Below are 264,367 nucleotides of genomic sequence, written 5' to 3'. Positions count from 1 at the left end.
TATTTTTAGGGTCAACCCAAAAATGCATTTTTAATGGGGGGCAGAATACTTTGGAGGGGTGGCAAATGATAACAATAGAGTGTTAGGTCATTACAAATGAAAGGAACAAAAATATATATTCCACTCAGTTTTATTGTTGTTACTGGTATTATTATTAAGACAGCAAGTCTTTTAACTTAAGTGTTATTAATTACTTATCCTTACAGAAGCTTGTATTGATGATTTCCTAGTCTTTGTCAATTTTGATACTAATATTAACTCAAATGTCTAATAGTGCTGTATGCGATGGAGATGTCAATTTCCATGCGGGAACCTCCCAAAGGGATAAATAAAGTTGTTTATCCTATCCTATCCTAACATTTAGGGGGGATAGCTGGGGGGTGCCCCCCTCCCTGTATAACTGCGTCCTGCTAAACCAAATCAGATCAATACAGCATCACAATGTTTTAACTGCTCGAATTGCCTGAAGTACACATTTATCAAAACGTTGGTCCTTATAGAGTTTAATGGACAGAAACTCACTGCACATGAATTGTGGGAAAGCTGTTTATCTATGGGATTATCTAGGATGCTCAGGGGTGAGAAGGTCAGAGGGCATTCATTGCTAATCATCTGCTCATGCTCCCCATCTCTGACTGGCTCAGTGGGTAAAGATGATCCTCACCAAATGCACACATCATCAGGGCACAACAAAGCGCACAGATATGGCGGATACATCTGCCCTCTGAACTCACTGACAGATTACTTAAAGACTGTATGCTGTGAACTTTGACTACAGGGTGGCTGGAACAACAGAGTCCATATGTGTTTTAGTATATCTTTGAACAACATTCCAGAAAATAACAAAGATGGATTTGCTAGTGTTAACAAAATATGCGGGACACATTGTCTGGCATTAAGATCTTACATTTTTCAGTGCAGAACAATGGAGCGTTTATTGCAAACAGTAATGTTCTCAGAGGGGTGCAATACAAATGGAGTTTTCCGTGAAAACGTGTCTCTAAAATACTTCCAACATTCCAGTTTACATGACATATTAACCTGATGTTTGTCTGTCAACAGGTGTTGAATCTCTTTCTGGCGCTGCTGCTCAGCTCCTTCAGCTCCGACAACCTCTCTGCTCCAGACGAGGATGGGGATTTGAACAACATTCAGATTGCCATCGCCCGCATCAATTCTGGCATCTCTTGGCTCTTCAGGAACATCATTGGTTTCTTTAACCGCAGCCTCAGGGGTGAAAAAAATAAGACCAAAGAAGCCAATGAGAGCATCAAGGTGGCGGTAAATCATACGGAAAGCAATGGAGGAATTTACGGAGAGAAGTACATCACTCCAGACGAAGACAGTTACATTACCAACCCAAACCTGACGGTCATGGTTCCCATCGCACCTGGGGAGTCAGATGTGGAGTTTCTTGAAGAGGAGGAGAACTCCGAGTCATCAGACGATGAAGAGAAGGCAGTAAGTCTGACTTATTAGTTTAATTTGATTATAAATTAACAACTTTAAGGATTATTCATGACAAATAACATCTTCATCGCGTGTACAGTTTTTTTTCAGGGTCATTTTAAAATTAACTTGCTAATGAAAAACATTTGATGATAGATAAAGAAGAAAACCATCATGCGTATGTCTATAAATTAACCACAGATTATTAGTGACCGTGGAGTGTCTGAATAAAATATTTATGAATTTGCAAAAATATTTAGGATCAGTGAGTTAATCTTTAATTAAATTTTGGAAAGTCATATTGGAATTAATAAGTCAAACATTCCAATTCAGGTCAAATCTATTTTGGAATTAAATATTGTTTCAAATGCACTAGATGTTTTGGTAAAAGATAATTTAAAAGAAAAAGTAGGCTTTACTATGTGTTTTAAAAGGTATTTTAAAATGACAAAATAAGTCCTGTTGATTCAGATGTACATATGTTTGAGTCAGGATCCGCTACATTTTTAAATGTTGCTGGTTCTCTGATTGTTGATGTCACAACAGATCTACTTCTAGAGTGTTTGACTGAGAAACATCATCTGGAGGTCAGAAAGATGCTTCCAAATTTCTATTTATACTAATCCCAGTAAAAAAATCCATCGATTCACTGTGACTTTTAATGCTTTGAAACCCAAAAATGAGCACCAAATTAGGTTGATCCCATTTGTTTTTATTGTTTGAAATGCTTTTGGGGACCTGGTTGCTAAAGTAAATTAACTAGTAACCTCTTGACTACCAGAGATTTTTTTCTTTTTTAAAATAAATCAAAAGATGATCTTAGTGGGACTTTAAACATTAATTGTGTTAAAAACCCTTCAGTTCCTGTAGGGAGGATTTGGATTCATTTTTTCTTAGTCCACCAAAACTATATTTCCCAGAGCCCCACCTCTTCACATTTGGTATCATGAAAAAGTCCCAAATGTTCTCTGTAGAAATAAAGGAGTTATTTCAGTAGTATGCAGTGCTTTTCAAACGGTGAAATGTCTTATACAGAGGACAGATTTGCATTGTTAAAAGTCAGGAGGTTTAGGGGTTTAATACAATAAACCTACACCCCCCGCCTCTAAATGTTAATTTTTTTGCCAAAAACAAAAACTAAAAGAAAAGTTAAGTGTCACCCTATAAACAAATTAGTTAAAATATAATTTAAAATGTTTAAAATGTATAAATGAATAAAACTTACCCTTTACACAACAATTTTTCTTTTTTTTTGCCTAAACCTGATAAAAAAGTATTTTTCTTATTATTTTATGTTAAAATAAACTTCAAGTAAACTTAATTTCACATTATTTTTATTTTTCTACAAAATCTTTAAATATATTGAATGGAATAATTCTGACCAATCAGACATGTTGAATATTCGATTCAATTCAATTTTTTTATAAAGCCCAATTTTAACAGCAATAGTCATCTCAATGGGCTTCATAGCGGTAATTGTGTAATTAACATGAATAATAAAGAACATAAAGTCATAGATTTCAATAGCTGATTGCTATTGAATACTTGGGGATATGTGATTCTATCCTCTATAACTTATTTTTTATTCCTTTAACAACTATGGAAAAATGGCTCTATTTCTTTTTAGAGACAAGTCTGTTGTCGTAAATAAATTAGCTAAAGAAAGTAGATGAAAAGCTTGAATAAATAATGCTAACTCCTGTAATGGATAAACTAAGACTGGGAAAATTTTATAGCTGAACAAAGTAGTATAACTGAACTTGACCGACCTATTTTTATAGAAGACCTTTCAGCTCTTCTCCAAGAGAAGAACTGAAAAATACTTTTATGCTGAATAAATGATTATTGGTAAGTTATATGTTGGACGTAAAACACTTTTAAGGTAGTTTTTGTTTCACAAGATCAGTGGCCTTATGGTAGAGTGTTCTTTGATTAAATTGCCATTGAAAGATGAATGACAGTTACTCCTCTCTTCTTGTATCACCATTTCTTGAGATAAGCAGATACATGAATATTAAATTCAACAAAAAAACTGCAGGATGGAAATCTGGTACAGATTTTGAAATTTACTGTGCCTATTAGAAAGATTTAGAGGCGATGTGAACAGAACACCCAGTGAGTCAGGCGTTTGCTGGAGGTTGAGTCGCTTTGTCCTGTCTGTCTGGCAGACAGACAGCAGCAGGCCAGATGTGGAGCCACGCCATGCAGAGCAGATTAAAGTGGCACAGCTGAGCAGCCTGCTGGCGGTGGCGTTCTCTTCTTCTCTCTCCATCCTGCGTTCCTCAGCACATCCCCATCCATCAACCTTCTGTCAACTTATCAGGACTTTAGCAGCTGCTTATTTTTATGCTCAGATCTTCAAACAGGCAAACATTTTGTGAAACGTTTAATTACTCGATTATCATTTTATTCTAGGGGTGTGATGATTCATACGATTTGATCCGATTCACTGACCTAAAATTAATCCAGTGTGGATCCAACCAGTGTGACTCAGAGAGAAATACCAGGATACTGAAAAGTGCAGATGACGTTTTCCAAATTCCTAGTGTTTCTTGCAAGATACTCAAGTGTAAATTAAATGTGTCCACACAAACAAACAAGTTAGCAAGAGTTAACGGCCAATCCATTCATATTTTAGTTTCATAAAGTTCAGCCCACTGTTGTTTTTCCACATCAGAATAATACAAATTAAACATTATAAGAACATTATGGTATGGTAACATGTCACAAGTGTTTCCACACGTTGGACTGTAATGATAAACTGATTATTTTTTGCTGACATCACGTGTGTGCTGTCCGCTGTGAGGCACCCTACTGTACATTAAAATGGTATTTTCCAACATCAATATACTTGATTAAGTATTTTATTCATTTTACATTGTGCATTTGATTTGCATTTTGTTCACTTTATAGCTGGTGAAGCTGGTGACACCTCTGAGCCTTGGGTTTACCCCGGAATACAATTTATATCGGTTATAAAGGTTTAAGTCTGCACCTCTGTCACTCAAATCATGTGAAATATGTTGCCTTTGTAAAGCACATAAATCTCATCAAAACTGTATTCAAGCACAGATGAGATTATAAAGCAATAAAGATGAGCATAGGTAAGCCCACCTCGCCAGAATAAACCTTTCTCGGCTCACTCAGGGAGGAAACCTTTTATCTGCTCTGCCTATGCTCATGGTGACAAGCATGTCGAGCATTTAGTGTCTGCGATTTATCTTCTAAAATCCCTAAAACGGATTGTTTGCATGCACAGGACATTGGTTATGTTAGGAATGCCATCTGTTTATTGACAGCGAGATTTCACCTCCTAGGAGAAGATTAGCTTGTCAGAGGGCAGTACGGTGGATTTAAGGAAACCTGGAGAGGAGGCAGATGACCTGTCGGAACTGTCTGAGGACAGCATGGAGCCGGAGGATTGCTTCCCTCAGTGTGAGCATAATGTCATCATACTAAGCACCTATTCTGATGAAATAAGTGTTTTTGGTGTTTTTAACATGTTTTTGTGGCATTTTTCTCATGTTGGAGGACCTATATAAAGAAATTTGAGATTAAAATAGGATTTCTGAGTATTTCTTTATTGAAATCATCGTGAATCAGGAGCAGACAAAAAAATGCAATTGGAAAAACAGCGTATTTGTGATGTAGAAGATACGCTGGGCAGTCACAAGCTCCCTGCTCTGAGCTCTGAGCAAAGGGGAAGGAAAGATGGGGCGGGGTTGCTCTGCACCAACGACCCCACCCACAACCAAGAGACTAATTTCTAATGAACTACTGCCGCTCTGCAGTAACTATGTCCTAGAAAACGACAAAGGTTTTTTGATTTTAGCTAACAACAACATATTCATAATGAAATGAATTTTAAAATCACTGGGAATAATTTTAAAATAGATCAAAAGATGATTGGAGTGGGTCTTAAAAGTGATCATATAATGTACATCGGGGAAAATTACCCACAGGCTTTGACAGACTTTGAAAAATCTGAAGAAGAACGCCAAAAACAAGAGCTTTACCTCAGATTATAAAGGCCCAGTCAAAAAATATTGTTAAGACTGTTCAAGTTTAGCTTATTTGGAATCTGTGAATAATTCCGTACTCACTTTAAAGAACATGGCAGCAGTTTTTAGGTTCATCAGTTGCAAATAAACAAATCAACTATGGATCTACCAAAGCATTGACTATACAAGAACTGGACCAAGTGAGTGTGATGTCACCTATTGGACATTCAGATGCCGCCATGTATTAGCAAGCAGAGTCAACATTTCTCTCATCAATCAAGAGTTAGCTCGTTCGAAGTCCACATCCCGTCCACTTGAAAGCGGGCTCCGGAGAATGTGTCATTAAAACATTTTAAACGTTCAATTTGGGACTGGAGGGCTCCACATACTTAATAGAAGCATCTGATTGGTCAGTTTATAACTTGAATAACTTGCACTAAAGAAAAAATATCATGAAAACAATTAGGTCTATCAAGAACAAGTTAAAAGGTAGCAGAGCAAGAAAGAATTATTTTGACCAATAGAATGACTAAATAATATCTGTTTATTTCTCAGTAGAAGTCTGTGGGATTTTGGCTTCTTGGAGCCAGTGGGTACTTCCTGTTTGGAACGCCAGGGGGAGAAGTCACTCAGTCCAATAGCAACCACAACTAGAAACTTTATTAACATTCTGCAGAACAATTAACTTAAAACACCATCAAAACGAAGGGAGAAAGAAAAAGTATTAACCTGTTGTGGTGCCACAACAGAAATCAGACCTTAACTATGTACAAATGTTGTTAAACATTGAAAATTGAACCCGCAAATGAATTCAGACAAAATGTAAATAACTTGCAACCAAATTCTAAAAGGCGGATCTAAATTTCTTCTCAATTATACATGGGGTTTAATTAACCTCTTAAGAATTATACAGAATTGTTTTTATGTGTTATATCAGCTTCTCCATTTTCATCCCCTTTTGGCAAATTTTATTTTGGAACAATGTCATCTTGTCCTTAACCTAAAGTTACACGTCCTTTATAACAGCACTGGACTATTCATTTAAATCAATAAAATAATAAATCACATACTGAGTGCACATGTGACTTTTTGTATGAGTAGAAATTGTAAGCAACAACTACATTAAAAGTCCTTTTTATATATGTTAATACCTGATTAATGCTATGTTGTGGTTTGTTGTCCTTTTTTGTCAGTCTGTCTGAGGCACTGTCAGTGCTGCAACATTGACATCAGCACCGGTCTGGGCCTGGCTTGGTGGAGGCTGAGGAAGACCTGCTACCAGATTGTGGAACACAGCTGGTTTGAGACGTTTATCATCTTCATGATTCTTCTCAGCAGTGGTGCTTTGGTAAGACGGCTAAACATGTTACCAAAACTTAATACCATTTTAAGGTTAAACTTGTTTGGCTTATTTTTTTTTACTACTGAAACGCAAAAATAAGAAAGTATAATAATCCCTTACTCCTGAATTTTTTTCCAGTTACAATAAAAAATATATTCTTCAGTTGTTTTTCGATTGCGTTTAATGGACACTCTGGATGGAACAGGACCATTGCAGCAAAGTGAATTATAGCTATGATACAATAAAAAATTACAAACAGTTCAGGATGTTATTTTAAGTTTAGTCCAATTCAATCTACATTTTTATTTATTTTTTATTCTGTGATGTCAAAGGAAGCCTGGACTTGATAAGCAATAAATTGTGAAGTTTCAGCTAGCTTAAAAATTGTTTCTTAAACCCAACAAAACCAGAGAAAAAAACATAGCTAAAGAGATGTAAATCAAGTTAACAATTGCAAGAACAGTCTAACAAAACACAGGTAGAATGAATCTATAATAATGAAAGAAGCTTGGTACATCATGGACGTGTCGGCATAAAGAAATGCCTCTAGGCCAACTTCACAAAAAAACTGTTTTGTACAGACCTGGGGCAGCTGGGGGTTATTTGTAGAAATGAAATTGAAGGAAATATGCAAAGCAGATGTAACTTTTAGTTGGTTTCTTATGTAATTAGTATTATATGATTATCTTTGAGACTCTACCTGAGGTTTGCAAGAGGACCTGGCTGCAGACATCAACATCCTAAACCGGAGGTCCTCAACTGCGACTAGAAGTACCCCCCATATCACCCGAAATTTTTATTTTATTTTAACTGGTGACCCAAACAGTTATGGTTTTTCCTGTTTTAAGCTTTCATACATTTTTTTTTTTTACAATTATGAACACTTTTGGAATAGGGTTATGGTGAGGCTAATGGTTTGGGTAAATTGTACAATTAATAAATAATTTCAGTGTCATTTTGTCTGCAGCCAGGTCCCTCTCAAAGTTTGGGCTTTCACTTTTTCTCTTGGGGCCCACATACACCTCATGTAAAAAAATCATTTTTCCTCTTTTGTTGTCTAATTTAGCATGTTATCCCCAATCAGATATATGTTTGTATCACAGTTTCTCCTGCAAAGCTTTTTACTTTTTTAGAACTATCAAACTTAAAGAGAACCGACACAGGCTTGATATACCTGAGAGGAAGAACTTTGAAGGAAGGAAGAAACAAACTAAACTTTTTGGAAATTTCCCAACAAATGCAGTTTTCAATTGGTTGCAAACTGTCACAATGAGGAGCTTTATTTTAAGTGAATGCTTTAAGGAATTAGTTTTGATTAAAAAGATTAGAAGTATAAATATTGTATATAAGTTTCTAGTTTAAAGTTCTTTTTTTAAAATTAATCAAAATATTAAATCTGACGACTGATGGTGACTTGGTGTTCTTCTGCAGGCATTTGAAGATATCTACATCGAGAGGAGGAAAGTTATAAAAGTGATCCTGGAATATGCTGACAAAGTCTTCTCTTACATATTTGTGCTGGAAATGTTCCTCAAGTGGATTGCTTACGGTTTCAAGAAATATTTTACCAACTATTGGTGCTGGCTCGACTTTCTGATCGTGGACGTGAGTTAACATTTTACTGCCTTTGTGACTTTATACCAAGCTGGTGAGAGCAGCATATGAATCAAAAATAGCATGCTGAGATTTCAGGTGAAAATTTGAAGTTGGCCTCGTTGCAATAGTGTTGCTCGTATTTGTGTAATTTAAAATGTATTTACTTTTTAAGGAAACCTGACACTTTATGCATTTAAATACACATTTCCAGCCTTTGTCAACCCAGATTTAACTAAAAAATGAACACATTATAAGCATCTTAATAAAGCTTAAAATATTATGAGGTTATGAATCATGCTTTAAAACATTTGCTGTGTCATAAGGGTGGATTCATATCAAAGCTGATTGGCACAATGGGGGCAAACCTTTGACTTCCAGACTGAAGTACATTAAAAAAAGTAAACTGCCGTTAAGTCTGGACAGCCTTCTTTTAAGTGCTGTCTGATCATTTCGACAATTGATCTTTCTTGGTCAATTTAAAATGACCCCTCTTCTTTGGAAAAGTGTAAAACTCCTGTCCTTGTGTCCTTATGTCCTTCAAAGTGCACGACGTTTTAGTTACCCAAGAGACCTCCTGAACAAAACATGCAATTTGAAGAAAAATACAGGAGCCTTGTAACTAATCAGTGCACCTGCTTTTATTTAAAGTACATTTCTGCCTAATTCTACAGACAGTTGTTGTGTGTCATCTGCTCCAAAATTATGTTGATTCCCATATTTAGATAAAAATTGTGCTTTTAACATGTGGCATTTTTCTTTCAATGCGGGACATTTATGAAGAAAATTAAGCTTAAAATTACATTTTTCGTTCCCCCCCCCCAAATTATTATGAATTAGGAGCAAACGAAAAAAAAGTTGTTTGAAAAAGAGCTTACTTGTGATATACACTAGTAGTTCTAGCGTGACATACAGGCCAAAGTCTCCCTGCTCTGGTCTATTCTGATCCATCAACTTGCAAAAAATAGATGTACGTCTTCATTTTCCTTGTCGGAGCAAGCATCTGGCACAAAACTGTACGGCTGGAAAGCTCCAATATTGATTAGGTTTGGGGTCTAAGGGACTGTAAGCTAGCGAGAGAGCATGTAAAAAGAGAGCTCAGTTATGGGTGACGGGAAGTGGGGAGGAGGGGGGGAGGAGGGGTTGCTCCATGCCAACAGTCCCACCCAACTCAGAGACAAATTTTTACTGCTACTCAAAAAACGGTTTCCTAGAAAATGACACACAGTAAAAAAAAAAAAAAAACTGGCAAATTGGTGTAACTATGATTAAGGAAACACTGGAAATGCTTTAGAAATCGATCTAAAGATGATTGGTTTGGGACTTTAAGAAGCGAGTCTGGATCAGTGCCTCATCTATCCACGTAGAGTCAAGCAGATATTTCGTCGTTCTGACCTTTCGTGCTGCACCTCCAATTCATCTCTGAGACAACTTCTGGAGGAACATCAGAAAAATATAATGAAATATTATTCCTTTACATAAAACACAAAGGGCAGGAAAATGACGCCTTAGAACCAAACAGCACTGTTAAAGGGACTTGGGCACGGATGTACACATTTTTGTGTGTATAAAAAAGAAAGTGAATATGCAATATGGTAGGACTGAATTGTGTTATTATTTGTTTTTAAGCTTCAAATTTTGAACAAACCCTTAATTTTACAGTAACATTACTAGACAGATTTTTTTTAACCATTAGATGGACTTTCTTGTTCTGACTTCTGGCCACTTTTGCAGAGGCTTGGGCTCCGTCAAGTGGAGAAAAGCCAGTTCTAAAGTTTATTTTATCAGATAATCTACTTTGTTATGACATCTACGCCAAGCAAAGGAAACTTTAGAAACACAAGAGTGAAAGCCCAATACTTTTTTTCATATTCTTGTCAAAAAACTGTGCAGATTTTTGCCGTCTTGTGAGCATCACACTAGTTTTAGAGCAAAAGGGGGTGTGGCTCTATAGCTTGCAGACACCCAAAGTGGCCTGGGTGTGCGGCCCATGGTCTGACTTGACCTCTGGTTTCACCTGCTGTTACACAGATTTCTACAGATCGAGCTATTGTTAGGGTAAGTTGTAGTTAGAGGGCCCCAGGTGAGTATTTTTTAGGATCTGCATCACAACAGTTTCTGTGTTTCTTCACTTGTAAGTCTGTCCTTCGATATGAAAAGCCACCGTTTTGTGATACACAACCACATTCAGCATGAAATAAATGAAAACAAAGGACTGAGTTCCTATTTTTGTTTTGTTAGTCTGCAGCTTTCCTTTGAATCCACAAGACCTTGGCTTTTATATCCGAAACAAATACTGAACCATACGCTTTAAAAACTATCTAGAGAAGATCCAATGTAAAGTAGACTCAATTGACGAGAAGTACTGCTGAGTGGGTATTTTAACTCTTGTTTCACTTTGCAAATGTATTGTTATCATGCATGTCTGTTTTGTTTTCTGTTATTTTTTACTGCAATGTTATACATGTTTATTGTACTTACAATCATAGCAATTACAAGTCTCTCTTCTCTGTCTACATTCTGTTTGTATAATATATATGTCTGTCTGTAACCTTGTGGAGCCAATGATAACTATAATCTAAAAATAATATAATGTTGAGAATTTCTGAGTATCTTCTTTAGATATATTGGACACATAGTTAAATAGACTTTTATAAAGAAATGGAGGACACTGGGCCTGGATGCCTTAAATCAACTAAGACATTGCATCCATTGGTTTTGAATTGGCAAATAAATTTGGCAAAGATTGTTCTTTATAAAACTCACTCTATTTGATATATATGCATATTTATATGCATATATAGCTGAAAATGCATGAATACGATTTGTCTATGTGTGCATACATGTCAGTGTTTTGCCATAAATCACAGCATGATCTTTCCTCTGTTTATCATTTAAGCCACGCCCCATTCATTCATAGTCTTCATTCAAGGGTCATTCAACAGCGGAATACCATTTCGCTTTGTCTGTTTTGGATCAAAAATAGAGTGGAAGTCTAAATTTGCTAAAAAGATGACACAAAAAATCCAAATGCAAACAAATCTTGAAATTTAGCTGAAGTGTTCCAAACTGTGGAATGTCCCAAAGTGCAAAATTTATCTAAACATGGCTCTTTAAATGTATTTACTCTTTAAATTACTTTTCTTTCAAAATGTTCTTTGGTATATTTTCACAATAACTGTGAAATCACTGAGGCTATGTGTTGTCAAGTGACTTCTCTGATTGTTTTATTTGTCTTTTTCCTTCAAGGTGTCCTTGATAAGCCTGGTGGCAAACTCTCTGGGGTATTCTGACTTTGCTGCCATCAAATCCTTGAGGACCCTCAGGGCTTTAAGACCTCTCAGAGCTCTGTCAAGATTTGAGGGCATGAGGGTAAGAAGTTAAACTGCTCTGATATCACTCCATCCATGCCAACCCTCACATCAAAGTTCACAGATCAACTGCCTTTCAATTCACTACAGATATTCCCCTAAGATAAATTAAAAACATGTCTTTAAAATATGTTTGTTCTTTTTTTACTGGAGAAGCCTCCATGTTCGAGAGCTAAGAAGCTTTCTAAAACTAGTGCTCTGGATTTCAAGTGAGATTTTCGAGAACGCTGCAGAAGGTCAAGTTCCAAGTTCCGTGATTGGAGAAAGGTAGTTTGTCCTTTCTGGATGGGTGGAGTACTCTTGCCCCAGGTGGAGGAATTTAAGTAGAGTATCTTGGGGTCTTGTTCACAAGTGACGGATGATCAGAACATCCGCTGTTATGCGATTGCTGTGCCGGTCTAGAATGCAAAGTTCTCAATTTGCTGGTTGATCTTCATTCCAAAACTCACTTATGGTCATGGCCCTCCGAATTATGACCAAAAAAACATGGTCCTGAATACAAGCGTCTAAAAGCAGGGAAAGGAGAATGTGGAGGAAGACCACCACAGTTTTGAAATAACTTTCAAACATCTAAGATTTACAGCTGTCAATGTAGTCATTGTTTAATAAGTCTTTTATGGCTTGTTTCCTTTTTTGTTTTCTCGTTAGGTGGTTGTCAATGCTCTAATAGGAGCCATACCTTCCATCATGAATGTGCTGCTCGTCTGTCTGATCTTCTGGCTTATCTTCAGCATCATGGGGGTTAACCTGTTTGCTGGCAAGTTTGGAAAGTGCGTGAACCGAACGGGCTTCATCCACAGCATCACCATAGTGAACAACAAGTCTGACTGTCTAGCCATGAATGACACTCAGTTCTACTGGACCACAGTTAAGGTTAACTTTGACAATGTGGGACTTGGATATCTTTCCCTTTTGCAAGTGGTGAGTTTACCTTACACGTCCATGGATCATTCTGAGAAAGGAATGAAGATGTCAGCAGAGACTAAAGCTGTTTCTTTCATGCTAAAGGCGACATTTAAAGGCTGGATGGAAATCATGAATGCAGCTGTTGATTCAAGAGGGGTTTGTACATCCATCAATCACCATAGTTTACTTTATAAATCTACCCTACTAAAAAAGATGACTTATATTGTTTGTGTTTAGGTTGAGGAGCAGCCCAGCAGAGAAATCAACCTCTACATGTACATCTACTTTGTAGTTTTCATCATATTTGGATCATTCTTTACCCTCAACCTCTTCATTGGTGTTATCATTGACAACTTTAATCAGCAGAAAAGAAAGATAAGTATTAAAATCCCTGGTCTCATTTATGGATCCATTTAAATGTGTAATTCTGTAAGAAATGTGCAACAATTTAAAAAAATGCATCTGTATTTTTCATTTTTTATTTTCATTTCATTTTCAAAAATTAATGACATAACACATTACGGGAAGGTAGTTCTGTCAAATGTTTCACAAAAAACATAAAAAAGTAATGGAGGCTTTGTCCTATTTAATACTTAGGTGGACATGATCTCTTTATGACGGAAGAACAGAAGAAATACTACAACGCTATGAAGAAGTTAGGCTCTAAAAAACCTCAAAAGCCAATACCAAGGCCTGCGGTAAGTCAAACCAGCAAATAAAACACATTTAAACAATAAAAGATCTTAAATAATAAGACATAATCGTACCTATGTTATTGAAAGAGATGAACTGGGATAGAAACAAGCTTTCATGCAGGTATAAACCTACTAAATTACTGTTAATATTTTGGTAATTTCAGAACATTCTTCAAGCCTTCTTCTTTGATCTGGTGTCCAAGCAAGCCTTCGACATTATGATCATGATGCTCATCATCGTGAACATGGTGACCATGATGGTGGAAACGGATGAGCAGTCAGAACAAATGGAGTCCATTCTTAATACCATCAACCTCGTCTTCATCGTAATCTTCACCACCGAGTGTCTGATTAAGATTTTTGCCCTTCGTTGTTATTTCTTCACAGTTGCATGGAACATTTTTGACTTTGTGGTGATAATTCTTTCTATTGTGGGTAAGAATGGAAACTTTTCACCTAATTTGGCAAAATGGCAGAGACTTGCTAATGAAATACAAATTCTTGGTCACCAAATAGTTAAGACTTGTGAATGAATTATTAATTAGTGGCCATTAAAAGTTAAAACGTGTTAACAAAATACTAATTCATGGCCATACAATGGTTAAAACATGCAAACAAAATAAACTAGTAATCAATCGTATATTTTGTGTTATGATCTCTACAAGCAAACAAATTTGTCAACAAAAATGGAAAGTTCTGTTTTTTCTCAGGATTTGTGGTCTGAACTATTTTCTTGTCTTTCTCATTTCAGGGATTGTCCTTGCTGACATTATTGAGAAGTACTTTGTATCTCCGACTCTGTTTCGAGTCATCAGACTGGCAAGGATAGGACGTGTACTTCGACTTATTCGTGCAGCCAAAGGAATAAGGACTTTACTGTTTGCCTTAATGATGTCCATGCCAGCACTGTTCAACATTGGCCTCCTGCTATTTCTTGTAATGTTCATCTATGCAATATTTGGGATGGCAAACTTTGCCTATGTCAAAAAACAAGACGGGATTGATGACATGTTTAACTTTGAGACCTTTGGAAACAGCATAATCTGCCTTTTTCAGATCAGCACCTCGGCAGGCTGGGATAACCTCCTTAGTCCCATAATGTCCAATTCTCCAGAGGAGTGTGACATTCACTTTATCAACACTGGTACAAACACCAGAGGGAATTGTGGAAACCCCTCCATGGGCATAGCTTTCTTTGTCAGCTACATTATCATTTCTTTCCTCATTGTGGTAAATATGTATATAGCCATCATTTTGGAGAACTTTAGCGTTGCCACGGAAGAGAGCACAGAGCCACTGAGCGAGGACGACTTTGAAATGTTTTATGAGGTTTGGGAGAAGTTTGATTCCGAGGCCACACAATTTATTGAGTTTTCAATGCTATCAAGTTTTGCTGATGCTCTGTCAGAGCCGCTGCGTATTGCAAAACCCAACAAGATCCACCTGATTTCTATGGACCTTCCCATGGTCAGTGGAGACAGGATCCACTGTCTGGACATCTTGTTTGCCTTTACTAAGCGTGTCCTTGGGGAGTCAGGAGAAATGGACACCCTCAAACAGCAAATGGAGGAAAAGTTCATGATGACCAACCCTTCCAAAATTTCCCATGAGCCCATAACCTCCACCCTTCGCCGTAAATTGGAGGAGGTGTCTGCAATCATCATCCAGAGGGGTTACAGGAGACATCTTGTGAGGAGGCAACTGAAGCAAGCTTCTTACCTCTACAGACAAATAAACTACGAAACCACAGTGAATGTGGAAAATGCTCCAGAGAGAGAGGGGCTGCTAGCAACCATGATACAACATTATGGGATTCTGGGGGTACAGACATCAGAGAACATTCTAATCTCTTCACCTCCATCGTATGATAGCGTGACACAGGCAACTCTCCAAAGCCCCAGTGAGGTAGTCAGACCAACATCTAGAGGTTATGAACACCTGGATTCCGTTGAAAACTACGAGGAGACTTTTCTTTGACAGTCAGTTGTGCCAGTGAGATTGAACTGTCCTTGTTTTGTTTACAACTGAGAATTTTGAAGAAAGGAACTGAAAAGCAGATTTATTTTTTATATCCTAGGAGACATTGAAAACATGTACGCAACATTTAACTGACTAACATCTCCATTTCCAGCCACGCAGGGTTGCCCAACCCTCAGTTATCTCCATTCTACCTACTGCTGACCACCTCCACCAAGTGTGTTACATCCAATAGAACCTGAAATCACATGAACCCACTAAGTTTCAGCAAATAAGCAAGGGGTTTCTTTGAAATCCCACTACAATCATCTTTTGATCCATTGTAAAAGCGTAGCGACATAGTTTCTGCAGAACGGCTGACTTTATTAGAAGTTCACCTCTTAGTTGTGGGCGTGACTGTTTTCACGGAATAAGCCCACACTCATTTCCCATCGTCCCGTTGTTTACACTCTATCTCATTAGCTTACAGAACCTCACAAACCCAAGCAAACATTAGCAGTGCAATAAAAATGTAAACCAATATCGGAGCTATCCAGATGTACAGTTTTGGGCCAGATACCAGCTGGTACGAGGAAAACAAAGATGTACATGGATTTATTTATCTGCAAGTGGATGCATCAGAATGGAGCGGAGCAGGGAGCTTGTGGCCCTCCAATTGTTGTTTGTACATCACAACTGCAAGCTTTTTCAAACAGCATTTATTCGTCTTCTCCTGATTCAAAACAATTTGGATAAAGAACTACTCAGAAACACAGTGTTAATCTGTATTTTCTTTATATATGTCCTCCATCATGAAAAAATGCCACAAGACCCCATAAAAAACACTCTCTCAGTGGAGTGGGTCTTTACAATAAGCGGAGGGAGATGTGGAGCAGGGTTGGGCAGCTCTGCTGTTGAGAAATGTAAGAAATTTAATGTCACATTATCATAATCTTTAGAAAAACAGGTCAGGGTGTGGGACAAATTTAAGTTAAGACACTTGTTCATCTTATAGTAATACTAAGTTTAGCAATTGTTTAAAATTGTCTATGTTTTTAGATGAAAAACATCCCATTTTGTACACTTTTTTTTAATCTTCCTAGTTTCTAAAATTAACTAAAGAAAACTTTGAACATTGCAATGAAACCATCAAATTAGCAGGGGTTATTGTAAACATGGACTGACTAATAAAAAAAATTTTCCACTAACTAAAGTATATGAGAGGTAGCGCTCACTTTGTGGTGTTACAAAAAATGCTGTTCATTTTATAAATGAAGTACCAAAATGTATCTTTCTGCACGTTTCTGAACAAAGAGGATGACTAAAGGGCTAAAGTTAAAGTCCCATTAACTGTCACAAACTTAGTTGTGTGAGATTTGTTCTTGGCATTTGACTCATTCCCTGGGGGAGCGGTGAGCTGCAGACACAGCTGCACTTGGGAAGTATTTGGTGGTTTACCCCCCCAAATCCAACCCCTTAATACTGAATGTCAAGCAAGGAGGCACTAGGTCCCATTTTTTGGAGCCTTTTGTATGACTCATCCTGGATTTGAACTCACTACTTTCCAGTCTTAGTTAATTAACATACTAAACAACAAAAGGACCAACAAACCAAATAGGTAATACCAACTACAGAATGGCTGCATTGATGGAGACAAAGAGATTCTGGTGACAGATCAATTCATATTTTAATAGATTTCTGAATATTTTTAAATGCTATCTGTCTCCCTGCATTTCTGTGCACAGATGAGATGGAGAAAACCGTCTCTAAACAGGAAGCTAATTAAACCTACCATGTAAAAGCAGCCAATCAGAAGGCCTCCCCCCATCGAAGGGGCGGGACCTGAAATTGCTTTAAAAAGTACCGGTAAGGTAGATTCCAGAGGATCAAAGAGGATCAGTTTATGTTAAACATGACTTTTGACCAAATGCAAAATGAAAAAAGACTAGATAGCCTTAATACATCTGGATACATATGGATTGTTTTTTTAGGTGATTTTTATAGTAAATTCATTAACATCTTTATTTATGTCTAAATTGCTTTCCTTTTACTATCTTAAGACCTATTAGAAAATCTGCTCTATTTTAATTTATACACAACCATTAAAAAACTACTGTAGCCTATCTATTGAAAGTCACAATTTTGGTAGAATTTTGTGTGAGTTTCGAGTCTTATTCATAATTTACCGATATATTTTATCGCACATTTCCTATATTTTTATAGACTTGTACGATGTAGCTGTCCTTTTACTTTTTTTTAACATTTTCTCCTAGAAAAGCTTTTCTAGCTTGTTAGCTAGCTTATCAATGTGCAAAATAGCTCCATCCATGACATTGGAGTTACTCTACAGAAGGGGTCAACAGAATTTGAGATACAAACAATGTATTTAAAGCTGGACTGCAGTGATTGGTCATGAATTACATTGCATTTATGAGGAAGTTTACTAAATATCCTTAAGAAATGTCTTAATTTCCTTATGTGAAATTGGCTTTACTCTCGTCTCATTGGATTTGTGAACACGAAAAAAAATCATTTCGATCAAAGAAAAACATTTTTAACCTCGATATTAACACAGAACAAAATTAATTTGCGATAATGTTTCTCTGAAACTACATTTAATTTAGTTCAAAGGAAAATCTTTTTTTGTGAATTTCTTAAAAATGGTATGTCTACAAAACAATTGCAAGCTGGTACAGTCATTGACATTTATATACACTGTAGTAAACTAACAGTCTCTGAGGTCAAAGCAGCACAAAAATGAAGCGCCACTAATTTTTACAACAACCAAAAACAGTGCTTGGGTGAGATGAAGGAATTTGAGAAAATTGTTTGAGTTCACTCATGGCTTCACCCACCTTGAGCGCTAGCAAAGTATAAATACAAATAAATCCTTCTCACAATCGCAGTGTATTGATAACAAAGCAATAAATATGCCAAATGTTTTTGAAACCAGAATGTACATTCATTTATTTCTTATTTGTAAAATTTGACTTTTATAAAATGGTAGTCAGTGGTAATTGATCCCTGCTGACATCAACCTCCAGTGGTCATTTAAGGAATTGCAAGACGTGATACATCCAGGTTCAAATTTAAAAACTGAACATGTGGGGTTTCGTTTTTGTGTTGGAGACACGTTGTAGTAGTTTGAGAAAAACACTACAAGTCAAAGGTTTATGCACATTGTACAAGGTTTTAACAGGTACTTCCCACTTTTGATTTCTGTGATTGAGAAACCAATCCATCCATGTTTTTTTGTTTGTTTTGTTTTTCATTTCTTTTGCATGTTTAAAATTCCAGCATCACACAAATGAGAGCCCGCAATTTATGACAACTAATTACTAATCCTTTGAACCATTTCATAAACTTACAATTTGCCCGCAACAGTTGCAACTTGCTGAGATGCAACTCAAACCCACAAAAGAGGCCTTTGACACATTTTTTTTTGTCTCCCTAAAGTTTCCAGACAAACTGGTTTGGTCCAAACCAGCAAACTTTTTGGGGGAAAAAAGCACAAAAAACTTTATTTTACAAAAATGGTGTGCATGCACTCAAACCTACATCCTCTTATTTTCACTTTAAAGGGGTAAATATTAAAGGAAATAGACATTAGACAATATTTAAGTTAGTAACATGCAATTTATTAAAAGAAGTTCCATCATTGTTTTTTGTTGTACGGCTAAAACGTCCTTTTTTTTTGTCAAACTGTTTTATCTACATTGCACAGTTGACACATCAGTCTGAATGAAGGGCTGTGTGTATTTAATACCTGATTTATGTGCCTGATTTTGATTGTCGTGCACTACCTTTTCTGAATTGGATCTGATGTATTTGAGGGTAATTAATTCACTGAAATCTCAATATTTTAAAAAAATTGAGTGTGTAAAGAGCTTTGTTAATTTCATATATGTATTGCTAGTTTTTATCTATTTTTTTGTAATGGGTTCATATGAGAAGCTTATTTCAAACACTTGCACAATGGCCATGTAAATCAGTTTAACTAAAGAAAATAATTCTCTGTTTTGAATTTAGATAAAACAGTTCAAGGACTGTTTTGTTTAAAGGCAATAAAAACTTTTTCTACATTTGTGGGTTTCTTAACTTTCAGTAAAGCAGCCTCATAAATCACGTTTTAGGTTGTTGAAACAAACAGCTGTTATAAGTGCATGGAAATTTCATACCAGACCTCATTTGACCTGCCTATTTTATGCGAATGTTTACGTCCAGAGAAGCCAGTTTGTGTTCTACCTCATTTCACGTTGTAGCTCTATTAAATCTCTGTCTCTCTCTCGTATTCTCTGTTGCTCTACGTATAAAAAAACCCAAGCAAAAAAGAAAAAAACACAACAGATGTCCACAGAATACAGCATCTCCAGGGCTCTGTCCTTGTGAGTGTGTTGCCTTTTAAAGCTTAAGTTTGTTTCTAATGCCTCTACAAAGGCAGCACAATCACACAAAGCCTCTTTAAAAATGTGGCTGATCTGTTAGTTTAGAGAAATGGAGGCTCGCCTCATGTAAAAAAAAAACACAAAAGATGCTTCTATGAGATTAACCACCGATCATAAAAACAAATCCAGTGAAAAAAGCTTAGTGCCTGGTAAAAATCATGAAAAACTAAAAATTTGACATTTTTCCCACTCACAGATCATTTGAATCTACAGATGTTGCTATGACAGATAGATGAGGGGGCAAGGCAGGTATGGATGAGGGTTCCTATTTATTCTGTTGGATTAATAATATAAAAAAAATGTAGTCAAGGATGCCAATTTGGATTGAGTCCCAAAGAGATTTCCTCCCTCTGGTTGTTGGGGTGGTCAAATCCAACTCTGACCAGCTGGGAGAAACGGATAATCTGTATGTTTAAAAAAAAAAAATCACTTTTTTTAATTACACACACATTAAGTCTTTTTTTTCATGCGAACACACATGCAAAGAGAACACATAAACATGCATCAACATTGCATGTACACTCATTTTTGCCATCCATCAATCCTCATAATTACATTGAATTTAATTTAGCTTTTTGCATAAAGTGGCCACAAAATGTGACTTGACTGAAAGTGACTTAGTAATTGATCGCATTTTTAAGCATTTGCACATGTGGTGGAGATTACAGCTTCATCGCAGGGAGATTTTTTTCTTTTTTTTTAAAGATTAAAACAGCACTATGTCTAATTACAAAAATGCACCAGCAGTAAAACAGCAATGGCAGTGTACTGCAATCTGATTCAGCTGCAGGAAGACTACTAAAGATTTGATGGACTGAAAAGAGCAGATGACTCTACATCATTTAAATAAATGCCATGAGTCATGGAGGACAGACCCCTGTGATCCTGACTAAGAAAATTGGAGAATTTAAATATTAGTGTTTGTTCATAAATATTTTCTCTTAATTTTTGAAAGTAAATGAAAGAAACGTGTTTTTTTTGTCTGTATTGCAAACAAATTATTTTATTTATTTTTATTTTTTGGAACTTTTAGGGTTACATAAAATTCTCCTCACAAATATTTTTGAGGTCTGCCTCATCTGTTCGAGGAAGATAAAATAAATGTTGTTGTGCCTCAACGACTAAACTCACAACATGATATAGGGTTGCAAGTTAAATTGTTAGTAAATTCAATTAATTGTAATGAAGAGCGTGCACTGTTGACCTTGCAAAACAGCTGTGAATTTGAGTTGAAAAGGGGAGAAAACAGCCTTTTAGGTACAAGAGCTCTTCTGTCAGTCAGCATGAACTACACGGATTTACTTAGTCATGATGGCTAACACTGTCCAGATGGCGTGATGAAGCAAGCACTATCTAATTACTTCTCTTGTGAATCCCCTTTTACTGTCATGTAGTTGCCAAGTGGCTGCGGTTTCATATCCTTCACTGCCACCACTCGGAGATTTGTGCATCTTCAGGTCATTGATGCATGTGATTTAACACCAAGGTCATATGTTTTTACAAAAATATAAGAAAAGAATGACACAACATAATTTATCTATCTCTTGATTCAACAGAAAGCAACAACAAAAATAAATCTGGAATTGTGCAAAAAAGAAATCAACACACAAAAATACTGAAATAGAATTTAGAGAAATGTTATTGATCATTTTACCTGACAGATAAAAAACACTCAAACACATGCTAACGTCTGAAATGTTAGGAAATTTTAACACATTTTAAGAAACATTGTGTAAAAAGAAAACTCAATCTCATCATGTAATCTTAACTTTAGTGACTAATTCTGGGGGGGAAATCTGGCTGGACAAAATCATTTATATGTTGTTTACATTGCTGTTATGCTGGACAGCACAATAATCATCAGTTTATGTTTACAATAATTTCAAAATCTATATTCTAGATTATGCACAGAGCATCATTTCTACATCTAAATGATTCTATTATTTATTTACGTTAACTTGAGTTGTTTTATTGTTTCAGATTTTTTTCCTAGTTTTAGAGAAATAATAGATATTTCAAAGGTAAATTTTAATTAATTAATTTATTTGTTTTACAATTTAAATAAAGGAAACTGAATATGTCTGTTTTAAATGGGTTTTGGGCTCCATGTCAACATAAATGATCATTAAGTCCTTCTAAATAATTTGTTTGTGTTTAGAAACAAGGTCATGAAAACGTTTATGTCCTTATATTATAGTAAAATTAGTAAAAAGTATTTAACATTAAAATAAACCTAACAAATTCCGTTGATAAAATATACAGATTTAACTCAATTTGTGTGTGACCTAATTACATATAAAAGATTCAGGCCAGTGTTCTATCCAATTTACTTACTTTTGACTCGTCAGCGGGGCGGTGCTTGTTAGATTCCCTTGAGATTAAACGCAAAGGGGTTCTCTCCGGAATGTGTCGTACAATAAAACGAGTCTCTACTTGTGGACCGAACAGGCACTGGCTGGGTGAGCGACGCGTTTCAGGAAGTAGTTGGCGCCTGAAGCTTCGTTTTCGGATAGCTAGCACGCTAACCGTAACCATGAACGACATACTCGTATTTTGAAGTTTCGCCTCAGCGTTATATGAGAATTTCGAAATGAACGAGATGGGTATGTAACATTTTGCGAAACACAACAACAATGTATGATATTGCTTCTAATCAACCTAAATAAATTACCAAAGCTAAGGATTGGCCGAGGCTTTGGCCTCGACTAATCCCTGGAACAAGAATTGTTTTGCTCACTAACATGCCGGTTTTTACACCAAGACTTGCGGCCTCAAGGCTAGCCTACTTGTTAGCCTATGCTAACGTTCTACACCGTGTTTAAGATTTAAAAAAATAATTCTTTTTGTTGAGATATGTTTCTACTGTGTATGTATTTTAAAACGCAGTTCATACTTTTCTCTTTTGACCGCTATTATTAGTTTTAAAGTTTTAACGGTGTACAAGCAGGTCAGGTAAACACAACGTCTTGCTATGTTGACAGTTAGCAACGCTGCATTATAATTGTGGAAATCTTTCGTTGTAAACCAAAGAATGCGCTCTATTACTGAAATTAGGTCCACAGCCTGAAGAAAGTATCCGGAATGAACTATATTTTCATAAATAACTTCTTTCTTTTTTTTTTAAATTGCGGGTCAGAAAACTCTAACTTTAGTGGCACAGTTAGCAAAGAGGCTTTCAGCCTTGCATTATTTACAGGTGACTTCTTTTTAGTTTTTATGTTTGCTGATTTTTTTTTAAACATTATTTAGAATGTCTCTAACAAAACTGGATAGTTTTTATTCACCGAAAAAAAAAAAAAGATAGCTTTAATCGATCGCTTTAAGTTTATTTAGAATGGATTTGTCATGCATTTATTTCCGATACACTTATATTTTCTTTTAAGAATTCAGCGTTCCCCTGTCTTCTTTGGCACTTCTGGTCCCACCTCTCCGGTTGATGTCAGCTGTGATGTGGGAGGTGGTGAGACAGAGGAACATCAAGCACTATGGTAAACTGGAGGAGTTTGTGTCCATGGTAACGGATGCAGTCCCTGAACTGATGAGCAAAAGAGAAGGAAGACTGCTCTCACTGGGCCTGAGGGCTCGGGTAAGTGTATAAAACCAGGGGCCAAGTATGAAAGCAGGTTTTAAAATAACACCTACCCCACCTTTAAAAAAAAAAAAAAAAAATCACGTCTCTTTCAGACAACTCTTGAACTTTTGCGCTCAGAACATCCTGAAGATCTCAAAGCAGTTGAGACTCATCTGAACAGAATCAGAACTTCTTGCATTGAGGAGGTGAGAGATGTTTTTAACTTCCTGTTTATGACTACTTTTTTTGGTTTTTCTTACAAAATATGCAAATATCTTTTTATTTTGAGCACTTCAAAAAAAAATATAGAAATTTGTCATAGTTGTCGGATATTAATATTGTCATGGATCATTAATGGTTACGCTCATGTTGCAACCCAGACAAACAGCCCTGTGATCGAAGCCCCAGAAGCGAATTTTATGAAGCTGGTGCAGGGCCTCATTGAAGACACGGATGGCAGGGAACATTTCCTTAAGGTAAAAATACCGTTTAGGTTCGTTTGTTTCCTTCTTTACAGCTGTATTTTTTTTCTTCAATCTAGGATCATTGACAAATTTCTTGACTGAAGTTATAATAACCTAAAAGTTTTCTAAAAATAAACGATTAAAAATAAGCCACCTTCCTGACAGTACACACAAAAACTGAGTTTCATCTGATGCTACCCTCAATGCATTTTAAATATGCCATGTGATCTTTTTTGTCAGAATAATAAAAAAAAGAAGAAAAACTGGGTTGAGCAGATGTAAATTCATCCATTTAGGACCCCTATATTTAGGACATCTGAAAGGGGCATCAGTGGTTTGGTTTTTCATGCAGGGTGTCTCCATTATGTGCAGTGTACAATATAATCTCATGGCTGTAAAGATATTCTTTAGCAAAATGTGTATATCTATAACGCGATTACACATTTTTTGTAGGTTGTGGGTCTTCCAACAGGATAATCCTTGAAAAACACAACAAATTACACAAATTACACATTAAAAGCAGTGGCTGATTTTCAGTTAATTTTTTTTTGTCCTTTAAAGTGGTTGTTTTGGGTTTTTCTTTACATAACAGAGGGATACCAACAATTCTGTCCACGCTTTTGTGTTTACCACAGCTTCTTAATGTGAAATATCTTTTCTTTTGTCCAACAGAACGTGTTTCCGGTGGAATACGGCCCCGACTTTGACACAGCATTAGAAACTCTAGTTTGTGAATTCTTCTCCAGGCTAGAAGAGCTCCTTCCAATCCCAGATTTCAAACAGGCAAGAAATTTATCAATTATTATGTATGGAGTGCGTGGCAATGTGTTCGACTTTCATTCGAACGCTTCTCTTCTTGCGTTCCCAGACTGCATCCTGGATCAGTGCTGCCCCCGCTGTCCTGGAGGAGTACATGCAGTGTGTCTCAAATGGAGATGACCTCAAGTTTCTTCTTCAGAGCAAACAGTGCCATGGGAAGCTGGCAAAGAGTTCTGTTGGTATGTTTGCTCACATGCAGCAGATGCAACAATTTCTTTTTACTGAAGGTTGTATTCCAAGCTATTTTTCCTTAAACTTCTTTTTACTTTACTAAAATGAAATCCAATTGGCTATGATTGCACATTTTCTTTTTCTTGATAATATTTTCCTTTCACTCTTCCTTGAGTTCTTTGAAGTTTGCTTTCACTCAATTGAAGTTATTTTGATTTAAAAAAAATGTATTCCGTTTTCAACTCCTGAGCTGTGGATCGGTAGCAGTCCTTAGGACAGTTCTTACCAGGCTGCAGAAAGAAGAAAAAAAGACCCACGTTTTTTGTTTTTTTTTTGGATACATTTACAATCTTATTCTAAAAGAGGTTTTATTTGGGAAATCTACTAGATTCTCTCTGCATTTCTGACTTTTCTTTAGCATTCTTCCTTTGTTTGCATGTTCAATTCTTTTTTTCCCTTCATCATTGCGAATTATGATATTTATTAGAAGATTTTTATGTATTATAATATCAATACCACCTTTAGAAATAGTTACTGACAAAAAAAAGTGTTCCCTCGTTTATTGCTTGAGTAATATTCAACTTTATTTCTTTTACATTTGCACATTTCCACTAAAGAATTCCCACCAGTGTGTTTTAACGTGGGACCCCTGCATATTTATTGCCCCCTAAATACTAGGAATGGAGTTCTGCTCCTAAATTAAGATGAATTTTCGCTGTTTTTACTTGCAGCCCCGTTCCAATCCGATGATCTCCTTATTCCATCTCTATCGCTCCCTCCGTCCCTGGAAGTGGCCATCTCTTCTCACCCGAGTGCGTGTGACGACGACGTCCACAACGACGACGGCGTTCCTCAGATCGTCATGTTTGACGAAGAGCTTTCCACAAACCCTTCCACGTCGACCGACTTCCCCGAGTTACCAAAACCGGCCGACATCTCCTCATCTGCCTGCAGCAAATCGCAGCCAGAGGTCCATAAATGCTCAGAGTGCGGCAAATGCTTCAAGCATCACTCTGTCCTGATGGAGCATCAGCGAGTCCACAGCGGCCTCCACCCCTACAACTGCTCCGTGTGCGGCCGAGCGTTCAGAACAGCCACGCTGCTCGCCGGACACCGACTCCGGAAATGTAAGAACGCCGCGTACCTCTGCATCAAATGCGGGAACAACTTTCCCACGTCGCTTGACAAATTCCGACACCACTGTCCGAAGCGGGGGCGAAGCTATGACTGCCAACAGTGTGGGAAGAGTTTTCCGAAGTCCAGCGGCCTGAAGGAGCACCTGCTGACTCATGCTCAAAGCCGCCTTTTCAAGTGCAGCCACTGCGGCCTGGGTTTTTCCGGAATCGGGGACCTTAAATACCACCAGCAGGTGGATCACGAAAAGCCTTACAAGTGCAGTCGATGCGGGAAGAGTTTTATTTCTCCAAAGAGCTTAGCTAAACACCAACAACGGCACGAAGGGCACGGCGAAATCGGGATGGGAAAGCTGATGGGCGGCGGTAAACATCAGAAAAGTGGCTTAGGTCACCGGACTTCTTCGTTGCTGTCCTTGAGGAAGACTTCTTTCAAAGCGGGCTACCCCCGAGGAAGGCTGACTCACAACTGCCCACTGTGTGGTCGCAGCTTCAAGTACCGCTTTGAGTTTCTGGAGCACCAGAGGTTCCACACGGCCGTGAAGCCGTACAAATGCTCCCAGTGCGGCAAAGCCTTCCGCACCGAGGCGCACCTCTCAGGCCACCGGAAGCGGAAGTGCAAGAACGCCGCGCACATTTGCACCAAGTGTGGCTGTCAGTTCAGGTCCTTGCACGAGCGCATGCGCCACACATGCGTGCAGCTGCTAACTAAATATGAGTGCTCCCACTGTGGCAAGACCTTCAAGATGGCCCACATGCTCAGGAACCATCAAATGAGCGAGCACCAGCTCCCCTACAGCCCCAACCACCGCTTCAGATGCAGGTACTGCGACGAGACCTTCCCCGGCATCAGCGAGCTGAAGTACCACCAGAGGGTCGACCACGAGAAGCCTTACCAGTGTCAGGAGTGCGGGAAGTGCTTCCTGTCGGAGAAATGCCTGTCCAACCACGAGCTGCGCCACAACGACGAGCGGCCTGAAAGCTGCCTGGTGTGCGGTCGCGGCTTTAGGAACCGCTACGATTTAAAGCAGCACATGCGCACCCACACCGGGGAGCGGCCTTACCAGTGCACGCACTGCTCGCAGTGCTTCTCCACCGCCGGAGGACTGAGGAGTCACACCAGGGTCCACACAGGCGAGAAGCCGCACGTTTGCCCCGACTGCGGCAAAGCCTTCTCCCAGATGGGCGCCATGCGCACCCACCGGCTGACCCACACCGGAGAGAGACCCTTCAAGTGCACGGTGTGTGGCAAGGGCTTCACAATGGCACACAAAGTGACGGTGCACATGCGCGTGCACACCGGCGAGCGGCCCTACGTGTGCTCGCAGTGCGGGAAGGCCTTCTCGGACGGAAGCGTGCTGAAGCAGCACATGCTGAACCACTCGGGGGTGAGACCGTACCACTGCCAGATCTGTCCCAAGACCTACACCTGCCTGAACCACCTGAGGAGACACCTGAAGAGCCACTCTAACATGAACTAGCCCCGCCCACATAGTCGCACACTATAACACCAGGGCAGTAGCTAATAACGGATTGAATCCACTGAAAAATTGCACTTGTTTGTACTTGAGGACTGAAACGTTAGAGGACCAACAAATCCAGATTCAGACCCGATGAGCCTAAAAATGAACTGAACGGATTCTTTTGATCTTATTTGCAAAGGTGATCTGAGTGCAGCACAAGCCAATCTCTGCTGTTATGAAGATCTTTGTTTGTTTCAAATGTATGACTAGTTTGCAGTAAACATCTTTCTCCACAACGTCCTGCAACTCACAGAGGAGAAAACACAGATTTTAATAATTAAACCCAGCTTGTTATCATTTAAAAAAAAGTGAAGAAAAAGAGCTTCATCCTCAAAATGAAGGTCTGCTGTTCTCCTCTGTGACCTCTAGGGGGTGCTGCGTACCAGAATTGAGGTGCTGGAATTATGAAAGTTGCAGTGGTTACTTTTTTTTTTTTTTAAGTCTTTAAAAGACTTTTGTAAATATGCTGAATAATAAGTGCAAAGCAATGCTGATGGGCTTAATTTTAAAACCAATGTTACATAACTGGCTCACTGTAGACTTTAATTTTTTTGTTTTTTTTAGTACTTTCAAGTTAAAACAACCTTTTTTCTTAGTTTGAATAAATTTTACCAGGGAAGAAAAGCTTTACAGTAATTTTTTGGACGTCGCTTCCTTAAACCTTAACAAGAAAATCCATATTGGACGTGTTCGGTTACCCTTCAGCAAAAAAAAAAAAAAGGCTGCTAATTAGAGTAATTTAAACATGTCGGAGAGACTTGATTGATGTTAATGACGGCGGAAGAGCGTCCCTTTCCTGTTGTTAACGTTTTCTCCCTCTTGATTAACAGTTTCCGCCTGTTTTGATGGCCAGACAGAATCTGAAGTGTTCAAAGCGCTGATCAAAAGAGAGATGATCCCCTGAAATGAGTCTTTGGCAGCGCCGGCAAACCACTTTAGTCAACAGAGAAATCCCATTTTCATCAGCTCTGTCTTAAAACATGCAGATTTGATTCTGAGGGGAAAGGAAATTCAGATTCTTATGAACGCTGATGGCTTCCATGTGTGTCAGAATGCCGCTGGAAAAACAAATGTTTCTGCTACTATACTCAGGTTTTTCACCTAAAAACCAGGGATGAATGTTTTTGCTTTATGGCCAAACCTTTTGTTTTACACCTTTCTGTTGGTACTATCAGTTGCATTCATTGCATCCATCTCCTTGCATGTTTTTCCCATTTGCTTTCAATTCCAAATGGAAAATGTTGTATTTTTAAAGAAATTCTGCAAGTTTTTTTCCTTTTTTTTTCTCCTTAAATCCCAGCAGGGTGCCAAAGATTTCCTCCAGATTTTCTTGGAGTAATTGTTTCCTGATTTTAGGCTGGTATTAAGACATCCTAAGATGCATGCATCTCAACTTCTCCAGAGCCACACAGCTGCAAAACAAAAAAAAACCCTGCAAATTTACTGTGGGAGCTTGCTAATAAACACAGATCTTTACCAGATGTTCCCCTTTTCTCTCATTGCCTCTTCTCCCCTCCTCCTTCCTCTGCTTTCCCCCCGACTACAGTGATCTCAGTGGAAAAGCTGAGTCGAAGCCAGAACCTCACATACACACACCTCTGCCTGGATCCACTAACACTTTCCACAGTGACATCCAAGATCAGCACACAGGAAAGCACTAGATGGCGCTGCGTCTCTTCCTGCTCCACTGGTGGAAAGTTTGAAGAACATCTCCACCCTGCCTGATATGCTTTTATGTTCAGGTCAGATCTAAAACACCAAAGTCAACCAGATGTGTGGGCTCCACCCACAAATTTTTTGTTTTCTCCATTTGAGGACAAAATGCTTTCAAGCCCCTCATCTGCTTCTCATCTGCTTTGACCAAATGCCTGCAACTGTGCAATAGGTGGATTATCTGCAGGACAAACCTGAGGTTCATCTTTCAATTTTTCTTTTGTTTCTGCTGAAACATTCCAACAACAAAAAAAAAGTTTTACTTGAGATTCTTCTTCAATCCAGACTAAAATCTACACATTTCTTCTACCTGAAGCTTCCATCTCTGTAATGCTACTTATTTTCATATATACATTATTTTCATGCAACCTGCTGCATCAGAGATCCACCCCTTTTATTATTATTATTTATTTATTTTTGAGGGAGGGAGCTCTTTGCAGAGTTGGGGCTGCTCTGCGTTTTGCCCACCCCCACCCCGCTGTCTCACCCCTCTCTGGCTGCGCGCTCCCATCCTCCTGCGCGCTCTCGGAAGAATTTGGGCGCAGCGCTGCGTCCAAAAGGAACCAGCCGAACCCTAGTTGAGGCGTCGCTCTAGAGGGGGACCCCGGCTACTAGTTTCTTCTGGAGGATTTGAGGGGTGTCGTATGATTTGGTTTTAGGGTAGTTTTATTTTTTATATTGTATTTATTTTTTCCTGTCATGGAGACTCTCAGGGGGCTCCTCGCGCTGATGTGCGCTGTTGTGGCTGGAGCGCAGCTGCAGAGTCAAGTGACAACGTTTGCAGGTAAGTTTTGCAGGAAGCATGAAAAAGAACGACTGTGATTTTAGGGATGCATGGGAAGTAAGAGCTGCCACTGATGTCACGGGTGCTGCAAAATTACGATTTTCCTTAGTTGTGCATGCTCTCCAAAACCTGTACGATCCTGCAACGAACAGCAGAATAAACATGCAACTATAGTGAGAAGGACGACAGCTTCAGCAGAGCTGAGGCAGGCCTTACCTGTCCCTCTGATTGGGCCTGTGGACTTTAGGCATAAAGCTGCCATAAACTCAACATTAGAAGGTTGTCCTTCCACTATTGTGGGGACACCTACGGCTTTTAGACTGAAGGATTTCTTTTTAGGTAAAGAAGAAAAATCTGTTGCATGACAGTTCCTCAGAGGCCTGTGGATCTCCTCTGCTGCACTTAAACTCCCACTCCAATCATCTCTTAATTATGATTATGCCATTTTTAGCCCCCAAAAAACGGTATTGTTTACTATGATATCGTTTCTACAGAGCGGCAGGAGTTTGTTAGAAATTTACCTCTAAATTGTGGGCAGGACTGTTGGTGGAGTAAGCCTGCCTCATTTCCCATCATCATTTTTTTTTACACTCTCCCGCTAGCTAACAGCCACTCACACCCCCAACCAAACAATACCGGTGCATCAAAAATGGCAAGAATCAATGGAGCCATCCAGCCATACAGTCTGGATCTGTGGATTCATCAGAATGGAGCAGAGCAGAGAGCTTGTGTCTCGCCGACTACAGCGCCTACGTCACTGCGACAGTCTTTTTCAAACAGCATTTTTTTCATCATCTCCAACGATTTGAATAAAGACATAGTCAGAAATGCAATTTTGATCTTTATTATCTTTACACATGTCCTCAGTCATGAGAAACATGCCACATGTTAAAAACACTCAAAACATGATTGTCATCGGAGTGAGTCTTTAATCCTTGCAATGCACCGCCTTTGTGGCGTGTATGGATGACTGATATTCCGCTTCCTGTGCCGATGCAGACAGGTTTTGACCTATTTCTTTCTTTCTTTCTGCGAGCAGATTGCCCCGTTGACCTTTTCTTCGTGCTGGACACATCTGAGAGTGTTGCTCTAAGGCAGAAACCTCCCAACTTCTACATCAACCAGATTAAAGAGTTCACCAAACGCTTCATAGATGAACTCCAAGACATGTAAGTAACACAGTTCTGTTTGGCACTGTCCTATCCTTCTCATCCTCAACATCCTCATCCTCAGTCTAGAATGAGACTGCAGATGCAATCATTGCTGTATATGAGAACTGGACTGGGTGACCTTCTCCCTTAGTGTTTCAAACCAAGAAGTACCCACTGGCTCCAAAAAACTGAAAGCCTATAGATTATTATTGAGAAATAAACAGATATTACTCAGTCGTTTTATTTTTCAGAGTAACTGTTCCTTCTCTGCTACCTTCTTTTAAACATGTTCTTGCAAATCCTAATTTTGTTAGATAATGTCTTGATGGTGTAAATTATTCAAGCTGTAAACTGACCAATCAGATGCTTTGATAAAAAGAGATGGTCTTACGTCAAACATTCAAAATGTTTGATTGTTAGATTCTTCCTGAGCCGGCTTTGAAGTGGTCGGAGAGCGGTTGCCATAGAAATATTGTCTCAGACCGACTCAGACCAAAGACTGCGGACTGACGACTTCTGGTTTTAACTTGTTGGGATCCGTAATGCAAAAGAAAATGACGACTGAATTGGCTTCATTTTGTTGAAACCTGGAAGTAAGCTGTAACAATCATTTCTCATATACAGTCTAGGGGTTCAACATATTTGGCCATGACTGACAATAACCTTTCCCTGTACATTGTTCTAGCAACCCTAGTGCCTGGAATGTTTAAAAGCAGTTTGTGTGACATTTTCTTAATCCAGGCGTCACCGATGTGACCGCGTCGTGACGTGGAACTCAGGAGCTCTTCACTACAGCGATGACATCATCCTGGTGAGGGAGCTGAGTGACATGCGCACCCAACGCCAGGCCCTGAAAAAGGACATAGATGGCATCACGTACATCGGCAAGGGCACGCACACCGACTGTGCCATCAAAAGGGGCCTGGCTGAGCTGCTCGTTGGGTAACAACACAAACATGGAGATTTTGAACGCTGAAAGGGACTTTGTGTCATAAATGTGTCGGTCTGAACACAGGGGGTCCTACTATGAGCAGAACAAGTACATAGTGGTCATCACTGATGGTCACCCAATCACCGGGTACAAGGAACCATGTGGAGGAGTGCAGGAGGCTGCAAATGAAGCCAAGCAGCACGGAGTCAAAGTCTTTGCTGTTGCAATTTCACCTGATCAGGAGGTACAAAAAAAAACACACACAAAAATGTTTAGCTGTGTGCTGACATGCACCCACACTTCCAAAATCCAATTGTAAAGTTAGACTGAACCAACATGGAACAAATGGTGCTCAGAAAATCAGTCATTTACAAAAGATTTCTAGTTAGCAGACAAATACACCCATGTACGTCTTTCTTTTTCCTCATGTGAGCTGGTAACTGCCTCAAAACTGTACAGCTGGATAACTCCAATATTGCTCGCCCTTTTTGTTGCACTGGTAATGTTAGATTGTTGCACTGGTAATGTTAGATTGGAGCATGTAAACAGATGGACAATAATTGGGGGTGGGCTTACTCCACACCAACAGTCCTGCCCACAACTCAGAAGCAAATTTCTAACTATTGCCGCTCTGCAGAAACTATGTCCTAGAAAACGACACAGATTTGTCATTTTAGCTCAAAACGACACATTCATATTTAAAAGACCATTGGGAACGTTTTTACAAATCGATCAAAAATTGATCAGAATGGAACTCTAAAGCAGTTTAGCTGTAATGCAAGGTTTAAGAAACGCATGTAGAAATGTAGCCAGTTAAGCATAAATGTCTGTACAACGCTCAATTATTTTCCATTTAGTCTTCTTCCACTTTCGGCTTCTCCCATCAGGGGTCGCCACAGCGAACAAGTCGCATGGTAAATTTGGCAATGTTTTACGCCGGATGCCCTTCCTGACGCAACCTTCTCAAACCGGGCTTGGAACCGGCAGAGGTAGAGAAGGGAACAGGGAGCAGCCCGGAGTCGAACCCTGGTTTCACGGATGAAAGGCGCCGCAAACCAGCACGAGCTAAACTGGCTCCCAATTATTTTCCATTTAGTATTCATTAGAAATGTATTTGAAAATAACTTAAACATACAGTACATTGTATGACTTTGAAAGGTTAAAATGGCAAATTTAAAAAATAAAAATTCAAAGTCTAAATAAAATCTTTGATGTTATGGTGAAAGGCTGAGCTAAAAAACCAATACAGGTTTTTTTTTTGTTTTCTGAAACACTTAAGGATAAAAAATAAAACTGATCACAGATAATAGTATCTTAAAGACTTAATTTACAATCATAGTTTAAAAAAATAATCCTTAACAGGAAGTCAACATTTGAATGAGTTTATAAGCGTATGGAGGATAATTCCACTGCTTTTCTTCTGTGTTTTTATTTTGCTTTCATCAGGACACCCGGCTCTCACTCATTGCCACAAACCAGAACTACCGACAGAACTTCACTGCTGCAGACAATGATTACAGAACCACCAAGATTCAAACTATTCGGTCCATTATTGACATTATTGTACGTATCCACTTTTTGTTGTGTTTTACGTACGATAAGACATAAAAGAATAGACATTTCGAGCTAATCCATTTCTCTATTTCTTTTTCCAGACCAACGAAACAAAGGATGTGGTATGTTCCTTTTCAAATAGAAGACTAGAGATATTACATTTTATCAAGTGAAGATTCCTGTCGTTTATAGGGAAGAGCTTTTATCTGAAGCTTTTTTGTGCTTCTCTTTGTTACAAAATGTTATGAAGTTAAGCATCTTATATATGAAAAGTAGAGGGTTCCTTTCAGGATGCATGAAGACAGGAAGTGACAAAATCTCTGCCCCTCCATCATTATAAATTAGCTTTTTCCTACAAAACGGATGTTTAGTAGGAGGTTTTTTGTTTATGTTTAGATCAGGCTCGGTTACTTTTCAACTCCTCTTGTGTCTAAATCTTAACTTTCAGACTAAGGATGGAAGGAATGCTTGCTAAAGAGAAACAACAAGCTTAAAACCAAACCAAAAAACAAAGATGGCAGAGATAATCCATGCTTACTCTCCAATTTCCTTTAAAGTTTTCTTATCTGTAATACACAGCTTGTTAATTCTTGTTTTTTTTATGGTTATTCACACTTTTAAAACCAAACTCTGCTCTTTCAGTGCTGCTCCTTTGACTGCAGTGTAAGTACTCTCTTCTTTTTTGTGTCATTTGATTTTTGATGGTTTGGTTATGCAGATGATGATGATTGACGTCATTGTTCTTGTGTGCTCCTTAGCCTTCCGGAGGCGCTAAAGGACCACCTGGAGAGGCTGGTGGCATGGTACGACTTCTGTCTAGAAAACAAAAACTGAGTTTCTTCCTTCAGAAACTCTCTGAACTCCATCAATCCACCACATTTTTTATTCGTGCTTTGTCCTCATCCGAGTCACCCGAGGTGTTTTTTTTTCAATCTTTCTGTAGGGGGAGATGGGTCGACCTGGAATGCCAGGAGAGAAAGGAGACATGGGTAATATGGTAAGTTCTTTTTCAGCTGCTAGCTTGTTTTAAACATCATCCAGCGTCTTCTTCAAGCTTGTTAACTGACTGCAGTGATCTAACAAATCTGTCTGTTTATTTCAGGGCAGCGTTGGAGATCCTGGACCTGTTGGCTACAGCGGGATGAAGGTAGAGTGTTTTAATCTGCGTGTGAAGATGTCCCAAGTGGGGCAAGTAGAATCTATATATCAAATCATTCATAACAATTTAATCAAATTTTTTTTTGGCTGCTGTTAATTGCTGCTACCCAAAATAAACAAACAAAAATGCCAAATTAACTTTAAATCCCAGAAGAAAATTGGGTTGGGTTCTTGTTCTTGGGTTCTTTAGACAAAAGAATATTGAATTTTGAACTTTGAATTTTATCAAATCATCAAAAAAATGATGGTTTTTGAATTGAAATTTGAAAGATTCATCACTTTTGAATTGATGTGATTCTTAAAGTGAATAAAATTGTAAATGTATGATCATAATTTAATGGATTCAGAAAGCTGAAACTAGATTTACAATGGACTCCTTGATGTTAGAGGTGTTGTTGCTCATCATTCTGCATGACACAAAGTTGAAATTTTCCTGGAACTTTTTATTCATTAGAATTCTTTAATGCAATGATGTCTGACAACAACATTGATATGTGGATTTTTGTTTCCAGGGAGATCGAGGTCCAAGAGGAGGAAAGGTACAATGAGACAAAGAATCTCATAGCTTTTTCATGAATACAAAACAGTTGTGTGCTTTTTCATGGTTCTGTTGTTGTTGTTGTACAGGGCGAAAGAGGAGCCAAAGGCTTTAAGGTAAACTGTTTTTTTATTTTATCACATTCATTTTGAAGCTTTCCCCACTTTGTGTACAATAAGATCTCCAATCTACTGCTTATTTCTTCTGATTTCTGTCCATTTCTGCTTTTCAGGGCGACAAAGGTCAGAGTGGGTTGGATGGGACTGATGGACGGAAGGTGAGCCTAGCACAATCAGTGCAAGCGTTCTATTGGTTCCCTTGATAAAAAGCAGGTTTCAGCATGGTCCTCTGGGGTTTTTCTCATTAGGGCGAGGCTGGTTTCCCTGGACTTCCCGGATGTAAAGGTTCTCCAGGAGCAGATGTGAGTAATGGATTTCAGGAAAAACGGGCAGTTTTGACTGGAGCCACACAGAGAGGTCAAAGGTCAGGCACATGGAAACTATGAGGAACAGTTGATTGGATGTGATGGTCTTTGTGACGGTTTTAGTCCATGTCTGCCTCAAGACTCTTAACAGATTATCCATGAATTAGAGTTTGATGAGTGGGAATGTTCTCCATTTGGAGAGCCAGAAATAAAAGCAAAGAGGCCCTCTGGTTTCTACAGCTTTGTTTACAATACGTTCTCTAAAGGCTTGAAATGAAGCCTTATAGTCACGTTATAAACAAATCTGGTCAACATGCATTGAAACAGCCTGTGTGTTTTGCATCTGCAGGGCAAGCAAGGGGAGCCTGGACCAAAAGGAGATCCTGGTCCTTATGGGAGGAAAGGAGAAAAAGTGAGCCTTGGGGACTTATCTGCCTGGAGGTTTCTCCGTTCTGTTTTGTTCTATGATTTCTTGTGTGCTTTTATCAGGGAAATTCTGGAAGGCCCGGTGAACCGGGAAGGCCTGGAAACTATGGACCCCTTGGTGATCCGGTGGGTAAATACAAGAGTGTGCAGGTAGGTGCAGGACCAGTGGTGTATTTTTAACCATCTGTGCTGTGACAGGGAGATCCGGGCCCCAACGGCGCCGACGGGGACAAAGGAGAGCGCGGCGATGATGTATGTGATCAACCCTGGAGCAGAATGTTTTAAAATCCAAACACACCTTTTCATCTTCTTGTGTAATGACTGATTTTCTGAGCATCTTGTGTGTTTCAGGGACTTCCCGGACCTGATGGAGAGCGTGGCCTACAAGTTATTACAATCTAATCTAATATGGAAGTTTGTACACAGGAGCCAAACCAGGCTAACAGTTTTGAAAAAAACCTGTTGCAGGGAGCTGTTGGAGAGAAAGGGGAGGACGGCGCCCGTGGAGACAGAGGTACTCGAGGAGCGGCGGTAGGTGAAAGAGGGCATCATCACAGAATTTCATAGCAAACGCCGTTTTGATCACATCCAAACCAAGGTTTTCTGTGGATCCTTTTTTACAGGGAATCAAGGAGCATATGGGGTCATATTGCTTTAATATTTGGAATTTGTACCCTGTACCCCAGTATGTCAAAAAATTGACAGAAATTTCATTTTTATTTGGACATTGAGATGTGTTTTAAACCTTTTAATGAAATCCACTAATAAATTAGCGATATTATTTTTATGAGACATGGTATCAAATGAGTGATTTGTCAAGCTTTTGCTCACAACTATAATAGTTTAAGATGCAAAAATATTGACATGAGTGTTCAGGACAAAAGCAGCTCGTTTACCCATCGTCTTGAATTTTATCCACATATTTTTAACATTGTGTAACTGTATTCAAAAAATAAATATCAACAAATTTTGCATTCATCAAGTAGTAATAAAAAACGACAATAGGTACACTATTTTATATATAGTTAGTTTTATATAGTTATTACAGTTAGTTTAATATAGTTTTGAAGATTGACTAAATGTTTTCCTGCCAAAAGTGTCACGGAAGCAGCCATTTTCAAATTAACAGAAAAAAGTCATTCTACTGCCCCTTGTGGACTGATGATGAATTACAGGGCCGAAAACATGGATCAAGTTGCAGTATTTACAATAGGTTTCAAAGGAAAGTTTTGCTTGTTTTTTGTTTGTTTACTTTACATTCTTTTATTTTTTTAAGGAGCAGGCTTTAATAAGCTAAGCTTCTGCCTGCTCCCTTTCAAACAAGTGTCTGTATTATTTTTGCTGTTGTTATTATTGTTATTAATATTAACATCTGCCAAATGTGCCATATTCAATACTGAAAACATATTGAAACAAATGTCATAAAAGAAAAGAAAATAGATAACGTTTGGATCAAGCTAATGAGATTGGGGTTTTAGAAATGTCTGTAATATATATGATAAAAATTGTTATATTAGGTTAATAAAAATTCTTCCTTAACAAATTTATTTCACCATTTTTGGAAACTTGAAGTTACTTAATTTCCTGTAAAGCTACCAAGAATTCTGAAAAAAGAAGCAGGGTGTGAAACCCACATCATGACGCCAAATCACAAACCTGTCAAACAATTTGACATTTTAGGATTTTGTATGTAATTCATCTTCTATTTACAGTTTCACTGCAACTAATTTACCCAACAGCTAATACTTGTGCTAAACCTCTGCACATGTAGTCACAGGGCCCCAGTTAAACAGGATTACCCACTGTGGTAATATAATCCAAGATGTGATGTCCACAAATGTGGATCCCAGATGTTTAGAGGTTAAAGAGCTTTAAAGAGTTTTACTTAACTTCAATTTTAAAAACTTGATATTCATTTGACTTTTACATCCCCCTTTGCCTTCAAGACCACACATTCTCTAACACAATACCCCCTTGTGTCATGTTCTGGTTTTTATGAAGATTTAAAGGATTATCAGGAGTACCAGCTACAGACTTTGTACTAAATTTGAGGCAAATAAATCCAAAGGTGAACAAAGTCCTCTAAGTTTTTGGGGGCATCTCAGCCTCATAAAAGAGTAAAACGGAGTCGTCATGAACTATTGTTGACATATTAAAACCCAATTTTAGAGTGCTCTGTTTTAAATTCATGGTTTGGCTTCATAAATGTGTTCTTTTTCGTTTCTTAGGGGGATCCAGGACCAATGGGAGACCAAGGGAGGGAGGGGTCGGCGGGAGAAAACGGCGTACCTGTAAGACCAACAAACAAAAACTAAAGCTTACTTGCTTCTGTTGATGTACTTTTCGTCATACAGTACATGTGCACTTTTGACCACATCCATATTTCATGCCTAAGGGGAGTATGAACTTAAATAAAGGGGAAGCTGAGTGTTGCTGGGAAGTGCTGCCCCCCACCCCCTCTCTCCAAGCTCCATCTCGTTTTCAGCCATCCTGGGTTCCACTCACTCTTTCCCCTCTGACTCAGTTCTTCTCTCCATCTGCTGAAGCCAAAGCCTCAATAGTTTTTTTTTGAAGAAGTCACAGTGCAGTAAAATGATGTCAGGGCTGGATGTTAACCACTGTAGCCTCCGTGACGTCAGGACTCTGAATGACTCTTTTGTGCTTTCCACTGTGGCTCCTTTTCTTGTCGGCGCTCGGTAAATTCCGGAACCGAGGGATACTGAAAACATGCAATAACCCACAGACCATGCCAAGCCACTCTCTGAAGAGAGAAAGATTTTTTTTGACATGAAAAGTGTTCTTTTCTCATTTAAAAAAAAAATCATACTATTTGTTGCTGTCTTATTTAATAATATTAAAAAATTAGACCACGCAGCAAACTTGCATTATTTATCTGCTGCAGTGTTTTTGTCTTTTACTTAGATCTTAGTGGAGGTGCTGCATCATACAGTTTTTAACCAAGAAACTACTGATATTTGAGAAGTCTTGATTTTAGATTAAGATAGTTTATAACCCCATTGATACAAATTTGCCTTTCCCACTTTTCCAATTCTAGCATTTAAATTGCTTGATTTAGTCCCTCACTAAGTCACTGACTCAATCATTAACTCCCACACTCACTCACTCATGTAGTCCCTCACTAAGTCACTGACTCAGTCACTCACCCACTGACCCTCTCCCTCAACCACCCACCCACCCGCCCGCTCGCTCGCTCGCTCGCTCGCTCGCTCGCTCACTCACTCACTCACTCACTCACTCACTCACTCACTCACTCACTCACTCACTCACTCACTCACTCACTCACTCACTCATTTACTCACTCACTCACTCACTCACTCACTCACTCACTCACTCACTCACTCACTCACTCATTTACTCACTCACTCACTCACTCACTCACTCACTCACTCACTCACTCACTCATTCCCTCACTCACTCACTCACTCATTTACTCACTCACTCACTCACTCACTCACTCACATACTCACTCACTCACTCACTCACTCACATACTCACTCACTCACTCACTCACTCACTCACATACTCACTCACTCACTCACATACTCACTCACTCACTCACTCACTCACTCACTCACTCACTCACTCACTCACTCACTCACTCACCCACTCAAGTTATGTTTGTTATGTTCTGTTCATATCAATGCAAAAAAAGTAACTTTTTTTGAACAGATGCAACTATTTTGAAGATTTTTTTAAAGAGAAAAAATAACTGTTGTGGACATGCTGCTAGTTGTAACTATATGTTCATCACAAAACACAGCTTGAACTTGCTAACCTTTATAACATGTTTTTTAACTTAAATATTTAATCGATCTGTTTCATTATTATCTGTATTAACTCATCTGTGTTTTTTTAGGGTGATCCTGGCAAGGCTGGCCCACCTGGCTACAGAGGAGATGAAGGCCCACCAGGACTAGAGGTGAGTCCAGAAGGTTATAGCACATGTTCACGCATACATTCTAAATCAAATATGACTGATATTATAACTAACAAGATTAGCTTCCTATTTAGAAAAGTGAAGGATTTTTTTTAAATCAATACTTCGTGTAATTTCGTGTAAACAAAAGAGTTTTGTTAGTAACATTAGAATAATAAACCAGCAGTAGTGTTTCTTTTAAATTTTTAATTAGCCTTTGCGAGTTTTTATTGGCAGAACACACCTGATCCAGGTAATCGGTGCAAAAACTTGCAGTCTTGCAAGAAAAATCATCTTATTAAAGTTTTTAATACAAAATAAACTTAGTTTTAGAAAATATGTGACCAGAATTTCTTCCATCCATCCATTTTCATAACCTGCTATGTCACGAGGATGCTGGAGCCTGTCCTGGCTACTGTTGGGTGAAGGTAGGGTACATCCTGGACAGGTCCCAGTTTGTTGCAGGGCAGAGACTTTTTTTAAAAATATAATAATTCTTTGTAAGGCCATTTTTCTTACCCAAGTGGCCTTTTTTTCCTATTTAAAGAAAATGTTTCAAATTTTAGGATTTTTTTTTGGTAGTTGTTGGTTGGTAGAACAGCGCCCCATGAGGTCTGGAGATGGACACCCTGGTTTAAAATAATCAAAATCTCTGCTGTAAAGTTCTTGAAGTTTATTCCTTTTCTGCTTGTGACGGCTGAAGGAGATGCAGTTTTAGGTCACACTTTCACCCTTTCCTGAATGATTGTTGGCCAGATTGTGAATCACTAAAAACCTCTTTTGGTTTGAAGCATTCACTAATCCTAGCAGACTGAAACAGACTCCTGTGGACACTTTATTTGGATTTTAAACTTGGCTGTGGCCAAGTGGGGATGTCTTTGCATGAGCACATGTCAAAAGATAATCCAGGGTTTACGGTAAAAAAAAAAATCTCCACTTTGAGTTCTCCAACACTCACAAATGTTTTCGACAAAAGCTGCTTTCATGTGTTTTTAATCTAATCTCTCTCTCTTTCTGTGTCCCAGGGACCCAAAGGGCCGCAAGGAATCAAAGGAGCTCCAGGAGACAGAGGCCCTATTGGGGAGAGGGTGAGGGAGGGAGACAAGGATGTGGGGGGCCAACACATGTGTGCCATCCTTCATGAAAAAAAAACGAGCACATTTGATGTGAGTGCACACAGATGGAGGCTGTCTGCTGTCTTTTCAGGGAGCGGATGGGATCCCCGGAAATGGAACAGTCGGCTGCAACGGCTTCCAGGTACAGGTTTTAGCATTTAAGTAGGTCTTGTTCCAAATCTTTACCATAACAGGATATAACTCAAGTATTTCCTGTTTCTTAGGGTTATCCTGGACAGCGTGGAGACCCCGGACAGTCGGTAAGTCATTTTTGCTTTTTTATTTAACTTTTCAAATCCTCCGATGTTTTAAAGCGTTTTTGATGTAATAATTTGGATAATTACACAGTGAGTTAAACAACATAGTGTTTAGGGCTATTCAGCAACAATAGGTAGAATTTACAAGGCTGAATATGTGGTTGGGACTTCACATATCCGCACCATGAGTCATCGTGCTTCACCTCGTTTGAAGTCTTGCCCGTGTAAAACAGATCTTCATGCTGCTGTTACACTGCCATCTGAACATGTGCTGCATGACCTTTAGGGTAGCAGTGGAACTCCCGGACCAAAAGGAGACGATGGAGAGCCAGGAGACCCGGGCCCTGATGTGAGTCTGCTTCTAGAATTTCTTTTCCCTTTTTTATTTTCTTTGATTCAGTGCCTTTTTGGCAGCTCTTGCAGATAAGATGTGAGTCATATGTCTTATATTAAGGGCACAGACACATCTTTCTTTTTCTTTTTGTGAGTTTTACAGAAAAAAATACGTTTTGTGTTTGGGACTTAAAAATGGTTACTGATCTTTCTGAACAGATTTAGCTGACTTTTTTGCACATGTCCATCTGCTCTGCAGCTGGACAGACATTTTAAAGTATTTTTGAACAAATACGTGAATGATTTTGTGTGTGGGCCATCAGGGAAGAAGGTTTGAGCTGATGCAGCTGTGTGTATGCTGTTGCTAAGGATACCAGGAAATGAGCAGAGCCTATGAAGGGACTGCATTGCTCTTGGATGAGGCATACAAATGTGTGGCTAACTCAGTTCAACTTGGCCGTGTTGATGTTAAAATGGCATTTCTGAAGTCCCTCGTGACATAAACAGTTCCCCACGTTTGAATCTGTCTTTAGCCTGCACATCAACGTATCTCGAATCTGCTTCCATCACAGCAGCTACATTGCCTAACGTTTGGATTTACAGCTTCAGATCAGGTTACATCTTATCTGGACTTTGTAGAACTGCAGTTCTGGTCTGTGTTAGCAGCTGTGTGATTCAACATGTCCTCTTGTTTACATTTTTCATTTCTTCTTGGCTCTTAAGGCGTAAATGCAGCCTGCAAAGGTCAGAGAATAATAACTCCTTCAAGAAAGGGCTTTTTCAAAGTTACCACGTTGTCTTAATTTATGTTTTCTCCCCAAAGCTTTCAATTTGAAATTTCAAACTAATTTTTTAAGTTTACGTTCTAAATCAAATCATTGCAGATCCAGTTTGTAAGTCTTTTAAAAGTTTGAAAAAAGACGTCTGACCAAAGTATTGGAATGCACTATTTATTACGCTAACAGGAGAAATTAATCATTAAAATTATGATAAATGATTTTAAACTAATAAAATTAGCTAAAAGTGAAGGTTGATTTTTAAAAACGTTGGTTTGGTGAGGGACTTCTAACTGTAAGGGTGATTTGACAAAAGTCCCAAACTTACCAGTTAGTGCTGTCATTGCCTCAATCAACTCCCCAGTTGTCATTTGATCATTTTAACAGAGGTATAGAAAATTAAAATAACAAAAACGTAAACAGAATAGAGTTAATGTATGCCAATCGAAACTACCACAGATAAAACCATGCTTACTTCTAACAGTATACCTAAATTAATTAAAGTTTTAAACTTTTTTTATATGCCACACGTATTTCTCCCATTCATTTTTAATTTTATTGGGCTAATCAACATTACCTTTTCTTAAAATACATTTTTCACCATAAATCCTGCCCAGTTTTTCATCTTCTACACGTTATGATAAAAGTAAACAAAAGCCATTTACTTTTGTGTGCAAATGTTTTATTTGGCCAGTTAAGCCAAAACACAAGCACATTTTTGTTTCTTTTCAACGCAGAGTCAAAGTTTCAATATTTTAAAATTACAGAAAGAAAAAGCCTATTTTCATTTAAATTAACCTGTTTGTCACCATTGTGGATATGCTTCAGAAACTGACATGATTCTAAAAAGTTATCAAGAGAGATCCTCCACAAAAAATTACTTTAAAAAAAAAGAAACAAAATTGCTACAAATTCTTTAAAACATCTTGGGCTACGTTCACACTGCAGGCTGAAACAACCCAATTCCGATTTTTTTGCCCCTATGCGACCCAATTCTGATCTTTTCATGACAGTCTGAATGACACAGATCCGATCTTTTCAAATGCGACCCAGGCCACTTGGGTTTGCCGTCCTGAATCCGAAACGTATCCGATCTTTTCAATTGCGACCGCCGTCTGACCAGCCAGGCCACCTAAATCCGAATCGTACGTCATTGATACACAACAAACGTCATCATTCTGCGTTGAAATAGGCGGGAACGAGAACGTAAACAGCAACCACGGCGGACGATGCTGCAGAGACCCGTCAGTGGAAGGGAAGCGATGTCCCCGATTGTATTAATATTTGGGGTGACAGCACTACTCAGGCCAAACTCCAGGGCTCTTATCGCAACCGGGCGGTTTTTGAAAAAAATTAACAGCTAAATGGCCGAGCGTGGTGTTGAACATTTTCTCGCGAGTACTTTTTTTTTCTTTCTCCCCTTCCCGACCGTGGTCAGAAGCGCGGGGGACCCAAGGCGGATCCTCCTCCTCCTCCCTGTTCTGACCCTTAGATTCTCCAGGATTCTCCGGAATGGGTTAATAAAGAGTCCATAGCATTTATTCTGGGGGAAACCTTCTTTTATTACCGTTGTCCTTCCTCCGTAACACACAACATGAATGCGCGCCCACACTGCCGCCCCTCCCATTCTCTCCCGCTGCACGCGCTCTTCTCCTGTCCCTTACACAAACGCGCGCGTGGGCCCAAGACATACACATTCCCATTCCACAACAGTGGTTACAGACGATCCAGGCTCCAATGCCTTCTTAAAAATGGGAAGATTGTTATTGTGCTGGCTCCTTTGTGAAAATAAATTTATTAATGAAAAAAGAGCTCCGCTGTTGACAACACTGTTGTTGACATCCATGTTAACGTAAGCTACTTCCGCAAACAACGAGTGACGTCATTCGATGTTGAGTACTCTTCTGCGCATGCGGGTCAACTCTGGGTTGTTTCACGGTCACACTGTAGATCACAAAAGTTCGGATTTACTTGGAAATGTGAACGGTCTAGCAAATAATTCGGATTTTTTCAAAAAATCGGAATTGAGCATTAAGCCCTGCAGTGTGAACGTAGCCTTGGTGTCAGAAGTGAGTGAGTGTCAGAAGTGAGCTCTGTCTCCTCCTCTGGTCACCGGCGGGAACCGTCTCCAGAGTCCTGAATGTACTTCATCTCCCAGCAACCCCAGCGCACAGTTTCTGGATGTCACACACCCGACTTTCTTTTGAACAGTTCACTTAAGCACTGCACTGAGCCTCACTCATTCAAAGTATTGTTTGTGCCACTCTGCCTGTAATATCGAGTGTTGCATCCTGACTTGATCCTCTGATTTCCTGACCCTGTTTTGTCTTTGACTCAGTTTGCCTTTCCTGAATCTTGCCTAGATCCTGACTACTCTTGTTTCCTCTCTGATGCTCCCAAGCTCGTTATTGACCCCTGCCTGCCTGACCCTGATTTAGCTCTGTGGACTTTCAGCTGAGCCAATAAACCTGCTGCATTTGGAACCAACCGTCTGCCTGTTTTGTGACACTTTGTGTAAAGTGACACACCCAATCATAGGAAGAACCATGAGGACGTCTTTATCATCAGTTCAGTCTCCACGAAGTCTCTGAGGAAAATATTGGATTAATTTTATACCAGACAAATATTTCCTGAACACTCAGAGACTGTTTTGGACCATCAGGTCTGGAGAAAATTAACTTAGTATCTTAGGCTTGTCTCTGTCTTTGCAGCACATGCTCTCACGAGACACAGCAATAACTGTCAACATTCAAATAGTAAACGGGACACATTTGGATTTTGAAATGTTTCCTCAGCCCCCCTTGTGATAAAATGTACTTTTAACTATTAACATGCTTTTGACAAAACTCTTTAAGGAGCTGTAATTCGCTCCTATTTTGTGCCATTTTCCTAAATGTAGTTAGTGAGGAATATGTTTGGGATCTCTCCACATGGTTATAAAGTTAATTGCTTTGTAAAATGTTGCAACAACAACTATTGCACACATAACTTCGCAGGGAAATGGAAGAAATCTCTGCCATGTGGCAAGACTTAGCCTAGCCGCAGATTAACTAACTCTGAAAGGGAAATGGTTTCCCACCAGAACAATCTGAAAAGTACTTTGAAAGTTCACAAAAACGTGTGTTTTAATTCAAACTAATCCCATTTGCAGCTGTAACTTTGGTTTCTTCGCATCATGAAACTCGTAAGATAGGCTATATTTGGCTATTGCCTCCATGTGTGCACAATTATAGGGCAAGTGATATCATAATTTTATTCATAATTGCCAAACACCAAGCTATGTAAACTTGAATGTATATTGGATTTAATGTATATCAGGTTGTGGGAGTTTGTTTAACAAGGGAGGGTGTGGTCTTGGGAGGTCAACATTCTACATCAAAGTGTGCATACTTATTAAATAGATATCTCTCAGATAAAATGGGTAAAAAAAAAGATTTAACTTATTCTGGAGAAAATCTTTCAGGGGGACCATGCACTCTTGAAAAGTCTAATGCCTTAGTCACAACTACCCTTAAGGTTGTATACGAGCTGTCTGCAGGTGAAAAATTGGCAAACCTGTACAGGGCACGCAGGTGACCATCACAAAATTTCAGGATCGCAGACAACCCGGTGAGCCCGTAAGTGACAATGTTCATTCACGTTTTTTCTACGGGCCTTCCGCTGCCAACAGGTTGCAGTGAACTTTTAAGCAACACATACGGTTAAGTGAGGGCAAGTAGGCGAGAAAAATAGTCTTTTTTTTTTCTTTCTTTTTTTCAAGCCCCCTCCGCACTACGCAAGGTATCACATGCACACCTTGTGGGTGTAGCAACATGGTCAGTAAGGAGCCAGTGTGCACACCTCACTAATGACTAAAGTTCTGCGTAAAGGGCACTGTACGACAGCATCACCCGTATGTCATAAACACAGGTATATTTTATCCTTACGAATAATTGACAATATACTTAACACGCATGACAATCGTATGTTTTATTTTTATGACGTCCCTTAAAGTGACCGCATGGGCCTAGAGAGAACTTCAAGACACATCTGCATTCCTCTTAAGATGCAGCCCATCCTGTCTATGACTCTTTACGGGATGGACAACCCAAAAACTAGCCAGTCAACCACTGTACAGCCGTACATGTGACTATGGTATAAGATATTGGGGTGTGATCACTGAACCATCAAACATTTTGTTGCAAACTGTCAACAAGGTGGCAAGAGATGAAAAGAGTCAAATTAACTGCCAAAGATTTGAAGAGAATCAAATGTGAAGCTAACAGGAACCCATTATCCTCCAGTGCTACTATATTTCACAACAGCAACCTACGTATCTGGAGTGTTGAAAAGTAAAAAGTATTCAGTTCTCAGAGACATGGACAAAGTAGGAAAGGCTAAACCTTAACAAGACAAAAGTTAAAGCATTAAGAATGGGCCAGGAAATATATGAATACAGACTTTTTAAAGGGTTTGTGGACTGATGAGATGAGGAACTCCTGATGGACCAGATGAATGGTCCCATGGTTCGACTAGCAATGGAGTTTCACTTTGTCATAGACAGCAGTAAGGTGGAGGTGAGTTTCTGGTATGGGCAGGTTGTTGTCCACCTTTATGTTTAGGGGTGTGGGACATAACATAAACAAGAAAGAAATTAACCCCTAAGACCTGGTGGTCGACCAGAGGACTCCCTGCTCCGCTAGATGTCTTCTCAACATTAACTTTTAAATCAGGCTTGCAAGTCGCAACCGGAATAGAAACATCATGAAACTTGGCAATGATTAATAGATCCGCTTTAGTGCAGTCATCCACTTTATGCAAAAAACAAAATCATCCAAGTTAACAGCAAAATCTACCAACAAACAGAGATGGACACCATAAACCAAACAACTGGTTATCAAAAACACCGATTTACATAAACAGATTGATTAATGATCCCAGACGAGCTCCCAAATATTTTATGCACCTTATGTCTAAGGGTGCAATTAATAAAGAAATGAACCCTAATGCCAATAAGTAACCCCTCAAACCACCAAAATATTTAATAAAGCTGCCAAAACAAATTACTGTACAAATAACAAAAGGGGTTATTGTCCCAAATGTAAAAATAACAAAAGAAAAATGAAGAATCTAACTTCAGGGTGAACCAAGGCCAAAATAATAAACAAAAAAGAACTAACTCAAGTGTCAAATTATGTATCTGACCTCCAATCAAACAAAAGAAAAATGGATGCCTGAGTCTGACCTCTGTCTCCCCAAACTTAACCTAAACAGGAGAAAACAGTCACAAACAAAATGGCAGTTCCCCCCTACTACTTCACAACTAAAGTTTTCACAATGAAAGTTAAACAATGTTTCAAAGTTGTACACAAAAGCTCACCAAAAAGTTTAAACACAGAGCTGAGCAACAGAACTAAAGCCAAAAACTCCCCCCGTGGGGCAGTAGGATTGCCAGGTATTTAAAGTCCCATCCTCCAACCACAGGCAGCCACCAATCCCAAGCCGGCACCAGTCTTTCATCCTCCAATCCAGTGCAGCCACAAGTTCATAGTGCAGCAAACCAGATCACCTTAAACAATTGGAAGAACTTACAGACATACAAAAAGAACTTTTACCCTATACACAATCACTCAATATACAAGAATAAAAAATAAAGAAAACATACACAAATATGACAAGGGTTGTAACACCCTCCCCCTTAAAAACAAAACCCTCTCCAAAAGAACCATTCCTAAAGGTAAGAAGTGCGATAGAAAGAGCGTCAGCCTCAAGATTTTCAAAACTTTTTTTGAGCTAGTTGGACCTTTTTCCAGTTAAAAAAGGACTAAAAATCAACTCACGGACCTTATGTAAATTTCTAGAAGACACTTTCTTCAAGCTATGGTAAAATAAAAAGTCTGCGCAAGACAGCACTCCATGGCTTGCGTCAAAGTACTTCGCTGGCCAGCAAAGGCCTTAAAGATGAAAAACTTCTACTGCCTCCTTCTTCACCTGACCTAACCCCTATTGTAAACTTTTGGGCCTTCAGTAAGCAGGAAATTAACAGTGAAAGTAAAGAGTACACCTCTCTGAACGTCTAGGAGGTTGGTGTTGCAGCTGTACAAAAAGCTGATTACGACTAGATCAAGAAACCGACTTTGACACCAGTAAGGTGGAGGTGTGGTGCTGGTATGGACAGGTATAATTAAAGATAAGCTAGTCAGACTTGCTTAATAACTATGCACACAGTGTAAAACACCAAGGAGTCATGCAGCTCCATTTAGTTGACCTAATCTGCTATCAAGGGTTTCACACATTGACTGTAAAAGAGAACTGGACCAAGCGAGTGTGAATTCACCCACAGAAAATGACTTGCTTCTGGTTCCAATGAAAGAAGTCAATTCAGTCTCCATTTTTTTGTGATACAGACGTCGCCATGTATGAACTAGAAATCGTCAATGTGCAGTGATTGGTTAGAGTCGGCAGAGTCAACATTTCTATGGCAACCGTTCTTGGCAATCAGGAGTCGGCTTGTTGGAAGGCCACGCCCCTACCACTTGAAAGCAAACGCTTCAAACATTCAGCATGAAACCACATCAATTTAAGGCATCTTATTACAGTACTACAAAAAAAATGTGGAAAAAAATATTAGCAAGAACACGTTATTTTAAAAATGGTAGTTGATCAAAAATGGTTATTCAGACAGATAGAATGACTGAGTATTTATTTCTCAATAGAGCTTTATGGGATTTTGGCTTCTTGGGACCAGCAGGTATTTGAAATGGTAGGGGGGAGGGGTCATTCAGTCCAGTTTTCATATACAGTCAATATGTCAGGAATTGGTGGTATAGAACCCAAAATGCAGGAGGCCTAACATGATGGCATAAACTCAAACATTTATTACATAAACTGAAACATTTATTACATAAACTGATGCCAAAACCCAGAGAGAAACAAAAAAGGTGGGAAGGCAGAGCAGATGACCTGAAAACCAGACACTGGCTGAGGGCAATTAACTAAAATAAAGAGCTGTAAATTATAATGAACCTGGAATTGGTGTGACTGAAATGGCAACTCAAAACATAACCAAAACAACATGAAAACCAAATAAAACAACAAAACCTTTACACAATGGCTTCACAAAACTAGGATAGATAATAACATAGCCTTAATAATATAGCCTATCAATATAGTAAAGTGAATACAATTTCACCTAACAAAAACAACTAATTATTATCAATTCATCGATCTGAACTTTTAGTGCTGAAAAAATTGTTTGTTGGGAATTGTCATTCTTGAAAATAGTTGGCCTACATTTCCTTTCTTTTTTTTAATCTCCATCATGCCATGTTGCTTCTTTTTCTGCTGTTGATGTAACAAAATGTGCTGATGTTCTGCATTCATTTTCAAGTAGATACAAAATGCTTCCCTGTTCAATCAGCCATACTTTTCTATTTCTAAAGAAGTGAAATCAATTAAAACCTCTTCCAATGGTTTTGTCTTGTAAGAAGTTGAATTACCTGTTCAAAAAGTGCAACACTTTCTGTCATTTTGCCTGAACTGTCTCTGGCAAAAGGGGATTATTTGTTTTTAGCTCAAGACGTGTCAAGAAGGACCTAGTTGAAGACAAATTCTTCCACTCGTCTGCCTGTTCCATTTAGCTAACTCACTTAGGAAAGAAGACATTTTACATGAAAATAGTAAACATCTGGCTATGAGTCATTAAATGTGACACTAAAAAGCCAAGGTTGGGATGTGTGTTTCTTGGCCAAAGGATGGATGATATCATGTTGTCTTGATTCTTTAAATTTTTTTAGGTGTTTGAAGTCGACATGGGCAGTGAGTTGAACCACATGTATTAGATCTTTATGAAGTTTGCCCGCTCTTCTTGAAGACTGACATGACGTTTTGTTTGTATGCCGTAACGCCCAGGTGCTCGACATTACCTGCTTCCTTCTGTCACCAGTATTCGCTTGAGCTGCAGAAATGCACATCTGCTGGTCTGCCTGGTTTTTGGTTCAAATCAGAGAGCAAGAATAATTTATGACCCCCATAAGGAGGAGTTTCCTGTTTTCACTTTAAAGATTTCTCGCATTCCTGTTTCATACTGCACACATAGCAACTACCTTTCAACATGGTAAAGAATTAGTTTGTTCAAGTACTTTTTGAACTATGTTTTCCATGAAAATGATTACTTAGTCTAGTCTTCTCACACGTTTCGGCTATGTAATTTTACCCGGCACCCTGCTTTCTTTCTCAGACCAGATTTCTTTAAAGTCAAAAATGAATTTCATGGGAACCTACAAATTTAAAATGGTGCATTATTTTCCCAAATTGATTTATGGTGTTAAGATTTGCTGTCTCAGACACGGATCAAAGAGCAGCTGCTGCTGTTTCTGCTGCAATTCTGCTCCCCTACAGCTGTCTGCTTCTATTTCAAATCCCTTTAGGAGAAGCCGGAGTGACTGAAAATGGTATAAAAATGATAACAAGCTGAAGCCATGAGGAACAGCAAACTGACAAATAATTTAACTTTAACAACCTGTGTGCTGATTAACTCATTTATTCTCTCTGTATGCCAAATCGAATAATTTGGTTTTAATTATTAAATTTCCTTGGTGCATCATCTTTCATAGTGTATTCCCTATATCTTTGGAAATTTTAATGCGATTTTTTGTTATGTTTTACAAATGAAATACTGTTTTCTTCATGAGTCCTTTTTGTCTTGTTTAAAGATCTCTGACATCACTAAATAATTTATGTTTGCTGATAAATAAGCAAGGATGGTCCTACCGTCCTTCATTTTAATAAAAAAAAACACAAGTTCTTAGCTAATATTTGTTTTACAGCTATGTTCATTATTTTAGTTCTTCTCATTTCTTTTTTTAAATTTTATTTTAATTTCACCATTAATAGCTGTTGCCTCAAGCTGATTTTTTAGTAGTGTTTTGGTCAAGATTTCTGTGTATTGTAAGAAAACTCAAACTAATTTAGGATACAAAACAAAAAACAACTAGTCCTACTAGTTATCTGAATGATGTTTTTTGTATGCACCTTTATCTAAACCACACTTGTTAAAAGCAAATTTTCCATTTTGTTTAATAATTTGTGCTTTGTCAGATTTTGGGAGATTCAAAATTGCTTGCATCACTTGATGTCTATGGTTTACTTTTGCTTCTTGGTCTTCTAGATCAGGGGCCACCAACCCGGTTCCTCGTGGGCTACCATCCTGCTCATTTTGCTGCAAACCTTGCTTCAGTAATTGCTGTTCCCCTGGATCGGGTGTGTTCAGTCAATCAGAAACTGGGCTTATTTTATCCAGCTAATCAGCATCTACTGAAACAGGGTTAGCTGCAAAACGAGCAGGACGGTAGCCCACAAGGAACTGGGTAGGTGACCCCTGCTTTAGATGGCCTAACTGCATTCACACTGAAATGAACAACATCAAGGTTCACTTACAAGACCATTCATTTCAGCCATATTTATTGGTTCCGTTTAACGATTTATTGAATCGTTTAGTTCAAATGGGACCCAAGTCCACAATTTTTCAAAATAGAGATATTATGTGTTCTATGGTCTTCAAGGGAAAAGCTATCTGATTATGTGCAAAAAAGTCCCAAGTCCGTTGTAATGTATCGACTATGCTTGACATTTAAAATGCATTAAGTGCAAAATTCCTGGACTTGGGCCTCTCTTGCACGGGTTTTGCTTTATCCTATAGATGGCAGCACTAGTTATCCAATATGGCAGCGCCCCTGTTTAATTCAAGAAGGGCCCAAGTCCAGAGAATTTAGTTTGCTAGTCCTCTGAAATTATAAAAGTGAGGTGCTTCATATTATAGCGTTTGTAAGCTATGAACTGGTGCTAAATCTGGGTAAAGTGTTAATCATTTGGTGTAGCCTCCCTTTAAGCTATGCAATTAAAATCATTTCCTGGAAAAACAAACCTCTTGGACTTGGGCCCCTTTTGAACTAACCAATTCAATTCTCAAACAAAGCATGGTATCTGAAGAAATTATCTCTGTTGTGGACCAAACAGTCCAGTGGGAAACATCACTAAGAGGCAGGTGGACAGGGCACAGGTGTTGAGTTGTTTGATGTTGCTTAATGTTGTTTCTGCTTTGTGGCAAAAATGAGAACCACACAAAGCAGGGTCACCCATAATTCCTCATTTGACTGTTGATGTTTTCATAAGATAACAAGAACAGCAAAGCATTTTTTCACTTAAGTATTTTGTTCTCCTTCTTGCAGAACATCGAAGGGGGACCTCCTGGAATCAAAGGGGCCAAAGGTCACCGAGGCCCAGAGGGAAGACCGGTAAGAATGGATTTTGGGGTTTGTGTATGTTTGTGATGTAAAGTTGCATGTAAGCTAATATGTCAAACAGATTGCTGCTGAAAGATGTTCAAGTGATAAGTGCTCCTTGCTTGCAGCATTCGCATTAAGGACAATGGACAGAGTGTAGTTTGTTTAGACATCCTACAGGCATCCTACTGGCACTTACAAATGTCAGTAAGGACCCAGTTCTTGTACTCTACTAATGTCTAGAGCAGGGGTGCCCAAATCCAGGCCTCAAGGCCCGGTCACCTGCTGGTTTTCCAGAAATACTGCCTTATCTGCAGCTGATTACCTGGATCAGGTGTGTTTAGCCAATAAAAAGCTTGAAAAGCAGGTTGGTTGGCAAACATGTAGGACACCGGCCCTCTAAGCCTGGATTGGGACACCCCTGCGGGGGTATTCCAAAAAGCAGGTTATGCTAGTTACCACGGTAAGTTTGAGGCTAAGTAAGCGGATAACCTCAGCTTTCGGTTCCAAAAAAGCAGGTATGTTTCAGGGTATGCCAAGTTGCCATAGCAACTCATGCACTGAGCGTGACCTGGTCTGGAACAGGTTTAGTTGGTTTCAGAAAGGTGATGTAGCATGGCGTGTCCATTTGAAGATGATTTACTGGATGAAGATGCTCAGATAATACTTTTTCCGTCATAAGACCACGTATGGATGTTGGAAAGATAAACTTTTCTACATTGATCTACCTTAATTATTTGCTACAACGGAGTTTTAGGGCCACCAAAAAAAAAAAGTAAAATTACGACACTTTATCTCGTAAATTTATGAGTTTTTTTCTCGTAAATTTACGAGAAAAAAGTCATAGATTAACAAGGAGAAAACACCAAAGTTGTCCGTTTGTCAGAGCATTGCTTGAAGATGAAAGATGTGGAGCCTTTTGTGAAGCTTTAGTTTCGGATTATTATAGGTTTAAAACAAAGAGATTCTGAACCTTTGGCAATCTCAAAATCAAATTATTGTCAGTAGGGGCGGGTTTCCGAGGTTCAGTGTCAGTAAAGCGGAGTTTCATAAGTAAAATAAGGAGCTCAGAGACATGTTTTGGTGCAGAGGATCGCTGCAGCTTTTATTCTCCTTTTCATTCACAAACCCTGAAGTTCATCTGTCACCTTACGTCATGAACCTGTCATCAGATCCGAACACCAATGCGGAAGTAAACGTCCCGTTATATCATTAAGCAACAAAGATGAATGAAAATAGTCTAGTCTAGTTGAAAATGGCAAAAAAAGTGATCCTCCTCCTCAGACCGAAGCGTCACACAAACGTAGAGATCTTGTTTTTGGTGGAGGAAGAAAGGATTGAAGTGGAAAGCTGCAGGGACTACGATGGCTTCATCGGACTGCAGGGATCCTGCAAACCAACCATCAATAAATAAAACTGATAAATTGTAAATCAAACAAATGAGCTTCCAGATATTTGGAACGTTCAAGCTCATTCAGATCACCTGTTCTACTGAGTTTAGTCGGTCTGCTCTGTTGCTGCGCGGCGTTCACCTGCTGCTCTGCATGCTCACTTCAACTTAATATCGTAAATTTACGAGTTTTTTCTCCTAAATTTACGAGATAAAAACTCGTAATTTTACTTTTTTGTTTTTGGTGGCCCTGATACTCCATCGTACGATGGAGTATTCAGGTCTGATAGATATATATATATATATATATATATATATATATATATATATATATATATATATATATATATATATATATATATATATATATATATATATATATATATATTATATATATATTATATATATATATATATATATATATATATATATATATATATATTATATATATATATATTACATATATTACAAATTACATTACAATATATATATATTACATATATTACAAATTACATTATGATATATATATATATATATCATAATGTAATTGGAAATAAGATCAGAAACTGTTGCGTTTACTTTGTCCTTTCTTTCTCCCCAAGCAGAAACTCTTTCTTTTGCTGATGATGCAGCTGTATTACTTTTTTGATGGGCGTACAACCTACATACGCCGTCATTAAAATCGCAGACTCACTGAAGTATAGCGCTCTCTTTTTTTTCCACGCATTTCCATGGTGACTCCGGAGTTTGGCGATCCATTAATGCACACGCATTAAACCAGGGTTACCAAGTCGAGTGTAATTAAGCTAACTCATGTCCGGTCTTTTAGAACCGACATACCCAGAGTAAGTTCAGGCGGATTTCAGCCAGAGTTCAGGGTTAAAGTCAGGGTAGTTTAAACGTGCCTTCTGGAATACCCCCCTGGTCTAGAGTGCAGCAAAAGGGCACCATATGACAGTATCACCCATACATCATAAGTGCGTTTACATTATCCTTACAAATACTTTACTATACACTTACCACACACACTACAATTGCACGTTCCATTTTCATGACGTCCATTAAGGTGGTCATATCTCTCAAGGGAACGGCAACACACACCGGCAATCCCCGTCATAGGCTTTTGCTCCTCTCTGTGAGCCTCAATCCAAAAGCCCACAGCACCCATATGGGTCAACCACAGAATGGGGGCATGTGACTAAGGCCTGAATTCCAATTGTTTTAGTTCCATACAGATTCTGTTTCTAGAAACTGAGGTAACAATAAGAGTTACCTCTAAACACAAACACTATGAATATGTGTTGTGGTAGAACAATGTTTTCCACATTTAAAAAATGTGTAAAAATCGTATTCCTGCTCTTCCTTGATGCTTTTCTTGCCTCCTTTTGTTGCATCTCCTTTGGCCTGGGTTTGTGCTTCATACTTTTGTGTAACCAGTTTGTGTCATGTGTTCTTGGGGTGGCTTCTTTCCTCTGCAATTAGCGGCAGAATCTTCCTTTTTTTCTGACAACTCTGTGAATTTGTTTGCTTGTACGCTCTAAGCACAAGAAAAGAATGTGCCTAACCTGAGTTTTAGTGTGCATTAAAAAGAAACAGATGCCTCTTCTACAGCTGAGCGACAAAACAAAAAACCCTGCATCAGATTCAAATTGTGTTGCAGAAAGTGCACACACAGAATTGTGTGGGTGTGGATGTGGGTTCTGTTAGTGTGGGAATCTGGTTTTCTGTTGCAGTAGTTTTTTTTTTTTTTCTTTTAAGAAACCCCCACTACTTATTTCCAGTTCAAACAGAATGACTCCTCCACTGTTGGCCTAATCTTTTTGAAGTCAAACCAGACATACTTTTTCTGTCAAAGAAGCAAACATGAACATCTATCAAGAGAGATGAGTCACTGTCTTCTATTCTTGCTCTCTTCTTCTCCTCAGGGTCTTCCTGGGCCGCCTGGACCATCAGGAACAGATGTGAGTGTTAAAGAATCAACCCATTTAAAACTGAACTCTTGACATTATTTTAGGCACCGGGTCAGACAGGGAAGCTCAGCACACCTAATCCCTCCTTCAGGCTGCGCTTTTGACTCTGATACTGTATGTTCAGTCCAGAAGCTCACATCTAATTTCCTCAACACTAAGCCCCATGACTGCTCGAGGACTTCTCAGGAAAGAAATCTCAGTTGTCCAGTCTTTTTCTCTCCTCCTGGAGCAGTTAAAAGCTGTGACTTGTGTTTGAATGTGACGTGACGCCACTTCACTCTACCGTAATCTGTAATCCACTTTTCTCAACAGGAATGTGAAATTCTGGATATCATCATGAAGCTCTGCTGTAAGTTAAATGCTCAGTTTTTATAACCAACTCAACCTCCAATGGACCGAGCTTCACCAAAAACTCTGTGAACTTTTCAACTCTCACCCAAATGTACAATTAAAATCAAAAAAGGTCACTGAGGTGAACTTGTGTCTTTCACAGCGTGCCCAAAGATAATAACTAACTTGTATTTTCCTTTTTTATTACCCCTCACATTTCTTAGCATGTTGTGGTAAGTTTGAAGCAGCAATCATTTTTTTCTCTGTGAGGATCTTTGAGGATGACGCTCACCTGTTTTATATGTTTGACTTTTAGAGTGCAAGTGCGCTCCGGTGGACTTGGCTTTCATTGTGGACAGCTCAGAGAGTATTGGCGCCACGAATTTTGCCACCGCCAAAGACTTCATTATCACCGTTATTGACAGGCTGATTAAAGACCACCAAGTCAAGGTGACCACCTTCTTAAACCTTCGATCTGTGCTGATGTTAGTAGAACATCATCAGCTGTTTAGACTTTCTTTGTTTACACATTGAAAATGAACAGATTTCGGGAGTCAGATTTGTGGAATAATCATTTAAGCACGACGTTAAATCCTTTAGTGAATGTAATGCCCAAAGCCGCCTGTATGTGTGAGTGTGTGTGGGTGGGTTAGTTGATGAACAATCTAAAGGTTTCCTGTCTGTCCACCTGCTCAAAATAATAACATTTAAAACATAAGGAGTAATCAAAAATCAATAGGAGGCTTATCATCCATACATTTTTATTCAAAGAAAATAAGTTTATCACTCTACTTATCTATGAAAACTCTCATTTATCCAGGTTGATTCCATCATAGTAATAGGTTTAGGGGCTGTCATCTGGACTAGTTTTTAAAAGTTAAAATACGTTTCACCTCTTGTCCAAGAGGCTTTGTCAATTCTGAATTAGCTGATAAAAGAGCTGGTTTATATGCGCTCATGGAGGAGGAGTCAGACCTGAACCTGGATGGTTTTGTCAACTTGGCCTACATGGTTTCGGGTCATAAAGAGTCCTTTGTCCTCAGCTGGGGTTGGGGAGCCAGTGAATCCCTCCCCAAACTGGTCTACTCTTTCAGCTGTTAATGACCCAAGTGGAACTGGTTCGGTTTGTTTGGGTTTCAGAACACTGCCGTAGATGGATGGAAGAATAAACCTGAGACCACCATTCTTATTAGGAGAAGGTTTATCCTTCTTGACAAAGATGGCTTCTTTCACTCCTCGCTCAAACCACCCTTTGTCTCTGGCTAGAATTCGGACTTCACTGTCCTCGAACGAGTGGTTTGTGGCCTTCAGGTGGAGGTGCACTTCAGACTCAGGTCCACTTGGGTTGGCTCTGCGATGTTGGTAAAGCAACTTGTGTAGAAGTTGTTTGGTTTTTCCTATTTACTGTTCATTACAATTCTCTTTGGAGTGGATATTACCCTGTTTGTAGCTAGGAATTTTGTCCTTTGGATGAACCACTTTTTGTCTGAGAGTATTAACTGGTTTGAGATGAACTGGGATGTTATGTTGTCTGAAAATCCTTTTTAGTTTTTCAGACAGGCCTGAGATATAAGGAATTGAAATACTGTTACCTTTCGGCTCTTGTTCCTTCTTGCCTTGTTTTCTTGTATGTTGGGATCTGGTGAATGCCCAGTTGGGATATCCACAGGTTTGGAGGGCTTGACGGATGTGTTGCTCTTCTTTCTTCTTTCCGTCGGAGCTTGTGGGCACCTCCTGGGCTCAGTGTTGTAATGTCCTGATAACGCCTAGTTTGTGCTGTAAAGGGTGGTTATAAGAGGTGAAACGTCTTCTAACTTTTAAAAACTAGTCCAGATGACAGCCCCTAAACCTATTACTATGATCACTCTACTTATCATTTAAATGCCTTAGTGGATGTCATTCTCTAATATTTTTTACTTAATTTTAACTCGAGCACTGGAGCAAATTATTGGGGCACTTTTCTACTTTCTTTACAGACAGGGTCTTTGACATACACACTCATACACTAACAGTTAGTGATCACCCAAAAACAATCCCATACATTTTAAGGTTAAATATATATGGAGCCCATGTCCTGACATGGATAAAATAAAAAATATCTCATTCCCACAAATTAATATCTTGTTCCCACAAATTAATATCTTGTTCCCACAAAATAATATTCCGTTCCCTCGAAATAATTAATTTCTGCAAACTAAATAATTATTCACGTGATTAGTCATTCATAAACACGGATGTTAGCAATACTTGGATTTTTTAGTTTATAGATTTTATAATAATGAGCTTGAAGACTTGAACCCACATTGAGAAACTGCTTACCGAAGTTATGAGCAAACACCTCTGTCTGTTCGATGATTGAACTCTCTTTTATTTTGTTAATATTACCCACCTTTTCCCCCTCCAATCAGTGTCTCTGGTATTCCCACTAAGCAAACATTTGTTAACCATAGTTGGATCAGAGTATAGCTTCCTGTTTTTGTGTTTTACCAAGGGAACTCAAAAATGTTTGCATCTTTCCCTCTTTTGTTGTGTCAAAACTTTTACAATCAACTTTTTTTAGTATTTCAAGAAACTTCCTCCTTTCCTTTCCTTTAGCTGCATATTTATGTTCAACATGTTTTGGTTTGTGCCATTTCATTTTTCCACTCTGATGCCTCAGAATAAAGAACAGTTGTCTTATTACCAGACCAGTAAAGTGAATTTCCCATTGGCAACCTTATGGCGCAACATGCAAAAAATGCACAGAACATGATGTTGAATTTGACCAACACCATGCAGCACACATAAGATGGGAGTTATTTATCTAGAAGGAATGAAAATTGTGTTGCATCAGGCCATCAGACAGCTCTTTGACCTTTGCGGACTGAGATGTTTATCAGAAATTCCACAGGAGCTGGGGTTTTTTTCGGAGGCGTTACAAAATGAGAAGCAGCATTCTTAAAAATAGAAAGTGTGAATGAGAGAAATTATCTTGTGTTTTGGACTTGGCTTTTTATGTCTCTCCGGTGACTCTGCTCTTCCACAGCACGGGTGCAATTAGTCAGTTTGGGTGGGGTGCAGAAATGTTGACATAGAAAAAGGAAAAAACACATGGCCTGTAGATGTAATACACAAAGTAAAAAAAAAAAAAAAAAAAGCCCGCTCACAATAAAGAGTTTTTTCTTTGCAGTTTTCAGTGGACCAGTCCACAGTCAGCGTGGTCCAGTACAGTGGATCTAAAGCCCAAGAAATTGTCAAATTAACCAGCAACCTCACCGATTTCAAGCAGTGAGTTTCCACTCATGCACCCCACAGTTTAACTACTGTAAGATACCATTCATGGTAGTTTACACATATACTCACACAATTATCTTTATGCTACATAGCAACAAAACAGTAATAACAACAACACAATGTACTCCAATCATTCCAGAAGTAATAGCTTCTTAGTAAGGCAGTGACAAACACAAAATGTCTTAGGTTTAAAATGAATATTATATTTTCTGCACTGTGGGTCGCACTGAATTATAAGCCAATGAATGTTCTGTTTTCGCATTTTTATCACATATGTGAATCAAAATAAAAGATGCATTAAACATGACAAAAGAGTCGAAAATAAGTCAGTCAGACTTTAACTGCATTCACAATAAACTCTAGAACTTGTTTGTAACACACTACATGTTAGCCATATTAGAGTATTCACAATACCTCTTATTTCTAACCTTTTAGTAACATGGAAAAAAATGAATAAATCAGAGAACAACGCTGCTTCACATGAACCGCTTTAGCAAATTCACAATACCTCTAACTCCCAAACGTGAGAAGAAAAACACACAATCTGATACGCTACATGTTACCTGCATCACCATATTCACAATAGCATGTTACAATAACAGCCAAACTCGTAAAAATAAAAAAAATGACAATTTCTAGAGCACAGTCTAGCTCTCAAAATCGCTTCAAAATCAATAAGCACAGCCAGATTTATTCCCACATATAAACCGCTCTAAATAAAGCGCACTGTTGTTTTTTGAAAAAAAATTAAGGCACCTTATACTGAAATAAAATGTTGTAAATATTTTGTTTACACAACCATTATTTTCCTTCATTAACTTGAGTTTAAAAGAAGCATCCAGTGTTTGGCTTTGCTATCAACTACAGATACATAGTTATATTGCCAGATGTTAAAGAAAACTAAAAAAGCATCATCAAGTTCATAATAATTTTAAAAGCAAATTTGTCTAACTTGTCAATGACAAACAGATGAGGAATTCTGAAAATATTGAGAGGATGTTCTAATGGTTTATGTAGTTTATGTAAGCAGAAATGTCAGTAAATATTAATGTATCTACAACAGAGGAAATATTCCAGTTAGCAGATTCAAAAGTTGACGATAATAATAAAGTCAGAGAGACAAATTTAACCTTAACTAAACATGTTCTCCCAAGTCATTCTCTTTAAGAAAAAATGGAAAAAGTAGAATTAAAATTAAAAAATAAGTATTGTAATGCTCTCTGGATATACAATTATATTTTTCTGCACAGTAGCAATATTATTTTAGAAAATTACGGGGGAGAAAAAATCTGTAATGTAATATGTTTACATTTATTTTTAAAAAACAGTTAGTTTATAAATAGATAAAAATAGAACTAGTGATGCAAAACATAGTAAGGAAGGCTAAAAAACTTCACAAAATAATAAAAAGATCTCAATGAAAATGTATCATTCTGTTTGCAGGGCAATACGAGACATGAACTGGCTGGCTGAGGCCACATACACCGGCGAGGCTCTAAGCTTTGCCCTGAACAACACAATCAGCCTCATGAGGAAAGACAACAAAGTGGTTCTGGTCCTCACAGATGGACGCGCTGACATCAAGAGGGATACATTTCCACTCACCACCCTTTGTGGGAAAGGTGTCCAGGTTAGTGCAGTGTGCCTCGTGAATGGATGTCTGACAGCCTTATTATAGCTTACCTTAACTATTCCCTTCATGTTCTTAGGTTGGTGGTTTGGGAGTGAAAGACTACTCAGGTCGCCAACCCAACAGTGAGCAGCTTGACTCCCTGGTGTGCAAGGACGACCCCAAACCAGGCTTTTCCTTTGTGTTGAAGGACTTTACTGAGCTGTTAGACGACAATTTCCTACAGAATCTCACAGCCAAGATCTGCCAAGGTACTGTAGTGCTTCACAATACACACAGTCACTGTTTTTGTCTGACTTTTTCAAAGTTTTTATGGAGTTTAATTAACACCATTTGTCTCTCGTTTTTGTCTTTTACAGAAAGGAACTGCCCAGACTACAAATGTCCAAGTATGTGTCTTGTTTTTTTTTTTGTTTGTTTTTTATGTTTATTTTGCTGAAATTACTCCTTTGTTGCCCCACAATGGACTGGCGACCTATTCAGGTTGTACCCCACCTTCATCCAACAGTAGCTCTGTTGGCTCCAGCAACCCCTGGACCCTGAAAGGGATCTGAAAATAAATGGGTGGATACACATTTGTGTTAGGTTATAGGTTATGTTAGGACATCTGCTCACAATCTCAATATGAGGAATTTGATATTCAGTTTGTTGAATATCACATCAATAATCAATAATATGATTGGATTCAAATATCAAAGGCCTGGATTTCTGATTACTACCCAGGAGGTAAAGCAGCCCCTACCCCATTATTTTGATTTATCAATGTGGTTGACATTAGCTCCAAGAGAAAGAAACCTGTTTTTTATTCTTTGTCATATTTGCTCACAGTACTATTTAATGGAGCGGTAAAACAAACCAAACAATGGACAAATCTGTCTAAAGGCACACATTCTTACAACTGTTGAGCAAAGGGAATGCACCATGTTTGTAGAAATGTTACTTTGATGTGTTGCAACAGCATCTGAAGTTTTGACCGTTTGTCTTTCAGTTTCTTTCTCTGATCCAACTGATATTTTGGTCATGATGGACAGCTCAGCCAGTGTGGGCCAGAAGAACTTTGAGATAAGCAAGACCTTCATCCACCGCTTGGTAGAACGTTTCTTGAATGCAGAGAGGAAGCGAAATGTCAAAGTACAAGTGGCCCTTGGCCAGTACAGCCGCACTGCACGTCTGGAGCAAGAGCTAATGGAGGATATGCCCCAGCTTTCTGTTCGCATTGAGAAAGCAGTGTTCGAAAATGATGGTACCAACATTCTCGAGGCCATGGACCTAGCAGTCAGGACTTTACGAAGGAGTGCAGCGGGAATAAAGAAGAAGCTGGTGCTGTTTTCTGATGGCAGGTCTCAGGGTGTCACTGTGCCCGTCTTAGAGAAGCGTGTTCGAGATTTGGCAGATGCCGGCATTGAGCTCTTTGTCATTGCAGCCGGTAGCCATGTCAATGAAGGCAACCTTCGCTTGCTGGTGAGCAGGGGGCGGCAGGACGATGTCTCCTATGCCCAACGGCACCTGTTCCGTGTTCCAGACTACCCCTCTCTTGTCCGGGGGGTCTTCTACCAAACGGTGACCCGCAGAGTCTCCTTGTCCTCCATGTAATGTCAGAAAACAAAACCAGTGCCTTACCTTTATAGCCCCACAAACAAATATTCCATCTCACCCTTTTAACGTACATTTACATTTCAAAAGCATCACAAAACAACAAAAGACTATTTGGCAGACAAATGTAAATATCTTTACAGACTTGCTGCAACATCGCTCTTATAGTCTATATCTAGCTTTCCTTCGGGCTGATTTTGACTCAGGTGTTCTGCTTCCTTTAATCCCTCTCTACTTGCTTTTTTTAACCCCGTCGGGTACAACAATGCTCATAACATGGACCTTTTTTGTTTGTTTTAAATGTTGTTTGCAAGAAACAACAGCTAGTGTGAAACCAAACCTACTAATTTTAGCTGTATGATTTTTAAACCGTAAGACTCCTTTCTGAATGTTGTCTCTTTTTTGTTTTTTGTTTTGTTTTAAACATTGTTAGATCGCACAGCACTGAAGTCAGGATGTGACATCAGGCAGACATTAAAAGACAAACTCATCAGTACATTAGATCAGTGTTTTTCAACCTTTTTTGAGCCACGGCACACTTTAACCTTGACAAAAATCCCGCGGCACACCAGCATCCCAAAAAATAGATAAATAAAAAAAAAGAAAAAGCTCAGTCTGTATTGATCTACAGCCGCTCTGCAATCTCACATGCATTTTTGTGATAATTGTTGCAGAAAACGCTGGAAGCTGCAGCTGTTTTTTCTAAAAGATGTATTAAAAATTCAGTCAAAAGATTCAAAAACTGTTTGATGTGTGTTCGTTGTTTTAAGACGTTAAGAGGAGAGACTTATTGTGCGCTAAGACAGTCACTTTACTGCATCATGGGAGATGTAGTGCCCGTAATCCGCCGACCGCAGAAAGACCAGCGTCTTTGAGCTTCACGGTTTTGTTCACTTGTTCCAGTCTGATACCAGATTCTGTGGAAAGCTACACCACTAAAGACGAGCTTCAGCTGGTATTTTTGTTAGAACAGAGAGACTTTTTTTGCGCTAAATCGAAACAAGGAAGTGAATACTTTAACCACTTCTGATTGGTCAGACTGATGACATGTGATTAAGCCTTCAAGAATGATTGGTGGAGACAGTTAAAGGGGCGGGACTTTCCTTACACAGTTATAGCTGCAGCTAAATCGCGGTATCCCCTTATTCTTATCAAAATGTCTTTAATAGAATCAAATAAACACAAAGAAAAAATAATTTTATTATATTTCATATTCTTAACTTCTCAGTGTTTTATCAGGGCCTGTTTGGATGAACAAAGAGCTGATTTCCTGGAGATGGTAATTGCTTTTAGATCAGTTAATGAGGGCAATTTCTCCAAGGCACACTTGACCATCTCCCACGGCACACTAGTGTGCCGCGGCACACTGGTTGAAAAACACTGCATTAGATGGTATCAATAAAGACGCCGGGCCCCAAATTGTTTGTGTCTGTGTCCATGTACGTCCCAGATGTGTACATCTGTGTGTGCGTGTGTGTGTGTGAATACTTGCTAGGTTGTTCCATAAACACTTGTTCAGGGTTCAGAATGACAGAAACCTGCTTTTTGTCAGTGGTGCTGCATAGAGGCTTCACTCAAAACACAAGGACATGCATGCTTATACAGACGCACAAGTCTGTCTCTGGTTGTGAGGGTTGCAGTTGATGCAGTGCAGTTCCTAGCCGTTTACCCCAACCTACTCCAAAACAACTGTCTGCTTAACACAGACTCTAACTCTGCTCTACCTCTATTAACCAAGCCATAACTCTCAAAAATATTTGGAAAAACAGGGCAAAATGTTCCCTCAATCTCAAGTGTTCCTCACACTCATTTAGGGTTTCCAGAGGTTTGTCCCCACAACCATACACAAACGAGTATGTAGACACACATTTGTTCTTCATTTATGATGTAGGAAAACATCTGTCAAGGCTTAAACTTGGGGAAAAAAATGTAAAGTGGCTTATGACCCCGTCATACACACACAATCCTAGGCACCATTCCTTATTTGGACATTTAGGTCCAAGCGGTTTTGCATAGCCATATTCAAGACTTGGTCAATGCCATTTTAAGACTTACGTCAATCATAGCCTAGCTTCATGTCCAAACAATATTTTTTCACATGATGTTGCATGATTTTTTTCAAATTTGTCATCAGTGGTTTAGACAGAAACTAAATTGTCCTGTCACCTGTGGTGCTATACATCCTTGAACCAGCCTCTTCCAATGTTTGGAGCTGGGGATGCACAAATCCAAAAAGAGTTGTAAGAGCTCCTTCAATAAAGGTTGCCACACTAATATGTCTGCCTGGTATTTTGTTCACACATACTGACACTTGGAAGCTGTAGGTCTATAAAGAAAAAGGTATTTACACACAGAGTGTGTTAAACCCACAAGGAAAATGCCAATCGTCTCCAGAATTAAACCATTTTCAAATGGTGTGGGGATTACATTTTGGCTTAAACCAAGCAGTTCTCAAACTGGGGAGGCTTTTTTTTCCTAAAAACAGTCTAATTTTACAATAAAATTAAATAAAGTTGCAGTCTAATTTGAAAAATAAAGTTTTTCATATTTTTGCTCACAATGCTTTACATCTTGTTCTTAGAAAATATAAATATTTTATTGCAGCACTCCCTCGCCATAATGAGGTTCATCATATGCAGTTTTGCAGAATTTATATTCTTTTATTTTTTACAGTGAATTGTGTCTCTGCATCTTGATTAGCTTTTGACCATTGTCAATCAATTTCCTTCATGCTGTTGTATGGAAGCATTTGTGTAGCATAATTATGAATAAATGTCAATACCAGAAATGCTTTTTCATTTTCAAAATGAAGCTTGATTTGTTGACTCAAAATTAAAATGAAAAAGCGATCCTTCAAAATGCTTTGTGAATCCTTGTGAAAATGGTATTGACTTTAACTTTTAATTATGCTACAGAAATGCTTCCATAGAAGGACGCTCATAAATAATTAAACAAATACCGCAAATACTGACAGCATTTTGAATCGATACAAGTATCACCCAATGAACTGTCGCGATATATTACAGAATCAATTTTTTTCTAATACCCCTATAACTCTTGGCATGGAGTAAGCCCATTCCCATTTCCCATCATCCATCTGTTTACACACTCTCCCGCCAGCTTACAGCCCCTTACTATCCAAATATAACTTTACCAGTGCAAGAAAAACTATCTAGCAGTACAGTTTTGAGCCAGATGCCAGCTCAGACGACAAAAACAAAGACTTACATGGATCTATTTGTGTAAAAGTGCAGGCATCAAAATGGAGAGGAGCAGGAAGATGGTGGTTTGCTATAGTAACTTGTGCATCACAATTTTTCCAATGGAGTTTTTGAGTCACACTTTTTCCAATGGTGTTGTTGCGCCTGCCCCAAGATTCACAATTATTTGAATAAAGCAATACTAAACAATGCAATTTCAAGCTTGAATTTCTTTATATGTGTCCATGAGAACATGTTTTAAACACTAAAAACACAGTTTTCACTGGAGTGGGGCTTTAATATCTAGCGGTGAACGCTGAAACCTGGTTCCCTCAGAGGAAAAAACAGAATACTTCTGTTGTTTTTGCTCAGATATTTAGGGAGATCTAAAAAGAACAGCTTCTGTACGTTAGTACAGTACAGTTCTGGGGTGTCTGTATGTAGAAGAACCTCATCATCTCTGTTGGAGCTGCAAAAACTGACAAAACTAGGAAGAAAAAAACCAAGCATTTCATAAACTCTGTGTCTGTAGATGAACTCAGTTTTGGCGAATTACATTACCATAATTATGTTTTCGAGGTCAGATGAAAAATTTGACACACGGATAAAATTAGTAGAATGTCTTTTTTCTGCAGTTACATGATGTTTCTTTGACTTCATGCCTATCTGAAGCTTTTTAGTCCAGACTGTGAAAGTACTGTTCAGCAAGTACCTACCTTTTGAAGTGCCCTTGAGCAACGCACTGGACTTGTCATGCTGCAGCTGAGCTGACCTGTAACCTTTAAGTGGAATGCATTTTTTTTTAGCAGAAATGAGCTTGAAATCATTGTAAACAACCTTTTTTTATTGTTTACTATATAAATGATGGATTTTTCAGCAGCACAAGCCGTCCAGTTATTTTCTTCTCTCTTGCTCAATAGGTCACATGTTTTGCATTAAATATTGCTTTCTTTTTCTGTGATTTTTGGCTCACTGAGTTGAGTTTGACTGTGTGTCTCTTGTGTGCGTACTGACGCATCACTTCCTGTGGCTGAACCTCTTATAGGTTCAAAGCCAAAGCTGCACTTATCAGGGCATTTTCCTCCGATTGTTTGTTTGCATACTGTACATTAGCATGGGTGTATCTTCCTGATTTTTGGTGTATTTCCATGTAATCAATGTATATTTCAGTGAAGGAAACCTTTTTTGTTGTATTTTTCTTTTGGCTTTTTTTTTGCGTTTTTTTTTTCTTGCAATTTCCTTTTTCCTGTGGTTTGATAAAGCTGGAGCTTTTGGATGTGAGCAACATTTTACTTTTAGATTTGAAAGTCCCTGTTTTGAGTTGAACTCGCTGGATGTTACATGAATTGAAGGCACAGACTTGACTATAAAAAGGGTTGATAGAACAGTCTTGTCTGTGAATGTGTGTGCATGTGTGCGTGTGATGCACCAAGATAACAAATCCCAGCTGTTCTGTCTGAAATGAAGTACATCTGGAGAAAAATTGAAGCATAAAAAGGGGATGGGTTTAAAATTATCTAATGTTTATTGTAATTTCTTGGTATTTCCTTCTTAGATTCTTCTTCTTGAATTGCAAAGCTGGGCTGGGAAGGATCTCTTTCAGTGTCCCTTTCACAGAGCAGCACGGGGTCTAGTGTTTACATTACATCTTTCTTTAGGATAAATAGATTTGTGCTATAATTTCTTTCAAGTTCTGCCCGGTATGTTTAGCTGAGTTTCTTTTGTTTAGGTTTGCACAAAATGAGCTTTTCTCTGCATTTATGAACCACAGCTGGATTTGCAGAGTGGAGCTGTTTAAAATTCTGGATCCAATTATGCAGGAATCAGACTAAAATGCTTCTTTTGCTCTTTGTAGGAGACTGAAATAAAAATGAAAGAAAGATGTGTGAGGAAGCGAGAGGGTGGCAATGTAAAGAGGCAAAGTCGGGTTCTGTTCTTTTTTTTATTTGGAGGACGGTCATTCCTATTCTATGACTCACAGTTTTAAGGGAGACCAGAACACAGAACAACCCCCTACTCTCGGCTCACTCCTCCTCTTCATCCGTTCATCACAAAGAAACATATTTCTGCAGTCAACCGTCTCTCTCTCTCTTTTTAAGGAAAAACCCTTCCCAGCCGAGAACGCAGAGAATCACATCACAAGATCAAGTCTGGTCAGCAGCTGGTCTCCTTCTCATCATCATCTTTGAGGTCTCAGGACTTCTTTTCATGATGACATGTGATGCTCACTGTTTTAACTCAGACCACACCTCAACTTAAACCCACATCACCTTCAGATAAAGAGAAAAAAGTTACTATTTCACAATTAACACCATTTTCTACTGCCTTCTACAAGCGCCTCCTTTTTAGGAGATGGAAATGAAAAAGATTCATTTTTAAGGTTCGTGCTTAAAAAAATACTGTTTCCTTCAAAATGAAACCCTGTTTCACCACCATGATGAGTTCAAAACAACCTGTGTGCCACAGAAAATCCAACATGAAACCAACAGCCAGAAATTGGCAGGAACTTTTTACTCTTGTGGGCCCAAAAGGGAGAGAAGGGCCACTCTGTGTTGAAATCTTGCTGTAAATAAGAATAAGAGTAGAAATTCCTAACTTTTCATCTTTGAACTGACAGTTTATTCATTTCAGTTTGTTATCTTTGATTGGCACCTTAAACGGAGCTCTTTATGAAAATGGGGTCAGTCAGGAAGTGCAGCAGCCCACATCTGCTGTCCAAGTCCATATTTTGGTGGAAAACACAGCAGTAGACCTTATGGGAGAAACATGGTTTGTCACTTTTGGAGCTCGTTTCCTCAGATCAGCCACTTTGTTTAAAAATATGAAACACTTAACCTGCACATACAAACTACTAACAAAAAAATAGTTGAGCCTTTGTTTGCCTAAAAATTAAGTACCAATTCTGTTGGAAATGGACACTGGTGCAGTTCACCTCAGTGTGAATTGAAACAGACCTTGCATCAAACCAAGAAGCATAAGTGAATTAGTGTGATGTAGTCGTTTCCTTAGGGCACATTTCTGTTTTAGGTAATACCGCGTTCAAATGAGCATCCATCATGACAGGTTATGTTTCTCGCTCAGTTTGGTACACTCCTCAGACTTTCATCAGTGAAAGTGGGCCAAACCAGATAAAGGTGTGAAGTGTTTATGCAAAAGCAGCCAGTTACTGACCTATCTATCATTGACCTTTTGACCTCTACATGACACATCATTACTGTATACTCACCAGACTTAAATGGATCTATTTAAAAAGATAAAAAAAAAATTGATGCTTTCCATCTCTTGTAACACATTCAAATAGGCAAACTGATAAGTGGAACACCTACAAAGGTATAAACACACTGGTGAACAGGCTGTGAGTGTTTACATTGACTATAAACTTCTCTGGGTCAGATTTCTAATCACAAACAGACCTCCAGATGCTCTTCTACAAGTCCATGTGTTTTTGAGAGTTTGCTGGAGGTTTCTTTACACAGTTCTATTTCATTCTGCTCCTCCACATGTCTGAGGTGAGCTAAAGTGAATGTTAAATGTTTGGTTTTGGCACGCGCACGCTCCCGCGCGCCCCCGGCGAGGCCGCATCCACGGTGCGGTCACTTTAGCGGACATTAAGCTGCGGAGTTCAATTCCTCACTGACAGAATCCAGCTGTGCTTTTGGCATCTACCCTCCTGACGGATGGCCCCAGCAGCAGCACTGTTGCACGTGCGCGCGCACACGCAAGCTCCAGCGGAGGCAGGGCGCCCCCAAGCGGAGAGCGGCGCGCACGGACGAGGAGGAGGGGGAGGGATCAGGACTCGTCGCTGGGTCTGGACCGGGACAAGGGCGCGATCGGACGGCTCAAGTTAAGGCGCATCCAGGGCTTCCTTTCTTTCGTCTGCCGCCTCATCCCCCTTTTTTTAATTCATGTCCCCTCTTGAGATGAAAAGATAATCACCTGTGGAGCAGCTGCTGACAACGGTTTGAAATTGCAAAGAGGTTTGGTAAGGTGCGCTTTTACACACAAGTTTTTGCACGTTTGTCTGTTTCACTCCTGTCTTCCTTGCAGCTCTTCTTCTATTATTTATTTTTCTAAATCCATCATGTGTTCTTACGGAAACCTAAACTTCCACGGGATCCGTTTTTGACTGAACAGCTCTAATGAAATTCCACAAACTCCCTTTTTTGTTCATTCTGGCTTCTTCCATCTGTCATTTTAGAGGTTGTTGCATTAAATATGAATCATTTAAGCAACAACATCTCCCCTGTTCAATACTACTGTTCTGTCTGCTGTGGAACTCAGAGGGAATTTCTGCAGGAGCGCAAAATCTGGAGTTTGCAGCCTGTCCGCTAGAGGGCAGCAAACTGTGGTGCCTTACTTATGAAAGAGTACGGAGTCAAAAACTCTTGACATTTTATATTCCATTATGCATAAGTATATATTTTTTATTGTGAGTCCAATACAAAGGTCAGACTGTGAAGTTTTACAGCAAAACCTTTTCAATTTCACCTTCAGAAAAGTCAACATTTGATTGTCTTGGAGGATTCTGCTGTCGTTTTTTTGTGTTAATTGCTTAGCTGGATGCAGAGGGCATATACAGTCAGGTTATGCTCTGTGGTTGATGTTGATACTGATTTTCTTGGATTTGATTAGAGCTCCCAATCCAAAGGGATTCTGGATCATTTTAGCAGAGAAAAACCCTACAAACATAAAATTAACTCCACCTACCTCATCATAGCATCAGTAAGTGGGATGTCCTCTCCCCAGTGACACACATTTTTTGGCACTTGATGCCAGTTTGTCTCAGATGTAAGGTAAAGTCATTTCAAATATGATGTGATGTCATGAAAATGACTGGAATTCTGGGGAAAAGATCGGACCCACACTGTCACAAACTTTCTAAGAAAAAGTCTTGTCCTTTACAAAGATGTAAACAGACGCCTCGTCAGATTTTCTTTAATGTCATTAAGGTCCTTTTAAACCAAATAACATTCTTTCTGTTTCTACAAACAGTCTGTTCAGCTTCATGACATTTTCCCAGTGATCTCAGTGATCTGTTAGAAAGAGTTTTACATTTTGGTTGAGTTTTTAAGGAAACTGTATGGAAACTGGGAGCAGTCTGAAACAAATGTTCACAGAAAGCTTTTTTTTGTGTTTAACACCAAAGAAAACGAAAGAAAGACGTTTGTTCCTCAAAATACCTGCCGAGCTTTAGCAAAGATATTTAGACAAAAGTAGACGATCTCATGTATTTTAATTTAGTTTTACCAAAGTTAGTTCAACTCAATTTAAAAGAGACAAAAACTGAAAAATATGAAACCTGTCACAGTAAACATTAATTTTATAATCCAACAAGTAAACCTCCGGGTTCTGGCAGTGGAGTGTCTTCCCGATCAAGTCATGAATTTTGGATCCCTATTAATGAACACCTATGTCAACATTTCGCTCATTTTTCTTCCATGAAATTTTGGTCTTTTGTGAAAAATGAGTGATATACATAAATCACAAGTGTTTCTTGCGTTCGTCGTTAATCGATGTGCGCAGATAACCATCAACAGGAAATTCGGTTTTGAACTGTTCAAAATTTTGGGTTGTTAAGAATTTTGCAGTTTATGCAAATTTTACATAGTTTATGTACAACTATTCTGTAAATTTTGCCTGATTGTGCGTGATTTTTGCAAGATACATTCACAAATTGGTGGCTTTCCACTACCGTTCCACGTTTGTCCACATAAATCTAACAAAATTTTCATGCATGTACCTGTCACTGTCGTAAACACTCCTAGAAAATATTCCATAAAATCCATCCATTTTCCAAACCCATTCAATCCCTTTCAGGGTCACAGGGTTGTTGGAGCCTGTCCCAGCCACAGTCGGCATAGAGTGGGGTGCACCATGGATGGTTCTTCTTCAGAAAGGTGCTGAATAAAAAGAATGAAAGTTCTTTCTGTAAAAAAAAATTGGGGAAAAAACAAACTTGAACAAAAAAGTATACTCTGTATATTAATTTAAGATTTTGTAAACAGTTTGGGTTTAAGAAGGAGCTTTCTCACAGTCTGAGGGGGAGGAAGGGGAAGTCAGGAACTCGTCTTCCACAACATTATTCTAAGATTGAGATCTAAGATCTCTGATTCTAAGACAAGCTGCTTAATTCCAAGATTTAAGGCAGATTTAATGAATAACAATAAAAAGCAATCAGTAGATGTCCTCTCACTGCCCTACCTGCCAATTTTAACTGCGCCCTTTATTACACACATCTTTTGTGCCACAAATATATACTCCAACACCCACCCACACACATACATTACACAAGGAAGGTGGGACCTCTGATCTGAGCCTGGGGGTGTCCCTGTCGCTGTGGTGCGGGTTGTGGTCCTTGCACTTGAGCGCTGGACCTCTCCAAAATTCCTACAGTGGGTGAGCCTGGTTGGCCCATGTGGGACCCCACTTCTCTTGGGCGTTCTCCTCTTGGATGGGGGGTGGGACGCCCCTGCGTTGCTCTCTCCCGGACCTCCTGCTTGATTGGCAGATGGTTGCCTGGAGCGTGGGGTGGGTCTCCCTTGGGGGGTTCTGGTTTTTGCCTGGGGTTGGGGGATGCTTAGATCTCGCGGGTGGTGGTGGGCTGCTTGTCTGGGGCTGGGAAGGGGCTCTCTGGGGGCGACGCCCTGTGTTGGGCCCCCTGACATGGTGGGAGGGTCATTCTTCTGGCCAGGCTGAACTTGCACTGTGCGTGTGTCTGTGCCCCCCCTGCTCCTTGGCGTTGGGTGTGGATGACCGAGCACTCTCCCTCCCTTTACATTCCATCGTCCACCACAGTGGAACATAAACACTCACCTGTACACAGGTGTCAGCTCACCTTTACACAAATCAAGTGTATGACAGAATGAAATGCTTTATATAAATTGGTTTGTATGCATACTTGTGCGTGTGAACTGTAGTCGTATTGGTATGGGTAGTCGACCCATCCCCTGGGGGAGCAGTGAGCTGCAGACAAGCCACGCTAGGGAGAATATAAATAAAGCTTAGCCTCAAATACAAAAGGGCTTTATTCAAATGTGTGTCCAAAGATTCATAACCCCATAATGTAACAGGAAAATGTGTCCAAGAGACCTTCAGCTCATTCCTGTTTGCTCACCTGTTGAACAGGACAAGTTAAATTAAAAAAAAGAAGTCAGGAACTCGTCTTCCTGTTGTGGACGGGTGGCAGACACAACATCACTTATTCCAAAAAAGCAGCTCAATTCCAAGATTTAAGGTCGATTTAATGAATAACAAAACAAAACAAAAAAGCTGCTCTGTGGGTTTCAGTACACGGACACCAGTAAATGAACAGTGCTCTAATTTGTGAAACTCACGCGAATTATTCCGATTTTCTATGAGATGGTCATTTTTAAATCAATTTTAATTCATCTTGTTGGGTTTGGGGTGTTTTGGGGCTAAATTATCATGTGTTTTAACAATGTTTTTTTATTTACTGAGTGTAATTCCTGTGTGATGAGTAAAGTGATCAATAAAGTTTCTATCTATCTATCTATCTATCTATCTATCTATCTATCTATCTATCTATCTATCTATCTATCTATCTATCTATCTATCTATCTATCTATCTATCTATCTATCTATCTATCTATCTATCTATCTATCTATCCATCCATCCATCCATCCATCCATCCATCCATCCATCCATCCATCCATCCATCCATCCATCCATCCATCCATCCATCCATCCATCCATCCATCCATCCATCCATCCATCCATCCATCCATCCATCCATAATGCAGTTTTGCCAGTTTTTATTTGATATATGTCAGCAGTTTTAATCTGCTTCATGTAAGATGTGTGATGGAGAAAATGTAGATGTAAACAATGTAGCATTCAATAACATTAGTTGTGCTCAAAACATTTTCTTATTCTCATTTATCATGATTTTCATCTTGCTAAGGTTTCATGATAATTTTCTTCAAATCAAAGTACAAATTTTTTAAATTACATTTGTATTTATATCTCCAAACATTCCATGAAATATGAAATATGACACTGTTCCATGTAAACCCTTTCAGATTACACCTCTATTTTCATACTTTCATACAGAAAGCATCTTTACCTTTTCTTTTGTTTTTAAGCAGACAGGAGAGAAGAAGGATGCCTGGTTTGGAGGCCTTCATTCTCTGTCTTTTTTTTGGAGCCCTGACTCGCGCTCAGAAAGCAGAATGCAGCCGTGAGTGCAGCCGACGTGAACCGCTCTCCTAACGGAAAACGCACCAGCATTTTTTATTCATCCACAGAGTTGCTGATTTGTTTGCTTTCTTGTTCTGTCTAGGGAAGAATGAATGTCCCATAGACGTTTACTTCACCATAGACACATCTGAGACCATCGCCCTGCAGGAGTCCCCCCCAGGAGCGCTGGTGGAGAGCATTAAGGTTCCACACCCTTCATACTTTTACTCTTTTTTTTATCATAGAATGTTTTTTTATACCTGTTCCAGAAATGTTTGAGGTGCTAAGTTTTTTCCCCCCTGGTGATACAAATAGATCCACAACGTAGAGATAAAAGCAATGAAGAAAATCACAAAAACAATAAAAACTGCTGTGAATTTAGGAGAACAACTGAAATACATTAAATCTTAAAGGTATTCTGGGATAATAGAACAATGAACAGAATTCAAACCATGCCGGTCTAACCGAAACAAAATGTTAGCCACTTTAGAACTGCCTAAACTGATGATTTTCAAATTAAAATCTCTTGTAAAAAAACGAGCAACAATTCAGTCCCACAATTCTTAGTAAGTGCAGCACAGCAGTTTTTACAATGCGCATGTTTACATGTTGCTTTATGTAATGAAAACACGAGGACAGAAATGTTAGAAAAAAAGATTTAAGAGATTCAAAATCTATTCATTCCCAAATATGCAATATATTACATTTATGTGTTATGTTACATCACAAATAAGCAGACCCTGGTGCAAGCATGCAGAAAAATACATGTAAAATAATTATTAAAAAAAGTAAATAAATATAAAAAGACAGAATCACAAAAGGTATTTTGTTAGATGCAAAGAGATTGTCACAGCTTTTTACTTTTAGTGTTTAATTGTGTTTTCATTGAACATCGTAAGTCATTATATTCATAAAAACAAGTTATAAATCCTCTAATTTCATTAAAACCCTTTTCGAAGAGTTCCAAATGTGCTTTTTGAAGAATAACTTTACTGCAATTTGACTTTGAGCTTTAAATATGAAAAGTAACTCACTAATTTTTTTTGGTCAAGCAAAATCTGATAAATTTAGGATTTTTGGTCCCACTATTTGCAGAGTTTTTTAACATTCGTACAATTTCTATTCCCATTTTTCGATCAGGGTTTTGAGATGACCCCTTCCTCTAACACTTTAAACTGAGTATTTTTTTTGTTCAATTTGTTGTGAATCGGGAGCAGATGACAAAATACCAATCATATTTGTGGCATCAAAAATATGCAGGGTGGGCCACAAGCTCCCTGCTCTAAGCTTTCAGCAACAGGGAGGGGAACGGGGGCGGGCTTGCTCCGTGCCAACAGTCCCGTCCACAACTCAGAGGCAAATTTCTAATGAACTGTTGCCACTTTGCAGAAACTGTGTGGACACAACTTTTTTTTTTTTTTTTTGAAAATAGCAAATTCTTAATTAGAAGACCACTACATATTTGCAATAGATCAAAGAATGATTAGAGTGGGACTTTAAAGAAATAGGAAAAGACCATAACCTTCAGATTTTGTGTGCTGATCAATAATTGTAAATGAAATGTCATTATTTATATTAACATGCAACAACTGCATGTTGTTACGTCTGCATCAACAATGTTTTCAATTTATTTACATAATGCTATAGTTCAGTCTGGTTCCAGCGTCTGAGGACCATCCTTCCTCGGCTATTTAGGTTTTTAACTTCAACCAAAATAAAACTCTCATCTTTGCATCTAATCCATGGTGTGTTTTTGTCTTCTTGTTGCAGAGCTTCACTGCAGAGCTGGTGAAACGCATGCAAGATGAAGAACTCAGAGGCGTTGTACGAGTCAAGTGGAACACCGGAGGACTTCACTTTTCCCAGACACAAAGAATTATCAGCCGCATAGGAAATAATACTGATTTCCTTAATGTGAGCATCCATTTTCTGAACCCGCTTTCTCCATCGGGGTCACGGGTTTAGCCGAGCCTGCAGCTAAAAAGATCAAGGATATGGAGTTGAGTCAAACCTAAAGGCTGCTGTTTTATACATTAGTTCCTCTCGTAGCAAAAAATTGAAAACTCTGTCATTATTTTGCAACATACCATATATTCAAGGACTCCACTTAATTTAGCATCATCTTAAACAGAAAAAAACACTGTAGAAAATGTGTTTTTACAATAGGAAATACATTTAGGCTTGAAGGGTTTCAGGTTGCATAAAGTTTGCACGGTCAATTTATCCCAGTGTTCACACAAATGTCTAAATAAATCCCAGGAGCTTTGTTCATTTGTCACAAGCTGCTCCATCTCTGTGAGAGCCATAGGTTAGACATTTCTAAAGCTTTGACAAGTATCTAATTTTTCACTTTTTCCAGAGACTCAAACCGATCCAATATTTAGGCAAGGGCACTTACATCGACTGTGCCCTGAAAAAGATGTCTGAGGAGATGGATCAGTTTCCCTCCAGCCCCTCAGCTCTTCGTTTTGCTGTAGTCATCACCGATGGCCACGTGACTGGAAACCCTTGTCGAGGCATCAAAGTGGCTGCGGAGGAGGCCCGTGATAAGGGCATCCGGATATTCGCAGTTGCGTCATCTACGAACATCGATGAGACCGGTTTGAGGGAGATTGCCTCCTCGCCAGCCTCTGTCTACAGGGATGAGTTCATGGCTGTGGATTTGAGCTCTGGAGCCAGAATTCACGTCCAGACCATCGAGCGCATCATCAAGACAATGGTAAAACACGGACTTAAAGCAAACAAAACAAAACAGAGTTGTTGAGCTGTCCACTTACACTTTGCTCCTCTCCTTTGTCTTCACAGAAACAAGTGGCATATACAGAGGTGAGACCCAAAAAAAGCAATTTAGGTCTTTTCCATCTTGTAGATGGAATAGGAATGGGGAACTCCACTTATTCCTCCTCACCTTTTTTACCCGTGGTGTTCCTCAGGGATCTGTTCATGGAGCAAAGAATCTTTAGTCAGGGACTGTTTTTCTTTTTAACTTGACAGGCAGTTAGTGGTATCGTAAAATCAAATATTTCACATTTTTCAGCTTGGAACTAAAATCAAACCATTTTCACATTTTAAAGTTATGAAAAAGTAGCACTCCATGGCATTTCATAACTTCTACAACTACTATGATGCCTTTTAGTATCAAATTGTCAAGTTGCCTTTAATTCCAGAAAGTCTAAAAACATTGCTGCTTGTAAATGATAACTGATATTCTGATTGTTTTAATTAGAATCCATTTTAGTGCTTTTTAAAGTATCAAAGAGTCCCAACTACTTTTTCTTTGGGACTTAGTGGATTTTTTTTTTTAATCGAATTTATTTATTTTTTTGATATAATTTGGTTGTGTTAGTAACAATGTTTTAGTATCATAATTGATTGTTTTTGTGTGTGTGTGTCCTCCATACTCCAGTGTTACAAAGTATCCTGTCTGGAGACAGACGGTCCTCCTGGTCCAAAAGGCCACAGAGGACAGAAAGTGAGTTTTACACCTTCGTCCGAACACATCACTCACCTCGGCTCCGACTGATGTTAACTCCTTATTGACTGCAGGGAGCAAAAGGAGACATTGGTCAGCCAGGACAAAAAGGAGAAAGGGGTCGTCCAGGAGACCCTGGTATTGAAGGTCCTATTGGTCAACCCGGTATCAAAGTAAGACACCAAACACCAGCATCAGCTTTGATTTGGACTTTTTATCCATTTTATTTTTGATGTTTTCTGTATGTCTTTTTTTTATGCTGTTGACATTTGGACCTAGAACCTTTAATAATTGATTACATTCTTTTCATAAATATTTTCTCTTTTTCTCACTGTAGGGAGAACCAGGTCAAATGGGAGACAAGGTAAGACTTCGAGCTAGAAGTGACTTTAAACCTTTATCCATAAATGCAGATTTTAGCATGAAGGGTTTTTTTAACAACAAAGACTTAACAGTCATAAAAAATGAACATAATCCTAATTCAGGAGCATTTGTGTCTGTCTGACCACAGGGCGAGATGGGCAGTCAAGGAAAAAAGGTACAGTTTTTTCTTTCTATAAATTTGGTTTTAATGTCATTTGACGCTGTGCTGATCTTTCATTAATTTTCCCCTTTCCTTGATTTTTAGGGTGTTGCTGGTATTGCGGGGCGCAACGGTACAGACGGACAAAAGGTTCTTGTTTTGTTTTTGCATTATTCTGCTAAATTAAAATGCTATTAGGTCTTATTTACACATAATTAAACTTGAATGTCTTGGTTTTAGGGTAAAATCGGACGGATTGGAGCTCCAGGGTGCAAAGGAGACTCGGGAGACAGAGTATGATGTTAAATTTAACCTAAACTATTGGGATTTTTCTTATACATTGTGGTTATTTAAAGATGTGGTCATGGGGTAATTAATTGGTTGGTAGGGTCCTGATGGTCACCCTGGAGATGTTGGCGAGCGCGGCCCACTAGGAACTGATGGAGACAAGGTACAGGAGTCTGTTACAACACAATTCCTCATCTGTGCTGGTTATGGGCTATAAATGTGCTATAATCTGCAGGGGGATTCTGGACGCCCCGGAAGATCTGGTCCGCCTGGAGAATCTGGAGCTCCTGGACCAAAGGTAAACCAGGAAAACTTGTTCGCTAATTGAGTATTAAACAAAAATCTTCCAAAACGTCAGATCTTCAAACAGTAGTTTGCAACTCTGGTTCTCACCTACAGGGGGAGAGAGGAAGTCCTGGATCACCTGGTTTACCTGGGCAAAAAGGGAGGCGGGTAAGATGTGTACACCTGACAAATTGATTGACATACTGTATATTTTCATTCACCTGCAGCTAATGGCTCATTTCTATGTTTTTTTTAGGGGGAAAGAGGGCGTACTGGAGTCAGAGGCGAGCCTGTAAGAACTTCTGATTTATCTATCATATCCAAATAGTGTGCCATCGTCTTTTTGTTCCAGTTTCTATTATTTTCATTAGTTAATGTAAAACATGATGTATCGTTTTCTAACCATTGTTGTATGACGGTCCTGCCTATAGTACAGAGAAAACAAAAATCATAATAACATAAACTCAGGACTTCCCTTTAATGCCACGTTCAAGGCCGTGACACACAGCCACTACGTACATTTTGCGTATATTGCATGGATGAAAATTGGTCACAAGTGAAAATATGTGGAAAAAGTGAAAAAGGTCGTGGTCTTAATGTGAAATTTTCACTGATGAATCCCAAATGAACCATGTGAAAACCACGGAAGAAGTATGAATAAACCACGTAAAGAACACGTAAATCTACGTAGAACACGAACTGTGTGGGATTACTGCACTTTTATATCCAATTTATTCGTGATTCGTGTATCAAGTACGTAATTTTAAAGTGATATGTGATATAAAATGATACATTAGTGTTACATGTGTGAAATGTCCGTTAGACATACGTGGAAATATGTGGAACGGTCGTGGAAAGCCACAAACTGGCGTTTGCATTTTGCAAAAATACATAATAACTGCATATAAACTACATAAAGTGAGCGTAAACTGCGTCATTTTCAACCGACCAAAAATGTTTACCGGCTCAAAATTATCGGCCAAAACCCTCGATGGACATCTGCGCACATCTACGAATGACGAACGCAAGAAACACTTACGCATGAATAACGTATTTCACGCATGTATCACAAAAGAATAAAAATGTCATAAGTGTGCATAGTGTCTTTGTGTTGTGGCCTGTGCGCTGGGTATGGGAAGCATGTCAGTAACTCAGACAAAGAGATTTAAAAATAGATTCCTGCTGCAGAGCAACCTATTAGCAAAAGGTTACGGTGTGGTCAAGCTCTTTATTAACCCTTCCCACAAGGTCAAATTTGACTGGTCCTTCGATTTATTTATTTTTTGTTTAAATTTTTTTTTTATTATATATTTTTTGGCAACTAAAAATTTTTGCTTCCCAAAATGAAAAAAAAAAAGTCAAATCAATTTTAAAAGCCTAGAAGAAACATTTTTGGGGGTTCTCTATATCAGGTGGACACAATGGTGGAGTCAGGGAGTGGCAGAATCAGAGTCTTTAATATAAGTTCAGGAGGCCATCCAAAAGAGGAATGAATCAGGAACAAATTACGCTATGAACTCTGGAGAGATTAAGGCTGGATTGCTCACAGGGAAAGAAAGACAATCTGGCACTGGCTTGAGAAAAGAGCACTGCTTATATAGGGAAGACAATGAGGCACAGGTGGAGCACATTAAAGAGGAAGCAGATCACACAGCAGGAACTGGAAATGAAGACAGAAAAGACAGGCCTTCAAAATAAAACAGGAAGTGACGGCCATAGGGCTAACTAACACTCTAGGGTTAAATAATCCTGAGATTGGAGAACTTTGTAGAAAATAATGAAATCCCTGTGGGATGTAATGCATCTCATGTTCCAACAGGAGGTCATCAAAGAGCAATTTAAGGTTGAAATAAATGATCAGTCCTGCAATTTTTTATGAGAATTCTGGCTTCATGTATTTTGGATTAGTTAGACTTTTTAGGAACCTTTGAAGAAACCTGATTAAACTTAGGGAATTACTCCAATCTTGAAGTGAAAAATCAATTGACTCATATTCCTGCATCACTAAAACATTGTTATGACTTGCCTCCAAAGAACGCCATACCTACTGCAAAGCATGGGGGTGGAAACATCCTGCTTTGGGGCTATTTTTCAGCAAAGGGACTAGAACGACTGATCCATTTAAAAGAAAGAATGAATGGGGCCATGTGTCGTCAGATTTTGAATGAAAACCTCCTTCCATCAGCAAGGGCATTGTAGACGAAACGTGGCTGGGTCTTTCAGCATGACAATGATCCCAAACAAACTGCCTGGGCAAAGAGTTGAAGTTTTGTTATTGACCAAATAATTATTTTACACCATAACTTACAAATAAATTCTTTGAAAATCCGACAATGTAATGTTCTGGATTTTTTTTCTCATTTTGTTTGTCATAGTTGAGGTTTAACTTTGATGAAAATTACAGGCCTCTCTCATCTTATGAGTGGAAGAAATTCCAAAGTTGGTGGGTGACTAAATACTTTTTTGCCCCACTGTTTTTGATAAAAGAGTGCAGTTCCAGAAACTGGAAGTTTAATTGCATGAAAACCATGATCTTCTGGTCTCAATGATTAATATTTTCTAGGGAAGGAGAGGAGACTATGGGAAGAAAGGGGCTCGTGGGCCACCAGGTCCCACGGGAGAAAAGGTATTCACTTCTATTTACAATCTCAATACTTTTTGCAAAGACACCAAGAACTTTACTGATTGAATTTTACTGTGTTATAGGGTGAAATGGGGCCTGAGGGCTTGAGAGGACTTCCAGGTGAAGCAGGAATCCAAGGGTCAAAGGTTGAAGGAATTATTTCATTTCATTTTTATTTTAACATGTGTCTCTGAGAACTTTACCCACTCATCTGCTGTTGTTTTCACCATTTATATACTAAAAGGGAGACAATGGCCTGCCAGGTCCCAGGGGAGCAGCAGGGAAACCAGGAGGTCCTGGGAAGAATGTAAGTAAAGGCTATTGTGGGTTTAACTTTAAGAGTTTTCTTTGACAGACCTAATTCAGATTTCTCAAAAACCTTGACTAAACCATAGGGGACGAGAGGAGATCCTGGTGATGCAGGACCAAGAGGCGAACCTGGACCACCTGGACCAAAAGTGAGAACCTATCGCGTCAGATTCAGTTCTACAGCCCACAACGTCTTCATCTAAACATTTTTACCTCCACAGGGGGACGTTGGAAGACCTGGCTTTGGCTATCCAGGACCAAGAGGACCTCCGGTATAAAAACTTAACCCATCTGATGTTTCAAAGCTGGGTAGTAGAACATTTATTTACTTCAAAACTTTCTTGCTTATCTCCAGGGTGAAAAGGGAGAGAAAGGCAATCCTGGACCTCGTGGCAGCCGAGGAGAGTGTGGTCAAAAAGGTGGACCTGGAGATAAAGGACGTCCAGGAGAACCAGTAGGAGGCTTTTGAAAAAAATTAACTTGTCATCAGTCTCTTGTTTAAGTTCAAAAGTTGCTAATATCTCTGTTTTAATCAGGGGGAGCCTGGATCTATGGGGGAGCCAGGACCCAGAGGACAGAGAGGAGAAGCTGGGCGAGACGTAAATACATAAAAATTTCACAAAATCTTTGTTTTTTGAGCTATGGGCATTTGAAGCGGGATCATGCAATAAATGCCCTGACTTTTACATGTTCACACTGGACCAATGCTAATGCATGTGCCTGCAGTTGGAAGAGATGTGGTGGGAAATGTCAAAGTGGTGCAAATGTCACTAATCTTGCCCCAGGATTTTTTTGTCACAGTTCTGTTACGACACATGAAAAACTTGTTGTAATTGCAGTGGGTTTTTTCTATGTTGGTATGACATGGTCTGCCAACAAATTACAAAATGAACAGTAAAAGTGTAAATGTGAATCTTGTCCAGTCTCTTCCAATCAAACAAAAAAGGTGTAACTTACATTTTACAATAATTGTCATCAAAACTTTAGCCATAGTTTACATCAGAACCTCCCTCTAAAGTACACAGTTATATTGACAACATGACTAAGTAATTTGACTGTATTGTTCGTAGACAATGACACAAGGACTTGACATTCTGATGGCACTGACATGTTCAATGACATAAAGACTTAGTTTTGAACGATGAACTAAAGATTTTGAACAAGTTACAGGCTTTTGCAAGAAATCCATAGTGTTTTGCTGTTTGTACAAATTGTTTGGAGAAATGCACACACGTATTTGCAAACTTCAATTCTGATCTGAGAATTGTACTAAAGCGACTGAGAAAAACTGTAACAGACCATGTCATACCAACATAGAAAAAACCGACTGCAAACAGTAACACAAAGGGAAAAAAAGGATAGGACAATATTCTGTACAACAGTACAGGCAGTGCAGTAGGAATTGGTGTGGTCTTCCTACACCTCATGTCGTTCCTTGTTTGTTAGGCCACACATTCTCATCCACATCACAGCGAATATCCTCTCTTGCAATGCAGCGAAAAATGTTGGTCACATTGTGACAACTTGGTCAACCATTTTGCAGTTGATGACTTATACGATGAACTAATGACTAGGTGTTTTGAGGAGTAAGACTATTGCACAGTGAACTATATAATACATTTCGATCAACATGACATAAACAGTTGATAATGTAGCAAAGAGCAGAGAATTGTACATAATCATTTGCATGGATGTACCAAAGCAATTGCAACTTGTTCAAAGAAGTGAGAAACTGCTTATATGATGTGCACAAGTGACATCATGATGTGAAGATTGAACAAATAGTTTTGGGAATTTCATTCTGATCTGAGAATTGTACTAAAGCAACTGAGAAAAACTGTAAAAGGGGACGGCATCTCTTGTGTCACTACCAAATCTGAGTCCCTGATTGGCCAAAGTTCAACTGGTTTGACTTCACGCGTTCAATTGCCATCAGGTTTTGTATGTAGAGCCCAAAAATGGTCGTAGAAACTAGGGTACCTACACATGAATGCGGGAGTTCTGAATGCGGAAACCCGAAAACATGCATTTACACACGTGTAAATACCGAGTCATACCAAAGACTTTAAAAATGGGACCCAACGCCTCCCTGCTTGACACTCAGCATTAAGGGGTTGGATTGGGGGTTAAATCCACCAAATGGTTCCTGAGCGCGGCGGTGTCTGCAGCTCACCGCTCCCCCAGGGGATGGGTCAAATGCAGAGAACAAATTTCACACACCTAGGTGTGTGACAGATAGTGTGATTTAATTTTAATTTAATTTTTAATTAATTTTCATTGAAAGTGGTCGCGCATTGCCAAGGCAAGCAGCAAACATCTGACTTAGCATGTTTTGTTTTCTACAGGGAGATCCTGGGCCAGAGGGAGATCCAGGCCTCACTGTGAGTAAATCTTATTTACCAATAAAGACATTTTTCTGTCTAAAGAGAAATAATAATTCAATTGTGTTTTTGTTTTTTTCCCCCCTGCAGGAATGTGATGTTATGACCTACATTAGAGAGACCTGCGGCTGCTGTGGTAAGTGTCCTTGCCATCATGCATCAAATTATTAGGGGTGTGTATCGGCAAGATACATATCCTGATACGCGTGCCAAAATACGATACATATTGCGATATTGTATCGGAACACATTTTCTTTTTTTTAAGAGTATGTCTTTGAAAAAACTCTACCTAAATATCAACACGCCTTTCACTGTAATAATATCTCATATTGCTTTTACAAAAGCAAACTCATAGTGCTTTCATTAAAATAATAATATTTATAATAATATTTAGAACAGTCAACATTGTCTGATTTCCAAAACAAAATATTTTTCAGTATTAAAATAAATATATAATGAATGTGCCTTAACCAATAACGTTCTAAAAGTATGATTGAGGAAATAAAGTGCTGTTTATTTTTAACATTGTGGCTAAGACGCTTTATTTACATGACCGTCTGCACTGCAGTGCTTCACACGTGGAAGTAAACACGGATTTCACCGCTCATCACCGCGACGTTGGCCTTTTTTCAGACCGTTGTACACAACACTCTGATTCATCAGGTCGCTAAACTAGAATCTATTGCTGTGAGGTTTTGGCTGGTGCTCCATGCATGAGCCGCTGCGCAGGTGCACTGCTTCACCGCTTCACTTGTTCTTTTTTGAGCCCACTACAAAGCACCACAATCCGTGTTTTTTTAGCGGTGGGGGGTTTAAGTGGAAAACAAGAGTCAGGCACTGAAGGACGCCCATAAATAATTAAATGAATATCGTCTTAACAGCATTTCAAATCGATATAAATATTGTCAAATGAATTTTGCGATGTATCGCCGAATAGATTTTTCCCTACAACCCTGCAAATTATTGATTGAAAAATAAACAGATTGTTTGTTTGTTTTTTGCTGCATATGTCTTTTCCAGATTGTGAGAAACGTTGTGGACCTCTGGACATTGTCTTCGTAATTGACAGCTCAGAATCTGTGGGTCTTACCAACTTCACCCTGGAGAAAAACTTTGTCATCAACACAATCAGCAGATTGGGATCTTTTGCCAAATCCCCAGACTCAGAGACAGGTAGAAATGTCTGTTAAAGTTTCCCAAATCCTTTCCAGTGGGCTAAATTTACAGCAATTTTAAACCTTTAATATAACTGCTCATTGTCCCAGGCACGAGGGTTGGAGTTGTTCAGTACAGCCACAGTGGAACCTTCCAGGCAATCAGCCTTAATGACTCCAAGATCGACTCCCTGGCTGCATTCAAGGTCTCACTGAGAAATTCTTTTAAAATAAATTTTATACCAAATTTTTTATTGTTGTTTGTTTGTGTGCAGCAATATCAGATTTTAATTCCATCTTCAAACTTTAATCAATGCAAAACTGACAGATGCTGTTCAGTTTGCACATTTTTCAAGAAGAAAAGCCGTTGTTGGTTGCATTCTAAAATTTAAATCAGACGCCAAAAGGTTTTAGTTTTTAGAAATAAACTTTTAGTTAAAAAAATGGTTGACTTCAAAAATATGCAATAAGCTAAGAGTAGAATTTCATGTAATCTTTTCTGAGAATGGTGGACATAGTGTAAATCCTGTGTCTTTTCAGAAGAGCCTAACTCAAGTACAACTTGCAGCACAGCATTTTAGCAGGATAATGATGAACACTACATAAAATGAACATCTTTTGAGTTTGTTTCAAAGTTTTTTTATGTTTAATTTTTATTCCTTTAAACACTGTCAAACTAGTAGTGTTTTGTTATCTAGTCCTCCAATTACAGTTTCAGAAAAAAAATCTAGAGCAGTTTAAGGTATTTGTGCTATGAATGCATTGTTTTGTGTTAATTTAATGCTTAGAAGTTGGTTCATGAGGTCGATAAAAAGAACATTTTAAAAAGCTGGGTCATTGCATTATAAGTGATGAGTGTTAGTTTGATAGATTTTATTAATGGTGTTAACTTTGATGTTCCTAAAAGCAATTTGTCTTTTTATGTGGTTTCAAGTCAATGGAAATTCTTTTGAAATTCAGTTTTGCAGAAGATTTAATTTTCTTAGCATTGTTAGCACTTCAGCTTCATGTTTTTTTCCACTCAAGCATAAGTAGCGTTTAAGTATTGAAAGCTACTTGTGCTAAAATACAGTTTTGTTTGACATTTTTGATCATTTTCAGAGATAAACAGGGTTCTTTTATATATCTATTTAGTGCTTAATTGAATGGCTCCCATTTAGGTCCTCAAGTAAAATGAATGAAAAGCAGAGGGCTTTTTCGCCAGTTATGACACATTGTGTGTCTTTGCTAATGATGTGTTATCTCTGCTGTCCAGGAGGAAGTGAAACGTTTAGAGTGGATTGCAGGAGGAACATGGACTCCATCTGCTCTGAAATATGCCTACGACAACCTGATCAGGGACAGTCGGAGGGCTAAGGCCAAGGTCACCGTGGTGGTCATCACTGATGGACGCTTTGACCCAAGAGATAATGACACATTGCTCACTTACCTGTGCAGGTAAGCTTATACTTTGAGACTGAACTTGTGCCAGAGGAGGAATTTATTTTTTTTGTCTCTGTCTGTGTTTCTATGTTCTGCTGCATGTGAACAGAGATCCCAGTGTTGATGTGAGTGCCATCGGTATTGGAGACATGTTTGATCAGATTGGGGAGAATGAGAATCTGAACAGCATCGCCTGCCAGAGGGAAGGCAGGGTGACGGGAATGAGGCGCTTTGCCGACCTCGTTGCAGAGGAGTTCATCGATAAGATTGAGACTGTGCTCTGCCCAGGTAGATTCACACCATGGACAGGCTTGGTGTGCAACATGTTTGTTGAATGGACTATGAAATATCATCTATGGTCATGTTTCATTGATGTTTTTTCTAATTTCGCCAGATCCTGTCATCGTATGTCCCGATCTTCCATGCAAATCCGGTAAGATTTCTTCATTTGGTTTGTTACCTTCTACGTGAATATGTTTCCTTCTTGCTGCACCAGATTTTTTTGGTTTAATTCCATTTAAATTAATCTGTCTGCAAGCTGACTGCAACATTGTCTTTTTCTATGTCTACGTCTGTGTTTTGAACCATGTAAAGGAGTTTGGTGCACTGTGGTTTTATCCACCCTCCATATTTTTTAAGTATTAATATCAGTTTTACTTATGCGATCAAGAGGATGTGAGGGATCATTTTAAAACAAACTGCTGTGGCTCCAGCATGGCTTTGAAAAAAGCGTCTGTGGGACCCTGCCCACAATGTTATTCCACCCGCTTGTTGCAGGTGGGGGCATCAAAATGGGGCTAGCCCCATCCCCCTGGACGGCTCTGGCAGAAGAAGGCAGCCCCTCGTTGGTCCCCACCTCTTTGGAGGGTGTGACCAGTATGCTGAACGGCCTGAGCGAGCAGCAGTATGGGGTTGGCATAGCAACCATGGTGTACACAGCCCAGAGAGCCAAACTCAGCCAGGGAACGGACAGACAGCAGTGGACCCAGCTGTTCGTCGACTCCTTCAAATATGTCTATGGAGACATAATGGGAGACCCAGAGAAAGCGCTGATGCTCTGCTAGTGCTAATATGCTAACCACGCTACCTCGCCCTTACAGATGCAGCAGAATTATTTTTTTTCATCAACATATCGGGCATTTCATTTTCCTGTGCAGGTGCAATACACCATGTGGGATCATGCAAAGGAACTGCATGATGGGATGTGCGGTTCTAGCATTGACTGTATATGAAAACTGGACCAAGCAACTGTGACGTCACCCACAGAAAATGGTTTTCTTCCGGTTCCAACGAAATGTAGTCAATTCAGTTGCCATGTTTTTGCAATACGGACATGGCCATGCTAGAGCCAGACAAATTCAGTGAGGTAGTAAGGTCCGAGTCGCTCTGAGTCAATATTTCTATGGCAACAGATATCACCAATCAGGAGTGAGCTTGTTGGAGGGTCACACCCCTACCACTAGAAACCAGGCTCAGGAGAATGAAATGTTTCGAACATTCGACGTGAGACAACAATCTTTGAGACATCTGATTGACCAGCTTATAACTTAAATAACTTGCACTAAAGAAGACATTTAATAGAAAATGTGGATTATTAAGAACATTTAAAAAAAAAGGTAGCAGAGTGAGAATGGTTATTCTGACAAATAGAATATCTGAGTAACAGCTGTGTTTATTTCTCAATAGAAGTCTTTGGGACTTTGGCTTCTTGAGGAGTCCCTCTGTCCAATTCTCATATACAGTCAAGGGGTTGTAGACTAAAACAGCCTTTTTAATAAAAGGTGTATGATGGGAAAATGTGTCATTTCTGAATGAACTTTTAGTGTGATCTGAAAGAGAATGTGTTTTACCAGCATATCCATATCGTTTTTTCCACCATAGTGGAATACCATAAAAATAGAAAAGTGAGCAACCCGCCTTCATTTGAGGCGACTGTGGAGCCATTCATGCAACTTTTTGCACAGTGTTTGTATTATGAAGAACCGTTTCCACTATGAATCACAAGCTTAGTGAATCACTCATTTCTTTGCCTGTTTTGCACATATCCATGGTTACAACCCTTATGTTTTTCAACTCTGTGTGTAACAAGCCATTCCATGTGGAAAATGACTGGTTTTAGACGTGCATATCACAGTGTCTCAGTCAGAAGTTGGTGCTTGTGTGTTTTTTACTGATTAAATAGACTGTTTTGTCTTCTGGTGCATGCTTTTTTGCATGTGGCTTGGCCTGACAAGTTAAAGTAACCAAACATTATCAGATCTGTGACTGCAACAAGTTCATGTAAACAAACTGTTTTGTGTAAAATACTAGTTTTTAATACAGAAAATAAATATGATGTAGAAAACTCAAACTGTTTTGTCTTGATAAAAAATGATGACTTTAAATTAATGAGAAATCAAAAAGTTACAGTATTGTTTTTGTTTGTTTTTTTCAGTTTAAACTTTTGACAATCAGTTTTTCAGATTTAGTTCATTAATCCCATCCTATCCATTTGTGTATCTGTTCCAGAGCCTGCAGTAGCTAGTTGTGTCCAGCGGCCAGTGGACATCGTTTTCCTGCTGGATGGTTCTGAGAGGATGGGCTTGGAGAACCACCGCAGGGCCAAAGAGTTCATCGAGAACGTGGCACGCCGTCTTACCTTGGCCAACACCGCCACAGACGACAGGAGAGCCCGTTTGGCTTTGCTGCAGTACGGCAGCCCTGTAGAACAGAAGGTGGAGTTTCCGCTCACTCACGAGCTTGGCGTCATCTCAGATTCACTGGCCAATGTGAACTACATGGATTCCTCTTCGGCTCTGGGCAGTGCTATCATCTATGCTGTCAACAACCTGGTGATCAAACAGGTATGACATAGTTCTGTGACTAAATAATCACCAAACAGTTATTATTCATGTCTTTACTAAACCAAGATACATATAAAAAGAGAAAACTAGGACCCTCGGTACTCTTTTTATAGCAGGCATATCTAAAGTTAAGCCAATAGGCCATTTGCGACCCACAGGCCCCTGGTTCCTGTCATAGAATCGATAATATGCAGCGCCAGCACTTTCTAAAAACTGTGTGTATGATTTCTTGATTGTGGTTGGCTAAATTATGCAAAAGGCCAACAACACTAGATAACCCTTTCTAGTTCATTTTTAACAATTTGACTGCAGATTTAAAAAATCATAGTGGACAGCAACACGTGGAAATTGGGGGATATTTTCAGTGGAATACAAAACATCGGTTTCTGTCTAATAAGTCAAGAGATTGTGGCTGTTTTCAAGGAGTTCCACATCAAGAGGCACTACGACACAAGACATGCTAACTGGGAAAGAATGATGCATTGTCTTTAAACAGGAAGTTCACAGTAATATTCACCTAATCACCAAATCTGGGCCTCTTTGCAAATGGTTTGGACACCCAGAAGTCATAGCCATGAGTTAATTGCATTTTCAAAATTGTACCTTAAATTCAATATTGATCTTGTAAAGATAATACAATAGAGTCTTAATAATCTTAAAGTATCAAAACTAGCCATAGTCAGAACATTTTTGTTTTTACTTTTACTGTGTAAATTGACATTTGCTTTACTTACTGACAAAAAAGAAACAATTATATTTTCAAGATAAAAAGCAGTCACTTGAAAGTCCTGCTCAGTTTGTGGCAGAAGAAGAGCAAACACTTGATTCAGGATTCAGAGTCAGATCAAAGGATGAAGGCAGACACTGTGTCTCCTCTCCACCACTAGTTCTGATATATAAAATTATGTGAAATAATTTCTTCTCTTTTTGCTTTTTTCACTTTAAAAATCCAACTATCATTTAAAAAGAGAATACAAGCTAATATCTAAAAAAAAAAAAGTTGAATATTTTGAAAAGTGTGACTTTCTGAGCCACACAATCTTTTCCCACGCCTTGATTTCCCTAAGTGTTAAACTGATCACCCATCGCTGTGTTTGAAGGATGGCCGGCGGTTGTCACGCCGCAACGCGGAGGTGGCGTTTGTTTTCATCACTGACGGCATCACAGCCACAGAGCAGCTGGAGGAGGGCGTGAGTGCCATGAAGAGAGCAGAGGGCATTCCTACGGTGATCGCCATGGGGAGTGACACCGATGAGGAGGTGCTACACAAGGTGTCACTAGGCGACACGTCAGCCATCTTCAGGGGGGATGACTACAGCATGCTGAACAAACCTGCTTTCTTTGAGCGCTTCGTCCGCTGGATATGCTAGTGAGGAACTGCAGAGCTGTGGAGGTCATGAGATGGCGTCGGACCAGCTCCTTCAGAGAAAACACACACAGAGACGAAACTCTGTGGTCATTATCACTCCTGGATGTAAGGCACTGAGACGGTTGCATATTCTGTTGTTGTGGAGAAAGGAAAATTCAGCAAAGAAAATAACAAAGGCAGGACCAGTACTCAATCACAAACACACGAAATACTTCAGAAATCATTTCCTTCAACAAAGAAAAGGTGCAAGAGTATAACAGATTTTCTGTTGTTGTTTTTGTAAAATAAACTTGTTGCAGTAAGTCTCAGACACACAATCTCTCTTTTTTAAAGTTACTATTTACTTTAAAGGTGCTAGGGGTTTAAAAAAGCCATATGAGGGTTTCAATTTTTTTTTTATTTCTTTATATGCTGTAATTATTATAGTTTTTCAGGGTGTATGGTGATTTACACCTGTCTTCAGGAACACAATAGACACAAATAACCCCTTTTCAGGTACATCAGTTCCACCCATGTGAACACAAACATGAAAGAAAGAAATTTGTACACAGACTGTCAAAATAAAGTCTAACATTGTGACACCCCTAAGACTCTGTGATTTATGTGGAGCCGCACATTTTTAGAATTCCATGCATTATTCATGTCTGACTTGTAAAGTCAAATGTTTTTTTATATTAACATCTGGAAATAGTTTGACAGCAGACTCTAATTTAGAAAAATGTCACAAGTTTGGTTAGTTTGGTAAATTTTGGTTTTAGTTTGATCTCTATGTTGGTATGAAAAAATGATTAGTATAGGTGAAGGCTTGTTTCCTGTGACACTGTCATTTTTGTTCTGTTTCACATTATTAAGTTGAGTGAAATGAATTATTGTTGAAAAATATGATTGTATTATAACTCCTAATTGCAGCACATTTAGCAAAAAATGCCTTTTTTTAATCCAAATTATTTAAATACAATCTAGAAAACTTTGGTTTTAAAAACAGAAGTTCCCTCATGCTAGATTACCAACTGGGTATATTGTTCTGTTTTTAAAGCAAAGAAGACCTAATGAAAGCACTAATGAGTTCTGACATCTTACCAAAAAGAAATCCAAATACTCTTGAAAGATACCTTTTGTTTGTGGAAGACTTGGCTCTTCTGATCCTCTTTAAAGTCAAAATACTTGGGTTAAACATGCCTCAAATTTAAGAATTTAGTATTTACATCGTTAAAGCGATGATTTCAAGACATTATTAACATAATAATTCATGAATCAGAACCCACATCAAAGTTATTTGGGAAAGAAAGGTAACAGGTTGACAGAGCAATCAAAATCTGCCAGTAGAAAATATAATGTAAGCATGTGTCCGCTAGGGGGCAGCAGAGTTCTTAGTATGAGAGGCAAGAAGAATTAGCAAAGAGAAAAAACGAATAATTCAGCCCAAAAAGGTGTAGAAACTTTCAAAACTACTTTTTCTATTTTCATTTTTTTAATGGACGTGTAACGATTCTTACTCCCGAAAAAAGTACAACTTGAGCAGTAGGACACTGACTTTTTTGTTGTCTTATTTTTGGCTTCCTGCGGACGCCGTAGTTTGAGTCGCGTTGACAACTTTCTAGCGTTTCGTTGTCTGCGGGTAAAAAGGTAAATATACAATTATTTCTGCTTAAATTTTACAAATCCATCCCTTATTCTTTTGTATTCATGCGCTGGAAATATAGTTTCTTATTTTAAAAAATAGATTTGTTACCTTGCGAAGTTAAAAGGTTGCAGGGTGCAAAGTCTGGTTGTTCTGCTCATTGGCACAGACATAGTTCTGCACAACAACACAATTAAAAACAGATTTGTTAAAAACATCCACGTTGTGACGTCTGCACAATTTAGTGTGTGAGCCCTGCAGAGTCCTGCAGAAGCATCTTACCACTTGTGTCATGTCGTGTGTGGTGTCAGGATGGAGGGCCTCTCAGCTTTGTGTACCCCAGCCCTGGTTGTGGATTTGGACAAAGTGAAGAGAAACGCTCAGAGAATGATCGAACGCTGCCAGAAAATGGGGGTCCAGCTTCGCCCACACATGAAGACTCACAAAACCCTGTATGGTTCAGCGACTTCTATGCACAAACACCCTCCATGCATGTCTGAAGCTGCACAATCTAATGCTTGTGTGTGTGTGTGTGTGTGCGCGTGCGTGCAGTGAGTGTGCAGACATAATGACTGCCGGATCCAGGAGGTGTATAGTTGTTTCCACCCTGGCGGAGGCCTTTTTCTATGCTGAACATGGATTTGATGACATCCTCTATGCCTACTGTCTCCCATTTGATAAGGTTTTCCCGCCTTTTCCTCTACTGTAGTTCATAACTCAAAAGCTTCTTCAACCTCCACTGGAGAGAATTCTGTTTTGTTAATGCAACCTTAGATGGAGCGCTGTGCCGCACTGTCAGAGAAACTGGATCTTTTCCAAGTTCTACTGGACCATCCTGATGCCCTTGACCAGCTCAAAAAGAGGCCACTGAAAAACGGCCGCCTGTGGCATGTCTGGCTCAAGCTGGACTGTGGCAATGGGAGGGGTAAATACGCAGAAAACCTGCAAATCACATGATTTCAGGGCCTCTGAGCGCTAATGATGGTATATCTCTCTTCAGCCGGTGTGCTTCACTCAGAGCCAGGGGCGCTCCAGCTGGCCCAAGCTATTGCTGGGACAGAGGGTGTGGAGCTGACAGGAGTGTACGCTCACTGTGGGAACACCTACACCTGCAAAGGGTTGGAGCAAATACAGGCGGTCGCGCAGGAAACTACCAGCTTTGTTCTGGATTTCATGGAAAAGTGAGATCAATTTGACAAAAATGCTGTTCTTTGCTATAATACAAGGAGGAAATATTACACCCAGAAATGACAAAAAATATCCACCTGATATGTGTTTATTTAATTTATATCCTTACAGGTTGAGAGCTGCTGGCATCACATGTAAGTCCAGCATCGGGTCGACTCCTTCTTGTAGTCACCCAGTCAAAGACATGGCAAAGCTGGATGAGGTGCATCCTGGAAACTATGTCTTTTATGGTGAGTTTATGTTTCTGTAGATATTTTACCATTGAAATAACAGTAACAGCAATGATCTGAACTTGACTTTTGGTGGGTCGTAGATGTGCAGCAGTCTATTATTGGCTCATGCTGTCTGGACGATGTGGCCGTGAGGGTTTTATCAGGAGTCATCGGACACTGTCCTCACAGGAACCAGCTCCTGATTGACTGCGGATGGAGTGGAATCAGGTAGCTTCGTCTGTGTTTTCATCCATCTGGAGCACAGTGGAGAAGAAAAGGATTCTCCTCTGGACTGAACTAAACTAATGTGATGCTGATCCCTCAGTTTGGATGGAGCAGGAAAACTTTCCACAGGATACGCTGTAATAGAAGGACATCCAAATCTCAAGTAAAGCAACTTTATTGCTTCAAAAATGTATTTTAATCAAAGTTCAAAGTTAATTTAAGATTTTTCCCCAATAGGTTGTTGTCTATGACTCAAGAGCATGGAAGAGTGGAGCCGATCTCAGGTTTACTGGATTACAGCAAATACCCTCTTGGCTCTTTGCTAACATTGATCCCCTATCATGTAAGCACTGCTTAAATAGCTAAAGGATAATTATGTTCACTCCTATGAAAATTGTGTTTTGGGTGTTTTTAACATGTTCTTGTGGCATTTTCTCATGATGGAGGACATATATTAAGAAATGTAAGCTTAAACTTGCTTTTTTGAGCCTTTTTCTCAAATCATTGTGAATCAGGCGCAGACGAAAAAATCCAGCTGGAAATAGATCGTATTTGTGATGTAGAAAATACAGTGGGCGGTCCACAAGCTCCCTGCTACGCTCCATTCTGATGCATCCACTTGTAGACGACTAGATCTTGTTTTTGTCATCTGAGCCGGCACCTGGCTCAAAACTGTACGGCCAGATAGCCCCAGTATTGCTCGCCATTTTTGTTGCACCTGTAATGGTAGTTCGAGGGTCTGTAAGCTAGCGGGAGAGAGTGTAAACAGATAGTTCTCAGTTGTGGGTGACCGGAAATGGGAGTGGGGTTGCTACAACTCGGAGGCAAATTTCTAATGAATTTCTGCTCTGCAGAGACCAGAGAATGTTACAGCTTTTTTAATTACAAATTAAAGACCACTGGGAACGATTTTAAAATGGATCATGATATAACCGGAGTGGTCTAGGGTTCTGTTAGCAGAAACGGCCTTTGACAGCTAAACTTGAATATGTTATTTTAAGTGATGCTATCATAGTCTGTACACATTACTTTAGATGTTCTTCAATCTGAGTTTTGCTATGTAACTTTCTTTTTTGCAGTCGTGTGCAACAGCCATGATGCATCCTGTCTATCATATTCATAGTGACGGACATCTGCTGGGGAAGTGGACCCCCACTCGTGGGTGGTGAAGCCTATCCAGCTGTCATACAATAACTTCTCCGTGGGATAAGTGTGTTGAAACTTTTAGGAAAAAAAACTCAACCTGTGTAGTTGAGTTCCAAATAATGGAAGATCAAATTAAATAAATAAAGTTTATCATTCCAAGATCTGTAGATATATTTTGATCAAATAAAAGCAAATAAAAGTTTGAATGCACTGTCATGTAACAAAAGTCATAACAATGCTGTTTCTCTGAATTTTATAGAATTTCATGGTGTAAAATTAAATTAGACTGCACGCGCTTTAGTAATGGAATCAGCAACTAATCCTCAGCGTATAAGAGAATTTTATCTGCAGGTTCATCAACTTTAGCAGTTTGATTCTGTGGTTGAAATTATTTCATAAATGTTTTATGGTGAGATTTTTGAGCTCATGTCTGCATGTTTATGTTATGTTATAGTCATGCATGTTACTTTTGAGTTGCTTGTAAAACATTTACATGTGTTGAGTGAAATTCCAGCTTAAGCAGAGCATCTTTTCATGATGAATATATGAAAAATAATGTAAACTATGCAATGATAATTTTACATTTTCATAGTTAAGAATGTGTGTAGTTGTGGAACTTAATAAAATCACTTCCAGGAATGTCTTAAAATTATTGTAATAAAATTTAGCTCCAGATTATTTTTGCTTTCCTCTTGGCTCTTGCCAATCCATATTTTTCTGAAAAAATAGGACCTAGAGATACATTCATTAAATTATAAGTCAATCGGCATTTTCTTTTTGTTTTGAGGATAATAAATATTGGTTGGAGTAAACACTAAACATCTTTATAAAGCAAATTGCATTGTTTGTCAAAGGTGCTTTAAACCCACCACTTATTCGATTAAAAAAAAATAATCACAAGCAATAAAAAAACATAGAAAATTGGTAGTGATTTAAATTTTGCCAATTTGTTTGTACTTAAGTGTATTTATGGGGGTATGATGTGTATTTCTTTTCTTTAATCAAATTTAAAGTGAGATTTATAAGGATTTTAACTTGTCTGGTCAGCATCTTGCTAATGCAACTTAATTTTCAAACAAATGACATTTGTATTAAATCAAATTCTTTCCAAGATTTTAGACGTGTGTTTTAAAATAGTTTTATAATAATTACAATGTAACCAGAGTGGTTGATTTAAAAAAAAAAACGACGCATATAATTGTCAATGGTTTGGTATGTCAACAAGTTAGACTTCAAATAATTAATTTGTCGTTTGATGTTGGAAATAAAATTCAGTCATATAAAACTGGAAAAACATTAAAACTTTCAGAAAAGGACATCATTATGGGTTGTTATGATCAACGTTGACTGGAACATTGTTTTTTTATAAAACAATTGATTTGGTTTTTGGAGAATTTTCATATTCAAAAAAGGTCATAGTCAAATTAAAAATTTATTTAAAACACTTTTTGGTAAAATCCTCAAACAAATTAAAACAAAAAAGGCAATTTCGACTAAAGTAATTTCTGAATCTGTGCAAAACTGGGTGTGTTGTTGGATGTCAGACCTTTAATCATCTTATGTATGCTGATGACCTTGTCATTTTTAGCCCCTACAGTGCTGGGTTACAAACACTTTTAAAAGTTTGTTCTGACTATGGCAGAGATTTTGATATAAACTACAATCCCTCTAAAAGCAAAGTAATGATTGTAAGGACCAAAGACGACAGAAATGTAAACTTTCCTGTTTTTAAGCTTTGTGGAACGCCTCTGGAACAAACCTCATCTATCAAATACCTTGGACATTTCATTACTGATGATTGGAGGGATGATAGAGACATTCAGAGACAGTACTGTAAACTCTATGCTCAGGCAAACATGCTGATGAGAAAATTCAGTACGTGTTCTCTTCAAGTGAAATGTTCGCTGTTCAGAGCTTACTGCACTCCTCTGTATACGGCCCCTCTTTGGTGGAACTATGGACGTGGGACATACCGCAAATTCTTAGTGGCCTATAATGATGCTTTTAGGCTTCTGCTACAGGTGCCAAGGTGGTACAGAGCCAGTCAGCTATTTGTGGATGCTCACATCCCCACCAGTGAAGCACTACTGCGTAAGCTTACATACGGCCTTATGGAACGCCTAGACAAATCTAAGAACTCAATTATCATGTCTCTGACTGATCCCAAAAGAAGCTCATGCAGCTACACTTCTGCCCTGAGGAAACACTGGATACAGCGATTATACTCTTTTTAATTTATATATTTTTACTTTTTATTATGTATACTGTATTTGTATCTTTTTCTATGGACCACATCTGAGTCTGAAATAAACGTGTGTTTAAAAAGGCACATTTTCTTATAAACTTTAGTTCCTTCTTTTTGCTTTATTTCTATCTTTACAACGGCCACTCACACATTTCTTTTGTATGTTGTTAAAAAAAAAATAAGTGAAAAAAATTATATCGGAAACCTTTACAAAAGTTAGACTTTGAAGTGCATTCTGGGTAATGATTTTTTAAGTGTGTGGGCTGTGATTGGTCAGTACACGACCTTTCGCCTGTCACGTGGTTTAAACCTTCAGAAGGATGGCGCGGGAAGTTGTCAGCTCACCGTGGTATTTAGTTCAGTTTGCTAACGTTTCTCTGCAAGGTGCTTAGTTTTTACGAGCTTTTCCCACGCTGTCAGTGTGTTTTTTCATAAAGTTTTATATTTTTGGTCAACCTGTATGTATCGGTCTTCTCGGCGTCCAACCACGCAGTGTGTTGTGTTTGCCATTAGAGGACCGAGCGCGATGGAGGTGAAGTTTGTCGGGGATGAGGATGTTCTGGAGCACATCGTGGAGAAACATGACGGTAAAAGCTTTTAAGTCTTTCAACAAATCTGCGCAGACGCGGTGATCTTAAACTCCCTGTGTTTGGTCTGCGCAGGCGTGCTGGGCGGCGGAAAGTCTGTGCAGAGGATGGTGACGTTTAAGAGCCCCGCTGGACGTCGGGGGTGCCTGGAGGAGGAAGAACAGGAGGAAGATGAGGTCTTTGACGAGCAGAATTATATCCAGGCTTTGGGAGCAGATAATGCAACAGGTGAGGCGACAACAACTCTGTCATTTAGTCATTTTTTGCTTATTTACAACTTCAATAAACAAGTTAACCCTACTCCTGCCATGAAGAACTAAAGGTACATCACAGCTCTTTACATGCAGATGTTGACATACACAGGAATGGATACAGACTCTCGCTCTCTATTTTTTCCAATAAACTTTATTGTACATTTTTTTTTCAATTTACAGAAATTCACACAATTTGCACAATAAAGCAACAATTGTTAATATCAAACACACACATAAGACCAAAAAATAAACAATAATACTAATATTATTAATAACGTGTGCCTCTTTTTTCTTTTTTATAAATGCTCATATACAAACCAAGTTAGGGTGAACAATCGTTATAAATGTGCATATAGAAAAAACAAAACAAAATTTAAAAAAAGGCAATAATAATGGATTGGATTTATCTGCGCTTTTCAAGACACCCAAGGGCGCTTACATTATGTCCATTATTCATTCACTCCTCATTCATACTTGATGATGGTAAGCTACAGTTGCAGCCACAGCTGCCCTGGGGCAGACTGACAGAGGCGTGGCTGCCATTTCGCACCCCTCTGACCATCACCAGGATCATTCATGTGCATTCACACACCAGTGGAGCCACACTGGAGGCAAGGAGGGTGAAGTGTCTTGCCCAAGGACACAACAACATTTTTGGCTGGTGGGAGCGGGGATCGAACCGCCAACCCTTTGATCATTGGACGACCCGCCCAACCACCTGAGCCACTGTCGCCCCAAAATAACAATACTTTTGATATATTTTGAGAAATTACTGAAGTTTTCTTGTTTTTGTTTTGGAATGCATTTAAGACACTCATAATAATCAGAACAATAATTCAAAAAATACTAAACAAAGGGCATGTATTTTTCCATTTACATAAATGAATGAAATGTTTGCATAAAATAATAACAACATTAATGACATCAGAAATTCCCGGGTCCAGATTTTCCATATAGAAAAAACCATCAGATAAAGAAAAAAAGGGAATATTTAAAACTTTAAGTGACAACAAATTGTGAATATCAGTCCAAAATATTTGTATCTGGTTGAAACTGTAAAAGAGATGTTCCAACGTTTCAGTTTCAGATGAACAGAATAGCCATGGTTCCCATTGAAATTTGAATCTTTTATGTTAAAAATTTCCAACAGGGTAAATTTTTCAATATTATTTTTAAATGTGTTTCTTTCATTTTAGGTGGAAGTGGGAACTTTTTGTATTAAGAAAAAGATTTGTCCATTAGGGTGGTTTCTAAGTCGCATCTATTTTTTTTTACTAAAGTTGCAGAAAATGATTTGTTTAAAGGTTAGAGTTACTAATTTATTGTTGCATTTTTTATCTTTTATGGGAATATCATTAATTTTCAGCTGTGAAAATTGTGGTTGGATTGCATTGTATTGTAGTATGTTATGAATAAGATTAAGTAAAGGTATTGGAATTTCTTTACAGACTTTGTTATAACAGTTACTAGAATCCTTAATTTTGTATTTAGTTACAAACTCATTGTATGATAACAACATTCCATCAGTATGCATCAAGTCATGAACAAAACACACACCATAATCATACCATTCAGACATAAACAAGGATTTCTTGTTTACAGCTATAAATCTGTTGTTCCATAAAACAGTGTTGTGAGGGGAGAAGTTATGGGTGAAAAGCGTCTTCCCAAATTCTAAGTAAAAGTAAAAGTTTGATAGTTTCATTGGTATTTTTGATAGATTATAATCACATTTCATTGTATTAAATAAAGTGTATTAAAATGTATAAAGTGTATTAACATATTAATTACTGTTTTCTTCTTGTACAAGGTGTAATGTTTGTATATTATTAATAATGTTATTGTAGTTGTTGGGTTGAATTGTGCATAGCAAAAAATAATCTAGCAGGTTTAACTTATTGAAACAGTCAATTAGAGCAGTCTGAGAATCTTTAAAGTCCCTCTCTGGTCATCTTTTCAGCTATTTTCAAAACATCTTCTGATTATGACTATACCTTTTTAGCCTAAATAAAATAAAGGCTGTGTTGTTTTCTAGGACATAATTTCTGCTGAGCTGCAGTGGTTCATTAGAAATTCGCCTTTGAGTTGTGGGCGGGACCAATGGCCGTGGAATAAGCCCTACCCCACTTCCCATCATCCACCTGTTTACACGTTCGCTTGCTAGCTTACAGCCCTTCAAACCTCCTACCTAACAATACAGGTGCAACAAAAATGGAGAGTTATATCTGAGCTATCCAGCTGTAAAGTTTTAAGGTAGATGCCAGGTCGGATAAGGAAAATAAAGAATATAGTCGTCCACAGATGGATGCATTCGAATGGAGCAGAGCAGGGAGCTTGTGGCTCTACATCACAAATATTCTGTTTTTCCAACTGGATTTTTTTGTCTGTCCTCGATTAAAAACAATGTGAGCAGAGAAATACTCAGAATGCAATTTTGGGATCCATTTTCTTAATATATGTCCTCCAGCATAAAAAAATGTCACGAGAATATGTTAAAACCTCCAGAAAGGCTTTTTACATTGGACCAGCTGGTCTTTAAGATTTAAGTGTTTTGATATTCGTAAAACTTTTGACAGCATTCTGTTACATTTCTGTTTTCTTTTGGATTTCTTATACCAGTGTTTGAAGGATTTTCCTTCGTCATTGTTTACATTTTTCTGCCTTCCCTCACCTCCGTCGGGGTTTTCAGCATTATTTCAGCCACTTCAGCTGCATTTTCACCTGCAGTCATGCTGGAGGAAGAGTTTCTTCATCAGTGACCAAAAATAAACACGATTGAAACTTTGTAAACTAGCACCAAATGTTATTCATTTATGTAGTTGAGTAACAGAAGGTTGGAAAAGAGAAACTTCTCTGAGTTGTCTCAATAATTCACATGAATCTTTTGATCCTTTTCTTTTACAGCAGATGAAGACGGTCTCTCAGGAGTGGCTGGATCCTCTATTTTTACTTTCCAAAAAATCAAGCGTAGCCACCGCATGGCCCAAACTGGTGAGGTTCTCCAGCCTCTTCTCACATGTTTGCCCAAACTGTCTTGCAAGCTGCAGAAGTTGTTTTCCCAGCATCCTTTGCCTCTTGTTTTTGCACGCAGCGAATGAACTGGCGCGAACGCCGGGCAAAAGCGCAAACGTCAGCACGACCTCAAGCACTGAACCACAAACCCCCACTCGAACAGGTCGCGGTGAGTTCCCCAGACCCTCTGCTCCTCTGTTCAAGCACTTTTAGCTGATTCCTGTTCTCCTCTGCTTAAGATCACAGAGCAGGAAACCGGACCCCACATAGGGTGAGACCACTAAAAATTAAAGACATTCTTATTTTTTAAAGAGGTTAAAGTCACGGTCATGCAATTTTTGGTCACCATTCCTGCTTTCCTCCAAAAACAGAGCAAAAAAGTCCAGTTTGTCTCCACAACCCCACATAGACTCAGGAAGAGACTGACAGGTGAGTCCAAAACAATGCAAAAAAAATAATGAATCCAATCAAATCTGGTCTTTACCAACTAAAACTGCCAGACTTCGAGCGCCAGCTAACCTGAGGGAAACTTCGGAAGGAACCAGCTACTAGATGGTTCGATTAGTCTTTCGCCCCTATACCCAGGTCGGACGACCGATTTGCTCGTCGTGACCGCTGCGGGCCTCCACCAGAGTTTTCTCTGGCTTTGCCCTGCCCAGGCATAGTTCCCCTAATTTCGGGTCCTATCGCCCAACGGGGTGGGCGAGACGGGCCGGTGGTGAGATCATAGGTTAATTGGTTACTCTAAATTATCCATAGATGTGAGTGTGCATGGGTGTGTGATTTGTGGCCCCTGCCCACAAGTGGCCGGGATTGGCTCCGGCAGCCCCATGACCCAGAAAGGGACAAAACGGGTTTAGAAGATGAATGAAGGAAAAATCTAATCTGGCTCCATGATTTCAGCCCCCGGACTCCGCTCAGACAGCGACAGCGAACTCTCACCTTCTGACTCGTCGGAGGAGGAGGAGGATGAAGAGGGCCCAAATGGGTTTAAAGAAGAACAGAAAGAAAACACAAAGACACAGAGAACTCCCAATAAAGGCTCGTCGTCAGCGCTCTCCAAGACTCCTGCCAAAAAAAGCAAGAACTCAGCAGAAGCGTTCGGCAAACCCACCATGACTGAGGAGTATTTTGAGGCTCATGGCAGCTCCAAAGTCTTGACGTCAGACCGCACGCTTGAGCGTTTGCAAACCCCTAAACTGGACAGGGTCAGTCGAGGTTTCCATTTATTAAACGGGAAATGATTTGATGTCTTTCATAGCTAAGCGTGAAAATGGGCATCTGCTTTTCCTTTTATGTAGGAGACTTTAGTTCATCTTTTAGAAGGAAAACCCTCCTGTTACTCCAAAGAAATTCAGCAGCTGCACAACAAAAACAAGAAGCACTTTCACAAGTGGATGTTACAGCTGCAGTAAGTGTGGAAAAACAAGAATTTTTAGATTGTTGGAGAACCCGGAAGCATCTGTGTGTGTTGGTGTGCAGGTTGGGCTTCAGCGTGCTGGTGTACGGTTTGGGCAGCAAAAAGGCTCTGCTGGAAGACTTCCGAACGTCTCATTTGGCTCATGAGATCCATTTGGTGGTAAACGGCTTTTTCCCCTCCATCACTCTCAAGACGGTCGGTGTTCAGTCCCAAAAATCTGATCAATGGTGAACAACGCTCGACCTGCTCTGTGAACCACATTATGCTGTCGTTACAGATATTAAATGCTATAACGTCTGAGGTTCTGGAAGATCAAGGGAGTTTCCGGACCCCCTCAGACCAGATCCAGTTCATCAGTCAGACCCTCAAAGAGCGTAAGTCTGAGGGGAATCATCTCGATCTGGTGCCTAAAGAAACCCCCACTCCGATGTTTTTAACATGTTCTTGTGGCATTTTTCTCATGATGGAGGACATATATAAAGAAAATTAGGCTTAAAATTGCATTGTATTTTTTTCATTTAAATTGTTGTGAATCAGAAGAAAAGCTTATTTGTGGCATGAAAAATACGCTGGGCGGGCCACAAGCCCCTGTTCTCTGAGCTCTCAGCATAATGGGTAGGTGAAGGGGGGCGGGGTTGGTATGCCAACAGTCTCACCCACAACTCAGAGGTGAAATTCTAAAGAACTTCTTCCGCTCTTCAGAAACTATGTTCTAGTAAACAACACAGGTTTTGGATTTTAGCTAAAAACCCATAATCAAAATTTAAATTCTTTGGGGGGGGGGGGGAACTACTGGGAACACTGAAAATAGCTCAAAAGATGATCGGAGTGGGTCTTTAACTCTTTTTTTCAAAAAATTTTTTAACTACACTGATGTGTATTCACAGGTCCAGATCTTCACTTGTATTTGCTAATTCACAACATCGATGGACCAATGTTACGAGGAGAAAAGACCCAGAGTGCACTGGGGCAGCTGGCGTCCCTGTCCAACTTGCACCTGGTGGCTTCTTTAGACCACATCAATGCTCCTTTAGGTGGGTGCTTGTAAGGACTCATGCTGTTGGAGTAACCCCGCACAATAAAAAGTCATGGTAGCTCAACGTTTTCTGTCTTCTAGTGTGGGACCAGTTTAAGGTGAGCCAGTTTAACTGGCTGTGGTGGGAGTGTGTGACGTTCCAGCCCTACGCAGAGGAGACGTCGTACGAAAACTCTCTTCTGGTGCAGCAGACCGGCGCTCTGGCTCTGTCTTCCCTCACACATGTGCTGCGCAGCCTGACGCCCAACGCACGGTACTGCCCACAACAATATACGGTCACCCTTTTTTCCTGATATGGGCACCACCATATTGAAGCCAGATGACATCAGTAAGCAGCGATTGGAATCCAAGTTTCTATGGCAACCACTCTCACCATATAGGAGTGAGCTTGTTGGAAGGCCACGCCCCTACCACTCGAAAGTTGGTTTGGGTGAATCTGTCAATATAGGATTTTGAACATTTGACGTTGAGACCACATACCTTTAATGAGGCATCTGATTGGCCAGTTTATTAACTGAATAACATGAACTACATAAAAAAAAGTACCAGATCAATAATGTTAATTCTAACAAATAGAATGACTGATTAATAGCTGTTTATTTCTCTATACAATGTTCACACCTCAAACCAGTTTGGGGGCTTCTTTTGGCTTTGTGTCTTCATGTCCCTTCTCTTTACAGAGGAATCTTCAGACTGCTCGTAAAGTTTCAACTGGAAAACAAAGACAACCCTTTGTATACAGGTGTTTAAAAAAAGAGTATATTAAAAACTGTTTTCTTCCTAAATTGCATTTGAAATACATTTTTTGTGGTGTGTGCAGGATTTTCCTTCCAAGATTTCTACCAGCGTTGTCGAGAGGCGTTCCTGGTGAACTCTGATCTGACTTTGAGGACTCAGCTGACCGAGTTCAGGGACCATAAACTGATCAGGACACGCAAGGTGAACTCCTTTTCATAGGTCTTCTGAACTCTCATAGTACATCGCTTTTCTGACCTCGGTGACATCATCCTCCAGGGCGCAGATGGAGTAGAGTACCTGACTGTCGCTGTGGATGCCAGCACTTTGATGGACTTCCTGGAGAACGAGGAGGGGGACTGAGGATCTGATCTGTGGACAGAAGCTTAAGTCCATCGGAACAAGCTTAAATGATGTCAAGGATTTAGTACCACCACTTTTCACTTTGTAAACTAATTAATTCAGATAAATAAAAGCTCAATTTATAGGTAATTTTATTGCTGTTATTTTTCCTCTTTAATTACAGAAATAAATGTATACATTTTGAAAAAAACATGCATAATTTTTTCCCATAAGGCTAGGTACACATGCAGAAATAAAAGTTAAAATTCTATTATAGAAAAGCTGAGGAATGTCATCCTGTGCACATTTTCTGTTTCAAAGTCCTGAGTTTTACATTCCAATGCGTTTTGGAGCTGAATGCATGCCGTTATCGTGAGTTCTAGTGCGTTTCTGTGTGGGCTGTGAGTGGCTGAGCCTCTCCTGAGCCCAGTGTGTAGGTCTGCAGCCTGTTCAGCGTGGCTGTGTGAACGATCCGAAGCTCCTCTTCATCCAGATCCCTCAGCAGGAGCAGAATCGCATCCACTGTGTGAGTCTGAAAATGCAAAGATGGCGCTAGTTAGAATAAAACTTCATGTAACATCAGCACGATGAGTTTTACTGCAGCGATGCTAATAGCAGCTACCCTTCTCATTGTTGGTTTTTCTCTGGTTGACGGAGAACAAGGAGAGGAAAACTTGTCCCTGGAGAGAGGCTTCATTCCCAACCCCTGTCTGATTTTGCTAAAAGAGAAACCATTTGTCTAAATTTCTTCGACAAATTATTTCATTTTTTTGTGCCTTTCTGTTAGTTCTGCTTTAGTCCACAAAACATACTTGGTCTCCTCCATGTTGTAGTTTAGTGGGTCATTCTCTGTCTCTGCATCCTGATGACCGTTGTTGGAAAGCTGGATAGGTAGGCTGCCTGGAGGGGTTCTGACTTCTTCACCATTCAGGAGAGCAAGAGCGACCTCATCCTCGGTCACCACTGGACACCAAACAGAAACAAAAACAGAGGGATCGTGAAGTTGAAGTTCCTCGACAGCTTTAGGTAACGGCTGCATTTCCATTAACACCCACCCTGATTATCGAGCTTTTGGAGACGAGGCAAACAGCGCAGAACAGTGAGGCGATAGCGGCTGGAATCTGTTCCACAGCAGGGGTTCTCGGCCAACCAGAGCACCCTAAGGCGAGGCAGCGGACGCAGATGGGACAGCTCGGACAGGGAGGGAATTTGGTTCCTCCTCAGATAAAGCTCGGTCAGAGATAAACAGCCAGCCAGAGGTGAAAGCGTGGAGATGCCATTGACGCTGTGAATGGACAAAGGTAGTGTTCCAGTCAGGAATTCAGATTTCATTATAGATGTCAAAGAGTTCAATGCACCAACCTCAGAGCGAGCACCTCAATATTGGGCATCTGTGTAAAGATGGAAATCTGCAAAAACACATAAATTCAGGCACAGAAGTTAGAATAAGATCAAGATGGAAGCAATTATCTGAATACTCACATCAGTCAGGTTGCATCCCCTACAAGACGATAGAAAAATCAATTGAAAAAGTAATTAGTATCAGATAGCAATAAAAAGCAGCATTATAACTATTAAAAAGCATGTGGTAAAGATATAAATGACAGACATGAATGAATATAACTAGACCCCCATAAAACTTGAGAGTTGGTGCTGTACACATACCAGCAGTTTAATTTTTTTACGCTTTCTAAGTCCGAGGCCTTCGCCTTAGCAAGTACCAGTTTCCGTGTCAACTTCATGGCATTATTCCTGGTATCTTCAAAAAGGAAAGATGCTTTCAATTACATAAAACCTCAAAAACAAGGTATGGTCCATCATAACAGCCACAACATTTCAATCGTGCAGCTAGAGGGATGTCGTTGTTCACGTCGAAAATACGCATGCGCACACCAAGTAACGCGTTCTTAGTTACGGCGTACGTGAGTTTTTTTAACTTTAATTTTTTGCATTTTGTGTCTGTCAAAAGCATACAATTAAACGCTTATTCAAAATAAAAAGTGCCGAAAAGCGTAATTCTTGAGTTATGGCGTTCATGTAAAAAATCAATTTCCCACAATGCAAAGTGGGCGACGAAGTAAATCGCGCCTGCGCGTTACGCAATCCCTCTTTGGACCTACGTCTCCACTGAAACGATGGTGAGCCAAGGGTTTCCCGTTGACAATCCATGTCAATCTAACCATTCCTGTGGCTAAAGTCATAAAATAACCATTTGTATTACATTGTAATGGTATTCTTGTTTCATATGAAACAGTATCATGCATTTACTGGATGAATATCCCATCTAAATGAATGATGTTTTCATGTTTGGAACAGAAATGGCCGCCACCATATCATAGAGCCCAAGTGCCGGGCGAGCTAGTCTTTTTGATATCACTTTGGAACCTTATTTTTTTCAGACTGCGTCTTCTTTTTGTCCTTCGGCTTTACGTAGGCGAAGAACCAAAAATTCAGCAAAATGTGTGAACATGCTCGAGAGCTTGGAGTTTTTTTAACGTTAGCTTGTTGAAGCTAGCGTTCACTCCATTGTAGCTAAGCGGCTCCGAGAGGTTGTGAACCCTTTTAAAAAAAAAAAAAAAAACAGTTACACAATCCCAACATTTTAGCTAAGTCATTTTCCGTTTTCATGCATTGACATACTTTCCAGTGATGTTTAGCGTCATTAATCGTTATGGTTATTATCCTTCCATAGGCCAAGCGCACCAAGAAGGTGGGGATCGTCGGTAAATATGGGACACGTTACGGCGCGTCGCTGAGGAAGATGGTCAAGAAAATTGAAATTTCCCAGCATGCGAAGTACACCTGCTCCTTCTGTGGCAAGGTAAGAGCTACTGTAAACATTCTACCTGTAAGGTGTCCCTGCGGTCCTTGCGCCCTCACTTGTTAATCCTTCTACAATTTCAATAAATAGGAATCGTGAAATTTGAAATGATGTGCTTGAAAATTTCTGGTTTTGAAACCTGATTGTTTTTTTTTTTTGTGCAGACTAAGATGAAGAGAAGGGCCGTTGGTATCTGGCACTGTGGGTCCTGCAAGAAGACGGTGGCTGGGGGTGCCTGGACATACAAGTAAGAGATCGTGTTTGTCTGTGTTGATCTTGATCATTTGTTGTAAAGGTAATTTATTTCCAACTGTTAAAACATCTCTTAGTGTTTTGTTTTTCTTCATCACCCCCTGATTGAATCTGTCATTGCATGCATGCATATTTAAGATCATCTTCTGCTGGTGGTTTTGGCTGGATAAATCCACCCAGAGCCACATTACTCAATATCAAGCACTAGCAGAATGTGTTCATAACTGAGGCCAGTTGCAGACTCAAAAGTGATGCAAATATTCAACTTGACTAATTAAAAAACTAAAGTCAGATATGTTTGTGTGAACAAGCACAAAAACTGATTAAAATAATCAAAATGCACATTGCATTGTTGCACAATGTTTAGAGTATGTGCAGTGTAACCTAAAACCTGTGATTCTCAAAACTTAGTTTGGCTATCTCCAAGTGTTTTAAAACGGATTTTTAGTTAGAAATTAACGATGAAGATAAAATAGTAGATTTATATGATTTCTGTCAGAACTGATGATTACATTTGAGTTATTTTGAGGGGCTGCAGTAAGGATGTGATAAAGATAAAAGTTTAAGATGGAAGAACTCTTTAGATTTTTACTTTGTCAACAAACTCCTATTTTCAAGCAATCATTTTGAGAGTTCTTTGAGCTTCTTTTAAAGCATTCCCAGTGTTTTTTTTTTTTAATTCTGTCATTTTTAGCCAAAATCTCAAAATTTGTTCCGTTTTATAGGAAAAAGTTTGCAGAGCAGCACCAGTTCATTAGAAATTCACCCCTAAGTTTTGAGCAGGATCGTTGGCGTGGATCACGCTCACCTCCCATAACGAACTGGGAAGCTTGCACAATTTTTATTTTTATGGGTGACATTACTAATACGCTTTTCCAAATGGATTTTTCTTTTGCTCCTAAATAACCATTTGGTCCCCCATCGTCAGAAAAAGGCCACAGGAGCATTTTAAAAACCCCATTTTCATTGGAGTGGGTCTTCACGTAAATATAAAACATCTTCAGTTTAAACTATTTCTTTGGGAACAAGTATTTAGTTGGTTTGGTGCCAAAGTGGCTGTTGATAAATGTAGCTTGACTGGTGTCATGTGACATTTGTTTCCCACATGCAAGAAATCAGTCTTAAATTAGTTAGTTGTTGTTTTTGTTTGTCCATTTGAGAGGACACTACCACCACCCCCTGTGGTTTACTTGTGACTCTCAAACATCTGGATGGAGAAAGATGCAACTTATTAGAGGGGTTTGAGTCATCTGTAAGATGTTTCAGGTGACTGTTTTTCATTAAGATTTTTTTTCCCTGTAAAAACAGAATAAATAAATAAGCATCATTAAAATTTTAGATTTCTGCCTAAATGTAAGCGCCCATTTATTCTTTAATATTAGATTGTATGGGTTGGTTTTGGAAGTGTTTCTATATTTTACGTAAAATCATCATTGTATTATCTATGCAAGTGGTGGAACTTATAAGTTGCTTGTTACTTTATAATTATTGGGAAGAGCTTCATGTTTTATTTAACTAATTCACTGGATGCTAAGGCATTCATGCAGTTCCCCTTTTTTCTGACCGATTCTGCTTTGTCTTGCAGCACCACGTCTGCTGTCACAGTCAAGTCTGCAATCAGGAGGCTGAAGGAGTTGAAGGACCAGTAAACCCATGCATCACTAAGGGATTTGGGACTTTTTCTATAATTTAATCCATCTGGACATGACCTCAACATCTGAAATAAAGTAGTCTGGAGTGGAGCGTCTTGTGTCTTGGTATACATTTTTCACAACATGTTACTAAAATGCCCACAAAGCCTTGTGCAGGTCTGGTTCTGATGTGTTCAATTATGCTGTTTCACATGATCCTTCTGTAGCTTTTATGCATTAAGGATTTAACCTGTGGAATCAAACTTTTAAGACTTTATCAAACCTGCCTAGACCTGGTTCACAAGATCTACCATGCTGCGAGGTTTTGACTTTTTTTTTTTTGCTCTACTTTCTTCTGATAATCAAGATATCAAGACTGGGGAATCTCAAAAAAGAATTACTTTATCTAGCTAATGAGAAATTGGTTGGCATAGCAGGAAAAACGAGTAAGGATAGTAGTTTTGATGGGAGTTGGGTAGCTCTGCTCCATGCAGATTGATCTCACAGAATAAGCCCATGAACTGTTCCATTTTTGTTTTTCTAAATCTTTTACTGTGGCGTGAACGTTTATAGCACTTTTGTACCTTCCTCGAAGGCCCAGTGCGCTCAACAGTCAGACCCATTTACACACCACTACCGAACACTGACGCCAACCTTCCACCAGAGGCGAGGTGCGGTTCAGTGTCTTGCCCAAAGACATTTTGAGGGGCGGGCAAGCTGGGAATCCAACCTGCAAACTGTTGCTGCACCATGGCTGCCCCACGATCTTGTTTCCTCAGTTTCAGTTGAAGGTCGGTCTTCAGTTTTAATGTGATCTTTTGTTGTGCAACATTCACAAGGTCTGTCAAAAATGGCTTTATCATAAGCTTTACCTTTTAATGTCATTCTCTGCAGCGCATGTTCAGTGTAACGTTCACCAGGACGACACAGCGGTTTGCAAGCTATTGAAAAAAAATATCAATTTAAAACTAATTTTAATAGAAAACATCCTAAAATAGATATAAACTTTATTGATCTCCCAAAGGAGAAATTCAAGTGTCCGGTAGCAAAACGCACAACCACACACAGTAAAAAGGCAGTTCACAAAATAATATCAGTTCATATCAGGCAGGTTCATTAAACAGCCTGATAGCTGCAGGGACAAATGAGTTCTTAAAGCGCTCTGTCCTGCAGCGCAGTAAAAGGAGCCTATTACTCCGTGAGCTCCTCTGACCAGACATCGTGTTGTGCAAGGGATGTCTGGGATTGTCCAGGATGCTCTGAGTCAAGGCCCTCATCCTCTTCTGCAGCACAGATCCCAGAGAGTCCACCCTCCTCCCGATCACAGATGCACACCTCTTTATCAGTTTGTCCAATCGAGTGCAATCCCTTGTGGTCATACTGCCACCCCAGCATACAACCCCATAGAAGACAGCACTCGCCACAACCGACTGATAAAAGAGGAGCAACATGTCTGCACATACATCAAAGGACTTCAGCTTTCTCAGGAAGAACAGTCTACTCTGCCCTTTCTTATACAGAGCATGAGCCTGCTCCGACCAGTCCAGTTTGTGGTCAAGGTGCACACCCAAGTACTTGTAGGAGTCAATCACCTCGATTCCCCCACCATCGATGATCACTGGCTGGTGGGAGGACTTCCTACTAAAGTCAATGATCATCTCCTTGGTCTTTGATGTGTTCAGCACAAGACCATTGTCCCTGCCCCAGGAGGTGAATCTGGTGATGAGCTCCCTGTACTCACTCTCATCCCCTCCCTTTATACACGCCACAATAGCAGTGTCGTCCGAATACTTCTGGACATGACAAGCTGCAGATGCATAATTAAGGTCAGCAGTTTAATGTGTCAGAGTGTGAATAGAAAAGTCGATAGAACAGTTCCCTGTGGTGCTCGTCAATGTCCCAGATACACAGTCTCCTAGTCGGACAAACTGTGACCTAAGAGTCAGATAGTTGTGGATCCATCGAACAAAAACTGGATCAACTGCCATCCTCTCGAGCTTCCCCTTCAGCAGCTGAGGCTGGACTGTAACAAAGGCACTTGTGAAGTTGAAAAACATCACCCTCACATATCTGCCAGTCCCTTCCAGAAAGGAGAGCACCCTATGGACCATGTACAGGACTGCATCCTCCACTCCCATACTGTCCTGATAGGCAAACTGAAGGGGGTCCAGCGCCCTCTCCACCTGGGGTTTGAGCCTCCGGAGTAGTAGCCTCTCAAAAGTCTTCATTATGACAGATGTCAGGGCAACTGGTCTATAGTCCTTCATCCCTGCAGGCCTTGTCACCTTGGGCACTGGGACAAGGCATGAGGTCTTCCACAAGCCAGGGACACATCCTGTCTGAATACTCTTGTTAAAGATGGTTCAAACAGTCACCGCCAGCTCTGACGCACAGTCCTTTAGCAACCTTGGTGATATTCCGTCAGGACCAGCAGATTTCCAACCATTGAACCTCCTGAGCTGAGCTGAGCAGCAGAAGTCAAGGATCTGCCACTGGGTGGAGGTGGAGTAGTCACTGATGGTTGGGTATGGGTGAGCGTGTACTGAGTCAAACCTATTATAGAAATGGTTGAACTAATCCGCCTTGGCCACATCACCAGGCACAGTCCATCCCCTCTCCTCAAAGCCAGTAATGGCTCTCATGCCGCTCCATACCTCCCTATGGTTCCTATTCTGCAGCTTCATCTCAGACCCAGATTTGTAATCCCTCCTGGCGCGCCTTATGGCTCTTCTCAGATCATGTAGAACCACCCTCGCTTTGTGCCGATCACCAGTCAAATAAATAAGATCCTTAAAAATCATTAAAGATTTTTGTTTTGTTTTAATCCACTTGTTTTTGCAAAACATTTCTGATTAAGTTTCTAGTGATTGTGTTAGGTTTTGGACAACATCAGAATGAAAGTCATATAATTCCCTCGTGAATTTATTAGTGATTAGAGTCACTGCTGGGGATCCGAGCTGAATATCTGTTGAATGTCCAACCTAAAACTAACTTCACTGCAGTTAGGACTACTCATCAACCCTTTGATACATTTTAAAAGACTTTATTGCCAATGTAAACTCTGTGATTTAACACAGAATAGGAACCGAGGGGCAGATTTTTTTCCAAGCACTGAGCCGCTGTCACCGCCGCCCCCACGTTAAATTTGCGCACCAGACAATTGCCCGTATTATTGCCTGTGCCTAAAACGGCCACTACCGTGCGCCCCCCCTGGCATCGCGCCCCACTATTTGAGAAGCACTGCCTTAGGCCTTTGTAGTTCCCTCTGAGCTGTAGTGTCATGTGCTAATCTTATTGGAAAATTTTGATCAAGCTCAGTTCCATTATTTCATCTTCATCTTTCCTTTGGCCTGAATTAAGTTTTGTCAGTGACCATTTGGACTTTCAAATGTTTCCTAAATTTGTAAATAAAACCTAAATATATGAGAGAAGTCCATGTCACTTTTGTAAAGTGAAGTTCCAACACTCGTTTAAATAAAGTTTGTTCAAAACGATGCGCGCGACCCGTTGCTAAGATACCGTCGCCTCAACTAGCCAAACCACACTTCTGTGCTGCTTTCACATGACTGGGTCGTACGGGTTTGATAAATTAGTAGTTTGTCGGTTTTATTTATTCTTTCATTTATTCTTTTGTTTGCTTATTGAAAAGCAGTGAGCACCATTGCTAGCATGGAAATCGTCAATGTTTTGATGAAGCGCCGCAGTGAGTTTAACCGGCTCCGTGGGTTCGTGGATTCCGATTTTAAAAAGCTCGTGGACATGTCGCCAGACCAAAGCACGAGCGAGCAACCCATCCACAAAGATCAGAGCGTCCAGGCCGGCCAAGAAATGTCCGAGCACGAGGCAAGACAAGTCACAGTTAAACTGAACAGAACTGGGTTTGATGCATCATTATGACTCAGTCAGTCAGCATATCCCAGGAAAAGCTGTCAGAACTCGGGGTTTCAAAAGCCTTTTATCGGATTGCTTTATTCTTTAGTCCCCGAAAAAGATATCTTAAAAAGACAATTTCCCAATAAACGACCTGACTTTGATTCCTATTATTTTAAAACAATTTTCTCTTAAAACAAACATTGTGACATCAAGCCTCTATAAACTGTTGCATCTCTGGAAGTTGAGAATCTCGGACTGTTGCGATCATCTGAAGCGTCAATCAGAGCTGGTTTGACTGGCTTATTCCTCAATCCATTTTACTTGGATACACAATTTAATTAAAATTCAACATTTTGCCCTAAGCCTTTAATGAATGAAAAACGCACTTCTTATAAGAAATTTTCACTGAAATCTAAAAATAAAGGATGGGAACTTAACAAAATACAGTAAATGCCTTAAAAATAAATAAATTGCTTTAACAGAAATTTAACCATTCATTACATATTTGATGAATAGCTCAAATGAAACCTCTTGCTTAACTCAGGTCCACAAACATGTGTTTTTTATATAATGAAAACTTTAATTTATTATTTTCAGGCAAAAGTAATAAAAAGAATTGCCTAGGAAGTGAAATCCCCCTTTTGTCTGAATAAATTTAAACTTCACATTTGAAGTTCTCTAGTGTTGCACGCCTGCAAAACTCCATTTGGAAATATCATATGAATAATATTTAGTTTGTGATTCAAACACAGACTTCTCTCAGATCTTTTTTTAACCAAAAAATCAGAGTTGAACAGAAATGGGGCTGCTTGGTTTTTAAGGGGAAACTGTTGTCAGGAGTATTTTTTTTGGCTACTATTTTTACGGCTACTATCCGTCTCAAAGCATGAATGTCAAATGATTTAACAACCTTTCTTTTGTTTATCGATGCTCAACTATTAAAATCAAGTAATTGAATGTTTTGAACATGTTTTGATGTTTGCAGACAAACACGGTGGGCTTGGAGTTCATCAGCCATGGCATGAACCATGTTGAGGGGGGTTGGCCTAAAGACATTGACCATGAAAATATGGAGCAAACCATTCGTTTTAGGAAGAAGGCAGGAAAAAATGAAGCCTACATAAGCAGCATCTTACAGCTGGGAAGTGTAAGCTTTCTGTTGATCCCAAACATTTTTCTTCTTCTTTAGATTTTCTTTAGATTTGTTTCCATATTTTGTTATTCCTCATGTTTTTTGTAAATCCCCATTTCAGCCCACAAAAGATTTGCCACGCGTATTTTAAATTTTTTTTCCTAGGCCAACTAATCAATAATCTATCATGTGGTTCAGGTCATGGAGCTCTGCATTCGCCAGAACAACGCCATTGACAAGTATGAGCAGTACTTTGAAGATGAGGAAGAGGAGGAGGAAAATCACAATGCGCCTTATGCCAAAACCATGAACGTCTTAAGGTACAGCTGACAGCCGGCTCTCACGCAGACTGATTATTTACTTTGACCAACCAGGAGCTTCTGCGGTTGATCCTGCAGAGATCCTCACCAGGTGAAACGAACCGTAACCAGTCTATCTTGGAGTCCTGATAGAGGCAGGAAACTGGCTGCTGCCTATTCATCTGTTGTGTTCCAGCAAACTTCTCAGCTGAGCACGGACTCCTATATCTGGGATGTTGGTGGGTCAGACTGAAGGCTTCATTTGAGCCAGCCCACATTTCTGTCTGTTCACAAGGGTTGCTGTATTTTTCAGAAAAGCCCAGCATTCCGGAGATGGTGCTGAAGCCACCATCCCCCCTCGTCTGCCTGGAGTACAACCCAAGGGTCTCCTACACTCTTATGGGAGGCTGCTACAATGGACAAGTTGGTGGGTTTATGTTTGGGCAAAGCAGTGAAGGTCTGTGTGTGCGATAAGATGATTCAGATCCAGATGTTTGCTTCAGCTTACTGGGACACCCGAAGAGGCTGTCAAACTGTGGCGTATTCCTCTGTGGAGCACAGTCACAAAGATCCCGTCTACAAGGTCATATGGCTTCAGTCCAAGACTGGAACCGATGCCTTCTCTGCCTCCACTGATGGACAGGTAAACTCATCAGGAAAGATTCACCCGACTTCAGACAGATGCACAGAGAGAGAAATCTGTAACCAAAAAAAGAAAAACTCTGTGATGAGACTTTTTTTTCTGCCTCGATCAGGTTTTGTGGTGGGATGTACGGAAGCTGAGTGAGCCAACCGAGCGGTTGATTCTGGATCTGAGCAAAGAGGGGAACCTGGGCCGGGCTTTAGGAGGAATCTCTCTAGAGTTTGAGATCACCATGGTGAGAGAATGCCTGTTTATCCTTTCCAGCTGATTTACAGGGGTGTTGTTGTTGTTCCCATTTAGGCATATCCTTTCAGGGGTCGCCACAGCAATTCAGCTTTCACTGATTCACACAGGTGGTTTGGCAGAGTGTTTTTATGGCGGATGCTCTTCCTGACACAACCCTGTATTTTATCCGGGCCGGGGACCGGCACAGGGATAACCCGACTCGGGCCCCCCTTGCGGCTACATAGTTATGTTGTAGCGTGAAGGATCTTGCCCAAGGACCCTCACTGGATGAAGATCATCACACCCCTGGGGATCGAACCCTGGATTCCGATGTGCCAGTCCTGCGCTTAACCAACTTGGAGCCCCTTAATAATTTTTGGTCTGCACTTACAATCCATCTGAGGCAACTATTTTAGTCTGATGATCCAGGTCAACAGGAGAAACTGGGAATTGAATCACCAAGTCTGTAGCTGTCTGGTCCTCATCCATAGTCACTCAGAGACTAGTCAAGTGTAGTATTCACTCCAGGGATGGATAGTTCCAGGTCTGAGGACCTACTGTCTGAACTCTTTTCAAGCACTCCTGCCCTTTCAGCTTCTAATAAGCCAGTTACCCCAATTTTGAAATCTCTGCACTGGCTCCCATTCAGCTTTAGGAATCAATTTTAGGTTATTTTATTAGTCTTTAAAAGATGGAATTCATATTGCAGAATTACTTGTGGTCCATGACCCTCCCAGAGCCCTCAAGTCATCAGGTTCAAGTTAGTCAATGGTCCCAAAGGTCAGAACTAAAACAAGGCAACATTTCAGCACTGTGGACCTCACCTGTTCTAACAGCCTGCCTAAGGATAAACCCACGTATGCACAGGGAGAACATGCAAACTCCCCACAGAGAGGTCCCCCATTGCTGTTCTGTTACACGTCCCCCAGCCGGGACTTAAACCAGGGCCTTCTTGCTGTGAGGCAAGAGCGCTAACCACTGCGCCACAGAAAAAAATTAAACTTCATGTAGTTTTAACATTTTCTCATGTTTTAATGTGATGTTATGGACTGTTTGTTTTTTTGGGATGTCTGTTGTTTTTTGTATTATGATTGATATTTTTACTACTATTTATTTATGCAAAGCCCTTTGAGGTGTTCTGTACCAGAAAAAGTGCCATATAAATAAGGTTGAATTTGAATTCAATTCGCTAAACACATCTAGTTAATCAACATAAGATAAGAATATCTCAAAAACAAGTCAGACCGACCCTCTAGGCCTAAAGGGGTCCCTCGTTGGTCTCAAGACTTGTATTTGATTGAGATCACAAAGTACATGGCATTAGTTTAGTTTTATATCTGAGGTATTGCTAATACCAACCCTGACCCAAAATCTGATTTGTCAGGGTTCCAGCACTGATGATACTCTTGGGTCATCTCCAGCTTATGCGTGTGTGTTTTTTTTGTCGTTTTTTTGTTTTGTGACCCTCTAGCCGACAAAGTTCATGGTGGGGACGGAGGAGGGTTTGATCATCTCCTGCAACAGGAAGGCAAAGACTCCAGCAGAGAAGATTGTCTGCACATATGATGGCCACCGTGGATCTGTCTATGCTGTGCAGAGGAACCCCTTCCTCCCCAAAAACTTCCTTACTGTGGGAGACTGGTGCGCCCGCATCTGGTCTGAGGACATCAAAGAGTCATCGATCATTAACACCAAGTAGGATTCAAACCCACAACGTTTTGGTAAAGGATATACAGAATAGTCAAGGGTTAAGCTTCTTGCAGAATTTAGACATCGGTTTTTGTAAAACTGACACAAAAAAAGCCTTTGCAATAATCCAAGTGTCTGCCTAGTTGCTATTATCTAGGCTACCAAAAGTAGAGCCTGATAGAAACTGCCAGGGGGGGGTCTTTGGCAAAATAATCTGACAAAGAGTCACAAATACTCCCCTACTTAACTGGTTTTAACTGTAAAGCTACAATTCATCACCCTTAGCAACACACATTCAAGCAACTACTTCCAATGCAAAGTCTATATAAATGCACTTAAATGGGTGTTTCAAGCTTCCATGTTCAAAACTCTTCTGTTCATGCATAGCTACACAAGTTCCTATGACTGTTTTCAGGCAAAACGCACCTCCATAGAACACCCACTGGAAGTTAAGCAGGTCGACTTTGACCAATGAGGGACTTGGATTTATTTAATATGTGACACCAAATCTTTTGTGTATTGGAGTAGAGCTGTGAAAGAAAAAGCCTTGAGTAAGATTCGCGAGATTTGCATTGCTTCAACATTTCGCACCCCACCTCTTCCAACTGTAGGTGACGGATGTGTGCTAGTAAACAGCAGAAAGATTAAAAAAAAGAAGAATCCCCTCCCTGCTTGTCCAGTGTGAACACCATGGGCTAAATGTGCTTTCAAGAACCAGCATTTAGTGTGCTCTTGATCTCACATATTGTATGCTTTAAACGGCTGTTGCATGCCCGGTGTGTCTGTAGCTCAAGAATGTTAATATTTATTTCAGGACTCGTTTTGTTTCCGTAGAAAACCGTCTCTGGTATATTACTTTTGCACTGTTCATTTCTCTTTTCTGCTCTGATCATCTTCCTTTCATCTGGTATTTTACATTTAGATAAATCTTCATTTCATTGACATTGACAGGCCTGCAATGGATCAATGTGCCAGTCAGGGAGGAAGAGAAGGAGAGATCCCGGATAGATTTTGGTGCTCTAGAAGTCTAGAAGCAATTATGCTACTATGCATTCAGCATGCAGTCCACTTTCTCTCCAAACTGTGACAGCCGTCATCAGACCTGTCACCAGAGGGAAGTCTGTTCCCGTCATACGGTGAGAAAGAAGTGGCCTAGGCACTGCAGGCAAGTGTGTTTATAGACATGATGAGATAAGATTAATGGACTAGGACTTTGTCTTTAAAAGATTCCTGAATGAAACAAACAAATCTTAGAATAAGAGGGTTCATGATGTGAGGTTAAAATGAATAAAAGATGACACAAGAAGACTTATGAGCACCTAACAGGCTGACGGTAATGAAACAATAGATTCAGCTGATAACAATAAAAGATTAATCTTCAGGAACTTCATGAATCTTGAGGAACTATTTGTGGCAGAAAACCGCCATTTACATTTTGTTTGAGTGAGTTTAGGATTAAGAAATGACTTGGATCTGCAAAAAATAACTTTGGAGCATCTCTTTTCATCCTTCTTTTAAATGTTGGTATTTTAATGAACCATAAGAAATATCCAGAGAATGCAGTAAAATGATAGTTTTCTTAAAATACTTTATTCAAGCAGCAAACATCGTAATACGTTGCTGAACAGGCAGCCGGAAAATACCATGACAGCAGAATGTGTTAGTGTAGCTTTTTAGGGAATTTTAAAATAAAGGGAAGAAGAAATTGGAAGTAAGAAGATGTTTTAACAACAGCGACAAACAAAAAAGGTGTATAAAAAATGAATATAATTACTGTTATAATTTTTAACATCAAGACTTTATGAAAACAGCTGCACATGTGATGATAACTGTTGTTTTTTATTGCTTATTATAGTCCAAGAAAATTTTAAATTTTAAATATTTATAAAAGTTGAAGTGATCACTTTGCTTTCAGTCGGTCACATTACAGAATGTTTTGTTTATTTTCTGTGATTTTTTTCCCCCACTAATTGACAAAAAATATCTGAATTTCTTCTTCTGAAATGCAACAAAGCACTGAATCTTTTTCTTAGGATGGACCAGTTAGGATAAAGTTTTAGCAAGATGCAGGTATGAATAGATACATTTGTATTAAAGGTGTGTTTTTAATCAATTTAGGCTTAAAACCAATGAGATAGTTGTTTCAAATACAATTGAATGGATTGGTCAATGATAAAATTCAACTTTAAAAGTCTCTACTGTTAATTTTTCACTTTATCTTTTCTTTTTTGTGTTGTTTTGGAATGCCGTTTCCTCTCCTGAATCTTTTCTCCGTGCTCTAATCCACTTTGTCTTGCATGTCGTCACAGTTCTCAAACTTTCTGGTCTTCCCTGTGTCAACCCTGCATTCAGGTTTCTCCCTATGTTGTGTTGCCTTCCAGGAATGGGGTGTCAGAGTTGATGGACGCTTGCTGGAGCCCAGTCAGACCTTCTGTTTTCTTCACTGTAAAAATGAACGGTGTGCTGGACATCTGGGACATCCTGTTCAATCAGAGCGACCCCACTTTGAGCGTCAAGGTTCTGATCTCACCTGTGAAGATGAGTTTAAGTCATCCTGTTGGTCCACTGAGTCAGGTGTGTGTTGTCATCTTCAGGTGTGTGACGGTGGACTGTACAGCATCCGTGTTGAGGAGAATGGACGCCTGGTGGCATGCGGATCTGAGAAGGGAGAGGCAACGCTGCTGGAGATTAGTTCTGGATTGTCGGTCCCGCAAAAAAATGAAAAAAGTCTGGTTGCTGCTGTAAGAAACCTGTCAGACAGATTTTTTAATGTCTACCTCTGGAGGAGTAATTTTTTTAAAAAGTGTTTTTTAAGTATCTCTAAATTCATATTTGAATGTATTATGTTGATATATTAGTCCAGGACAAATATGGTTCCTCAAAATAGAAAAACAGGCTTTCCATGTGCTCACATGTATACTGTTGCCGCCTGCAGATGTTTGAACGTGAGACGAAGCGAGAGAAAATCCTGATGGGCCGACAGAGAGAGATCCGTTTGAAGGAGAGGTGTCGGTCGGAGCAGAGCAGAGAAGAAGAGGTTGTGCGGGAGGATGGAGAGGAGAGCCCTCAAGAGCTCCTCGCTCGTGCTGAGAAAGATTTCTACAGCATGGTGGAGGTCGAGCTTAAAAGGAGGAGGAAAGGCAAAGATTTGATACAGGTGTGAAAAGGAAGGATATGTGGTCACAACACTCTGGTCACTAAATGATGTGGTTTTTTGATCCTGTGCTTTTTTTCTCTTCAGGAACAAGTTGTCTGTGAGGACAAACAAACATGATTACAAAGAAACTGCCGACGTTTCAAATAAACTTTAAAGCTGAATAAACTGACTTTTGTTTAGTTTAGGACACCCTTTTTTGAGTTAAAATTTGTTTAGAATTTCAGTACTGTGTTGTCTGATTGGTTGGCATCTATAAGGATTTTAAATATTTAAATTCTTTATTGTCTTAGAAAGTACGAAAGAGGATAGTTAAAAGAAAAAAGGGAGCAATGGGAAATTCTGACTTTAATCTAAGTCAGAATTCTGAGGTTCTGACTTTTATGGTTTTTACATTGATATTTTTTCTCTCATTTATATTTACAATATTGTGTAATAATGGTAAAAACAGCTAAAGAGAAAAAACTATTCCGTTTATGTGAAGGATATGATTAGTTTGAGATACTGTATCGCTAACACTCATGAGATTTTATTGTGTAAATTTTGCCATTTTCCTAAAAACACAAGATTTTCATTTTTTCGTACCAAAAATACTTTTAATATCAAACACATTAGTTAATTTGGGACAAGTCCTGTTTAATGTAAAAACCCTTTTTTTTTTCAAGCAAAAAAGTAATAGTTCGCTGTTAAGCAAGGTTTTATTTTTAACAACAAATCACAGCAAACCATAAAAAAGAAAGAAGAAATACAATGACTTTTTTTAAAATCATAAACATAAATGCAAAATTGTAAATTGAATTAATAAATAAATCCAACTTATAGGCCTATTTATTACTGTTGTGTTCTTCTCTGTTCACCTGTCTCTTGATTATTTTATTTTCTGCTTACCTACCCCCTGTTCCGGTCTTTATTTATTTGTTTTTATAAAACACTCAAATACAAAAAATTAATAGATCTCAAACAACAAAAACAGCACAACTCAAAAATAAGTTGAAATTTCGAATCCTCGAAAGTTACGCGCCTTGCGTGATGACGTCACACTCACGTCGACATAGCAAGGTTCATAAACAAACATGGCGGCGGTGAGCGTTTTCAAACCGGGTTTGTTCAACCAAAAAGTCGCCGTGGTGACAGGTGGAGGGACCGGCATCGGCAAAGCCATCTCTACGGAGCTGCTGGAGCTCGGTAAGCTTCGCTGGGCTCTAAATGCTCACGGGGTTTCTCCCCCTGCACGCGGACCGAAGCCCTGAACTTTGACACACACTGGTGAACAGCAAGGTGTTTTTATGTGGGCGGTGCTAACTTTGCCCACACTAGCTTAAATCCAGTGGTTTGTCATTAAAATTAGCGTCTGTCCTTTAACTCTCTGTGGGATTCTTGCCAACTAAACAGCAGGTGCCACCAATACAAAAGTAGGAGCATTACAGTTTGGAGAATATTATCCAATCACACATGAGGTTTTAAAAAAAAGAAAGTTGAAGTTCATTGATGCTGAAGTGCTGCTGACTTCAGGCTGCAGTGTGGTGATCTCTAGCAGAAATGCAGAGAGGCTGCAGAAAGTAGCCAAAGAGATGAGACAGAAGATCCCAGCCTCCAGTCCTGCCAGTGTGACTCCTGTGCCTTGTAACATCCGCAATGAGGAGGAGGCAAGTCCCCGTTCATTCTCTGGATCTGCTGTTTCAGAACAATTTATTTTTTCTCCTTGTTTATTGTTTGCATTGTTTTGTGCGTGTGGCAGGTGAATAATCTCGTCTCATCGGTGCTAAGACAGTATGGTCGTATTGACTACTTGGTGAACAATGGCGGGGGTCAGTTCAGCAGCCCAGTAGAGAACATGACCTCCAAAGGCTGGAAGGCTGTGATCGACACAAACCTGACAGGAACTTTCCACTGCTGCAAGGAAGGTAAGCTCTGCACACACAAGTCCGACAGTGTGTTTACAGCTCTCTGTAATCTATATTCTCCTATGACCAGTCTACACAGCATATATGAAGAAGCATGGGGGCGTCATAGTGAATATCATTGCCGACATGTGGAAGGGCTTCCCTGGCATGGCGTAAGAACCACTGGGAACACACGTTTTGTACACAATGCCCCTTTGAGCTGCGTCATGGTGTTCCCTCCTGCTGACAGACACACAGGCGCAGCAAGGGCGGCAGTGGACAACCTAACCAAAAGCCTGGCCATCGAGTGGGCATCTTCAGGAGTCCGAGTTAATGCTGTAGCACCTGTATGTACACGTCAGACAGATTCCTTTTCAGAGTTTTTGACCTGTATGATTTGATTTATTTAATTTATTTTTATTTTTATAGGGTACAATCTTTTCCAAAACTGCGATGGAGAACTACAAGGAACTCGGACCGCATCTTTTTAAGACGTCTGTGCCATTCTCCCCTGCAAAGAGACTGGGAGTGCCTGAGGAGGTGTGGGGCAAATCCATTACACCCTCCATTATTTTAAAAAAAAAATGTTTCCTGCACAATTTTGTTAACTTTGAATTTAAAACAAGATTACATAGAATATGTATTTTACATTAGATTGGAAAATATTTGATATTTTCAAAAAAGAAAAAACAGAAATAAAAGAAAAGGGTAAAAGAGAATTCCATTAGGAACAGACAGGAAGAAGATGACTGCTTTTTGTTGGCTCCTTCACTTCACAATAATCTAAATACAAAATAGTTAACTATAGCAGTCATATTTTTCTTTTACAGATTAATTAACATAGTTCTTCATCTTAAGAACACAGAGACGCCATCCAGGTTGTATCGTCGACCGTTGCTGACAATGGACTCAAAAACTGCGCCAAAGAATTGCCTCACCACTAAATAAGGCTCTCCCTTTGAATCTAGATGTGATCCTATAGATGAGGCTGAACCCTTTCGTAAGTTTCTGCCAATTAGTGTGACTCTGTTAGTGTGTTACCATAGCAACAGAAGTAATTAAAAGACTAAAAGTGTTCCTAATTGGCCTTCGCCGCATTCATTTGACTTCACAGTAAATAAAGGGAAGGGAAGCAACTCAACTTGCTTCAATAACTTTAACTTCTCTTTTTAAATCTTTTTTAGAGGCTGTTCCCCTGTGAGTAAAAAAAATATGCTGCGCATGCTTTGTGAATTTTAAGCCTGAAGAACACTCGTACAATTTTCTTTAAAATTTGACTTTGATTTTGTTTTTTGGTAATTTTGGCCAACTGGAATTGACAGCGGCCAAAAAAATTAACAATAAAAGAAATGAAAACAAATATTTTAAAAGTAGAGAAAAATTGACTCAGTTGTTTCTTCTGGGTTAAAATTGGTCAATCTCTTCAATATGTGTAGTCTTTAAATCACTAATAAGAAAATGCATTACTCCAACTATTTACTGCTAGTTTTGACTGAACACTTTTTTTTCTTCTTCAAACTAAGCTTAGCTGCAGTTTTTTTTAAAAATCATCCTGGTTGTCTCAACGCTCCTCTTGAGCAAAGCCCAGGTGATGCTTTTCCTTTTGCCTAAATTGTGTTTACCTGGATTAAAGGAAATGGAAACATTCACAACAATCATGATAAACCTCGCTATCTTTGTTTTTGTTGTCTTTTTGTTTCAGATCTCCTCAGTTGTGTGCTTTCTGCTCTCCCCTGCTGCCTCCTTCATCTCTGGAGCCACATTAAAGGTTGATGCAGGACAAAGTCTGTACCGAACCATGTGGGAGATACCTGGTATGTAAGACATCTATTTTCATTTAGCCATGGTTGTCACACATTGGTGTTAACTTTTTTTGTGTGTTTAGATCACCAGGCATGGCCTGAAGCTCCAGAGGGTGAAAACTTGGTTGCTTTAAAGGAGCTGCTGGAGCCGCAAAGCAAACTTTAATCGTCTTGTTTGACAAGTGGACTCCACAAAAGTCTCCACGGTTAACAACACAGATTCTGCTTTTAAAGTCCACAGTATAAAGTATAATCCTGGCTGTAATATAAAAAATGTAAATAATCCTAGTCAAATAAATCTTTTTTGAAAAACAATATATTTTGCTTTACCAGATAGGTTGTTTGGATTGATATAAGAGAAATGTTAATATTACACAAATAGAAAAAAATGACCTTTGGTAATACACCAGTGTTGTCTTTTTTCATCATAAGCACTTTGTGTTGAAGCTCATTAGAATAATGTTAAAAATACAGCATTGTTGCGCTTTGTTAGACACAATGCCTTTTTGTTTTTTTAATTTGATATTTTTTAATCACCTAAAAATGTACTAATTATGAACTATAGCACTTTGCTGAAATTGTAACATGTAAAATAGCTGTTTAATTGTAATAGAGGTGAGTACTGTTGATGTGATGATGTTACAGATCCAGTGAGTAAAAATATAATTATAGCCTTACTCAAGAATGTTGGATGGATGGATGCATGGATGGACGTAAAAACCTCAATGTCTTCATCAGATAGAAAACCCTTTAATAATAGGCTTTGCAGCAGCCCAAATTATGTAAATATTAAACTCCAGGGGGCGCGCAGAAAATTGAGCGTCTCCTTTTACAAGGATCTGACCCTAACACGACACCGTACTTTTGCTGCAAATCAGCTGGAATTGTCGCAGTGATACAGAGGTCACAACAAACCTCTCGGGTACGTGTTTGTTCATTAATGCCTAAATTCTACTCATTTGTGTACCGCTTTTATAACAGGTAACGATAAATAAGCTAAAATGAGATTATGAAAGAAGAAAAAACAAGTCATGGTTTGTATTTACGATTAGCTTGTTGAAAAACGATTAGCTAGTAAGTAACCTAACCTCCCAATGACTTCTTTCAATCACTTGACAAACATTGAGGTAAAAAGAACGAGTTTCATTACATGAAGCTTATATGTAACTTAATTAAACTTTATTGACGTATCTTACACCATACGCGCGCCTTTGATGACTAAACTGATAATCATATGAATAATAGTTTCGGGCTAATAACACTCGGCGGAAATCCGTAAGTAATTGTATTTACATTTTACAGCTTCTGTTAGCGTAGAAAGTAAATAAACATGTTACAGTGTTTATTTTCATTTTTAAATATCGCTAACAAACGTTAGAATTTAGCCTTTTTGTCTTTCACGCTGACTAAACAGCTTCAAAATGTATATAAAATATATAAAATTTCCAGCATAAATTAAATTTCCTGCCATTTAACAACCTGGATCGTAGATTAGTCATTAGTAGAAGTGTCAAAAGGATTTGAGTTTTGGATACATTTTAATGAGTATAAATACCGTCTGACTTCATTTTTAAAGCACAGAAAATTCGGCCGATCTCTTTTCCATTTTCTTTCTGAATATATTTTGCCAAAATCAGTTTCTTTTTCTTTTTCTTTCTGTGGAGAGCTGTGCCTTGTGTCAGAGTAGTGAGTAGTTGTTTCTGTGAGATTTTGTAATTATTATATTTCAATTAAATAAAAAAACAACTTTAAAATGGGTTAAATTTTTCAATGAAACTGTGTGCCAGTTGGCTAGTCGGCTTTTAAAAGTGGATGCAGTATTTGTTGGTTTCGAAATGTTTTGTTTCTTTAATAAACTCAGACGACATTGATTTAAGTAAAGACATTGAAAGTAAAATGTTTTTATTATTGATCAACAACGGCAAATGTGTTAAAAAGTTGACTGTAAAATGACTAATAATGTTTAGGTGTCCAATATGGGAGGAGACCACGGCCACAGCAAGCTGTCCATGCCAGACTGGAGACAGTGGGAAACAAAAGGAACACCGCTGGAGTTCACCCAACAGAGGCTGGCTGCTAGAGGCCTGAAGGACCCATGGGCACGGTCAGCATTTATAAAGTTATGTGTTTTTATTCAATTCCAGATGTCATATGAAACATTGTTTTATCTTTGTCTCTGCAGCAACGAGGCGTGGAGATACTCGGGCGGTTTTGCTAGGGCTGTGACCTTTTCTGATGTTCTGCTGAGAGGGTTCAAATGGGGCTTTGCTGCTTTTACTGTCGCTCTGGCAATAGAGTACGCTGTTTTTCCTCCTAAGAAAGGAGGCCACTGATTCTCCTCATTGTCTCCACACAGTCTAAAAATCTTCTGTATTTTCTGCCAATAAACATGATTTGATTCTCACGTAGATTTACTTCATTTCCTTTAGTGTTTTTATTGTACACATTTCCACAATCAACCTTTGCTCACAAGAATCAGTTTAAAAATATTCCTCAAGAGACATAAAAAGTGCTAGTCCTGTTTTTTCTTCTTACCCAGCTTCTGTAAGCACAGCTTCATACATTTGACTGTCAGGATTACAAAAAGCAGCACAATGGCAGCTAGTAGTGCTGCCACATCCAGGCAGTAGTACTGGATCCAGTTGAGGTCGTGCACAGCAGCTTTGAGGTGCTTTGCTCCTTTGTGTCTCATAACAAACTCAGTCCAGAAAACTGAAAGTTCAAGTGGGTCAACTGGACGATCTTTATGAAGAGCCGACAGCCTCTGGATGTTCTCCTTGTACCTGGTTCCAGACAGTTGACACTTTACTTAAAACCTGAATTAGAATTGGAGAACCAAAACACTGTTTTGATTTCTCACCTGGTATTGTTGATGAGCTCGTTCAGCCCCTGAAGGAGGCCTTCAGTGGTCACAGTGCTGATGTCCAGCATAATTCCTGCTCCTTTTTTGGCCATCCTTACTGCGTTTTCAGTCTGGTCGCCCAGAATTGGAAACATCAACATGGGGACAGCGTGACACAAACCCTCAAAGGTACCATGAGAGCCAGTGTGAGTGATGAAAGCTCGAACTCCAGAATGTGCTGTTGAAGACCAAAGGCAGAAATACCTGCAGGTTATGTACAGGTGTTTCCTAAAACATTACAGATCATTACAATGATTATAAGTTACAGCTACTGATATTTCCTAAAAAAGACTATTTTACTCACTGGTCCAGACCAGAAAACGTTTGTAGGGGCTTCAAGTTATGTCTAACAAGGCTTTTTTAAAATAGTCCATTACTAACAGAAATTTTATTAGCCATAACTAATGATAACTCAAAATAAATGAAAACTGTGAATTATATCAGTTTCTCAGTAATAGATCATTTTTGAAGAATGTATTATTATTGTTTTTTTTACTACACTAAGCTAAATTTTTGATAATGTGCAGCACTACACTGACTCACCAAGCAGGTCATTCTGAGGAACCCATTTCATCATCTTCACATTGTTTGGAAGGTTGTCAGGAACCTTCCCAGTGTATCTCCATATAACCTGAGTAAAACTAAATGTTTACTTTATGAAATTTTTTAAATTAATTGGTGTTCAGCCGTGCAGTTGTACCGTCTGTGGGATCTGTCTGAAAGCCTCCACAAAGACTGACGTAATCTCTTCTGGCGTCTCTGAAAACACGGAGCCCAGAGTGAAGACAATAAAGCCGTGCTCTCCAGACACCCACTGCTCCAGATCCTGCAAGAATGCCACTTAATTAAACTTTTGCATTTGTTCATTTTTATCTCAGCCTAACTGGATGAAGGTCAAAACAATATGTGTTGGATGGGTCTTACTTGTGGGAGGGGTTTTCTCAGATAACAGTTGATTCCACCAACCAGTATCATGTTAGGCATGAGAGGCCGAGGGAACTCCAGGGTAAAATCTATCCTGTTCAGAAGAAAAAAAAAAGAACCTCAGGGTTTCTTTTTTTTAGGAAAATCTCAATACATTTCAAATGAATAAATCTTACCTGAGGAGCCAGATGTCTGATTCTGACAGAATTTCTGCCACGCTCACCTCTTCATTCAAGAACTTATGAGCTATGTTGTTGAAGCGCCAGAACAGCAGTCGACAGAACAGAGGTTCTAATAAAGCCACCTGAATGTCAACAGAATTGATAAATGTGCTTGAATAAGAGACTAAACATCTTCAGCCTAAAAAATCCTCCATCCAGATGAGTTTTTAAACATGTTTTCTGCCATGGAACTCACCAGAGTGTTGATAAGTCTCTCCTTGAAGTTCATTCTGTCTGAGAGGCCGGTAAAAGGCCGAGGTACGAACGATGGAGGAGAAGGGCAGCCTGCAGCTTTCATGTCTAAGGCGCAAGGGATCCCTCTCAGCAGATTAATGGTGGGGAGACCTGATAGAGATTTAGGTTAGATCTCTGACAAAAGCATTCAGCAGCATGAAACTCTTTGCAATTTGAGGACCTAATTTCCGAGCTAATATTGAGCCTGTCGGGAGCATGGGATCTGTCAGAACAGCATCAAAGTCCTGCATGAAAGGTTTGAAACAGGGAACACATCACTTTTCAGATGATATATCCTGAACATTGCGACTCAGGCTCTTAAATTCAAATTAGATTATTCATAAAAACCTAATTCCCATCCAAGTTTGTTTTAAATGGACTTTAAAATGCAAGAAAAACATCCAAATAAAGCAAAGAAATTAATTATTTAGCACATACTGTCCAAATAATTCCAAACATGTTTTATCAATGAGAGTTTCAACAGTTTTTAAAAAGGTTAAAATGATTTAAGTCCCCAGGCTTTCACTCACCTGCTTAGCCAGATAAGAGATGAGGGTGTCGTTGAACAGGAGGCTCTCTGCAGTGACATGAATGAAATTTACCATTCTAACGAAGTTGTGATATTTGGTCTCTATTCTCTCCATGAAAGGCTGAGCAGTTTCTAGAAAGTCCTTTTGCGTGGACAAAATGGCGTCAACTTCAGACTGGCCGTAGGGAACCGGATGAGTCAGAGTGTCGTAGTGTTTCCCCGGGCCCATACGCATGCTGACCTCTGGGATCACCACGGTAACTCTGTGTCCTCTACGACCCAGTTCCTGTGCCATGGCTTTGATGCCCACCCAGTGGCTCCCATCCATGGGCACCACCAGCAGTTTACCGGAAAAAGCTGCAGACGCCTCTGCAGAAACTTTGGTCTTTTCTGTTTTCTTTGGTCTTGGTTCATCTGCCACAGATGCAACACCTCTCACCCCCACAGACATGCTTAGAAGCAGGAGCACAAACAACAACCTCATTCTTCTTTTTAAGTAGATCCACTATTTGCACTGATTCCAACATACGGAAAGTACCTCCTGATGTTTTGCGCCCCACCCAAATAAAATTCCCTCCCCCTCCGTCTTTCTAGGTTTAGGTTCAAATTCCTGTGTGTTTGTGCAGTTGTGTTTGTCTGCTCAAAGATCAGAGGCGTAATCACTCCCATACAGATGCAGAGGACGGGCTAATCTGACGTTTGTTACTAAGTAATTGACTTGACTGCAGCATTTGCCATCAACATATAAAATGTTTTACAAAAAAACAATTTACTATGTAACCTTTGGTCGCATTACATGCTCAATAGCCTGTCTGAGGAATGTTTCCAGTACCTTTTTGAATCTGTGCCACCGAGGATTTAGGCGGTTTTAGAGGCAAAAGGGGGTCCAACCAGTGAGGTGTACCTATTAAAGTGGCCGGTGAGTGTAGCTTTTATGTAAAGAGGAAGTAGGTGGGAGAAAGATTTTTAATAGTTAAGCAGGCAAAGGTGTTTGTAACACGTTATCCTACAAAAATGTAGTTTCTCTGGATTTCTTTCTGAATTTTGAAGTATGAGGAAAATCTCAGTACTGAAAGAACTGACTTGTAGCTTTTCATTCTTAAAAAGTTCTCACAATATAAATAGTTTGTAATGTATAATACCCGAAAATAACACTCCAACAAGCACACAAATAAACAACATATACTTTAGACAAGGAAGGTGGGGCCTCTGATCATCTGTCCCCTACCCCATCCCTGGCAGGGGGGAAACAGGCCTTTGGCAATGGGGGTTAAGTCACGAATCGGACTTGCCATGACAAAGTAACTAATGAAAAACATTTGACTTTATTTAGCTTATTGTTATTTATATCATGGTCAAGATGAATACTCAATTCTGATTGTCTGCTGGGAGTGGATTAAAAAGTGATTGTCCACAGTGAAATGAACACCTAAAAAAGAAGTTCCGGTCACATAGCCCAAAGGTTCGATATCACTGCGCTGGCTTCTTTGAAACAAACTTTTGCTTCTGGACTAAAACAAGCGGTAAGAGGTGAACTTTCTCTCTGACCTGCTGCTTTATTATTACTTATCGTGACGATCAACATACAGTATATATATTGCTTTCCTTTGCCGCTGTAGTCGAGATCAGCTCAGCTGTTTCCATGACAAAGCCCCAAACCACGTCTCAAATAGTCTGCTTTTTGTGAAAAAGTGATTTAATTGGGAAAACATGACATGAATAAAGTACAAAACACTGACTGAATATTTATTTCTTTTGGAAGAGAGTATGGTAGAAGCGGGATAATGGCCTTCGTACTGTGCATTATCAGAAATTAACGCACTTCCCGGAGTGTCGAATGGTTTAGGGTTCCACGGCGTGCATTAATTTCTAATAATGAGCGATCTGTCAGGCATTATCCCTTATGTATTCTATGCTACTTTGATAATTATCTCAGTCATTAACTTCCCAAAAACTCAATGCTAGTCCTGTTTTTTCTTCTTACCCAGCTTCTGTAAGCACAGCTTCATGCATTTGACTGTCAGGATTACAAAAAGCAGCACAATGGCAGCTAGTAGTGCTGCCACATCCAGGCAGTAGTACTGGATCCAGTTGAGGTCGTGCACAGCAGCTTTGAGGTGCTTTGTTCCTTTGTGTCTCATAACAAACTCAGTCCAGAAAGATGAAAGCCCAAGTGGGTCAACTGGACGATCTTTATGAAGAGCCGACAGCCTCTGGATGTTCTCCTTGTACCTGGTTCCAGACAGTTGACACTTCACTTAAAAGTTGACTGAAGATTGGAAAAGCAAAAAAAATTTTTTATTTTTCACCTGGTATTATTGATGAGCTCGTTCAGCCCCTGAAGGAGGCCTTCAGTGGTCACAGTGCTGATGTCCAGCACAACTCCTACTCCTCTGTTGGCCATCTTTGCTGCATTATCAGGCTGGTCGCCCGCGATTGGAAACATCAACATGGGGACAGCGTGACACAAACCCTCAAAGGTACCATGAGAACCAGCGTGAGTGATGAAAGCTCGAGCTCCAGGATGTGCTGTTGAAGACCAAAAGCAGAAATACCTGCAGGTTATATACAGGTGTTTCCTAAAATATTACAAGATCATCAAAAAGGTTTTGCTTTGTAATTGAAATGTGAATCTCGTGTTTTGATAAAATCACACAGATTGTTTTCAAGTTTTGGCATATTTAATGTTTGGGACTTTAAATCACAGCCACTGGAATTTCAGCTCAAGATATTCCTTAAGTGTAACTGAAAGACGATTTTTTTTTTCATTGATCCAGACTGACAGACCATTTAACCCTTGTGCTATCTTAGATGACCCCACCCTTACATTGACGTGTTCTCCCTACCATGACAAAGGTGGATAAAGGTGGAAAGATTTCATGTAATCCATGGACACCAGTGAAGATCACAAATCATTGAAGAAAAAAGGTTCAGAGCACTGTCTAGTGGGTCTAGATGACCCCACTCCCAACGTTAAAGTGGCTAGGATAGCACAAGGGTTAAAAACAAAAACTGAATTTGCAAGAAAACAGCCCCTAAAACTGAACCCTCTTGATTTGAGACAAAAGAAGTATGTCTTCCAACAGTTTGGCTTCTAGAACAGAAGTGTTTGGAGCTATGAGGAGGAAATTTCTTTCATCATCTGCATTAGAATTTCCCAATTCTGGGAATGTGGGACACACCTTGATGAGAGACTGACAGATTGCATTCTTAGTTTGAGGCAGAAAAAGCTTGTAAAGGAAAGTTGTAATTTGCTTGGGCATTGTTTTGCAATTTTCTTTAAAATTGAGTCCAAAAAAGCTATGATAAATAAAAATGCAACAAAATTGATGTTGCTTTTAAACAAAGTTGAAACAGCCAAAGTATTGAGATAATAAATTTTTTGTATAAAATTGTAATTTGCAAAATGCATTTTTAAAATGTATTACCAAATTGTATTTTAAATTGACTGGAGTATTTTTAATTACTGTACCAAACAAACCACAACAATTTGAAGCACAATTTATCATGCTTTTATTTAGAATTTTAATTTTTATAGAATGTAAGAAAAAGTTGGATTTTTACATATGGAATTCTAAACTGCAAAGTTTCATTTTGAAATTTCAAGCCCTGAACTGCATGTTGAATTATCAAATGTAAAATGCATTTTTAAAATGCATGAACACAAAACTAAATTGTCAATTCAAAAATTAATAACAGCTTACATTATGGGTGAAAAATAACTTTCCTTAAGTTTTTTGGTACATTTGAGTAATGTTTTTGACTCACCAAGCAGGTCATTCTGAGGAACCCATTTCATCAACTTCACATTTTTGGGAATGTTGTCAGGAACCTTCCCAGCGTACCTCCATATAACCTGAGTAAAACTGAAGGTTTACTCTTTGAAATTCCTAAAAAATGCTGTGTTCAGTTGTACCGTCTGTGGGATCTGTCTGAAGGCCTCTATAAAGACTGAGGTAATCTCTTCTGGCATATCTGGTATCATGGAGCCCAGAGTGAAGACAATAAACCCGTGGCGTCCTGACACCCACTGCTCCAGATCCTGCAAGAATGCAACTAAATCAAACATTTGCATTGATTGCTTTTTATCTCACCTTAAGCTGATTCACTATAGCCCTAACAGCCAGATGTGGGTTCTCTGCAGATGAAAAATCTTTTTTCAATTGGGATGTTGTGAGCGACATGTCATAGCAAACACGTATGCAGCACATGAGGGTAATGCTTTAGTCACGTGCACCCATACAAGAGTTAACCCGTATGGATTCTGCAGGGTTTTAGGTTGTTGTAGAGGGGTGTGGACGCATCTTAAAGGGAGCGCATGTGTGTTTTGCAGTTCCCACGAGGGACATCATGGTAATGGAACGTACGGTTGTCGTGCCGTAAGTGTATGTTGTGAAGTGTTTGTCAGGATAATGACTTAAAGGTGATGCTGTCATCCGGTGCCCAAACACCACTCTCTAACCATGAGTGAGGTGTGTGCAAATGGCTCCTTACTGACTGCTTGCAAACACTGCATGCACGGGGTGTGCAGCTGACACTTTAGTATGATGCCCAGAAAAACTAAGCTCTGATTGTCTAATTTCTTCACTTCCAACAATCTGTACGCACAGAGTGCGCAATAAGTACACCCTTAACAGCAACAACGAGCCCCTTGGGCAGGCTATGAGTGTGTTGAAAAAAGGAAAAATCTGCACGAAACGCCTGCGTCTCACCTACTTCACCTTTATTTATCCTTACAAACTGTTAAAGAGTTTTTCGCTGCAGCGTGCCTGTAGCAAAAATGTGCATTAAGACCTCCCCTGTACAGGCTCATCGAGTGGTCCACTATCTTAAAATTTCCTGCGGGCCACACGCGTGCCCTGTACAGGATTGCCCATTTTTTCACCTGCAGAAAGCCCATATCCACACAGTTGTGACTACTGCTCTATTAACAATTGGAAGTGTGCTGTGAGGTCCCATACAGCAGCGCCATCCACATGTCAAAAGTGCATGCAATGGACATTAGCCTTACAAATACTTCACAACACACCCACCACACGAATGACAATGGTGCATTCCATTTTCAACGAGCAACTATGGAACTGCCACATACGCCTTTGCCACCCTTTACAATGTGTTTGCTTTATGACCCTCAAGGACACAGACAACCCAAAAACCTGCAGCGTGCATATGGTACAAACCGAGTGCATGTGACTGTGCTTTTCAACTGGATGAAGGTCAAAACAATATGTGGTGGATGGGCCTTACTTGTGGAAGGGGTTTTCTCAGATCACAGTTGATTCCACCAACCAATATCATATTCGGCATGAGAGGCCGAGGGAACTCCAGGGTAAAATCTATCCTGTTCAGAAAAAATAAAAAAACTTCAAGAATTTGTTTAGGAAAATCTCAATACATTGTAAATGAACCAATCTTACCTGAGGAGCCAGATGTCGGATTCTGACAGAACTTCTGCCACGCTCACCTCTTCTTTCAAGAACTTATGAGCTATGTTGTTGAAGCGCCAGAACAGCAGTCGACAGAACAGAGGTTCTAATAAAGCCACCTGAATGTCAACAGAATTGATAAATGTGCTTGAATAAGAGACTAAACATCTTCAGCCTGAAAAAAACTCTATCCAGATGAGTTTTTAAACATGTTTTCTGCCATGGAACTCACCAGAGTGTTGATAAGTCTCTCCTTGAAGTTCATTCTGTCTGAGAGGCCCGTAAAAAAACGAGGTACAAATGATGGAGGAGAAGGGCAGCCTGCAGCTTTCATGTCTAAGGAGCAAGGGATCCCTCTCAGCAGATTAATGGTGGGGAGACCTGATAGAGATTTAGGTTAGATCTCTGACAAAGGCATTCAGCAGCATGAAACTCTTTGCAATTTGAGGACAACTTACCTAATTTCCGTGCTATTAGTGAGCCTGACGGTATAACTGGGTCCGTCAGAACAGCATCAAATTCCTGTAAGAAAGATTTAACAAAGGAAATGTATTTTGTTGAATATAAATTCAGCAGCATCCCCCGAAAAAACATTCTGGACATGCAATTTTATTTCATTTCTTTTTTGCCCATTGAAACTTAAGTAATAAATTTGTTAGGTATTTTGTTAGTTGCAATTTTTTAAATACACAAACGTTTTTTTTGTTACCATAAGGTAATAAATAACAAAGGACTCCTTCATATTTGTTCTGATAATGCAGTGGTTGATTTGAGTGACCATATTTTAAAAGGAAAAGCAGTTTATTTTCATAACAATGTTTAAAAGTTAACATTTTTCATAAAAATGTTGTAAATTGTGATATTTTTGAACCAAAAACAAGTTTCTTTTCATGTATTTCTCATTATTATAACGTTATTTTTTATACATCTCATTAGAAAAATAGTATTTTCTCTGACTATATCCTATCAAGATAGTTTAAGTCAGGTCATCAAAAAGCTTCACTAAAATGTTTTTCTCGATGATAAGCGCTCTGAGAGATTTTACAATTTGAATTGTTTGTTTAAAAAATCCATTCCTGTTTCTATTGAAGACTCACTTGTTGTTCCAGATAAGAGATGAAGCTGTCATTGAAGAGGAGGCTCTCTGCTGTGACATGAATGAAATCTATAACTCTCTTGATATGGTGGAATTTAGTCTTCATCCTCTCCATGAAAGGTCCATCAGATCTGACCATGCTCCCATGCATGGACACCATAACATCAATGTCAGCCTGTCCATAGGGAACCGGATGAGTCAGAGTGTCGTAGTGTTTCCCTGGGCCCATACGCATGCTGACCTCTGGGATCACCACGGTAACTCTGTGTCCTCTACGACCCAGTTCCTGTGCAATGGCTTTGATGCCCACCCAGTGGCTCCCATCCATGGGCACCACCAGCAGTTTACCGGAAAAAGCTGCAGACGAGCCGGGCTCTGCAGAAACTTTGGTCTTTTCTGTTTTCTCTGGTCTTGGATCATCTGCCACAGATGCAGCACCTCTCACCCCCACAGACATGCTTAGAAGCAGGAGCACAAACAACAACTTCATTCTTCTTTTTAACTAGATCCCCTATTTGCACTGATTCCAAAATACGGAAAACCCCCTTCTGATGTTTGGCGCTCCACCCCAAAAAAGTCCCTCCCCCTCCGTCTTTTAACTGGGGTTGAAATTCCTGTTAAGAAGCAGAGTTGTGTGTGTTTGCTCAAAGACCTCAGTAGATATTTTTTCAGTTAGGGTTCAAGTTAGATGCAGAGGTTGTCAGTCCACTCTATAGTTACTGAGTAATAGACTTTACTGTTGTATTTACACATGAACAATATCAGAGAGACGATTTTATGTAGGGAAGAGTTCAGTGGGAATAATTCTGCAGACGCAGAGCACGAACTCTACCAAAGGTGTTTTTGCAGCACAAGAGCCCACGTTGAACTTTCTGTGGCTCAACTCCAGAATTTTAGGTATGCACAAAGGCTCCTGGCTCAAAGGCCAGCTGACTGTTATGGGGAGAGTTTTTCTCGCCTTGTTGGATTCATGGTTCATTAAATTCCCAAGGGTCATTCATAACCTTGGGGAGTACTTTTGTAAACTAAAATATCTTAAGAAATTGTTTTACTTTAGAAAATTTTGCTTAGATCTAAGAAAAAGGGCAGAGTTTTGGAGAAATGGGTAAGCCACATGTTTACATCTCTTCTGTAACTCACATTTTGTAAAGATTATTTTTCCAGGTTTTTGCATAGTGGAGATGATCTGAGCTATCACAAAAACAACAAAGAGGTTAATTTAACTGAAAATGAATGCCCAGCTCTGTTCTTTTCTCAGGACAGAACCTGTTCCTTTAAAGAGAATGTTTGACAGAGGACATATGCTTTTAGATCCCAAAAAATTCTGAATTTCCCACATAGCTTTAAAAAAAAACTAAAATGAGGTTTATTTGTAGCTATTGTGGATTGGTCTGAACAGAACAAAAGAACACATGGCATTAATAAAGTTATTTCCCATATTTTTTGTTGTATCATGTGGCCTTTAGCCACAAACCTACAACGTGATTTTATCTGGGTTTATATGCACCCCTAGTCACAATCCCATGATGCCGCTTTAAAAGCATCCAGTTCCAGGAAATGCACTCAAAACTTAATTACACCTTGGTTTACTGTGGATCTACTGAATGTATTAAAGAAAAAGACAAATTATATTGAAATTATGTAGAATATATATCTCAAATTCTTCCCTTCTCGCCCATAGCATCTATAAATCAATGAGAAACAAATATACGTGTTCAGTTAAATTAGCAAACATAGTTTGCTAATTTTAGTAAAGAATTTAACAGGTGATAAGAGATGTCAGAATATAAAGTTATTTATCTTTTGTTGCACAGAGAGATTAGTCAATCAGAATTAACTTCATTTTTTTCAGGTGGACAAAATTTCCTTCGCAATCCCACTGAAATAGCTAAAAAATGTAATTATTCGTCCTGAATGAATAAATTGTTATGAATGAGCAAATAAATCCCTCTTTAAAGTCAAGTCAAAGACACAGCTAACTTCTCCATTTTCCTCAATATGCCAACTTGGGGGTTAAAGTATTAATTAACAAAAAGATTAAAACAATCGAAAAGAGAAGCAACACCGGAACAATGTGTTCAATGTCCTTTAAGTGAAGAATCAATAGCTAGTGAACATTACCTGTAAATCAGTTAGTCAATGATTTCCACTTTATTTCAAGTAATGCTTGACTGATGTAAGATTTAGTGGGTGAAACAGTACTATATTTTTATAAGTTATTTTTATGAATACCATATTAATTTCTATAAATATATAAATTGTATTTAAATAGTCTAATTGGTAATGTTTGTTTTGCCTTAAACTGTATTTTGTGTTCCTTTTTTATCCTGTTTTAATTATATCAACGATGACGACAACGACTACAAGAACAACAACAATAATAATAATAACAATCATAATAATAATTAAAGCTACAAGTAGCATTTAGCGGGCCCGAGCACGTGCGACCGCCTGGCACGTGCGACCGCCCCGTGAGCAACGCCCTGCTCGAGCATTCTCGTCGTTCTTTCTTGTCCATTCTGGAGCTCCAAGCTAATGTTAATATGAAAGCAGCCTGTGTGTGTGTGTGTGTGGGGGGGGGGGGGGGGGGACTGTAATCTGTTGCCTTAAGGGACAAAGACTTTTGCATATAGCATGAACGAGTGAGTGAATGAGCAACGCCCTGCTCGAGCCGTTTTGTGTCGTTCTTCCTTCTGCATTCTGGAGCTGCAAGCCACATTTAACATGACAGCAGCATGTCGGCGGGGGGTGGGGTGGGGGGGGGGGCTGTTATCTGTTTCCTTTAAGGACTGATATTTTTGCATATATTGTGAAAAAAAAATTCAAACGAAGCCTTGATTAGACCTGCTCATTTTCTCATCCAGAAGAAAAACAAAAAACAAACAAACACACAGCTGCGCTGCACTGCTGCTGTCCAGAGAATCTTCACACTGGATGCAAAACCACATGCGCTTTGCAAGATCCCGGTCCACCTGATCGGCCAAGTTATCAAACATAGCTGACACTTGTCTAGACATTGTAGTGGAAATTAAATCACTTCTATTTTTCACATCTTTAGGTACAGTGTTATTGATTATCATCATTGCTTGATTGACAACTTTTTAACGTCATCAAGAGATCAACATCAAGAGAAGAACTATTGACAGAACTGCACTTCATTTCATATATATATATATATATTTTTTTTCATTTTGGTGCTGATAACCTAAACAGAAGTTATGATAAAAATATTTGTTTGAGTCAAAATGTCCAAAAAGTTGCTTTCAGCACAATAGGGTGATTAAGGTGGTTAAATGTTTCTCGTACGTATAGTGCTGCTTTTCAAACGTGGAGCTTTGTAGGACGCATCTAATTCTGAAATCTCAGCTTCCTGAGACAAACGGCTGATTTCCTATGAAGCTTGATTATATGACTGAAATGGAATCGACCACTTCCTGTTTGGAAGTGCCTTAGGCAGGCACCGTCAGATGTACAGCCATGAAACTTTAGATGATGAGAGAAAACCCTTCTGAGTATCTCCAGTTTTAATTTCATGCACATCGGACAAAGCACATAGAAAATACAGGGCAGAATGTGCCCCATGCAATAACTAGGTGGCGCTATAGAGCTTGTCCAAAGTTGTCATATCCATGGGTTCAGAATGGAAACTTCATCATATCCATCGGATTTCAATGAGATTGGACAAGGAATGGGCATGTGAGAGCAACATTTGTGTGCATGGCGAGACGCCCAACTTCGCCGCTCTGTCACGACCACACCACCACGTTGAAAATATGTTATCTATCAGAGTAAACTTCAATGGTTTTTCAACAGGTGGACGTCATTTTGAGGTGTTTCGGCTCATCCTACTTGGAGCAGTGATGCTCCAAGTCAAACATGTCATTTCCTATTGCCAACAGGTGGCGCTACACCTGTTCCAGATTCCTTCACTGCAGATGTGTTCAAAGTCAGACTACAATCCTGCACATCAACTTTGGATCAGATTAGATTATGCATGGCTGAGTAATGGCCATTTTTCTTTTTATGGCGTGTTTTCGAAACGACCTCCAATTTTGACATGCCGCCACGGTCACAAACATCCATAAAAACTTAAAAGCTTCGCAATTTAACATCGGACGTGTGTGTAGTTTACAAAACCAAAGTTTGGAGTCATTATTCACAAATCTCTAGGAGGAGTTCGTTCTAGAACGTGGCCTGCAAATGTCCAAAATACAGCAAAAATGACAAATTGACATCAATATAGCAGACTTCCTGTGCAACTCACAGCTTGGTACCAAGAGACTTTTTTGTAGGTTTCCATCTGATGAACATGCCCTGTTAAAATCAAGCTTGTATGTTAAAGAACATGGCGGGGCTCGCAAAAACAAACATTGTAGGTGGCGCTATTGAGCCGTTTTTGTGCACCCATGCAAGTGCTGTATATCTAAGTTGGAGATATGTAAGAGGCATCTTATTCTGAAATCTCAGCCTCGTGATACAAACGGCTGATTTTTTATGAATTTTTAATTATCTGACTGCAACGCAATCAACCACTTCCTGTTTGGCGGTGGCTTGCGCAGGCACCGTCAGGTGTACACCCATGAAACTTTAAACGATGAGAGAAGACCCTTGTGAGTATCTCCTGTTGTAATTTTATGAACGTCGGACAAAGCACAGAGAAAAGATAGGTCAGAATGTGACAAAAAATGTATTTGTCAATATCTAGGTGGCGCTCTGGAGCTCGTCCAAGATTCTCATATCCATGGGTTCAGATTGGAAGCCTCTTCACCTCCATCGAATTTCAGTGAGATCGGACAAGGAATGTGAACGTGAGAGCAACTTTTGTGTGCACGGCGAGACGCCCAACTTCGCCGCTCTGTCACGACCACACCCCCGCATTGAAAGTTATGTTTTTTTGTCAGAGTAAACATCAATGGCTTTTTAACAGGTGGACATCATTGTCAGGTGTGTCGGCTCATAAAACATGTCATTTCCTCTTGCCAGCAGGTGGCGCTACACCTGTTCCGGATTCTTTCACTGCAGATGTGTTCAGAGTCAGATTACAATCATGCACATCAATTTTGGATCAAATTGGATTATGCATGGCTGAGTAATGGCCATTTTTCTTTTCATGGCGTGTTTTCGAAATGACCTCCATTTTTGACGCGCCGCCACGGTCACAAACATCCGTAAAAACTTAAAAGCTTCACAAGTTAACATCGGACATGGGTGTAGTTTACAAAACCAAAGTTTGGAGTCATTACTCCAAATCTCTAGGAGTTCGTTCTAGAGCGAGGCCTGCAAATGAACAAAATACAGCAAAAATGACATATTGTCATCAATATATCAGACTTCCTGTGCGACTGACAGCTTGGTCCCAAGAGACTTTTTTGTAGGTTTCTATCCGATGAACATGCCCTGTTAAAATCAAGCTTGTACTATAAAGCATATGGAGGTGCTCGCGAAAACAAATTTTGCAGGTGGCGCTATCGAGCCATTTTTGTTTACCTATGCCGTTCTCCTATAAAATATGAAATTTTTCGCGACTCCTGATGTGTATACAAAATTTGGTGAGTTTTGGGGTATGTTAAAGGCCTCAAAAAGGCGACGGAAAAGTCGGAATAATAATAATAATAATAAACCTAACAGATACAATAGGGTCCTTGCACTCCGTGCTCGGGCAATAATGAGCTATGAATTTTGATACTTAAATCAAGTAAAATGAAGTTTCTTTTTGTCTTTTTTGTCACAGGAGTGAGATATTCGTCCAGGCGGGGGCGCTATGGCATCAAAAACAGGAAGAGAGAAGACTAAACAAATCGAGTGTCGAGTGCTCGATGACATAACTCGATAATCGTTGCTGCCTGTGTTCGTCTTGCGCGAGATTCGAACTTTTTGTCGACGTCAACAAGTAAGCTCCAGCCCTTTCCCATATTTTTCCCCCACTAAAACAAAGTAGCAATTGCGCACTAAAACAATGCAGTGAGGAAAAAGCTAAAGCTAAGCCGAATCTTTTCTATTAACTAATTTTTTTCCCGGCGTTGTCGTTTGTTTTTAGCATTTAGCAATGCTAATGCTAAAATAAGTATAGCCATACTATCTATTTAGCTATATAGCTAAAACAGGTTTTGTTGCGTTAGTAACATTTAAAAATCTGCATAACGTTACCTAACTACTTGAAAAGGAAGTGTTTTCAAATTGTAAATTAAATATTTTCAAAAAATTGTTAAAGTTGGTCATTTCAAAATTCTCAGTATTTTGCTAATAATTTCTATGTGCATTACAGACAGAAAACACAGCAGCTAGGTTTTAACACAAGGCTCTAGACAGCGTTCTGTTCTGTTATGTTGGCTGTAATAAATAGAACTAAATTATAATCTCACAGGCAAGAGTACAGTAACACTCCTGATTGTGTTTTAGCAAGTTATGAGACAAACAGCTTATATTTGGGTTTATGCATATATTTGTAAGCGGTGAACAGTGCAATAATAAAGTTTTTAAAAAAAGAGAACGCCTCTGCTCCCTCTTCACAGCTCTGTTTTAGGGTGATGAGATCAGTACCTCCCAAAAACTCCTCTAAATTGTTGGAGGGCCTCAGTGAGCATATTCAGAAAAGCTCCAGGCCCAAGAACAAAGTTACAAATTACCAGCTGAGAAGTCAGGGATGGAGGTCGTCGTTAAAGAAAACCCAGGTTGATGGCTGTGAGGCTGGCTCCGATCAAGACAGCAAATCCGACATGATTAGTATTTCTGACGAAGAGGGTGTTGAGAGGAGCAGAAGCCCTGTGGAACCGGCTGATACTGAAGAGGATGGGTCCAATGAGGCCTGCTGGTCGGAGTGCAGCAGCGTCGCTTCTGGACCTTCCTCCCGACACGATGCGGCTTTGAAGGAACCGGCATCTTCACAAGCTGTGTGCTCCATCTGTCACAAGCTCTACCAAAAGGCGAGGAGAATGAGGGCTCCAATTAAAGATAAACTTTTAGACAAAGGTGAGGGCTCTAGTCCTTTGAAACATTAATATGAAACCAAAAATCTGCTTCATAAGTGTTATTCAATTCTCCTTTATCTGGATTTCTTTTCAGATCCCAATTCGTTGTCATGTGACCAGTGGATTCTGCTTAAAAAGATAAAGCCCAAAAAGCTGACTGCTACCAAAACGTAAGAGCATCTAAGTGTGTGTGTATTGTTGCAGGCTTTAGGAGGAATTGTTGTCATTTATGTTTGTTAGGATAAGTTTGACTTGCTTCTGATTTCTGCTCGTCAGAACATCTGGATTTTAAATTCACACTCAGATCTTCTATTGATCTTTTATAAAAGCGATCCTAGTGGTCTTTTGATTCTGATTGTACCGTTTTCAGCCAAAACAGAAAAACCTTTGTTGTTTCCTTGGAGATGGTTTCTGCTGAGTGACAGTACATTAGAAATGCGTCTCGGAGTTGTGGGCGGGACTGTTGGCGTACCCACATCACATCATCCATCTGTTTAAATGGATAGCTTACTAGCTTACAGCCTCTCACAACCCCAAGCTAACATTACCGCTGCAGCAAAAATGGCGAGCAATAATAGGGCTATGCAGCCGTACAGTTTTGACAGATACCAACTCAGACGAGGAAAACAAAGACGTACATGGATCTAGTCATTTACAAGTGGATACATATGAATGGAGCAGATCGGGGAGCTTATGGCCCGCCCTGCTTCTGATTCACAGCAATTGAATAAAATAATACTCAAAAAAGCGTAGTTGTCTATATATATATGTGTGTGTGGGTGTGTGTGTGTGTGTGTGTGTGTGGGGGTGTGTGTGTGTGTGTGTGTCTTCCATACTGAGAAAAATGCCATGAGAACATGTTAAAAACACGAAAAAAAAAAACAGATTTTCATCAAAGTGTGTCTTTAAAGTCCAGAAATCTTCTGAAAACTTGATGATTGGGAATCTTTACAGAATTGAAAGCCTCAGACTGGAACAGAGAGAACGTGGAGAGAGACAGAGAGAGTCTTCAACGTGCTCAAGGCCTCACATTTTCCTTCAGAGGTACTTCATCCTATCATCGATCAGTACTTGTTTTTTTTTTCTTTTATTTTTAATATTCATTTTTATGGTATTTTTGTCAGAAATCTTCAACGGTGCATCAAAAATCCCTCAAGAAAAATGGAAAGGAAGAGGAAAAAGAGGAAAAGGAGGGGATACAATACCCAGTATTCTTCTGTTGCTAAGAAACAGCATTTCCAAATTCCCGACCAGATCATCGGCGGTTACGACAACTGCGCAGACGGCTCTTTTTGTAGCGGCTTTGGTTTGGCCGACTGCAGCGGTCTAAGTGTGGACCACGAAGCTGCTTTGGATCTGACTGAGGAGATGCTTTTGCCTGCGAGCCCAAAAACCAGCGGGATCATGGGAAAACGGGGCACAGAGAAGAAAGAAGCAAAAACTAAGACTTGCTTTAGAGATCTGCTGACTCAGTGTCTGTGCAACAGCAGCGTAATTGTCCGAGAACGACGTTAGCGGGGGAACCTTTTACAACAACAAAAAAGTTATTTTTTTAAAACCGATTCAGTAAATTAGATTTCTGAATGTTTTTGCCTTCACTCCTTTTATTGGTCTTTTTTTCTGACCTGTTCTTTTTGGCTCCTTGTTTTCATCTTTCCTTTAATTTTAATTTTTACACTTGCTATACATGCTTTACTGTTCTCAGCTGAGTGTTTTTGCTCTGTCTGCTGGATTTCCTCTATCTCAGTCCAGAATGGTGCATTTCAGGTTACCTGCTTCTCTTGATGACTTTTTCAGTGACCTTTTTAAGAATATATGAAGCAAGAAGGCTGAGCTTATTTTAGAAAATTGTCAATCAACTTGAAATGTTTTCTGCACAAATACTAATAAAATATGTAAGTTCAGGATTAAAGAGCCACTCCAATGAAACATTTGTTTTTGTTCTTTTGGCTACTGTTGTCAATCAATCTCTATGCTGCTTCTCCTGTACAGATACATGCAGTTGTTACTTACCTTTTTTGGAGCTTAGACAGGTTAAACAAGAGGTAAAAGTGTGAAAAATGTCTAAAGTGTATCAAATGGGTATTGAGGGGTTTTTACTGACTTCAAACATCTGTAATCCTGCTTTGCTGTTATTTTTAGACCTCACAATAAACAAGGGACTACTACTTGGTGTTTAATTGAATCCCAGATCATAACCCTTACACCACCATGCTCATTAAGGATTGTTAGGAGCTTAAACGGAAAAAAAAATGTTGAGAACAAAACGTTCCCCTGGTTCCCCTTTCTCTTTTTAATTGGTGTCTCTAAATTGTCCCTAGGTGTTTCTCATGAGTGTGTGGCCCTGCAAACAGACATGGCGATCTGTTCATTGTGCACTCTGTGTTCTTGGTTCCAGCAACTCTGTGACCCTAAAAGGGATTCAGCAATTTCTGGAGACGGATGGAGAACCTTCACCTTTTGTGGGGGGTTTTTTGGTCAGACCTCCAAAGATGCACATTTCCTCAGTCTTCTTTCAATTGAGCCATGACACTTCTGCAGTCTGTCTGAGAGCACAACTTCTTAGGGTCTCTACTTTTGGGAGGATCGCACTTGTAAATTACGTTCACTTTTGGCGCCATAGCGAATCAGCTGTCCCTCATTCGTACAGGTGGTTTGGCAGAGATCTTCACACCGGATGGCCTTCCTGGCACAACCCTGTACTTTATCCGGGCTGGGCAACCGGCCCAGGGGGGCCCAGACTTGGTTAGGCAGTAGCAGGTAAGGTCTTGCCAAAGGACCCACACAGCGTGAAGCTCATAGTGCCCCATGGGGCAGTCCAACACCCAACCAACTGAGCAATCCAGCCACTTGAAGCTCGCTCTTGTAAATAACATTATTTTTTCCTCATTTATAACCTCCAAGTTCTAAATAGTTTTACTAGAATTTTACAAGTTGACATAGAGCAAAAGTTTCATAACTTGACCCTTTACTGATGTTTTGAGCCTTTTAAAAAACAAGCAAAGAAACAGATTTTCTACACCTCTGGTGATGCTCAGCTACCTGTTGTTAGTTCTGTTAAACAAACTTACTGTCGCGTAGCAGCTTAATTTTTGGAGAGTATGCATTTTATCTGCGCAAATCAGTGACAACTGTTTCAATGTGACCCCTGAAAAAATATGCCAGAAAGTGAACAAAAAAAGAAAGAAACAAAGACAAAAACATAGTAATGCAGAAGTCCTGGCATTTTTTTCACATTAATGAGATGCACAATGATGCCTCTTTGCAGCTTCCAATTAACATTTGAAGTGAAATGTCTAAAAGGCACAAAACTGATAATGTTCTCTAAATTTCACAAACCAGGACTTTTTTTTTTCATCCACCCAAATGTTTTCCCAAAAACTGAGGAGCTCCACACGACAATGTGATGTTTTGAGATTTCTGGGCTGATAGTGGTGAATGCTGAGGAAGGGTGGGGAAAGTGAGAAGTAGATAAGAAGCTGGGGGGTTCAGTCTTGAGGCCTGCAACAATTTTTGAAAGTTTATTTTGGAGTAGTTTTACTGTTTACTTGTGGGATTTGTGAAGTGGGAGAGGATGGGGATTCGAGTCCAGGAAATGTGTCTGCTGAGACACTTTGGGTCGGACTCCCGTCCAGATAGAGGCGCGCAGTATTCCATTGATAAAAGCATTTATTTAAAGACCGTTTACAATAAGCAGATCAGATAAAACGTTTGTTTTTAATCATGCAAAGTAGTTTTGCTTGTTTTTGACTCACTTTTATTGAAGATAATTTTAAAAATGATTGATTTTCTAAACTTAAGATAGTTTTCAAAGTTATGAAATCAGATTCTTTTGGTAAAAAAGACCACTGGCTCTTTTTGCTCCTCTGTGGTAAAATGATCTTTTGTGTTGCTCTGATATTAAAAACACTTGAGGCTGAAGTGGCAAAGATCAAAGAGGAAAATCACAGCCTGGTTATCAGAAATGAGTAGAGGAAGTTTCCACAATCTCCCCATTTAAAAGATATCACATTTTCTTTGTATCTTTGTGTGCAGATCTGAGCAGAAATGGGAAAACTCCCGGAATTCTAGACCATAGCTCCAAAAGTGTCTCCCTGTTCTTGTGAGAACTGGTATTCCTTGTTCTTGTCCTGATCTAACCCAGAACTGTGTTTGGATAGATGCAAACAACAACAGACAGGTTTCCTATTGCTCGTACAGATATGAACCAGAGGTCTCAGGGCTAAAACAATCCAAACACGGCGCAGCATCCTGTGACAGATCCACTATCAGCACCTGACACCTCGAAAACAGGAAGTGTGTTTTAGTGGGTGTGCAGATGTGTTTGTGGGAGGAGCATCAACACAGATTAAAAACCCCTCAGACTGAAGCTTTGGAATCACTCTGCTGAAGAAGGAAGGGGACGGGTCCATCATGTCCTACTACGAGGTGAGGCTGCAATTCTGAAGCATTTTTGGCCATCGTAGATTCAACTTTTACAACTTTATTGACTCTCTTCTCTCTCTTCTGCAGCATATTGTTCTGGACTATGACTTAAATGATACGGGCTCTGGTTCTGGTTTGGGTTCTGGGGAAGTGGGTGTGGATCTGGAGGAGCCCTGTGGAATGGAGCACCTGATGACAGCTGAGCTTCAGCAGGTCTTCCTGCCGGTGGTCTACTCCCTCATCTTCATCCTGGGCATCACAGGGAACGGCCTGGTGGTGATGGTGTTGGGCTGTCAGCGCAGGTAGGTGGATGGAGGAAGAAGGTTCTGACACAACGGTGGACGGGTGAACCATGACAGTGAATGGATCTTGTTTTCCCCTTAGGTCAAAGTGCAGCCTGACAGACCGCTACCGCCTCCATCTGTCTGCTGCTGATCTGCTCTTCGTTCTGGCGCTGCCCTTCTGGGCCGTGGATGCCGCTCTGGCTGACTGGCGGTTTGGAGCAGTCACCTGCGTTGGCGTGCATGTGATCTACACAGTCAACCTGTATGGCAGCGTTCTTATCCTGGCATTCATCAGCCTGGATCGGTATCTGGCAGTGGTCCGAGCTACAGACACGAACAGTGGTGGTCTGAGGCAGCTGCTGGCACACAGACTGGTGTATGTGGGTGAGTGGCAAAAGACAAGTGTTTTGTATTTCTTTTTTCTTCAGCTCTGCAGTTCTTCATTGTTTTACTTCTTTATCTGTGCAGGAGCATGGATGCCTGCAGGTTTGCTGGCAGTCCCAGATCTGATATTTGCCCGAACTCAGGAAGGAGGAGAAGGTTCCACTTTGTGCCAGAGATTCTACCCAGACGACAACGCTCCTCTCTGGGTGGCAGTCTTCCACCTCCAGCTGGTGCTGGTGGGTCTAGTGATCCCTGGCCTGGTGCTCTCGGTGTGCTACTGCGTCATAGTCACCAGGCTGACCCGAGGCCCCCTCGGTGGCCAGAGGCAGAAGCGACGAGCTGTCAGGACCACCATCGCTCTGGTGCTCTGCTTCTTCATCTGCTGGCTGCCTTATGGAGCGGGCATCTCTGTGGACGCTCTGCTCCGCTTGGAGGTCCTGCCACGGAGCTGCAGACTGGAGGCTGCTTTAGGGGTGTGGCTTTCAGTTGCTGAGCCCATGGCCTTTGCACACTGCTGCCTGAACCCGCTGCTCTACGCCTTCCTCGGTGCCGGGTTCAAGAGCTCGGCGCGGAGAGCCCTTACCCTGAGCCGGGCTTCCAGTTTAAAGGTTTTACCCCGAAGACGCCCTGGAGCCTCCACGACGACAGAGTCCGAGTCCTCCAGTTTACATTCCAGCTAGTCCTTTCTTCATGCGCTGTATGGAAACTGTAAAATACAAGTAAAGAAATGACACAAGATAAGGAGCAGTCTGCTGGTTCCGGACTCCTCTAAACTAATGTAAATAGTGTAAATATGCAGCTGTGTTCATATCCATGTTTGTAATGAATAAAAAAGGAAATTGAATTATCTAAAACTGGCTTTTCTGGGTTTTTTCTACCATTTCCCAACTGAAACTGGGTGAATAAGTCGACCATCTTCATAAAAGTTGGTAAATATAACAATCTGCTGCACTACAAAGAGTTTGAACACAAAAATAGCACTGATATATTGCCAAACAGGTGGAATGTGAAAGATAATATCTTTTGCAAGTAAGGCGTTGCAACTATTTCTGTCATTTTGAGGGAGATTACATCTCAGAAGTCTTCTTGCTTGTGATTGGTCAGCTGCATCTCTGGATCCAGTGATGCAGAGCAAAACAGTCGAGTTTCTACGAAAAATGAAACTTTGATGTGTGAAAACCAGGTGTGTTGTGGTTAGTGAGATAAAGTGTGTGTTTTTGGTGGATTTGTGTTGATGGTTTAAACAGTTTGCCTCTCCAACGTGAGAGAGAAGGAAGCAGAACGGGGTCAAAAGGTTCCCTCTTCAATACTCACACATACGCACAAGTGCTTCCCACATACCTGCTTCCACTTGGAAGTGGGAGAAACAGAAGCTGGAAGTTTATTGTGTCCTGTTTCCTCACGGAAGAATGAGAAGAGGAGGAAAGGATGAAGAGGATTGTTGTGTGAGAAGGAGAAAGGAGGGAGAAAAAAAACATGTATGGGAAAAGTCATATTGAACACAATTTACTGCAAATTTGACGCAAATGGCAAAAGTTGCGTGTTGAGAAGAATCAGGTGGAAAATCCACTTACCTGGTTACCCCCCCACCCCTCCGTGCGCTGCCCCGCCCCTCTTTGACACATTCACAGATACAGACGCAAGAAAAGCTCAAAACACACAATTCATTTCTATTCATAGCGTTTTCAAAACAGGAAAGACTTCCTGCAGCTCATTTTAGGAAAAACAAGCAGCTAAAACAATTAAACACTCCAGCAGTTCTCCGCTTACCCACACAAACAGCTGTTAGGCTGCTGAACAGTCCAAAAAACACACAACCTTACTAAAAAATTTGAGACAAATGTGAGATTTCATAGACTTTTTGGGAAAGAAATTTACTGCAACTGCCTAAGGTTTTAATAGTTACACCTGTTATTTTTTAGGTAAGGATTTATTTATTTATTTATTTTGCTGATAGGAAACAAACTTTAGAAGAAAATTTTACACCATTGTTCATCCTTGTGTACTTGCTGCTTCCTCCCCCCATTTCAATTGTGTCTTTTTTAACCCGTAAATCCTAAAATGATGAGAAACTTTTCAAATAAATAAAACGTTTGAGAGCTGGAAGTGTGTCTCCAGCTCGCTGCAAAAAAACCAGCAAGGATACATATCAAGGATTATTGGAGAAAAAAAACCTAACCTAACACAAATAGCACTTAAATTTCCTTTGCAAAACATGATGTTATTTTCCTATAATCACCCATAAAGCAGGAATTAATCATGGTTTTATTGAATGCAAAAAAAAAACATTCTTTTAAAGAAAAAACAATAGAAAACAAGTATTTAAATGGCATATTTTACATATTTGTACAGACAGCCAAAATCAATTGACTCTAATATGGTTGCAATTCTACATAACTTTCCTGAAACATAAAATTTAAATGAAACTTGACTTAAGAACTAAAATCCATCCAACAAAACCGAAGAAGCAACAATGTTGAGTTGCACGAACATCCTTTGTATGCAGGCCTGCAAAGGAACAGGAGGCTGAGGCGATGCGATCCAGAAATATAAGAGAAATGCCATAAGAGATTTCTGTGCTTAAACTATAGATGTTTGATTTGATGAGGATTTTGTTCAGCGCCAAGCTTGTAATTTACTTGCATTGTTTTGCTTTCAGTTTAACTTTAGTGCCAGCAATATTACTGCATGTTAGAGTCAAGAATATTTTCACTCTGCTCAGACTTTTAAACCACTGGGAGGGCTAGAGGGGGCAGAAGGTAAATGAGAACAGCAAAGTGGACGGCAATTACAAAAGAGAGGATTTAAAAAGAAGCTTTTCAAACATTTCTGTTTATTTATTTAGTACTTCTTCATTCCTAAAGAAGCTGGTATTGAGGATTTCTTAATCTTTGATAATAATGACACTCAAAAATTGGTAGGAGGGCTTTTTGCTGTGGAGGCAGCTGCCCCCCTTTGTTCCCCCCTGTAGTTCCACCCCTGTTTTAAAGCCTCAAACTGGGTTGCTTTGGGTTCATGTTTGGTAAATGGGACAAGTTCATGAACAGAATAAGCAAATAAACCAGCAAAAATCTTACTTGAAACGTTTTTGGTACCTCCTTTTCTCACTGTTTTTGTTTGCGTTACTGTGTCTCAAATCTGACACCATCCTGTTTTCACTTTAATGTTATTTTTTTGACTGGAATGTGCTTAAGTTTGACCAAAGTTAATGAAAACTGTCTGACATGTCGCTTCCTGTTCTTGCTGTGAACAGTTTTCAAACCCAGTCAAGAAACTAAAAGATGTGTTGTTCATTCAAGTGACTAATCTAATGGATGAGTTTTTTCCCCCTACATTTTCTCTGTCTGTTTGCCTACAGATGGTGGAGTTCTTTCATATTCATAAAGGCTGAGTTTCCTGCTGCTGAACAATTGTGGGAAAATCAGAGGTCAAGACAAAAGGAGAATAAAGCGGCAGAGACTGGGTTACATCCAAATGGCCTGCAATAACTTCCTGCCGTGTTCCTGGTGGGTTCATACAATGAGACAGGTGAAACCAATAAGGCTGCCAGTGGTTTTTGAATGGACCCCAGCAGGTGGAGGCGTGAGAATGATGGGAGCTCAAGATTGGAAACTAGCAGTGCTGCAGAGCAGAAATGAAGGGCTACTGGTGCAGGTCCAGTATTCAAACATGTATTACAAACTTGTCTTATGCTAGTTATCAGAAACTGAATCATGATTGTGCAATGATTTTGTTGTTTGCCTCTAACGGGGTTATTTTACATTGTTGCATGGCAATGGTTTAGAATGGTTTAGAATTGACTCTCTGTGAAAAAAACACATGGATGAGGTATGTTTGCAAATATATATACTCACTGTCCACTTTATTTAGTACACCTTGCTAGTACCAGGTTGGACCCATTTAAACCTTCAGAACTGCCTTAACTGCCCACCACATCCCAAAGGTGTTCCATTGGGTTGAGATCTGGGGACTGTGGAGGCCATTTGAGTCCAATGAACTCATTGTCATGTTCAAGAAACCAATCTGAGATAATTCCAGCTTTATGACATGGAGCCTTATCCTGCTGAAAGTAGCCATCAGAAGATGTGTCTCTGTGGTCATAAAGGGATGGACATGGTCAACAAGAATACCCAGGTAGTCTGTGGTGTATAAACCATGCACAACTAATACTAAGGGGCCCAAAGTGTGTCAAGAAAATGTCCCCCACAGCATTACACCACCACCACCAGCCTGAACTGTTGACACAAGGCAGGATGGATCTGAGTGTTGTTGACAAATTCTGACCCTACCATCTGAATGTTGCAGCAGAAATGGAGACTCATCAAACCTGGCAATGTTTTTCCAATCTGTGTGAATTGTAGCCTCAGTTTCCTGTTCTTAGCTGACAGGGGTGGTCGGTGTGATCTTCTGCTGCTGTAGCCCATCTGCCTCATGGTTGGATGAGTTGTGCGTTGAGAGATGCTTTTTTCAGCTGGAACCTCCTGGAACCAGTGTCTGGTCATTCTCCTTTGACTTCTGGAATCAACATTTCTGCCCACAGAACTGCCGTTCAATGGATATGTTCTCTTTTTTGGACCATTCTGTGTAAACCTTAGAGATGGTTGTGGGTAAAAATCCCAGCAGATCAGCAGTTTCTGAAATATTTAGACCAGACCATCCGGCACCAACAACCACTTTTACATTCTGATGCTCAGTTTAAACTTCAGCAGATCGTTTTGACCATGTCTACATGCCTCAATGCATTGAGTTGCTGCCAGGTGATTGGCTAATCAGAAAGTTGGATAGGTGTGGCTAGTCAAGTGTCCAGTGAGTGTAGATTTTTAAGGGGTTGACCCCCAACGGATCAAGACAGATGTTTGACTTTCCTCAGTTTAGCTCTGCTGGAGGTTTCTTTCATTCAATTGGTTTTCTCTCCACATACCATGAGAGATTAGACCAATAATGATTTAATTTTAAGTAAAACAATGTCCAAACATAAAGACGTTTAAGAACAAACATTGGAATATGATTATTGATAGATATGTTCATATATAAAGCATAAATAAACTGTAATGTATGAATATGAATACAAATTTGAATTACATTTGATGTACCTGCGACTAAGATTGAAATGGAACCAAATGAGTGTTTATACATGACAAATGAGTGTCGGATTTTTCCATGTGTGCATGTTACTATTTATAATTAAATACGTGTGTGTATATGGGTATCTGAGCCTGCATGTGTACTTATTAGAGAGTGAACAGGACTATAAAGATAGTGGGGGCCATTGGATGTGGTAAGAAATTTGTTCTGGGTCATAGGGGTGAGAATTCATATTACTTTTACTTCTTTTCATTCCTTTCCGGATTATAGTATATTTTTTGTCCCATCTTTCTTTTTAAGGTATATATCCAAAATGATAATATACTTATAATGATCACCATCAAAGAACCTAAGAGTCACTTATATAGGAAATGATTAAATTAAAAGGTTTGTAGTTTGGGTTTAATGGAATATTCTAGACTGGACTGGCTTGTAACAAGTTACATTTTAATTTTTTGTTTGTTTGTTTTGTTGTTTTCTTATCTTACAGTGTTTACAGGTAGTAAACAGGTTAGTCTGTGTTGTGATGCATCTTTTCATTTTTGTGAAAATCGATTGATCTTGAGAATTTTTCATACAAAATTTTCATCTGAAACTGTCCTAATACAGATAATGTCTCATGCATTCCACAGGGGTTTCACCATGGTTAATGGTGTATACTTATACAGCGCCTTTCTTCCTACAAGGACAAAGCGCTTAACAGTCACAGACCCATTCACAAACACATTCACACACTGGTGGCAGCTCCGCTGCCAAACACATACCACCAGAGGCAAGGTAGGGTTCAGTGTCTTGTCCAAGGACACTTCGACTCATGGGCGTGCAAGGCGGGAATCGAACCTACAATCTTACTATCATGGGTCGACCGCCCTACCGCTGCACCACGGCCACCCGTGGTGCCATGGTGACCATGACATGCTGTTTGACCGTACCGTAGTTAGGAAAATGTAAATAATTATATTAGTAATATTATAACAACATTGTAGTTGTATTTGTTATTTGTTACAATGTCCATTTGAAAAGCATTTTCCGTTTTCCATGTAGACAGTGTGTTCTCATCTGATACAAATATCTTTAATAGAGAAGCTATGGAACTATAAAAAAATAAACAATAGTTTTCAACGGCATGAATGTTTTTAAAATTACAATTATTTATTTATTTATGGTTACAAAGTTACAGATACCAGGATTTGCCATGAATTTCCACATTGATTAATTTTTATCAGAACCACCAGTAAAATGTGTGTCACTGTAGTAGATATGAACTGAACAGCGTTTACTTTACATGCCTGGTGTGGCTCTTATAATTAAAAGAGAATCATGTGAGGTTTTAACCAGATGGAAATTCATCTCTTTCTTGAAGCAGAGATTGTGAAGGATTTGCTGACATCCAGTGGTGGTAACTGGTACTGCATCTGTGGCGTTAGATACAAAAAATACAGGAACCCCCGTCAAAACTTATCACACATATTTATGGCTGCAATGTGTAACCTAGCTGTTTTTTGTCCTAAATAAAATGGCCTCTTTTGGCCCTTTTATTTTAATAGTCCTTTCATAACTGCAGATGTCTCTGGACCGTTTTCATAGCACACAAATACTGAACACAAAGCTGAAATTAGATTACCATGCTGCACTTTCTTACTCTTTTTTTTAACTCAACTTTATTGCACATCATGCCATTTTACAAGGATGTACTTTTTGGTATGTAATAAAAAACACAACTGCAAATATCAAATACACATCTGTAACAAACAGAAGAACACAAATGGAGATAGAAATAAGCCAGGGGGTTAAACTCTCAGAAAAAATACTGAATCTATCACATACAGACAATGTTCTGATTGCCTTTTGCTTCTCTGAATTTCGAATACTGTTGAAATATTGATTTAATTCAGAAAGGAATACAGTGAAACAGGGTTTTCTACCAGAAAATCTACATTTATGAACATGGAATTTGGCCAAAATTAGTAAAAGATTTAAAAGTAAACCAGAGTCTTTTTGCATATTTTTTTTTATATTAGACCCAACAAGACATCTTTCCAGAATAAGACAAAACAGGAATCCATTTTATCATTAATAAAATCACACATCTTCTGCCAAAACACCTTAACTTTGTGACAATACCAGAATAGATGGATAACTGTTTCAGGGGAATTACAACCAAAACTACAGAGTGTGTCAATGTTTAAATCTGTTTTGAATAAACATTTGAGCTGGATAAATTCTATGGATAATCTTAAAAGAAACTTCTTTAACCTTATTAGTGATTAAAAATGTATTGGGTGTTTGCCAAACCTCCTTCCATGCAATATCTACAACAAACATGTTCCAATAAGACATGCTACGAGGTAGTGAAACAATGTTCGTTTGAAATAATGTTCTTATGGCTTTATTGTTTTCCCTGGGATAACCGGTCAGACATATTTTCCCCACAGGAGTATTTATGGGAGAGAGTAGAAAAGGCTCCTCAATGTGAACTCTGTGTTGGAACTTTAACAGCATGCAGAGACCAGAAGGAATAGCTCCAAACACTCTAGCATATTCTAAAGGTGGAACAGGGAAGTTAAATTTGGATAGAAATTCCTCATAAATTAAAAGTAAGCCCTGGTTGTTAAATAATTGATACACAAAAATAATCTTATTTCGAAACCAATGTTCTATGAAGAGTGATTTGCGTTTATATAAAATGTCCCTGTTATTCCAGATAGAATATTTGTGAGGTGAAAAGTTGTGTTTGTATACAAGGGACCATGAAAGGAGAGCTTGGCGATAAAATGCAGATAACTTAAGTGGGATTTTACATAAATCATAATTACACATGAGAAAGAAATCAGCGGCACCAATTTTAGATAAAATATGAAGAGGTATAGTGTTCCAAATGGAGCTGGGATTTCTAAAAAGTTGTTTTAGCCAATAAATTTAAATGTGTTATTCAAGGTATAAAAATCGAGAAAATTGAGGCCACCTTTGTCAAAGGAGTTCATGAGAACATTTTTTTAAGTAATGGGTTCTGTTTTTCCAGATGAAATTAAAAAGCATTTTGCCAATTTCTTTGATAATTTTATCATCAACGTGTAAAGCCAAAGCTGCATATGTTAAGCGGGAAATACCTTCTGCTTTGCTGAGTAAAATCCTACCTCCCAAAGATAGATCTCTAGAGAGCCACTTTCTTACTAAAACGATTCATTTGGGGGAATTACACATGTCGGTATAGCCTTCTCTTTCATGAATGACTTATTCATCTTTGTAGAAAATGATCTACTTTATCTATTCAATAAACAGTCTTAACTTTATCTGTTTTGACAAGTCAATTAATAATTTAAAGTAATATGGTCAAATTTCAATTTACTTCTTACATTAAATGCATTGATACGTTGACTTTTGGCTTCTCCCATCAGGGGTCATCACAGCACAACAACCCTCCTTCGAAGATGAGTCCCATGGTTAATTTGGCAATGATTTTACGCCGGATGCCCTTCCTGACACAACCCTCTCAATCCAACCGGGCTTGGGACCGGCACAGCAGCAGAGAAGGGAACAGGGAGCAGCCCGGATTTGAACCCTGGTTTCACGGACGGAAGGCGCTGCAAACCAGCACGAGCTAAACCGGCCCCAATACAATATTTTAAAATGTTATTTTCGCCAAAAGTAAATATTATAGATTTATTGTATACAAAATTATTGTATTTATTTATGTATTTATTAATTTTGTTTTTGTATTATTTTCTCGTTTTAAATAAAGTTCTCTGGGAAGAAAAAAAATCCCGCAGGGACAGTCAAAGAAACGCCCCTATTTCTACGTCACTTCAATGTTTCGCTTTTAATTGGCTGATATTGCGAGTGACTCCGCACCGTGGCGCCGATAGGACGAAAAAACCGCGCCAAACGTCACGTGGCCTCACTTTTCGCGCGAAACCGCCTTCTGTTGTTGGGACTGAAGATCTGTGCTCGCCACCGTGTCCTCCTTCCTTCCACACGCGGAGTGTTCCTTTGAATCTCTGAGGCAGTTTTGCTACAGCGCAGGATGGACGTTGCTACAGCGACCGCGGAGCATGCCGGGACGACGGTGAAGGACGAGCTGGCGGAGAAATGTCAGAAGTTATTCCAGGCTTTCTTAGAGGAGTGAGTATCAGAGTATCCATCCAGCAGGAAGAGTCTTTGTTGTCGGCCTTGACAAGTCAATCACGAGTTGATCGCCTGCTTAAACACCTCTTTTTATTTAGATTTTCTTGGTTATAAAGTGAGTCTAAGGTTAGTTTTGCTTCTGTGCAGATTCCAGACCGCCGATGGGGAGGTGAAGTATCTCCGGGAGGGGGAAGAGCTGATCAGGCCTGAGAGGAACACTCTGGTGGTGAGCTTCACAGACCTGGAGGGCTTCAACCAAGAGCTGGCCACCACCATCCAGGAGGAGTACTACAGGCGAGTATGGAGAGCAAATACACCCACTGGAGTTGTGTGTGTGTGTGTGTATGTGCTGTGTGTGTAATTCTTGATTTGAAGGTCATTTTGTGTATTCACATGCACAAATGTAAAGAATTTAAAAACGCACAAATACAATTTACGCACAACTTGTAATGACAGCTGACAATGTCAAGTATTTACTAGATATTATTCACAAAGTAAGTTTAAAACTCTGATGACCCAGCATTCTAGCAGCATTTAAATGCATCATCTACCCACTGATCTGAAGACGTGACGTCTCACAACCCCTGGTGCAAAGCATAGTTCGTTTTTAGCTGCTGTCATTTCAAGTTGTGCGTAAATTGTATTTTGTATTTGCACATTATTGATCTGTTACTTCATGAAGGAACAGAACAGCTTTTGGTTGGAAGGGGGCCGCTTGTGTTAAAGTCGGACTTCTGCATTTTCAGGGTGTATCCGTACCTGTGCAGAGCAGTGCGCAACTTTGCTCGAGATCACGGGAACGTGCCGCTCACCAAAGAGTTTTACGTAGCCATCGAGGATCTGCCTACAAGACACAAGTAAGAGCGATGCAGGAACTATCACTGTTCATAAATGTCAATCAAGACGGTCAAATCGACGGTCTTTTCTGTGTCCTTTACAGGATCCGTGAGCTGTCCTCCATGCGGATCGGTACCCTGGTGAAGATCAGCTGTCAGGTGGTGAGGACCCACCCAGTCCACCCTGAGCTGGTAAGATTCCCCCTAAACGACCACATTTCATCACAGAAATGTGGACTTGTCGATGATGGATGCCTTGCGGCTGCAGGTGAGCGGCACCTTCGTGTGCATGGACTGCCAGATGGTGATCAAAGACGTCCCGCAGCAGTTCAAGTACTCGCCCCCCACCATCTGCAGAAACCCCGTCTGCAGCAATCGCTCCCGCTTCCACCTCGACACGCACAAGTCCAAGTTCATTGATTTTCAGAAGGTAGTGTGTGATGGAGCGGTCGTGCAGCTGGTCGCTGTTCTGTGTCTGATTTAGGGTGATACTTGTGTGCTCAGGTGCGTATCCAGGAGACGCAAGCAGAGCTGCCCCGGGGTTCAATCCCGCGGTCGCTGGAGGTCGTCCTGAGGGCAGAGGCTGTGGAGACGGCCCAGGCCGGAGATCGCTGCGACTTCACCGGGACACTCATCGTCGTGCCGGACGTCTCTCAGCTCAGCACTCCTGGTAAGACTTCACTGTGGGTGAACTGTACCTTTTTACTTTTGCATTTTGAACTTTGACCCTTCACGGTTGGGTGTTTTGAATGTCTTGTTGTCAGGTTTGCGAGCTGAAACCAGTTCCCGTGTGGGCGGGGGGCGCCAGGGCTACGAGGCGGAGGGTTTGAGGGGACTGAAAGCTCTGGGAGTCAGGGAGTTGTCGTACCGACTGGCTTTTCTAGCCTGCAACGTCGCACCGACCAACCCAAGAGTAAGAACTCCGCCCCAAACACACACACACACACACACATTTCAGGCTCCAACAGTCGTATAACTGTGAATAATTGTGTGTAGTTCGGTGGGAAGGAGCTTCGTGATGAAGAACAGACAGCTGAGAGCATCAAGAGTCAGATGACAGAAAAAGAATGGGAGAAAGTGTTTGAAATGAGTCAGGACAAGAATCTGTACCACAACCTGTGCACCAGCCTCTTCCCCACCATCCATGGTTGGTTCTACCTCCTCTGTTCTACCGCTTCTCCTTTGTTTTTAAAAAACAAAAGTCACATCTGCTGCCTGATCTTGTAGGAAATGACGAGGTGAAGCGCGGTATCCTGCTGATGCTGTTCGGTGGCGTTCCCAAGACGACGATGGAGGGGACCTCTCTGAGAGGAGACGTCAACGTCTGCATCGTCGGAGACCCGAGTACCGCAAAAAGCCAGTTCCTGAAGTGCGTGACGCGCCCGGCAGGAACACGCCGCTGAACCGCTTAAAGGTGAACTACTTCAGGAAGTAACGGGGTCGTTTGTGTTCAGGCACGTGGAGGAGTTCTCTCCCAGAGCGGTGTACACCAGCGGGAAAGCCAGCACCGCCGCAGGTCTGACGGCGGCTGTCGTCCGGGACGAAGAGTCGCACGAGTTCGTCATTGAGGCGGGAGCTCTGATGCTCGCGGATAACGTAAGGCATCCGGGTTAAAGACACACTCTGATGTACTTTGTGTTTGTATTTTTCTGATGATGGAAAGAAAATTAAGCCTAGAATTGCATTTCTGAGTATTTTTTTAAATAAAATTGTTTTGAGCAGACGAAATAAATGCAGTTTGGAAAAGATTGCGTTGATGATAGGTTTCCTCCATTCTGATGCATCTACTTGCATGGATCCATGTTACGTTTTTGCTTTCCTCGTCTAAGTTGGAATCTGTATTAAAAGACCACTGGGAAGGCTTATTTAAAAAAAAACGTCCATATGTCTGCTTTTAGGGGGTGTGCTGCATCGACGAGTTTGATAAGATGGACATCAAAGACCAGGTGGCCATCCACGAGGCCATGGAGCAGCAGACCATCAGCATCACCAAAGCCGGAGTGAAGGTAATGCTGCAAAGCCTTGAGATAAAAAGGGGAGAGCGAGGCTGGTGAGGGGAGTAAATAGGTGGATTTTGCGGTTTCAGGCGACCCTGAACGCCCGCACGTCCATCCTAGCTGCAGCCAACCCCGTCGGCGGCCGCTACGACCGCAGCAAGAGCCTGAAGCAGAACGTTAACCTGACCGCCCCCATCATGAGCCGCTTTGACCTCTTCTTCATCCTGGTGGACGACTGCAATGAGGTGTGATTTTGTGTGAAAGGGTTTTGTCGTGTCTTTTTCCCCCCTCCCATAACCTCTGTCCTCGCCGATGTCAGGTCACAGATTACGCAATCGCAAGACGAATCGTGGACCTTCACTCGCGCGTGGAGGAGTCCGTGGACAGGCTTTATTCTCTGGATGAGATTCGAAGATACCTGCTTTTTGCCAGACAGTTTAAACCAAAGGTGTGTGCTTTTTTTCAATTTAATTTTTCATGGTATTAAACCCTAAAATGTGACTCCTTAATTTTTGGAGTGTGTCCCCTCCTTTTCCAGATCTCCAAAGAGTCTGAGGAGTTCATTGTGGAGCAGTACAAGCGCCTCCGCCAGCGAGACAGCACTGGAAGCGTCTCCAAGTCTGCCTGGAGGATAACCGTTCGGCAGCTGGAGAGCATGATTCGCCTTTCTGAAGCCATGGCGCGCATGCACTGCTGCGATGAGGTACGGCCTTCACTCAAACGAAACACCTGGAACGTTTCCTGCGTCGCCCTTCTGTCTGACATTTTTTTCTCTGCAACTTCAGGTGCAGCCCAAACATGTGAAGGAAGCTTTCCGCCTTCTCAACAAGTCTATCATCCGAGTGGAGACTCCTGATATCAACCTGGAGCAGGAGGACGAAGTGGAGGAGGAGGAGCAACAGGAGGAAGGTGATGACACGCTCCCCATCAATACGGGGGGGGGGGGGGGGGGTGGCAGCACTACCTTGTATTTCATGAGCGCTCCTGTTTCTAGGCAACAATGTTCCAAATGGAGTCAATGGTCACGTCAATGGCCACATGGAGGATGTGAACGGCCACTCGGAGCACAGCGCTCAGTCCAAGCCGTCCCTCCGCCTGTCGTTCTCCGAGTACAAGCGCATCTCCAACCTGCTGGTGCTTCACCTGCGCAGAGTGGAGGAGGGTACGGCTTCTGGATTTTCACGGTCCCCCCCATTGCATTTGCCTTTTTTGTTTGTTTGTTTGTTTTAACGTTGTCATCTGTGCTGCAGCTGAGGAAGAGGAGGAGCTGAAGAAAAACGCTGTGGTGAACTGGTATCTGAAGGAGATTGAGTCAGAGATCGACTCAGAGGAGGAGCTCATCAATAAGAAGGGCCTGATAGAGAAGGTGATCCACAGGCTGGTGCATTATGTGAGTAACCCTCCTGGTGTTTTAGATAATTAAACGTTATAGAACAAACCGGTCAATTTATTTCAAATTTCTGTTTTTTTTAGGACCATATCCTAATCGAGCTGTCCCAGGCAGGACTGAAGGGCTCAGAGTCTGGGAGCACAGAGGAGGAGGAAGTTGTTCTAGTTGTCAACCCCAACTACACCCTGGAGGACTAAACTGTCTGCATCATCCTCCATCATTGATGCTTCAATGGATTTCTTACATTGCAGCCTCTAAAATGCTGTTGGACTTATTTTTCGAGTTGACCTCAGCTATTTAAAAAGAAAAAAAACAAGGGAAAAACAAAAAAAAGCAACGTTTAGGGATTTTCAAGATGAATAAACTGTAAATAGGTTTCCGCTGCTTTTTCTAACTCACTGACTTTTGTGTAACCTAAATTGAAAGCTTTCCACAGTATATATATTCAATTCAAATGTCACATTTGAAAGACTGGGTTTCAAGTTATGTTTTGTGTGTTATGATGGAAATTAAATGGTAGTTTAAATAATAAAAATATTTGTAAGCAAATATTCTGAACTTTTTTGTTGTCTTGGGTTCTTTGTGTATGGTGTAATTTTTGTTTTGAACGGTAGGTGGCAGTGCCTTGAAATTGATACGTAACTGCGCATGTGCGACATTTCATAACAAACATGGCGTACCACCTGATTCGAGACGCTATTGCAGGTAAAGTGATATTTACCATCCTAAGTTTACTATGTGGGATGTTTTTTGGTTGTTATGTGTGTTTGTTCATCAAGACTTTACGACTAATAGCCTTTGAGCAAAGTTGTGCATCAAAATATGAAAAAAAAACGAGTTTGTCTTTCAGGGCTGTACCGTGTCCCCGGGAGGATACTAATGCAACATAGCAGGGGAGCCATAAACTGTTCCCCCGCTGCCTGGATGTGCAGCTCAACGACGCAACCGAAGGGTTCAGCGAAAGAACACGCATCTGGCGGGAGAACCGAGGAGGAAACTACGGAGAGACCTGAATACATCCCCAGCAGAAAGGCGAAGAACCCCATGATGAGTATAGGCTACGCTTGGTACGTTCCAATCCTTCCTTTTACTATCAACAGCAAGAAATAAGTAAATGAAATTGTTGTTAACCTGGATATTCTTACTGCTTGCGTTACAAAATTTTTAATAATTATTTAATTGTACCTAATAAAAACAGAACACATGACGTCACTTTGCTAAGTCATTGATTGCATGTGGCGTTTCATTAAGAATCGCGTCGCATCCTGGATAATTTTACATTTGATTTTTGATTTTAGAGTATGGTTACTGTATTTGTTTACATTATTTTAAGATGTTAAGATCTTTTTCAATGTGCAACTTATTAATATTTGAGAGCTGCCACTTTTAGGGGGTGCCACAGCAAATCCTGTGCCTCCATCTAAACCCGTCCTTAGCATTTTCCTAGTTCCCATTGAGCGCATCCAAGTCCACTTCATCTTTAGCCTTCCTGTAGGCCTCCTTTCCTTGTAGCTCTCATCACATCATGTGTTCACTGTTCCTCCTCTGAACCATCTCAACCTGCTTTCCTGCATTTATCTCCAAAACATCTAACATGAGGTGTTCCTCTGGATTCATTCCTGTGTGTGGTAAGTTAATGTGTTGTGACCCTTCTGGGCCACCATATTTCCATCCTCATCACTGCCAAAAAGAAACCTCAGGATCTTCATCTCTGCCTCCTAACCAACATTGCTGCTTTTCACCAGTCTTCCACACTGTTCCTTTCATTTGCGCTGACTGTCTTTGTCACGGATCACACCTGAAACCTTCCTCTATCCATTCCAACCTGCTTACACACGCCTTTTCACCTCTTTCCCACAATGTGTTGCTCTGTTGTTACTTGAAGTTGTCCTCCTTCTCCGTCTCTGCTCCCTGGACCATACCATCCCCCTTTAGTGTCTCTCATTTACACAAAGCTCTTTAGAAGTTCCTCCACCCGCTCTCACTAGTCATCTGCTAACATCATGGTCCACAGAGGTTCCTGTCTAACTTCATCTGTCAAACAAGCAAACAGGAAGAGGCTCAAAGCTAATCCGTGGTGAACTACCTCCACCTTGAACCCCTTTGTCACTATTTCAGGATATCCCACCACTATTTTCTAGCTATCATACATCTCCAGACTGTGCTGTCATATGTTTTCTCTACAAAGACACATTACAGCTCTTCTGAACTTCTCTGTTCTCCTGTAAACATATAAACCTCTTAAGACCTGGCGTCCACATGTGTGGAACATCACATCTCAGGTTTTATTACCACAGTAGTTCATTCTGCTCAACTGGGGCCCTATTACTCCATGTAGAGGGTTAGCTCAAATTTGAGCTCATGTCTGAAGAGCTAATATCCTTTTCCTTTACAAAGTTTCCATAACGTTTTTCTTCCTCGTAAAAACTGACCCCAATTCCTCTCACTCCTAAAACTTGTTAGAGGGCTCAACCAGAAACTCTTCCCTCCTTAAAACATCCTTTTTAAATCATTTGATTTCTTTTCTTTTTTTTATAAATCAGATGAGTGGATTAGGGGTGTTTTTATTTCATTTTTGTTTAACTGAAAGGTGGGTGACGTTTTCATTTTCAGCATGTTTTTATGTTGGGTGGAAGAAACACCTGTCAGTGTGGCTGACCTACAATCCTATGGGTGATGTCAGAGATCATGTGCAGTTTATCCCTTGTACTATCTTAGATGACCCCACCCTTACATTGACGTGTTCTCCCTACCATGACAAAGGTGGATAAAGGTGGAAAGATTTCATGTAATCCATGGACACCAGTGAGGATCACAAACCATTGAAGAAAAAAGGTTGAAAGGGCGTAGGATAGCACAAGGGTTACATTGTTTCCACCACTGTGAGCATCAATTTGTCTTAACAGACCAGCAAACCAAATGAGTTCTGTACCAGGATGTTCTTTCTGCAGATTTTTGTTCATTTGAAAAAGAAAAAAAAAAAAAAAAAAACATTTTGAAGCCATGTGCATTGCAAGACTTGTGATTTACATCTGTGCGTGTGCTGACCGAATTGTTTGTCTGTGCAGGATTATAGGTCTACCCAGCGGCATCATCGCCTTTGTTCTTGCCAAGAGACAAGTGGACAAAAACAGACTAAAGCAGCTCAAAGTCCGTCAGAGGATGAAACTGTCGAATGAAGGAGACTATGAAGGGAGCCGCTACCGCCACCAAACCAAAGAGGTCAAACTGGACCAGTGACGTGATGCAGATGGGATTCAAAAGATTAAAACTAAGTTTTAAAGAGTATATTTAAAGATCATTTAAATCATTTATTTTTTTTGATACGAACAAGCAGTGGCGTGTCTTTATTGATAACTTGGATTTTCAGCAGCTCAGCCTCCGACTGTGTCTGAGGTCCACAACTGGACTTGGTTTTGATTGTGTTTTCCTGAGTAGAGAACCCCCCTCCTGCTGCTGCTCATTTTGACCATTTATGAGAATAAATGCAAAAACAAAAATATGACTCAAAATAACTTTGTTCTTCATAGTACAGTCTATTTGGAACCATGAGAACAGCCTAAAACACCATAAATGTAGTATACCGTCTGTAAACAGTCAAAAAAAAAGCATTTAAGTGAACATAACTCCAAACAACTGTTCCAACACATTCAATAGATTATCTACATACTTAATTTCCTTCAGATAGTTAAACCGTCATCTCTAACAATATACAAGAAGCATTACTACCAAGTAAACGGTTGTATTCTAGCTTTATACTGAAATATATACACATCTGTAAATGCCTAAATTATCAATAAAAAATTAGTATGAAAGTTTCATTTACATTGGTAAATATTTAGCCCTTAGACATTTTCCTTTAATCTATAAACGAATATGAAAATAAAATAGTTTTTGTTACTTAATGCTTTCTCCTCAAACCCAGATTCTGATCTACATCTGAATTTCTTATTTGGAGGCGCCAATAATCTGCAGCAGGAAAAGGAAGATTTGTACTATGTCGACATAGATGGAGAGCGCGGCGAACACGTACTCCTCTTCACTGATTGAGTACTTCCTGTTTCCTATCAGCAGCTGCGTGTGATATGCCAGGAACTGGAAGACACAAACAATCGACTGGATGAGATCGATTAGAGAATGGATGCAGCAAGAATAAATGGAGAGAGAAAAAATTGAAAGCTACTATAAAAAAAAAAATCAATAAAAGACTAACCAGAGTGAAGACAATTGCCCCGATAGCGGCGTAGAGCATGTGCAGCCAAAGGATCTATAACCACAAAAAAAGGGTTAAACTCAAAGAAACACCTTTTTTTTTGGTTCACATCAGCTGTAAACTCACGTATTTGAATGACAGCACGATGGCGGCGATGATCCCAGTCACAAACACAACAATCCCAAGCACGCAGAAAAGGCCCTGGCATTTGGTGAAGTCAACCTAGATGTTGAAATCCCAGAGCAGTGTGTCAACCGCATGCTGCTGAGCAAATATATGCAAGCCGGTTGAAGCAGTTTCCACACCTTTGTCTGGAAGCAGAAGACGGTGACGGCGATGCAGACAACGGCAGTAATCCCCAGAGCCAAGAACACAGATTTTGTGTCATAAAAACTAAGCAAAAGAGAAAAAATAAAATCAATGACATCAACTTGTCTGGTTTTTGGCAAATACTGATGTTTTTATTTCTTCATTTTTACCTGGATATGGTTCCAGTCATGTAGGACAGTGCCAGAGTCTGTTGTAACAGAAACAAAACAAGGTTTGAAGCAGCTTTTTACTAAAAACATTCAATAACCTGTAATTCTGGATTCCTTTAAGTCATAATGATTTAAAGACTGTTAGATTTGTGGTAGACGTATGGAACGTTCAAACCAGGATAATCTGGAAGATTTGATTAGCCCTGTGAAGCCCACTACATCAAATCATTGACTGAAAAATTCAATTTTTTTTTTTAAATTAAGATTTTCTTTCGGATGAACATCCTCAAAAACATTTTGCAAATAAATAAATAAAAATTTAAACGAGACCTAAATTATATTAATTATGATATTTTTGGTGGTTTGTTAAATTCTTACCTGAAACAGGAAAATACCAACATGAGTCTTGAGGGAAATAAAGTACCTTATTTACCCACACATCTCAAATTTGATACGAACATTTTAATTATCAACACATTTTTTGCACTCTTTGAATACACTGAGTGGTGGTTAAAAAAAAAAAAAAAACGGAAAAACAACAAACAATACATTGGTTATTCTCGCGATAAAGTTTTGTAAATTGGCCAAACTTTCCCTGCCATTATGGAAGCGATTGTGAAGCATAATTAAAAATAAAAGTCAAAACCAGAAATGCCTTTTCATTTTCAAAATGAAGCTGCATTTTTTGACTCAAAATTAAAATGAAAAAGCAATCCACCAAAATGCTTTTTCATTTTATATTTAAAAACTGCTTATCCTGTGTAATAATTATGAAAATGCAAAGAGGGGATTGCATTTGTGTTGTCACATCCACCCTGCGAACATCGTCGCAATATTCAATTCCACTTAGCATTTCCAGAGGGGAGGCGGGGCGATGACGTCAGTGCTTTCTCCGTGTGTCCGGCTGGTAAGAGGTACAGACATGTCTAGGATCAGCTTTGTGTTGGCGGCAGGGGAGATGGCTTTGTGACGGTTCTGCTCCCCTGATGATTGTACACAGCTTCTCTGGACTATGTAGCAGCATTTCTGCCTTTTGCGGTCCGGAGTTTGGGACCACAGCCTCCTTCGGAAGCCCCGCTGTCCGCACGGTTGAAGCTTCTCCCTCGGACTTGCTCTTTGAGCTAAATCGGCCCGCTAGCCCGGAGAGAAAGCTTGTCCAGGGAAGCTTCGAAGAGCAGGAGGAGGAAATGCTGCTCCAAGACCTTAGAACCTATCAACCATCATATGAATTTGTGTTTCCAGTGGTGTCCAGACAAAATAAAGGCTGATTTAATTCCCACATACTCACATCCAAGTTTCTCATTGCTGGATTGGCCGCCTGGAGTTCTGTTCCTCCAATGTTTTTAGCACGCATTAGCCTAATGCTAATGCTTTTTTCGGGTTGTTATCGACATTATGAGCGAGCAGGCCCTTAATAATCATAACAGTAATAAGTACATTTAGAAGATATTCTCCTGCAGCTTCGCGTTGATTTTGCTGTTTGAGGACAGCTGCAGCCCCATCAACAGCTGAAGCAAATTTCGCCATGCTAAACTTGCTAAACATGCCATGCTAGCAGCCGGACACACAGAAAGTGCTGACGTCATCGCCCCGCCTCCCCTCTGGAAATGCTAAGTGGAATTGAATTATGAGACACTTTTCGGAGGGTGGATGTGACAACACAAATGCAATCCCTTCTTTGCATTTCAGGGGTTGACATAGCCCAGAAATTTGCACTGGCCCACAGGGCCAGTAGTTTTTGAAACTTACTGGCCCTGCCTGAAAGTTACTGGCCCGACACCGCGCATAGCGGGACCCGCCGCTCTGCAGGTGCTTGCAAATTTAGGGGGGTCCGGGGGCATGCCCCCCCGGAAACTTTTAATATGGTGCAATTTGGTGCATTCTGGTGACATCACTTATTTCTACACTTTTCAATGACTGAAAATAGACCATATCAAACTTAAATCTGCTCTAGTCTGTTTCAGATGTTTTGAAGAGAGCACTGCAGTGTAGTAGGTAACACTAGTTCAGAAGTTTTCATGGTGCTTCTAACGGCAAATATCGCAATAAATCATAAACCTTAAATGTGTTAAAACAATCTAATGGCAGCTCGAACCATTTAACGAATCAAATAAATCCCTTAATGCATTTGACCAATCGGATGGACGCCTTCACATTGTTGACCAATCAGATGGAGCCCTGTTATGTTAGATGTTTGTAACCTATGTCAACGTGGGTCATTTGGAGTATAATTTTTAAACTGGGAATGGTTATTTGGTTATTTTGCTGTTTGTTTATATACCGCAAATTATATCGTTATCGCAATTTTAATCTCTGATATCGCATATCGCGAGTTTTCCTCATATTGTGCAGGTCTAACTGAGATCATTCAGCTAACTAGAAATACTTACTGCTTACAGTGTTGTACAGAAAAACAAAATTAAGTAGTTTAACATTCTACTGCATTTGAGTCTGAGATTCCGGTATTTGGAGTTGCCTTTGATTCTTTGACATTCAGCTTAAAGCTTAGTGGATACAGTTTCATCTTCAATGCATTCATTAAATATCTTGCTGTCCATACTACTAATTATACCCACTACTCCATCCAACATATTCCTATCTATTCCTGCCATGTCTTCCACATCTCTGACATGCTTCAGTCTCTCTTCAGTGACGGTGTCGGATTTATAATCAAATGTAATAATAACTCACTGGCTTGTGCCTTCGTTGTTGCTGTTTAACATTGTTTTGTATTGAATTGTTACATTCAATAAAGTTTGAAAAAAAAAAGTAGTGAGCGCGTGCCGCGTGGTGCTCGGCAGTGAAAGCCGAGCGCGCGCAGGCGGGAGAGAAGGAGAAGTGATCAAAGGTTTCCCATAGAAACCCTTGAAGTCTGAACACAGGACTAGCAGAAAAACTACATTATGAAGACGAGGTAAATCTACACGTTTTCGCAAAATTTACTTTATTGAAAAAGGTGAAGAATATATAAACCGTTAGATATTTTAGTGGCCCGAGCGGACAAGTGAAAAGTAAAGTCTTGTGGTCCGCACTGCTCGAAAAACAGGACCGGGCCAGCGGACAAATGGCTATGTCGAGCCCTGCATTTTCGTTTTAATTATGACACAGAATAAGCGTTTTTTAAGTATAAAATGAGAAAGCATTTTGAAGTATTGATTTTTCATTTTAATTTGAGTCATGTGATGCAGTTACATTTTGAAATTGAAAAAGCATTTCTGTTAATCCATTTTAATTGTCAAATTAGACATTTCTAAAAAAAATTGCTGCACATTTACCAGATAACTTTTTGAAAATGAAATGTCAAATACCATTTTCCTTATCACTATAATTAATTGACAGAATAAGCAGTGTTGAAGAAGGAAATGAAAAAGCATTTTGGTGGATTACTTTTTCATTTTAATTTTGAGTCAAAAAATGCAGCTTCATTTTGAAAATGAAAAGGCATTTCTGGTTTTGACTTTTATTTTTAATTATGCTACACAATCGCTTCCATATGCCATGGCTGTCATGGGAGCAGCCATTCTGAAATAAGTAGGAAAAGCCCTTTTACTGCCCCTAGTGGAAGGATGATGAGCTGCACGGCAGTAAATGTGGACCAAGTTAAATACACCGGGTTTTAAGGAAATTTTGGAACATGCTAATGAGATAAGGTCTCAGAAATGTTTGCATCAAATAGAATAACGTTATATAAGGTTCACTAAGTAATGCTAAAAAAAGGACACCTTTCTTTTTTTTGTTTTATTTTCGTTTTCAGGCTGCCCTTTTAAGAACAAATGAAACACCCTGGTCATTGTTTGGAGGAGGTTTTGTTTTGTGCTCTTTTTCACCAACTTAAAATGCAATAAGTCACTAAATGTCAGAGGAACAAACAGAGGAACAAACAAACAGAGGAACAAACAGACAGAGGAACAAACAGACAGAGGAAACTAAACTGCTCTGAACCCAACAGCTTTTCTAATGAAAACAAAAAGGAAGTATCTGAACTTCAAGATGTTCAAGGCTAAGTTTCATATGATTTTATATGAACACAATAAAACCGTAGTATCTCAATTTGATGCTTGAGCTGATAAAACATAAACCTGTAACTGACATGTGGCAAACAGTGCTTTTGAAAAAACTGCATTGTTAGGTGAATATTTTTAGTCTGGTTTAAAATAAAGTTGTACTCACAAAGATGAGAAGCAGAATAAGGTTCCATGGATACTTTCTCCTGCAAAGAAAAAAGGAAAACATTATTAATGTATTTCTTCAACTGAACTTCCTCTTCTTGATCCCATGTGTTTTGTTGTCACTCACCGGGGGCCCTTGCAGCACACCAGCACAATGTGGGTGATTATATATATGGCACTTAGATGAAAAAAGAACAAAGTTTAAGTACCGGTATAAATGTGTGCAGGATTGGGTTACTTTAGCCTACATCTAACAATGAAGATGCTGGAGTTCCCACAGACTTACTATGATGCCCAATACACAGCCGGGTTGTCCCTTACGAAGGTTTTGACCGGATGGCTGAAGGAAACAGAGGAAATGTTTAAGCCGGCACTGCCGACGCACAACCACACTAACTACACAGATTTACTCACACAAATGTGAAAATGGCAACAATGGCGGTAGTAAGCAGGAGCTGAGATGCCAAAATTAAGTACACCTGAATAAGACAAGAGGACAGACAACATCAAACCAACCTGTTAAGATATTATTCATCTGATAAATGATGATTGAAGTTCAATTTAATCGTGAGGTACACATGCAGAAACACTTTTTTTTTTCAACCACAACAAAAATTTAGCTAATATATATTTCGTTAGAGGGTTTTCAGGATCAAAATATAATACAAACATGCACAGCTGGTATTTGGCAGAAGCCTATTTAATAAAAAGGCTTCATTTAGAAACTGAGGAGGTGAAAGAGGACTTTAAGAGGACTTAAAAAGAAAGCCTCATCAGTGTCGGTTTAACCAGCGCTGACTGGAATGATTCAGTCAGCCAAACACAGACCGGATACAGCCATCATTAGTGGAGCTCAAGTTTAAGGATTCACCATGGCAACAGGGAAACAAACAGGACGGGTGTGTCTGCTGAACAGTAAACACTAAAAGAGTTCTTGCTCTAAAATTGATCCCAATGATCCAAAAAACATAAAATCATGGAGAACTTTCTCTCCCACTAGCTTACAGTCATTCCAACATAACTTTAGCGGTGCAACAAAAATGGCAAGAGATGCAGTCTGAGCCGGATGCCAGCTCTGACGACGTTAACCAAGTGGTCTCCAACCCTGGTTCTCATGAGCTACTGCAGTGTTTGTTTTGCAGCTAACCCTGCTTTAATAAGTACCGGTGTTGCTTTCAGCAATTACCGTACTGAAGTGGGTTAACTACAAAACAAGCATGGCAGTAGCTCATGAGGAACAGGGTTGGAGACATCTGCAATGTATTTGTCAGCAAGCGGATGCATCAGTATAGAGTGGAGCAGGGAGCTTGTGTGTGTGTGTGTGTGTGTGTGTGTGTGGGGGGCTCAGAAAGGAAAATTTAAGCTCAATTTTCTTTATATATAAAACCCTCCATCAAACAGAAATATTCAAATAAATGAGGAGAACAAAAAGAGGGGGGGGGGTTGATTTTGCTCATGAATCGAAAGTCATAAACAAAACAGTGAAGGAAGAAACGCTCTGGTCAGATGAATCAATCGGCTTTCTATACCTTTCTGATGAAAGAGTGCCGAACCCTCAAATCCTCCCAGTTGCTGCCTCTTGCAGCAAACTCCTCTCCTGTTATCAAACAAGAGCTAGGTTAGAGATCAAAAATATAAAATAAGACACACCTCACCAAATGATCTGTGAAATGCCGGGTACAAAGAGAAATCAATTCATTATTCATCTATAATGGATTGAAGAAGCTTTTACAGTCGATAGATTTGTTGATATCAAGAACTCTTACCAATGGCTACAGATGGCTGAGCCTACAGGCAGTAGCGGTATTAGGCACGGGCAATACGGACAATTGCCCTGGGCAGAAAATGAAGGGGGGGGTGGCGCCGGTGGCTCAGCGCTTGTAAAAGAAATATGTGCACCACTATCGGTTTACTTCTATCACAGAGTTTGTAACAGCCTGAAACCTGGCGGCGCCCCCACCCCGTCTTTGAGAAGAAGACGCAAATGTGTGTGAAGAAGGAGAAGGCGAGGGGGCGCGGGGTGAAGGGCGCAGGCTGCGAGATGAGCACGCAGTATCGCCGCAATTGCACATGCACAAAACCTGGCTGGATGATCTTCAGGGGGGGGGGGTTGACGGTCACGGGCCACGGCATAGTGTTTGATGAAAAAATAAAAACTGCGACTGCGCAGCCATGTAGTGAATTGGCGCCCGTGGCTGCAGCTTCATGCGCTCCTGCTGGAAATGTGTGAAGAAAAGGGGGAGGGGCTGCAGGGAATTAGTTCAACTGTGGGTTGCTTCCAAATTAAGTGGCCATGTGAGGGACAAGGGCGGGGGGTGGACCTACTTTATAAAACTTTTTTAAAAGTCAGTCATACGGTGACATTCTATAACCTAAATTTTAATAAAGGTATAAAAAAAATCATGCTTTTTTGGGTATTTTTTTGTGTGAAATGCCCAAATAAATATTGGAACACAAAACAATGTTGTCACTAAGGTGACAGTTAGTTTAGTCAACGGACTTGATGCCTTCGTGAGGACATTTATTGCTAAATGCCAAAAACTATGGAAGTGATTCTGTAGCATAATTAAAAATAAAAGTCAAAACCAGAAATGCTTTTTCATTTTCAAAATGAAGCTGCATTTTTTGACTCAAAATTAAAATGAAAAAGCAATTCACCAAAATGCTTTTTCATTTTCTTCCTCAACGCTGCTTATTCTGTCACTTAATTAAAATGATAATGAAAATGGTATTTGACATTTCATTTTCAAAAAGTTCTCAGGTAACAGGGGTTGACATAGCCCACAAATTCATTTAGAAATGTCTACTTTGACAATTAAAATGTTACATTTGCAGTTACATTTTCTAAATGTAACTGCGTCAAATTACTCAAAATTAAAATGAAAATTCAATACTTCAAGATGCTTTTTCATTTTCTACTTAAAAACCGCTTATTCTGTGTCATAATTAAAACGAAAATGCAAAGAGGGGATTGCATTTGCATTTTCACATCCATCCTATGAACAGTGTGTCATAATTCAATTCCACTTCGCCTTTCCAGAGGGGAGGCGGGGCGATGACGTCACTGCTATTTCCGTGTGTCGGCTGCTAAGAGACACATGCTAGGAGCAGTGCGGACAGGCTTATAGCTTTTTGTTAGCAGCAGAGGAGAGGGCTTTGTGACTTTTGTGCTCTCCTGATGAATGTACACAGCTTCTCAAGACTTCGTAGGAGCAGTCCCGCCTCATGCGGTCCTCCTTTGGAATTGAATTATGCAACACTATTCGTAGGGTGGATGTGAAAATGCAAATGCAATTCCTTCTTTGCATTTTCCTAAGTAAAACATGAAAAAGCCTTTTGAAGTATAGATTTTTCATTTTAATTAGAGTCATTTGATGCAGCTTCATTTTTAAAATGAAAATGCATTTCTGTTAATCCATTTTAATTGTCAAATTAGACATTTCTAAATTAATTTTGCTACACATTTACCAGAGAACCTTTTGAAAATGAAATGTAAAATACCATTTTCATTATCATTTTAATTAAGTGACAGAAAAAGCGGTGTTGAAGAAGAAAATGAAAAAGCATTTTGGTGGACTGCCTTTTCATTTTAATTTTGAGTCAAAAAATGCAGCTTCATTTTGAAAATGAAAAAGCATTTCTGGTTTTAAATTTTATTTTTAATTATGCTACATAATCGCTTGCATTAAAAAACATCTGAAATATGGACAAAAAAGGTCAAAGCCATTTGGTGCCCAATTTAGAGAGAAAAGAAAATAAGAAGAGGAGAGAAAAGATAAAGAAAAGGGTTTATCCTCATAGTTAGATGCAGGTTTTCTAATGCTACCTGGCCCTGCAACAACGTTGCCGATGAAAACTTTTTTTTTGGTCGATGACCAAAACTGAAGTAGGCCCAAATGCTGCAAATAACGTCATTGTTTATTTTTTAAGATTTTCTTCTTAAAGTTTGGTCTGCCTTAACATGTAACATTAGTTGTGAATCATGTGTCTGTCTGCTCTGATGTAACACAAAGGTGTTGTTGTCTTTTGTTGCATAATTAGTTCATAAATGTTAAATGAGCTGTGATGGTAGCATGCTGCTGCTGCTGCTGCCGCCACCATAACCTGCTAATGGGGCAAATAACTTCAGATTGCCCATTACTTTGATAATCATTTGTGGCAGCCTAAACAATTTTTTATTTTTACCAGTTAACTGGGGATTTATGGGTTAATTTTGAGCCTGAATGTTTAAAGTTTATTTTTTATTTATTTACAAATGTTGGGTTACATTTTCAGTCAATAGAATTTTCATAAATCTGTAGGTAGTTTTAAAGATGAATATTGACAAAACATAATTTAACAGGTCACAACTAAAAATGTGCCATTCAAAGGATTGAAGACAGCAAACATGAGCTAATTTTTTCTTCTCTGAAGTAGAAATTGATATAGAGCATGACAATTCAAATATCCAATTCATAAATGTTTTTTTAAGGCCTGTATTGCAGATGAGGAGCTGACAGAGCAATGCAAGGCACTAGATGACATAATGCATTTTGAAGGGAACTGTGATTTGAACAGCATAGAGCTTGTCAGGAAATCAAGAACTTGCCATCAACGACTCTAAGTCTCCTTGAGCTCATCACTTGTCTGATGAAGATCTATAAGAAATCTATCCCAACTTTTGGACTGCACTCACCTTGCCAGTCACTGTGGCTCAAGCAGAAAGGAGCTTTTCAAAACTCAAGTTGATCAAGTCATACCTAAGGTCAACAATGTCTCAGGAGTGACTCACTAACCTTGCCGTTGTTAGTATCAATCATTCAGTAGGGGAGCAGATTTCAGATGATGACGTTATTGACGCGTTTGCATCAAGGAAGGCTAGAAAGGTTAGATTTTAGTTAGTGTTTTCTGTTCTTAGTGCAATGGTGTTGCAGTTATATTTATTTTAGCGTGCTATTTGTGTGATAAAAGATTTGTGTTTTGTAATATTTATCTTATATTATTTATTCAATATTGTGTTTGATTTAATATTTTCCTACCCAACTGTATTTTTGCCATGCCTATGCTCTTTTATTTTTTTATGTTCTGATAACCGTTATAATGCAGTGCATAATTTTGCTAAATGTCTTTTGTATCAATTTCTCAATTTCAATGACAATAAAACATGTCAGTTGACAGGGACAAAGTTCTGCTGTGACTCTGGGAGGGGTGGGGGTGCCTGGGGAGGGTCTCGCCCGGGGAGTAATTCAGGGTAGAACCGCCACTGCCTACAGGACACCATTGAAACTCTCATCCTGCCAACACAGGAACAAGCCCTGACCATCAGAGTGACAGACCCAGATCTACCGCCACAACCAAGTGGCTGGAATAGTGTACAGAAATGTGTGTGCAGAATCTGAGCCGGAAACTAAGGTATAAATGGGAAACACCTCTGAAAATGGTTGTGAATGAGAGAGAAAAGATCCTGTGGGACTTCCAGATCCAGACTGATAGAATGGTAATGGCGAACCAACCAGACAATGTAGTGGTGGATAAAGAACAGAGGAAAGCCGTTGTGGTGGATGTGGCAGTGCCAAGTGACAGAAACATCGGGAAGAAGGAACATGAGAAACTGGAGAAATACCAGGGACTCAGAGAAGAACTGGAGAAAGCATGGAAAGTGAAGGTGACAGTTATTTTTGGTTCCATTGTCACTCATCCTTCCCAAATTGATCAGTTAGGTCACAAAACTGTATCTTGATTTGGTGACTCACACATAAAGTTGGCCAACAGCAAATTAGGTCACCCGGGTTTATGGAGAAAAAAACTAAACCCCTTTTAAAATGCAGTTGTGGAAACAAAATGCAACATCTTTGCTACAACTCTATTCATGGTGATGCGAGGCTGAAAACAGCAGGTGGAACAAAAAAAAAAGGCCGCAAATGTGGTTTAATTTGTGGCACATGTCTACCGAATGCTGCTGTTGTGCATCGTCTGCTCCGTAAAAATTGAAGTCTTTAAAGCTACGTTCATACTGAATGCAATTCGTGTGGTAGGAGTCTTTTTTTGAACTTCTGATGCCGGGCTTCTGGTTCCGGCTAATGATCTCTGGGCGCCATCTTCCTGTCTGCGGCCAGCTCCTCTTGGACGAATTTACTGCGCAAATTCTGTTTGTTGTAAACGCAGCATAATGGCTGCAGGCAGCAGTCTTGATTATTTCATGACGACATTTAGAGAAAGCAAAGCTGCAGGTGTGCTGAGTGGAGACGTGACTGTTTGGTAACTTCTCCGGTTTACCATTTCAAATTTTTCACATATTTACTTTTAAACCTGAGAGGGAATGAAACTTCCCACTGCTGAGGTAAAGGACCTCCCAGAGCGCACAGGCAAAAAACAAAAACACACATCTGAGGCGGGAAGGAACAGCTCTATAAAAAGGAGCTCTGGTTACAAGGGTAATGGCTTTAGCACCACAGCACTGAGCTATTACTTTAAAAGAGCGTAGTGAGTCACACAATGATGATGCAAAAGTCAGAATGAATCATTCAACCTGAATGTGCAAACCAGCTTTTTAACCCTTTAGTGGCGACTTCAATGCTTGACCAGATGCTGGAGACACTGAGGCCCTTCCATTGTTTATAACGTACAAAAGTAAACTAAATTCTCCATGACCAACAAAGTTCTTGTGTTAATAAAAAAATGTTACAAATAAAAAGCCCTTTTTTAAGGTTTCCTAAAGCATTCCAGTTGAATGGGTTAAATTAAGCAGTCAAAGAAACCAGGACCTGCCCAAACCTGCAGGTTAGACAACAATGGTGGCTACACCTTTAACACTAGAAATCCTGCCGGTGGCACCTAAATGACACATGCCCTGTGACATACCATAACTCTTCGACTGTTTACGTCATCAGTGTGAATGTGAAGTCTCTTTTGTCTGCTTCAGAATCTGCTGGAATTAAGTTAATTGCGTAAACGCTTGAAGAGTCACAGTGGTCGAAAAAATGTCAACATTGAAGCTAAAGTTTCAGTGTTAAAGGGTTAAGAAATATGGTTTCATGAAAATAATGGAAATGTATCCCATAGATAATCATGACAGATAGAGCTCAGCTTACCGGAGCTAATCATATCTGATGGTATGGTGGGTGGGAGGACAGGTGGCATGGGAGGTGGGTTCGGGTAGCCTGGAGGCCCACCAGGTTGGGGCTGTCCGGGGTAAGGGCCTGGGGGATAGCCTGCTGGCTGTCCGGGATAAAGAGGGGCGTTTAAAGAAGAGGGGTATGGTGCCGAAAGCGGGCCTGGCTGGGGACCACCATAGCTAGGAAAGCCATATGCAGGGGGCTGGGGGTAGTTAGAACCCTGAGGTGGGTACAGAGGTCCGTGGCTCGCGTTGTAGTCCGGAGGATAGTCTGACTTGGACATGACACCTATGAGAAGAGATGACAAAAAGAGGATTTGTTACAAATGTTGGTGCAGCAGCATCCCACCTCCAAATCTTTGTTTGTGTCTTGCAGTTTGAAGCTAAATGTAGGGCTGCTTTGAGTCTCCTGCACTAAAAAATAAAACTATGTTGTAAGAAGGATTTATCCGTTACACCATCAACATACTCAGAATGAATACTGCAAATGAACTTCATCTTCATCCTGATTTCTGTATCTAAAGAAGATACTGCTTCTCTGCAAAGTTTCTTCAAAAATGTGCCACCACAAAATTAAATAATCCACAGACAGCTCTGGGTTGGCAATGATAGAACATTGAATTGCTTTAGACATCAGTTCACATGAAGATAAACTGTATTTAATACAGGATAACAGGGGACTCCTGGACTGGTTACTGACTCAACACTGGATCTTTTGCTCCTGGGTTGAGTCAGACTCACTTAACATACAGCTTCGATGAATAATGTGATTCATAAAACCCACTAGAGGCTGTGGAAAACACTGCACAGACCTCCTGAAGTAATTTTCCGTTAATAACTATGCTGACCACACAAACACCCTGCAAAGCAAAGAAGGGACGTGAAGCAAAAACACTAGAAGATAAATTAATCTTTGACATGTTGAATTGTTTTCTTTATATGATAGATATTACAAATCTGCTTTATAAAAAGGGGAGCTGTGTTCATCTAAAAGAGTTTAAATATAGCCATGTATTTACATTTAAAAGAGCTTTTAGGGGAATGGAGACGTTGAAGGAATTCAAGTGCTGGGTCATTCTTTCGTAAACTGTTACATCACATCAAAGAAACCAAGCAACCAGACAGGAAACAATGAGTGGGACAATTACAGCTGCTAAGCAACACGTAGATCAGATCCCTTTCTGGCTGTTCTGTTATCACAGAGACATGATCTTTAGTGCGTGTTGAAAACTTTTAGATCTTAGAACTGTGTTATGCAATCAAAAAGTTGTGCATGTCTTTGCATTTTGCACAGTCCCCCTCGGATCATCTTGTGATATATTTTAAAAGCGTTCCCAGTGGTCTTCTAATAATGATTTTGCCACGTTTGGCCAAAATCATAAAACTAGTGTTTTTTTAGGACAGTTTCTCAAGAACGGCAGTAGTATGGTTTGCCCCTGAGTTATAGGTGGGACTGTTGGCACAGAGCAACCCCGCCCCCTTTCCTCTCCCCATTTCTGAAAATCCTGCTTTGAGCGTATTTTCTGTCATAAATGAGCTCTTTTTCAGACTGCATTTATTATCATGCCAATTTTAGCCACAAACAAAAAAACTGTGATTTTCTAGGACAAGGTTTGTGCAGCATGAAAGGAATTTGTCAGAAACTGGCCTCTGAGTTGTGGGCGGGACCGTTGGCACAGAAGTATGCCTCCACTGATATCCCATCCTCCTTTGGATGTGCCCAAATTCGAGGGCTGCATCCTTCAATGGGCACGGCCTTCACGGGCGACGTTGGCCGGGTCCTTCATTGAGCGGGTAGACCGGATGTTAACGGCTGTGAATTTGGACCAGTCTAGCCTTTAGATAATTCTAGCCGTTACAACTGCAAATGTCCTGTCGCCTAGCAACCGTGAGTCCTGAACACTGAGGAGTAGTGAACCAGGCATGGAGCTTAAAATTTTCCTGGCTTGTTTCATCCAACTTTTAATCTTGGAGATGTAATTATAAAATGGTGTAAATATCTCCAACTCTGGGTCACGCCTCGCACCACTGTTGTCAGAAAATCTCCGGATCCCACCGCACTGTATCTTGGGATATTTACAGTATAAAAGGATACACCAGACCAATCCTTGAAATCGGGGGAAAAAAGGCTGTATTCGTTGGCCGCATTTGAAGGAGTTGTTGAATGTAGACAGCACTTGTTGCGGCTCTGTGACGTCAGCAGCTTACAAATGCAGCCCAGAAAGACCGCACCCCTCAAATTTGGACACAGCCATTTACACACCCTCCCGCTAGCTTACAGCCCCTCACAACCCCAAGATAACATTAGAGGAGCAACATCAATGGGGAGCAAAATCGGAGCTATCCAGCCGTATATTTCAGAGCCAGATACCAGCTCGGATGAAGAAAATGAAGACATACATGGATCTAGAGGGGAGCAGAACTATGGAGTGATATTTCTGCCACCACGATGTACACAAAACTTTCTAAGTTGCAAATGAAAATATTAAATATTTGCTTTTCAATTATTTTTTATTTTGCTTAAGAAATTGCTTTAAAAAACAATTTTCTTTCAAAAACTTTTTTTTTTTCTTTCAAAACTTCTTTTGCATTTGCAAAGCATGTTTTCGCATGCATCGTTATCAAATCTCAATTTTTTTCCTATCTTAGCTTTTGCTGATCACTCGACTTAGCGTGATAAAACTGCCACAGCCAACGAAATTTTTGCATGCGTTGTGTGTCATATCACTTTTTTACTATCTTTGATTTTTGTTGACGTAAGTTTCAGTTTAGCGCGACAAAGCTGCCATCAAACAGCTGCTGATTGGTCTAGATTCTAACCAATGAAATCGCCACATTTATTTAACATGGTGTCTGCTACCGAGGCAGAGAAACCGAAGCAGCTTTTTTATCCTCAATTTTGTCTCTTTGAATGAAGACGTTTTCATTTTTTATCATTTTAACAATAATTCATACTTTCTTCCTTTTTTAGCATTGATTAATTTTTATTAAGTCAGATTTATGAATTTATGGCCGACGATTCCTGAAACTGTAAATTTTATCTGCTGACACTAAATCAAAAGGCCTGTGTGTAATCTGTGAATCCTCCAGAGCAAATTATTGGTAAAAAAGTGTAATTTTCTTTAAGATCTGTTTGTTAAAACAGAACAATAAAAGATTTAAAGCACATATTATTTTATGCTGCACATATGTTTGGGATTAGATTAACAGCTGTGACAAGCAAAAGAATAATGACTCACCAAAGCAGACTCATTGTATTTAGCAAAAGAAGCATTCTTAACTTTTCTGTTAATGTTTGACAGCGTCTTATGTTTTAGAACTCGTGAGCGTTTGTCCAAAGTTTAAAACAAATTACTCATGAATCAAATGCTACTTTCTCATAATATTTCAACATTTATTAATTAAAATAAAACAACAGATTACATACAAATCTTAAAAAGCGTTATTTCCGGCTGGACAGAGTCGGAGCTCAGACGTTTTTGTCTGCTGCAGGCATTTTAAACACGCTGGTCCCTAAATAAATTCAAAACTCTGTTTTGTTTTAGCTGCTTTGTTGCTCTTTCTGGGTTTCACTCTGAGAGAAACGGGCCAGAATGGTTGACAACGGCAGAATCCTGTTAGAACAGAGCCGACATAGAGTCCAAAATCCATGTCTGCCTCCAAGCACAGTCAATAGGAGACAGAGACACCTGATTGGTTAGATTCTGGACCAATCAGCAGCTGTTTGATGGCAGCTTTGTCACGTCAAACTGAAACTAATGTCGGCAAAATCAAAGATAGTAAAAAAGCGAGATTAGGTAACAACTCATGCGAAAACGTGTTTTGCAAAAGCAAAAAGTTTTTGAAAGCAAAAATAAATAAATTGAAAGCAAAATAAAAACTAACTGAAAGCAAATTTAAAATTAAATTTAATATTTTCACTTGCGACGTAGAAAGTTTTGCGTGCAACGTGGTGGCAGAAATATCCCTCCATACGGTACAGGGAGCTGCAGCACCTTCATGACTACTACAGGCTTTATCAAAGCACAATTTTTCATCTGCTCCTGACTATTTGAATAAAGAAATAGGCAACAATGCAGTTTTATTATCAATTTCCTTTACGTCCTCCATTGCCAGAAAAATGCCACAATAAAGATATAAAAATTTGTTTTAAAAAACACTATTTATAGCGAGTGGTTCTTTAACAATGTGTTGAACATAAAGGGAAACTGTGTTCACTTTTAATGTCATTTACTTATCCTATTAATCTTTCACTGGACTATTTTGAGTCGTGAATGTTATCTGGGACATTAACAGACAGGCACAAGTTTGGAAACAAAGTTGTTATTGTGTGACGATGGGGAAAAAAACCCATTTAGCTCGAAAATGCGACTTAGCATGGCTTCTCTGGGAGAGGAAGCTTTAAACATGTAGAATGAACTAAGTAGATGAACACAAATGGAAAATATTTTAAGAAGTTGGATGGTCTGACTCTATAAATTAAGACTACTAAAATTCTAAGACTATTTTAGTTTTATGCTATGTAAAGATTACAGATTTCTAGTTGATGTAACAAACAGATCCGCCATGACATGACAAGAGTTTCCCAAGACATTGAGTCCAGACCGACAGTGGGCTTTTCCGCACTATAAGTTTCCTGGAAACGCGTAACTAAAATGACTCTCAACTTAAAAAGAAAAAAATGACAAGTTTAAAATTAAAACAATCTTTTTTTTTTTTGACTAGACTGAAGTCCACCCAGTTTTATTGACGACCAAACTAAGAGCAACAAGAAGTTCTTTTTCCAGGCGGTGACTCACTCACTCAGTGTTAGTCAAGCTACACTTTAACCCGTCTTCCAGTACGTGTTTGTCATTCCTGGACTAACATAAAAGTATTTTACAGCTTTTTTAAACTTACCGACTTCCAAAAAAGACGTTGCTTCCAATCTCCGTCAACTCTTTAGTTTAATTTTAAACTCCCAAATGTTGGCGTGTTGATATAACTTTCGCCGGAGGGCCGACAAACGACACACAGATGCGAAGCAGCAGTCCCAACGACGCTTTCCTAGAAGTCACAGTCAATAGGAGACAGAGACACCTGATTGGTTAGATTCTGGACCAATCAGCAGCTGTTTGATGGCAGCTTTGTCACGTCAAACTGAAACTAATGTCGGCAAAATCAAAGATAGTAAAAAAGCGAGATTAGGTAACAACTCATGCGAAAACGTGTTTTGCAAAAGCAAAAAGTTTTTGAAAGCAAAAATAAATAAATTGAAAGCAAAATAAAAACTAACTGAAAGCAAATTTAAAATTAAATTTAATATTTTCACTTGCGACGTAGAAAGTTTTGCGTGCAACGTGGTGGCAGAAATATCCCTCCATACGGTACAGGGAGCTGCAGCACCTTCATGACTACTACAGGCTTTATCAAAGCACAATTTTTCATCTGCTCCTGACTATTTGAATAAAGAAATAGGCAACAATGCAGTTTTATTATCAATTTCCTTTACGTCCTCCATTGCCAGAAAAATGCCACAATAAAGATATAAAAATTTGTTTTAAAAAACACTATTTATAGCGAGTGGTTCTTTAACAATGTGTTGAACATAAAGGGAAACTGTGTTCACTTTTAATGTCATTTACTTATCCTATTAATCTTTCACTGGACTATTTTGAGTCGTGAATGTTATCTGGGACATTAACAGACAGGCACAAGTTTGGAAACAAAGTTGTTATTGTGTGACGATGGGGAAAAAAACCCATTTAGCTCGAAAATGCGACTTAGCATGGCTTCTCTGGGAGAGGAAGCTTTAAACATGTAGAATGAACTAAGTAGATGAACACAAATGGAAAATATTTTAAGAAGTTGGATGGTCTGACTCTATAAATTAAGACTACTAAAATTCTAAGACTATTTTAGTTTTATGCTATGTAAAGATTACAGATTTCTAGTTGATGTAAACAAACAGATCCGCCATGACATGACAAGAGTTTCCCAAGACATTGAGTCCAGACCGACAGTGGGCTTTTCCGCACTATAAGTTTCCTGGAAACGCGTAACTAAAATGACTCTCAACTTAAAAAGAAAAAAATGACAAGTTTAAAATTAAAACAATCTTTTTTTTTTGACTAGACTGAAGTCCACCCAGTTTTATTGACGACCAAACTAAGAGCAACAAGAAGTTCTTTTTCCAGGCGGTGACTCACTCACTCAGTGTTAGTCAAGCTACACTTTAACCCGTCTTCCAGTACGTGTTTGTCATTCCTGGACTAACATAAAAGTATTTTACAGCTTTTTTAAACTTACCGACTTCCAAAAAAGACGTTGCTTCCAATCTCCGTCAACTCTTTAGTTTAATTTTAAACTCCCAAATGTTGGCGTGTTGATATAACTTTCGCCGGAGGGCCGACAAACGACACACAGATGCGAAGCAGCAGTCCCAACGACGCTTTCCTAGAAGGGCGGTGGAGGAATCCGCTGTACACTGGTACACGCCCAAGGCGAGCAAGGTGTCTGCTGCCACGCATGCGCTGTAATGTGTTTGGACAACGGGCCTTTTTTTAAAGCAAACTTTATTAACAAAAATATCCGTACATCAGAAGAAAGAACGGGGGGAGGGGGGGGGGGTTAGTAGTGCACAGTATATGAGATATGCAATATGATTAAAGAGCACATTTGGGTAAAAGTTCAGTTTGGGAGAACGTTCAGTCTATCACCAGTTATCGAAATTATTTTTTTCACATAAAAAACAAGTTTTTATAGTGTTTTAAATTCTTTGAATTTTTGAGAGTTTAATTGTATGTTTTTGATTTCACAAATGAAAAGAGGTAAATAGGCTTTCATGTGGGTATACTTACATTTATGTGAATGGAATTTGGCAAAACTAAAAATGTAAAGGAGTAAATACAGCTTGATGTTTTCACTTTCTTAAAAAAAACAACACGCTTATAATAAAAAGAAACATTGTAAAGAATTTGTTTCTTCATGAAGTATAGTACACCAGTCCTACATTTTGTCATATGTGAGTCCATTCCAACTGTATGCACATAAACAGAGAAACTTTTTAAAACAAGCTTCACCCCTCTAATAATTGTTTCTTAAAGTCTTCTTTTCAAAACTTTATTAACAACTAGACATAATACAATATGTCGACACTACAAATAGTGTGCAACTGGCACATCAACATTTACAGTCCAGAGGTTTACGTTATCTTAATAAACATATAGAAGAAAGGAATATTTTTTAAAAAAAATATGTAGTTACTTTAAAAGATCAAATGTTCTTGTAGCTTTTTATCTTTTGTTCTATTGTTCTATTGTTTTGTAATATGATTTGAAGTCCAGTTGAAATATATTAAAACAAGGTTGTGAATTGGACAATTTACACTTGTGAATTTGGAATATATCCAAAATAATAAACAGTTGAATTTCTTCATCCACACGGATTAGAAAATAGAAAATATTAAATCTGTGTATATATTTTCCTTAAATGTCAACTGGACAATCTGCTAAAGCTGCGATTAAATCATAAAATCTCTCTTCTGTTCTTGTCCCGTCTCAAAGTAAAACATGACCCACCAAAGCATCTTCACACGAGAAATTTCTTTGTCCCAGTTTTGTTACTTCAGATTCCATTAAATCTGCAGTGAGATTGTTGTGCACCACTACCTCAAAGCCAAAACGACAGAACAAGTCGTTGAGAGACTCTGTGGAAAAGAGATATATTTATCATGCAACACCAGTATGACCAGCCCAAATGTTTGATGTCACAACAAACTTACTTACATCTTCCTGAGTTCCACTTCAGCTCTTGAATTTTGTCTCATTTTGTCTCGTGTTTTTCTTTTTTCTTTTATTCTTCCAGTGGAGCTACAACACATATTAACCTGCTGGTTACATTCAACTTGCCCTGCAACATTTGGATAGAATCTTCTTGAGTTTTCACTACCCCTAGTACCTCGAAAGGGATTCAGCAGGCTCTGAAAGATGGATGATATCCTAGAGTTACTCTAGAATCAAAAACTTTAATTTTATTAGCAAATAAAGAACAAAAAATATGACTTTCTTTATCTGACTTGTTATTCATCGTGAATAGGGTGTTTACAGGACAGAATACACAGAATTACAATGGTATGTCCCACCTATTTGATCTAGAATATTATGTAATCTGGGTAATAGGGTAATACAAAGAGCACAGTTATTTTGCAGTGTTCTATTTGGAGTAAAAACTTACATGGAGTAAGACTAGAATGTTGGTGTTCATGTTAATTAAAGTAGTCAATAGAAAGTAGTAAGACAAAATACACATGAATGGGCACATATGCACACACACATTTTGATTGATGTTGGTATCAGTTGATGCTCCATGATGTTCTAGAAAAAGCACATACAAAAAGAGGTGACAAGAAGCTACACAACACTGGTAGACAACACTTCATAAAATCACATCATAAAATATACTAAAATCTTGAGTCTAATACCTTGCATGTACTTCTCGACAACTGTTGCCAGCTTTTTATCACGCTCAAAGAGCAGTTATGAAGCTCAGAGACGTTGTCTTTTGACATTAATTGTGACTTCTCCATTTCAACAAATACAACCATGTAAAAGCTAAAAAATTATGTCATGGTGCTTAAATAAATGCTTTTCATCATACATTTTTCTACCCTAAACATGCTAAGCTGCATTTTCTTCATTTAAACTGCAATCTGTGTGTATCTAACTCTAAAGACTTTAATTCATACTTTACTGTACTATTGTACTATTACTATTGTACTATTACTATTACAAATTCATTTTAACTTTAGAAAAAGTTCATTAAATAACTCAATTTCTTAATAAGGTGCAACGGCTGTGGAGGAGACTTCTGATTGAAAGATTGTAGGTTCAATTCCAGTCTTGCCCTCCCATATGCTGAAGCGTCCATTCGATACAGTACATTTAGAAAATATCTTGTGAAAAAATTAATTACGTACTCAAGGCAAATAGCAACAGAAAAAACGTTGTTTTAACTAATTTAGTCTTGGTTGATTTTTTTATGCTTGTTTTTCTAAGTTACATTTGGCGCCCATAAGCTGTGTTTGAATTTGCTCACTTCACTCTTCTCCAGTGGCCTTCTGTTTAACATGTCCTTTAACAGACATTTCAGTTGTCAGGGTTCTGCTCGGTCATGTCATCATGTGTACTGTACAGCATCACTCTGATGGAGAGATCAAGAGAGGAATTAAAGAGCTCATGGGTGAGCTATCAATCAAATATGAAACAAACACTTCTTTTACCGGTAATCAGAACACAAGATAGGAATGGCATCGGTTTCCTCTGCATGTCTGCTGTCATTCTGCAGCAGCCTTACAAGGTCTTCTCGATGGATAGTTTTTAGCAGCTGAGAGAAGAAAGAGCTGTCCAGAAAACTTCCTCACGTTTTAAAAAAGTTCTTACACCCTCCAAGCGCTTTCTGGGGATAGAATCGGTGCACAAGAAGCAAAGCTCCACCACCTCCCAGAGTTCAGCTCATCATCTATACGGGACAGTGTCCACCTGTCCAAACAGCAGAGATCTCTGATGTTCAGCTCTCAGCAGTCCTGTTAGTGCTGTCAAAACAAGACGTGTACCAAATTTTCTCTGGATAGGGAGGTCAAAAAATAGGTATTTTAATATTTTATTTTTGACAGCAAAAAGAGTTTTTAAAAGCAATTTTGACCTAAAAGTAATAAACCTTTTACTTCTCGTGTCACAAACAACTTAAATCTGATTAAGGTTAACATTCAAGGAACACAACGATAACCGTTACATAACTTAATATTAGTTTAATATGGGCTACAGTCTCAAAAATTTTCAAAAGTTCGTCATTGTTGACTTAAGGATGTCGACACACTCATCAGTGAAAGGTAACGCCAGAGAGTTTACTTACGATTTTTGTTTTTAGTTCTGAAGATTTATATCATAGTAGATTTTATTTCAAGCACTCAGTTGCTCACACCACTTTTAAACCCTGGAATGTACAACAAAATTATTGAAAAAGTTGTACACATATTTTCCAGTTTAAAAATATGTATAGATGAATCAAATAGGAGTGTTATGTTAAAGGTAATTCCACGTTGCTTGTTTTTCATTTATTTGCATTATTGTATTGCCTGTGAATTGCCAAGGGCGGGGCCATCTAAACTATGCATATTTATACATATACAAGTTTTTTGATTTAGCAGGGGCAAGCATAAAATACAAACATTGTTCTTCTGACTGCTCCCTTTCATTCATGAAGTTGTAGGATTGTGTTGCGATCGGTACATGATTTTGTGTTTTGTACATGATTTTGTTTCTGAAGTTCCTGAAAGGAAAAAGTAAAGAATGAAATATTAGATTGCTTATTTGTGCCACAACAGCAACACCTTGTGGTACCAAAAAAACAGCTCCAAAAGTAAAAGTCAACAAAACCTAATTTAAGGAAAGACAAAATGATTAAAACCACATGTTTTACATTTACACAATTAACCAATTCTGACTGTATTTAGTATGAAAATTGTTGACTCAACCAACTTGTTGCTGAGTTACCTCAACTGACCTCGACTCCTACTCACATGTTCCCATTAAGACTCATGCAGTATAAACACCCAGCTCATTTCCATATGCAATGCCTGATGGTCCAATGCTCCAATGGTCTCTGCTCCTGCCTGCCTTCCTGCTTCTTACGCTCCCAGTTCCAGTCCTCATCTGTAGCTCCTGAAAATACAAGTCAACTTGCTCTCCTGCCAGCCTCTTCACCTGATCAACACTTCTGGGCTCAATAAACTGTCTAAACCTTTGTCCGCCTGCTGTCTGCTACTTTGATCCACCAGTCCCTCACAACAAGCTCAAATTTGAATTTCAGAGTATTTCTTTATTCAAATTTTTGGATCCTGGAGCAGACAAAAAAAGAATTGCTGTTGGAAAAAACATGGTGGCCCTGAAGTGCAAATCACATCAGCAATTCACTCAATGCAAAAAGATTTTAAAGATCAGAAAGACAATTTAAAAAAACAAAACAAATATTTAAAAAAACTGCATTACATTTTGGAAAACAAAAGCAAATTCCAGAAAATTGTAAAAAAAAAAAAAAAAAAAACATTTAAGAAAACAAAAGACATTTCCAGAAAACAAAATGAAATTTTAGAAAAACTAAACAGAATGAGAAAACTGTAAAGGTAGGTGCTATGGGACATCGCTGATTGCATGATGATATCCAGTAATGCTTAATTTTTATATAACTTTCAGTTGAAATAATGGACAAATGTCATCATCCAAGCTTCCACAGAGTGCATTAATTTCTGATAATACACACTGCGTCGAGCAGTATCCCTTAGAACCATGTATGTGAAATATTATGCGTTTCTTAGAGACACAGTTTCTAAACATTATGGCAAAAAAAGACCTTTGTGCTAAAAAATTGTTTAACCGCAAAAAAAAAAGATTTACTTGTCTCCATAAAAGGTGATGTGAATGTTATCTAACTACTACAAATAGGCTACAGTGTAAAAATAAAGCATTGCCTATTCTGGAAAAAAAAACAGAGTAAAATTTTAGATTTGTATTTTTATTTATTTATGATTTAATATTTAAATGTAAACTTCTCCAGCATAATAATCAGACAAAACCAAATAGACTAATCCTCAAAAGTTTGAGACTCTACAATCAATCCGTAGACAGCTTTTCAGAGGTCAGTTCATATATTTAAGAACAACCTTCTTGGTGAGCGTATATTTGGGCTCAGGCATCTGCTTTTTGTTCAAAAACACTCCTTTGCTGACTTCTCTGTTCACGTGGACCAGGACACCCAGAATATCCTCCATCTTTGAGCTGAAAAAGGACAGAAAGAGAAGAAAACATTTTTTAACCCTTAACTTACAACAGCATTGCATTATTGTAAGAACACACAACAAGAAACCCATTCAGATTAAATATTTTTATCTAGTCCGACTTCCCTGAGCTGAGGGTGCTGCCCTTGGCCTTCCTGCTACTTCCCTCTCCTGAGCATTTTCTAGATAAGTGTGCTTCATACATCACTCACTATCTTATCCACCATTGCACCTACCAGTACTTTGTTTTTGATTATATCGTGCTTCTGTGTTTAAATGTATATTGTGGTTTTCTTGTATCTACAGATTGTACACAGTGTTGAAACACATTTCTCAGTCAAACTAGAAGTGTATGTTTTGTCCGTAGTTTTTCTATGAAATCATATTTGTGCCACTATATTGAAACCAGTTTGAAATCAAAAATTTCTAAATAGCATATGGAAACATTAAATATTTGCTTTGAAAATCTTTTTCTTTGGTTTCAAAATACATGTTTGCGTTTTCAGGCGCCTTGTTTCAAATCTCGCTTTCTCTCTTTCTTTGTTTTTGCATTCTGGACTCTGAGCTCAGTATGACGTATGTGCCACCATACAGCCAATCACAGACAAGAAAATTCATACTGGTTGGTCAAGAAAATCAAGAACCCACCCCCATCCTCTCTTTGAGGGCACGGAGCCGTTTAGAGCTGAGCAACACTCACCCTACATTCTAATCTCAGCTAATTCCCTAACGTGATAAAATGCCTGGGGTAGGTTAAAAACTTTATTTTACTTATAGGGTTAAAGCATGCTTCTATATTAGGATGAAACCTTTTGCTTATTTGGATCAGTTTATTTTCTTACTTGTATGGGCTTTAAGTTCAGCTCAGAAAAGTGGGGGTTGTTTTTTTTTTGCTCAAGTTGTTTCTCACCTCTCTGCAGCTCTTTCCAGCTGTCTGCACAGCTCCTGGATGTAGATGGAGCCTGTGTACTTGTTTCTAAAAGATTTGCACTCTGCCACTGTTGCCATGCCCAGCAAGAAGTCAGCATCATTGGGCACAGAGTTGCTGGTGCTAGATGATGCATCAGCTTCCAACTCTGCATCCCCTTTCACTTCCGAACCTGGAAGATAACCACTTTGGTCTAGTGTGCCTTGACATGCTTGGATAAAGAAAAGTTTTGGCTTTCCTATCAAGCTAGGGGCTCGGTAACTGGTAAAGGGTAGGGTCAGAGCTCGCAGTTGAACTTTCTTCCCATCAATTCCATAAACACATCCGTTGTCGCCGTGGGAAAGGACACAGACTACCTATAGGACATAAAGTTTTCTTTCAGTCTCCAAACATTTTACTTAAATGCTTTACTGGCCAGTCAGCTAAAGCTGCACTTAAATCATAAAATCTGTCTTCTGTTCTCGTCCTGTCTCAAAATAAAACATGACTCACCAAAGCATCATCATGCGAGAAATTTCTCTGTCCCAGTTTTGTTATTTCAGATTCAATTAAATCTGCAGTGAGATTGTTGTGCACCACAACCTCAAAGCCAAAACGATGGAACAAGTTGTTGAGAGACTCTGTGGAAAAAAGATATATTCATCATACAACACCAGTATGACCAGCCCCAATGAAACAAGTACCAAAGAACATTCTTAAATACGTCTACACGCCTATAAAATCGTTTGATGTCACAACAAACTTACTTTCATCTTTCTCAGTTCCACCTCGTTCACCGAGGTTTGACTCGGGGAAGAATAACTTATTGTTAAAAATCACGCACAAACCTCGAGGTTCATGAGTAAAACTGTAATACTCCTCCTACAGGGCAAAAACACGTACAGTCAAACTAAACCAATTCTTCAGAAATAAGTAAATAATAGGAGGTGGGTGTATGAGAATGTTACCTCATCAGGTGAAGTTGGTGGGTCTGGACATGGTGTTGCATCAGACCTTACTCCATCTGTTTGATTTGGAGAAAAACAAAATCAGGGGGAAGAAACAAAGTTATTTATTTATTCATTATTTATTTCAAAACAAATCAACAACCCATCCATCCATGTTCTTCCACTAATCTGGGACTGTAACGTCGCGGATCAGCAGACCAAGCAAAGATGCCCTGACTTTATTATCTCTGGCCAGTTCCTCCAGCGCCTCAAGAGAAATCCTGAAACATTCCAAAGCAAGTCAAGAGAGGTAATCTCATCAGTGTGTCCTGGGTCTTCTACAGGATCTCCGCCCAGTGGGACATGCCTCGAAAACCTCCCCAGGGAGGCATCGAGGAGCCATCTGGACCAGGTGCTTGAGTCCCTTCAACTGGCTGCACTCGATGTGGAGGAGAATAACTCAGAATAAGTCACTCTGTGCGGTAGATTGCCACCGCGAAACAGAATCCAGAGTCTTTGCGATTACAGCTTCAAACAGCTGAAGAGACAGTAGAGGTAGAAACAAGATCCACTCTGACTCAATGTCCTCAGCCTCTCTCTGTACCTGTTTGAAGTTCTCCCAGATGTGGGAGTTAAAGACCTCCCCAATGAAGGGTTCAGCTAGATTTTCTTAACGAATCCTCACAGTAGGACTGCCAAGTCGTTCCAGCCTCCGCTTTCATCAGCAGTTCACCGCCTCTCAACTTGAGCAACTCTAGATAGGTAGAGTTGAACCCCTCTTGGGGGGGTTGAGTTTCAGAACCCAGGGCGTGTGTGGAGGTGAGCCTATGTCTAGACAGTACCTCTCAACCTACCGCACTCTCTCATTTTCACTGAGAGAGGCAACATTCCACGTCCCAAAAGCCTAATTTCCTGATCAGGGTTTGGGCCGCCAAAGCACCTTCCCTTCACACCCACACTTTATACCCACCAAAATCCCATTGCACTGGACCCCTTGAGCACTGATCCAGATGGTGGGTTGACGAGGGATAAAACAAAAATAAATGTAGAAAAATGATGTTTACTGTTTGGATCCTCAGTCTCGGACCAAGTCTCAGGTTGAGACACAGAAAGCGATTCAAGCGAAGGGATGCTGGGTCTCTGCAGGAAAGAGCAGGGAGTTAGGCGAGTCACAATTATTTTTACATGCAAATTATTTTCTGAACAAAGACATAAACTGTATAAGATAATATCCTAGACAACTTGTTTACAACAGGAATGTTTCTGTTTACATGTTCCTGAGAATGTTGGGTAAAAAGCACCATAATGCTGATGAGATTCTAATGTGGCTTTTTTAAAAAAAGAAGATGCTTTTACTGCATTTTGATATTAAAAAAGGGGGTTTTGCCATGAAGCTTATTAACCTGCTGGTTACACCCAGCTTGCCTTAAAGATTTGGATAAAACAACCCCCAGTTTTCACAACCCCGTGACACTAAAAGGGATTCAGCTGGTGCTGAAGATGGATGGTATTCTAGAGCTCAAAATTGTAAATTTGGGGAGACAATTTGAATCCGCAAATTTTATCAGCAAATACAGAACATAAAAATAGGATGTGTTTTGCTAGACTTGTTCTTAGGGAAGGCACTCAGAAATAAACTGGCATATCCCACCTGCCTTACCTAGAATATAACGTAATGAGGAGGGTGACACAGGGAGTACGATTATTTTGTAGTGTCCTATTTGTAGTAAAAGCTTATATGGAATAAGACTGGAATGCTGGTTTTCATGTTAAAATAGTCAATAGAAAGTAGTTACGCAAAAGACACAACTATAGACAAACACACCTTTTGATAGTGGCTGGTATCAGTTAATGCTCCACGATGATCTGGAAAAAGCAAAAATCAAATTAAAAAGAGGTGATAGAAGCTAGACAACACTGGTAGAGGTTTGTGTCCTTATACTTTACAATCACATCATGAAATATACTAAAACTTGAATCTAATACCTTGCATGTACTTCTCGACAACTGCTGCCAGCTTTTTATCAAACTCCAAGAGCAGTTTATAAAGCCCAGAGACGTCGTCTTTTGATATTAATTGTGACTTCTCCATTTCAACAAATACATCCAGAGCAGTCTGTAATTAGGAGAAAGAAAGACTGTTTTCAACAAACAAGGACTTTTTAGCTGCTTTACAGATTAAAACATGGTTTGTTTCAAGCAAGAAACAAAGGGCTGGAATAATGAACAGGTTTCAAATGAAAGTTATGAAACACTCACAGTGATGTTAAATGAATCATTTTCCCTTTGAATTTTACAATCATAAACATATGCCGTGCCGTGTTTTCTTTATTTAAACTTTTAGTTATTATATTTATCTTTTTTCCTGCTGAAATATAAACGTAAAAATGTATGGCAAAAACCCTTTACCTTAAAAAAAGTAATGTAATATAATGATTTCTAATTCATTTTTAGCATTCATTCTAAGGAATTATGGGTATTATTTTAGAGTGCCCATAAGCTGTGTTTGCATTTGCTCACTTTGCTCTTCTCCAGTGGCCTTCTGTTCAACTTGGGGTTTAACAGAAATTTCAGTTTGTCAAGGTTCTCCTCGGTCATGTCATCATGTATGCTGTACAGCATCACTCTGATGGAGAGATAAGGAGAAAGATAAAATAATTCGTAGATGAGCTATTGATTATTTTCAGTAAATTTCAAACATACTGCTTTTACCTGTAATCAGACAAACTGGGAACGGCATCGGCTTCCTCTGCTTGTCTGCTTCCATTCTGCACCTGCCTGACGAGGTCTTCTCGATGGATAGTTCTGAACAGCTGAGTGAGGTAAGAGCTGTCCAGCAAAGTTGCGTCCTCAAGTTTTAAGAAAAGATCTTTAGCTGAACTGATCTGCATGAAAAAAACAGACCCACAAAAGTGAATGTAGAGCAGGGGTGCTCACACTTTTTTCGGCATGTGACCTACTTTTGAGATGACAATCTTCAAAAGATCTACCTATTTTTTTTTATGTTGTAATCAGAAATATTCATCTAAATGTATCCATTTAATTCAAAATAATTGTGATTCACTTAAAAATCATGCTTTTCGTAGTAAGTCTTTCTGCTTAAGCAAATAAACATGAGAATTTTTATAAATTCTTAGTCTTTGAAACAAGCATATGCTATTGGGAGAATCAACCAGGTATCCCCAGGAGCTGGAGCCCGCAGGAAGGCGGTCCTCACTGCCCACTCAGGCTTTCTAATGGGTGGCGGGACTGGTGGGTGAGCAGCGGCGGCATTAGAGTGCACGCTGGCAGGACCCTGCTCCATGGGTAGGGCTCCAGAACCACGCGCTTCTGCTGCATGAGTGGCCTCGCATGTCCCGGGACCACGGAGCCGGCAGCAGGCGCCGTGGCGGGACAGCTGGGTCAGTGTCTCTGTCTTGCTTGCTTCCTGCGGGCTGGAGTGGCCCTCCATCAGAACCCGGGGGGCAAAGCCTTTCCAATGGAAGGCAGACTGCGTTTCAGTGTAGTTTAAGACACATTTTGCAGTAATATACGTCTCACGGGACGTTCGATTGGCCGTTCTGAATGTCAATCAAGTGACATACTTCACAGCATGATGATTCATTGATGGCACTTGTTTTAAAATTATATATATACATTTTTTGTTTTGTTTATTTATTTTTGATGGCCCGCAATCTACCCACACATCCTATTGACGTAATGAACACCCCCGATGTAGAATGTGTGTGAGGCCTGTTTCCTGTTGTGGCTCAGATGAATGAAAATGCAGTTCTTACCCCCTCCAAACGTTTTCTGGGGATAAAATCGGTGCACAAGAAGCAAAGCTCCGCCACCTCCTCAGAGTTCAGCTCATCATCTATACGGGACAGTGTCCGCCTGTCCATCGCTGTCCAAACAGCACAGACCTCTGATGTTCAGCTCCCAGCAGTCCTTTTAGTGCTGTCAAAGCAAAAAGACCAAAACATCTTTGGAAATTCAAAGAAAGAATGTACGCAAAAATATTAACAAGAGGTTACAGATGGAACAACAAATAGGCAACAACAATACTTCTTACACTTCCTCTGTTTATTAAGTTAACTAAGTCAGTCTCTTATGTTTGTTTGTGTTTTTTGTGTTTTTTATTAGTATTTTAAAGGTAGGTTGAAAACTTCAATCTGTGTTAGTTGGCACTAACTAAAAGGTTACTTAGTTAAACAGATAACAATTTTAAAAATTTACAGCGATGATCCTTCTTTTATTTTTAATTTCTGCTTTTACGTTGACACGACGTTTTTTTTCAGCTTTACGTTGACACGACGTTCACTCCCAATTATTTCTGCGTCTTACGTCACCAGAAATACTCTTTGACAGCAGTTTCGACTTAAAATTTTAAGCAAACCGAATAAATATAAACAATAAACAAACAAACGAAAAAGACCTAAAATGTTGAAGTCAGAAAAGACTGTCTACCAAACATGAACGTAAATGTCACACAGCGTTACGTAACTTCCCCACAATAGTTTCACAAGAAAGTTCGTCATCGTGACTTACCAATGTCCACACACTCGTTAGTCAATTAACAGCACCAAGACAAAAAAAGTGCCTTAACATAGAAAATGAACGTAAAATTCCCGGTTTCTTGTTGTTAAGGAAACTTGCATCAGACTTCTTCCCATGTATTATCGACACTGACTTACTTTCACTTTCAGAGGAAATTGTGTACAATCGTGATTCACCATAAAAGCACCTCACAAAACCAAAACTTAAAATGAACAAAAATGTTTCCTATAATTACCGATATCGTTACACGTTTTTACTGTTCTTTCATTTTTGTTCCGTTTGACAAGCGAAAAATCATTTTAAAATTATAAATACTTTCTAAATAATATAAATCTCTCTTATTTTGAAACATTACCGGATGTTTCAAAAACCGGTTTGTGAGATATGACATATTTATGGTCTGGGGATAACCGACCGGAACTCCCCAGATAACAGTACAAAACTTCTTTGACCAAACATTTGGGAATTACTTGAGCTCCGAGTCTTGTTGTATTCAACGCATTTTCATTAAAAAAATTTTTTTAATTTTTTTTAAAGAAAGCTATTGAAATTTTTAACGATATTATCGAAGATAAAACTGCTAATACAAAATGATCCCCCACTTCTCTTTTTATTATGTTGTTTACGCTCTTTTTTTACATTGTCAATGCTACCTTTTAACTTTTCTCAGTTTGACTTAGCAATATTACATTCTTTTTCATTTAATTATGGTGTTTTCAATATGTTTAATAATTTATAAGGAAAAAAACAATACAAAGTATGAGGAAAAAAGGACTTTAATGAGACCACATATGCTGAATAAATATGACATAAGAAAGGATTGTGTATTTGTCTAAAAAGATTCTGTAGAAACTGTAGAAAGTTAACCTCTGTCCTCTCACAAAGAATGAACGTGTTCACTGAAGCTCTTTCTATTTTGACATCTCTTGTAAACAAATAAAACATATTCAATACTAATAAGATGTGCCACTAATACTGATTTTGGTGCAGAAAAGTCAGATTTGCTCTAGGGGATGGGGAAAGGGCTAAAGTATTCTTTGGCAAACTTGTAGACATTTTCTGGTTTCCGCAGCAGCAAAAACTGCATGAAGTCGGAAATGAGGGCTCGGATTTCAGGGTGCTGTCGCAGGTACAAAGCGTACTCCTCCTTCAGTTCCTTCTGCAAAAATAAGACATTGACACACAAGGTGTGACTTGGAAAAATGATGATTTTTCAGTAAATTAGATCCAACAAACAGGGTTTATTTATTCATTTGATGTAAATGAGAAGATTTAATTACCTGTCTTTCTAGGAAGTCAACCGTTCTCTCTACCTGCGTCAGAGAAACCTTCTCAGGACCTATGAACAGATATATGCACAAACCTAATCAATCCATTAACTTTATGGTAGTTGTGGTCTGTTTGCAACTGGTTCTCTGTATGAAAATAATTCACCTTCTGTCCTTGGTGGTTGTTGCAATAGTCTCATAGTGACTGGGGATCCAACCTGATGTCTGCTGACCAGATGCCTGCAGAAATAGCAAATTAAAAAATCAAGCAAAAAAGTCAAAATAAAAGTGGATTACTCAGACCAAATATAATTTATGCAGTTATATATTCAGTTAAAGCACTCTAACAATGTTTTACTATTAAACCTTTACTAATTAAGTACTCTAATATAGTTAAAACAATATTACATGTAAAGTCATGTGTACATTGATTTTGCAAAACACGGTTCTGGCTGCACATTCAGATTAGTGTATTAAAAAAAGTCATAAAAAACTGCTGCAGACAACAGTGGTTTGATGCATGTCTGTTATGTTTTCACTACTTTATTATTTTTTTTATTTTTTAGAAAAGTTAACCCTACACACCAGTTCACTGCAATATTTACATACATTTACAGAACTTTAAAACAGCTGATTATTCTGCTGGATTTGCTAGTTACTTTAATTTATTGCCTCCATAGTTGCTGTTTTACAATATACCGAGTTTGCACTTCTTCCAGGGCAGCAAATGCTTAATCCAAGTTATATGTATTTGTCATGAACAGACTACATAAATAAAGATAAAACAAATTGTTTACTAAATAAAACAAAATGAACATTTCCATGCCATCCTTATTCTGGGTTTAGTTCTTGCTGTCTGAACTTACCCATTAGTCAGGAAGTAGTTTTCCCAAGTGTCAGGTCTGCCTTTCCCACAGTGAACCATCCTTTGTATCCCAAAGACTTCCCTGACTTGGCCGCTAACTTCCATCTGCTTCTCACCGAGGTCGCTCTAAAAAATATAATCCCAGTTTGCAGCTTAACTCACTAACAAACCATCAACAACCAGGCATACATACTCACAAACGTGATGTGGATGATGTTTAATTGTTTATCCAAGGTGACAAACTGCATGTTTTCTGGAACCGTCTTCCGTAGAGTGATCAGGCGCATCAGCAGCAGGCTGGAGCCCTCAGTGATCAGCCCTCTTAGTGAAGACATGGGATAAGAGGCGCTTTCTTTTGTCACCTCCTATACACACACACACATAAAATGCACAACAGAATAAAAAACATGTAAAAGTAACAAGGAGTTTTTTTTCAGCGTTCAACACCTTGCATTTACCTCTTCTATAGTGGTAACTTTTTCAATGAGGATATTCCCATCCTTTTGCACCATATGACACCTATTATCCACACTGTGACCTTCAAGCTTGATGTATTAAAAAGGGAAAGCAAAATTTCAAGATATGTACACATATAAATATATGTATAGAATCAATTCTTGAGGAAAAACCACAGATTGTATGAGAGAACTGGACTGAGTGACCCTTCCCCCCTTTAGGTCCAAATAGGAAGTACCCGCTGGCTCTAAGAGGCCAAAGTACCATATAGACTTATACTCAGACATAATATTTGCCATTGAAACAATGACTCAGATCGACTCGACCAATCACTGCTCACTGACCTCGTCTGGGTTCATCATGATGGGTTCCGTATCCCAAAAAAATGGCTACTGAATTGACTTAATTCAACTTGAAGTGAGCTATTTTTTATGGGTGACGTCACACACGCTCCATCCAGTTATTATATACAATCAATGGGTAGAAACAAAGTTGAACAGACACACCTTGATATATTCATGATATTCTTCCTCCAGAACCTCCAGCTCACAGCTTATGAAAGCTTAGAGGTAAAAAATAATAATAATTGAAAAAAAAGCTGTAAATGTGTCACTGAACATTTTTCTTTTCTCACCTGTGACTGTTGTTCCACAGGGAGCGCCATCAATTGTTCCATGGCTTTGAGCATGAAGCAATAAGCAGGGCTGCTGAACCTTTTGGGCATACTGCACTGTGACGTTGAATGTCCCCAGTTCCCTTCCACTCTCTGATAAGACTACCAAAGACTCTGTGAACACACACCTCTGCAGCTCCTCAGGCTCTACCAGAAACAGAAAGAATGAGAGACACAATCAGCCTTTTAACAACAACCACTCAAAACAAATGCAGTAGCCACTTTTTGTAAATTAGAATCCATATCATGTTTCTCCTATTTTCAACATGTCTCTTGGATCCAATATTAACCAGATTGCTTATTCTTTGAAAAAAATCATTAAACTTTTACCAAGATTTTCTTCAACCTTCATCCTTTTTTGAGTACTTCATTATTTTCTGCTTAAGTTTATTTAACTATTTTATTTTGTGTTTGAAAATAAAGTGATATTGATCGATCGATCACTCAATCAATCAATGAATCTATTAGTCAATCAACCAATCAATCGTTAAAGCTGCTACTGAAATAGTAAAAAAAAAAAATCATAAAAGGCATATGTAGCAAATTTTACTAACAGGTAGTTAGTTCAATATTGCAGCTAAAATGTTTAATTAACTCACCAAAGCTGGACATCAAGGCGACAGCGTCATCAGAGGCTTCCGGCTGTCTGTGTTCGGGTCCGTCTGTGGCCTCAGAGTCCCCGACACGAACCGTTTTGTCTTCCTCGGCTTCCATTCGAACCTCCCTGAAACAAGTTTTTGACTGCTACTTAACAAAAGACTGGGTTTTCTAGGATATTACGGTGTTTTCTGAACTCACCTGGTGGGTTGTTCTTCTTTTTTTGAATGAAGATAAGAAGCACGCAACAGCAGCGTACCCAGTTGTCATGACAACAGCGCCACGCAAAACACTTGTAGCCGCGCAGCATTAATGCGCAGCTGCAACTAGTTCCCGAGAAAACACACTTTCACTACATTTCATTTATTTATTCATTTTCATTTTTTGCTGTTTCCATTATAATTTCAGAGATTGAGATTTATTTTTGTTGCAAGTATAATAGACTAAGTAAAGCGAAATTAATTACTGATTTTAGGCTTTGGGACTTTTTTTTTTGCCCAGAGATGACAAGTAGAGATTTTTCACACATAAAGCTTTTTAGAACAAAATACTGTAAAAATAATGTTATATTAAAGACTGAATTCTGTAGTGACAAGTATTCTGTGATAAAAATCATGATTTCACACACACTTTTTGTGATCTCTTTTCCCTGTTCATGAAGGGTTTAATTTTCAATCGATCAATTTACTTTTTTCTCATTTATGACTTGTTCAAATTCTACCAAGTTGCCAAATTAAAACAAACCACACAAATCAGTCAAGATTAAAAATTAATAACAAAACATGAAAATAAGGAAGTACACATAAAAAAGGCAGACCGAGTTCTCCAAATTTCTACAGAGAAATTATGTTCCTTCATAATCAAAAAGCTGGACATTTTTTTGGCACGTTGGGACAAATATATAATAAAAAAAATCTCACTGATCTGAAATCGAGGCCTGCATGTAATAAAATTCTAAAAATCTTGAGTATGGTGTGTTTTAAGTTCAGCTTTCGTATGTAGAGAAGGTTTTCATATATTGTTTTCAGCTTTTCCGTATCCCTGTTCATGACAGGTTTAAGTTTCAACTTAAGATAACTTAATAAGTTAATAGTTTCTGCCACATTTTTTGTTGTACTTTCTTAAAATCCTGTTAGTAGTCTCCTGCTCTTTTATGTCCTCCAGAATCCCCAGTTCTTGACAGCATCAAAGGAAATTAAGACTGAGTTTCACCACATGTTCAACTTTATTTTCTTAAGATGCATTTGTGACTGTGTAAAAAGCTTAATACAATGTAAATAAAGACAATAAAAGAGAAAAATACATATTATGACAGTTTTTTCCAGAGCCAAATAAGCTTTCTGGACTGTTTAAAGGAGTGTATAAATTCACATTAATTTGGCGTCAGCACGACTTTCTTCCTCAGTGTGAACCTCACTTCAGGCATCTGCTTTATGGCACCGGGCATGCGGGAGGAGCCCTCCTTCAGTCCCACATCATCATTCACATGGTGGAGGATGGCAGTGATGTCCTCTCCTCTAAAACAATGTGAACAATCAACAAAAATTGCTAGTTCATCTTTCCATGCAGTGACAATGAAATGAGCTGTTGGAGAATTTTCTTCACTTACTTGGGGCAGCGCTCCTTTAGCTGCTGACACAGAGACTGGACGAACCAGCTGCCTTCAGAAATGTGTCTGTAAGCTGGGTAATCTTCCACAGTGGCCAAGGCAACCAAGATATCTGCTTCCTCTGGGATGGTTTGTGTACTGCAATCATCCGCCTCAACATCTGTCAGTGCCACCCCTTTGTGGATCTGCCCTCCCTGGCAGGCTTGTATCAGGAACATTTTGGGCTTCCCTGTGAGAGCTGACTGCTCAGATGCCTTGAAGATTCGGGTTATATGTTTAATAGGAACGGGCATCTGGTCAATCCCCAAAACCATTCCCTTTTGTCCATGACTCAGAATGCAGCAAACAAATGCATCGCCGTGCTGAAGCGCTTGTTGAGGACCGGCGTATCTGCTCTCAGACCACTCCTGAGCCTGAAGCTTCAGCAGGTCAGTGGAGCTGGACAGTAATGATAAGCATTCCAGGGTCCCCTTCATCTGATCACTGGTTTGATCTTTGCACATCAGCACTCTGAACCCCAACCATGAAAACACCTCCGCCAGGCTTTCTGCAAAAAAAAAAAAATATATATATCGAGACATGGTTGATTTTAAGCCATGAACAAACAATAACATCTTTAAAAATGATGTAAAACATGCCAGCATCTTTCTCTGTGCCTCTTCTCACTGAGCCGTCCAAGAAATTCTGGTTATTTATGATCACGCAGATGCCGACAGGACGAGTGTTCAGCTGATAAACCTCCTCCTGAGAGAGAAGAGAACATTTTATTGATATGGTGAGAAATCCTCCTGCTTTCAACAGTCGAATAAAACCTTACCCTTTTCTGCCTCTTGTTGTCGTGCAGCATGTATTCTAAGTACAAGTGAAAGAAAATAATTAAGCCAGCATAAACACACACAATGCAACATATTCCGGGTGGTATGCGTGTTTAAATACCATCGTTTGAAGAGGACACTTGGATTGACTTAGGAAAAGAGATTTCTTCTAGCTGCAGTTGTTGCTTCAGTTCTGGAAAAGTAGATTTAATTTCCTCATCTGTTTGCAAGATTTTGAGGAAATCTTGACAGACTGTTTCGCCTTTATTCAAAATCTTATCCAGAAGCTCAACAACGTGTCCTTCCACGTCTTCTTTGTTGATGCTTTTGAGGTTGTTGTACTCCCGAGTCGTAATGAGGCGATTCTCATGGACTTTGTTGAGGATGAGCCTCTGATCCGCGCACAAAGTCGACAGAATAGCTGTTTTATTACTCCTTAAAGTGTCTTTAGCCGACATGCTGGGAAGGACTAAACACAGAAACGTTTATGTAATTGATTTAAACCTAAAAAGAAAGTATTTAAAGAGTTGTACCTTCAAATTCCTGGATATTTTCCTTCAATGAATGCGCAAAGAGGATAGTTCTTCTTCTTCCTGGTGACCCAGCGGTCAAATCGAAACCATGCTTTCAGGAAAATCCCTGACAGACCGAACACTCCTGCCGCTAAGGCTTCTGGTAAACTCTGTTGGTCAGACACCCAAAAAGGCAAGCTAAGAGAAAATATACGAGGAAATTGGACATTGGGCCACTTAATATTGCAATTCCAAAAAATATAGATGTAAGGAAGACGAACGTGACGTGGTTTCGCCCCCTAGTGACAAATGTACATTCCCGCCTAGTCTTTCATTTTTTTCCAGGACAAATTTTGCTCTGCCTAAATTTGAATAGTCAGTTGGAGCTCAGAGGAGTAAAAAGTATTATTCATACTTCTGGTAAGTCTCTAATGTATTTAGCATTTCATAACTTACAGGCGCTGTTCTGTGCCAAAAAGAGGGGATGGGAAGACATTTTCTTCAATTTGTTCTTTGTTTTTGCCACTCCCTTTTAAAAATGTAAAAACAAACAAAATCCAACAGTTTATCAAAATAACGCACATCCATGCACCGACATAAATATTTTACAATTTGTCAATGCACCTCCACCGTGAGGGAGCGCAGTCCCTGGTGGTCTAGTGGTTAGGATTCGGCGCTCTCACCGCCGCGGCCCGGGTTCGATTCCCGGTCAGGGAACTACTGTTTTGTTTTTGTGGTATTGCTGAGGTTTGTTTCGCTGTCAAATATTTTTCCTGAACCTGATAAGAACAACAACAACAAAACCTGTCAGGCAAATATGTCTGCTACTAACATATTAAGTTAAATTAAACATAGAAAGTGGTATTCACAGGAGAAACTGGGCTATTAGGACATATCCTTAAGAAAAATAATGCTGACAACATGCAATAACCCATCTAAACATCCTTAAACAAGGAACAAAATGAAAGGAAATAAGAAGGCATTTGCCATTAAAAAAAAATCACATCTCAGAACATTGCCCACATTTGATGTTAAATTCACTCAGTGGAATTACTTTTGCTTGGTTCTATTCCCTCTAAAAGACACAAAAACACAGACACACAAACACAGAAGGCACCGGCTTCCCGGATGTCTGTACAGAAAGTGACGTCAAGCTGAGTCTTTCCCCTAGAAATGTGTCATTTAGCTTAGAGAGCAAAAGACCAGTAGTCTGTAAGTGGAGGCGCAGAAGGTAAGAGCTTTTCTTTCTCCTTTCAAGATCACAATCTATCAATAATACAGTTGGGAGTCTTTGACAATACTCTAATATCATGTACACTTTAACAATTGTTAGCAGTAACTTTTTAACAATTTTATTTTGTAATAAATATAAGGAGTTTGTCTCAACAGAACAGCTCTGAGACTATCTCTGATGACCTCAGTGACCTTTATAAAATGAAAACTTTTCCAAGACTTTTCACACTGGAAAGTTAATACAAAAAGGGTGAAGAAAGGATTATTAAAATAATAGTGGACCCATTGAGATGTCTTACAGGAACTCTGCATCAGCCGCAAAGCACTTAAAAAAGAGGAAGCCAGGAAATCACCCATGTACAGTGTTGCAGTGTTCAGAGGAGCGGGGGTGGGGGGCTTCGTTCGAAAGACTTGGGGATGAAACCAAAAGCCCACCATAATTATTTAACAAGATGTCGTTTATACGGTGACGGGGTTTGGGTGCAGCTGCAAGTGATGTCAAACGAACAGCAGAAGTGCATTTGATTGAAATTAATTTGTAATTTTGTCTGGCACCCCCCCCCCCAGGTTGAAGATGAAGCGGATTTGGCCTCTTCCTGTACCTTTTACAAGTTTCCTGCTATCGCTGGCCTCACAAAGCGGTGGGTGTCTTCTGATAACATGCAGAAGTTCTGTCATTTTTTTATCAGTGTGGTGAAACAGATGGATTTATCTTCTTCTCTTAATAGTGAGTGCAGAAAACTATGGAGATGTTTGTGAGGACTATTTGTCAGACCATGTGAGAACTAAACATAAATAACAAAAACACACACACACACACACACACACAAAAAGTCATTTTGTTGTAAGAACTTCACAGATGATCAGTTGTTGTTTTTTGTGTTTGTGAAATCCTTCAGGTCCACCTAATGAATTCGAACGGGGGGACGGAGGCCATTGAAAACAAGGATGTAGAGCACACCTTTACCTGTCTCCTGTACCAAACCGATGTACTCAACTGCTCCTGGTCATTCCATACGTCTGAGAAAGACATGGGGATGTCTGTTTTCATCGGGTACTGTTACTTACACATCAAGTAGTTCTGATCAGAGCCAAAAATCAAATGTTTGAAGGATTTAAGGAGACAAAAGAGGGAATCTTTGATTTGAGGTATGTAAAAAACACAGTTGAATGAAAATCTGAGCATAGACAAGAAGAAAGAGAGCTGAGGGCACACAAAACAAAAGAAGCTGAGTAACCTTCAAAGTGCGGATTTTTTGTAAATGTAACGGCTTGTCTTTCTAAATGCTATTACTGTTTGCATGTTCTGTTTAATATAAAAAACGTTCATATTTTTACAAATGTATATTTTTAATCTATGTGGTTAAATGTGTTTAGGGGAGATTTTTTTTACTTATACAATCGGTTTCAAATCTATTTTTTAGCCTAATTTTTTGTAAAGTAAAACACTTGTTCTATATTTTAGGTAATCCAAAAATGATCAAAACTGAAGGGCTCAAATTCAACTTTAAAATGTAAAAGATAAGAGATTTTTGGTTTGACTCTCTAAAGTTTGATGCATCAGTTTTATTTTATTCTTAAAACTGGAAAAATAAAATAATTTGCAAGACAATAAAAAGTATAGTTTCTTATATTTTTCATGAACTCCATAAAACAGGTTTGTTAAATGTTAAATAAACAATCCTAAAGTTTTTAAAAGGTAAGGCTAATATGGAGTTAACCAGAGAGAACAAGCAGCACAGTATGACATATATGCAAAAAACAGCTACAAAAAAACACAACAAAAAACATGAAAGATCTTTGAATAAACATAAAATGCTAAAAATCCACATCAGCCTGCAAAAATAGGTTGTTTGGGATGTTTTTTTCTGAATGCCCTACCCGAGTTATGGACATAAGAAGATTGCTCAAAAGTTTTTTTTAAACATGACCACTAAAGTTAAATAAAGGTGTGACTTTGACAATCACCTGTCAATCAAACAACCACAACCTAATTGCTGGGTAATACTTAGTGTTGACATGTAACAAAATGGTACGGTGGTCCCTCGCTATATTGCAGTTCACCGCAGACTTGCTATTTTGTGTTTTTTTAGTGCAGTTTTGCATGCTTTTTCATGTCTATTATAACAGTGCTGTTTGTCAGTGTTTTCTGCATCCTGATTGGCCATAGACTATTATCAATCAATCTCCTCCATTGTGTGTCTTCTGCACGGAATGTGTTCAGCCTGCCAAATTTACACGAATCTTCCATCGTGAGCAGATCTTTGTTTTCATTCTATAACGCTGGACTCATTTTTCTACGAAGGTGTACACTTTGAGACTTTTTTAACCCGTTAACACTGGAAATGTGTATGCATATACTCTTGCATATGCTCTTTGACATATCATCACTCTTCGACTGTTTGCACGATTGACATGAATCATCTGATTCTGATGCGGATAGAAGCAGCTTTGCCTATTGGTTTTGCACTTGTATGGAACACATAACCAATGTCAAGTGTTGCATACAGGCGCTTTTCCCAGCAACAGAATTAGCTGATTTCTGTTGAAATGTCAGCACTTCACCAGAAAAGACAGTTTTTCTTTGCTTCAGATTCCGCTGGAATTATGTTACTTGCGTAACCCTTGTGCTATCTTAGAAGACCCCATCCTAACATTGACGTGTTCTCCCTACCATGACAAAGGTGGAAAGATTTCATGTAATCCATGGACACCAGTGAAGATCACAAATCATTGAAGAAAAAAGGTTCAGAGCACTGTCTAGTGGGTCTAGATGACCCAACTCCCAATGTTAAAGTGCCTAGAATATCACAAGGGTTAAGGGGTCAAAGACTTACCGTAGTTGATAGAATGTAAACACTGGAGCTAAAGCTCTGGTGTTAAAGAGTTTACGCAAGAGAGAAACGAGATGAAAGTATGAAAATGTTCATGTCTGTCTTAGAAAAGCGAATAAAGTGTGGAGGGAGAGGTTTTACAGCCTTAAAACATGCGTAATTCTACTTTGTGGATTTCACCTATTTTTAGAACATAACTACCGCGTCAGACGAGGACCACTGTACCTCAGAATTTACCTGCAGCATATTTGTCAGTAATTTTACGTAAAAGCGCTGACGCACAAAAAAATTTTTTTTCTTATTGAAAAATTGACATTAGACTGCATGGTGACTGACTCGTGATGGTTACTCAGTGAACCGATGGACTTCAATTTCTTAAATACAGAAGCTACATGAACATTGCATTAGGGCTTCAATCCGGAAGTGTTTGCTTCAGACAGTGAAAGTTGATAAAACAGCCTCATATTTCTCTTTAATACGATAAGAAATGGATGGAGGGGGCACATTTAAGCCTTGTGCTATCTTAAATGACCCTACCCTCACATTGACGTGTTCTCCCTACCATGACAAAGGTGGATAAAGGTGGAAAGATTTCATGTAATCCATGGACACCAGTGAAGATCACAAATCATTGAAGAAAAAAGGTTCAGAGCACTGTCTAGTGGGTTTAGATGACCTAACTCCCAATGCTAAAGTGCCTAGGATAGCACAAGGGCTACACTTATGTTCTAAGTCTTTTCTTCTGTTTTGTATTTTCTAGTGTTTGCAAGGATCAGGAATTGGTGGATTCTAAAAGACAGAACTCTGTGGAGAGAACAGGATCTTTATCTTGGGAAATCGACAGGGAAAACGTGCAATATGTCACTCTCCGTTTTAACACCTCCCTTCTGGACAAATGGACAACTTACACCCTCTCATTTGAGAAATTATCTCTGAGTAAAATGTTTTTTTCTTTCATTTCATTATTTTATCATTTACATTTTAAATTGTTGCTAATATACTGAACCATTTCACAAAATAACCACCCTGGTGTTGCACCAAATTATGTAAGCCTAAAAAAAAAAAAGTCATGACTATGAAGATCAAAAAATAAATCTGTTGATCTTTGCCATCTGTCATTTTTTTTCCATGTTACCTTGTTTTAAATGAGGTGTTTTGTTCTTTGTGCAACAGTTGTCTTACCTTCACCGAGTGTATCTGCACTGATCAAAGATGGAGACTTGAAGATATCATGGGAAATTCCTGGCAGGGACGAAATTAAGGCATCTTGGTACGACTTACAGCTGGACATGGGAGACCAGGTAGATCAAAAAACCAGTGTGTCTGACTTTTATGGAGTTCTGTGAAAGCTGAGAATTTCTTGATGTTTCCTTTCAAAACAGGGGAATGTCAAGAATTTGACTGAAAAGCTGTCTTACACTGAGCCAAATGTGGATCCCTCTATCACGTACAGGTTGAGGATGAGGACAAAGATCTCAGAGTTATATGCTTGGAACTCTCAATGGAGTGAATGGAGTCCCATTTTTAGTGAGTGTTCCTCAGACCCAACTGCCAGTTCCACGCAGCTTTATCAATATATGCAAAAATGGTGCATTTGTGGTTTTACAGCTTTGGAAAAAACCAACCCACTCAACCCTCTGGTGATTTTGGGGATTTTACTTGTAATACCCATGATCCTCCTTGCTGTGCTGCTACTTGTCCGTCATCAGAGGTATGTCGCAGGTTACCAGTTGGTGCATTTTGAGCCTTTGATGTTAAGCTGCTGCTCAGATGATGTTTGAACTTTGCTCTGTCTTCTGAACGTGACAAAGAAAAAAAATTCCCATCAGCCTCAGCTGTAAAGCTTCTTGAGAAAAACACAAGGAGGAAGTGAGACGATTGTGTTACTGCCTCCCTTTCTTTTGCAAAAAAACAACAAAACCAAAGTTCTCTAGCAAACCAGGACCTCAGTGATCTTTACATGATCATAAGAAGAAGTGCAAATGCAGACCAAAAAAAAAAGAGAAAATGTTGGAGAGGATATGAGTTTTTTTTCTTGTTTTTATTTTGATGGTTTTTCCACATTTATCTGTTAATGTTAGGTTTTAAAAACATAAAAAAAGAATGTTAATGCAACCTCTGTGTGTTTGCTTTCTCAGACTCTCTAACTTCCTGTTTCCTCCGATTCCTCGCCCACCACAGAAGTACCAGTACTTCCTGGAAAAAATTGATCCCCTGAGTGTAAGCCCACGCTCAGAAATGACACAAGTTCCCTTTCATTTAATTGATCACGCAACCACAAATATGTAAATAGACTGAAGATGTTATTTTTGTGTGTTACTGTGTTGACAGTTTTCCTGTCCCGCACCGCCAGCAAGTCAAGAAGAGGAAATTACAGAAGTTGAAGATACGGTGCAAAGTTCTGATGACAAAAAGTAACCGAAGGACGAACACATGATGGGCCAGCAATAACAGGCGCTTCAGTCTCTATCAGGAGCCAACACACGTGTGCTGAAAGTAGACAAAGCTGCTAATATTTGCAACTATTTATGCCGCCATCTTGCTTGTATGCTGCAGAAAAAGTTATTTTCTAGTGCTAGATTTGGTTAATTTGCTCGACACTTGGCTAATAAATATAGAGTGGCTGGTTTTAGTAGATAAAAACATCAAATTCATTGTGTGAAGTTTGAATAATTGATAGAAACACAACCTGTGAAGCCTGTTAAGATGTTTTTGCTCCTTTATTTTTTTAAGTAGTTTTAAGAGACAAACTTTAAAATATCTACTCTTAACTATATTGTGAAGGAAATTGTTTTATTATTATCATTGTGTAAATGTAGTTGTTTAACTGTGTGTTTAAATGTTAACTCAGATTGACCTTTTTACCTTTTTTAGACAGCTTTGTGTGTGTTCATCTGCCTCTCATCCCAGCAAGGATGAGGGGGTTTTACGACACACTGTCCTGAGTTAATAAAGAATCCTGTTTGAACTTAGAATCCACCAAATGGGTCATTATACGACACCCCCTAATGAACTTTTCTCTTTGTCTTGAAATTGTTACCTCCTTCTTGTGTTCTTAATAAAAGCAGCACGGGGAGAGGCAGTCCTTTGAGAAGAGAAGCGTGGTGGACGTTTTCTGTCACACTTGCTTTTCTCCCTTGTGGATGAGAAACTTGATTCTTGTTGTGGTCTGTTGTTTATAATTGTGTTTTTCTTTAATGTCTAGATGCATTTATCTGAGATATATATTTTTACATCAGCATTCAACTTCTTGTATTAAAAAAAAAACTTTGTTTTTTTACGTTTTGCATCTCTCAAGTCTATTTTCTATTTTTGTAATTGCTGCATGCAAACACTGAAACTTGGTTAACGGGTGGGGTCACATGTGGTGAAGGTGTAGGACAAAAATTAACATGTAAGACAAACAAGGTTCGCATAATGCAACTTTTATGGTAGCTCTATGAGTAAACTGCTGTTTGTGTCCGTCTGTTATCAGCTTTTAAATATATACTTTTTTGCTATAGTTTTCTGTATGCACTTATTTTGAAATTCCGGCTTTTATTTGTTATTTTCTATTTTTATTCATTCTATTTAGTTTTTTACTTTTTGTTTAACTTCCTTCAGGTTTTGTCACAATGTGGTGTGACTAGAGTGGCGTGCTTAACATAGATGGCAGACGCCCTTTAGCTTCAGTAACAGAAGATTTTCTTCACAGGAAACCCACGTGGCGGCACAGCTCACACAAGCTCCTTCCCTCTTCCAGCTCCCTTCACACTGAGCTCCTTCCTCTTTATGGGCTCCAGCTAATTGTCTGGCCACGCCCAGGGAGGAAGACACTTTAACCCTTGTGCTATCTTTAGACGTGTTCTCCCTACCATGACAAAGGTGGATAAAGGTGGAAAGATTTCATGTAATCCATGGACACCAGTGAAGATCATAAATCATAGAAGAAAAGCGGTTCAGAGCACTGTCTAGTGGGTCTAGATGACCCAACTCCCAATGTTAAAGTGCTTAGGATAGCACAAGGGTTACTCCAACAATAAAAAAAAAAACAGACAACAAAAGATAGAACAGACAGACACAAAGGTACAACTCAGATCAAAAGGTAAGCAAACAAATCCAAACCCCTTCCGCTTCATTTGTCCAGCCCCTTAAACAGGAAGTGAAGGTCTTTGCCACTATTTTGTTTATTTGGCACAATAAGAGTTGGTAAGAAACAAAAAAAAACAAGTTTAAACAAGTGTTGTTTCTTCTGTTCTTACACGACATGTCTAAAAATAAGGAGCTGTAACAGACAGGTGACAAGTAACTACTTTGTCAAAGTTTTACTTTTGAAACACATTTTGTTTCATATTTTTATAGCATTTTAATATATTGTAGATGTTTTATAAAAGCATAGACGTACTTTGTTTTGTAGTCATAAAAGTATTGTGTTTCTATTACAGTGATCGTTCTGCACATGACTCATATTTTTATAGCATTTTAATATATTGTAGATGTTTTATAAAAGCATAGACGTACTTTGTTTTGTAGTCATAAAAGTATTGTGTTTCTATTACAGTGATCGTTCTGCACATGCTAAAAAAAGCCGAATTAGACTCGCTGATTTAAATGAGAATCTCTGTGCTTCTCTGGATTGTTGCTGGAGATTAAAAAGCTGGAAAATAATTCAAAATGATGAGTTTGTGGTTTCCTTAAAACACTCTTGTTCTCTTATTGTGACCCAGATGCTGCTGATTGAATCTCAACAAGATGTCTGACTACCAACAGTCCGGATTGAACACATCACAGAAACCTGTGGTTAGACATGATAAGATGAAACCGATAGGTGAAAATACTTTTGTTAACTGGATTTATTTCAAATCAAAGAAACCTACAACCTGGTAGGCACGGACACATCTTTAGATATCTAAATCATGACTATTTCAAAGCTTCCAGCTATAGATGTGTGCATAATGCATCTTGATAAACATCAATTCATAGAGCTTCATTGCATATCGTGGTTTGGATCTCTAGCAGACGACTTTACCACAGCGTCATGTTCTCATCCTACTTTGCACGTTGTAAACACGCCGTTTGGGTAGTTTCTTCCCACCGGACACATGATGTCTTTTAGGTTAAAGATTCACCTGTTCTGAGCTACATTTGATTAGTTTATATTTAAAAGTTTACATCTTGTTACTTTTATTTCAGTTTTAACTTTTGTTACATTTTAATTTTTATTATTCCCGTATCCCGTGAGAAGGTTTTTATTTTGCTGTCCCACGGGTCAAACACCTTTTCCGAACAACAAAATATTTTAAGCTGCCTCAATACCATGTCCCCTTTAATCAAGGAACAGCTTTCTCATCAAGTTAGGTTTCATCAAGTTAGGTAAATTAAGTTTTTCTTTGTTTTACGTTTGGATCGTTGAGGAAATGACTGGCTTATAGAAAAAAAAAAAAGTCTTCAGTAGTTACTTGGAGAAATAGCCTGGTTTCAGTTACTTTTGTTTTAAAACATGCTTTATCCTGAGAGTCAAACACATACAACCTTTGGAGAGGATGGACTTTTGCCAAATTTATCCAAACTCTAAATTTGTTCGACCTTAATCACCAAGAAAAGAACTGCGCACAGACACTGATTACATTTGCACAGACATCCTATTTTGGAAGATATTTTTTGCGTAACGGGAATATTCTAACTTGTGGCAACATGAAAAATCCAGTTTCACAAAAATTTTCTTAGCAACATCCCATCATGGTGTCATGTGATGACATCAAGGGAAATGACCACAATCATTCATTTTATTGCACAATATGTTTATTAAGTAAAATAAAACATAGTTTTGAACAATCTGCAAGTGGAGCCACATTTTGCATTGGCCTACAGTTCGTCACAGCATTAAAATGAGGAATTCTAGGATAAATCAAATAATTTTATTTAATCTGCCTTACTGTTTAGGTTTGGGGAATAATAATACAATTATGATTTAACCCAACACTCAGTTATACTACAAACAAGTTATGAGGAAAAAAAGCTGATGTCAAAAACAGTCCAATTATTGCATACAATTTAATAAAACGGCAACATTGTTTACAAAAGATTAAACAAAATTTAGAAATCAAAACACAACTTTCAGTTAGAGGGCAGAGAGAAAAGTAAGAGCAGAACAAAAAGGAGAATTTTTATCTCTTATATATGTGGGGCTGAATTGAGGAAATTTAAAGACATTTTTTAATAAAGAGGACTTTAACCCTTGTGCTATCTTAGATGACCCCACCCTTACATTGACGTGTTATTCCTACCATGACAAAGGTGGATAAAGGTGGAAAGATTTCATGTAATCCATGGACAGCAGTGAAGATCACAAACCATTGAAGAAAAAAGGTTCAGAGCACTGTCTAGTGGGTCTAGATGACCCAACTCCCAACTTTAAAGTGCCTAGGATAGCACAAGGGTTAAAAACAATACGAGAAAACTATATTAAGAAAAGTAAAGAAGAAAAAATGTGTATTTGTTCATGTTTATTCATTGAAAATTCATGCTATGAATAATTTAAGATATATTTGGGGGTTAAAATTAGTTATTCATCTATCTACAACTCACACATAAGAACAGCTAATGACAAAACTGATTCTTTGAGTGATAAAAATATAATTTAAATTTGAGATCCAGCAACACAACATGATACGTGTTGCAAAAAGTAAGAAACGGTAAACATGTTTGCCAAGCTTCTGCAGGACCTGCTAGCTTGAAATGTTGAACCTAGTCATTTGGTCTTGCTGCTGCCGCTGCTCATTTCCAGGTAGAGAAACTCTGTGGTAGAAAACGGAATTGTTATTGTTCCTTTTTTTCTTTCTTTCTTTTTTTAAAAGACCTTTTTTGACTCAACAGAAACCATTTATGGGTGCAAGTGTGCTGTCATAAAATGAAACACCCTTTATGGTATGCCATTGGTACCTTCACAGATGCTGTCTGGTATTTGTGTCTTGTTCAGGGGGGCGATCAGGGGGACAATACCAACACGAGTGACCATGACCCTTCTGTAGTGATTGATCAGGGACTCCAGGGCTTCAAATCTCCGTAGGCTCTCTCCTGAATCCTGCTGAAGAAACACAAACTCATAGAGCTGCAAATAAAAACAGACCCATGCTGATGAGTTTTTTATTTTTTTCTTGTTTACCCACCTGAAGGGACCAGCCAGACGTAGAGTGTAAAAGCCTGTATGTGTAGACAAACGGTGCTTTCCTGTATGAAGACAAGTATCAAGACATGAATTAATCTGAAATGAGTATAGACGGACACTTGCATTCGTGCAACGGTTTGAAAGTTTGAAACAGACATGGTGGGCATATTTGGCGGTGACTCAGATTTCAGTATTGTTTTCAGTGCACATGAAACCAGACATCAGTCATACTTTGCAACTGATTTCTATATAGAGTTATTTATAAAACCTATCTTTATATGATTTATTCCAAGTGTTCTTCTTTTAAAAATGATTACTCACCCAGACACCTAATTAGATTATTTCGTAAAGAATTTAGAATTTATGGTGGAAGATTTTGTTTCTGGCTCCTTAATATCTGCTTTGTCACAAATCAAATGGTAAGCTTGACAAGCTAAAGGAGGCGGAAAAAAAAAGAGCAATCAAGATATAAAATGGTAAACGGCATCTATTTATGCAGCGTTTTACTACCTTGCTTTAAGGCCCAAAAGCGCTTTACAGTCACAGTTGCATTCACCTACAAACACATTCACACTGATGGCACCAACCTATAACAACCAGAAGCGGGGAAAATAAGCTTGTAAAAAAAAAAAAAGTTACACACCTCCAAGCTACTACGGAGTAATTGTTGAGATGAGGGTTCAATTTTTATGCGTCCGGATTTTTTTTGAAATCATTCATTTTTATTTATTTATTTTTGGTGGACAAGTGCTATATAAAAATTGATAAGATTGATTTGAGTTGATTATTCCATATAAAGCTAAGCTCAGGTCATTCTTTGCAACTCACGTTCAAGCGCTTTTCAGGCTCCAGCATTCAAAACTCTCACATTCACTTGTAGCTACATTGGACTGTTTTGGGGTTCTACTTACAAAAAGCTGCCATTGCAAGTTAAACAGATCGAATTTTGACCAATCAGGGACCGTTTCCGTTTTATGCCTAAATTGCGAGATCTGCACCGTTTTGGCATTTCAAAACAAGCTTCCTCAAATGTCCTGGTGGACATCTGCTAATAAACGGTGGCAAAGGAAAGAGATGAAGAAGCCCCTCCCTGCTTGTCCCATATTACCACCATGGACGTTTGAGCGCATGTCAAATGAATGTCAAGCCTGATAGAACTGGCAGCCAATTGATGGATCTTTTTTAAGCAGAAGTCTGTGTTTATTAGACTCTTCCACATAATTTTTATATTTCTGATATAAGATAACGATGCCTTTTTAGAATACCAGGATTGAACTGCATTATATTATATTTTTAATTTAATATTTCTTTTCCATTTTGTGTATCACTTTGAGATAACCTTGATTGTGAACTGAGATTTTATTGATGACCAAATGTAACTTAATTTAGCTCATATGTCTTGATCATTCCTTTAAAGGGGCTCAAACAAAAGATAAAATTAAAAATTTAGCATAGGAAAAGTTGAATCCCCTAAAATAACAAACAAAGAATAGCTGTTTTGGAAGGAAAAAAAAAACTTGTTTGCTTTTTTTTGTCATTGAATTCTGTCAAATAGAATGTATTTTTTTACCAATGGTTCCCCAGTGTTTGGTGCTCTGGGGCAGAGCTTTATAAAGCTCTTTGCTAAGAAACTGGGAGATGAGTCATCCCATGCAGACGTAGTCCTCACTAAAGCTTAATTTGATTTCACACACACCCGTTTGGGTTTTTGGGTTGTCAGGGCCAGTAGAGGGTCAAAGACAGGAGGGGCTGCTTCTTGATAGAAGTGCAGGTGTGTCTAGGAGTTCCCTTGAGGTTCATGTGTCCACTTTAAGGGACGCCATGAAAATGGAATGTACCATTCTCGTAGATGTGGTCAGTATATTGTGACATATTTGTAAGGATATTGTAAGTCACACGCAATGACGGACGGGAGATGCTTTTGTAAGGTGCCCTTTATGCAGCATTCTAGCTATTGGTAAGGTGGCTCCTCACTGACCTGCTGCACACACAGGATGTGCAGGTGATACAGAAGTGCCTGTAGGATGCTCATACAAACTACCCTCCAATTTTTAACAGCTAGGTGGTGGAGAAGCCCCTGAATGCAGTCTGCAGACCGAGGCGTGCTTCAATGTGGGCGGAGTTAAACGCGTTGAGGCACTCCTACTGTGTGGGATTTTTCGTCACAGTAAAGGTTGGGATTCATAAACACTAAATGTCTCAGCTTTGTGATGCTGATCTGGTTTCATCCATCAGAAAGGATCTGCTCTGTTCAGGAGGAGATTCTCTTAGTTTTCAGGTGCAGGTTGGTTGTGGAAACAGTTTTAGATAGAATTGATTTCTTGCAAATCCTAAATTCTCTTTTCAAATCATCAATTAAAGTTAAGTAGTTTTGGATTTTGCTTCATTTTCCAGTGTTACTTATTTCCAACAAAACTTAAAAAATGTGAAGAAAAATAAATTTTGTAATTTACAAAGTTCTTTGTGGTGGCAAAGAAGAATCACATACAATGGGTTGAACCATGCCTTGGTCTGCACACTGCAGCCAGGGCTAGCTGAATGGGTCGCTTGATGACAGTCTGAATACAGACCAAACGTAAGGTTTGGGACTTGATCCAGAACAAAGGATCTTTCCAGTCTGAAAACACCCTAAAGCTTTAGTCGGAACTTTAGTCGGCTCTGCTGAACTTCTAAACACACGATGACTGGTTGTTATCAGAATAGCACTTTTTGATTTATCCTTTGGAAAATATTTGACAAATATGGAAACCCTTGTTGAGCAACCATACAACGTTTTTGACATAAAAGATGGACAACTAAGCTGTCACATGCTGTGGGCCGTTTTCCACATTTTTTCTGTGATGGTACCCCAGCTTGGGAGTCATGGTTTTAAAAAAGAAAGCGACCTAAGTTTGGGTAAAAACCAAAACAAAAATAAATTTAGGTCTTAAAAAAAAAGAATTACAAAGGCTTTTTGGGGTGTAATATGTATGAATAAAGATCAGAGCAAAAAAAGTCTTCTTGATTTGATGAAAAATATTTAATTGCAAAGAGTAATAAAAATGAATGAATGAATAATAGAAAAGGATTTGAAACCTAAATTTGATTTAAAATTAAAATTATCCTTTTTCTTAAAAAAATATTATTGTTTTAATTAATCAAAACTCCATTTGAAATTTTTCAGTTTGCATGCTGTGGATTGAAAAGTGAGAATATTTTTTCCCCTTTTGTTTTTGTTAATTAAAGAGAAAAAATACATGAAAAATAAAAGTCCTAAAATTAATAATGATAAAAAGTGTCAATTATACTCTAGAGAAGAGTGCCTCACCAGCCATTGATTTAACTGTGTGCCACTGATACTGAGAAGTAAAACTCAAACTTAGTAGTTTGAGATCATAAATATTTTGACTCATTTCAGTCATGAATAAACTTTAATTGTTGTCAGAGTTTTTTCCCAAAAAAACCCTCAGACAACAGTGACCACAGCTGATCATAAATAATGTAGAAACATTTGTTCGTTTATTCTCTTTTGATGCTGCATGGAGACAAACAGCTGTGTTCAGAGCAAATCGCTCCACTTTAGAAGAAAAAAAGATGCAGTCAGTTTAAAAACACTAAAGTAATAGTTTTTGTAGTCTGATTTCTAGCCCTTTTTCAACTATTTTGTTACTCAACTGTCTTAAATAAATTTTATGTTCAACAAAATCTTTTTAAGTGAAATACAAAAATGCAAATTAATTTGATTTACAGCCTAAATAAAAATTTCTATTTTTACAGATCTTGTTAAACAAACAGTTAATTTTGTAAGCTTCAAAACTATTGGCCTTCAATTACAAACTGCTGTTTTTCTTAATTGTCAAGTTTAGATTTCAGTTTTTTTAAAGTGCTTCCAGTTTCACACATTTTCTTTCCTGTAAGACGGTTTAAAGCACGTCTACCTCAAAGATCTAAATGATATTATGTTCTTTAAACTTTCTGTAAAGAGGGCAAAATGTGGTTTAGTAAAAAATTCAAGAACTAACGCTGAAGTTTGGTGCTTCCACAAACAAAAGGAATAAAAACACTTTTGCTCATTTTTTTTCTTTTTCGTTGCAATCCACCCACACAGTTTTGAGGTACACTTCTACCCCTTTTTCATGTGCCTTCTGCATCAGCTTTGCAACATTCGTAACTTTGTTCTTCTTTCGAGATCAACATGTCAGAGATGTGGTTCCGTTAGTGTACAGAAAAAGAAAGTTTGCTGGAAGGCACAAAACTAATTAATGCTGGCTTCTCTTTTTCTGTTTTCAGTGGAATTTATTTGGAAACGGATGAAAACGTGACGTTAAAACATTTGAACGGTTTTGTACACATCTGCTTTTCTCTAATACTTACATTTAATGTAACTTTGTAAGTTATAACTTACAACATTAACGGAGAAACAGAGAAATGTAACTTTGTAAGTTACAAAGTTACATTTCTCCGTTTAATTAATCGTTCTTGAATAGAAGACCATTAAAAAACCACAGGAGTGGGAAAATGACCCATTTTGGTGAAATGTGCTGCTCACCTCACGCAGAGACAGTAAGCTCCCTGCACAGTCTCACTGTCTCTCAGCAGAAAGCTGCCATCCTGTCCGAACCTCTCCAGCAGCCTCTCTGTGACCACGCTTCCAATCTTCCCGTAATAGATGGACTGGATGTAGATTCCTTCTCTCTCCATGTTGCCTCAGAGGCATTTGTCTTGTTGGTGGAAGTACAGACGACTGCCGCAGTCAGCTAGTGAGCGAAAGGTTACCAGGCAGGAAAAGCTTTTGGTTTTCACACCTTTTTGTGAGGCGGATACACCTCATGTACTTCATCATCTATTTACGTTATTTACAATAATAAGGGGGTTTATTTTGGGGCGTTTTATAAATATCCCTCCTTCATTTATGTTATTGGAACGTTTTTTTTAATTTTTTTTTTTCATCCCACAGCAAAATCAAAAAGACATAAGCTCATGTGGCATAAATGATATAAGCTTTTATCTTCTTGAAACAAGCGACTTCATTACTTGCTTTGGACGAGGGCATCTGCTGAAGAGCTAAATCTGAACATTTTTCACACTTTTACAAAAAAGGATAGTTTTGGATGTGAAGAGCATTTTCGCAAGGCACAGATGCAGCACGCACAAATCACCTGACTAAAGGCCCCCACCCCCTCCAACCCACAAAAACCCCATTCATCCCTGGTGCAGTTTAAGGCCAAAATAAATATCGTCAGATGTTCATAACAAAAAAGAAAGAAAAAAAAATCAATCAGACTTCTTGTTTATATCAGAAAAAACTGTGGTTTACACAGCAGCAACCTGAAAAATGCACAATTTACGGTACTGCAACCCCCTGTGCATTCAGTTTTTTGTTTTTAAAAACATGCATTTTGCTTTCTTTTGTTTTTTTGCAATTCTGTACATGACTACAGTATTGCATGTTATAAGGTGTTGCACTATCTTTTTGCAATGTGTGACTTTTTAAAACAACCTGTCACCTTGCAGCGGAAACAGGCCCCACTCTCTAGTTTTATTTGGCTTCTTACTCTAACTGTTTTGGAGTTTGTAGACACATTTAGAAAAGAAGAAGAAACTTCCCAATATTTGTATTTTTTCCCATTATTTTCCACACTTTCTATTGAATTCTTAACAAAGAAAAGATTACTGTTGACCCAAACCAATAAATCAAGGACAGTAACAGACACTTCAGTGGAAATTACCGTATTTTTTGGAGTACAAGTTGCTGTTTTTTGCATGGTTTGGCCAGGTTTGTGACTCAGGAGCGACTTATATACGATTCTTACAAAATAAATGTTGGCTCAAATATACTGTTGTTTGTAAACTAATCTCTGGACAACCATTAATCAATGACTGAGATGAGATGAGAGGCGCACCAAAAAAAGAGCCAGCAGATGCAAATTTGACGCAGTAATCGTGTTTAAGGTTGAACGCAGTACTTCCCCAGGCTTGGCAGATTTATTCCTAAAGCTTTGCACCAAATTTTTTTTATAAAAAAAACCCATTATTTTACAATATAAAAAAAAGTCACATATTTCTCCCAAACTTGTGACTTATGCTTCAGAGCAATAGATATATGCTTTTTCTTCTTTATTATTAATATTTTTATCTATTGTGACTTATTCGCCAGAAAATATGGTATGTATGTATAAGTCTATGAGTGCAAATATGTCTATTCATATTTAAGAGTAATAATAATCATTTACATATGTAGCCCCGAGAAGAAAAAAGGAGGAGGATTAAATAAATTAATCCCATAAATGATCAATATTAGAATTAATATTGAAATTGCAGAGTTGCTAAAAGGAATATTGTTGAATAAGTCTGGGTGATGACACATATTTAACTATAAGGAAATGGGTTGATTGTGAATAACAATGTTATTGTTGTTTATTGACTTTTTTGGATTATGTAACCTCAACGTAGTCAGTTTACAGGACTATGTTTTATTTTGAAGAAATGCGGAGTGTTCTGTGGAGTGTTCTTTGGTTTTCATTGGACTGATCTGATTGGCTGAGGAGAGGATCAAAGAAAGAAAAAAAAGAGTAAAAAAGAGGTTCTGGATGTGGAAGCACGCGGGGAAGTGGAGAAGAAGACGGGAAAAATAAACTTTCTGCCGGCCAAAGTCAGGAGGAAAACTTTAGAGTGGTTTCCCGTGACAGAAAAGGTGACTGAAAGTTTCCCATTTTGGAGTTTCTCACTTGAGCGTGACCCGGAGCCCACGGAGCGGAGCTGCAGCGCTGAGCACGTTGGATTTTCCCCGCGACAGACGGCAGGTGCTGTGGAAGGCGGAGCAACGGCTAAAGCTGCACGGAGAACGCAGGACGGCTCTGCACGGAAGACTAAGGAAGTCGGTGAATTTTTTCAGGCCTGCAACAAGTTTTTTCCCCCGGGGGTAATAACTTACTGTCTGAATGAGTGAGAGAGTATGGGCCCAGTTTGTTATTTTTCATGACGTGATGAATTATTGCAATATTTGTGTTTGTAAAAACTTTTGAAACGAACTTTTGAAACCAGCTTCTGAATGTTCAGTTAAGTTTTGATATATATATATACATACACCACATAAAACACACGTGCTTTTTTTTCTCTCTTTCAGACCTGAAACATTTCCTGTTTTAGGTCAATTACAATAAACAAAATTATTTCTATTTGCTAAATGTTAGAATAATGAGACAAGGGTTTTTCTAGACAAGTTTTTGTTAGTTTGATCAAAGTCAAAAGTTTACATCCGCTAAGATCACTATGCCTTTAAACAATTTGGGAAACCCAGATGATGATGTCATCTCTTTGGAAGCTTCTGATACAATCATTGACAGCATTTGAGTTAATTAGAAACACACACGTGGATGTTTATTAGGGTACATTTGAAACACACTTACTTGTTTAGAAAAAAACATGGGACAGTCAAAAGAAACCAGTCAAGATGTTAGGAAGACAATTGTAGATTTCTGGCTCATCCTTGGGTGCAATTTCCAGATGCCTGAAGGTGCCACATTCATCTGTTCAGACAATTGTACGCAAGTATAAACATTCAATTCAATTCAATTCAATTTTATTTTTATAGCCCAAATTCAAAACAACAGTCGTCTCGATGGGCTTCGTATCGGTAATTGAAAAAGTTAAACATAAAATCAAAAGGATCATGAATACATAGAATTCAATAGGAAAATACTAAAATGTACTAATAAACTGACTAAGCTATACTGGCATCCCTGCCCTTAGACCCTCTTTCGCGGTAAGAAAAAACTCCTAAAAAAACGGATTCCGGAAAAAACGAAGAAACCTCAGGGGTGCCCACATGAAGGAGGGATCCTCCCCCAGGACGGACAGGCGATTTACCAGAACTCATAGAGAAGAATGAACTTATCTAACCCTACAACTACATATTTGAAGTCCAGCAGACGAGCTTCATCCAGACGGACTTGGGGGCGCGAGTCGAGCCGGAGACAGGATCCACAGCGAGGTGTAGGAGCAGGAGCAGGAGCAGAGACGAGATACACGGTCAGTTACAGAGCAGAGACGAGCCAGAGGCAGGATCCACAGCCAGGTGTAGAAGCAGTAGTAGAGGCGAGCCAGAGCTGTTTCTTATTCACTGGGGCAGTAGCATGTTCTAATGTAAACTGGAAGGTAATCAGAAAGTGATCAGAAATGATGGGGTTATGAGGAAGGACACTCAGCTGGCTGATCTCTATCCCATGGGTTAGAACAAGGTCCAGGGTGTGCTTATGACAGTGAGTGGGTTCATTTACATTTTGAGTGAAACCAACATCATCTAATAAAGCTGCAAAAGCATTTCCTAGACAGTCACTGGGGTCATCAACATGAATATTAAAATCCCCTCTTATTATAATATGATCAGAATCTAAAACATCATGGGAATGTCCAGCCATCGTATCGCTCAGAAAGGAGACGGGTTCTGTGTCCCAGAGATGAACGTACAGTGGTCCTATATGTCCAGAACAACCCAAGGACGAAGGCAAAAGGTGTTGTAAAGATGCAGGCTGAAGATGATAAGAATGTGTCATTATCACCAGAGAAACGAGTACTGTTCAGACATGGGCTGAAAGGCTACCCTGGCAGGAAGAAGCCATTACTCCAAGAGAAACAGTAAAAGCCAGATTAAAGGTTGCTAATGCACACAAGGATAAAGACTTTAACTTTTGGAGACATGTTTTGCGGTCTGATAAAACTAAAATTGACTGATGAAACTAAAACTGACCAGTTTGGCTACATTGACCATCGTTATGTTTGGAGGAAAAAGGGGGAAACCTGCAGGCCTTGGACCACCATCCCAACTGTAAAACATGGGGGTGGTAGCATCATGCCGTGGGGTTGTTTTGCTGCTGGAGGGACTGGTGCACTTCACAAAATAGATGGCTTCATGAGGAAAGAACAGTATGCGGGAATATTGAAGCAACATCTGAAGACGTCAGCCAAAAGTTGAAGCTGGTGCGCCAATGGTGTTTTAAATGGACAATGACCCGAAGCATACCCCCAAACTGGTACCAACGTGTCTTAATGACAACAAAGTCAATGTTTTGGAGTGGCCACCACAGAGCCAGGATCTAAATCCTATTGAACATTTATGGTCAGAGCAGAAAAGGCGTGTACGTGCAAGGCGACCTACAAACTCGGCTCAGTTACATCAGTTCTGTCAGGAGGAATGAGCCAAAATTCCTACCAAATCTTGTGAGAAGCTTGTGGAAGAATGTCCAAGATGTTTGATCTAAGTACTGCAGTTTAGAGGCTATAGTACCAAATACTAATGAAACGTATGCAAACTTCTGACTTTGATAAAAACAATAACAGCTCGTCTAAAAAAAACCCTAGTCTCATTATTCTGACATTTAGCAAATAGAAATTATTGTGTTAATTGTAATTGACCTAAAACAGGAAAAGTTTACTTTTATTTCATGTCTGACGGTGAGAAAAAAAAGCATGTGTTTTTATGTTGTGTGTGTAAACTTCTGGTTTCAACTGTATATGTACATGTGTATGGTTGTATTTCTTTACTTTGGTTTAACTTACCGGTATTTTTTTCTATTTTCCTGTCCATTCATTATCCTTTATTTGATATATGTATGTATATTTAATTTTATTTCTTTGTTTGTCTTGAGTCTTTTTTTTGGGTTTATTTCGGGTTTTATTTCGTGGAAGAAAGAATTTCCCACTTGTAGTTTGACTGCTTTTAGTGTCTTGCTTTGTTCTTACACTCATCCAGAACACAAACTAAAAAAAAAAAAACCCAACATTTTCAGCCCATCCGCTATTCTCTGGCTTCCAGCTCAGTGATAGCTTGGAGTTCTGTAGAAAACCTCTCGCTCAAGTCTTTGTTGCTCCGCAGAAAGCCCCCCAGGCTCTTCAGGAGCTTTGTGTCCTAAAAGAGTACAGAGGAGGTTGGGCGCTGCGCTTTCCTTTTCTCGTCCAATAAAGCAACATAGACAGACTTGTTTGTCCTACCTGTGCGTTAGCCGCCTCACTGTCAGGAGCAGCATGCAGACACTCCTGCAGCATCTCCTGCAGCAGCGCAGCTTCCCATTGGCTGACCACCTCAGCACTGGTTTCCAGCTGCCTGATAGAATCATTCAACATGCAAGCAGAATCTGTTTGGTCCTCCCCAAAGACACATATGGACAGGTCAACAGCCAGCATCTAAAAGAAGAAAAAAAGCAAATGTATTTAAGTATTTTCCAGGTTTCTTGACCTTTCAAACGGGAGGTTTCAGCTGCAGCACTCAAACACTCACGTCTTCTATTTGTCGACCCACCGCTGCCATGCGTGGAATGTGGCTGAACTGCTGCACAAAGTGCTGCAGAGCTGCGCGGTACTTCCTCATCCATTCATCTTTGACTCGAAATTCATTTGAGTGCATCAGTTCGTTCCTGCACTGGATCACCTGCAGACATAAAAAAAGTAGAAACAGTAACGTTTCATGTCCGATTTTGTCACTTTGGTGTGATAATGAATGGCTTTTCTAGATGCATGAAAACTTCATTAAGTTAGATTTAACCAGACTGTCTGCGTTTAAAGACCTACTACCAGGAAAATTATGTTTGTTGTTTTTCAATTTGTTCTTGTGGTATTTTTCTAACGATGGAGCACATATATAATGAAAATTAAGCTAAAAATTGCATTTCTGAGCATTTCTTTTTAATTTAAATTGTTTTTTATTAGAAGCAGACGAAAAAATGCTGTTGGAAAAGCCTAAGTGTGACATAGATGATACTAAGACAGGCCACAAGCTCCATACTCTGCTCCATTCTCATGCATCCACTTGCAGACCAATAGATCCATGAACGTCTTTGTTTTCCTCGTCTGAACTGGAATCCGGTTCAAAATTATACAGCTGGATAGCTCCAAAATTGCTGGACCGCTAATGTTAGGTTGGGGTTGTGACGGCCTGTAAGCTAGAGGGAGAGAGTGTAAACAAATGGAAGATGGGAAGGGGGTGGGCTTATTCTGAGTCAGTGGTCCCGCCACAACTCAGAGGCGAATTTCTAATGAACTACTGCTGCTCTGCAGAAACTATGTCCTACATAGGTTTTTTTATTTTGTCTAAACGTGGCCTAATCATAGATAAAAGGGCACTGATAACACTTTTTTACAATAGATCAACAAGGTGACTAAAGTGGAACTTAAAGTAAAAAACAAAACACTTTGAAAATCTGTATCTGTGTCAAACAGAAAGGTAACTGTCATGGTGGCTTACCTGCCTGGCAGATTTGGGATCTTCAGCACAGAACCATTTGCAGAAGTTGATCAGGTTGAGCAGAGCGGATGCATCACACTGATCTGCACCCCTCACTTGACCCTGACCTCGGGGCATGTAGGCCTGCAAGTCAGAGAAATTAGTTTTGTGCTGGTTTGAAGCCAATTTTTAGCCTTTGAGGTCACAGCATTGTCAGCTAAACATGGTTGACATGATCATTGACAAACACATGTCATGCAACACTTTTCTAGGGCCGGTTAGGTTGATATTTCAGACAAAACGCGTATTATGTGATGCAAGCACCAAATTTGGCATTGATGTGCCTTAGGACTCTTTCTTTCAGGAAAACAAATCTGCCACGAGAAAAATCCAAAATGGCAGTAGCCATTTTTTGAGAGGGCAGCCATCTTTAATTTTGCCAAAATATTCACCTTCTATTTGCCCCAGTCTTAGCACTTAGGGCTGTTAATGCTCAAAATGCAAATTCAGAAATTTTCTGAAAGAGGGGATCGTAAAGTGCATCCATGCCCAATTTGGTGCTAATACCACAAAATACAGGATTATTTTAATGATAAAACAAACAAGAAATAAGAGCCGAAGGTTGTAATAAAAATATATTTGGTATTAAATTTGTACTTTAGAAACATAAACGTCTGGTTTCTCGTTAAAACTGGTGTAAAAAACGTATCGAGTTAGTTTCTTTTGCTCTGTGGGGTCCCTTCGCAAAAAGTAGTAAACTTGAAGTTTAATTTTCTAAGTACACTTCAGTAGAAGTTTAGCAAGTATACTATCTTGAATGGTATGACGCCATTCAAGTATTTCACGGACCGGTCTTTGAGGTGTGGCGGACAACTTTTGAAACAAAGTTACGATGAGGGACAAACGGAGACATAACAAGACGAACTCTAAGCTTTTATTGACAGCCATGTTATTGTACATCGCACAGGTCTGATCATCCTCTCCCCTTCCCACACTGGTGCAAAAGAAGTACTGTCTATCAAATGTAGCTCTCTTTATTTTGGAAGTCGAAAACTCCTCTTCTGTCTCCTGGCTGGCCGTTTTCCTCTGGGCAAAGAAACTTTCCAAAGACGCTTGGTTTTTTGTTTTGTTTTTTTACTCACTTTGCTAGCTCCTGGGGTTTATTTTAGCGGTAACCTATCTCGTGACCGAGAAGAGCGCCTTGGCCTGCGTCAAGAGTGACATAGACGGATGTAACAGAGATCAGGAAAATTTTCAAAATAAAACATCTTACAGATTCCGAAATAAATAGAACGGAAATAATGTAAGTTTATTATTCTTTCTGTGCGGCCTGATACCAAATGACCCACGGACCACCCGAAGGTTGGGGACCGCTACTATAGACCACATATGTGTGGTATAGAAAGTATACTAACTGAATACTTCTTTAAACTAAATTGGAACATTTTAAGTTTACAGCACATAAAAAGTAAACTTGAAGTATACTGCTTCACTTTTAGTATAGACTAAGTACTAGTACTCTTTAATACTTTTTGTTTCAGGGTACCTTGGCCACCTCCCAGTGGTCAGTCCTCCACAGTGGGGGGGAGCAGTTTGCCCAGTTGATGGTCCCATCTGGGGTTCTGTGGTGCATCAGGATCACCTTCTGCCACTCGGAACACGGTCTACAAGTTGAGGACAGCTGTGCAAAGACATCCACTCAAACGTCAGCAGATTCTCAGGGGCCTCACAGGAAAACACACACAGTGTGTAACAGAACTAAAGTTTGGTGAAATTCACACCTTACTTCCTCTTGGTTTGCATGAAGAGGTCAGACATGGACTCCTCAGCAGAGAGCTTTTATTGAGCAGATCAGTGTGGAAGCTTCTCATCTGCTGGTCTGTGTAGGACAGCAGGCCGTCCTTCAGAATGATCAGACACCGGCCGGCCTTTAGCCAGTTCTTGTATTCTCGGTCGTTGAGGCGAACCACCAGCTCCTCACGAACCATCTTTGTTTCACTTCCTAGAACCACAACAAAGGGGCTGAGCAAGTTCACGCTGGCTCCACCCAGACTGTGCAATACAGCATTGCAACCACAAGAGGGCAGCATTGACCGCATTTCAGCTGCCACCTGCGGGCTCCAACAGAGAGCAGAGGAGGGGGCAGAGACTACACATAGGATACAAAAAACAAAAACAAAAAAACATTTGAATTCTATTTATGTGTAAATAATTTCAGGCTGTTTACCTCCACCAGTAGACGGCAGAAACACACACGGACAGTAAAAATTGCACGAGCTGATGCCACGCAAAAGTAAGAAATTTGAGGTCATCAAGACAGTCAGGAAATCAGCTGAACTTCAAAAAGCAGTGCATTCACATTACAAAAAAAAAATGTGCTAATCAATTTGTAGTGTGGATTTATGGAACGGACCGGATGAAGGTTTAAAACAAAGCAAAAGTTTATATCTATTCAAAAAAACTTGCAAGATGTCACTGATGGAACGCTACAAGGCAAGAAATAATCAATAAAAACAAAAATGTCACTTCTGCAAAGGTGCTATGCAGAATGCAATTGTGAATATATAACATGTACAAAACTGTAAATAGAAATATGTAGATCATCAGGTGTTGTAAAAAAGGGGTGGGATCACAAGAATTCTCTTCAACCCACTCCTTTTCAAGCACACTGTCTGGTTTTATCTATCTTTTTTAAACTCTCGTCTTTATTTTCATTTGTGTTTGAAATAAATAAAATGGAATTGAATTAAAATTGAATTGAGATAAATGCAACTTTGAGCACACTCCTAATTCTTGACACACACTCCATGAAAATGAGAGGATAAAATGCAATTGGGAGACACATTTTCGCTACTAAAGATCTATAACTGTTTTAAAAAGGACAAACAAAATCAAAACCTTTATATAAACATCCAAAATATTCTACAGATTGCATTATTTTGATTATGTTAATCAAGTTAATCCTGAAGCAGAAGGTGACTTCCTCCACAAAATATAGTTAGGACTTGTGCATTCATTTTAAGAGTCTCTCTCTAGTTTTTAAATGTCTGAATGGACTGGGTCTTTTCTATTTATCTGATCTCTTCAGTCCTAATTCCTCCAGCTATCAGATCCTGAGGTGCTGCTCCCTGAAAGACCCACTCCAATAAAAAATTTTGTTTTTGGTGCTTTTAACATGTTCTTGTAGCATTTTTTTGATGATGGAGGACATATAAAAAGAAAATTAAGATTAAAAATGCATTTCTGAGTACCGGTATTTCTTTAGACGAAAGCAGACGAAAAAAAAAGGCTGTTTGAAAAAGAAGTAGGTGTGACATAGAAGCTGCAAGCGGCGCGCCATAAGCTCCCTGCTTAGTTCCATTCAGATACATCCGGTTGTAGACGGTTAGATGCATGTATGTTTTCGATTTTCTTGTCTAAGTTAGTATCTGGCTCTAACTGTATGTCTGGATAGCTCCAATATTGCGACAAAGGTTCTTGATTTTGGCTAAAAACTAAAAGACCACTGGGAATGCTTTTAGAACAGATCAAAAGTTGATCGGAGTGGGAATTTAAATATATTTTTGGATCTGAGTTTCTGCCTCTGTGGAGATTTTTAAATGTATATTTAACCCTTGTGCTATCTTAGATGACCCCACCCTTGCATTGACGTGTTCTCCTTACCATGACAAAGGTGGATAAATGTGGAAAGATTTCATGTAATCCATGGACACCAGTGAAGATCACAAATCATTGAAGAAAAAAGGTTCAGAGCACTGTCTAGTGGGTCTAGATGACCCAACTCCCAACGTTAAAGTGCCTAGGATAGCACAAGGGTTACGACTCATCTTTCTAACTCAACGTTCATATAACTCAAAAAAGTAATTATTTTTTGGCTTTCAAGTATTTCGTGGATTTTACATTTTATCATTGGTTCTTATCATTGTTGTTTAAGTCTATTAGGTTTTAACCTATTTTTATAAATCTCAAGCAACTTGTGTTACACACATATTGGTGAAAGGTGGTCTACAAATAAAGGGATTGATTGAGTTCTACTTTTAAAAGGTTAAAGAAGTCTCTTTTATGAAAGTTTTTAAAAGTGTTCTTGTTATATTTAAAGACACTATACCATCAAACCTCTTTGCACTGCAGCCCTTTAGCTGAACAGAACACTGTGCTTCTTCTCTTAGCTCTGAAAATACAGCAATGGTCTCTGGAACTCAGCGTAGCTGTTACCCTTTTATTTACTTCTTGGATTCCAGTTCACATCTTTTCTTGCTGCTGTGGAGCGATGGTGGAGTTCAGCATACATCGTCTTCCGAGAGATTAAACCACCCACCTTATCCTTATTACTCAACCAATCCTTCTGGAGCACACACCTACTTCAGAGACCACATAATCTGCCTTAAGTTCTTTGGTAGCTTGAAGACAGCAAAAACCTAAAAGAAAGGCTGTCAAGAGGTTGGTTTCCACGTGGGCTTGACTGGATCTAACATGGAGGATTCCAAACTTTGTGCTGAAGACAGTCTTAGTGTGAGATCAATGAAACTTTCTTTAAAACTAAACCAGACCCAGAGTAACCATTTGCATCTTAATTTATCATTTCTGACTCCTAAATTTAAAAATACAATTGAATAGTTTCTTATCAGTTCTGGACAGGTACATTTGTGCAAAAAGAGACTTCCACAGTCAAAAATTCTTAAGATTTAAAAGCATTTCTTTAAATAAGCAAAACATCTGCCAAGAATTGTTATTTTAAGGAAAATTCTACACCCTCTGTTTTTTTTTTTGGTTAAACTAAACTAAGATAATTTTGCTATTGAAACATAATACAATATAAAAAAATTCTGAGACTAAAAATAAGACAATTTTTCATGAAACAATGGTCTTTTCTTAAGATTTAGTTTCTGCAATGTGTAGTTCTGACCATTTTCTTTCTAAATTCAGTATGTTCATATTTTATAAAGCTTATTTTAGCTGTAAATGCTCTGTTACATTTACTGGTAATTAGATGTACCATGTTAAACACCAGTGGCATTCATTAACTTTCATAGATGTTTCATATGCTTTCAGGTGTTTTGTTTCTTTCATCTTCCTCCATAACCTGACCATAACAGAACGTTAAGAAGGTAAAATGCTCGTGTAAAAAAATAAAAAATAAAAAATCGCCTATTTTCTGTCTTTCTATGTGACTAAACTTTTTTCTATAAAACAAGACCATTTTTCTTACCCCACTGACCTATTAAAAGTGTCTGTTGTTCGAACAGAATTTTCTAAATATGTGCAGCCAGCCCTGAACATTTTCTTGGCTGCACAAAGGTTAGGATTACGGTTGCAGATAGATTTAAACCACCAAATAGTTCCTGAGTGTGGCTGTTTCTGTAGCTCAACGCTCCTCCAGGGGATGAATCAAACACGGAGAAGACTTTCCACACATCTTGAAGTGTGGCAGATAATGGGACTTTAACTTAAAGTTAAATTTTAAATACATTTAAGTTTAAATTCAAATCCTTCGACGCACTTAAAATATGTGCTTGTTGCACGTAAATGTGTGCAAATAACATCAGCCTTGACGTATTTTAAGCTTATTTAAAGATTTTTTTTCAAATTTGAAGAATACTTGACTTCAAATTCTTCTAGAAGCAGTATGTTCATTGTCTGACGTGACCTTTCTGCCCTGAACAACTAGTCTTTAACTAATAGGTTGACAACTTGACAACTTGATTTACAAAAGAATCAGAAAAAATCCTCACTTTCTTCTACTATGATACTCTTTTCTTCTGTTCCTTTCTTCTTTCCATGCGTGTCCTTCTCCCTCTCTTTTTTAAACCTTTTTGCCTCTTTTTGTCTGGGAGATGTTGGACTTTTTTTCTCCTCAGACAGCTCCCTCCTTCTCTTTTTCTTCGGCAGCTCTCCTCCTCTGCCCTTTTGTCTCAGCAGATGTTTTCTTTTCTCATCTTCATCCTGGTCTCTCAACCTTTGGCTCTGCTTAGGTCGCTCTGCTTGACCCTCCTGTAGCAGCTTATCTCTAAAACAGTAAAATTCTCTTGGAAAACCTTAAAAAGTCTTGACATGTGCAAATGCTTTTCAACATAATAATGACAAACAATGGTTTAACAGTTCACATTAGTGGCATAAAATTCTGGACCTACCTTTGATTGTAAAGTAAAAGCGTCCTTCTTTTAACTTCACGCATTGCTACAGGAACTCTGAAATAACAAAAAGTATGAACTTTTGACAATTTTGTGCATGACTGTAATGTTATGCTGCTGATATACCAAAAAGTAACCAAGGTTATCCAATAAAAGCACTTTTAACAATGAAAAACTAAAAGCTTTACCTGAAAGAAATCTGTTAGGAGAAAACAGCCATGGTTGCTATGACAACCGGTATTTCTAGAAGCAAAAAGTTAAGATTAAGTCAGTTTAGAGTTCTTAAGCATGCTTTTATTGTGTAAGTAGAAAACATGGTAATGTTATAGGGTGTGTTAAAGGGCTACACAATATGAGGAAAACTTGAAGTGCACGATATTAGTGATCAGTGCTGCAGTGATGATATGATTTGCAATATAACAAACAACTAATACATCATTTCCATTTTACTCCAACTGTTTTATTTGATTTAAAAATCAACATAACGTACTTCAAGGGTCAAATCCAACCTCTGTTTCACTGGTGGGATATAAAAGAAGGACAGCAGAGGAGTGTGTGATATTTCCCTGTCCTCTCAGTGTTGTTAGTGCAAAGGAAACCCTGAAACTGTAAGTGAAGCTAATATCTACAAAATTAAACCAAATGGTAATGAAAAAACAACAACAATACTTTTAAAAATGTGTCCTGATGAACAGACACACCAAGAAAAAATGTGATAGTGGACTGAAAAAAAAAGAAAAAAAAAAAGGTGGTATATATATATATATAGTAGTACTGTTTTTCCAGAGCCTTGATTACATTTATTTAATCATTTGTGCTTATCCGTTTTTTGTTTGAATGTAATCAGGCTCTCAAACAAGCATGTATTTTGCCCTGCAAACCTCATTCGTCTCTTTATCAATTAAAGACTCCCTCCACCTGCTCCCTGCTCCCACCACAGATGACAACATCGCCAGCAAACGTCACGGTCCAGAGAGCTTCTTGTCTAACCTCATCTTTCAATCTGTCCATCACCACGGCAAACATGAAGGTGCTTAGAGGCAAAGCACGTATGAAAAGACGTTTTCCTTTAATAGACTAACTTTCATAGAGAAGTAGCTCAAGTGCTGTGACGTGATTTCTTCATTTTCACCTTTAAGAACATATTTAATTATTTCAGACAAGACATCATTAACTATACGTACATTTGTCATCTAAAAATGTCCTTCTGGCTCTTCAATAAGAAAATACTATTTCTTTTTCTTCACATTGAACATTAAATATAAAAAACATCAACTATAACTCTTAGTAATTGGTGGAAAATGTGTTGCTTTCTTTCAGTTGATGGCCTTCAGGCAGGTTAGATCCTCTCTACCTTTGTTTGATATAAGGCCACATCACATTCCATCACAGAGTGGAGCTGTTGCACGGTCTCAGCGTCTCATGAGACATGGCATCACCAAGCTGCTACATCTGCTGCCTGCAGTGAAAGCAGGGTTGAATACCCAGAAGAGTGTAGCCAGCAGCTGCATGCACTGATGTCCCTGAGGGTGCTGCTGAAGCAGTTCATCAGGGACGAGCTGACAGATACAGTACAGTGGGGACTTGCTGGAGGAGAGGAACTACTAACCCCTTGCTATTTCAGGCTGGAGCAGTGCAGGGACACAAAAGTAAGAAATACACCCAGAAACACCTGCAATTAAGACTGCACCGTTCAGTTCTACATTTCCATGTCTTCTACTCTACATTCTGCAAGCATTAGGCGGCAAACAACAAATCGCTGTGATTCAGATAGAATCAGCTTATTTAAAAGAAGTTGACACTTCACAGTAGTCACTGGAATATTTATTAGCACATTTCACTTAAAATAACTGTTAAGTTTCTAAGCCTTGAAGAGTAAAGACATCCAGATGTAGTGGAGATGTCTTAGCGAAGCTAAAACCCAGCATCACAAAAAGGGAAAAAATGAATTTGAGTTACTCCAAATGTGACATCAAAGCTGGTGCCACACCAGTAGGACTGATATTTTTCATAAACTTCTAATTTACTAGATCTTTTATGTGCTCACATCTCTAGGGTTTGCTGAAAATGATCCATAAAGAGGGGAAGTATTAACGGAACAGCAGTTGTGTGGTCGAAAATGCCTTGTTTATATCAGAGGAGAACAAATAGAGAGACAAAGGTAGCATACCATCTCTGAACGTAGAGTATGTCAAGGCCTGCAGCATAGTTGTCCCCAATTGTTTCAAGGTCAGAGACTGGTTTAAAGTCAGATAACATTTTCAAGGACCTTTCTGTATGGGGCCAAACATTTTTTGTAACTTCTGGTTTCTCTAGATTTTTGAGGGAAAGGTTAAACTTCATCCTGTGTAAAATATCTGCAGCCAGTTTTTACTCAAGATTACACCAATTATAATATAATATAGATCAAAAAACAAACTTCAACACCATCTAACTCATTAGGTGTAGTGGATAAATACAACAAAATAAAATGCTACAACCATCATATAACTGGTATTTTATAGGAAACAAGTATACAACTTTGTTAGCAGCACCCATGTACCATAAGATAGTTGGTATTATGAAAAGCGGTTGCAATAAATCCATGTTTGGAGTAAAGTCTGTTATCTGTTAAATAAAGTTTTGCTTTGTTTTTTAGGTCCAAAGTTCTTCTTCTGTTTTCTCACTGGTTCTCCTCTGTAATAAGAAACTTTCCAAATAGGTTTGTTTTTAGATAACTCCGCTAGCTTGGGGTTTTCAATTTAGCAGTCAACGCAACTGCTTTAAGAAAGTAGCGGATGTATTTCTTCACATGACCGAGCGACTTGACGTGAGTCATGAATGAGTCGGATGTGGCGGGGAAAATCCAGTAGTTTTCAGAATCAGATTGTAATGAAAATGGGAGCCGCTTTAGCTCGTGCTGGTTTGCGGCACCTTCCGTCCGTGAAACCAGGGTTTGACTCCGGGCTGCTCCCTGTTCCCTTCTCTACTTCTGTGCCAGTCCCAAGCCCGGTTGCTTTGAGAGGGTTGCGTCAGGAAGGGCATCCGGCATAAAACATTGCCAAGTTTACCATGCGACTCGTTCGCTGTGGTGACCCCTGATGGGAAAAGCTGAATGGGAAACAGACAGATTGTAATGAAAATAGAAAAAATGTAGGTCATGTTTTATTTTCTCTTTGGACCTGTACCAATGAATCTCAATTGGAGCTGCAACAATTAAAAGGTGGTATTTGAAAATACCCGACTGTGGAACCATCCTCCCTTGTCTCAGCGTTTCAGGATGGTGGCAGTCTTGTAATGTGTGGGTGTATTCTATTGTCCAATTGTGCACCAAATAAACATTGGCTGAATCCCAATTGTTTCCCTAACTCCTTCTAGCCACCCCCTATTGCTCCAATTGTAGGGGGCATTTGGAGCAAAAGTGGTGTTCAAACAGGTTTTTTTAAGGAGAAGCCTCTGTGACACTGGCTATCCCTCTGTCGGTAGGGTAATCCACGTGGCGCATTTCTTCACGTGGGTGTGCTCTGAAGCACAGAAGTGTACACTTAAATGCAAGTATTAAGTTTTTGTTTCTGCACGAATTTTTAAAATTACAAAACAGATGTTATGTATTTTCCAAGCCTTGGCAACTCCAGATTTACGTTGATGACCGGCGACTTATGATGATATCATCAACTGGTAATAACATCTGAATTTGAAGATACAATGTTTTCCACATCTCTCTGCTTGGAGGGATAAATGTAGGGGGTAAGGAAGCAATTCATATTCGGCCATTGTTTCTAGTACTCCATGACCAGGAGCATCCTTTGAATGTATCAGAGTATACTTTATTTGGAGTCCACTTCCAGCAGAAAAAATATGTTTAAACCAAAATGATCTCTAACATTGAATTAATTCAAACTAAATATCTTTCGCAGACACCATGTGACTCCAGTGAAGCCTCTTATGGGGATGTGCTGTACGTTTTTGACTGAGGGAATCTCATGAAATCTGCATGAAGTGATGCTAACAACTGTCCAACACATTACCACCAAGATGCACTCAACGTAGGGAGATGTGTGTGTCTCAACATGTATATTACATTGGATGCAGCAAAAATACTGTTATTATTATGCCTTTTTTTTTTATTGTATAAAAAATTCTGTTGAAGCTGTCTGACAGAAAGCCCATGAGACACCAAAGCGTGGAGTGAATTTGCATGGCTTTTGGATTAAAAAAGGTGAAACATTTTCCCTCAGGCTTCGCAGCAACATCACTCAGACCCAAGTAATAACACCAGGACTGCACACATTTCGTGCACACATTCAGCCTTCATACTGCTGTGAGTTTAAAAAAAATAAAAAAATCTACAGTCCTGGTAAAATTTGTAAATCATTCACAAACACTCAAAAAAAGATTACCAGCTGCAGCTGATACAATAAAGATCATCTAATAATTCTAAGTTTCATGGCATCTTGCAAATTTAAGGCTGACGCAGTGCAAGTATCAAAATAAGCATCTTTTTCAGGAAGTCTCTGCTTTACTGTTCGATTTTTTTGTAAGTTATTTGATTTTTTTTATATGTTTAGCATTCTTCAGCATTCAGCGACCCCATGACCCTACTTAAAATGAAGCAGGTGTAGATAACAGATGATGGCTTGATGGATGGATGAGGAGATGAGGACCTAATTTGCATTCACTTTGGAGCGTAAACTTGTACTCTACCTTAGCTCTCTGTGGAATGGAAGAAAAAAACACTTAAACCTCGTCTTTCTCTACATTGCTGTACTAACAGCAAACAGAACAGTTGATTGCACCATGTGTTTGACGCTAACGTCCTTGCAGTGCGACTGCTGTCATATTGTAAATTCACCTGAGCATTTACGAGATGTTGCAGCATGAAAAAAAGAGTGGCTGGCCTTCCCGAACCTGTAGTGCGTCAGAGCATGTGTGATTTAGGGACGGTGTCTGTGCTGCAGCGACAGCAGCCTGTTCTTATAATAAACTTTGTTTACCGTGTTTTTTCTGCTCTATAAGGCGCGTTTATAATTTTTTTCAAAAAGTTACAGTGCGCCTTTTAATCCGGAGCACCTTATATATATATATATGAGTTAATTCTGGCTGTGCTAATGATGTCAAAATTATTTTGAAAACATTAACACAGCTAAGATGGCTACCCTGGTTAATGTGTAGCTGTGTCATACCTGCTGTGTCCGGATTCCCACCCTAACCCCCAACCCCCTAAAAAACTACATAGTGCGAAACTATGCAGTGCCCTGGATTTTAAAATCAATTCGTACACCATGCTCACGACTTTTTTTTTTTTTTTTAACAGTGAATATGACGTCAATGACTTCATGAAGTAAAAATCTCATTGATGAGAGCGTTTTGCAATGACTAATTCATGAGTCCACTGTGTTCTAAAAAAGAAAATGTTGATATTTTATTAAAAAAAATACATTAAAATAACATTTTTTCAAAAAAAATTCAAACGCAATGCATTGTGTTACTAGAGTTACTGAGAACGCAGTTTAAAAAAACAGACTGACTGACGTATCTCTGATTCTTTTGTCTCGCTTAATGCGCCTTATATATGACGTCAGTTGGGGTAGGGTAGGGGGCAGAAGTGTGGTCGGAGACTAGTTGATTTTAAGACATGCTACTTCCTCACAAAATGTCAAAGAACTGATTTGTCGAGAAATACCCTTACCATGTTGAGATAATCTATGAATGAGTATAATGCTTGCATGAGAGTATCTCTCAAGGCGAAAAGTCAAGTCAGACCTTCAGTGTGATGCATGTGGGAATTGATCATAGAGTGCATATGACACCTAAACTGAGTGACCCTTCCCCTTTGCGATCCAAACAGGAAGTGGCCAAATAGTCCCAAATAGCCAACATTCCAAAGTCTTCTATTGAGAAATAGCTATTAAGCTATTACTCAGTCATTATATTAGTCAGAATCCCTATTCTTGATCTGATACTTTTTTTTCACATGTTCTTGCTAATCCTAATTTTTTTATATTATTTTTTATTGAAGTTTTAAACTGGCCAAATAGATGCCTCAATAAAAGTACGTGGTCTCACGTCAAACTTTCAAAACAGATTTCATGTAGCCCGCTTCCAAGTTGTGGGGGCTGGGAAATTCCAACAAACTCACTCCTGATTGGTGAGAGTGATTGCCATTGAATTGTTGAATCAGATCAACCCAGACCAATTACAACTTATTGATGGTTTCTTGTGCCAATATGGTGACATCTGCTTCGAGGAAAAGTGGCAGCTGAAGTCTTTTTCTATGGTTGACGTCACACTCGCTCTGTCCAGTCCTCATATACAATCAATGGCATTGACTCCAGCCCCCGTGATCTGGACTTTAAGGAAAGATGAAAAGAATCCCGTCCGTACTATAGAAACTGAGCTGGAGCCGAAACCGACAAAATAAAAGCATTGCCAATTCAATCAAATTGAGTTAATCATTTAATAATGAAAAGATACTCGTGTTGTATCAAATAATTTCATCTCAACATGAAAATGTATTTAATCTTTTTGGGTTTATAGAGAAAAACAAATAGCCCTCTATCTTTGTAATTGGATCTCCGTGGATTTGATGATGGTTAAAGTAGATTAGACACCCTAGGGAACACGGGCGTGAGAGTGTGTGCGCTTGCATAAATGAGTCCCATTCAGCCGCCAGCTGAAAGGACAAAACATTAATAATGTGTGTGTGTGTGACTGTGTGTTGCAGGTGGAAGCTTGTGTATAAATACTTGTACGCATTTTTGTGCATATGGTGGAGGTTTTGTGCGTCTGTGTGCGTGCTCACAAGCACCAGGAAGGGTTTTTTTTTTTCCAAGGAAAGGAGATCAAAGCAACATTATTATTCTGAAATAAATCATATGCTCAGGCCTGACAGTGTGGGTCCCCAAACACATGCACAGGAGACACACTCCCTGTGTCTCCCTCCTTTCCCCCTTTAAACGACACCAAAAATCCACACCCCCCTTAACTCCACCTTCCTGCCTGGGCCCTCTAGCGGTGTTCGGAGCAATCTGCCTCCTTTCTCCAGATATTTTGTTGCAACTCTTCTGCTTCTTCCTTCCAATTGAAGCCGATCCCTTCTTTTCAGAGTAAGCAAGAAATTTCTTTGTCAAAAAATAGTTGGAAAAAGTACAGTAGGGGGTTTTGACGAGCACCTCCTGGGGGAGAGACCTCTTATTCCACTTTTTATTCCCATCTTTCTCCTTTTCTTCCCCCAAGTCTATCACACCTTTCTTTTGCTCTCCTCCACCAACCATCCTCACAGCTCAGCAGCAGCAGATTCAGCCAAAGTGGAAGAATACCATTTTTCAGAAGGACTTTTGTCAGACTTCAGACAATATTCCAATTCTTTCCCCAAATTCTGAAGTAATGGGGAGGGGGTTGTTCAGCCAGATGGCCGACATTAGCCGGACTTTGCTGGTCTGCGGAAGATGGCCAGAGCTTTTGCCAGCGGGAGAAAGAAGAGAGCGGGGGAAGATAAGTGAAAGGGAAAGGAGAGAAATGATTGACGTGGTACCGCAGGGAGAGGAAGAAGCTCAATTTTAGCCGCAGAATTAAAATGAGTGGAGCATAAATGCCCCCTGCAGCTTCCTGACAGTTACAATATCCATGAGATTCAGGCTTTTTTCTGTCTTGTGTGTATATGCATGTAAGTGTGCAAGTGGGTACGTGTGTGGGATGGATAAGTTTGGGCCAATGTGAACATGCATGTACTTATTTGTGTGTGCTTGTATCTGTGCGTGTGTGTCATTTTGATAGCCACCCACATGAATATGCAGATCAGTTTTAAAGAGCGTATGTGCTCAGCATTAAAGCCCACTCTCCACTGCTGACCCAATTTCACACTGCAGTGTATCTGTGTGTGCATGCACTTGCTTATCAATGCATTTTGCCGAGCTTGGAAAAATCACTCGGTTAAGACCCAGGCGTGTGAGTTGTTTTGTGTGCGCGAGAGTTGCTCTGCAAGTGTTTATGGTGGAAAGAAAAAAAACACACACACGCGCGATAAGTCTCACCCGACACACACATCCACGGGTGGCTGTGAATAATAAAATTCTCATTAATACAATCTCAGCAAACCACGGCCCTAATACCTCACCAGCTGAATCGTATTCTCTTGGTTGTACTTTATTTCTAACACACAGTTCCATTTACGCGTCTGCCTCAGTTTGACGGGTCTAATAAATGTGATTTGAGCACCATAAAAGATTATGATGATTGAGCAAGTGGGGAAATAAAAAAAGAGGTTTATTTAACTTTACTTTTCAGCAGTAAGACAAAAAAAGAACGATTCCTCTCTAATTTTTACTGAAAACATCCTCCAGCCAACAGCTGGTGGATTTGACAGATGTGCTCGGCCTGCCAGATGTGCTTTGGGTTCAGTGTTTACAGATGGCGTTCATTCTAACAAGCTTCGCTGTTAGTTAGATCTCAAACAAAGACATTCAGAGCTTCTCTCGATCATCCTTTGAGCTATTTTCAAAGTGTTCCCAGTGGTCTTTTAAATTTGATTCTGTCGTTTTTAGCCAAAATAAAATAACTTGTGCCATTTTCTAGAACAAGGGTTCTATAAGTGTGGCCCTCGATACAAGAGATCCAGAGCAGCTTCCTCTAAGGAAAATTGTTCTGTTGGCGAGAAGAAAAGGCGCTTTCAAACTAAATGGATAAATGCTTACTTTATCCAGCCCATGAGGTGCGACAAAGTCATGTGCCAGATTTGCAAGCAGGTAAATGCAATGCTCAAAGTATTCAGTATAAATCGTCACTATGTTACAAATTATAAAAATTATGACAAATTTACAGGCGAGGAGTGGAACACACAGCTCCAACAACTACAACGAGGCTTTGCTGCACACCAGATGTTCACAAAAATGGCTAAATCCAATGAAGCTGTGAGAGAAGCTAGCTACGTTGTGGCTTTGGAAATGGCCCGGCGTAGCAAGCCCTTCAGTGATGGGCACTGTGCAAAAAGAATAAATGCTAAAAGTAGCTGACATTGTTTGTCTAGAGCAAAAGAAAAAGTTTGAGGAAATAAGTTCATCAAATGATACAAATACGTACTGGACGAGTAGAAGATCTGGAAAGCAACCTCCAGGAAAACATCTGGAGAATAAACCTGGATGGAAGAATAAACCTGAGACCACCATTCTTATTAAGAGAATAATGGTGGTCTCAGGTTTATTCTTCCATCCATCTACGGCAGTGTTTTGAAACCTAAACAAACCGAACCAGTTCCACCTGAGTCGTTAACCGCTGAAAGAGAGGACCAATTTGGAGAGTGAGTCACTGGCCCCCCAACCCCCAGCTGAGGACAAAGGACTATTAACGACCCGAAACCATGTAGGCTAAGTGGACAATACCTCCAGTTTCAGGTCTGACTCCTCCCCCTTGAACGCATGTATATACCAGCTCTTAGACCAGCTAATTCAGAATTGACAAAGCCTCTTGGATAAGAGGCGAATCGTCTTCTAACTTTAAAAACCAAGTCCAGATGACATCCCCTAAACCTACTACAATGGAACCAACCTGGATGACTGAGAGTCTTCATAGACATGTGCAAAACTCTCGTGTTCACCCGTGGCTGCGCAGGTTTTCACAACTTTTTTTGGGGTCCACATATAAAACGTTAGTCCACTGAACACGCGTTGAGAGTTAAACCAGTTCAAATTTTGAGCAATCAGTGATTTCGATATTTTTGGTGTTGATGTTTGGATGACGTCCTCTGAAATTAACGGAAGTGCCAACCGTTTAAAAATTGATCTTGATGGATAAATCAATAGTTGTAGTTAGTGCCCAGCCGGAATTATATACCACCAAGTCTTTCATGTATCAGAATAGAACTGAGAAAGCCTGGAGCAAAAGTTGCAAGATTTACACCTCTTCGATATTTTTTCACCAAGCCTCTTCCAATTGTAGTTGGCAGACATGCACTAGTAAACAGCAGAAAAAGAAGAAGCCTCTCCCGGCTTGTCAAGTGGGAACATCATGGGATAAATGCGTGTTCAAGAACCTGCATCATATGCCCGGTTTGTTTGTTGCTTACCAGAGGGCTTTCTTAAACATCTGATTAAAAAAAACTCAGCCTTTTAAGCCAACAGTTCCAGAACATTAATAAATTTAACATGTGAAAATGTTGTTGCATGCACAATTTTTTCAATGAAGGCTACGTTGCAACAAGTAACATGGCGTTTAAGAAACTAAATCCACCCTTCTTGCACGCAACATTTTATCATTACAGTAAATTTAAGAAAGGGACCAAGAGCATGTTGTTTTATGACAAAACCGAGGAATCAATGGGTGTGTTAACATGTGATTGAGTGACCTGGTTTCAAAGGTAATTGACAAATCATTCAAATGCAAACTGGCATGGTTTTCACACCTCCACTGCCACAAAGAAAGGTCTCTTCTCTTTTTATCCAATCCTGCTCTCAATGCCTCCTCACACCAGGCAATCCTTTTCCAAACTCTACAAGAAAAAGATTGTTCCTCCAGTATGGCTTCTCTCTGGCCTCTGCTTAAATTGCCTATAATGATCTGAGCTTGAGTGCAAATGCGACCATTTCAACCCACCCCCCGCAGTAGGTGTGCAATCTTTTTGCTGGTTCACCATTAACAGAGAAAAAACATTGCAGGTGGGTAGAGAAAATAGAGGTCTTGTGCAGATGAATGCCTGCTTTATGTTATTGACCATAGTCTGCTTTGCAATAGCATAGTGCTGTTTGCAGCACAGTTCAAATTTGTGAGTTTATGCTAAACTGTTTCAAGAAGTTTCTATACGACACAGGGGTCGATGTAATTGATGCCTTGGCTTTGGAGCATTATGCCTTTGCACACATCTCAGAGTCGAACGAGCCATACTTTGATGCTAGACGTGTTGAGGTGCAGTGCACATTTTCTGGTGTGAGTGTGTTCTTGTTTGAAAGTTCAGTGCTGAGGGTCAGAACTCATAAGTTGGCAAATGAAACCAGGTTTCCCTTATCTCCCATCATGGAACCAGGCTTCTAGTTTAAATGAGAATTCAAAGTCAAGCGTACTCCATGCAAACCAATTGAGATCTGGTTGCTTATTTGCATGTTTGGGGTTGAACCACAAGCAGTAACACCTCTTACCAGCTGCAAAGCTCAGTTGGTGAAGGTGTGGACATGTTTTATAGCGGAGGACATGAACACCTTGCTCACCATAGGGTCAAGTCAGAAACACTATGGCACTCTAAAGCCTCAGGAATCAGATGATCTGCCAAACAGCTGTAGCAAAATCCTTGACAGCGTGTTTATTCCACGCAAAGCAGGAAATCCACAGCAAAATGACTAAAAATAAAGAACTCTCAGGTGTTGCAATGGGCCAGGAAATGTGCTTGAAAGACTGATGCGACCTGGAGAGTATTCGCAAAACTGTGATAAAAAAGAGGATTAAGACTCCCATACCAGTACTTTTGTACAACAGGGTATTAAAAAGCTTTACCTTTTTACCTTGAAATCAAATTTTATTTGTAGAAACTCTTTTAAGCAATTTCTTTTTTTTAGGATTTTTTAAAGGATTTTTTTTTTAGAATAAAGACTTTAATTTTTGGAGACGTGTCCTGCGGTCTGATGAAACTAAAATTGACCAGTTTGGCCACATGTGATGCAACATCTGAAGACATCAGCCAGAGCTTTAAAGTTGAAGCTGGTGCGCAAATGGGTGTTTCAAAATGGACAATGACCTGAAGCATACCGCCAAACTGGTTACAACGTAGCTTAATGACAACAAAGTCAATGTTTTGGAGTGGCCACCACAGAGCCAGGATCTAAATCCTATTGAACATTTATGGTCAGAGCAGAAAAGGCGTGTACGTGCAAGGCGACCTACAAACTCGGCTCAGTTACAGCAGTTCTGTTAGGAGGAATGAGCCAAAATTCCTACCAAATCTTGTGAGAAGCTTGTGGAAGAATGTCAAAGATGTTTGATCCAAGTACTGCAGTTTAGAGACTATTGTACCAAATACTAATGAAATGTATGCAAACTTCTGACTTTGATAAAAACAATAACAGCTCGTCTAAAAAAAACCCTAGTCTCATTATTCTGACATTTAGCAAATAGAAATTATTGTGTTAATTGTAATTGACCGAAAACAGGGAAAGTTTATTTTTATTTCATGTCTGACTGTGAGAAAAAAATGGATATGTGTGTTTTTCTGTGGTGTATGGAACTACTGGTTTGAATTGTATCAAAACAAAACACAGCATAAGGCTTTCTTGGTGTCTGTAGAGAAAATCTTAAACACTATTCAAAACATATGGTGCATCCTCCATCTCAGATTATTCCAGATACGGAAGACAAGAAATTCTCACCGATGCAACCTCTTTCTGTCTCTTCTACCGGGAGACACCCACATTTAATGTTGTTTCTCTTTCACCATAAAGTCTAGTAACTAAATGCATCTGTTACCACCCGCTTACATATAGGTTGAATCTGAGTTCCCTCACCACTCATTACTTGGTGCGGTATCTAGGGTGTTTCTCAATTTTATGGGGTTCACGGATCTACTATTTCTAAATCCAGCAGTCTAGAAATCTCTCAGAAGTTTGCAAAAAAACGAGTGTGCATCGTTGCTCACTAGACTGGAAAATATAGACCACAATTTATTTTTCATCATCAAAACACTGTATATTCCTAAATGATCTTCATAAATTTCACATGTTTGGCAAACGGTTGACGTCGTGATTACAGCGCAAAGAAAAAATTGTCATCATGTGTCTGAACTGCATTACAATTCAGGGACCTCGATGGACACAAACGCTAGGCTGTGTCAGAATTCCCTCACTATTCACTACTTAGTGGACTATCGCCATTTTAGTGACGTCAGAACCTATATTTTCCAAATTCACTGCTTTAGAAATTTCCCCAAAAACCAGTTCGTATCGACACGCACTAAACTGGTGAATATAGACCACAATGCAATAAGATTGAACGGTTCTTCATTTGAAAAATAATGTATAAACCATGTTTTCATCTTCAGAACACAATGGATTCATAAATGGTCTTTGTGAAATGTTTAGGTTTCATTTAGGGAAATCTGTAACGTCACATCTACAGCTTGAAAAACAAAAAAGTAATGAGAATCGTGTCTGAATTGCTGTTAAAATCCAGTTAACTAGATAGTCCTCCTTTGTTTTTGGTACTTAGGGAGTAGGGAGGGAATTTGGACATTTAACCTGCTCTGCATCCAAGTTTTTTTTGCTGAGCTAACCTTCCTTTATCATCATTTATAGTGGAAACAAGTGTAAATATAGGAAACTAAACAGTATATAGCAGTAGAACTCAAAGATCTGATCTTACTACACCTAAGATGAAGAAAAAAGAGAAAGAAAAAAATAAATAAAAAAAGTTAGTTGAAAAAATGACAGTAAAAAAATGAAATGTAAATAAAATGTTCTACATTAAAAGAAAATAGATAATACATTTAACTTATCTGCTCCAAAAAGCAAAGCAATGTGGACTTTGACAGTTCTGGTGTGTGCTGCTGTTTAAGGTAAAATATATTTATTTGTTATACATATAGAAAAAAATAACACTGTTATAATTCAATTATTGTAAATATTTTATAAATAAAAGAATGAATTGTGGCCACAAAAATAAAAAAGTATATTTTTGCAAATGGTGCAGTGAGACTTTTAGCACTTTGATTAGTAAAAAAAACTGGCCCAAATGGCTCTTTTATCTGCTGTAGCAGATACAGTTTCCGTACCATTCTTCCTCACTGTTAACCTTTTAAGGAATTACATCTGAAATTTCAAACTAACGAGCAAAGAAAATACAAATTTCCACTATAAATGATACTACTAAGCCTTTAAAACCATTTGTTGGGAAACTTATTTTTTTAACTTTTGAGTTTTAATGCACTTTACATATAAGTAACCCCCTGTGATGTCAACTCAGCCCTGCCAGCCGACCAGAACCAGAAGAGAAAAGTTGGCACTACATCCATCCACCAATAGATGGAAGTGTTGAGCAGAGGGAGGTCCATCTGGTTGCATTGCTGAGGTAATGGTTCCCTGGTCTATTGTTCAGTCTATTCATCTTCACCATCCAGCCTCTCCTCCTGCCTTCCAGTCTGAACTCCCACTCACAGACTTCAAAGGACGAAAAGGAGCTTGAAAAATAAGGGGAATTAATTTCCTTTTCTAGCCCTTCATGTTGCTGCCGATATACCTTAAAATGCTAAACACAGACATTATTTCACTATTTTTTTTAACAAAAGCATAAATGATGATGAGGGCAAAATGTGTGGAAATGCCTGGAGATACAATAAAACATGAAAATGACCTCATGGAAGTGAATTGCCTCGAGAAGAAGCTGCTTTGATTTAGAAAAAAAAAACACACTGTAGATGCAGCCCTGCCATTGAGTGGCTTAATAAAACCTGGCAGCCTGTGGTACAAACTCTGACAGACATTCCTTGGCATCTTTAACCCTCAGCCCAAGAAGTCTGGGTGCAGACTCAACTCTGTGAAGTCGATCAATGGGAGGATTATTGCAGGACCAGTTACAGAGCAGCTCTGTGCTGCCTCAGTGAGGGGAGAAGATTGAGAGACTTTCTTTGATCTTGTGTTGGCGCATCTTCGAGGGCCCGCTGCTGATGATAATGATGCTGAGGCCCATTACAGAAAGCCAGACTGGGGGCTTTGCCCTGCTCCCACTCCCATTCCTGCATTGGTGATACAAAAGAGCCAGGTCTGCAGAGGCTGAACGGGGACAAACGGATTTAATCGGATGGATTCATGTGAATTTATCCCCACAAATTTATTATTTTTATAAAAAGGAATTAGACTGGTGCAACAGTGGGGCGTGTGTTTATGCATGTGCGTGCTCCAGTTGTTTCTTCCATCACATTAGATCCAGCTGAACACCTCTGTCCTCTCTCAAGGACACCCCTCCCTCCTCTGCCCATCTCCGTCCCTCAACCCCTCCCTGCCTCTCCTCTTTGCCTAACACACACACGTACACCAGCACTTCTGCTTGACACACACTCGTTGTGTGTGACAGGCGGCGGTGCTGGAGATGGCTGCTGACATTCTGGACAGTAAAAGGCTTAAGGTGGGGGTGTGTGGAAGTGTGTGCATCTGAAGGAGGGATGGAGGATTCCTGCATTTCTCCCATTGTCTTATCTGGGGGAGACAACAGTCACAAACAGAATCTCCTAACGCCACAGTGACTGCTGCTGCTGTTGTTGAATTGACTCCTTTTGGACTGTTTGCCAAAGCTTGATGATTACGGTAATAGGATGTTCAGTCGGTAATCTCCTAATTAGTGTTAAGTGGGAATTAGATTAGGCTTTTGTTAATTTCAGAAAAACAACTTTTGTTAACCAGATTATGTGATTGTGGATTAGGTTTGGGATGGGGATTGAGCAGCGGAGAGGTTATGTGTCTGACTGCTTGTTAGACAGATTTGCTGAAAGGTGTCAGGACAGCTGTTCTTGCAGGAAGGAGGACAGTTTGCCGAGTTTCTGAGGATAACTTTTAATTGCTTCCTATGATCTCAGACAAGAGGCAGACCCCCAGAGTCCATCTAATACCTCCTCTGTCCCCAACGTGGTGCCCCCCCCCATTCCTTCACCGCTCCCAAAAACCTTTTTCTGTTCGACGGGCCTCCATTCCACTTCATTTGATGGGCCCCACTTTCCTTGCCTTTCTCCTTTTCTTACCATCTCTTCTCTGCCGCTCTGTCCCTCATCATCCTCCTTTTCTTCCCTCCCCTCGCTCCCACCCGCCTATTCAGCGGCCCAGCGTGGGTGGCTGAGTTTAATGAATTCTCTTTTCTCTCTGCAGCCAGGCGCTGATTTCTGATTGTGAAGAGGTATGTGTGTGTCTGTGTCGGAGGCATGTGTGGTTGAGTGATAGAGAGACTGAAGCACACACACACTCACATATTTTTCTCCCTTCACTTTCACTGCAGTGACTGTGATCTTTTCATAAGCTGAAAGAAAGCTCGACCTTTGTCCCGATCGAGGCTCCAGGCTGCACCGTTTCTTTCTTTACAGGCAAAGTTGCTGGCTGACAGTTTTGAAAAGAGCTGCCATGGGATGTGTCTGTTGTTGTTGTGAACATTACCTGCCATGTCCCGTAGAAAGAAACATGAGTCAAGAGGCTGTATTGTCCTCTGCAGTGCCTTAGAAATCCACAGAGGAAAAGACAGACAGTGACTTTATAAAGTGTCATTGCAATGGCTTTTTTGTCACCTATTCACTGTAGATTGAGCTGATATTTTTTTCTCATAGAGCCAAAATTCAATCATTGTGCATTACTTGTGTGGTTGTAACGATGTCCTTTTTGAGAAAGTTGGGTTTCAGTTCAATTCAGTTTATTTAAAAAACATAACATCTTGTGCCAAGCTAATTGGCTCAAAACTGTAAGGCTGGATAGCTCCAATATTGCCCATGAATTGGGTAATGCTAGCTTGGGGTTGTGAGGGGCTGTAAGCTAGCAAGAGAGTGTGTGAACAGATGGGAAGTGGGGGCGGGCTTATTCCACGCCAACAGTCCCGTCCAGAACTTAACTATGTCCTAAAAACGACACAGGTCTTTAGCTTTTCCTTATAAAAACATAATCATATTTAATTCCTTTGAGAATGCATTTACAATAGATCACAAGATGAGTGGGGTGGGTCTTAGTTACTTGATAACTAATCTGCACTTAAACTGAAAGTATTAACTTTGAATAGGGGGTCGTGCTCACTTGTTTTTAAAACTTCTTTTCTTTTTTTATTGCTTGAAATAAACCATTAAAAAAAAACCAAACAAGATCACAAAGAGAGAAATGTTAGCAATTTTGACATGACCTAAATATTTATGCATGTTGCCAATTATGAGCATAATATTGATAAAATTGCATTTTGATTTCTCTATTTATGTTGCTGCAACATGATTATTTCTGTTGATGTGTTACGAGGCATGTGCTGAATAGCTAATACTCCATCAGCAGCACATTTCTTGCCAAAACAGTTGAATACCTGTCAAGGAATATAATCCTCATTAAATCTGGGCACAATATGTGATGACATTTTCACTAAATCTTTTTCTAAGACATTTTTTTGGGATATTCTACAAGTGGAAATTTTAAGCGATTAAGCTTGCAGCTCGTTTCCAAATTACTTGAGAGTAACTTGAGAATTGGACAAGAGTTCATTTATTTTGAGCTACAGACGGAAAGATACATTTTACACTGTTAAATGACATAAAAAGCATAAATCGTGTATTTTAATTTGTGATTTTGCCTTGATTCGTTTGAACCGTTTGTCTTTGTTTCAATTCCTTATTCATTCATCTGCCTTTGTTTTCCTCCCCTTGACAGGAATAACCTCATCATGTTTGCCGTTTTCCTCATCGTGTATTATCATGTTGTCATAGAGGTCAACTTACTTTTTAATGGTTGACTAACCATTCAATGATTTGATGAAACCATCTGCAAATTATGAGCGAGGATGAGTTGGTTCAATAGCCAAAATATCTTACTTTCCAAGCTTTTTCTGCTTTTTCTCCTTATTTTGTAGCTCTGAAATATTTGTATTATTTGCAGACTACTATGATATATTCTACACTGACATATTAAAATAATTCCAGTTTTCTATGAAGCACAATCCTGACTTGAAAGTACAAAATAAAGAGCGTAAGCACAGGTTGAAAAGGGAAAGTGTCTGTTTGAAGACATGTGGAAGACAGTACCTGTGCATAGGCAGAACTAGACTTTCAAAAAAAAAAAAAAAAGAACTAGACTTTCAAAGTGTGGAGCTGGAAACAGCTTTCCAAATCAACTTGAACATTAGAGTTGTGTAAACTGGGTTACATTCTGGTTTTCATGCCAAACACCAGACTTCAAACAGATAAAGCGACCCTCCCTCAAATCTGAGCAAAAAGCTTTGAAAATCGGATGGTTCCCACATCACCTCCACATCTGCATGGGGTCACTGCCGGGAAGCCGCTGCCGCCTCTGTCCTCCCCACTGATTGGACAGATGGATTAGCTGCTTAATGAGGTGAGTTTGTTTAATCTGCCGATTGTCTCTGACGCTGGAAACACATTCAGTAATGCTCTGTTTTTTATCCTCTGATTAGAGACACTTTTCAGATAACAGAACAGTTGCTATGACCAGGAGACAATGCTCCGAGGTGCACTGGCACACACAAACACATCCACATACAGCAAAAACATCCCTTCCTGTGTGTGTGTTTGTGTGTACAAGTCCCCCACACACACTCACCGGTTCCTCCTGCGGTATGGTAATGAGCTGCTAATCTCTCTGGTTTACACAGGCAGAATGTGTGCATATGTGTGTGTCGCTGCATTAGGCGCAGCGCGGAAAAGCCTACGGAATTATTTCAGGCCGTCCACCTTCTGCTCTCACTTGGGCGCAGGCTGTCAGCACATTCAAAAGCAGTGTTTGTGTGTGTCTGACAGAAAGTGTGTGACAGAGGGAAAGAAATAGAAAGTGAAAACACACTAAAAAGGGGAAAAAGCTTGGTTTATGGCCCTGCCTTACACCCATGCAGAGCTTCTTTTGGAGAGGACCTACACCAGCGTTGACATTCCTGCTTTTTTCAATGAGAATGTTTTAGCAGAGCCATGATGAAGTGAATTACCTCGTCTGCCCATTCTATAGGGATAAAATGAGTGCAAAATCTGAACATAGCCTAGGCGATTGACAAGGAGTAGGTAATAGCAGGAATACAACCCCAACAGAGCTTTTGGAGTCATGAAACCCAACCAGAAGCAACAGTCATGTTGCTGGTCAACTCCTACAATGAGGTGAAAACACTTGCAAGAATATACTTTTTTTTCCCCCTTTTCCCAACATTTGACAAACCTGGAAAACCTGCAAATTGTAAACCAACATATTCTGACTTCAACAATTTCTTTGTGTTAATTTCCTCTTCCACCTTCAATGCACTGCATGTCTGACTGCTTCACGGCTCTCATACCAGTTCGACAGATTAATAATATATGCATTTAGTTCAATGTACACACATTGAAATAGCCAGCCACAGCTGGCCGTTGTTAAGCTAGTATGCAGGAACTTTTGCTTAGCAACAGTTTAATCTGGCATGGGGTAAAATCTATCTGTGTTGCTGAAATACACATTGAATTAACTGAACTAAAAAACATTGTTTTTTTTAACATCTTATTGTTAAATTGATGGATAAGTATTAATAGTCCCTCTCCAATCATTTCTTTGATTTATTGTTCCCAGTGGTCTTTTAATTATGTTTATACTGTTTGAGTCAAATTAAAAAAAACCTGTGTCATTTTCAAGGACATAGTTTCTGCAGAGCAGCAGAGGTTCCTTAGAAATTGGCCTCAGAGTTGTAGGTGGGACTATTGGGCCTGCCTTAAGCCATCAGTCCTTTGTTTACATTCTCTCTCACTGACTTCTAGCCCCTCACCCCCCCCCCCCCCAACCCAACATTAGCAGTGCAACAAAAATAGCGAGCAATATCGGAGCTATCCAGACGCACAGTTTTTAGTCAGATTCCAGCTCAGACGAGGAAACTTAAGACGTCTTGCATTTGTCTGCAAGTGGATGCATCAGAATGGTGCGGAGCAAGGAGCCGGTATAGGGTGGTAGAGACCCACAATTGCAGCAAAAAAAAAAAGTATATATATAAAAAATAAATAAAACTGAAAACAAAGCAAAACAAATGAAACGTTGCTGCAAATAAAAAGAAATTAAGTTGCAAATAAAAGAAACACTGCTGTAAATAAAAAAAACTGCAAATAAAAAACCAACTCCCCATTCATCCAAATAAAACCCATGCCTTAGATTATTAGCATGATTATTAATAATAAAGACAACAACCATAACAGTAAGGTGGTGGATGTTCTTTATTTTTCTTTTGCTGTGATGGTGGGTCTCAGTCACCTTACTTGTGGATCGCCTTCCATGTTTTCTAATTCACAAATAAGCTCTTTGTCAAATATTTTTTGGTCTTCTGACTCCGCACAATTTGAATAACTAAACACTTAGAAAGGTAATTTTTAAAGTTTGTCTTTGAAGGGTATCTCCATCATGAGAAAAATGCCAGAAGAACATGTTAAAAACACTTTATTTCATTTATTTATTTATTTATTTTAAAATCAGACGGTCTTTAAACTGTGAACTACACCACACATCAGTAGAGCTGGGTGAATAGCCTCTGGTGATTTAATGCAAACATATAAATGGACTTTTTCCATAAAATTATGCTTGAACAGTAAACAATAAAAATAAAAACTCAATGAATGGCAGCATGAGCTTTTCACATATGACGAATTTACCCAAGAGAGGTGAAGGTAGCATACCAGGGCTAATTTAGAAAATCTTGAGTAAAATAGAGTCAAATTTCAAAGAGCAGATTTGACAGGCAAAGCAGTTTATGTGCTGCATTCAAGAAAAAAAATGGTAATGAAATTCAGAAGTACTGTGTATAATTTTAAAATAGCTCTAGTTTTTTTTTTATTTTTTATTTTTAGAAGGAAGATAATTACTTTTGAGCAGACAAAACATAATGCAAGGTGTAGCCATATTTCTGGGGATATGTCTATCAGGCTGAGGGGTAACATGGGATTCTACGTGAGTCTGGCTTCATCGAAACTATGCTTAAATTAATGAATTCTCTCAGGCAGTCAACCTTCTGCTCTCACTTGGACACAGGCTGTCAACACATTCACTAGGAGAGTTTGTGTGTGTGTTTCACAGAGTGTGTGCAACAGAGGGAAAGGAAGAGAAAGTGAAAACTCACCATAAAAGGCAAAATGGAGGGAAAAAAATGAGGGTAGAGTTGGAAAGCAACAGCTTAGATCAGAGTAGACAGCTTTTGTTTATTTCCCCTTGAAAATGTGTGCTTTTTTTCATCTGATCTGTAAATCCCAACTCTTTTCTAACTCCGTTTTCTCTGCTCTTTTATGTGTTTTAATGCTGTGTGTGTGTTTATTTATCATGCCGAAGTCACATCGCTAATTAGTCCCAGGGAGAAGCCCGAGGCCATTTGCAAAATCCCACTGATTAAAAAACAAGTCCAAACCTTGTTTGCAACATGCACACAAACACACACACATACACACACACACATACACGTATGCAATCTGCACGTCCGAGCAGGCTTGTGTACACTGAGGAAAGCTACTTACTGTCAAGGCTGGAACACGTGTGGGCGTGTGTTTGTGAAACGGAGCCGGTGCAGGCTTGTTGGACGGCTGTTAGAGAGCTGTCAGTTGTTGAGGCCAGTTTAATTTTTGAACTCGTCATATCCCAGGGTGACTTCTGTTATGCGGGAGAACACACTCGTGCGCTCGGTGCTCAAAGCCTTCAAGAGCCTCAGCTTGTCACAAATCACACTCGAGATGTCAAGGGCATCCCGCATGAAGAAATGCGACAGGCAGAGGCGAAGAGGTAGACGCCTGCTAAACAGAGACGATGCTTATTTTTTCCTCTCCGTCTTAATTTTTCATGTGATTCTCTTCAGTTCGCAACATGTTTTTGCCTTTAGATGCAAAAACCCCCCAACAATGCAAATTAATTTGAATCTTAGTTTATGCAAAAGAGGGAGTGATTGAATAGAGACTGATGGGAAGGAGAAGATGGTGACAGCATGGGGAGGAGGAGGAGGGAGTGACGGCGGCAGTGATAAATTGCTTTGAACTTTAATGGACGCCTCAGATGCTGCTCTGGTGATGCGTTCGGACAATACGCAACATTACTGGCACACGTAAGTGCTGATTGTAGCTGACAGCCAAAGAGGCCTGGCCCCCGTTGACCTTAAACACACACACAGCTCTTCGAAAGTCAGCTGAAGAAAGAAGGAGGCGAAGTTGCATGAGGAAAGTGCAGATGCACCAGAGTGAACGGATGAACCAAGAGGAGTGGAGATAGAAGGGGGTGCAAGGAGGAAAAGTGCAAAGTCCTGAGGGAGCTGCTGAAGAAGGAGGTGAAAAGTGGGAGAAAAGTGGAGAGGAGGAAGAGGAGTTAGAGCGGTGAGGGGGTTGCCATATGGTCGGGGTTGAGTTCGGACAAATAAAATGTTGCCTTTTCTTCACAGTGGTTAAACACACACAAATGAATCACTAATGAGGCTTTTGTTCACAGCCACGCACACACACACACACAATGAGATGTGAGAACGAAGCTCACACAGAAAAAAAACCCTCACACAGAAGGAGCAATAAATGTCCACAGAGGAGGGTGGGAGGCATGACGGGACGTTGCTGTGAGTGTTTGCTGCGCCGTTTCATCAGAACCGCCCCACTTCCCTTCCACACCACTTCCTCTGTGTGAGTGCGCCGGGGTGTGGGTTTGAGTGTGTCAGTCTGCTTGAATGAGGGGTTTGTTCCTCAATCTGTGGCCTTTTACCTTGCCAGATTTCTAATGATTTTCCAGTGATGATTTGTGCATTTGTGAGTCTGAGGCCTCGGTTAACACCCCCTCCCCTCTTCTTCAGTGATTCGTTGTGCTTTCCACTCCCTGAAATGAGTTTATTGAAAGGCTTGAATTGCATTCAAATTTGGTCTTTTTGCAGGGCTTGCCAATAGATTTGCATTTTATTGTTTTCCTTTTCTACGGTCATTAGCGTCTGATCATTTATGGATTGAAGTTGGCTTGGAAAAGTTAAGAGATGAGATTTCCCAAAGAAGATTTGACAGCCCGCTCGTCACCAAAGAAATTCTAAAACAACTTTTTTAATTCCTGCGCAGGAGATTTGAACAGGTTTTTGAGTTTCACACTGTAGAGTTCTTTAACATTTTCAACTCAGCTGATTTTTTTTTTTTAAATGTGGCCATAGTTCCAATTTTTAGATCCCTTAAGTGTGTCAGGATTTAAAGAAGAGGATTCAAATGAACAATGATGAAAATTTGAATCTACTTGGTGACAAAAAGTTAATATACTCCTGTCCAACTGCTAACTATTGAGCTGACAATATTTCACTAATAAAACACTGCAATATTAAACTCAAAGTTTTTTATCAGTGGTATGAATTCTTGTTGTCACATGGATGCTAAAAGACAAATATTTCAATGCTTTCTCACTCCCAACTCATCATATATGGACGCAAGGGGACCCCTCGTGTCACATTGATGCTTTGGGTGAGCCAAACTAGCGTTCAGGTTTTTTCAGAGGGTAATCTAGAACTTAGATCAATCTTTGGAACAGGTAAAAGATGGCAGAGTATCGGTAATATATAATATATAAATTTTAACCCATAAACACCTGAGATAACACCTAAATGGCACATGTTCTTTGACACACTGTCAACTTTACCAACCTTTCTAACGTAGTGTTGCATAACGGCGCAAAGCCACTTTTCTCAGTGACAGAATCAGATGATTCACGTTGGTTCAGCACTTCATTTCTGTAAAGTGTGGCATATCATCACAAGGAGGTTTTTCTCCGCTTCAGAATCCACTGGAATTACTTTTACTTACGTAAACGGTTGCGTAGTTATGATAGTTGAAATACTGTCAACGCTGGAGCTAAAGCTTCGGTGTTAAAGGGTTAACCAGAGACTCTTTCCTGCCCCAAAGTTCCAATAAATTCAGCATTTTAAAATACTAGCAGGCACTAAGGGGAAATGGGAATAAAAACTATGAAAAGTTTTTTAAATAGTTCTTCATTAATGCAAAATCTGAGTCAAGGGGGGAAATTGCTCACTTGAAACCATCCTCAACCACAAGTGGCCTTGTGGTAGAGTGCCCGCCCTGTGTCTGGAAGGTCGTGAGTTCAAATGAGACCAAAGACTCTAAAAATGGGACCCAATGACTCCCTGCTTGACACTCAGTATTAAGAGGTTGGATTGGGGGGGTTTAATCCACCAAATGGTTCCCGAGCGCACCTGTGTCTGCAGCTCACCGCTCCCCCAGGGGATGGGTAAAATACACAGAGCAAATTTCACACACCTATGTGTGTGACAGCTAATGGTACTTTAACTTTATTATCTCTAGTTTTGCCTAAAATTCAGGATTGAAAACTGCTACATATGATCTGTAACCAGACATATGCAAGCATGTACAACTAATGACAGAACTTTTAGCTTTTCACAAGAGGACTTTCCTTATAAAGAAAGGTCACAATGGCTTGTTAGTACGGTACATTTCCTACGTAAAGCATACTGATAGACATTAAATTCTGTAGTCTTCGGTAGCTTTGAATGAGGCCTAATGATTTACAAAAAAAATACAGGGTAGTAAGTGAATTTGGATGATAATAGTGTATCCAGTGATTTGACAGCTGGACACAACCCAAAAGGAGCAATCAAAGCAGAAAAAGCAGTAAACTTGGATGAGGCTCTCTTTAAACTGACCTGGGATCTGGGATTACTCCTTTATTCCGCCATCCTCCTGCCAGCCAGATGTTCAGTCTCCAGAGAATGGAGTGGATAAGGAAGTCTTGGGGTGCTACAGCAAGATATCAGGACCTATATTTAGATGCACTGCCAAAAACAAATGTCCCACCCCTTTTTGTTGTTGTTTTTCTTTTTTCATAAACAGATGAAAACCAAGACCTAATTATTGCTTATTTCCTGAGAAGCAACCTTAAATTGGAGAATTTGATCAACAGCAGAAGCTGGCCTTTTGCCCGTCTGTCTAAGGCTTGACGGGGCTTTGCAGCCGCGTTCCCAGCCTGTTCATCCATGATCCAGAACATATGCTGTGTTTCTCACTCCACCCCTTAGCCCTAAACTTAGAAAGGTGATGTTCAGCAGAGGACCCAGAGGTCCTTCCTTGAACAGGTGGTGTGAAAAGACTGCGCCTGCACCTTTGCAGACTCGTGGCTCCAGTCACTGCTGGTTGGATGGGCTGCGATGAAGCAGAGAGACCATCAAAGTGTGTTTTTGTTTCTGCTTCGATGTCTCTTTAATGGAAAGCACTGACACTTTCCCCTTGGTTTATTTTTACTGTTCTATTATTTTGATAATTGGGATTCGACTTGTGCACCGCTTAAATTTTTAAGATTCTGTGGGAAGTGTTTCTTGTTAGTTGTTCACACCTGATTTCCTTTCAGATAACCACAGCTGCTCTTGATCTCATTAGTTTCTTTCACTGGTTTCACTTGTTCTTTCGTCCCTGTTGTGTTCTAGTTCTTGTTGCTTTAACTCTTTTGAGTTGTTTTATTTTATTTTGTAAAGTAAATTTTTCATTGGTTTAACTTATTTGTTGTGCAACACTTAACATTAGTAATGTGTTGCATATCTATGCAAAGCCGACACAAAAAGTCACTTTTCTCTGTAACATAATTCGATGATTCACGTTGATGGCGTAAATGGTCAAAGACTTACAATATGTCAAAGAATATGAGTTATTCAGGTGTCATCTCTGATGTTAAACGGTTAAAACTCAAATAAAACAAAACCAAAACAGGGTTTTAGAACTTGTGAATATTTGCTTGCTCACCAAAATGAAAAATGAAAGTGACGCAGATTTGTATTTTTCTTTCTTTTTCGTGACGTGTTTTGAGCATGATGGGGGTCTCACTGGTTACTCCCTTTTGGGTTCCAGAATGACCTTTGAAAGTAGACACAAGGACAAGAATAACCCACCCTCAGGGGTGATGTGTGAACTGAAAGGAGGAGTGTGGAAAAAGAACAAAAAGCTCCAAATCGCAGCTTTATGTGTCTTTTAGCAAAACACCTAACCTCAGCAAAGAAACCTTAAATCCCTTTTAAAAAAAGAGCAATGTAACATAGTGTCAAAAAAAGGTTGTAAGGTAAAAACAAAAAGATTATATCCTTTTAAAATATCCTTTTATTTTTATCCTTCAATCACAGAAGATAATTTCAGTGTTTCAAGAAAAGAGTCAAAAGTAATGAAAGTTTAGGTATATGATTTTTTATTTGTTTACAACAAATGAAGAAATTTTGATTGTTTCTGTATTAGTGAAAAAAAAAGTCAGCTGTCTTGACGTTAGTACATTTGATGGTTAAATGTATAAAACAAGAAAAGCCACTCGTGCAATCTTCTGTTGGAAAATGTGAGCTGACGGCAGACATGTCGAAGTCTCTGTTAAGTAGGTCAGAATTTCACGGGTTTCACCGAAAAGGAAATAAGACAAGCGGGAAAGTCTCCAGCACACTTGTCTTCGTAAGGTGGCCGGCAAGCCCCCAAAGTGACTGTTTAGTCTGTGTGAATGGAGGATGAGCTGTGAGAGTGCATATCAGCCCGAACAAGAAAATGAATATTTCATTTTCAGAAAATGGTGATATATCTGTGTTAATGTTTGATGGGTCCGCGTTTCCAAGGGCGTGAAGGCAGCGCATGCACACACGTGTGACTGCACACGCAGCTTACTTTTCCTGCTGAACAAAGACTTGGATAGAGATAGAGAGCTGTTTGTGGGCATTTATGCTTCATGCTTCAATGTGTCTTTGGTTGCATTCATGGGAGGTTGACCTGTGGGCTTCAACGTGTGTGGCGTAGGGGACAAGGTGGCTATGAAAGATTCAGCTCCTGTGACTGTGTTGCTCAGTGGATAACAAATGCTTCCATTTAGCGATCATGCATGAGTTATGACTCCAAGGACATAACTTTAGGGCTGTGTGCATGCCTGAGTTTCCTCAAGCTCAAGGTACGTTCACACCAGGTATGTTATGAGCGTTCAAGGACGTTTTCGAATGCCCGTTTACCCCATGGTGTTCACACTGGACAAGTGGAGAGGGGCTTCTCCTTCTTTTACTAAGCTACTGTTTATTAGTGAATATCCACCACGTAGAGTTGGAAGAAGCTTGGTGCTAAATGTCGAAATCTTTCTTCAGTTTTTTTTTTTTATACGTCCCTATTCCGATATATGAAAGACTTTGTGTAACATCATTCCAGCCAGGTACAAACTACAATTATTAATCTCTCCTCCATGATTAATTTTCAAACAGTTGGCAACTCTGTAAATTAAAAGAGACATCACTACCCCATCTGAGTCCCTGATTGGTCAAAGTTCAACCTGGTTTAACTTTCAACGTGTTTTCAAAGGCTGGGTGTTTTGTACGTAGAGCCCAAAAACGATTGTAGAAAATCACGTTGCCACTTGTGAAAGAGAGAGTTTTGAATCCGAAACGCTCATTTATGTGCATTTACAAAGTTTTTGTTATAAGAAGTGGATGCTTGAATGTACGTTGCTGAGGCCTGTGTGAACACAGCTTCACATTTAAGCAGCAACTGTTCAGACCTTGGTAAACTGAATGGAAAAGAATTAAAGCAGAAACAAAGAGGCTTTTGTGTCATTTCTTTCTTTTTCTTTGTAGAAATGGTGAAAATAAAAACACATTTCTGCCACAGAAACTGCAAAGTTCTGTTCAATTCCTTGCATTTACAAAGTCACACAAAGATGGACAGATGTAAAGGGAGGAAGATGAAAAACACAAATAGACAGGCAGCTCTAATATGCAGCAGACCTTTTCCATCTAGCTGATCAAAGACATGCATTTCAGAACTGGAAAAATATTCCACCTTAGAGAGTAAAAGACTTTTGCGCACGCTGTCCTCACTGTATGCCTCTAAAGGTTTTGAAACTGTGAATTTTCAAAACAGCAGGAAGCATTATGCCTTTGCATCTGCATGTCTGCGTGTTAGCACTTCAAGGGCCTAATCAGCACCCCATAGTCCACCCACACAACCTGTGAGAGCGTCTCTCTTTTCTGCTCGTCTTGCTTTCTACTGCCTCTTCATTCTCTTGTGGACTCACTTCCTGGAGAGGGTGGTGGGTCCAGCAGTGGTGGTGACAGGAGGCAACGGGTGGGTGTGGAGGTGGTGCAGCGGGGGAAGGGGGGCCTCTAGGGACTGCCGGGCACGGCAGCAGGAAGTTTGGGTCAGCCAAGTGCATTCCCCCATCCCGGTGGCCCTGGCAGTGCTGAGGGCGAGACAGGCCGATCTAGGATCGGCGTCTCCCGGGGGAGCAGGCGGTGACAAGGCTGCTGGCGGCTGCTGTGACGCTGCTGAAATATTAAAGTTAATGGGAACGTTGTGCGGCTCCCTCCCTCGCCTGCTTGAGCGTCTGCATGTCAGCGTGAGCTTGTGTTGCTCATGAGCTGCAGCTACTTGATGTGAAGTGGAGTGAACAAAGTGGAATGGAGATGGATAATGCATTACACTCCAAACAACGGCACAGAGAGAGTTTGGGGCCATAATAGAGCAAAACCTACGTCTGAGTGGGAAAATGATGGAGGAGAGGGATGAAAAAAGAGAGAAGGAGAGGATGCAGGGTGGAAGGAAAGGAAACAAGAGACAGAAAGAAAGGGAGACAGGAGAGTTGCATATAAAATTAGAAAAAAAAGACTGTTAAGATCCCTCAGCTGCCAATAAGTAGGTACGCACACCCTTGCACACACACATACACACAGAAGCTTCAAGCTATCATACACATTGCCTGGAGCACAATACAGCTCGTTAGTGGGTACATGCTCAAAATGCGTCCCTCTCCCTCTCTCAAGCCCTCCATCTCTCAAGCAGTTGTCAATGTTATTATTTCCAAATGAATACACAGAAATGCAGTACATTGTTTGAAAGAATGTGCTATAAATACTCTCCTTGTGCAATATGACAAAACGAGGAGTGCCACGATGCAAAACACCAAACTCTGAAAAGCTTAATGTTTGGGGGAGGGTATGTAGAGAAACAGTACTGACAAAAAAAGTATATTTATTAAAAAAAACAGAAAATAGACAGGCTGAATGTGCGCTCATTTGCTCATTTGTGCGTTTAGAAAGAGGACCCACAGCAACGCAAGGGTTCATGAGAGACCCGAGAGAAGTGTGTTGAAATCTGTGTTGTGCCGCTCGTGGGCATTCGGGTAAATTATGGATTTCAGCTTTGAGTTTGTGTCACTGCACACAAACAAACACACACAGTGAAAAAGACAGAAGGCGGATGTGGGATGTTGTTGCTGTAAGATATAGACAGAGCCTTGTTTTATCACAACCGCGGTGATGTTAATTAAAATCAGACAGACGCTCCTTAAGAAATAAGTTAAGCCCATTTCCATTCTGCTGGAGAGCAGGAAAGTAGGCCACGCTTCACGAGACGCGCCACCTTCGTTGTCAGATGAGAAATGACTGACAAGCATAAAAAAAGGAGGAAAGTAGAGGGAAGGAGAGAAGTAGCTGGCCTTGCTTGTTTGTTATCCCCCTGACGATTCTCACAAGCAGCACTCTGCCATGTCCGTGTGTCACGCACTCCAGTCGTCACCTATCAGAGCCTCCGATGGGAAGAAGTGGGCCACAGCCTTGACTGTTGCTAATTCTTCCTCGCGCACCTCATCCCCAGGCTCAGCGGGGCCCTCCGTGTCACCTCACATAAGGCCCATGAACTCGTCTTACGCCTGCCGCAGCTCCATCCCGGCCGTGCCTCGTTAGTCTCGGCTAAGACAGCAGCAGAGCAGCGCATTAAAACCCTGTGTGTGGCACTGTCGTTCTCCCCGGAGTTGGTCACATGCGTAATTTGCATAAGCTGCCTTTTATTTAGGCGACACACATGTAACCACCTACAGCAAGTGTGCACATGCAAGCTCCCCATCAGCCCTCAAGGAGATGCACACATATACCTCATTTCCCAAAACCCACCCCTGCGTGCCTGGTGAGATGTGAGGATTTAAGGGACTTTGCCTGCCAAAGGGAACTGTGCTGGATTTCATCATTCAAATATGTTATTCATATGCCTGAGGACAATTTGCCATGTGTAAGAGAAAATTCACAACTGAGATAGAAAAGTTTTCTAGAGATGTAAAATAAAATTCAAGGCAAAAGGTACATTTCTTATTGCAAAAAATAACTTTATATAGACAGTAAAGCCATTGTTCGTTTTAGAATTTATAAATGACTTAAATTTAATTCCTTTTTTGCAGTCAAGGACGTGCTGTTATGGGAGTTCTGTTAATCTGCTATTCCCATTGGTACTCTTGGTCAATGTGAGCTAACCTTTTTTAAGCACAGGGTCAAAAGTTTCAATTTAAATGGCTTTCTTTTTAGTTCAAGTTTGATAATACAGTGATTCTCAGTGTTTTGAAACAGTTTTATTATTTAGATTCGTTTTACACCCTGCCATTTTACTAAAACACTACAGGTGTTAATACTGTCTTCTTGCAGAGACGTTGCTTGGCCCCTTTTTTATCCTTCTAAATTTGTTCAACAAAAACAAGTCTATGATATATTAATCTGCTTAGACACTGCTAAGCAACAGGAGCAACTTCTTAATGTTTTCTTTTTTTGTACTGTCCTTTCTTGTTTGAGACTTAAAACTTGTAATCATTTCTAAATAAACTTTCTACATTTTAATTAGTCGAGCTTAGTTACAACAGTTTTTCTTGTTCTTATAAACCATCTTTCACCACCTCAAACAATTCCAACAACTATTATCCTTTGCATCGTGTACAAGCTAAAAACTGTTCCCACCCTGTGCCGAAAACTTCTCCAGCACTCATTTTTTCACAGACTTGACCTTTGCACAGTATTCTGAGAATGTCTGATGTCGAAAAGATTGACTTGCTTAGAAATCCTAAGTACAGAGAGAAATGATGTGAGAATCCTCCCCTGAGGTTCCCTTGGGCTGCTGGCCACCTGTTCAAACACACAACCCCTTAAAAACTCTGGTCTGTCTGTCAGGTAGCAGAGATGCTCACAAATCCCTCTTTGCAAGTCCAAGTCAAGTCTGAAGTCAATTAAGTTCAAGTGAAATTTTAATGTTTTCTCTCTTATTTCAAGTCGAATCACAAGTTTTGAAGCCTACAGTAAAATTAATATTATATTGTCACAAACTGTCATTGAATTACTTTTCACCCTTTAAAGTCCCACTCCGATCATCTTTTGATCTCTTTTAAAACCGTTCCCAGTCGTTCTCTTTAATTATCATTATGCAAGTTTTAGCCAAAATCTAAAAAACCTGTTGTTTTCTAGGTCGTAATTTCTGCAAAGCGGCAGGAGTTCATTAAAAATTCACTTTCACTGCAAGCCTACCACTACTTCCCGTCATCCATTCGTTTACACCCTCTCCCACTAGCTTATAGCCCTTCACAACCCCAATCTAACATTACTAGTGCAACAAAAATGGCGAGCAATATTGGAGCTTTCCTGCCGTACAGTTTTAAGACAGATTCCAGCTCGGATGAGGAAAACAAAGACGTACATGGATCTGTTCCTTTAAAGGTAGATGTATCAGAATGAAGTGGAGAAAGGTGGCCCACTGACTGTACCTACTGCTACAGGTTTTTCCCAACAGCACTTTATTTGTCTCCTCCTGATTCACAATGATTTGAATAAAGAAATACTCAGAAACACAGTTTTAGCTGACTGTTCTTTACATATGCTCTCTATTATGAGAGAAATGATACAAGAACAAATTAAAAATGCCAAAAACATGATTTTCATTGGAGTGGGTCTTAAAATGATCTGGAGAACTCATAGGATCTCCTCCTTCTTCAGGTGAGGGTGGATCAGAGTTTCTCTGTCTTGGTCCTTGGGACCCACTCCCCTCCATGTTATGTACTTTGCAGGTTTTAACTCATAATCAAATCCCTGTCACTCACTTCTGGCCTCTGTGGAGCAGATGAGCTGAACTGAAGGTGTGATGGAGCAAGGAAAGGTACAACATTCAGACCACTACTGAAAAACTAATCATGTCCTTGACAGGATCATTGGAACAGGGAGTTCTGACAGCTTTTTGTTTTCCTACAATAACAGTCTCTCTATAGCTTTGATGAAACAGCTATAACACCTGTTACAAGATCATAATACATACTTAAAATCTGAAATCAGAAACACTAACTCCTTAGCTTTGAGTTCATTCTTTTGCAGTTTCCTCTGTAGTAAGAATAGCAGAGCAGCTTGGCAGCATGAAAGAACCATTTCAGTGCCTTGCAGAGTAATTCAGTTTAGCACAACTTTCTTCATACTGCCAGATAATATGGGGAATTTTTTGGTTTTACTTATGAATTGCAAATTGAAACTGTGATATAAAGTGCTCATTAAAGTGTAATATTGTCTGACTTTAAAAAAAATGCCACATGTGTGGAAAATAAATGCTTAGGACTCAGGCCAGAAGTAAAATGAACGATGACTGCTAAATGTTGGCTAGAGAGTGTAATCATAGACTCATTGGTTTGGAGGCTGATTAAAAGACGTTCTTTCATTGGTGGTCTTTGCCACGTTGGCCCACTGACATCTCTGAATTCTGGGTATTCTGAAAATTATCAGTAAAGCAAGAGAATTAGCCGGTCAGTTTTTGGAGCGCACACAGAGATTGCTTGTGCTAAAGACATGATGTTCACTTGTCAACCAGAGGATTGTATTTATATTTGTATGCAATTTTAAATCTAAAACAGAAATGTGATGTTCATTAAGTGTGGTTTCGGGTTGCCCAGTAGTGTAATGGTTGCCACTTTTGCCCCACAGCAAGAAGGCACTGGTTCAAATCCCAGCTTGGGACCTTTCTGTGTAGAGTTTGTATGTTCTCTTTGTGTATGCCATGATTTTCACTCCAAAACATGCTACATAGGTTAATTGATGACTCCAAAATGTCCCATATGTGTGAATGTGTGATTGTATGGCTCTGGACCAGACTGGCAGCCTGTCCTGGGTTAACCCCACCTTCATTCACCAGCAGCTGGGATAGACTCCAGCATCCTTGTGACCCTGAACGGGATTGGACAGGTTCTGAGAATGGATGGATGGGCTGCGTTTTGGTGTAGTGCTTAGCCCTCTCACCTCACAGCAAGAAGGCAGTGGCACTGGTTCAAATCCCAGATGGGTCCCTTCTGTGTGAAGTTAGCATGTTCTCCTGGTGCATGTATGGGTTTTCTCGCTCCAGCTTCCTTACACTGTCCAAAAATAAACTTGTTTGTACATTTTTATTTTTATTTTAAATTGTCTCTCAGTGAAAATGCAAGTGTGTGTGTGTGTCTGACCTAGGAATAGACAGGTGATCCCTCCATGGTTCACCTTTGCTTCACCCAACAGTGAAATGATTGGCTCTGGCAACCCCATGACCCTGAAAGTGATTAAGCGGGTTCAGACAATTGATTGATGGATAAATGTGCTCAAATTTATGGTGATTTTTTAAAACTTAGATTGTTTGTTATAAAATTAAACAATTCAGACACTGGAGTAAATGAGGTTCAACTCAATGGCATTGCAAACCTTCTAGTTGACCAATTTTAATACTTACTCTGTATGAAAAGCATGTAACAATAAATGGTATCCGATGACCTGCAACTACTGTGTTCTATATGCAGAACATGAGCAAATGGAACCATTTGGAGTAAAGTGTTCCCTCGTTTATGGGGTTTAGGAGGTTACATTACACAAATAACCCACGATAGGTGAACTCTGCGCAACAGGATAACAGATGTTTTAAAGCTGTAAACTCCTCATTATCACTTCGTGCTTTATACTCTTTTCTGAGACAGGGATGCACATTTTCACACTTTTCTCTTTTGTTTAAACTCTAAAAGTTCAAATCTTTGTAGAAAAATAAGTTCAGTGTTCTCATCTAATTGAAGATTTATGGAACTCTGGCACCTGAACGCATTCTGTGCAGGAGATACAGCGCAAAATAGATTGATTGACAAGATCTAATTTGCACCACACACAAAAA

The 264,367-nt window shown here is 39.4% G+C and overlaps 24 protein-coding genes, 1 long non-coding RNA gene and 1 other non-coding gene across 41 annotated transcripts in view; 16 read left to right on the top strand and 10 right to left on the bottom strand.

The window, feature by feature from the left end:
* LOC101159774 (sodium channel protein type 4 subunit alpha) overlaps positions 1-19,395 on the top strand; it is a 48,706-nt gene extending 29,311 nt beyond the window's left edge. Inside the window, exons 16-27 of the mRNA XM_023965178.1 lie at positions 1,063-1,461; positions 4,767-4,884; positions 6,644-6,798; positions 8,224-8,397; positions 10,417-10,443; positions 11,635-11,757; positions 12,405-12,677; positions 12,765-12,818; positions 12,900-13,037; positions 13,256-13,360; positions 13,522-13,792; positions 14,109-19,395. Of these exons, the coding sequence (XP_023820946.1) occupies positions 1,063-1,461; positions 4,767-4,884; positions 6,644-6,798; positions 8,224-8,397; positions 10,417-10,443; positions 11,635-11,757; positions 12,405-12,677; positions 12,765-12,818; positions 12,900-13,037; positions 13,256-13,360; positions 13,522-13,792; positions 14,109-15,334 (3,063 nt within the window). The 3' untranslated portion in view covers positions 15,335-19,395. The remainder of the gene's footprint in view (positions 1-1,062; positions 1,462-4,766; positions 4,885-6,643; positions 6,799-8,223; positions 8,398-10,416; positions 10,444-11,634; positions 11,758-12,404; positions 12,678-12,764; positions 12,819-12,899; positions 13,038-13,255; positions 13,361-13,521; positions 13,793-14,108) is intronic.
* A 2,737-nt stretch (positions 19,396-22,132) lies between these two features.
* LOC101159533 (zinc finger protein 878) lies at positions 22,133-28,920 on the top strand. 2 transcript variants are annotated; one of them, XM_023965749.1, is made up of 7 exons: positions 22,133-22,217; positions 23,142-23,344; positions 23,443-23,535; positions 23,710-23,805; positions 24,466-24,576; positions 24,662-24,791; positions 25,515-28,920. In XM_023965749.1, exons 1-7 carry the CDS (start codon positions 22,163-22,165, stop codon positions 27,395-27,397), a joined length of 2,571 nt encoding a protein of 856 aa, XP_023821517.1. In that variant the 5' UTR covers positions 22,133-22,162; the 3' UTR covers positions 27,398-28,920. The 2 variants fall into 2 exon arrangements, with proteins under 2 accessions (XP_023821517.1, XP_023821518.1); XM_023965750.1 differs by lacking the exon at positions 22,133-22,217 and adding an exon at positions 22,224-22,361.
* A 738-nt stretch (positions 28,921-29,658) lies between these two features.
* On the top strand, positions 29,659-63,568 carry col6a1 (collagen type VI alpha 1 chain). Its single transcript, XM_020710930.2, has 35 exons — positions 29,659-29,936; positions 30,976-31,105; positions 31,829-32,029; positions 32,103-32,262; positions 33,465-33,581; positions 33,674-33,694; positions 34,215-34,235; positions 34,331-34,375; positions 34,516-34,569; positions 34,675-34,719; positions 35,243-35,269; positions 35,358-35,384; positions 35,501-35,545; positions 35,636-35,689; positions 36,042-36,104; positions 36,182-36,244; positions 36,317-36,370; positions 36,470-36,505; positions 36,587-36,649; positions 38,347-38,409; positions 39,996-40,058; positions 41,081-41,143; positions 41,262-41,312; positions 41,395-41,430; positions 41,714-41,776; positions 52,745-52,810; positions 56,114-56,149; positions 56,471-56,507; positions 56,713-56,721; positions 56,805-56,938; positions 59,658-59,755; positions 61,205-61,391; positions 61,471-61,642; positions 61,751-61,780; positions 62,380-63,568. The coding sequence occupies exons 1-35, from the start codon at positions 29,852-29,854 to the stop codon at positions 62,982-62,984; spliced, it is 3,024 nt and encodes a 1,007-aa protein (XP_020566589.1). The 5' UTR covers positions 29,659-29,851; the 3' UTR covers positions 62,985-63,568.
* Positions 63,569-69,977: 6,409 nt separating this feature from the next.
* LOC101162553 (collagen alpha-2(VI) chain) lies at positions 69,978-91,638 on the top strand. 5 transcript variants are annotated; one of them, XM_020710929.1, is made up of 33 exons: positions 70,105-70,166; positions 72,002-72,081; positions 74,291-74,382; positions 74,485-74,585; positions 76,152-76,295; positions 76,741-77,100; positions 77,187-77,207; positions 77,788-77,853; positions 77,928-78,026; positions 78,191-78,217; positions 78,365-78,391; positions 78,482-78,526; positions 78,617-78,670; positions 78,765-78,827; positions 78,900-78,962; positions 79,064-79,117; positions 79,206-79,241; positions 81,513-81,575; positions 81,656-81,718; positions 81,817-81,879; positions 81,968-82,030; positions 82,103-82,153; positions 82,237-82,335; positions 82,418-82,480; positions 84,227-84,262; positions 84,353-84,398; positions 85,283-85,435; positions 85,528-85,622; positions 86,672-86,853; positions 86,948-87,126; positions 87,233-87,271; positions 89,347-89,681; positions 90,782-91,638. In XM_020710929.1, the coding sequence occupies exons 2-33, from the start codon at positions 72,059-72,061 to the stop codon at positions 91,049-91,051; spliced, it is 3,075 nt and encodes a 1,024-aa protein (XP_020566588.1). In that variant the 5' UTR covers positions 70,105-70,166; positions 72,002-72,058; the 3' UTR covers positions 91,052-91,638. The 5 variants fall into 5 exon arrangements, with proteins under 5 accessions (XP_011484831.1, XP_011484832.1, XP_011484830.1 ...); XM_011486529.3 differs by lacking the exon at positions 72,002-72,081 and having other exon boundaries at positions 69,978-70,166; XM_011486530.3 differs by lacking the exon at positions 72,002-72,081 and having other exon boundaries at positions 69,978-70,166; positions 74,288-74,382.
* Positions 91,639-92,583: 945 nt separating this feature from the next.
* On the bottom strand, positions 92,584-93,028 carry LOC110016868. Its single transcript, XR_002292178.1, has 3 exons — positions 92,954-93,028; positions 92,783-92,848; positions 92,584-92,662 (listed from the first exon to the last, which is right to left on the bottom strand). It is a non-coding gene; the product is annotated as an uncharacterized LOC110016868 (long non-coding RNA).
* On the top strand, positions 92,590-96,120 carry LOC101162319 (D-threo-3-hydroxyaspartate dehydratase). Its single transcript, XM_004079023.3, has 10 exons — positions 92,590-92,676; positions 92,983-93,123; positions 93,224-93,353; positions 93,446-93,596; positions 93,672-93,852; positions 93,971-94,089; positions 94,173-94,299; positions 94,397-94,459; positions 94,534-94,639; positions 95,376-96,120. The coding sequence occupies exons 2-10, from the start codon at positions 92,984-92,986 to the stop codon at positions 95,463-95,465; spliced, it is 1,107 nt and encodes a 368-aa protein (XP_004079071.1). The 5' UTR covers positions 92,590-92,676; position 92,983; the 3' UTR covers positions 95,466-96,120.
* Positions 96,121-97,970: 1,850 nt separating this feature from the next.
* orc2 (origin recognition complex subunit 2) lies at positions 97,971-105,223 on the top strand. Of its 7 annotated transcripts, none has more exons than XM_011486524.3 (16): positions 97,971-98,071; positions 98,201-98,274; positions 98,350-98,502; positions 101,433-101,519; positions 101,620-101,709; positions 101,780-101,811; positions 101,912-101,969; positions 102,444-102,748; positions 102,842-102,951; positions 103,023-103,155; positions 103,238-103,334; positions 103,848-103,994; positions 104,078-104,249; positions 104,677-104,738; positions 104,817-104,935; positions 105,011-105,223. In XM_011486524.3, exons 2-16 carry the CDS (start codon positions 98,214-98,216, stop codon positions 105,092-105,094), a joined length of 1,710 nt encoding a protein of 569 aa, XP_011484826.1. In that variant the 5' UTR covers positions 97,971-98,071; positions 98,201-98,213; the 3' UTR covers positions 105,095-105,223. The 7 variants fall into 7 exon arrangements, with proteins under 7 accessions (XP_011484826.1, XP_020566586.1, XP_020566584.1 ...); XM_020710927.2 differs by having other exon boundaries at positions 97,989-98,102; XM_011486525.3 differs by having other exon boundaries at positions 98,018-98,036.
* c17h21orf2 (chromosome 17 C21orf2 homolog) lies at positions 105,209-107,827 on the bottom strand. 2 transcript variants are annotated; one of them, XM_023965482.1, is made up of 8 exons: positions 107,714-107,827; positions 106,739-106,832; positions 106,556-106,574; positions 106,436-106,482; positions 106,129-106,358; positions 105,886-106,036; positions 105,696-105,792; positions 105,209-105,605 (listed from the first exon to the last, which is right to left on the bottom strand). In XM_023965482.1, the coding sequence occupies exons 2-8, from the start codon at positions 106,813-106,815 to the stop codon at positions 105,453-105,455; spliced, it is 774 nt and encodes a 257-aa protein (XP_023821250.1). In that variant the 5' UTR covers positions 106,816-106,832; positions 107,714-107,827; the 3' UTR covers positions 105,209-105,452. The 2 variants fall into 2 exon arrangements, with proteins under 2 accessions (XP_023821250.1, XP_011484905.2); XM_011486603.2 differs by lacking the exon at positions 107,714-107,827 and having other exon boundaries at positions 106,739-106,968.
* rpl37a (ribosomal protein L37a) lies at positions 107,109-109,889 on the top strand. Its single transcript, XM_004079020.4, has 4 exons — positions 107,109-107,211; positions 107,766-107,894; positions 108,059-108,141; positions 109,732-109,889. The coding sequence occupies exons 1-4, from the start codon at positions 107,209-107,211 to the stop codon at positions 109,793-109,795; spliced, it is 279 nt and encodes a 92-aa protein (XP_004079068.1). The 5' UTR covers positions 107,109-107,208; the 3' UTR covers positions 109,796-109,889.
* A 3,426-nt stretch (positions 109,890-113,315) lies between these two features.
* Positions 113,316-120,973, top strand: dnai2 (dynein axonemal intermediate chain 2). Its single transcript, NM_001195237.1, has 12 exons — positions 113,316-113,620; positions 114,636-114,797; positions 114,981-115,102; positions 115,181-115,320; positions 115,395-115,508; positions 115,585-115,724; positions 115,837-115,959; positions 117,421-117,644; positions 120,020-120,155; positions 120,233-120,379; positions 120,574-120,795; positions 120,880-120,973. Exons 1-12 carry the CDS (start codon positions 113,447-113,449, stop codon positions 120,910-120,912), a joined length of 1,737 nt encoding a protein of 578 aa, NP_001182166.1. The 5' UTR covers positions 113,316-113,446; the 3' UTR covers positions 120,913-120,973.
* Positions 120,974-121,837: 864 nt separating this feature from the next.
* Positions 121,838-125,154, top strand: pecr (peroxisomal trans-2-enoyl-CoA reductase). Its single transcript, XM_004079016.4, has 8 exons — positions 121,838-121,977; positions 122,305-122,438; positions 122,531-122,696; positions 122,767-122,848; positions 122,926-123,022; positions 123,105-123,215; positions 124,378-124,489; positions 124,561-125,154. Exons 1-8 carry the CDS (start codon positions 121,866-121,868, stop codon positions 124,641-124,643), a joined length of 897 nt encoding a protein of 298 aa, XP_004079064.1. The 5' UTR covers positions 121,838-121,865; the 3' UTR covers positions 124,644-125,154.
* A 131-nt stretch (positions 125,155-125,285) lies between these two features.
* On the top strand, positions 125,286-126,891 carry ndufb3 (NADH:ubiquinone oxidoreductase subunit B3). Its single transcript, XM_004079017.4, has 3 exons — positions 125,286-125,399; positions 126,445-126,581; positions 126,660-126,891. The coding sequence occupies exons 2-3, from the start codon at positions 126,454-126,456 to the stop codon at positions 126,808-126,810; spliced, it is 279 nt and encodes a 92-aa protein (XP_004079065.1). The 5' UTR covers positions 125,286-125,399; positions 126,445-126,453; the 3' UTR covers positions 126,811-126,891.
* Positions 126,884-129,831, bottom strand: LOC100125518 (UDP-glucuronosyltransferase 1-1). The gene is made up of 9 exons (XM_004079015.4): positions 129,289-129,831; positions 128,940-129,003; positions 128,721-128,869; positions 128,480-128,607; positions 128,304-128,397; positions 128,080-128,205; positions 127,923-128,010; positions 127,338-127,557; positions 126,884-127,260 (listed from the first exon to the last, which is right to left on the bottom strand). The coding sequence occupies exons 1-9, from the start codon at positions 129,769-129,771 to the stop codon at positions 126,990-126,992; spliced, it is 1,623 nt and encodes a 540-aa protein (XP_004079063.1). The 5' UTR covers positions 129,772-129,831; the 3' UTR covers positions 126,884-126,989.
* A 992-nt stretch (positions 129,832-130,823) lies between these two features.
* On the bottom strand, positions 130,824-136,458 carry LOC110013324 (UDP-glucuronosyltransferase 1-1-like). Its single transcript, XM_020710924.2, has 9 exons — positions 135,811-136,458; positions 135,172-135,235; positions 134,946-135,094; positions 134,705-134,832; positions 134,535-134,628; positions 133,204-133,329; positions 133,056-133,143; positions 131,597-131,816; positions 130,824-131,519 (listed from the first exon to the last, which is right to left on the bottom strand). Exons 1-9 carry the CDS (start codon positions 136,297-136,299, stop codon positions 131,249-131,251), a joined length of 1,629 nt encoding a protein of 542 aa, XP_020566583.1. The 5' UTR covers positions 136,300-136,458; the 3' UTR covers positions 130,824-131,248.
* Positions 136,459-141,545: 5,087 nt separating this feature from the next.
* LOC101160351 lies at positions 141,546-144,945 on the top strand. Its single transcript, XM_011486519.2, has 5 exons — positions 141,546-141,699; positions 142,322-142,778; positions 142,872-142,947; positions 143,732-143,821; positions 143,902-144,945. Exons 2-5 carry the CDS (start codon positions 142,337-142,339, stop codon positions 144,290-144,292), a joined length of 999 nt encoding a protein of 332 aa, XP_011484821.1. The 5' UTR covers positions 141,546-141,699; positions 142,322-142,336; the 3' UTR covers positions 144,293-144,945.
* Positions 144,946-147,102: 2,157 nt separating this feature from the next.
* LOC101160103 (C-X-C chemokine receptor type 4) lies at positions 147,103-148,717 on the top strand. The gene is made up of 4 exons (XM_023965138.1): positions 147,103-147,205; positions 147,290-147,504; positions 147,587-147,870; positions 147,955-148,717. The coding sequence occupies exons 1-4, from the start codon at positions 147,191-147,193 to the stop codon at positions 148,548-148,550; spliced, it is 1,110 nt and encodes a 369-aa protein (XP_023820906.1). The 5' UTR covers positions 147,103-147,190; the 3' UTR covers positions 148,551-148,717.
* Positions 148,718-156,876: 8,159 nt separating this feature from the next.
* On the top strand, positions 156,877-161,852 carry mcm6 (minichromosome maintenance complex component 6). Its single transcript, XM_004079012.4, has 18 exons — positions 156,877-157,077; positions 157,228-157,374; positions 157,827-157,937; positions 158,021-158,108; positions 158,185-158,346; positions 158,421-158,586; positions 158,681-158,829; positions 158,913-159,063; positions 159,144-159,285; positions 159,371-159,512; positions 159,815-159,922; positions 160,003-160,158; positions 160,233-160,361; positions 160,452-160,616; positions 160,699-160,822; positions 160,908-161,075; positions 161,164-161,303; positions 161,387-161,852. The coding sequence occupies exons 1-18, from the start codon at positions 156,980-156,982 to the stop codon at positions 161,498-161,500; spliced, it is 2,460 nt and encodes an 819-aa protein (XP_004079060.1). The 5' UTR covers positions 156,877-156,979; the 3' UTR covers positions 161,501-161,852.
* Positions 161,853-161,915: 63 nt separating this feature from the next.
* On the top strand, positions 161,916-164,803 carry LOC101159614. The gene is made up of 3 exons (XM_004079011.4): positions 161,916-162,008; positions 162,154-162,370; positions 164,372-164,803. The coding sequence occupies exons 1-3, from the start codon at positions 161,975-161,977 to the stop codon at positions 164,541-164,543; spliced, it is 423 nt and encodes a 140-aa protein (XP_004079059.1). The 5' UTR covers positions 161,916-161,974; the 3' UTR covers positions 164,544-164,803.
* tmbim1 (transmembrane BAX inhibitor motif containing 1) lies at positions 164,804-183,773 on the bottom strand. Of its 2 annotated transcripts, XM_023964875.1 has the most exons (13): positions 183,546-183,773; positions 182,157-182,303; positions 177,235-177,546; positions 171,694-171,761; positions 170,579-170,643; positions 170,451-170,504; positions 170,292-170,342; positions 170,166-170,205; positions 165,996-166,033; positions 165,822-165,909; positions 165,643-165,738; positions 165,517-165,570; positions 164,804-165,398 (listed from the first exon to the last, which is right to left on the bottom strand). In XM_023964875.1, the coding sequence occupies exons 3-13, from the start codon at positions 177,539-177,541 to the stop codon at positions 165,252-165,254; spliced, it is 1,008 nt and encodes a 335-aa protein (XP_023820643.1). In that variant the 5' UTR covers positions 177,542-177,546; positions 182,157-182,303; positions 183,546-183,773; the 3' UTR covers positions 164,804-165,251. The 2 variants fall into 2 exon arrangements, with proteins under 2 accessions (XP_023820643.1, XP_004079058.1); XM_004079010.4 differs by lacking the exon at positions 182,157-182,303 and having other exon boundaries at positions 183,546-183,750.
* Positions 183,774-188,835: 5,062 nt separating this feature from the next.
* casp8 (caspase-8) lies at positions 188,836-195,549 on the bottom strand. Its single transcript, NM_001104788.1, is given in 12 exon segments — positions 188,836-189,070; positions 189,980-190,353; positions 190,490-190,617; positions 190,744-190,858; positions 190,945-191,000; positions 191,988-192,063; positions 192,749-192,789; positions 192,910-193,039; positions 193,444-193,549; positions 193,636-193,808; positions 194,700-194,862; positions 195,454-195,549. Coding segments are annotated over 11 exon segments (1,446 nt in total). The 5' UTR covers positions 194,808-194,862; positions 195,454-195,549; the 3' UTR covers positions 188,836-188,931.
* A 671-nt stretch (positions 195,550-196,220) lies between these two features.
* catip (ciliogenesis associated TTC17 interacting protein) lies at positions 196,221-199,628 on the bottom strand. Its single transcript, XM_011486517.2, has 10 exons — positions 199,523-199,628; positions 199,324-199,448; positions 198,686-198,871; positions 198,558-198,613; positions 198,054-198,140; positions 197,793-197,960; positions 197,597-197,721; positions 196,897-196,970; positions 196,743-196,801; positions 196,221-196,621 (listed from the first exon to the last, which is right to left on the bottom strand). Exons 2-10 carry the CDS (start codon positions 199,436-199,438, stop codon positions 196,469-196,471), a joined length of 1,023 nt encoding a protein of 340 aa, XP_011484819.1. The 5' UTR covers positions 199,439-199,448; positions 199,523-199,628; the 3' UTR covers positions 196,221-196,468.
* Positions 199,629-200,527: 899 nt separating this feature from the next.
* Positions 200,528-202,553, bottom strand: LOC100125536 (caspase-8). The gene is made up of 6 exons (XM_023965226.1): positions 202,279-202,553; positions 201,867-202,214; positions 201,748-201,782; positions 201,569-201,674; positions 200,931-201,477; positions 200,528-200,838 (listed from the first exon to the last, which is right to left on the bottom strand). The coding sequence occupies exons 2-6, from the start codon at positions 202,201-202,203 to the stop codon at positions 200,694-200,696; spliced, it is 1,170 nt and encodes a 389-aa protein (XP_023820994.1). The 5' UTR covers positions 202,204-202,214; positions 202,279-202,553; the 3' UTR covers positions 200,528-200,693.
* A 103-nt stretch (positions 202,554-202,656) lies between these two features.
* LOC101158305 (prolactin receptor) lies at positions 202,657-209,480 on the top strand. Its single transcript, XM_020710923.2, has 10 exons — positions 202,657-202,677; positions 204,058-204,131; positions 204,219-204,268; positions 204,390-204,544; positions 207,085-207,260; positions 207,498-207,625; positions 207,707-207,851; positions 207,933-208,035; positions 208,463-208,544; positions 208,656-209,480. The coding sequence occupies exons 2-10, from the start codon at positions 204,065-204,067 to the stop codon at positions 208,740-208,742; spliced, it is 993 nt and encodes a 330-aa protein (XP_020566582.1). The 5' UTR covers positions 202,657-202,677; positions 204,058-204,064; the 3' UTR covers positions 208,743-209,480.
* trnae-cuc lies at positions 202,903-202,974 on the top strand. The gene has a single exon. It is a non-coding gene; the product is annotated as a tRNA-Glu (tRNA).
* A 3,175-nt stretch (positions 209,481-212,655) lies between the features above and the next one.
* On the bottom strand, positions 212,656-219,672 carry LOC105356198 (SH2 domain-containing protein 1A). Of its 2 annotated transcripts, none has more exons than XM_011486513.3 (4): positions 218,000-219,672; positions 213,473-213,533; positions 213,246-213,390; positions 212,656-213,101 (listed from the first exon to the last, which is right to left on the bottom strand). In XM_011486513.3, the coding sequence occupies exons 1-4, from the start codon at positions 218,149-218,151 to the stop codon at positions 213,055-213,057; spliced, it is 405 nt and encodes a 134-aa protein (XP_011484815.1). In that variant the 5' UTR covers positions 218,152-219,672; the 3' UTR covers positions 212,656-213,054. The 2 variants fall into 2 exon arrangements, with proteins under 2 accessions (XP_011484815.1, XP_011484816.1); XM_011486514.3 differs by having other exon boundaries at positions 213,246-213,387; positions 218,000-219,664.
* Positions 219,673-223,028: 3,356 nt separating this feature from the next.
* c17hxorf38 (chromosome 17 CXorf38 homolog) lies at positions 223,029-231,041 on the bottom strand. 2 transcript variants are annotated; one of them, XM_020710920.2, is made up of 9 exons: positions 230,988-231,041; positions 230,800-230,856; positions 230,401-230,675; positions 226,450-226,670; positions 226,215-226,349; positions 224,690-224,812; positions 223,727-223,876; positions 223,441-223,632; positions 223,029-223,357 (listed from the first exon to the last, which is right to left on the bottom strand). In XM_020710920.2, exons 2-9 carry the CDS (start codon positions 230,841-230,843, stop codon positions 223,247-223,249), a joined length of 1,251 nt encoding a protein of 416 aa, XP_020566579.1. In that variant the 5' UTR covers positions 230,844-230,856; positions 230,988-231,041; the 3' UTR covers positions 223,029-223,246. The 2 variants fall into 2 exon arrangements, with proteins under 2 accessions (XP_020566579.1, XP_011484814.2); XM_011486512.2 differs by having other exon boundaries at positions 230,800-230,989.
* Between the last annotated feature and the right edge of the window lie 33,326 nt (positions 231,042-264,367).

Source organism: Oryzias latipes, chromosome 17 (genome assembly GCF_002234675.1).
Source record: "Oryzias latipes chromosome 17, ASM223467v1".
In the NCBI taxonomy this organism is placed as follows: Eukaryota; Metazoa; Chordata; class Actinopteri; order Beloniformes; family Adrianichthyidae; genus Oryzias; species Oryzias latipes.
This window is presented reverse-complemented; position numbering and strand designations above follow the sequence as displayed.

Bases quoted from the DNA above. Each gene is read 5' to 3' on its own strand.
- LOC101159533 (XM_023965749.1), top strand. From the start codon at position 22,163: ATGTGTCGTACAATAAAACGAGTCTCTACTTGTGGACCGAACAGGCAC. The intron at 22,218-23,141 runs GTGAGCGACGCG...TTTTCTTTTAAG, and splicing joins ACCGAACAGGCACTGGCTGG to AATTCAGCGTTCCCCTGTCT. The intron at 23,536-23,709 runs GTGAGAGATGTT...GTTGCAACCCAG, and splicing joins GAACTTCTTGCATTGAGGAG to ACAAACAGCCCTGTGATCGA.
- col6a1 (XM_020710930.2), top strand. From the start codon at position 29,852: ATGGAGACTCTCAGGGGGCTCCTCGCGCTGATGTGCGCTGTTGTGGCT. The intron at 32,030-32,102 runs GTAACAACACAA...GTCTGAACACAG, and splicing joins CTGGCTGAGCTGCTCGTTGG to GGGGTCCTACTATGAGCAGA. The intron at 56,939-59,657 runs GTGACCACCTTC...TTTTCTTTGCAG, and splicing joins TTAAAGACCACCAAGTCAAG to TTTTCAGTGGACCAGTCCAC.
- LOC101162553 (XM_020710929.1), top strand. From the start codon at position 72,059: ATGGATGGTTCTTCTTCAGAAAG. The intron at 77,854-77,927 runs GTGAGTTTTACA...TATTGACTGCAG, and splicing joins AAGGCCACAGAGGACAGAAA to GGAGCAAAAGGAGACATTGG. The intron at 78,828-78,899 runs GTACAGGAGTCT...TATAATCTGCAG, and splicing joins TAGGAACTGATGGAGACAAG to GGGGATTCTGGACGCCCCGG.
- LOC101162319 (XM_004079023.3), top strand. From the start codon at position 92,984: ATGGAGGGCCTCTCAGCTTTGTGTACCCCAGCCCTGGTTGTGGATTTG. The intron at 93,597-93,671 runs GTAAATACGCAG...ATCTCTCTTCAG, and splicing joins GGACTGTGGCAATGGGAGGG to CCGGTGTGCTTCACTCAGAG. The intron at 93,853-93,970 runs GTGAGATCAATT...ATATCCTTACAG, and splicing joins GTTCTGGATTTCATGGAAAA to GTTGAGAGCTGCTGGCATCA.
- orc2 (XM_020710925.2), top strand. From the start codon at position 98,148: ATGTATCGGTCTTCTCGGCGTCCAACCACGCAGTGTGTTGTGTTTGCC. The intron at 98,503-101,432 runs GTGAGGCGACAA...TTTCTTTTACAG, and splicing joins GGGAGCAGATAATGCAACAG to CAGATGAAGACGGTCTCTCA. The intron at 103,995-104,077 runs GTGGGTGCTTGT...TCTGTCTTCTAG, and splicing joins CCACATCAATGCTCCTTTAG to TGTGGGACCAGTTTAAGGTG.
- c17h21orf2 (XM_023965482.1), bottom strand. From the start codon at position 106,815: ATGAAGTTGACACGGAAACTGGTACTTGCTAAGGCGAAGGCCTCGGAC. The intron at 106,359-106,435 runs GTTGGTGCATTG...GTCCATTCACAG, and splicing joins ATTGAGGTGCTCGCTCTGAG to CGTCAATGGCATCTCCACGC. The intron at 105,793-105,885 runs GTATGTTTTGTG...TTTCTCTTTTAG, and splicing joins TACAACATGGAGGAGACCAA to CAAAATCAGACAGGGGTTGG.
- rpl37a (XM_004079020.4), top strand. The intron at 107,895-108,058 runs GTAAGAGCTACT...TTTTTTGTGCAG, and splicing joins CCTGCTCCTTCTGTGGCAAG to ACTAAGATGAAGAGAAGGGC. The intron at 108,142-109,731 runs GTAAGAGATCGT...TTTGTCTTGCAG, and splicing joins GGGGGTGCCTGGACATACAA to CACCACGTCTGCTGTCACAG.
- dnai2 (NM_001195237.1), top strand. From the start codon at position 113,447: ATGGAAATCGTCAATGTTTTGATGAAGCGCCGCAGTGAGTTTAACCGG. The intron at 115,321-115,394 runs GTGGGTCAGACT...TGTATTTTTCAG, and splicing joins CTCCTATATCTGGGATGTTG to AAAAGCCCAGCATTCCGGAG. The intron at 115,509-115,584 runs GTGGGTTTATGT...TGTTTGCTTCAG, and splicing joins CTGCTACAATGGACAAGTTG to CTTACTGGGACACCCGAAGA.
- pecr (XM_004079016.4), top strand. From the start codon at position 121,866: ATGGCGGCGGTGAGCGTTTTCAAACCGGGTTTGTTCAACCAAAAAGTC. The intron at 122,697-122,766 runs GTAAGCTCTGCA...TCCTATGACCAG, and splicing joins TTTCCACTGCTGCAAGGAAG to TCTACACAGCATATATGAAG. The intron at 123,023-123,104 runs GTATGTACACGT...TTATTTTTATAG, and splicing joins GAGTTAATGCTGTAGCACCT to GGTACAATCTTTTCCAAAAC.
- ndufb3 (XM_004079017.4), top strand. From the start codon at position 126,454: ATGGGAGGAGACCACGGCCACAGCAAGCTGTCCATGCCAGACTGGAGA. The intron at 126,582-126,659 runs GTCAGCATTTAT...TTGTCTCTGCAG, and splicing joins CTGAAGGACCCATGGGCACG to CAACGAGGCGTGGAGATACT.
- LOC100125518 (XM_004079015.4), bottom strand. From the start codon at position 129,771: ATGAGGTTGTTGTTTGTGCTCCTGCTTCTAAGCATGTCTGTGGGGGTG. The intron at 128,608-128,720 runs GTGAGTTCCATG...GTTGACATTCAG, and splicing joins AGAGACTTATCAACACTCTG to GTGGCTTTATTAGAACCTCT. The intron at 128,011-128,079 runs GTACAACTGCAC...AGTTTTACTCAG, and splicing joins TCAGACAGATCCCACAGACG to GTTATATGGAGATACACTGG.
- LOC110013324 (XM_020710924.2), bottom strand. From the start codon at position 136,299: ATGAAGTTGTTGTTTGTGCTCCTGCTTCTAAGCATGTCTGTGGGGGTG. The intron at 133,330-134,534 runs GTAAGGCCCATC...GCATTCTTGCAG, and splicing joins TGAGAAAACCCCTTCCACAA to GATCTGGAGCAGTGGGTGTC. The intron at 131,520-131,596 runs GTGAAAAATAAA...GTCTGGAACCAG, and splicing joins GAGCTCATCAATAATACCAG to GTACAAGGAGAACATCCAGA.
- LOC101160351 (XM_011486519.2), top strand. From the start codon at position 142,337: ATGAGATCAGTACCTCCCAAAAACTCCTCTAAATTGTTGGAGGGCCTC. The intron at 142,779-142,871 runs GTGAGGGCTCTA...ATTTCTTTTCAG, and splicing joins AGATAAACTTTTAGACAAAG to ATCCCAATTCGTTGTCATGT. The intron at 143,822-143,901 runs GTACTTCATCCT...TATTTTTGTCAG, and splicing joins CCTCACATTTTCCTTCAGAG to AAATCTTCAACGGTGCATCA.
- LOC101160103 (XM_023965138.1), top strand. The intron at 147,505-147,586 runs GTAGGTGGATGG...TTTTCCCCTTAG, and splicing joins GTGTTGGGCTGTCAGCGCAG to GTCAAAGTGCAGCCTGACAG. The intron at 147,871-147,954 runs GTGAGTGGCAAA...TTATCTGTGCAG, and splicing joins ACACAGACTGGTGTATGTGG to GAGCATGGATGCCTGCAGGT.
- mcm6 (XM_004079012.4), top strand. From the start codon at position 156,980: ATGGACGTTGCTACAGCGACCGCGGAGCATGCCGGGACGACGGTGAAG. The intron at 158,587-158,680 runs GTAAGACTTCAC...TCTTGTTGTCAG, and splicing joins CTCTCAGCTCAGCACTCCTG to GTTTGCGAGCTGAAACCAGT. The intron at 160,362-160,451 runs GTGTGTGCTTTT...CTCCTTTTCCAG, and splicing joins CCAGACAGTTTAAACCAAAG to ATCTCCAAAGAGTCTGAGGA.
- LOC101159614 (XM_004079011.4), top strand. From the start codon at position 161,975: ATGGCGTACCACCTGATTCGAGACGCTATTGCAG. The intron at 162,009-162,153 runs GTAAAGTGATAT...TTTGTCTTTCAG, and splicing joins GATTCGAGACGCTATTGCAG to GGCTGTACCGTGTCCCCGGG. The intron at 162,371-164,371 runs GTACGTTCCAAT...TTGTCTGTGCAG, and splicing joins ATGAGTATAGGCTACGCTTG to GATTATAGGTCTACCCAGCG.
- tmbim1 (XM_023964875.1), bottom strand. From the start codon at position 177,541: ATGTCCAAGTCAGACTATCCTCCGGACTACAACGCGAGCCACGGACCT. The intron at 165,910-165,995 runs GTAAAAATGAAG...TCTTTTGCTTAG, and splicing joins ATGACTGGAACCATATCCAG to TTTTTATGACACAAAATCTG. The intron at 165,399-165,516 runs GTTAGTCTTTTA...TGTGTCTTCCAG, and splicing joins GGGCAATTGTCTTCACTCTG to TTCCTGGCATATCACACGCA.
- catip (XM_011486517.2), bottom strand. From the start codon at position 199,438: ATGGAAGCCGAGGAAGACAAAACGGTTCGTGTCGGGGACTCTGAGGCC. The intron at 198,872-199,323 runs GTGAGTTAATTA...TGTTTCTGGTAG, and splicing joins CGCCTTGATGTCCAGCTTTG to AGCCTGAGGAGCTGCAGAGG. The intron at 196,802-196,896 runs GTGAATTATTTT...ATCTGTTCATAG, and splicing joins ACAACCACCAAGGACAGAAG to GTCCTGAGAAGGTTTCTCTG.
- LOC100125536 (XM_023965226.1), bottom strand. From the start codon at position 202,203: ATGTCGGCTAAAGACACTTTAAGGAGTAATAAAACAGCTATTCTGTCG. The intron at 201,675-201,747 runs GTAAGGTTTTAT...CTTCTCTCTCAG, and splicing joins ACAACAAGAGGCAGAAAAGG to GAGGAGGTTTATCAGCTGAA. The intron at 200,839-200,930 runs GTAAGTGAAGAA...ACATTGTTTTAG, and splicing joins CTAAAGGAGCGCTGCCCCAA to AGGAGAGGACATCACTGCCA.
- LOC101158305 (XM_020710923.2), top strand. From the start codon at position 204,065: ATGAAGCGGATTTGGCCTCTTCCTGTACCTTTTACAAGTTTCCTGCTA. The intron at 204,132-204,218 runs GTGGGTGTCTTC...TTCTCTTAATAG, and splicing joins ATCGCTGGCCTCACAAAGCG to TGAGTGCAGAAAACTATGGA. The intron at 208,545-208,655 runs GTAAGCCCACGC...CTGTGTTGACAG, and splicing joins AAAAAATTGATCCCCTGAGT to TTTTCCTGTCCCGCACCGCC.
- LOC105356198 (XM_011486513.3), bottom strand. From the start codon at position 218,151: ATGGAGAGAGAAGGAATCTACATCCAGTCCATCTATTACGGGAAGATT. The intron at 213,391-213,472 runs GTGGGTAAACAA...GTGTTTCTTCAG, and splicing joins CGTCTGGCTGGTCCCTTCAG to CAGGATTCAGGAGAGAGCCT. The intron at 213,102-213,245 runs GTACCAATGGCA...TTTCTACCACAG, and splicing joins ACCAGACAGCATCTGTGAAG to AGTTTCTCTACCTGGAAATG.
- c17hxorf38 (XM_020710920.2), bottom strand. From the start codon at position 230,843: ATGCGTGAAGTTAAAAGAAGGACGCTTTTACTTTACAATCAAAG. The intron at 226,671-230,400 runs GTGAGGATTTTT...TTGTGGTTCTAG, and splicing joins GAGTATCATAGTAGAAGAAA to GAAGTGAAACAAAGATGGTT. The intron at 223,877-224,689 runs GTAAGCCACCAT...TTATGTCTGCAG, and splicing joins ATCCCAAATCTGCCAGGCAG to GTGATCCAGTGCAGGAACGA.